Here is a 241,403-nt window from a genome sequence, read left to right on the forward strand (position 1 = left end):
CGGCTTGCTCTTAACACAACTCAGTATAAGAGGCAAAAAATTGTAAATATCAGGGACCACTGAACGCAGCTTTGGCTAACATTTTAACATCCTAAGGAGACCGTCTCCCACGCAAACAAATTTCCAATAGTTTCTGTGTATGCGGGGAATTAGCCCCATTCAACCTAACACTAGATTTTAGTTTCTTTAAAACCTTAATGTCAAAAGTTTCATCGGTTGCAGTAAACTGAGTGGGATTACTAGGGTCCGGCCTGTAATTGATAGGGAAAGCAAGATGGTCCTCATGACCAAAGCACCCATAGGAAAGGCAGAGGCCGTGGCCTGCTGAAACCGAGTCAGCGGCTAATGCTCCCGAGACACTTCTGGACCCAGTGGAGGCGGCGGTGGTGGAAAATCGCCCTCAGGCTTGGATGGTGAAGGGGTGGAAGGGTTAACGCGAGCCGCCGCCCGAGCACACCGCCTTTTCACGTGGTTTCTCAGTCTGTAAAGGGTGTAGAGTCATTCGCACTAACCCCAGGTCGCAAATACCGTCACGGGTATGCGGTCCCCCCTCCTGTGTGCTGTTTTTAAATTTTCTCCCACTCGATCCCAATTTTCAATGTCTAGAGTGCCTTCTTCCGGAAACCAAAATTTATATTTAACTACCTCTCAGCAACTGTGTCAATTGCTCCTCTTTCACCTGCGCTCCAGCAGTCCGGAGGAGGTGCCTGAAAAGCTGGAGATAAGGTTTCTCAGCTTTAGTCAAATCCTTCCCCATTGTTACCCTGACTTTCTTAGACAGCAAGGGACTTCCCACCCTTAGGAGTCTGAGGGCCTGGTCGCAATCCAGGCATCTCACTTACCGCTCGCTCTCTTCACGTTCAGTGTTTCCCTCGGGAGGAATCCTTCCCGACTTCAAGTCCCTGTTCCAGCACCACCTGCCGCGTCCAGCACAGCGGGTGGGAAAGACCCGTCTAATTAAAGGACAGACACGTATAATTTGGCAAGCAGAAGTCAGGGGGCCCTCCTGCTCTCCATGCAGGAAGACAAAATAACTCCTTTCAGCCCGCACTGAATAATGCCAATGATGGCAGAAGTCCTGTGAGATCATAAGGGAATAGCTATACTGGGGGGAGAAGGCAATGGCACCCCACTCCAGTACTCTTGCCTGGAAAATCCCATGGACGGAGGAGCCTGGTGGGCTGCGGTCCATGGGGTCGCTAAGAGTCGGGCACGACTGAGCGACTTCACTTTCACTTTCCACTTTCATGCATTGGAGAAGGAAATGGCAACCCACTCCAGTGTTCTTGCCTGGAGAATCCCAGTGACGGGGGAGCCTGGTGGGCTGCCCTCTATGGGGTCGCACAGAGTCGGACACGACTGAAGTGACTTAGCAGCAGCAGCATGCTGGGGAGTTTGATCAGCGGCACCATAAAGAGGGAGGCAAGTTAAGACTCTGCTGTTGATCAGGAACATCTTGTTTCCATGGAGACGGAGACAAGGGCAGGCAGTGAAGCGGAGCAGAGAGGTATCCTGCCCCCAAGAATGTCCCTTCAGCTTGCTTACTAGGATAATCAGGAGGGCGCAGTTTGCCGCAACCTCCAGTCATGGGGGCAGGTTCACAATATGATAGCTCTCGTTATCTTAGACCTAGTTTAATACAAACCTAACCGTTCTCTCTGCTTTTTCATCTTGTCATTTCTGTTTTTCTAAGCTTCTTATTTTATATAGGGGTATAGCCTGTTAACCATGTGGTGATAGTTTCAGGAAAATGGCAAAGGGACTCAGCCACACATATACACATATCTCTTCTCCCCAAAACTCCCCTTCGCTGCCTGCCCCCGCCTCCATCTCCATGGAAACAAAACAAGATGTTCCTGATCAACAGCAGGGCCTTAACTTGCCTCCCTCTTTATGGTGCGCTGATCAAACTCCCCAGTATGGCTGTTTCCAAGTGCTTTCACGTGATTTCTACCAATAAAAGTGCGGGCTGAAAGGAGTCAATTTAACCTCCTGCCATGGAGAGCAGCAGGGCCCCCTGACTCCCTCCCATCCAGGCTCCCACATAACATGGAGCAGAGTTCCCTGTGCTATACAGTAGGCCCCACTGGATATCCATTTTAAAATACAGCCGTGTGTACATGTCCAGCCCAAACTCCCTGGCCATCCCTTCTCCCCCTAAGTGCATTCTCTAAGTCTGGGAGTTTCTTTGTTTTGTGAGTTCATGTGCATCACCATTTCTTTTTAGATTTCACGTATATGGGATATTATCGGAGAAGGCAATGGCACCCCACTGCAGTACTCTTGCCTGGAAAATCCCATGGACTGAGGAGCCTGGTAGGCTGCAGTCCATGGGGTCACTAAGAGTCGGACACGACTGAGTGACTTCACTTTCACTTTTCACTTTCATGCATTGGAGGAGGAAATGGCAACCCACTCCAGTGTTCTTGCCTGGAGAATCCCAGGGACGGGGGAGCCTGGTGGGCTGCCATCTATGGAGTCGCACAGAGTTGGACACGACTGAAGTGACTTAGCAGCAGCAGCAGCATATGGGATATTATATGGTATTTCTCCTTCTCTGTCTGACTTACTTCACTCAGTATGATCACCTCTAGGCCCATCTATGTTGCTGCAAATGGCATTATTTCATTCTCTCTAATGGCTGAGTAGTATTCCATCGTATACATGTACCACAGCCTCTTTATCCATTCCTCTGTCGATGGACATGTCGGTTGCTTCCAGGCTTTGGCTATTGCAAACAGTGGTGAAATGAACACTGAGGTGTATGTATCCTTTCAGACCACTTTTTTCTCTGGATGTACTCCCAGGAGTGGGATTGCTGGGTCATATGGTAGCTCTGATTTCAGTTGTTTAAGGAATTTCCATACTGTTCTCCATAGAGGCTGAACCTATTTACATTCCCACCAGCAGTGTAGGAGGGTTCCCTTCTCTCCACACCCTCTCCAGCATTTATTATTTCTGGGGTAAATCTATTTTTAATTTTTGGAGGAACACACAATACGTTATCCGCAGCAGCTGTAACAGTTTACATTCCTACTCACAATGCACAAAGCTTCATCAGCAGTACTTGAACAAGAAGGAAGCACAGGTGCAGAGAAGTAAATGACTTGTTCAAAGACACGGGGGTGTTTGAGGAGCCAAGATCCGAATCAGAGTTTCTTGGCTGTTTGAATGCTTGCTCTGAACAAAAATGTTAAACTTGGACTTTGGAGTATCAGGGGTGGAAGCCCCCTGATGGTGACTTGTGGTCCCTGGGTCAGCCTAGCCCTGCAGAGCAGTGTAGTGAGGGGACATCTCATGCCCCACAGCAGCAAGAAAGAAAGTCTTGTCGTTTCTGATTCAGAGTAAAGGTTAGTCCCCCCTCCCTTCAGGCAGTTGGGAGGCCACTCTGGTTCGACTGAACTGGGCTTGAGTCTGTGCCTCCCTACAAATTCCATCTCCTTCTGCCCCAAAGCAGAGTTCCTATCCCATTTTCCTCTGCAAGCAATGAAACAGAAAGCTGGGAGATTGCAGGATCCTTGGTGAAGAAATACACGTAGTCTGAGCTCTCTGATCAGCAAGCTCCTAAAAGAGTCACTTCACACATATCAAGGAAGGAAGGAAATCACGATGATAATAATTTCCCTCATTTTATACAGGAAAGGAGGACAAAGACTGTATGTAGTTTGTGCAAAACCAGACTGGCAGAACTGGATATGAACCAGCAGAGCTGGTCAATTTCAATTAAAAAATCAGCATTCTTCTCCACTCAAATCACCCTGTAAAATAAGCATGTAATTAACAGTGTGCCAGGCACCATTAGAAGCTTTTCATTCGCTAGGGGCACAAAGCTTTTCCCTCTAGGCTCTTTGCCCAGTCTAACAAGTTGACATAAGTCAGATGAACGAGTTTAATTTGCTATGTATTCGAGTCTGATAAAAACTCTAAGGCCCAAAGACATTCAAGTAATTGAAGCTCATATCTAAGGAGAAGGGGGTCAGGGCCTGGGGGTTCAAAGGGGAGGAAGACAAGTCACAGGATGATGGGAAGAGCAAGTGCTTGGTGAACAAATGTTGGCTGCTCCAGGTCTTTTTGAGATAAAAATTCTCTCTGGGAATAGCTCTCTTCCTGGCATAGGTCCCCTAATCTATACCTCTTTTGAGCAGTTGAGAGAGAGGCAAGGAGCTTCTCCTGAGTCTTCTGGGTCTAAATTGCCTTCAGCCCAAAACAATACCCATGTCAAAGTGGGACATTTTGGGGAGTCATGTTCCCCTTGCCCTCACTTCTCTTGAAACATACTAAAGGTCTTCTTTACGTTTGACGAAACCAGAGCTCAGAGGCAGAGAACTTGTCTCCTATGTCCGATTACCACCAGCTCCCCATCACTGCATTGCTTCATAGAACTTAACTCCCAGGTCCAAGAGTGGATGGACATTCCTGACGGCTTCGTGTCTTGTTTCCTCAGCAGACTGGAGCCTCCTCAGCTGTGTCTAGATGCTGTGTCAGTACGTTCACCAGTTCGGTTGGAAGCTGGTCCGCAGGCGGCCACTGGAGCCCCAGGAGAAGTCTGAGAGCCGCAGAGCTCCTCTGAACACCCTTGACCTGGTGATCTTGGGTGTAGGCAAGATCCTGAGAGCTGCCATCTACATCCTGATTGGTAAAACGGTCAAGTATGTAACTGGACCAGCGATCGTCATCTGCTTCTTGGTGGCCGCCTTGTTTTCTCTCCTGTCAGGGTTCTGCTATGCCAAGTTATGGGCCCGGGTACCATGCTCCGGTTCTGTGTATCTCTACTGCTATGTCACGTGGGTCAGCTGTATGCCTTTATCACTGGCTGGAACCTCATCCTGTCCTTAGTCCTTGGTGAGATAATGGGATAAGCATGGTGTGCGGCTTGAGATTAGGTAACTAGAAGTGGGGATTGGGGTGTTTGCTCATTCATGAGCACATTTTTACTGACCTTGCAGGGGGAGGTAACAGTGGCAAGAAAACCCCACAGTTTCATTCTACTCAGCTCTCTCCTTCTTTCCTTAAACAATTGGACCAAGAATCCAGAAAGAAAGGGACCTATAGGGAGCGCGTGACGGGGAGGCATGGCCCACAGGCTCATCCCTTCGCCATATTGAAGTCTTTGCTCTGTTGTTGCCTTCACGGGATGTTCTCTTACACCTCAATTTAAAAATTCAACCCTCATCTTCCAGCCCTCCGTTTCTTACTGCCCTGTTTTCTTTTCTTACATAACATTGATTTCCTCTTCACATAGTAAATAGTTGACCTAAATTGTGAATCATCTGGGTCTTCTCTCCCGATCCCATGGGCAGGGGGGAGTGGAAAACATTTTCAGATTAGGTGTTTTGTCTGTTTCCCAAAAATTCATCTCATGGTGCATATTAGGAGTTCAATTAATGTCTGTTCCTTCTGCCACTGCAGGCACCACCATTTTGGCCAGGGCCTGGAGCTACATCTTTGACAACCTCATTGGGAACCACATCTCTCAGGCGTTACAAGGAACTTTCTCTCTACACGTGCCCCACTTCCTGGCCAAGTACCCAGACTTTCTGGCCTTGGCCCTGGTGCTGCTGTTCATGGGTAAGACTGGGCCCAGTGACCAGAGGGGAAGATCGCGGGGTGGAGGGGTGGGAAAGCCCGGGCAGCTGGGGAGCAAAATGGAAGGGGATTAGAACTGAAAAGCAGTGTCTAGGATGCGAGAGACAGGAAGGCAAGTCATCGGCCAATGTTTCCCACCCTTGGCGACACTGACATTTTGGGCTGGATCATTCTTGGTGTGGGGAGATGTCCTGTACATTTTAGGTTTTTTTTTTAAATATCATTGTCAGGTGTTGAGTAGCACCCCTGGCCTTTATTCATGAGATACAGGTGATTCCCACCCTCCAGACTGTCTCCAGACATTGCCAACAGTCCCCTGGGGAATTATTTCTTAGTGTGAATTATTATAAAGTCATCCCCTCGTGAGAATTATTTACTTAGACTGACATGTTTCTTTCTCTTTACTGAGACCAAAGACGTGTTTTTAACTGAAAGGAAATTCATATAACATAAAGTTATCCATCTACGATTCTTTACCAACTTTACTGAAACATAATTGACGTGCAACATTGGTTAAGATGTATACGGCGTCGTGATTTGGTAGACCTGCGTATCGTGAGATAATGGCCACAGTTAGAGATGAACCACCTTAAAGCGTACAAGTCAGGGGCAATTAGTCTAGTACATTCACAGTGCTGTATGACAATCACCTCCATCTAGTTTCAAATATTTTCATCACAACGAAAAAGAAACCCGGTATCCACTGAGCAGTCACTGTCCATCTCCCCCGTCTCAATCCCCAGCTAGTCTGGCAACCCCTGGTCTACTTTCCGTGTCTGTGGACTTAGTTACCTAGGATGTCTCATTTCCCATCTTTTCCACAGGACTACAGGTGCTGGGGGTTCGTGACTCGGCTCTGTTTAACAAAGTGCTCACAGGCATCAACATTTTGGTTCAAAGCCTCATCATCCTCTCTGGCTTCATTAAGGGAGGCCTGCACAATTGGCAGTTCACGGAACAGGACTACACACGGAACACGTCTGAATCCAGTGGCACCGCTAGGTTAGGAGGGTACCTTGGGCCATTCTAATGCTCGGTGTGGGGGATGGTTTATGCAGAGCTGCGACTCTGGTGGGGACTACAGAGATCTGAACTGATAGACTCAGTTAATGGCATGTTGGAGCCCAGGACTCATGATATTAACCAAGGAGCTCAGAGATGGCTGAACAACCTCCCCCATGTTCTTCCTCATTCCTTCTCTCACCATAGGTTGGGCCCTCTGGGTTCTGGAGGGTTTGTGCCTTTTGGCTTTGATGGGGTTCTCCACGGAGCGGTTCTATGCTTCTACACATTTGTTGGCTTTGACGCCGTTGTCTCTAGAGGTAACCTGGTCCCTGTGTGTCCCCATCTGGGCCACAGCCTAGGCTGCCCTTGGACACAGGTATCACTTGGAGGTTACAGAGGAAAGGGGATTTTGCACTTTCACCCCAGTGCGTATCCCTGACCCAGTACTTCCTCCCAACCTGCAGGTGAAGAAGCCCTGAATCCTCAGTGGTCCATCCCCGTGGGCATCACGTTCTCCATCTTCGTCTGTTTTTTGGCCTATTTCGGTGTCTCAGCATCCCTCACCCTCCTCCTGCCCTACTACCAGATTCAGCCTGACAACCCCTTATCACAGACATTTCTGCACGGTGGGCGGATTTCTGCCAGATACGTCCTGAGTGTGGGCATCATTTGTGCTGTTACGTACAGGTCAGTATCTTGGCTTTCTCCCCATCTCCTGTCAGATGCCAGTCCCATCCCTTGGGATTGAGAAACCAGGTGGAAAGGCACCTTACCCCGTGTAGACCAGGGAGCAGACGCCCCGGTCTCTCCTGCTTCTGCACCGTCTCACACACGCTCCCACTTTCTCTTCCAGACTCCACAGTGCCATGTTCCCCATGTCTCAGGTGATCTATGCGATGGCAGAGGACGGGCTCCTTTTCGGGGACTTGCCCAGGTCCGTGCCTGCACAGGCGCCCCCATTATGGCCATCATGTCTTCCGGAAACCTCGCAGGTGAATAAACAAAACCCACTCCTTCCTTGATCGACTTTTTTAACTTGGATATTTCCAGTGGTTTCTCGCTTCCTCCTTCCATCTTGATTGTGCCCTCCATTCTAGGGGTCATGGCATTACTCTTCGAGCTCAGTGATCTTGTGGACTTCTTGTCGGTTGTGACCCTGCTTGCTTACACTCTCATGGCATTTTCCGTCCTTGTCCTCAGGTAAGACTCCACTACACCTTGACCGGGGGCCTTGGACTCATGGAGATGAATCACCTTCCTCCTTCATGCTGCTTTCTAAATGTCCTTCTAGATTTAAGACAAGAAAGTGGTGGCATAGGCTATGTAATGTTGGCTGAGTAGGGGCTGCTGTTAATATTACCTTGTTGTTGTTCAGTCCTTAAGTCTTGACCAACTCTTTGCCACCCCATGGACTGCATCATGCCAGGCTTATCTGTCCTTAAATATCTCCTGGAGCTTGCTCAGATTCATGTCCATCAAGTCAGTGATGCCATCCAACCATCTCATCCTCTGTCACCCACTTCTCCTCCTGCCCTCAATCTTTCCCAGTATCATGGTCTTTTCCATTGAGTCAGCTCTTCACATCAGGTGACCAAAGTATTAGAGCTTCAACTTCAGCATCAGTCTCTCCAATGAATATTCAGGGTTAATTTCCTTTAGGATTGGCTGGTTGGATCTCCTTGCAGTCCAAGTGACTCTCAAAGTCTTCTCCAGCACCACAGTTCAAAAGCATCAGTTCTTCAGCACTCAGCCTTCTTTATGGTCCACCTATCACATCCATATGCAACTACTGGAAAAACCATAGCTTTGACTATATGTACCTTTGTCAGCAAAGTGATGTCTCTGCTTTTTAATATACTGTCTAGGTTTGCCATAGCTATTCTTCCAAGGAGCAAATGTCTTTTTTTTTTTTTTTTTTTCGATGGTTGCTTCTCATTTTATTTTTTTTTTCTAATTTTATTTTATTTTTAATCTTTACATAATTGTATTAGTTTTGCCAAATATCAAAATGAATCCGCCACAGGAGCAAATGTCTTTTAATTTCATGGCTGCAGTCACTGGCCACATTGATTTTGGAGCCCAAGAAAATAAAATCTAACACTGTTTCCACATTTTCCCCGTCTATTTGCCATGAAGTGATGGGACCAGATGCCATGATCTTAGTTTTTTGAATATTGAGCTTTAAGCCAAGTTTTTCACACTCCTCTTTCACTTTCATCAAGAAGCTCTTTATCTCCTCTTCACTTTCTGCCATTAAAATACTATCATCTGCATATCTGAGGTTGTTGATATTTCTCTGGGCAATCTTGATTCCAGCTTGTGATTCATCGAGCTCGTCATTTCTCATGATGTACTCTGCATAGAAGTTAAATAAGCAGGGTGACAATATACAGCCTTGATGTACTCCTTTCCCAATTTTGAACCAGTCCCTTGTTGCTGCTGCTGCTGCTAAGTCACTTCAGTCGTGTCCGACTCTGTTCGACCCCATAGACGGCAGCGCACCAGGCTCCCCCGTCCCTGGGATTCTCCAGGCAAGAACACTGGAGTGGGTTGCCATTTCCTTCTCCAATGCATGAAAGTGAAAAGTGAAAGTGAAGTCGATCAGTTGTGTCTGACCCTCAGCAACCCCATGGACTGCAACCTTCCAGGCTCCTCCATCCAAGGGATTTTCCAGGCAAGAGTACTGGAGTGGGGTGCCATTGTCCCTTGTTAATATTGCCTTAATATCTCATATTCAGGTACCAGTCACACCTGAAGGAGAATACAGAGGAGGAAATTGAGATGGAGCCTGAAGCTGAAGGAAGTCCTTTGGACTCTGTACCTGAAGCAGGAACCTCAAACATCCTGAAGAGTCTGTGGTTCCCTACCAGCACCACCCTCACACAGAAATATGGCCAGATTGTCTATGGGTGTGCCTTCGTGCTTGGTGAGCAGTGGAATTTCTCTTTGGTCATATTCTGATATTGACGGGATGGGTGGGAGTGTGTATTTTGTCAGTTGAGGAGTCTTGGAGATATGATGGCCCTTCCTGAGGTGGGCAGCCTGGGAAGGGATGTGACCCAAGGTCCTGACGTCTTTGTCTTCTGGGTCCAGCCTGTTCTCCTCCACCTTGGCCCTTGCAGTTCTCCTGCTGACCATCCTGAGCCTGATCCTGGCCCAGTGGCCCAGACATGTGTTCTCTGGAGACCCTGTGCTCACAACAGTGGCTGTGCTGCTGCTGCTGCTCATCACTGGGGTCATGGCCATCATCTGGAGGCAGCCCCAGGACCCCTCTCCTCTTTATTTTAAGGTAGGTGACCTTGGGAGTTCCTTGGTGGTCCAGTGGTTAGGACTCTGCACCTTCACTGCCCTGGGCCCAGGCTCAATCCCTGGTCAGGGAACTAAGATCCCACAAGCCACATGACATGCCCCTCCCCAAAAAAAGTAGGTTATTATATGTCCCCAAACTGTCCACCTTGAGTGAATGAAGTCTGCAGGCTTTGAGGTCTGAACACTCTATGATGGACCAGGGAAAGGGGAGGGCTTGCTAAAACAGTGGACTCTTCCCTGATCCACACTCAGTGCTTTACAAACCCCCTCTCAGTAGACACTGAGCACACAGCCTGAATAGGACTGTCTTCCTCCCCACTGGGGTAGGGTGTGCCTTTCAGACGTCTGGGCTGTGCTCAGGGATGAACTGACTCTGCCCACAGGTCCCTGCTCTGCCTGTCCTCCCACTGGTGAGCACCTTTGTGAACATTTACTCTATGATGAGGATGACCACTGTGACCTGGGCCCTATTTGGCATCTGGATGGTGATTGGTAAGTGATTTTCTGGGATAAAGAGGCTCCTTGAGGGGTTAAACCCAGTCCTCTTCCTACTGCCTCTGCCTTAAACTGTCAGACACCATAACAGGAGGCCTACTGGGCATTTCTAAGTGGGGTGAGCACTTTCCTTCCCTTCTCATCGTCTCATTTCCCTGCTAGGATTTGTCATATACTTTGGGTACGGGATCCGACACAGCTTGGAGGAGAACAACGAGCCACAGCCACCAGCCTCCGCTCCCCAGACTTGAGAAAAACATCCCTGGTGCTGAGTCATCTTAACCACAGGAAACAGATGCTGTTGGAATCCCTCCATGCACTGGAGGGTCTGCTGGTTCAAGGGGCACTGTGAGCCTCAATGGAGCATGAGGGTGAAATGCATTTGGAGCCACGTATTCATTGCCAGTGGACAAAATGACTTTTATGTTGTTTAAGTTTTAAGTAGATTTTTAAAACCATAACATACACACAGAAAAGTGTGTGCTTCATAAGTGTGCAGCAAGATGGATTTTCACAAAGTACAACAGTGTAACCAGCAACCAGGGGAAGAAATAAAATATTAACCTGGCACATGAGAAACAACTCCTTGTACCCATTTCCAGCAAGAACACAGAGATGGGCGCAGGAGAAGGAAACACAGGTAACTGTGTATTGTGTCAAGAGTTGCCCTTTAAATATTAGGTCACCATTAAGTTGGAAAGGGCTGCTCTGGTGGCTCAGATGGTAAAGAATCTTCCTGCAATGCAGGAGACCCAGCTTCAATCCCTGGGTCAGGAACATCCCCTGAAGAAGGGCATGGCAATCCACTCCAGTGTTCTTGCCTGGAGAATTCCATGGACAGAGGAGCCTGGCGGGCTATGGTCCACAAGGTTGCAAAGAGTCAGACACTACTGAGCTACTAACACTAATTAACTAATAAGTTGAAAGTAAAAGGAAGGGAACAGATACATTGTACAGAGTAACACAAAAAAGCTGCGGTAGCTATATTAATATCAAAGTAGATTTTGAGAAAAAGAATAAAAAGAGATAAATAAAGGACATTTAATCAGGATAACAGAAAATGATCGTTTATCTTTTCCCCAGGTTTACTGAGATTTAGTTTAACATGGTTTAAATGATCATTTTTCTTTACTTTTCTGTCATCACAGACCCTTACAATCACACAATAAAGTTGATGACAAAAAGTTCTTAATTGGGAAAAAAAAGAAAAGAAAACTCCTGCATTGCCAGAGGTGGGGGAAGGGAGTAGGAAGTAATGGTTTATAGATAAATGGTTACAGTTGGGTAGAACTAAAAGATATAAAGGGACTTTATATATAGATATATAGGACTTCCCTGTGGTGTTGGAGAAGACTCTTGAGAGTCCCTTGGACTGCAAGGAGATCCAACCAGTCCATCCTAAAGGAGATCAGTCCTGGGTGTTCATTGGTAGGACTGATGCTACAGCTGAAACTCCAATACTTTGGCCACCTCATGCGAAGAGTTGACTCATTGGAAAAGACCCTGATGCTGGGAGGGATTGGGGGCATGAGGAGAAAGGGACGACAGAGGATGAGATGGATGGATGGCATCACCAACTCGATGGACATGAGTTTGGGTAAACTCTGGGAGTTGGTGATGGACAGGGAGGCCTGGTGTGCTGCGATTCATGGGGGTCACAAAAAGTCACACACGACTGAGCGACTGAACTAACTGACTGAGGGCTTCCCTGGTGGCTCAGACGGTAAAGCATCTGCCTGCAATGCAGGAGACCCGGGTTCAATCCCTGTGTTGGGAAGATTCCCTGGAAAAGGAAATGGCAACCCATTCCAGTATTCTTGCCTGGAAAATCCTATGGACAGAGGAGCCTGGTAGGCTACATTTGTAGCCTGGAGTGACTTCACTTTGACTTTTCACTTTAATGCTTTGGGGAAGGAAATGGCAACCCACTCCAGTATTCTTGCCTGGAGAATCCCAGGGACAGGGGAGTCTGGTGGGCTGCCGTCAATGGGGTCGCACAGAGTCAGACACAACTGAAGCGACTTAGCAGCAGCAGCAGGCTCACAAAGAGTTGGACACGACTGGGCAACTTTACTTAGGGCTCCCCTGGAGGTCCAGTGGTTAAGACTCTCTGCTTCCATTGCTGGGGGCACAGGTTTGATCCCTGGTTGGGGAACTAAGACCCCACATACTACACAATGTGGCCAAAATAAAGTTAAACTAGAAAGATAAAAAGTTGTTGCTGCAGAACAGAATGCACGGAATCAACATTATAGACACTGAAGATGTTGGTAATAATGAAGTATTGTTTGTGAGAATGAACAGCAGCACTAGAGTGAAGAGGGTATGGCAGTCAAGAAACAATATAGCAAAGCTAGTAGATGAATTAAAAAGTAGATGGAGGAGGATTAACAGAATTAGTGGCAAGTTCTACTGAAATTACAGGGTTCAGTTCAGTCGCTCAGTCATGTCCGACTCTGCAACCATAGACTCCAGGCTTCCCTGTCCATCAACAACTCCTAGAACTTGCTCAAACTCATGTCCATGTAGTCGGTGACGCCATCCAACCATTTCCTCCTCTGTCGTCCCCTTCTTCTCCTGCCTTCAATCTTTCCCAGCATCAGAGTCTTTTCCAATGAGTCAGTTCTTCGCATCAGGTGGCCAAAGTATTGGAGCTTCAGCTTCAGCATCCCCAGTGGCTCAGACAGGAAAGAATCTGCCAGCAATGCAGCAGACCCAGGTTCGATCCCTGAGTTAGGAAGATTCCCCAGAGGAGGAAATGGCAACCCACTCCAGTATTCTTACCTGGAGAATTCCATGGACAGTCCAGAGGAGCCTGGTGGGCTACAGTTCATAGACTTGCAAAGAGTTGGACGAAATTACAGGGTTAGGATATAATGAATGAAAACTGGAACTGTTAGGTGAAACTTAGGAGGAACAGGTTGGCATCACCTGATCATCATTCCTCCCTTACTGATGTGAGACAACTGGATATCCTGGGCCGTTAATACCCAATGCGCTATGATAGGCAATGCAGAACACTGCCCATGAAAGAGACTTGATAAAAGCTGACCAGAATGTAGTCAAGTTTCTAGATCAACAATAGCTCATGACACACACAAGAGATAGATTCAGATTTCAACTGAGAATGCAGTCAGCCAAAACCAGAGTGTGGGAAAAATGGTGCACTGTTTATAACAATTAAATAATATGACCCAAAGTGGAGAGTTAATACAGGCGTACCCTGGAGATATCGCTGGTTTGATTCCAGACCACCATGATAAATAGAATATGGCAATGAAGGGAGTCACATACAATTTTTGTGGTTTCACAGTGCACACAAAAGTACAAAGTACATAAAAGTACACTGCAGTCTATTCAGTGTACTAGGACATTCTGTTTTAAAAAACAATATACATCCCTTCATTTAAAAAGACTTGATTGCTGGGAAGTCCCTGGCAGTCCGCTGGTTAGGACTCAGTGCTGTCACAGCCAGGGCCAGTTTCGATCCCCGGACAGGGAACTAAGATCCCACAAGCTGAACAACCAAAAACATATTTTATTGCTAAAAATGTTAACCATCATCTGACAACACAGTGTTGCCTCAAAACTTCAATTTGCAAAAAAAATGCAGCATGTGCAAAGCAGAAATAAATGACATACGCCTGTAACGGTGTATTGTGTATACATATTAAAATATATGTGTAATTAATACACATAAAATCTGTACACCTATAAAATATTATGTATAAAAAATATATTTTAATGTTCATCATTAATCTGAAATTTGCTATATGTAGGTGTCTTTTCTTTTTCTTGGACAATGGCTTGAATTTTATTCTTGTCCCTATTTCAGCTCCAGCCAGCCAGATAGCTTTCCTGAAAACAACAGAAATTTCAGGGACTTCCCTGGTGGTCCAGTGGTTAAGACTCCACACTCCCAGTGCAGGGGGCCCAGGTTTAATCCCTGGTCAGAGAACCAGATCCCACCTGCTGCAACAAAGATTGCATGCTGAAACTAAAGAGCCCGTGTGCTGCAACTCAGACCCAGTGCAGCCTATTAAGTTTAAAAATTAAAAAAAAAAGAAAATTTAAGTTTTTATATATAGACTGGATAAACAACAACGTCCTATTCTATAGTGCAGAGGACTACATTCAATATCCTATGACCGGACTTCCCTGGTGGCGCAGTGGTAAAGAATCTGCTTGCAATGCAGGAGACATGAGTTCGATCCCTGGTGCAGGAAGATCCCACATGCCACAGGGCAGCTAAACCCCTGGGCCACAACTACTGAGCCTGCGCTCTAGAGCCCTGGAGCCGCAACTACGGAGCCCTGTGCTGCAGCTGCTGAAGCCACGTGCCCTAGAGCCGGTGCTCCACAAGAGAAGCACCGCAGGGAAAAGCCCATGCCCCGCAACGAAGAGTACCCCCACTCACTGCAGCTAGAGAAAGCTTGGGCAGCAACAAAGACTCAGTGCTGTCAAAAATAAATACGTACATTTTTAGAATATCTATCCTATGACAAACCGTAGTGGGAAAGAACATTAAGAGACTATTTTGCTATAGCAGAAATTAACACATTGTAAATCAATTATACTTTCATAAAAAAAAAAAGAAAAGAAAAGAAAAATTACAAAATATAATAAAGTTATTCTTTCATGGTTCTGGAGGCCAGCAGTCCAAAACCAGTGTCACCGGGCTGAAACCAAGGTGTCGGCGGGACCACACACCCCCCTGAAGCTTCTAGGAGAAAAACTGGTCCTTGGCTTTTCCAGCTGCTGGAAGCTACTGGCCAGTGGCCGCTTCCTCCATCCTCACGGCCAGCGGCGTAGCATCTTCCAGTCCGTCTCGGTCCCATTTTCTCAGGTGCCTTGTATTTACTGACTCTCGCACCCCTCGGAGTCTGTACGTACTCTGTGCATTCCAGCCTCCTCTTCTTGTGAGGGCCTGTTCATCGTGGGTTAGTACCACCGTGAAAATCACAAAATGTTGTAGGTGGGTGTCTCAAGGTAAGTTTCGAAGGATTTTTCAAAATGATTATTATTGGTCTGGATTGATTAGGGGGATAAAAGAGTTGCAAAAGCAGGAGAGAGAGCAAATCGTGAACCTGTTATTCCACCGGAATTCCTAAAACGGGTGGTTGCCACAGGTAGCCAGGGGTCAGTGAATGTTTGTGAGCAGGGCGACAAGGTGAAGTAGGCGTCTGGGGAGGTGATTAAGCATCTTGTCTTCCCAGGGACAGTGATGCAAATGGAAAGGCAGTGATTTTTTACCTCTGTTTTCTTCCCCAGTACCTCCAGGGGGTTCCCTGTGTGTTGGGGGCCAGAGTGAGGTACTCCGCCCGTGACAAAGGTCATGAGGAAGGAGGCTCGACCTACGAAAAGGCGGGATCGAGCCTCAGGAGTCCCCCTGGAAATCCTCGAGCATCTACCCCCATAACCAGAGCCTGCCTACTTTGCTACTTTGTGCTCTCACCTACACCTCTGACTTTATGGGGGGCTGTCCCCCACCACCTCTTTCAGAGAAGGAGTTAACCTAGAGCTCCAGTTAATCAAAACTCCTGGGCGTGACAAGAGTGTTTTAACCTACAAACTCCTCTGAAGGTTCTCTGGCCTGCCTGACAGGCTTGTCCGGCCACATGTGATTGCTCACAGCCTCCCAACCGTGAGAGGCATAGGATGCTTTAAACCTTCTAAAAACAGGTTCCTTAGAAAAGTTAGAAAACTATTAGTATAAGTATAATGGGCTGATTAGAAATTGTGTTGGTGAAGGGTTTTTCATTTGTTGAGCCAATGTTTGTTGCTAAGTCTCCACATCCCCTGCCCTTACACACATTAATGAATATATAGAAGAAATAAGTATTAACCTTTGATATTAATCATGTTAGACCTTAGGCTAAGTAAATTCTTTCCTTAACTAAAACCCACTACACCCTCACCCTATAGGAATGTAACTTTATTTGGGTGGCGTCTGTTTTAAGAATAATCACCCCTGGAGAAATAAGTGTCATGGTTGACTGACCGCTGTCACAGGAGAGGGTCATAAATTGTCAGCAGGACCCCTGGCCAGAAGATGATGTAACACGCCTAAGACCTCTGTATACATTTGTATGAAGCACCTGACTTTGATAAAAGTCAGGACTGCTGACCCCACTTGACTTTGACATAACATCTCAGTGTATAAAAGTAGACCATGGAAAATAAAGAATTGGGATCAGTTTCTTGAAATACTGGTCTCCCCATGTCTCTCTCTCTCTCACTCTGGCTGAGTCTCCATCTGGAGTGCGGAACCCGCCATGCTTACTAATTATGCCTGGGCTTCTAAGATCCGACCGGGGAGGCCTCAGTGTCTCCTCTCCTTCGGGAGAACGGAAGGACGCCTGTGGCCTACATAAGTGGTGCAAACTTCTTGTCTTGAAGTTTTATTGGTCTCCCGAGTAAACCAAGCCACTCAGCCTCTTTTCTCCACTGAATTTTCCTACTGAGCTATCCTTACTCTATTACTCTTTATATCTTTAATTAATATCTAATTGAAGCTATTGTACCCTGACCCTCACCGACGCCGTCCCCGCTTCGAATACCCTGGATCAGCCGAGGCTGGACCCCGGCACCTGTGGGTCATGCCTCTGCTGCTGCTGCTGCTGCCAAGTCACTTCAGTCGTGTCTGACTCTGTGCGACCCCATAGACGGCAGCCCACCAGGCTCCCCCGTCCCTGGGATTCTCCAGGCAAGAACACTGGAGTGGGTTGCCATTTCCTTCTCCAGTGCATGAAAGTGAAGTCGCTCAGTCGTGTCCGACTCCCAGTGACCCCATGGACTGCAGCCTACCAGGCTCCTCCATCCATGGGATTTTCCAGGCAAGAGTACTGGAGTGGGGTGCCATTGCCTTTTCCCGGGTCATGCCTCAGGGACCCAGAAAACTTTGAAAACTTCTAATTATCCCTAAGGGACTGATTAACTCAATTTCCTTCAAACTCTGCTCGAGGGAATGCGTGTAGGGGCTAAAGTTGTGGGGAGAGTTGCCTTTTTCCCACCCTTGTCACTTCCCCCCAAAGAATGGAATATGGGGACTTTCCTGGTGGTCCGGAGGCTAAGACTCTGTGCATCCCGGTGCAGGAGGCCCTGGTTCAACCCCTGATCAGGGAACTAGGTCCTACATGCCACAGCGAAAGCTCTCCCATGCCGTAACTAGGACCTGACAAAAAGAATGGAAAATGACCAGTCTCCATAATTTAATTTTCTATTCTCTCACTTGTTTTTCAGTAGAATGATGAGTCCAAAATAAACAAATAAACAAAAAAAATCACTGGACTTAGGGAATTGGTATTTGTTTATTCCTCTTGCATGTCCAAGTTTTAGCTCTGTAATAATCACCAGAGTGATAGTCTATGGATAGCATTAAAATCCCCTAGAGTGGGTGTGTGTAAATTTTCAGCCACCAGGCTACATCTCTTTTTTTCCAAAAATATCTCAATCAGGACTTACTTGGTGAAAAAACATTTTTAAGTGATCAGTGGTAGAATTTCCCTGGCAGTCCAGTGGTTAGGGCTCCACACTTAACGCGGAGGGCTCGGGTTCAACACTTGGTCAGGGAACTAAGATCCCACATGCCATAAGGCATGGCCAAAAAACTAAAAATTTTTTTAGAAAGGACTTCGTTGGTGATTCAGTAGTTAAGACCCTGGTCAGGGAAATTCCACTTGCCATGCAGTACAGCAAAATATGTATATGTATGTGAAAATATGTTAGTCATTCAGCTGTGTCCAACTCTTTGCAACCCCATGAACTGCAGCCCACCGGGCTCCTCTATCCATGGAATTCTCCAGGCGAGAATACTGGAGTGGGTTGCCATTCTCTTCTCCAGGAGATCTTTCCCACCAAGGGATCGAACCTGGGTCTCCTGCATTGCAGGCAAATACATATACATATACATATAAAATCTCAATCAATCATCATTTGGGGGAATTGATTCTTACCAATATATTACAGACAATGAGGGCTGTCCTCTACCTATTTGCTTCCTGAAAATGTTCTATCTTAGGTGGGTACCTGGCTACTCAGAATAAATACTACATTTCCCAGCATCCTTTGCAGGTGGGTATGGCCACTTGAACAGGTTCTAGCCAATCAGGTGTGGGCTGCAGTGTCTTGCCTGCTCCAAGTTCATCCCTTAAAAAGAAAGCTTCTTCCCTTGTTCCTATCTCTTCCACTTTGCTGATTGGAATATGGTCATATTTGGTGAGCCATCCTGAATCACACTGCCCACATTCTCTTCATCTCCCGTTTAGAACTCACTCTATGGTGTCTGGTAAGAAATCAAAAGTGTAAGCCTAAGGGAAAATATTCAAGAGTTTGAAATGGACTGAAAATCTGACTGAGTGTCTTCAGTGAAAACAAGCACATCCATTTGGCTTATTTGATCCTTTGGGTGTCTGGGACTTTCTAAATCTTTGAGCTACTTCCACCCTTTATTTTTATTTATTTATTTACTGTTGATCGTGTCGGGTCAGGTCTTACTTGCCCAGTGGCACGTGGGATCTTAGTTCCCTGACCAGGGGTCAAACCTGCTCCCCCTGCGTTGTAAGGCTTGTTCGTCACCACTGAACCACGAGAGAAGTCCCACACTTTATCTATCCATCTACGAAGGACATTTCAGTTGCTTGCATGTCTTTATGGCCACTCATACTTGAACCCCATATTTACATGCGTTGAGTAACAACACGCATCCCAATTTTAGAAATGCTGAAGTTGAAAAAAATTATGCTTGCAGAAAAACTTTCCATCCAGTTAGTGTTAGGAAAAATTTAACGATTCAAAGTGAGTACTTAAGACTCAGGATCAGTGCTAGCCCTCCTGATAACTCTGTAATGTCTCACACCTGAAGGTACTCAAGAGATTTGATGAAACACGAGGCAAGTTAGGAGTCAGCTTTTACAAAAGAGCAGATAGAGGCTTTAGTTACCTAGTGAATAGGACCTGCAAATCAGAAAGAATTTTACCTAATTGCCTAACAGTCGATTAGGGCAAGAGAAATTTATTTAGTTTTGAGATTTCTAGGATGGGGGCAATCAAATTTTGAATTATTTTCCACGGGGACTATGAAGAGTGCCCCTGTTTTAATGTTATACAGGGACCTCTGACCTCTGTCTCAGGGCACCGAGCCACCACAGGCCCGAGACTGCAGAGGACTTCTGTCACCACGAGAGGGCGCTCCAACACAACAGGCGCGGACACAGCCGGGCTTGCATCACGAGGAAGGGAAATTAACCAGGTGTTTCCTGTAATTTTTTTAACTGAAGTATAGTTGATTTATAAGGCTTCCCTGGTGGCCTTTTTTGAGTTTTATAGGGGGACCTGTGACCGCTATCTCAGGGCGCCAAGCCTGGCCTGGCCTGAGACTGCAGAGAACTCCTGTTGCCACCAGAGGGCGCGCCAACACGACAGACGTCAGCAAAGCCCGCCTTAACGCCAAGAAGAGGGGAAACTAACGCCTGTTGCCAATACATTTCCTTTTTTAACTGAAATGTAGTTGATACACAATACTGTGGTATTTCAGGTGACAGCAGGTTAATTCACATTTACGTGTTTACATATATGTACTCTTTCATATTTTATTCTTTTTAATTATAGGATTATTAAAAGACATTAAATACAGGCCACTGTGCTATAGAGTAAACTCTTCATCTCCATGTTATGTACAGTATTGTGTGTCTGCTAATCCCAGATTCCTAATGTGTCCCTCCCTCCATTTCCACCTTTGGTAACCATATGTTGTTTTCTGTGTTTGTGACTCTGTTTTGTACAGAGATTATTTGCATTATTTTTTAGATCACACATATACGTGATACCAATATAATATTTGTCTTTCCATTTCTGCCTTACTTCGCTTACTATGAAAATCTCTAGGCTAAGTCGCTTCAGTCGTGTCCGACTCTGTGCGACCCCATAGACGGCAGCCCACCAGGCTCCGCCGACCCTGGGATTGTCCAGGCAAGAACACTGGAGTGGGTTGCCATTTCCTTCTCCAATGCATGAAAGTGAAAAGTGAAAGGGAAGCCGCTCAGTCGTGTCCGACTCTTCGCGGCCCCATGGACTGCAGCCCACCAGGCTCCTCCGTCCATGGGATTTTCCAGGCGAGAGTGCTGGAGTGGGGCGCCACTGCCTTCTCCACTAGGTCCATCCACGTGGCTGCAAACGGCAGTACTTCGTTCTTTTTAGTGGCTGAGGAATATGCCACTGGACATATATACCACTTATCTACTCATCCATGAAGGACATTTCAGTTGCTTCCATGTCTTTATGGCCACTTCTTGAACCCCAATAGTAAGGTGCCTTCTGTGACAACATGCAACCCAATTTTGGAAACGCTAAAGTTGAGAAAGAATGTGCATGTAGACAAACTGCCCATCCAGCTAGTTTTAGAAACTAAAACAATAAATAAAGCTTGAACAGTGACTACTCTGTTAATTAAAAAAAAAAAAAAGAAAGGAATTCTACTGTTCAAAGTGAGTACTTAAGAGCCTTGGGACCCGTGCTAGCCCTCCTGATACCCCGCTAACGCCCCACACTTGAAAGCGCTCAAGAGATCTGATGAAACACGAGGGAATCTAAGGGTCAGCTTTTGCATATGAGCAGATGGAGGCTTAACTTACCTAGTTAAAGTACCTGCAAATCAGAAAGAATCGTATCTTCGTTGCCCAGTTCTCCATTAAGCAAGGGAATTTTTTTTTCAATTTGGAGCTTCCATAGATGGTGCTAATAAAATTTTGAATTATTTTCCACGGGGACTATGAAGAGTGCCCCTGTTTTAATATTATACAGGGACCTCTGACCTCTGTCTCAGGGCACCGAGCCACCACAGGCCCGAGACTGCAGAAGACTTCTGTCACCACGAGAGGGCGCTCCAACACAACAGGCGCGGACACAGCCGGGCTTGCATCATGAGGAAGGGAAATTAACCAGGTGTTGCCTGTACTTTTTTTTAAATTGAAGTCTAGTTGATTTATAGGGCTTCCCTGGTCTCAACTAGTAAAGAATCCGCCTGCAATGTGGGAGACCTGGGTTCGATCCCTGGGTTGGGAAGACCCCTGGGGGCAAGGCTCCCCACTCCAGTATTCTGGCCTGGAGAATTCCAAGGACTGTATAGTTCATGGGGTTGCAAAGAGTCGGAAACGACTGAGAGACTGAGCGACTGCGTTGATTTACAACGTTATGTTAGTTTCTGGTATTCAGCAAAGTGATTCAAATATAAATATATCTATTCCTTTTTTCTGTTCTTTTTTCATTATGGGTTACTGTTATGCTATATAGTAAATCCCTATTTATTTATTTTATGTATGACTGTATCTGTTAATCCCAAGCAATGAATTTCTCCCTTCATCGTTTCCCTCTTTGGTAACCATATGTTGTTTTCTGTGTTTGTGATTGTTTTGTAGAGATTTGCATTATTTTTAGATCACACATATATGTGATACCAATATAATATTCATCTTTCCATTTCTGCCTTACTTCGCTTACTATGAGCAAAAATCTCGAGGTCCAATCACGTTGCTGCAAACGACAGTCGTTCTTTTTAGTGGCTGAGGAATATGCCACTGGACATATATACCACTTATCTACTCATCCATGAAGGACATTTCAGTTGCTTCCATGTCTTTATGGCCAATTCTTGAACCCCAATAGTAAGGTGCCTTCTGTGACAACATGCAACCCAATTTTGGAAACGCTAAAGTTAAGAAAGAATGTGCATGTAGACAAACTGCCCATCCAGCTAGTTTTAGAAACTAAAACAATAAATAAAGCTTGAACAGTGACTACTCTGTTAATTAAAAAAAAAAAAGAAATTCTACTGTTCAAAGTGAGTACTTAAGAGCCTTGGGACCCGTGCTAGCCCTCCTGATACCCCTCTAACGCCCCACACCTGAAAGTACTCAAAAGAGTTGATGAAACACGAGGGAATCTAAGCGTCAGCTTTTGCATATGAGCAGTGGAGGGTTAAGTTACCTCGTTAAAAGTACCTGCAAGTCTGAAAAAATTGTATCATCATTGCCCAGCAGCTGATTAAGACAAGAGAAAATTTTTTCAATTTGGATCTTCCATGGATGGTGGTAATCATATTTTGAATGATTTTCCAAGGAGACTATGAAGAGTGCCTCTGTAAAATTTTAATTTTATAGGAGGACCTCAGTCTCCGCGCGCCAAGCCAGGACTCATGGAAAACGGCAGAGGATGTGTTAGACCACCAGAGGGCGCTCCGGCACCGCAGGAGCGAGGAAAGCCAGTCTTGCAGCGGAAGTGAAACCGATCAAGTGTTGCCTGTAATCAGATGGTAAAGCGTCTGCGGGAGACCCGGGTTCAGTCCCTGGGTTGGGAAGCTCTCCTGGAGAAGGAAATTGCAACCCATTCCAGTACTCTTGCCTGGAAAATCCCATGGACGAAGGAGCCTGGTAGGCTACAGTCCATGGGGTCGCAAAGAGTCGGACATGACTGAGCGACTTCACTTTTCACTTTCTGAGTCGTTGAGTGAGAGCAAATAGAAACAATCTCAACGGACAGTGGCTTTTCCCCACCAGGCCGCAGAGTAGAAAAGTTCGGATATCTTAGTAACACATTGAGAAATACAAGTGTAAGGATTGCATTGTTCTCTTAGCAGAAGGGAAAAAAAAAAACAAAAACAAAAAACCTCTGAATTGTGAAAACCCAGCCATTACCAGTTAGAGGGTAAAGCAAGTTCACAAGGTCGGGGGTCAGTTTGGAAATTAAGATGGTCAGGAGTCTAAGATCCTCCGCGGGGGTCCCATACATATTAGCCAGCTTTTTGTGTAGCGTTTTCAATGCTGATGAATACAATGTGTAAATTAAAGGCAAGGCAAGCAAATAGCGTCTTAGTTTGGAAGGAGGAAGGGGGAAACAGAAACACCAGCTAAAAAGTGTCCATTCTTCTTTTACGAGCTCATGGCCGTATCAAATAGTGCACTGTGCTACCTGGAGATCACCACCCAGGTGTGTGAGCCAGGGGCACGGTTTCCTCAGACAATCCCCATGGGAGTCAGTTAGGAAGAAAAGTCAGAGTTTTGCATCCGGCTAGGAGACAAAACCGGAGAAGGCAATGGCACCCCACCCCAGTACTCTTGCCTGAAAACTCCCATGGACAGAGGAGCCTGGTAGGCTGCGGTCCATGGGGTCGCTAAGAGTCGGTTATGACTGAGCGACTTCATTTTCACTTTTCACTTTCATGCATTGGAGAAGGAAATGGCAACCCACTCCAGTGGTCTTGCCTGGAGAATCCCAGGGACAGGGGAGCCTGGTGGGCTGCCGTCTCTGGGGTCGCACAGAGTGGGACAAGACTGAAGCGACTTAGCAGCAGCAGCAGGAGACAAAACGCATTGTGGCAGCGTTGCCACCAGCCTGACCACAGCATTCTCTTCCATTCCAGCTCACTGTGTTATCGCCTGTGCCTGAAAGAACGCCTTAAAAACTGTAGATAGGCTTAGGACATTTGCACATGCATGTGCTGAGTCACTTAAAACTGAATTCCTTTTACGGTGTGTTGTCCAGTCGCTCAGTCGAGTCCGACTCTTTGCGACCCCATGGACTGCAGCACGCCAGGCCTCCCTGTCCATCACCAACTCCCAGAGCTTGCTCAAACTCATGTCAGTCGAGTCAGTGATGCCGTCCAGCCATCTCATCCACTGTCTTCCCCTTCTCCTCCCACCTTCAACCTTTCCCAGCATCAGGGTCTTTTCCAATGACTCAGCTCTTCGCATCAGGGGGCCAAAGTATTAGAACTCCGTGGTACTTGGAGCAGTCTCAAGGCAGGTGAGTGAGATCTCATTAGATTTCCACAAAATGGAAAATGTGTTTTTCTGTGGTATGTAGCGATGAAGATAGTGGGCATTCTTGTCTTGTCCTTGATTTAAATTTAGACTCTAGTGTTGTTTGTATTACAGCTTCTGATATTTGCTCACTGGGATCCCAAATTGGGGGTTACCTATCAGTATTCTAAAGAACTATCACTTCGTATTTGGTTATGTGTTAAAATGAATAAATATTAAATTGTGTCAAGAGTATCTGGGAATGATCATGTGATTTTTTTTTTCCTTAGCTCTGTTAAGATGATAAGTTTCATTCATGATTTCCTCATTTTGGCCATCTTTGCATTCCTAGGATAAACCCCAGTTGGTCAAGATTTTTTTTTTTTTAACTTTTGGCTGCTCCACATGACATGTGAGATCTTAATTCCTCAGCCAAGCATCAAACCCGCAGATTTTTGGCCACTCGATGAGGTGTATGAAGTTTTTTTAATACACTGATAAGTATCATACAATTTTTAAGCACTTCCTCCTAAAACACAGTACTGTGGTAAAAAATGTGATGCTAATCTGACTTCCTTTCCCTTCTAAATTAACTCGATCTGTTGCTTGGATGTGCAAATAATTATTTTCCCCTAAAAACACAGATGAATAGTTTTCCTAGACTGTGTATTACTGACGAGTCTTCTTGGCCAATTTCCTACTTACATACTTGGCTCTTCAATTTCAAATTCTTTCTTTCAGGAAAGTTGGTTAGATTATGGTTTGTATTACTTGTTCTGTTCCATTGTTTGGGTTTTCTTCTTCAGCTATTTCTATTGTGGTATTTCAGGTCTTCTCTGTGTCTCACTCATCCCTATAACTTTTCATCTCCATTCAAACCAGATTTTTTTTCTTCTTTCCATCATCAATTTCACTTGCTCTGTTTTCTGTGAGTCTGTTCATTCTTAAGCTTAACTGGCATTTTGTAAATGCCTTTTTTTTTTTTTTTTTTAAGTTTCTAATCCTTTTTTGACCCTTGTTGGCTCTTTACATGTCATGTTTTCCCTCATTCATCTCTTTTCTGAGATTTCCTAACTTTAGATGTTGGTTGGTTGGTTGGTTTTTCTTTTTTTTGGCTGTATGCAGCCTGTGGGATCTTAGTTCCCCAACTAGGGATCAAACCTGCGCCCCCTGCATCAGAATTGCAGAGTCCTAGCCACTGGACCCCCAGAGAAGTCCCTGTTTGTTGTTTGTTCATAACAGCTTTTGTTTTATTACTGTGATTTAGAATAAGAAATATATGTTTGGTTGATCCCATCTGGTTGTATTCTAGGGTTCCCTGGGATTCCCTTAGTTTTACCAAGAGTATTGTCTGTAGGTATTTTTCGTTGCTGTATTTGCTGGGTGGGCTCTTTTGTGGGGAGAGTGGGGGTGTTTAGTTTGTGTTTGGTTTTAAATAAAGGAATTAAGGAGATTCTAAAACAAGTCATCCTTTTAAATATTTTAAAATTATCGAAATATGGTTCATGTATAATATTGTATTAATTTTTGCTGTACAGCAAAGTGATTGAGTTATACATTCTTTTTCATTATTGTCCGTTATAGTTTATCACGGGATATTGAATGTGGTCCCCTGTGCTATACAGTAAGACCTTACTGTTTATCCTTCCTGCACATAATAGCTTACGTTTACTCATCCCAAGTTCCCCATCCGCCCCACCCCTTGGCACCACCGAGTCTATGTCTGTGAGTGTGTTTACGTTTCATAGATAAGCTCATTTGTGTCATATTTTAGATTCCACCTATACGTGATATTATATAATATTTGTCTTTGACTTACTTCACTGAGTATTATCTCTGAGGGGACTTCCCTGGTGAGAGACTCTCGCTCTCAATGCAGGGGCGACCAGGTTCAATCCCTGGTCAGGGAACTAGATCCCACAGGCCATAACTAAGACCCGGAGCAGTCATGACAATATTACAAAAATGAATATTTTTAAAATAATAACCTCTATGTCCATCCATGTTGCTGCGAGTGTCGTTTTTAAAAAGTCGCTCTTACCTCTCTCTAAATGTATTCATTATTCCTTGAAAATGTACTCATGATTTCCATTCATCCGTTCAATTGTTTAATCATCAAATGCCCGTGAACCTACCACATGCACAGACGTTCATATAGACACATACGATTCGATCGACAGGCATTCATGTAGACACGTGTGATTTGATCAACAAGTCTGTATCAGATGCTAACAAGACCGAGCAAGGAGCTCGGAACATACAGCAGATGCTGCCTATACATTGCAGAGCAAAACAATTACTCATGTTTTCTCATCAAATCAAAGGCCCGGGAAGAGGAGTATAAACAGTTGGCACGTGGTTCGCTCTTTCTAGAGCTTTTCTCACAGTGCATTTTGAACATCTGGGTGCTGAGTCAGCCAGTTATATCAGATTATATGGCTCCCTCCGAAGTCCATCCCATTTGTGTCCACCCCCGTCTTCCGTTGCAAGGTCTGGAACAAGAAAATCTACTGAACCAGGAAACCGTTTAATTAATCCACTGTTAACTGGGGGAAATAAGGCTTTGCATTTTGCTCTGAACCAGGGTTTCTTGGCTTCCCAGGTGGCTCAGTGGTGAAGAATCCGCCTGCCAATGCAGGAGACATGGGTTTGATCCCTGGATCGGAAAGATCCCCTGGAGGAGGAAATGGCATCCCACTCCAGTATTCCGGCCTGGAGAATCCCATGGACAGAGAACCCTGGTGGGCTACAGTCCATGGGGTCAAAAAAGAGTCGGACACAACTTAGAGACTAAACAGCAACAAAATCTCCTTAGGCTGCCTCACCTGTCCCCTCCCACGGAAACCACAGTAAGGACTCTGCCCCCTCATCATGTCCTCACTCCTGTCTGCCTCCTGGCTGAGCTGGTGCTGCCCTGGGGCATGGTGGGCTCCCCCTTCTTGGGATCTGAGAATGGAACCCTGCTGTTTTCACTGCTCGCATTTCTGACACCAAACATGTGTTGCTGTTTTCCCACACCAACCACCAGTTCTCCGATCCTCCAGACCCCTAATGAGTGCCCCCAGGCACCCATCATCTTACCATCATTAACATACAGAAAGGCATTCTCAGGACTCGAGATTCCAGGGTTTTCTGAGCTATCTTGGATGAAGACCAAATATTGAAACAAATGATGCTCTTCTCACTTCCGTCACTCAGGAAATGACAAGGGTTTCAGAAACTCTGTCAGGAACTGGGGACAAAGATCAAATACATATTTCTTACTGCATAATAAACATACTATAATAATAAACTATGTTTTCAATGGCGGTGGTCCCCTGATCTGGTGGCTTCACCATACCTGCTGCTGCTGCTGCTGCTGCTGCTAAGTCGCTTCAGTCGTGTCCAACTCTGTGTGATCCCATAGACAGCAGCCCACCAGGCTCCCCCGTCCCTGGGATTCTCCAGGCAAGAACACTGGAGTGGGTTGCCATTTCCTTCTCCAATGCATGAAAGTGAAAAGGGAAAGTGAAGTCGCTCAGTCGTGTCCAACTCTTAGCAACCCCATGTACTGCAGCCTACCAGGCTCCTCCATCCATGGGATTTTCCAGGCAAGAGTACTGGAGTGGGGTGCCATTGCCTTCTCCTCACCATACCTGGATAATAGCAAAGCCTCTATTTTTAAAACAAGGAGCAAGGACTTCCCTGGTGGAGCAGTGGATAGGAATCCACCTGCCAATGCAGGGGACACAGGTTCGATTCCTGGTCTGGGAAGATCCCACATGCCGCAGAGGAACTAAACCCATGCACCACAGCAACTGAGCCCACACGCCTAGAGCCCGTGGTCCGCAACAAGAGAAGCACCGCAATGAGAAGCCCACAAATCGCAAAGAAGAGTAGCCCCACTTGCTGCAACTAGAGAAAGCCCAGGCAAAGCAGCAAAGACTCAGCACAGCCAAAAATAAAGTAATTGAAGGAAGTTGCTAAGAGAGCAGATATTTAAAAAAAAGGGCGGGAGGACAAAATTATCCTCAGTTGAAAAACCATTGTTCTAAATTTGCCTGTCAAAGTCATTTACTTATTTTAAACACAGAATAACTTTGCAAGGAAGAATGACATTATATATGTTCCAAATTCTAAAATAATCTATGCAGGCTTCCATCCTGATACCTGTTAGAGTCATTGATTTATTTTATGCACAAGGTAACTTAGCAGGGAAGTGTGACTTTATATTTGTTCCAAATTCTAAGATAATCTATGCAGTCTTCTATACCAGTTAAGATACTTACAACTACATCAGCAGGGTTATATAACAATCAGTGGTTCATTATCACAAGCTTGTTTAGGAAACTTTTCTCCATTTCAAAAACATGGTTTGCAGCTTTCCATCAGCAGAATTTTTCACCACAAACATACTCACATAGTTGCCTGTTACTAACCACTCCAGTGTTCTTGCCTGGAGAATCCCAGGGACAGGAGAGCCTGGTGGGCTTCCATCTATGGGGTCGCACAGAGTCGGACACGACTGAAGCGACTTAGCAGCAGCAGCAGCAACAGTCATCATTTCAAGTTTATAAACCTCCAAACTATTTAAAATGATTTAAAGATGTTGTAAAAGTGTAATCTTTTGTGATGGCGGTTTATGGAGGAAATGTGTTTGGACTCTAAGACACTGAGTGTGTAAATATCTGCTGGCTTTTTTTCTTTGCTGTCTACGCAAATGACTATCCCAGTGTTCACATGGGTCAGCCGTTTCTGTACTTGGAAATTGTCTGCCAAATGGGGAAAGAATCTGGAAAACAGTGGATGTATTACTCTGGGTGTGGCCATGAAGGTGTTTCTGGGGGAGATGAACATTTGAACCAGTAGTCTGAGAAAAGCAGATTGCCCTCTGTAGGGTGGGCCTCATCCAATCCGGTGAGGGCCTGGCTAGACCAAGGCTAAGTAAGAAAGAATTCCTTCTGCCTGACTGCCTTTGAGCCAGGACATTGGTGTTTTTTTCCCTGCCTCTGGACTCAGATTAAAATATGGCTCTTCCTTGGTCTTGAGCCTGCCAGCCTTTGAACAGCCTCTGGGGGCTTCCCTGGTGGCTCAGATGGTAAAGAATCTGCCTGCAGTGCTGGAGACCCAGGTTCAATCCCTGGGTTGGGAAGATCCCCTAGAGAAGAAAATGGCAACCCACTCTGATATTCTTGCCTGGGAAATCCCAAGGATAGAGGAACCTGGAGGGCTACAAGCTATGGGATCGCAACAGAGTGGACACAACTGAGCGACTAAACAACAACACACCATGTTATCGTCATCCTAAGAGCTATGTCCACCGGATGAGCAACCTTTCAAGCGTAACAGCACAAACTCCCAAATGAGTTCGTCTGCTTCCCAGAACACCTCTAGCCCAGATACCCTAGCTGTGTTCACTGGCTCTCCAGAAGATCCACAGATGAGCCCGTCTTCCTTTAAAGTATATATTTGCATGCCTCCACAACGACGGTTTAATAACCCTAAGAAAAACAGTGCCTTTCCTCTAACCTTTTTCCTATGTTCCAGGCATTCTTCCAAACCTTTCAGAGGCTGAGTTCTGACCTCTGAACGGGAACTATGACTCTATCACTCCCAGTCTGGAATGTAGAGCGTCTGAGTCCATGCCCACGGGGAAAACCTCTCTGAGATTGTAGCGATCCATTTCTCAAGAGCATATTGACCAGACCCAGGATTTTACGATAGTATAAATGAGTAAGTCAACCTGTTCCTGTTTCATGGACGCTGATGAGAGATAAGAGACTCCTGGGTCAGAAACAAAAAGACGTATCGCTCACATCACAGCAGGCAACAGGCACACCATGTTCACATCCGTTCTTCTTGTCCCCAGATCCCACCTGGGCGACACAGAGGGGCCCACCTGGATTCCACGCACGGAGTCGTTTGTGTCATAGCTGAAGGACACTGAGCTCGGGGGACTCCACCTCTGTTCAAGCAACCCTGCTCTTTGTTTGAGAAGGAGACGTTCCCTCATCCTCTGAGGTTGCTTGCGGCAAATGCCAGCCTAAGAAATGGCCAGGTAACGAGAGGCAAGTCCTTGGATTCCTGACATACCCAAAGGCAACACATGGGGATGTTCAGGTTCACAACGGATTGCTCTTGGGAGAGCAGTGGAACAACACTGTCTTCCGTGTGTGTGTGTGTGTGTGTGTGTGTGTGTGAGCACTCAGTCGTGTTGTTGCAGAAACCAAACTCAGGTTTCTTACGCTGGCAGGCCCGGAGGAGTTAACACTCCAAGCTCTGAGCCCCGAACAAAGGGATTACAGAGTTTTTATAGACAAGACTGTAGTGGGCAACACTAGCTGATAATAGGCTGGTTTAAACTAAGGGGTTTCGTGCGCGAGAACAGCAGTGAAGATGGGGAGGGGGATGTCTGACCTGGACAGGTATGATTAGGCAGGTTTGCAGGGGCCGGGTGATTGCAAAGAGCAGGACAAGGGTGCGTAAGATAAACTCCAGTTCCTACACTTTTTGAGACTACGTAACCTATGTGATCTAGACTTTGCAAAGGGCAGGCTGAGTTACAGAGGCAGAAGGAGAAGGAGGTTATGTAAAATTTTAACTTTTCAGTGTCTGACTCTTTGCAATCCCATGGACTCTAGTCCACCAGGCTCCTCTGTCCATGGGACTGGAGTGGGCTGTCATTTCCTCCTCGAAGGGATCTTCCCGACCCAGGGGTTGAACCCGCATCTCCTGCATCTCCTGCATTGGCAGGCGGGTTCTTTATGAGTGTGCCACCTGAGAAGATTGTTTTATCTTTCCTCGTTGCATCATGTCTTTGCTGATTGTCCCAGGCTCTCATTTTCTTTGTGGTTTTATGTGCAGAGCCCATCACAGGGCACAACAGACTCTATAAATATGGGGGGAGTAAAAGAATCTTCTGTCAGCTCTCCATCCCCTGCAACCATCCACTGACATCTTTCCCCAAGACCCCAAAGCCTTCCCCCCACGTCTACTCTGACTCCTCACCTGGCTTCCAGGCTTCAGCATCACCACAGTCTCTTCTCCACCCAGAAAGACTCTCAGAGCACAGAGATCTGATGGTTTCATTTCCAGTTTTAAAAGCATCTAATCGCTTCCCCTTCCGCTCTGAACAAAAGCCAGAGTCTTCATCATGCTCTAAAAAGGCCTCGGGTCATCTGGCTCCTGCCAGCCCGGGATGCTTCATTTCCTGCATCCTGGTCCATTGTCCCTCCAAATCCATGACCCTAGCCTTGGGGCTGTTTTTCTTATACTTAGATCGCCTGCCTTTTAATTTGGGTTGTGGCTGTTGTTTAGTCATCCATCAGGTCCGGCTCTTTGCAACCCCATGGACTGTAGCCCACCAGGCTCCTCTGTCCATGGGATTCCCCAGGTAAGAGTACTGGAGTGGGTTGTCATTTCCTCCTCTGGGGGATCTTCCCAACCCAGGGGTTGAAGCTGCATCTCCTGAGTCTCCTGCATTGGCGGGCAGGTTCTTTACCACTGACCACCATGGAAGCCCTCTTATGTAGGGTCCTCATGCTGATTCTCCCTGTGTTTTAAATGTCCAGACTCGCTTAGGATCTGTGGGGGGGCTGGCTCCTCCTCCTCCTTCAGTTCTCAGCTCAGATTCACTGTCTCAGACGGGGCTGGTGCCTAACCTGGTCAGTCTAAAGAGGGGCTTCCCCCACCCCCCAGCTCCCCAGACCCACATGCATCCTTACATTTATTGAACTTTTAATATTTGAGAACATTTTATTCATATCTTTGCTTATGTATTGTCTGTCTCCTTGGAATGCAGCCCCTGATGGACTGTGTCTTTTTTTTTTTTTTGTCCTTCTAGTTCTATTGAGATATAATTAACACACAGCACTGTGTAAGTTCAAGGTGAACAGTATCATGATTTGACTTCCATACACTGTGAAGTGATTATCACAACAAGCTTAGTGAACATCCACCATCTCCCATAAATGCAAAATTAAAGAAAAAATAATTTTTCCCCTTTAGTGAGAACCCTTAAGATTTGCTCTCTTAACAACTTTCTTTTTATTTATTTATTTACTTTTTGGGGCACCTGGTGCAAAGACTTGACTCATTGGAAAAGACTGATGCTGGGAGGGATTGGGGGCAGGAGAAGAAGGGGACGACAGAGGATGAGATGGCTGGATGGCATCACCGACTCGAGGGACATGAGTTTGAGTGAACTCTGGGAGTTGGTGATGGACAGGGAGGCCTGACATGCTGCAATTCATGGGGTCGCAAAGAGTCGCACACGACTGAGCGACTGAACTGAACTGAACTAAACTGGGCTGTGATGGGTCTTAGACTTTGCCATTTATATGTTCTCTCTTTATTTGAAAGTGAAAGTCTCTCAGTCGTGTCCCATGGACTATACAGTCCATGGAATTCTCCAGGCCAGAATACTGGAGTTGGTAGTGATTCCCTTCTCCAGGGAATCTTCCCAACCCAGGGATGGAACCCAGGTCTCCCGCATTGCAGGCAGATTCTTTACCAGCTGAGCCACCAGGGAAGCCCAAGTTAATATCCACCATCTCCTATAAATACAAAATGAAAGAAATAGAAAATATTATCTTTTCCCTTTAGTGAGGACCCTTGGGGTTGACTCTTGACAACTTTTTTATTTATTTACTTCTCTTTGGCTATGATGGGTCTTAGTTTTGGCACTCGACGTCTCTGTTGTGTCAGGTGGGATCTCTCCTTGTGACACATGGACTCTCTAGTTGGGGCTCACGGGCCCAGTAATTGCAGAGCCGGGGCCCAGCTGCTCCATGGCACGTGGGGTCTTAGTTCTCTGACCAGGGATCGAACCCAAGTCCCTCGCATTGGAACGTAAAGTCTTAACCACTGGACCACCAGTGAAGTGCCTCCTAATGACTGACACATAGTATATAGAGCAGGGTTGATCATATCTATCATGTTGTACATGACACCCTACTACTTACTTAGGAATGGAAATTTGTGCTTTTTGAGGCTCCTCACCCCACCCCTACCTCTGGTGACCACAAACCTGATCGCTTTTCCTCTGAGTTTGTTTTGAAGTATAACTGACCTACAACACTATGTGAGTTCCTGTTACTCAACATAGTGATTCAATATTTCTATATACATCAAAATGATCACAGTCTAGTCACAATATGTTACCGTACAAAGATATCACATAGTTACAAATTATATTCCCCACACCATACATTCCATAGCCATGATTCATTTCTTTCTGGCCAAGCCACGCAGCATATGAGATCTTAGTTCCCCAACCAAGGATCAAACCCTTGCCCCCTACAGTGGAAGCTCAGTGTCTTAGCCGCTGGACCACCGTGTAATTCAAAGAAGATTGCTGTTGTTCAGTTGCTAAGTCACGTCCAACTTTTGTGACTCCATGGACTACAGAACACCAGGCTTCCCTGTCCTTCAGGATCTCCCTGAGTTTGCTCAAACTCATGTGCATTGACTTGGTGATGCCATTCAACCTTCTCATCCTCTGTCTCCCCCTTCTCCTCCTGCCCTCAGTCTTTCCCAGCATCGGGGTCTTTTCCAGTGAGTCAGTTCTTTGCATCAGGTGGCCAAAGTATTAGAATTTCAGCTTCAGCATCAGTCCTTCCAGAGAATATTCAGGGTTGACTTCCTTTAGGATGGACTGGTTGCATGTCCTTGCAGTCCAAGGGACTCTCAAAAGTCTTCTCCAGTACCACAGTTTGAATGCATCAATTATTCAGTGCTCAGCCTTTTTATGGTCCAACTCTCACATCCACACATGACTACTGGAAAAACCATAGCTTTGACTAGATGAACCTTTCATCAGCAAAGTGATCTCTCTGCTCTTTAATGTGCTGTCTAGGTTGGTCACAGCTTTCCTTCCAAGGAGCAAACGTCTTTTAATTTCATAGTCGCCGTCACTGTCTGCAGTGATTTTGGAGCCCAAGGAAATAAAATCTGCACAGTTTCCATTTCCCCCCATCTATTTCCACTTTTTCTCCATCTGTCCATGCCTCGTCATCGCCCCCATCTGCTGCTTTCCACCATAGCCCTTTTCCTCTGGCGACCACTTGGTGGTTCTCTGTATCTATAATTCTGTTTCTGTGTTTGTATTTGTTCATTTGTTCTGTCTTTCTTTTTAGATTCCACACATATGTGAAATTATAACCGTTTGTCTTTCTCTGTCTGACTTATTTCACTTAGTGCAATACCCTTGAGGTTCATCCATGTTGTCACAAATGGCATTATTTCACTCTTTTTTATGGCCGAGTGATATTTCATGAGACCGTGTCTGTCCGATCCCCTGCGGTCTCCCCTGTACCTATGACCCTTATGCACAGTCAACAAATCACTGCTGGAGGAAAGAATTGTTATCATCTTTATCAGCACTTGGTTGCCTCAGTCATGTCTGACTCTCTGCGACCCCATGGACTGTAGCCCACCAGGCTCCTCTGTCCATGGGATTCTCCAGGCAAGAAGACAGGAGTGGGTTGCCATTTCCTCCTCCAGGGGATCTTCCCAACCCAGGGATCAAACTCACATGCTCTTAGGTCTCCTGCATGGCAGGTGGGTTCTTTACTACTAAATGCATTTTTCCATCACTAGAGGGAGATCTCGGCATGCAAGAGCCCGCACAGGTCTCAGATTTGCATAGAAAACTTGGCAAGATCCTGTAAGTTTCTGTCCTGAAACTGCCTCCCCCAGACTCCCACCCAGGAACAGACTGAGAGCGACCCCAGGGTGAGAGCCCCCGGGGCCAGCACAGACTCTCACTCTCCAGTTCATCTGGGAAATGACGCATCATTCTGGAAACCTCCAAGGATCCTCATTCCAGGAGAGGAACTGGGCCTGGTGGCAGCCCCGCAGCAGCTCCTGACCCGCCGGGGTGGATGCAGCCTGACTCAGATGCCAAATCCCAGAGAGAGATGCCGGAGGACCCATGTCTGGAGATAAGGACCCTTGGCTCCAAGCTCTGGCCTTCCTTCCTGCTGCCTGTTTGGCAGGTCAGCAATCACTGATTGATTGTTATCGCTAACTCTATCTTTGCAGCGAGGCTCATGTTTCCTCTCCAGGGACAAGCTCGCTAAGTCTCCTTCCAGATTCCAGGTTACACAGTACATCTGCCTTCATTTCCAGTCATAAGGCTCCCTGCTGTGTGGTGCGCTCAGTCGTGTCCGATTCTCCGTGACCCCATGGACCCCAGGCTTCTCTGTCCATGGGATGCTCCAAGCAAGAATACTGGAGTGGGTTGTCATTTCCTCCTCCAGGACATCTTCCCAACCCAGGGATCGAGCCTGCATCTCCTTCATCTCCTAAATTACAGGTGGATTCTTTACCATTGAGCCACCTGGGAAGCCCAAGGCTCCCTGCTAGCCAGATGAAATTATATACCCAGCTTCTGACTTGGTAATAATTTACATGGTAGATTGCAAAGGAAAAAGGACAAAATGATGGCCATTTCAGAAAAAAAGGTTGCAAATTGGTACCAACTTCTAGTTATAAAATAAGTCAGTCCTATAAAATATTATATCTGTGTAAGGAGATATGGGGCTTCCCTGGTGGCTCAGTGGCAAAGAACCCGCCTGCCAATGCAGGAGATGGCTGGTTTGAGCCCTGGGTGGAAAAGATCCCTGGAGAAGGCAATGGCAACCCACTCCAGTGCTCTTGCCCAGGAAATCCCATGGACAGAGGAGCCTGGTGGACTATGGTCCATGGGGTCGCAGAGAGTCAGACTCGACTTAGAGACTAAATAACAACAAAAAGTGACCCATGGTAACCATAGTCAATGACACCACATTATATATTTGAAAGTTGCTAGCAGAGTAGATCTTAAAAGTTCTCATCACAAGAAAGAAAGAACAAAACTGTAACGAGTTCACCGATAGTCCAGCGATTAGGACTTGGCGCTTTCACAGCCGTGGCCTGGGTTCAATCCTAGCTGCGGAGCTAAGATTCCCCCAAGGCACCCAGTGTGGCCAAAAATAGATAATTTTTTTTAATAAATTTTTTAAAAATTGTAATGATACGGTGATGAACGCTGACTAGACTTATTATAGTGATCATTTTGCAATATATACAACTATGAAATCATTACATCATACACCTGAAACTAACATAATGTAATATGTCAATTATACCTGAGTTTTAAAAAAAAGAGAGAGAAGGAATTCCCTGGTCGTCCAGTGGTTAGGCTTCCATGTTTTCACTCCCAAGGACCCAGGTTCAATCCCTGATCAGAGAACTAAGATCCCACAGGTCCCTCAGGGTGCCCCACCCCCTCGCCAGGAAAATAAAAGAAAAAAGATTTCAACAACGGGGGTAGCCCCTGAGGGCATTATGCTAAGTGAGATGAATCAGACGGAGAAGTACTGTAGACCATCACTCAAATGTGGAATCTAAGAAGCTGAAGTCATGAAAACCAAGCAGAAGGATGGCTCCCAGGGCAGAAGGGTGGGGAACACCACCACCACCACAACAAAAAACATCCCAAGAATATGAAAGGAACACCTTTTCAAAAGTCTCGTCTCTGCTGCTACCCCTAAATACTCGGTCTCTCTTTCTTCCTTAGACGCCACCATTGGATAGGCTTCTTGGGCACGCTTCCAGTGTTTATGCAAAAACCCAGAAAATAGGAACATCTATTCCTCTCATCCAGCCTTTCCTCAGACAAAGGATGGCGCAGTTCCTCAGCTGCTCTGCATCTCGTGGTTTTATTGAACAATAGATCCTGGATGTTTTCCTAGGCTCTGGTCACACCTCTGTAAACAGACTCTCCTCCAGTTACCCACTGGAGCTGGCTTGTCTCCTGATTCGAAGGGAGACTAGTGGGCCTCCCTGGTGGCTCAGTGGGAAAGAATCCACCCTCAACACAGGAGACTCGGGTGCAAGCCCTGGTCCAGGAAGGTCCCACGTGCCTCAGGGCAGTAAGCCCATGGGCCACCACTACTGAGCCTGTGCTCTAGAGCCCAGGAGCCAAAACCACTGAGTCCACGGGCTGCAGTTACAGAAACCCCGGGTGCCCTAGAGCCGGTGCTCCGCAACAAGAGCATCCATCGCAGTGAGAAGTCCAGGCATCATAACTAGAGAGTGGCCCCTGCTAACTGCATCAAGAGAGAGCCAGGGCGCAGCAACAAAGACCCAGCCCAGCCAAAAATAAGTAAATTTAAAAGGAATTTTTTTAATGGCTGATTGGTACATTGGGACATCTGGAAGCCGCACAGCCTGGGTGGGCTACACACACCCTGGAAGCCAGACGCTTGGTGTTTCCTCGGGGATGATAAGCCCAAGAGGGTGTGCAGAGGGTCTGGACGTGAGAGGTCATTTTTAACTCACAGTTGCCACACCCAGATTCCTGTCAGCACAGTCTCAGTCCCTACACTCCCCTGAGGTCCTCCAGATGTGCCCAGGGTCCCCTAACAGATGCTCCACATTTTCTTTTGGGAGAGACTAAATTTCCAGCACCCACTTCACTGTCATGGGAACCTGGGGGTGAATTCCAATTCATGAGCAGGTTCCAGAGAGAAAGTGGGTTCTTCTCTCCTTGTATCTTTCCCACTTCTTCAGAGACTCTTTTGTGCCACAGCTCAATTCAGTCGCTCAGTTGTGTCTGACTCTTTGTGACCCCGTGGACTGCAGCATGCCAGGCTCCCCTGTCCATCACCAACTCCCGGAATTTACGCAAACTCATGTCCACTGAGTTGGTGATGCCATCCAGCCATCTCATCCTCTGTCGTCCCCTTCTCCTCCTGCCTTCAATTTTTCCCAGTGAAAGGTTGTTGCTCAGCTGTGAAAGATAACAAGAATCTTGGCCTCTAGAGGACAAGAATTCAACCCGGGGCCAGTGACAAGGCTTGATCACTCAGAGCTTTTGTGTGATAAAGATTTATTAAAGTATAAAAGAGATAGAGAGAGCTTCTGACATAGACATCAGAAGGGGGCAGAAAGAGTGTCCCCCTGCTAGTCTTTAGCCAGATGTTTCATGTCTGTTAGAAAGCTATTAATTAGATAAGAGAGACACCTCAAGGCTGAGGGAGTTTCACCAGCTCCCCCTCCCCCGACAATGTGCATTTTTGAGATAGGATGGAACGAGGTGTGTCATCCCCCAGCCATACAACAAGTGATACAAATACTGGTTTGTTGAGCTGTTATCAGCCCAAGGTTTGAGGAAAGGAAAAATGTTAGTCTTAGGTGGAACCATTTTGAAGAAAGCCAAATTCCAAAGCAAATGCATAGTTTCATTAACATAGCTTAAGAAAAGCATTTCCATAAGAAAAGCACATTGGTGAGCTCAAGGCTGAAGAAAAGTTTTAAGTTCAGGTGGAACCCGGTGTCATCATGGCAACACAGACTCTTAAGAGGAACCTCCTCGTAACTTTGTATAGAGAAGGAAAAAAAAATCTGACACTTGTAGTTTGTTTCCTCCTGCCACTTAAGGGAGAGGTAAAAAAGGTCTGACCCTTGTAGCCTGTTTCCTCTGTGTGGAGATCCCTGGCCTTCCTGCCTGTTACCCTCTCACCAGTATCAGGGTCTTTTCAAATGAGTCAGTTCTTTGCATCAGGCGCCAAAGTATCGGAGCTTCAGCTTCAGCATCAGTCCTTCCAGTGAATATTCAGGACTGATTTCCTTTAGGATGGACTGGTTGGATCTCCTTGCAGTCCAAGGGACTCTCAGGAGTCTTCTCCAACACCACGGTTCAAAAGCATTTGAACTGTGACTTTGTGCCACAGTGATCATCGAACGTGACATGACTCAGCCAGAGGAAGGAATGAAATTGGCTCATTTGTAGACATGTAGATGGACCTAGAGACTGTGAAACAGAGTGAAGTAAATCAGAAAGAGGAAAAGAAATATTGTGTATTAACACATATATGTGGACTCTAGAAAAAATGGTAAAGATGATCTTATTTGTAAAACAGAAACAGACACACAGAGGTAGAGAGCAAACATATGGACACCAAGGGAGGAAGGAGGTAGTGGGGGGTGAACTGGGAGATTGGGACTGATACGATGTCGGGGAGTTTGTTATTTCCTCGGTTCTACCGCGTCACAACAAAAATTTGAAGCGACGGATGGACCAACATTACAGCCCTCGGACAGACCAGTGTTACAGCTCCGGATTACAGCTGTTGTATTTAGAAAGTAAAGGAAAATACATCCTTGGGCATGAGGGAATGCCGTGATGAGAAGAGGTCCCCAGCCCAATTTTGGTTCCTCTTTTTACATGTTTTTTCTCCTCCCCCTGGGCCTGCCCTATGTAAACTGGGCCAGTCAGGACTGTTTGTTTTAGATCTCAGACGTTCTTTTGTTCTATTTACGCGGCTTTTCCCTTCCTTGTCTTTTAGCCACTGACATTCTGGATTCCTTTTCCCTATTCTAACTACCTAATATATATCAGATCATATCAGTCGTTCAGTCGTGTCCGACTCTTTGTGACCCCCATGAATCGCAGCACTCCAGGCCTCCCTGTCCATCACCAACTCCCGGAGTTCACTGAGACTCACGTAAGTCGCTTCAGTCGTGTCCGACTCTGTGCGACCCCATAGACGGCAGCCCACCAGGCTTCCCCATCCCTGGGATTCTCCAGGCAAGAACACTGGAGTGGGTTGCCATTTCCTTCTCCAATGCATGAAAGTGAAAAGGGAAAGTGAAGTCACTCAGTTGTGTCCGACTCTTAGGGACCCCATGGACTGCAGCCTACCAGGCTCCTCCATGCATGGGGTTTTCCAGGCAAGAGTACTGGAGTGGGGTGCCATTGCCTTCTCCGATATATACTATTGACATTGATATTATGTGTGAAATAGATGACTAGTGAGAACCTACTGTATAGTTCAGGGAACTCTCTGTACTTAATGCTCTGTGGTGACCTCACTGGGAAGGAAATCCAAAAAAAAGAGGGGGCTGGCTGTATGTATATATATAGCTGGTTCACTTTGCTGTACAGCAGAAAGTAACACAACATTGTAAAGCAATTATATGCCAACAAAAATTAACTTAAAAACAACAAGAACGTGACTTGGGGTGAACAGATGTCTTATGTCTTATTTCATTTGTGCTACTGCAATTGAATACCACCGAGCAGGTAACTTATAAACAAGACATTTATTTCTTACGGTTCTAGAGGCTGGAAGACCAAGATCAAGGCAGCAGCAGTGGTGACTGGCAAGGGTTTGCTTACTGGCTCACAGATGACTCTTTTCCCACTGTGTTCTCACATGGTGTAGGGTCTAGAGGATGCGCTGATGGGTCTTTTTTTTTTAATTGGAGAATAGTTGATACACAATGTTGTGTTAGGTGTACAGCCAAGTGAATCAGTTATACATACACATAGAGTAGTAGTGTAGTGAGTCGCTCAGTCATACCCAACTCTTTGCAACCCCATGGACTGTAGCCTGCCAGACTCCTCTATCCAGGAAATTCTCCAGGCCAGAATACAGGAGTGCGTTGTCATTCCCTTCTTCAGAGGATCTTCCCAAACGAGGGATCAAATCTAGGTCTCCTGCATTGCAGGCAGACTCTACCATCTGAGCCACCAGGTAAGAGCCACCAGGTAAGTAATATATACATACATACATACATACATACATATATATATATATATATATATATATATATATCTCCACTCTTTTTAAGATTCTTTTCCCATAGAGCTCATTGCAGAGTACTGAATAGAGTTCCCTGTGCTAGTTGTAGCTTCTTATTAGTTATCTATTTTATACATAGTAATGTGAAGGGATCCTTTATAATGACAACCACCCCATTTACAAGGGCTCCACTTCTATGACCTAGTGACCTCCCCAAAGCCCCCACTTCCAAATACTTATGTTAGGAGTCAGGATTTCAAAACAGGAATTTCAAAGGCCATAGACATTCAGCCTATAGCGACAGAAGTTCCAGTTCAGTTTCTCACTTTTCATTTGTACACGATGATTCTGTGTCCTGTTCAAGAAGTTGTTGCCAATCTCAATAATATCACAAAGACGTCTTCTTCTTGAATATGCTCTATTTTATCTTCCTCAGTTAGACCTAAGAACCCTCTGGAAATTTATTTGGGGATATGGTAAGAGGGGGCTTCCCAGGTGGCATTAGTGGTAAAGAACCCCACCTGCCAATGCAGGAGACATAAGAGATGGGAATTCGATCTCTAGGTCAGGAAGATCCCCTGGAGAAGGAAATGACAACCCACTCCAGTATTCTGGCCTGGAGAATCCCAGGGACAAAGGACCCTGGTAGGCTACAGTCCACAGGGTGGCAAAGAATCAGACAGGGCTGAGTGATTGACAACAACAGCATGGTGTGGGGTAGGGTCACTGGCTGAGCGATACAACAAAACAACAAAAAACAACTTCATCCTTTCTCCCCTGCAGTGCTGCGTGCGTGTGTTCACGTATCGGTGGCTTTCAATGTGTGTGCATGTGTCTGAAATCTGTGTTCTGTTTCCTCCGCCTGTATATCTGTCTTTGTGACAATACCATGTTACCTGCCCCATTCCCCTCTGCAGTCCCGGGTTCATCCACGTGGGCTTTTCTGCTCTTTCAGAAACACGTCGACGGGGGTGGGGGTGAGGACAGTCCCCTGATGGGAGGGGGGCAAGGGGTTCCCTCTCCCTCAGGCACTTGCTCTTTCCCGCGCCCGGAACGTCCAGCCTTCCTTGGCCTCTGGCTCATCTTCGTCCTTCAGCTCTGAGCTCAAAGGTCACACCCTCCAAAGGCCCTTTCACTCAGCCTAAAAGAGACTTGCGCGGATCCTCCATACCCTTTGATTTCCTGCGCAAAAAGGACAACTAGTCTAGGGGTTTGGTTCCTCCCCGTCTCTCCTCCAAAGTGCGGAGCGGAGCAGCGAGCTTCTTGGCGATCTTGCGCACTCGCCCCTGACACCCAGCCCTGAAAGGAAGACCGACGCCCTTGTACCATTTCCAGGCTGAACGTGCTTTACCCTCGCCGTCCGCTAGAGGGCGACCCACACGGATGCGCCCTCCCCGCCCCCGCGCCTGCCGCCCTCACTGCAGGGCCCAGACCGTCTTGAGTTGTTTTCGTGTGTTTTGGCCTGGCTCAACGCCTTTTCGCTACAGATTTAGAAAGACAGACCGCAAGTGAAAACTTGGGTTCAGCCCCAAGATGACCTGAAACGAGGTCTTTCTATGGAAGCTGCCTCTGTTCTGAGGTCCCAGAGGGTATGAAGAGGTTACCTGGCCCAGGTAACTCGTCGGGCAGGTGACCCCAGTCTCCAAGCCACAGAAACCCCCCCACCTCAAATCCCCAATAGGTATGGGATAAATCCCATGCTGTGGACCATGGTTTAATCAGTCTTGGCCTTCAAGCCTTCACAATTTTGTATGTTAGATTCCCCACTATTTTTTTTTTTTTTTGATCTCCACTTATTTTTATCTGTGAAGGCGAACTGCGACATTCTCTAGTCTCCTCGTAGAAGCTCAAGAGAAAAAGTCATCTGTATTCATTTGTCATCGTAAGGCTCCTTGCCTGGCTGATTATAAATAGCTCGTTAAAATGCATGCATCCTTCTGTGGTTGGACTTGGTAATGCATTTACCAGGAGAGAGGACTCAGAAAATGCACCAAAAAGGGTAGATAAAGTTCCAGTTGCCCAATCCTCCTTTCCCTTTGGTCTGAGCCCATTTCTTGTGTAGCTTTCCAGAACTTTCCATGGCATATTTTATATCATATTAATATGCACTATGCATCATATAATAATTAGCATATACTGACGTGGAGTCATTGTCCTAAGTATTTTCTGTGCCTTGAGTCATATAATCTATATATAGGTATGATTTTAAGTGAGTAATGTGTTCATGTGTTTAGAATTTAAAATTCATACACACACAGGAAGAAGTTTCAGTCCCACATCTCAGTTTTCTGTTGTTGTTGGTTTGTGTTGTTTCTGCTTTGGGTTTGTTTTTTGTTTTTGTTTTGTTTTGTTTTGTCTGCTACACAGCAGGAGGCATGTGGGATCTTAGTTGCCCACCCAGGGATGGAACCTGAGCCCCCTGCAGAGGAAGTGTGGGGTCATAACCACTGGACCATCAGGGAAGTCCCTACTTGTTTTGTGGGGGTTTTTGCCTGCTCTTGGGGAGGTCACCACTTTCCTGAGTCTCCTGTGGACTGCTGCAGTGTTTATACAAACAAACACAATAAAATAGAAACACATCTTCTTATTTTTATATTTTCTCACGCAGAAGGTTCAATCCTTGTAACAGGGTTCCGCATCTTGCCTTTTTCGCTCAAGACTGTTGTCCTGGGAAATCTTACATTTAGGTAACTAGAGCTTCCTAATTCTTTTTTTTTTTTTTTAAGATCTACATCTTGTCGCATTATCTGGAGGTGCCAGAGCTTATTTATCCAGGACCTTATAAACAGAGACTTGATTTATTTCCATCTGATAAGTACATTTAGCAGGGGAGTTTTACAAACCAAATAAGATTTCCTTCCTTCCTTCCCCACCCCCCAGCCCCTCCATCAAAGGCAGCCTACGTCTTCCAAACAGAAGACTTCAGTCTATTTTGCTGAAGAGATTACGATGAAAATCACCATCTGTTAATCCAATCTGCATCTCGAGGAGAAAAAATCATCTCATGGGGGTGAAACCTCCTCTCAGAAAGGTGGGGGGAGGTTTCCTGGGGGTCTTCAGCAACGGTGAGAGTTGCTACCTGGGTTCTGATTTGCAAATGAAAGGCGTTGCTTCTGCATGTGGGAAGCAAAGGAGGGGCTTAAGGGCAGGACACAGAAGGAGTAAATGGCAGAGCTCAGGGGATGGCTGGAGAATGTAAATTGGCCGAAAGCCAAGAATACACAGTGGAGAGAATGCTCTTAAGTCATGTGCACCCAGCCACCCAGGCCAAGAAGCTGCCTGACCACCGGCCCCCCGGTCACTCCCTCCACTCAGCACTCAGCACCTCATACCTTCGTCCTTGAAGCTGCGCTCTTAATTTCCAATGCCCTTGCTTCTTTCCTGCCCAATTCAAAGCCCCAGAAGGAAGCATTCAGCTAAGAGAGGGAGAAGAAGGCAGGTCTTGGTCCCTTCAGTCTTCCTAATAAGTCGGACAATAGTGGGACTTCCTGGTGGTCCAGTGATTAAGCCTCTGCCTCCCAATGCAAGGGGCATGGGTTCAATCCCTGGTGGGGGAACTAGATCCTAACCAAAAAAAAACAAGTCAGACAACAGCTCCCACCTGTGTGTTTACAAGAGGTTTGAAAGTAAAAGTGAAGTTGCTCAGTCATGTCCGACTCTTTGTGACCCCATGGACTATAGCCTACCAGGCTTCTCCGTCCATGGGATTCTCCAGGCAAGAATACTGGAGTGGGTTACCATTTCCTTCTCAAGGGATCAAACCCGGGTCTCCCACATTGGAGGCAGACGCTTTAACCTCTGAGCCACAAGAGGTTTACTGCTGCTGCTAAGTCGCTTCAGTCGTGTCTGACTCTGTGCCCCATAGATAGCAGCCCACCAGGCTCCTCCGTCTATGGGATTTTCCAGGCAAGAGTACTGGAGTGGGTTGCCATTGCCTTCTCCGACAAGAGGTTTAACTAACCCCAGTAGAGGATCCTGTGCTGGGAAGTTCCCATGGCACCAAACCTGGTCTGTTGTATTTATACATGCTGAAGCCTGGAGAGGAAATTCTAGAAGCAGTAGCTTTCCACAGCCACCCTGACCCCAAAGACCAGAAAAATTCCTTCACAGAGCAGGAACCCTGAAGAGCCACAGATGTCTAACAGCTTTAGGAACCCTGACTTCCTGTTTATTCAATTTTTTTTAATTGCATTTTGTCAGATATTCTTTTAGTGCATATGGGATAGTCACATGGTTTTTTTCTACTTGGCTCTGTTCATGGGATAAATCTCATTAATGGTTTCTGGATATTAGCCATACTTCCATCTCTAGAATAAACCCCACTTAGTCACAAAGTTGTTGTTGTTGTTTTTTAATACTGCTGGGATCTGTATCTAGCACAGGCTGAAAGTCAAAGTGTGAAAGTGTTAGTGGCTCAGTTGTGTCCAACTCTCTTGCAACCCCATGGACTATGGCCCACCAGGCTCCTCTGTCCATGGGATTCTCCAGGCAAGAATACTGGAGTGGGTTGCCATTTCCTCCTGCAGGGGATGTTCCCGACTCAGGGATCGAACCCCGGTCTCCTGCATTGCAGGCAGAGTCTCTACTGTCTGAGCCACCAGGGGAGCCCAGTACAGGCTTCCACACTCCAAAAAACTGAGAGTTTAGGATTTCTGAGTTTAAGAAACATACACACTTCAGTCCAATATGATGACCCCGCTGTGTGCTTGATATGTGGCCAGTGGAACTACAGAACTGAATTTTACATTTTATTTATGTATTTTTACATAATTTTTTTCTATTTCTTTCTTTTTTTTTTTTTTCTTGACTGAGCCATTAGGCATGTGAGGATCTTAGTTTCCTGACCAGGAATCTACCCTGCACCCCACCCCCCGACATTCACACCCACCGCCCTGGAGGTGCAGAGCCTAACCACTGACTGCCTGGGAAGTCCCATCTTCTTTCTTTTAACTTTTGTGGTAAAACACACATAACACAAAATTTACCTAAAATTTTCCATTTTTGAGCATCCAGTCTGGTGGCCTTCATTCAGTGTGGTACAACCATCACCACTCTACACGTTCCAGAACTTTTTTTTCCATCATCCCAAACTAAAACTTTGGGCCCCTTAAATATTAACTCCCATTCCCCCTGCCCCCAGCCTTGGGTAAATACTATTCTACTTTCTGTCTCTAAGGATTTGGCTACTTTAAGTAGTGGAATCCTATAGTATTTGTTACTTGGTGTCTGGCTTATTTTACTAAATGTAATGTCCTCAAGGTTCATCCATGCTGTAGAATTGCATTCCTTTGGGGAAATGTATTACCCAGCAACCTGTGACTAATACAGAGATGTATAGAAGTTGAAGGATTTGAAAGAGAATATAGGGGACTTTCCTGGTGGTCCAGCAGTTAAGACTGTGCTTCCACTGCAGGGGGCATGGGTTAACATGACTGAATTAAGGGGGCTGCAAAAAAAAAAATTTTTTTTTTCAAAGTGATAGGTTAGTTTCCATGGGGCTGCCATAAAAAAGTACCACAGGCTGTATGGCTTAGACAGACATTCATATTCTCACAATTCTGGAAGTTAGAAATCCTAGATCAAGTTGGAGGTTGGTTTCTTCTGAGTTCTCTCTCCCTGGCTTGTTGACAACCATCCTTCCTTCGTGTCTTCATGTGGTCACGGCGTGAACGTTCTTATCACCACTGAACAGTACATTTCCCCAAAAGGCAAGCTTAAAAGGTGTTTTCTGTTATGCGTATTTGACCACAATTGAAAACAACGATTATTTCTGAAAAAGCCAGTCAGTGAAAGGTTCTGTGAGCAGGAGAGGCTGAGTATTAGCTGCAGAGTGTCCGTTGTTAAGAGCGATAGTAAGTTGATGGGAAGAAGAATGTATTTAAGGGTCAAAAAGACAAGTAGAAATTTTGTGAGTCAAAAAACTAAAACCAGAACTACCATATGATCCAGCAGTTCCGCTCCTGGGTCTGTATCCAGAAGCAACACGAGCATTAATCTGAAAAGAGACATGCACCCCAGTGTTCACGGTGTCCTTACTGCAACTGTCAAGGTACGGGAGCAATCTAAGTGCCCGTCGCCAGATGAACGAAGACAGATCACACACACACATCCAGTGGAGTACTAGTCAGCCATGAAAAGAAAGGAAAGGCTGCCGTTTGCAACAACATGCTAAGTGAAATAAGTCAGGCAGAGAAACACAAATACTGTATTTTATCACTTACATGTGGAATCTAAAAAAATACAAGAAAATAGTTAATATAACAACAGTGAAAAAGAAACAGAGTCGCAGATGTAGAGAACAAACCGGTGGGCAGAGGGAAGAGGGGAGGGGAAGCACAGGGGTAAGGGGTTAAGAGGTACAAACCATTATGTATATAATAAGCTACAAGGATATATAATACAACACGAGAATATAGCCAGTGTTCTAGAATAACTGTAAACGGAGTATAAGCTTTAAGAAGTGTGAAGCACCATATTGTACACCTGTAAACTTATATAATATTATACATCAGATCTACTACAATTTAAAAGACAAGAAATGCAAAAACAAAAGGACAAGAAGGATTAGCGTGAGATAGAAAGAACTTCACTACTGTTTAAGAACAGTTCTGGAGATAGTGTCACATTCTGGTTTCAGTTTAGGGAAGTTGAGGAACTGACAGGCCAACGACTTCTGTTCTCTCTCTAAATACAGAAGGTAGGTCATAGACTGAGAATGCAGGCTGAGGGCAGAGATCAAAGAGCTTAAAAATAGTGTGCTTGTCACCATGACAATGAGAAGGAGCCGACCAGAGGATTGCAACAGGGCTGTAGGTAACACTGTTCGAGCGCGGTCCTGTTTGGTCGCCACGTCTTTGTGGCTTCCCTGGTGGCTCAGATGGTGAAGAATCATCTGCAATACAGGAGACCTGGCTTCCATTCCTGGGTCGGGAAGATCCCCTGGAGAAAGGAACAGCTACCCACTCCAGTATTCTTGCCTGGAGAATTCCATGGACAGAGGAGCCTGGCAGGCTGCAGTCCATGAGGTCACAGAGTCGGACATGACTAATACTTTCACTTTTTCATTTTCACCATATCTTTTGCCTTGTAATATGACTTTCTCCAGTGATGTTCAATTGCTTAGGGATAAACACATGCGAGGGAGAAACCCTGATAGATGGGCTTTTTCTTTAAAAAAAAAAAAATTTTATTTTATATTGGCTTATGCTCAGATGCTCAGTTGTGTCCAATTGTTTGCGACTCCATGGACTGCAGCCCACTAGTCTCCTCTTTCCACGGGATTTTCCAGGCAAGAATACTACAGTGCGCTGCCGTTTCCTCCTCCAGGGGAACTTCCCTACCCAGGAATCAAACCTGGGTCTCCTGCACGGCAGGCAGATTCTTTACCAACTGAGCCAGCAGGAAACCCAATTTTATACTGGAGTACAGTTGATTTACAATGTTGTGTGGGTTTCTGGAGTACAGCAGAGTGATTTAGTTACATATACATGTAGGCTGCAGTCCATGGGGTCGCTAAGAGTCGGACACGACTGAGCGACTTCCCTTTCACTTTTCACTTTCATGCATTGGAGAAGGAAATGGCAACCCACTCCAGCGTTCTTGCCTGGAGAATCCCAGGGATGGAGGAGCCTGGTAAGCTGCAGTCCATGGAGTCGCTAAGAGTCGGACACGACTGAGCGACTTCCCTTTCACTTTTCACTTTCATGCATTAGAGAAGGAAATGGCAACCCACTCCAGCGTTCTTGCCTGGAGAATCCCAGGGATGGAGGAGCCTGGTAGGCTGCTGTCTATGGGGTCGCACAGAGTCGGACATGACTGAAGCGACTTAGCAGCAGCAGCAGCAGCATACATGTATTGGAGGAGCAAATAGCAAAGCACTCCAGTATTCTTGCCTGGGAAATCCCATGGATAGAGGAGCCTGGTGGGCTGCAGTCCACGGGGTCACAGAGAGTCAGGCATGACTGAACAACTAACACTTTCATACATTATCTTTTTTTTTTCAGATTCTCTTCCCATATAGGTTATTATAGAGGATTGAGTAGAGTTCCCTGTGCTCTATGGTAGGACCTCGTGGTTTATCTATTTTATATTTAGTAGCATGTTTATGTTAATCCCAAACTCCCAATTTATCCCTCCACCCTCAACCTTTCCCCTTTGGTAGCCACAAATTCGTTTTCACAGTCTGTGAGTCTCTTTCTGTTTCATGAATAAGCTCCTTTGTGTCCTTTTTGAGATTCACACGATCGTTGTCTTTGCCCCACTTAACTTCGCTTTATATGTTCATCTCTAGGCCCATCCATGTTGCTGCCCGTGTGCACACTGAGTTGCTTCAGTCGTGTCCAACTGTTTGCGATTCCATGGACTATAGCCCACCAGGCTCCTCTGTCCAGGGATTCTCCAGGCAAGAATACTAGGGTGGGCTGCCATGCCCTCCTCCAGGGGATATTCCCGACCCAGGGATCAAACTCACGTCTCCTGCATTGGCACATGGATTCTTTGCCACAGCATCTCCTGGGAAGCGCCGTGTCGCTTCATGCCGTCTCTCTATGGCCGAGTAACATTCCATTGTATATATGGACCACATCTGCCTCATCCATTCATCTGCCAGTTGGACATCTAGCTGGTTTCCACGTCCTGTCCTTTGTGAACAGTGCTGCTGTGAGCGTAGGGGTGCACACACCTTTTCAAAGTATGGCTTTCTCTGGATGTGTGCCCAGGAGTAGGACTGCCGGATCATATGGCAGCTCTGTCTTTAGTTTTTAAGGAACTCCACGCTGTTCTCCATACTGGCTGCACCAATTTACATTCCCACCTACAGGGTAGGAGGGCTCTCTTTTCTCCTTATGCTTTCCAGCATTTGTTATTTGTAGACTTTTTTGACCATGGCCATTCTGACCAGTGTGAGGGATTCCTCACTGTAGTTTTTTTCCCAAGTGTAGGCATTTTTTTTTTTAAATAATCACATTCGGTGTCTAACACTCTCCACTTTAAGAAGCTATCTGAGCCTAAACTCTATTTGTTCATGTATTTTATTTTAAAATTTTGGCTGCACTGGGTCTTCATCTTGACATGTGGGTTTTCACTAGTTGTGGTGCATGGGCGGGGTGGGGAGGGGATTTCTCTTATCGAACCCATGTCCCCTGCTTTGGATGGGAGATTCTTAACCACTGGACCACCAGGAAGGTCCCCTCATTGCAGTTTTGATTTGCACTTCTCTAACAATTAGCAATGTTTAACATCTTTTCCTGTATTTTTTGGCCATCTGTATGTCTTCTTTGGAGAAATGTCTTTAGATATTCTGTAGGTAGGCTTTTCTTTTTCAAGACTGGGGTAATAAAAAGACAGAATGGCAAAGGAGTGTTAAATATCCTAGTGTGAAAAGAGGGTCATTGAAATGATAGACTGTGGAAGCATATCTCAAGAGGAAAGCAAGGAACGAGCATGCCGATGGACTGGGGGCTCCTATCAAGTTAAGGCAAGATCACAAGTGGCTATTACTAAGGAAGCAGGATGGAAGAAGAAATCGTTGATGTTTGAGAGGCATGGAGAACCCAGTGGAGAGGTGGATGCTATGGTATGGAGGGTAATGTTTGCATAGGTCTTCTAAGTCAGTGCCTCCCAAACATTGTTACATTGTGGGGCAAATAGAAACATGACAAGATTCTCTGCAGCTCATGGAGATGAACAAGAGGAGCCTGGCAAGAGCCAGGGCCAACCAGACCACTCTGAGGGTGGGGGGATCCATGCAACCTGTTCATGGTGTATCTATCTAGGATGCTCTTTAGAGAATTTCAGGACACTATGTGGGAAATGAGCACAAGGGACCGGGAAGTCCATAGACACCAAAAAGGGGATAGTTACGGCCAGAGAACGGACTAGGGAGAGATATCCATCTCAGTAAAGGGAAGAAAGAATACAGACGCTCCCGCACTTATGATGGCTTGACTAACTTGTTCAGTTTTATGATGGTGCAAAAGCGATTTGCACGCAGTAGACACTGTACTTCAAATTTCGATCTTTTCCCAAGCTAGAGATATGCTGTATCTCTAGATACTATCTCTAGATACTGCTCCAGAATCACCAAATTTTCCACCAACTTCTGCTTTCAGTACTCTATAGACTCTGTCCTGGCCAATCGCAACGCTGATGAGACCTCAAAAGCAGGAGACAGCAGATAACGTACTACATATGTCTTTCTAAAATACACATGCCAGAGCATGGGAGATAAAACCCCATAAAAACTGGTAAGTTTGTTACTCAGGAACTTTCCTGAGAATCCAATAGTCTGAGAACAGTGGGAATATCCCTTCCAAGTAAAGGAGTTATTACTCCTTGAACCCTTTCTGATGGTTTAGTTGCTCAGTCATGTCCAACCAACTCTTTGCAATCCCATGGACTGCAGCCCACCAAGCTCCTCTGTCCCTGGGATTGTCCTGGCAAGAATACTGGAGTGGGTTGCCATTTCCTTCTTCAGGGGATCTTCCCAACCCTGGGATCGAACTGGCATCTCTTACATCTCCTACATTGACAGGCGGGTTCTTTACCACTCGCACCATCTGGGAAGCCCTGGTTAGCTCTGAATGGGGGCTGGTTGCCCAAGGAACCAACTGTGTGATTGGCGGTTGAAACTCTCAGCCTCACTCCCTGACCTCCAGACAGGCTTAGGAGATGGAGATTGTGCACTGATGGCCAGTGATTTCACCAACCATGCTTCCATAATGGAGCTTCCATAAATACCCTGAATAGCGGGATTCAGAGGGCTTCCAGGCGGGTAAATGCATCACAGTGCTGGGCGATGACATGCCCAGAGAGGGCCTGGGAGCCCTGCATCCCTTCCCCATATCCTCCCCTGCGTATCTCTCCTGTTTGGCTGTTCCCAAGTTGCATCCTTTACAATAAATCAGTAATACCCTGGTGGCTCAGATGGTAAAGAATCTGCCTGCAATGCAGGAGACCCAGGTTCAAAAGATCTCGGGGTTGGGAAGATCCCCTGGAGAACGGCATGGCAACCCACTCCAATATACTTGCCTGGAGAATTCCAAGGACAGAAGAGCCTGGTGGCTACAGTTCATGGGGTCACAAAGAGTCAGACATGACTGAGTCTGACTTACACTTTCAATACTAAGTGCCTCCTTGAGTTCTGCAAGCCATTCTAGCAAACGATGGAAGCCAAGTCCTGGGAACACCCCAATATCTAGCCAGTCGGTCAGAAGCAGGGGAGGCCTGGGACTTGTGGCTGGAGTTTGAAATGGGGGGCGGTCTTGTAGGACTGAGTCTATTACTTGTGGGGTCTGACGATAGTTGCAAGAGGTGCCCACATTCAGAGAAGGCAATGGCAACCCACTCCAATACTCTTGCCTGGAAAATCCCATGGACAGAGGAGCCTGGAAGGCTGCAGTCCATTGGGTCGATAAGAATCAGACATGACTGAGCCACTGCACTTTCCCTTTTCACTTTCATGCATTGGAGAAGGAAATGGCAACTCACTCCAGTGTTCTTGCCTGGAGACTCCCAGGGATGGGGGAGCCTGGTGGGCTGCCGTCTATGGGGTCGCACATAGTCAGACACGACTGAAGCAACTTAGCAGCAGCAGCAGTGTGTCCAGATTCAGACACTCATCACTCAGTTGCTGTCTGAAATTAGAGATTTAGTGTCTGATGTGGGAAACAAACACACAGGCACTTGTCAGAGGGGTCAGGAGCAAAAACCAGCTCATCATCTGTCCCCAAGGGTTTCCCTGGTGGCTCAGTGGTAAAGAATCTGTGTGCCAATGCAGGAGACACGGGTTCCATCCCTGATCCGGGAAGATGCCACATGCTGCACAGCAAGTAGGCCCGTGTGCCACAACTATCGAGCTGGTGCTCTAAAGCCCAGGAGCTGAAACTACTGAGCCCACGAGCCTCCCTACAACCAGAGAAAAGCCTGAGCAGCAACGAAGACCCAACACAGCCTAAATAAAGTTTGTTTGTTTTTTAAACCTGTGCTCAGGTCTACTCTCCCCCAAAACCCTCCATTACAGACAGTGCTAGTAAGACTTAAGTAGACCAGATGACCACCCTGTGGCTCTCGGTTAGTTTCTTCCCCTGCTAGTCTCCCCAGTGCCTGCTTAATGTTCACCAGTACCTGCTGATGAACAAAGCGGCCATGGTGGGCTACGCATGGATCTGCCTCGTCACAGCTACGGAGCTTTGTCACCGATGGAGGCCCACCTTGCTGTCGTCAGCAAGCAGTGCTATGGTTCTCTAGGGAGATCAGCCAAACACCTGGTCACCCGAGGAGCACCTTGGACCTCTTCCATCGTGGACTGGGTGCTGACCTTTTCCTGCCTGGAATAATGAACTCTGGGTTCTGTTTGCTTTCCCAGCCAACAGCAGCATCTGTGTACAAACTGAATGGCCCCATTCACCGTCAGGTTAACCCACACAAGACTGCTTCTGATCAAAGGGCCAGGTTTGTTAGGAAGTTAGGGGGCGGGTCCACATACCCCAGCAGCAGAAAGCAGCTGCTCTCACTAACAGAGGAACGGTCTGCTGGAGGCTGGGTTTCAGTGCCCGGTGGCAGACGGCATCTCTGGGCTGTGGGTGCTGTCCTGGCAGGACGTGGGTAAACACTCTGAACCAGTGGCACATTCCTTTTACCAGCTTACACAAGACCCAGGAGCCCTCCGAGGTCACGTCTCAGGATCACACCTGATGACTCACTCTTTAAATGTTTGCTTCCTGTTCCTGCTACCCTGCACTCTGCTGTTTTGAGGTTTCAGTGCCTTAAAGGGGGGTACAGTGCTGCCTGAGAGCACACCTGCAGTAAACTGTGAGCGGTGACGGCCTCTTTACTACTCGGCGGCGCATCTCAGGAGTTCCCTTGGGGCTCAGACGGTAAAAGAATCCGCCTGCAATACAAGAGACCCGGGTTCGATCCCTGGGTGGGGAAGATCCCCTGGAGTAGGAAATGGCAACCCACTCCAGTATTCTTGCCTGGAGAATCCCCACGGACAGAGGAGCAGAGTTGGACACGACTGAGCGACTGACTTCATGGCTTCAGGAGTGCCACTTTGGGGTCAGGCAAAGATCTGGGCAAGAAGGGAGTAAGAGATGCTTCTTTACCGGGGGTCAAGGAGGTGCGTCCCTGGAGATCCTCCAACGAATACCTTGTCCTGGCTTCCTAGACATCCCCACGCGGGGCTCCTAGAGACCGTTCCCCTATGCAGGGCACATAAAGACAGACAAGGTCTTCCGCCTTTGCAGGACACAAAAGGGGGCGTACAGGCTCCACAGCCCTTCAGCCCCCACCTCTACCCTCCCCAACTGCAGAGTGCACAGCGTTCAGGTGTCCCCCAACCCCTCCCACCTCCGTAGAGCACGCAGCCCCGGGCTCCGAGCTCCAGCATCCTCTCGGACCCCTCCCTTCGCGACGCTCTCGGCTCCCACCCTGGGGCTCGGCCTCAAAGCCTCCTTCCTCAGTCGTCGGCCTGGAAGACACCCGACGGCGGCGGCGGCGGCGCGGGCAGCGCCCAGGGTAGCGCGGCGTCGCGGAGCAGCCGCATTTCCGCCGGGCCCCGCCCAGCGGCAGCCGCGAGCCAGGCCGCGCCGGGGACCAGTGCAGAGCGCGGTGAGTGAACCGGGCCAGCAGGGAGGGACCCGGGCGTCCCGGTTTCCGTTCCGCCTCAGCCGCCCCAGGCCGAGCATCCCGACCTTCAGCTCCTGCTTGCTTCTGGGCTCTGTCCATTCGTTTCAGGTCCCCGGAGCGGACCCTAAAAAAAGACCCCGCGGCCCCTCCCTACTCTGGGCCCCGGGCTGAGCAGTCCCTTGGCCCCCTCCCTCCCTGCAGCAATCAGGAATCTGGCACCCCCAGCCCCTAGCCTCGCCCTCGTTAAGCTTCTGAGCCCCTCCCTTTTTCCAGGAGCCAGGAATGCAGGCCAAAAATATCTCTCGCTTCCAGACCCAAGAGGCCCGGCTTGCAACCCCATCTGCTCCGAAAACCCGGGAGTCTGAGCCGTAATTGCTCCTAAGAGCCAAGAATCTGGGCCCACAGCCTGGGACTCCATGTCCCCGTCTCCCACCACCCTGATCCCAGAAATCTTGCTACCAACAACCCCCACCGACACATGGGACTTTGGGGTCCGGCCCATCCGTCCCTTACACCGCGAACCGCATTATAGATAGAGGATTAGGAGGGCCCACTTTACTCCTCCCCAAAATTCCTTAAACACTGCAATCCAACCACTGTTCTTTTGGGGACCCAGGAACCCCCTAAAGTCTAGAGATTGGCACATTTCCCATTTCAGGGACCCTGGAGACAGAGACCCTAGCAAACAGACCCCGGTAAAGAGAGGCCCGCTCTCCCCAGCCGCTTTGCGACCCAGATATCCAAGATTTCATCCATCCTGGCAGAGGAGGGAGACGAGGAGGGAGGGGGCTGGAAGGGGAGAGGGAGAACAGACCGAGGTGAGACTGGGGTGAGGACCCGAGCTGGGCGGTGGGGGGGCAGCTTCGTCCTAAACAAAGGCCAAACAGACGGGTTGCCATGGCAACGGCCTTCCCGGGCCGGCCCTGGAGAGTTCTCCATCCAGCGCTGGGGCGAGGAGGGCAGCCCTCCTGAGCCCAGACCCCGCCAGCTGTTGTGTCTTCCTGTTTTGTCACCACGGAAACAGTGACCTCAGCCCTCCACCCCACCGCTGGTGGGGCGGGACCACTGCGGCGTTATTCGCCGGAGGGGGTGCGGCCTTGCCTCTGGCCCCGCCCTCGGGGCGGGACTGGGATAGCCCTGGCCAGGGAGTCCCTTATCCGGCTCGAGCCCGGAGTTCCGGCCCCGCCCACCCTCACTCCCGGGCCGGCTAACCCCACCCAGACCGCAGACCCTTCTAATCTGCAGCTGTCGCCTCTGCTTCAGCCGCAGCGGTTGCTGACCTGTAAGGTGAGGCTGCGGGAATCCCCAAGGGTGGGCGCAGCGTCCAGGATTCTGGGTGCGGAGGGATTCCAATTGTCTCAGTCCCGAGAAAGGTGGTCTGGCTCAGGACTCGGGTCCTGGAGAGGAGACGGCTGGGGGACTGAACTCACACAGGTCGTACATCTGAAAAAGGAGGTGGGGTGGGGCCTGGACTCCTGGATCTGATGGAGGAAGGGCTGGGGGCCTGGACCTCTGGGTCTGGGGGAGAAGGGACTGGGGGCCTGGACCCCTAGGTCTGAGGGAGGAGGGGCTGCGGGTCTGGACCCCTGGATCTGAGGCAGGAGGGGCTGGAGTCCTGAACTCATACAGGTCTTACATCTTTAAAAGGAGGTGGAGTGGGGCCTGGACTCCTGGATCTGATAGGGCAGGGGGCTGGGGAGCTGGGAGGCTGGACTCCTGGGTTTGATGGGAGGGGGACCTGGATTCCTGAGTTTGAAGGAAGAAGGGCTGAGGACCTGGACCCCCGGGTCTGAGGAGGAGGGGCTGGGGACCTGGACCCCCGGATCTGAGGAGGAGGGGCTGGGGACCTGGAACCCTGGGTCTGAGGGAGGAGGGGCTGGGGGCCTGGAACCCTGGGTCTGAGGGAGGAGGGGCTGTGCTCCTGGAGGAGCTCGGAGTTGGGAGTCCTGGGTTTGACAAGGAGAGTGGCTGGGGTCCAGAATTACGGACCTCCTCTCCAGCCAGGGTGCAGAATCCGAACTTTGGACGCAAAAGGCCAGAGAGTGCGCTTCAGTACCCATGCTGCCAAAGTGAAGATGGAGCTGGGTCCCAGGGCGTTGAGAGGCCAGGCTGGGGTTTCAGGGCGCGATTCTGAGTTTTGGAGTGATGTGGTGTGGTGTTCGGCGCGGAGGTGGGGACAGGACTGGGGCGTGGCCGGGGACGTCCTGAGCTGTGTTCGGAAGCCAACTGGGTGTTTCCTCTCCCTGCTTGGGTCTCCGGCGGCTCATTCCTGAGCTCTGACCTCAGGCCACGGCTGGGGGCTCGGAGAGTGGGGACGGACCCCACCCCTCCAGGTGGTCCGCGCGCTAACTCACCTTCCCGGGGAGCCTCACCGAGGCCCCGCCCTCTGCCTCCTGGGCGCGCCCCACTTCCTCCTAACGGGTCAGGGGGACGGGAGGTGGCAGACTCCTGCGGGGCACCTCCCTGGTGGCCCAGGAGGCCCAGCTCCGGCCGGGGAAGACCAGCTCTCCGGGAGGTGGCAGGAGGTGTGGCCACTGTCTCCGAATTGGATTCCAGTACTGTGCAGTTTCCCGCCCCCATCCATACCCCGAGATGCGAGGCGTGCACAAGACGAACCCAGGGGTTCAGATACCCAGCCCCTCCTCCTGGGGCTCCGGGCTCCCGGCCCTCTTTTTAGGGACCCAGAATTCACATTTAGAAGGACCCCGGCATTCGACCTAGCAGCTTCTCCTCCCGGGACCTGGAGTCCGGGCTCCACACTCCCCCCCGCCCCCAGCATCCCTCCTTCCCTTCACCCTTCCCCTCCCCCGCCAGAATCCCAGGAGCTGGGCGCGGGTCGCGGCGCCGCCTCCCGGTCCTCGCCACATTCCAAATGGCTGGGCCGACTTGCAGCCCTTATAAGGACGGAGACGCGGCGCTGCCCGGGCGGCCCGCCCCGGCAGCCGCCGCCCAGGGCCCCCCCTCCGCCGGCGGCCTCCCCTAGCCCTCCCCTCCCCCGGCTCTCGGGCCGGGGCAGGGTTAAGATCACAGCCCGCCCTCGCCGCCCTGCGGGGCGTGCACTTTTCCCCACTTCCCTCCATTCCCGCCCGCGCAGATTTTTTTTTGGGGGGGTGGGGTGGGAGGAAGGAAGGGGCGGGGCTTCCCTCGAGGTCACCGTCCGGGGTTCCCGGGCCAAGTCCCTGCCCTGGCTGGGAGGCGCGCCCGGGGTCCACTACACCGCCTCGTCGCGTGCTCTGGGCCAGCCCGGGCGGCGGGCGGCGGGGGCAGGGTCTGAGCTGGACGCTGACGTCTTCTCACTCCTCTCCGCGATCAGCCCTTTTCCAGGTGTCTGACCCAGTCCGCCTCCAGGGCCGGATCTCTTTCTGGTGGGGGTTTTCCGCCAAGACCTCTGGTGAGTGGGGCTGGGGGGCATAGACTTTTGGGTCCGAGCCGGGGAGGGGTTCTGGGGTCTGGACTCCTGGATCTGAAGGAGGAGGGGCTGGGAATTTGGCCGCCTAGATCCTGAGACCTGAGGAAGAAGTATGTTCAGGAACTGGTCTCCTGTGTCCCCAGGAAGCTATTGTGAGGGACAGCTGAGGTGTGACCCTGTCCTCCTACAATGGAAAGAGGAAGTTTTATTGCCCGGGAGTTAAGAGAGGCCTTTTGAGCTTTCGGGGGGTGCTTCCCTGGAGGCTCAGTGGCAAAGAATCTGCCTGCAATGCAGGAGACATAAGAGACTGAGGTTCTATCCCTTAATCACAAAGATCCCTTGGAGGAGGGCACGGCAACCCACTCCAGTATTCTTGCCTGGAGAATCCCATGGACAGAGGAGCCTGGCGGGCTACAGTCCATGGGGTCGCAAAGAGTCAGACATGACTGAAGTGGCTGAGCAGAAGTAGCCGAGAGATTAACTATTTTAGGGCCTGAGTGAGGATCTGGACACCTGGTCAGGAGATTGAGGCCGGGCCTTCATTCCTGAATCTTTGGGACAAGGACGCTGTCTTTCTGAACGAGAGAGACCCAGAACTTTCAGTGGCCTGGGACAGGGGAGGGAGCTGAGGTTCCCAGAAGTTGGGGACTAGCTGGCTTGGTTCCTGAAGGGGCCTGGACCTCATGTTGGGGAAAGGGGAGAGGCAGGAGGAAACCTGACTTCCTTTGGGTTGAACTTCCCCAGGCTTCACAGGTGGGTGCAAGTTCCCCAGGCTTCTCAGGTGGCGCTAGTGGTTAAGAACACACCTGCCAGCGGAGGAGACTCCAGTTGGATCCCTGGGTTGGAAAGATCCCCTGGAGAAGGGCATGGCAACCCACTCCATTGTTCTTGCCTGGAGAGTCCCGTGGACAGAGGAGCCTGGCGGGCTACAGTCCATAGGGTCACAAAGAGTTGGACACCACCAAAAGGACTTAGCACACAGGCACCCCAGACCTAAATTCCTGTGGCCACAGGAGGGGTGCTGCTGAAGCTGGTAATACCCAGTTCCAACTGGGGACAGACTACCCTTCAGTAAGAGGCGACAGGCTGGAAGATTGGGAGCTCTGATCAGATGTGGGTCCCTGAGAGGGTTCCCGAGTGATGGCTAGACTCTTAAATGTGTCTGGAGGCTGGAAATGTTTGTTAGATCAAAGAAAGTCCTGGCTGCAGATCCCTGGGTACCCAAAGGGAGGAAGTTGCAGCGGTGGGGTTTTTAAGAGATCACAGAAGACAGGGTCTCTTCTTCTGATGGGGGGTGGTGGGAAGGGCACAAGACCAGGACACTTTAGAGCAAAATCTTTTTATTTTTGGCTGTAACCCAAGGCATGTAGGATCTTAGTTCCCCAACCAGGGATTGCCCCCTGCATTGAAAGTGCGGAAAGTCTTAACCACGGATCCACCAGGGAGGTCCCTAGAGTAGAATCTTGAGTGGGTGGGTTGCTGAGTCCCAGGGGGAAGGAGAGTAGCTTTGTGTGTCTGGAATGGAGGGGGAAAAAAGAGACATGATTTTATAAGAGTTGGCTTTCGGGGCAAAGAAAGAATGGTCCTGGGGAAAAGAGAGACAGGGTACCTACCCTCCTGAGCTCTGACATGAGGCTGGAGGTGGGGAGGGGCTAACACCTGGACCACTGGCATCCCGGTAGGCCTGGGACTGGCCCGGTTTGAAAACTCAAAGGCCCAAATCCTGGGTACCCCTCCAGCTAGAGTCCAGATTACACCGTCCACAACAGCCCCTCCAGGGAGGCAAGTGCCCCAGGGTAGGGGGGACCCTGGATCCTCCAGTTTGGAATGTTCTTAGGATCTTCTCTCCCCTCCCCCCAGCCATGCCAGTGACGGTAACCCGCACCACCGTGACAACCACAATGTCGTCATCCTCCGGCCTGGGCTCCCCGACCATCGTGGGGTCCCCTCGGCTGCTGACCCAGCCGCTGGGCCTCCTCCGCCTGCTGCAGCTGGTCTCCACCTGCGTGGCCTTCTCGCTGGTGGCCAGCGTGGGCGCTTGGACGGGGCCCATGGGCAACTGGTCCATGTTCACCTGGTGCTTCTGCTTCTCCGTGACGCTCATCATCCTCATCGTGGAGCTGTGCGGGCTCCAGGTGCGCTTCCCGCTGTCCTGGCGCAACTTCCCCATCACATACGCCTGCTACGCCGCCCTTTTCTGCCTCTCCTCCTCCATCATCTACCCCACCACCTACGTGCAGTTCTTGTCTCACGGGCGCTCCCGGGACCACGCCATCGCCGCCACTGCTTTCTCCTGCATCGCCTGCGTCGCCTACGCCACCGAGGTGGCCTGGACCCGGGCCCGGCCCGGCGAGATCACCGGCTACATGGCCACTGTGCCCGGACTGCTCAAGGTGCTGGAGACCTTCGTGGCCTGCATCATCTTCGCCTTCATTAGCGACCCGGGGCTGTACCAGCACCAGTCGGCCCTGGAGTGGTGCGTGGCCGTGTATTCCATCTGCTTCATCCTGGCGGCCGTGGCCATCCTGCTGAACCTCGGTGACTGCACCAACGTCCTGCCCATCGCCTTCCCCACTTTCCTGTCGGGCCTGGCCCTGATCTCCGTCCTCTTATACGCCACGGCCCTGGTCCTCTGGCCACTCTACCAGTTCGACCAGAAGCATGGCGGTGAGCCGCGGCGGCAGATGGATCCCGGTTGCAGTAGAAGGCACGTGCACTACGTGTGTTCCTGGGACCGCCGGCTGGCCGTGGCCATCCTGACAGGCATCAACCTGCTGGCTTACCTGGCCGACCTGGTATACTCAGCCCGCCTGGTTTTTGTCAGGGTCTGAGCCTCGTCCCCGGGGTGGGGCTCTCCCTAATCCCCGCTTCTCCCCAGAGGCCCTTCGCAGAGCTCTGGGCCCCCCTGGTGTGCTCTTCCCAGCCTGCTCCCACCTACTTTTCTCACGTCCTTCCCAACCTTTCCTCCCTTGTCTGTGTCCCTCACGCCACCTCCTGCATTGCCTCCCTTCCTGTTCTGTTTGGTTGCACATCCTGTTTTACTTCTGCCTGCTCTCTTCTCCGACCTTCTCTGCTTTGAGGCTCTCTTCTCTTTTTATCCTGTGTGTTTCCGCCTCTGCCTCCTTTCCTGACCCCTTGGGAGCTCTGAGCCTTCTTCCTTCTCAGCCCCACCAACCCCCCATCCCACCTCCAAAGGTGCTGAGCTCCACATCACACACCCCCTTTTGCAGCTGTTCATACCCTGGGCCTCTGGAGGGGCCTCCTTGCCAAAGCATGCCTGCCCGCCCTGGCTGTGCCTTAGTTGATGTATGTGTGTTATGTGTATGTGTGTGTTTGGGGGGGGTGGGGGTGGGTAGTTAGGAATCGAGCCCCCTTTCTCCCAGTGGGGTTGGGGGTGTGTGTACAGTGTTCCTCCCCTTTAAGTTAAAAAAAAAAAAAACTCTGGCGGTCAATAATTTCCAGTGGGCTGGAGGTTTAAAGCATAGACCCTGGGTCCCTAGGCTCCGCCTGGTGCTCAGCCTCACCTGAGATTGGCTCTAGAATTTTTGCCAGGCTTATTAAAAACCCACTGCCTAAATGCCATCTTAAAGGAAACAAGGGATGGAATACGTCCATCCCAAAGACTCTTTGCAGAGTCTTTGCGGCAAAGAACCACAGGGTCTTGAAGACAACTGTCTCAAGTATTTGTGAGGGACAAGGATATGGCCCTCCAGCTTCAATGTTAAAAAATAGTATCTCCTGCCTTTGCTGGGAAGAAAAGAAAATGGCCACTGCCAGCCTTCAAGGTGATGTTAGCCTGGGTTTGTTCTTTTTTTCCTGGTCACTAGGGCAACAATCATTGGCTGGCCCTGTTCTTAAAAGGGAAGTTTCTTTAAAATTTTTTTTCCTGGAGTGTGGGGTCGGGGGATGGAAATTGCTACTATGCCATAGTCAAAGGAATCGCCTTGCATTGCTTCAGTGTGTGTGGTGCACACACAGGTGTGTTTCTGTGTGCTTGTTGCTTCCTGCTGCAGTTTCCTGCTTCTCTGGGACTCACGTGTATAACATGATCTATATAAATGTACAAATATATTTTTTATTTTTTTTTTTAATTCCCTGGAGCTTCTGATTCGATCAGCCCCTGCTGTCAGTCAGTCACAGGAGAGAAGCCTTGTCCCTTCTCCCACATCCATAATGTTCATTCTTTTTTTTTTAAACCTCAATATAAAGATAAAAGAAAGACTTGTGCCTGCTTTATTCATGGGGAGGGCTCCAGGAGAGAGGGCAAGGCCCAGATTTCTGGGTCTGGGAAGAGAAAGAGGCTGGGATCAAAACAGCCTTGGCCTCATCAGAAAAGAAGTGAGTCCGGATCTTCCAAATTTCTCCCTCAAATGAAGGGAGCTAACTAGGATAGACATGAACAAGATTTCTCCCTCTTTAGGACTTAGCTGATGGTTCAGTGGTTGGGAATCCACCTGCCAATTCGGGGGAAACAGGTTCTATCCCTGGTCCGGGAAGATTCCACATGCCACGGAGCAACTAAGTCCCTCTGCCATGACTACTGAGCCCGTGCTCTGCAGGGAGAGCAGCCCCTGCAATGAGAAGCCCACGCACTGCAGCAAAGGGTAGCCCCTGCTCCCCACAAATAGAGAAACTGAGTGCAGCAACAAAGACCCAGCACAGCCAAAAGTAATTTGTAAAAAAGAATAAAGATCCCTCTTCGGAGTCCCACAAGCATCTGAGAAATACCATGTCTCATTCTGAGAGCGGCAGAACCCAGGCACCACTTCTTACCATCTCCCCTTTCAGTCATCAAACACTGTATTCTTCCTAAATCCGACAGAGGATGAGACGGTTGGATGGCATCACTGACTCAAAGAACAGAGTTTGAGCCAACTCCTGGAAATGGTGAAGGACAGAAGCCCGGCATGCTGCAGTTCATGGGATCGCAAAGAGTCGGGCATGACTAAGCAACTGAACAACAACAAAATGCTGTTTATATCTGTCTCATTCTCCAAGGTCCTTTAGTTTTGCTTCACCCAAGCTGTTCCAGCCTCCTCCTTGGACTACCTTACCTGCAGCCCACCTTGCCCCAGGAGGGTGCCTTGCTTTCAACATCCGGATCTGGTCCTGTTCTCTTCTGCTCAAATCCTTCCATATCACGCTCCACATTGCCCAAAGGTAACACCAAACCCCCTCCGTCAAGGCCTTCAGGATCTGACCCTGCCTGAATTCCCACTCTCAGCTCCATTTTACCCTCAGTGCTAAGCTCCCTGACACACATGGTCAACAGAACACTTCCAAGAAGATGAAATGAATTACTCCTGCCACGAATCTCTGTCCCACAGAAGGTCATCTTGTCAGGTTTCTCCAGGACGATCACAAATACATAAGTAGCATGATTTGGGGGCAAATTCAAGGATCGTGCAACCCATTTTCTCCACCTACAGCCGCAAAAGCAATTGGGAAGAGATACTGCAAAAAGAGGAAGGGTCCTGCTGGAGGCGGGGGAGGGCTATCTAGAGCAGGCTTACGCCCTTTTGGGGAGGAAAAGTCTCCACTGTCCACCCCGGAATTCGGACCTAAATCAATCCCCACCTTTTCGAACGGCGTCTCCCTCCCCACCCCACGCTTGACCCTCTTCTGGAATGCACCAGGACAGCTGTCGGATCAAGGGTGATATGCTGGCAATTCGAGAAGAACCCAAGCCGAACTAGAACAGAGCGTGGTGGGGTTCCTAGGTCCGTTTTCGGGGCCACCCCCCGCCCCCTGTCCTCTGATCCTGGGGGACGGCGGACGCCTGGAAGGGGCTGGAAAGCCAGTGACCCCCACGTTGGGGGTTTAGTACTCGGATTCGCTGACTCCCCGACCCCCACGAGTCCCAAGGAACGTGCAGTAGACGTCTAGCGCCCCAGGCTCGCCGCAGCGCCACGCCCCATTTCGCGGATCATGCCGGGAGAGAAAGTTCTCAGCCGCGATGCCAGAACAGCCGATCCGCAGGCCCAGACTACAAGTCCCAGAGTGCATTGCGCCTCGCAACCCCGGCCCGGCCGTGGTTGCCCTTGGCAACAGAACCTGTCCCTCCTCCCCTCCCACCCCCAAGGAGCCGGAACTGGGAAGCGCTCTGGAGCCGGGGGAGGGACATACTGCCACCAGAGAGAGGCAGACTCTGGTAGGGAGACGGAGGGGAAGACAGGAGGAAACCTGACCGGGCCAAACGTTCGGAGAGACCCTCCCAACCCCCGGACGGAAATGCCCAGGGTATTTCAGAGCCGGTGGGGGGCGACAGACTCAATCAGTGAGAGACGTGGAGCGAAGGAAAGACCTTCCACCACCCCCCACCCCCCCCCCCACCCCCCCCCCCGTCCCCAAGCTGAGAGGGATTCACAGAGACAGAGAGACATACGGAGTGGGTGAAGAAGGGACAAAAAGATAGAGCTGGAGAGGGGAGAAGGAAAAGGAGAGAGATCAGCTTAAATATTCAGAGAGAGACCCCCAGCGATGGATAGAGATTCAGAGTCAGAGAGTGGTCAGAGAGGAACAAGCACAGAGGAACGGAGAGGGACAGAGAGAAAGCATCTGCAAAGACCAGGGGAGAGAAATGCAAAGAACCAGAAAGAAGAGAACATAGAGAATGAGACAGGGAGAGAGACACCGATTGACTCTCAAAGAGAAAGACACGGAGGAAAGGGGAAACAAAGCTCCATAGAGACAGAGACAGGGAGGAAGAAGAAGAGATTCAGGGAGACAGACTTGGGAGTGAGAGGGAGAGACACCCCAAGACCCAGGAGCGGGGGGTGGTGGTCCACAGGAGGAGTGACAAACGTAGATGGAGACACACAGCGAAGAAGAAAGAGAAGTAAAAACAGAAATTCTCAGAGACAAGGAAAGGAACCCAGACCCAACCAGAGAAACAGAGAGAAAGCTATAGGGATACAGGGAGAGGAACAGAGGCCGAGGGAAAGGGACACTCCCGGAGGGAGACACAGACGTACAAAAATCACAAGAAGCCCAGAGGGAGAACTCGAGACTTGGGTGACATCCGAAAAAGTGAGACGCCAAGACTCCCTCCTGCTCACCGTTGGATCTCAGCACCAATACAAAGTTTGTACAATGAAACGGAGACAGTCAGACGGAGATCCTAGCGGAGCTGCGGTGGGCTCACAGGAGTCGCCGCGGCACCCTGGAGGGGGTCCGGACTGGGCTTGGGGCAGATTGGGGAGGGGGCAGGGCACAGCTCAGAGGATGCCCTCCCCCGCCCCCCTCACCCGGCCTCCGGAGTGGGTGTGCGCACGTGTGTGTGTGTGTTGGAGACGGAGGGAATAGTCCCTGGGCTCTCCAGGAAGGGGGTTGGGGGACGCCTTTAAGCCGAAACCCCGCCCCTCGGTCGTCATGGCAACACCTCCCCCCGCCCGGGGCTCCCACATTTCAGCAGGTGCCGGAGCCGGAGCTCCCACCACCGCCGCCGCCCGTGCCTCCGGCTCCTCCGCGCCCGTGCTCTCGGCTCTCGCTCCCCCTGGCGGAGCCGGCGCGCCCCGGGGCTCCGCTCCCGGCCCCGCGCGCTCGGCTCCTGGAGGTGCCTCGCCCCTCTCACTCCCACCGCGGCATCTCCCGCCGGCTCTTCTGTCCTGCCGAGCCTCCGGCTAGTCGCCCTTCCACCTGTTTCCCCAGACAGGCAGGATCCCGGTCCCTGCTACGTTCCGGGGGCCATGTCCGGCCTGGGCCCCGGCGGAGGCGATTCAGAGGGCGGACCCCGGCCCCTGTTCTGCAGAAAGGGGGCTCTGAGGCAGAAGGTGGTCCATGAGGTCAAGAGCCACAAGTTCACCGCTCGCTTCTTCAAGCAGCCGACCTTCTGCAGCCACTGCACTGACTTCATATGGTGAGGGAGGGGGCTGAGGCCCCGGGGGATGGGGGCCCTTAATGAGCAGGAAAGAGGGGGTTGCGGCCCTGGCTCCTGGCTCCAGGCTGGGCACGGGTTAGGGGCCGGCACTCCTGGGTCAGAGAGAGCGAGGCGGGGGTCCTGGCCTTCCGGGTCCGAAGGAACAGGCTGGGGGCCTGGGCTCCTGAGTCTGAAAGAAGAGGGACACGGACGAAGGGGACAGGATTTCGGGGTCCTGAGAAGAGGAGGCTAGCTGGGGTTCAGACTCCTGGGTCCGACGGGAGGGGGTGGGAGTACTCGGGCCTCCCACGACCTGCAGAGGAGAGGGGGTCCAGCACCCTTTTCTGCACTGACTTCAGATCCTTGACTCTCACAGGGGGATTGGAAAACAGGGTCTGCAATGTCAAGGTAAGAGCAGGGGACCTGGACTCCTGGGACCCTCGGGAGGGTGGAGGCTGGGGACCCGCAGCCTAGGCTGCTTGACACACGTGTTCGCTGGTCCCCAGAGAGGCGCGGGGGAGCGCGGGGCGGGGGGTGTGGCAGAGACATTGCCTGCAGTGGTGGGGGGAGCTCTGACGGCGGGGCCACCGCGGAGGTGGCACTGGGGGCCCCTCCCTCGGCCGGCTCCAGGTGGGGACAGATATTTGGAGAATCTGTTGCCATGGGAACAGGGAGATTTGGAAAAGGGGAGCTGAAGGGGGGGCTGGAGATGCAAAGTCAGAGCCCCCCCACCCCCTACCCCAGGCTGCCATTGCCATGACAACACCACCCGTCCTAGGAAGGGGCAGGCCGGGTGGGGTCACCGATGGGCGGGTGGGGGCTGGGTGGGGCAGGCAGATATGGGGGCCGGGGGAGGGGGGGGCGAGTCCTAAAGTACCAGCTGCTACTGCTGAGAGCAGAGTGAGTCAGGGAGGGGGGGCGGGCCGTCGGCGTCGCCCCCAGACTCACTTCTGCCCAAGTTGATGCTCTTTCTCCGTTCTGTTGAAGGACCTCTCTGTGTCTCCCCCCTTCTAGTCTGCCTGCCTCTCTCTTCACTTTTTAATCTCTGTCCGTGGATCCTGCTTTCTCTCTCTGTCTCCATTTCTGCCCTCTCTGTGTCTCCCTCTCTCTCTCTCTGTCTCTGCCTCTGTGTCTCTGTCTCGTCTTTGGCTGTGTGTAGGCACTGGGCGCTCTGTGTTTCTCTGTTTCTGTGATTCTCTGCATCTCTGTTTCTCTGTCTGGGTCCACCTTTAGAATCTCTGTCTCTCAGTGTCTATCTGTCTCTCTCTGCCTGTCAAGGTCTCTGATTTTCTCTGTATTGAACCCTATGGAGATCCCTCTCACCTGGGTTTCTTTCTGTCTGGGTCTCCCCTCTTTCTGATTTTCTGTCCACTGGGGTCTCTCTCTGCTCTGGATTTCTATGATTTTCACCTTCAGTCTGCAGTTTTGTGGTTCATCGACGATGCCACGAGTTTGTGACCTTCGAGTGTCCAGGCGCTGGGAAGGGCCCCCAGACGGACGTGAGTGCCCGGACACCCGGTTCTCCCTCCTCGGGCCGCGCCCCCGCCCTCACCCCCTCGGCGTCCGTCCCAATTTCTCCTGCTATTTTTAAGGCTGGGAGGGAAGGGGGGCTGGAGAGATAGGGAGAGCTAGTCTGGCCCAGATTCCCTGCCCTTGGCCTGGAAAGGGGGAATGAGAGGGGACCGAGACTGGCTGGGGACCCAGGTGGGGGACAGAGAGGAGGCCTGGTGAGGGGACCTCGGCACTGGAGAAGGTTGGCTGTGATCCAGGAGTCAAGAGATTTAGAAAGCAGAAGGATGAGGGGCAGAGAGAGAGACAGAGAGGGAAATTGATGCAAGCACTGAGATCCTGAGATAAGACAGAGAGAGAACGCCCAGAGATGCAGAAAAAAAAGAGACCCAGGCAGATTGGGGGAGGGGGGAGAAAGCAAGAGCAGTGGAACAGAGTCAGCAGCATGGGAGGAAGGAAAAGGGAACCCAGAAAGACTGGGAGAGACAAACTCAGAGACGGAGGGGCAGACACTCAGAAAGGTTCACTAGGGTAGAAAATGGTAGATACGGGAAACTGCTTAGCAGGTACCGAGAAGAAAACCCAAGAGATCTTGTCATGTACACGCACACACATATATGCACTTATAGATGCCCCCTGTGTGTGCGCCGTGCACACAGACACCCATGTGCACACACACGGATGCATATTAGACCCCTGTGTGCACACACACACACAAATTCCCCCATGTTGCACACACATTTGTGCATGCACACGTCCCCCATGTACACACACACAGAAACAGACAACCATTCCCTCCCTCCTCTCCGCCCCCAACATCAAGGGGCTAACAAGAACTGTCCACCCTCCATGCCCACCCCTGATCCCTCCTGCACTCTCTGTCTGGCCCTGGGGCTCCTCTCTGTGAGCCTCAGTTTCACCCTCTATAAAGTGGGGTGACCATCTGGTGCTGACCTGGAGAACTTTCCGGCATGATGGAAGCATTCTGTATCTTTGTTGTCCAGCTGCCGACCACCGTAGCTAGCCGCCGAGGGATGGAAGTTTAAAATCCTGCTTGGTTTAGTCGCTAAGTCGTGTCGGGCTCTTTGCGACCCCCTTGTACTGTAACCCACCAGGCTCCTCTGTCCATGGGATTCTCCAGGCAAGAATACTGGAGTGGGTTGCCATTTTCTTCTCCAAAAAATCCTGCTTAATTTGAATTAATAAATAGCCACCTGTAGGATTTCCCTGATCCAATGGTTGACTCCACACTCCCACTGGAGATGGCAGAGGTTCAATCCCTGGTCAGGGAACTAAGATCCCACATGCCACGCAGAGCAGCCAAAAAAAAAGAAACAGCCACCTATAGTTAGGGCTCCTGTGTGGGATAGGCATCAATCTAGACGCCCCCAGGCTTGTTTTGACAGTTTAGTGAAGTCAGGCAGCATGAGACTAGCCCAGGGTTTGACACAGAGTTGGAGACGGTTTTATGGTTAGCAGATGGAGAAAGAGGCGGATTGAGAAAGAGAGAGAGCACACCACGGAAGTCCACGAGGCATTTTGCCAGCTTGTCAGGTCAAGAAAACTGAAGTTTAGAGGATATGACTTCCGAGAACAAGGTTGAGCTCCACTGTCTCCCAGCACCTATATATATTATTTGCTGCCTTCACCTGTCCAGCTCCAGCACCACCAAACACTCGCATCTGATTTACCCAGGGCTCATTGCGTGCACTTAACAGGGATCTTGTATCTAGCGTAAGAATGAATCTTCTCAACAGCTTATAAAGTTAGGTATTGTTCCTGTCCCCATCTAACGGAGGCTCTTGGGCCAGGACACCTGGGCTTGAGTCCCACCTGCACCGCGTTTTGGTTCTGTGACCTTCCAGAAGTTAATTTCCCTCTCTGTCAATTTACAGACAGTTCCTTGTCTGTAAAATGGGGTTTAATAACCACACCCTTATCTGATAGGATTGTTTTAAGGACTGAATGAGCCAACTCCTTGGGTATGAATACCTGGTATGTAGCAAAAGGCAAAATACTAATTTTTATCATTGTAAAATTGTTACTATTCTTGGTGAGGAAACAAAGGGAAATAGTGTGGACAAGGCCTTTCCTCTGTATCTGGCTTTCTTTTTTCTCTGTGAAGCATTAAGCTTTTATTCTTGTCAGCAACACAGATCAAGGGCTTAAGAAGTGCTCAGGGCTCAAGATGCATGATTGCATTCCGTTTGCACAAGAACTCTTTCAGGGAGGGCTCATGGTCCCATTTTATGGGGAGGCTCCCTGAATTTCTCAAAAGGGTGGTGTGAGGGAAGATCACACAGCTGGGTCGTGGGCAGAGTCAAAATCTGAACCCTAATCTTCCTAATCGGAACGCCAGTACTGTCTCCTTTTTTAATAGCTACTTTCACCCTGAGAATAACCACAGCAGCTCCCATGTCAGGTACCCTGCTGGGAATTTTCAGCCACAGCAGCTCATTTCATGTGGCAGGAACACTGGGAGCTCGGGTCAGCTGAAGGTCTTTAGAGGTTCAGAGCATGCAACTGCCAACACCTTTCCCCACCCAAGTACAATTCAATCCCCACTAAACTTCAAAATAAAATCCTAAGAAGATCTTGAATGTTCACCCTATAAAACTCTTGCAATGCACTCATAGAAAATCGAATCTGGGTCTCCTGCATTGCAGGCAGATTCTTTACCATCTGAGCCACCAGGGAAGCTCCAAAGTGTTCGTCACTCATTTGTGTCTGACTCTTTCCGACCCCATGCACTGTAGCCCACCAGGCTCCTCTGTCCATGGAACTCTCCAGACAAAAATACTGGAGTGGATACCCATTCCTGTCTCCAAGGGATCTCTCCCACCCCTAAATCAAACCCAGGTTTGATTTGCACTGCAGGCAGATTCTTTACTATTGGAGCCACCAAGGAAGCCTGCTTAGAAAAATGCAAATATCAAATTATTTCATACTTAGACATTGCTGAGGGTGGAAGGAGAAATGCTTTTCCTGGTGTCTTAAATTCATGCTTAATTGGAATTGAGCTATAAGCACTGCTTCAAGAGATAGATTGTTTATTTCCATTGGGCAGATCAAGACACTGAGGCTCAAAATGGGGCATGTACCTGAAATCACACAAATGGGAAATGGCCCAGCTCTTGATTAAACCCAGGGCTACGTGGGGACTGCAATCAAATCGCTAGTAATAACCATGGCCATGATGATAGTAGTAACACTACCAAGCACATTTAACCAGACCCTGCTGTGTGGTTTACACTTAATCTTTGGGATACCTGGGTCCCTAAAACTGAAAGGGCACAGTCTGCATCCCACAAGGGGCTCAGAGAAGGCTGGTCATCATTGAGCAGACATTGAAAGAAGCTGACCATGAATAATCCGGGGTTCATGGTGGCCCACACATCCTCAGAGAACAGCTTGTGGAAGACCATGGGGTAGGGACTGTGGGATCTTGGAAGCCTCCACTTCCTTCAGATTCTTCCCATATTCCACCTTGTTGGTACAACCTTCCTTGATCACTCTATTTCACATTTCAATCCCCCCTGCATCCCTAATAATGTGCATTCTCTGCTCCATCTTTGTCCAGAGCACCTATATCCATACCTCATACTATATATTCTAAGATTTTTTAATGGGGACTATTTGTTAAAGTCTTTATGGAATTTTGTCACAATATTGCTTCTGTCTTGTGTTTTGATTTTTTGGCCCCAAGGCATGTGGGTCTTAGCTCCCTCACCAGGGATGGAACAGGTACCCCCTGCACTGGAAGGCAGAGTCTTAACCACTGCACCACCAGGGAAGGCCCTATATATTTTATTTGTCGTGTTCATTTTGTCTCCCTCCACTAGAAAGTAAAGTCCACACGGACTGCAGTTTTTATTGGCTTTGCTCAGGGGCTGGGTCGTCGCACCAAGAAAGTGCCAGGCACACAGTAGGTGCTCCATAAATACTGGAGAGTGAATGATGAGGCGGAAGAGCAGGAAGCCTGGGAGAGCAGGGCTGAAGAGGAAGAGCGGTGGGGGCGGGGGAGTGGGTGGGGGCGGTGCTTGTTCAGGACCCCCTCTGGCCCGCCTTCTGACCGGCTCCTTCCGACCGCCCCCCACGCCAGGATCCCCGGAACAAGCACAAGTTCCGTCTGCACAGCTACAGCAGCCCCACCTTCTGCGACCACTGTGGCTCCCTGCTCTACGGGCTGGTGCACCAGGGCATGAAGTGTTCTTGTGAGTCTGCGAACCCAGCGCTTCGCGGCCCCTGCAAAGGCGCAGAGTCTGGGTCTCGAGTAACGCGCGTGGTGGTGGGGGGAGCGTGGAGGAGGGGAAGTGGGGTCTGGAGTTAAAGGCGGGACCCACAGTCCCACCTCCCAGTTCTGTTCCCCCGCCACCAGGCTGCGAGATGAACGTGCACCGGCGCTGTGTGCGCAGCGTGCCCTCTCTGTGCGGCGTGGACCACACGGAGCGCCGGGGCCGCCTGCAGCTGGAGATCCGGGCGCCCACTTCCGATGAGATCCACGTTACGGGTGAGACCCCGCCTCCTCGCCTGGCCCCGCCCCTTTCATCCCAGGGACTGGGTCGAGTCCACCCGAGCTGCCCACCCACTCTCACCGACCCAGGAAAGCCACGCCCCCTCACAAAGGTCACGCCCACACTGCTGACCCCGCCTGCACAGGCTGAGCCACCCGGCCATGCCCCTTTCTGCTCGAGGCCCCTGGTCTCCAGCCTTGCCTCTCATGATGGCTGTTGTAGGCATCAAGGTCCTGGGGGTGGAGGCGGGTGCGGACGAGAGAAGAACTGGTCCCAAGTGAGGTTCCGATTTACTACATGGCTTCCCAAGTGGCACAAGAGACATAAGAGCCCTGGGTTCCATCCCTGGGTTGAGAAGATTTCCTGGAGGAGGGCATGGGAACCCACTCCAGTATTCTTGTCTGGAGAAACTCATGGATAGAGGAGCCTGGCGGGCTACAGTCCATGGGGTCGCAGAGTCGGACATGACTGAAGTGATTTAGCATGCATGCATTGGTGATATGGCCAGGATCCTAAGGGAGCCAGGGGCTTTGGATTTGATTTCTGGGTCACTGGCTAAGGAGAGGGCTTCATGCCCCATCTTCTGGGTACTGGAGAAGTAAGAGATTTTTTAAAAAAAGAAAGAAAAGGAAACAAAAAACATGGGTCATAGAAGAGGAAGTTGAAAGATTGGAAGTCATGACTGCTGGCTGGGGGAAGGCTCCAGGGCCTCTCCCTGGATCTTAACCCCATCTGCCCTCCTTCACCTACCCCCTCAGTTGGCGAGGCCCGGAACCTCATCCCAATGGACCCCAACGGTCTCTCCGATCCCTATGTGAAGCTGAAGCTCATCCCAGACCCTCGGAATTTGACCAAGCAGAAGACCCGCACGGTGAAAGCTACGCTAAACCCTGTGTGGAACGAGACCTTTGTGTTGTGAGTCTCGGCTGCAGGGGAGGCCCAGTGATGACTAACAGAGAACGGTCTGAGAGTCCTAGTGGCCCACAAGACTACAGAGAGCAGGTGTTAGGATAGGAGGAGCCCCGCAAAGGGAGAAGAAGGCGGTGGGAGGAGAAAATGAAGTGACTGAGGAAGAGGGATGGAGACACAGAAGGTGACCGTTTTAGAGCTAAGACAGAGATCAGAGAGATTAGACAGACCCTGAGACTCAGAGGAAGAAACATCAACCCAGGGAGAGACACAGACGGCATGGGGCGGGGTGTGATAGGTGGGCGGCAGGAAGAGAAAGAGAAGCCAACTGAGAGAAAGACAGAAGGACGGTTCTGGAGGGAGAATAGGAGAGATCCGGAGAGAAAAGCCCAGAGGCAGAGATGCGAAAGACCAGGGAGGGGGGCTGCGAGAGCCGTCTAGGTTGACTTCGGGCCAAGGCAGGGACAGGGACCCTCTTCGGGAGGACTAGGGTTGGGAAGACACTCCGCAGAGCAGGAAAGAGGCCCCAGCTCAGGAGGTTTGCCGGCTCCTCCAGCATCGAGGATACGGAGGTCGGGGAGCCACGAGCTGGCCCCTCACTGCGCCCCGCTCTCCCCGCAGCAACCTGAAGCCGGGGGACGTGGAGCGCCGGCTCAGCGTGGAGGTGTGGGACTGGGACCGGACCTCCCGAAACGACTTCATGGGCGCCATGTCCTTCGGCGTCTCGGAGCTGCTCAAGGCGCCGGTGGACGGCTGGTGAGGGGCGGGCGGGGGCGGGGCTCGGCGCCGACACCCGCGCCTCCATCCCCGGGGCTGTGGTCTCTCTCCGCCCGGACGCCATCGTCTCGGCCTCCCTGGGCTGTTTTAACCTTTTCCCCCCGTCCCTCTCTTCTTATCTCACTCTTTCTTTCGCTATTTCCGTCTCTCCATCTCTTACCCCCTTTTGATGTCTCTGCCTCTCCCTTGGGTGCCCGCCCCCCGTGCCCCATCCGTCTTCCCAACCTCCCCCCTCCCTCCCGCTCTGGTCTCCGTCTGTATGTCAGGTACAAGTTACTGAACCAGGAGGAGGGCGAGTATTACAATGTGCCGGTGGCTGACGCCGACAACTGCAACCTCCTCCAGAAGTTCGAGGTACCCAGACCCCGACTTCTCCAGCCCCCAACCCCCCGGGGAGCGCAACCTCCCACAGTTCAGAGCTGGCCTTCCCCAGACTCCATCACTGCTTGCCAACTGATCCGGGGACGAAAATTCCCAGAAGACCCTGGAGTTCTTTCTGCTTTTCTAAGGGAGTGCTGGGAATTAGAATTCCCATCCATCCCCAGGACTTCCCAGGTGGCGCTAGTGGTAAAGAATCCTCCTGCCAATGCAGGAAACACAGGAGAGGCGGGTTCAATTCTGGGTCGGGAAGATCCCCTGGAGGACATGGCAACCGACTCCAGTACTCTTGCCTGGAAAACCCCATGGACAGAAGAGCCGGGTGGGCTACAGTCCATTGGGTCGCTAAGAGTCGGACACGACTGAGCAACTAACACGCACACACATCCATCCCCATGGCTTGGGGATCGGGGGGTCCCTCTCCCCTGCTTTAGGGCCATCGCCTACCCCTCCCAGAAGGCTCTGACTCTGACTTTCTTCTCTCTCAGGCCTGTAACTACCCCCTGGAACTATACGAGGTGAGAAAAGCCAGAGGCTTGGGTTGGAGGCAGCTTCAGTCCTGTGGTCTGTATCTCATCCCTCTCATATCTGTCTGCATTTCCACATGTGTGGGTGGAACTCATACCATTCCTAGGTCTTGTATTTGCTGAGTAATTGGAGTGCTCTGGAGGTCAGTCTGACCCTCAGGCAACCCCTAAAGGTAGGGACAGCATCACAGATTCCTTAGATCCAAGGGCCCACAGTCCTGAGGCTCTAGGACCCTGTAGCTATCAATTCTGGGTCCCGTGTTTCTGGCATTCCATGGGCTGTGGGGCCTGGCTCTGGAATTCTGTGGTCTGTCATTCTGGGCCTGTGGTTCTCGGATTCTGTGGCGACACTTCTGTTTCTTCCTGGCACTGAAGGAGGAGCAGAGCTCTAGGGGATGTAGGTCCAAAACAGGGTTCTCTCTGCCACCTCCACCTCCCAAGGCAAGTGTATTTATGCCCATCGCGTTGCAGTCTTCAGCGTTACTGTTGTTGGGGAATGGTAGGAGGACCACAGCCGATGGGAGGATCCTGGTAACCCTGCTGCTACTGGTACCCTTGGGGAGCTTCCATCGTGCCCTGACTCCCCTCTGGGCTGAATCAACCTTGGGGAGCAAAGGTCAGGATCTTACCAAGGCCTTACCCAGCCTCCCCACCCCCCCCAGCTCCCCACCCCACTGCGCGCCTCTCCATGAGGCGGCCAGTAGCATCTGTCATTCCACCCTGTAAAGGTTCAGGAAAGGGGCTCTCGCAGACCCAGGCCCTTCTCTGTTCCTGACTTTGTGGGTGTGTCCCCCCTCGAGTGGCCCCTAAGGACCCTCTCTTGTTGGGTGAGGACCGTGCAGGGCCACCCCCAGAACAGCATCAGCCTGTGAACTGGAAAAGCCAAAGGCGTCTGAGGAATTCCCAAGGGCGAGCTGTGTGTGTGTCTGGGGTACTTTCGGTTTCACAGGTTTCCTGCCCAGGACAATCCCTGGGTCGGGAAGAGAAGATCCCCTGGAGGAGGAAACAGCAACCCACTCCAGTATTCTTGCCTGGAGAATCCCATGGACAGAGAAGGCCTGGCGGGCTATAGTCCCTGGGGTCACAAGAGTCGGACACAACTTAGCGACTAAGCTACAGGCACCCAGGAAGCACAAGGTTAACCCAGTCTGGCAGGGGCTGGGGGAGGTGATCAGGGAGGACTTTCCTGAGGAAGGGACACCTGAATTGCTCCTTGAGTTTTTCTGTCCATTTCTCACTGTGGCCTTTCTCTCCTCCATTGGTTTTTGGTGTGTTTTTTTTTGTTTTTTCACTTCCTGAACACCTATTTCCTGAACTTTTACGTAAGTCATGCCCTATTCTGGGAGTAGAATCAGGCCATTCCCTGGGGAGCTCCACTTTCAATGAAAGTTACAGATAGAGAAGGAATGTATTTGATCATGGAGATGGCCTCCGGCACTGGGGAGTCCTAAACCTCTGGCAAGACCTGAGCAAGTCAGAGAAAAACTTCATCAACAGGAAGTACAGGATTCCCTGGGTAAAGGAGAAGGAGGACAGATTTCCAGGCCAAGGAAAGAACAGGTGCCCTCTCTCTCTCTTCCCTGGTCGCTCAGACAGTAGAGAATCTGCCTTGCAGCGCAGGGGACGTAGGTTGACCCCTGGGTGGGAAAGATTCCCTGGAGAAGAGAAGGGCAAACCCACTCCAGTATTCTTGCCTGCAGAATTCCGTGGACAGAGAAATCTGGCAGGCTACAGTCCATGGGGTCCCAAAGAATCGGCTATGACTGAGCGACTAACACTTTCACTCTGGCATTGCTTCTTTCAAAACAACATATTTTTACTTGAGCCCTCTGTGTGCCAGGCATGGTTCTAATCACTGGGGATATAGCAGCAAACAAGAAGAGAGAAGGAAAAAAGTACACTCCTGCTCTCCTGGGAGGAAGACATTAAACAAAATAAAGGCGCTGATGATCCTGTTAGAGAAAAAGAAGCGCTAAAGATAGGGAGTGCTGTTCGGTGAGATTTTACAATAAGCGGGGAAGGCTTCACCGAGAAAGTAACCACTGGGCAAAGACGGAAAGGAGATGAAATAGTGAGCCATAAGGATGGCGGAGAGCCTTCCCCGTGGAGGGAAGGTCACATGCAAAGGCCCTGAGGTGGGAGCAAGCCAGCAATGTCTGGGTTCAATCCCCAGTCAGGGAACTAGATCCCATGTGCCGCAGCTAAGACCTAGTGAACCTAAATAAGTTCATTTTTTAAGTAATTAAATAGACCAAGTGAGATGGGAGGCCACTAAAGGTGGCCCGAGATGGTTTTGATTTGGACAAGAGGACTGCCTCTGTGTCGAGAGCTGACGGTAGGAGGAGGAAGAAGGCATCGGGGAGGCTGGCCCAGGGAGGCAATTATGGTAAGCGTGTTCAGGTTCTGGATGTGCTCTGAAGTTAGAAGCACTGGACCTGCATTCAGCACTCAACTCCAGACCCAAGCCACCTGCTGGGTGATGGTGGAGAGGCACAAAGGAGGGAGACACAGTCTCTGGCATTAATGAGTTTTGATTTCTGGCTCTGCTTTTTACCTGCTGTGTGACTGTGTGACTTTTTACCTGCTGTGTGACTTACCTTCTCTAAGATGGGAGATCGGGTGGTGGTGCTGATGGGGAGGATTGATGGCATATAGTAAGCTGTCTAAGTGCTAGCTGAATACCAAACTCCCCAGGCAAGCATGCTGAGTCTCTTCAGTTGTGTCCGACACTTGAGACTGAAGCCTGCCAGGCTCTTATGTCCATGGGATTTCCCAGGCAAGAATCCTGGAGTGGGTTGCCATGCCCTCCTCCAGGGGATCTTCCCGACCCAGGGATTGAACTCACATCTCTGATGGATGTCTCCTGCATCGTCAGGCAGGTTCTTTACCAGTAGTGCCACCTGGGAAGTCCAGTGTTAACCGTTCAGTCATGTCCAACTCTTTGTGAACCCAAGGACTGTAGCTTGCCAGCCCCTTCTGACCATGAGATTCTCCAGGCAAGAATACTGGAGTGGGTTGCCATTTCCTTCTTCAGGGGATCTTCCTGACCCAGGGATCAAACCCAGGTCTCCTACATTGTAGGCAGAGTCTTTACTGTCTGAGCCACAAAGAAAGCCCAATAAAACCTGCAGGCTATGGGTGAAGTCAGAAAAAGTCCTAAACCAAAGATGGGTGTGGAAACAGCGTTTCTTCTCTCTCCATCTTTCCGTTTCTGTCTCTCTCCCCTTCTCTGTTTTCCCTGGATACTGTCTCTCTGAGGGGCACCCCCTTACCCCCTTCCGGGGTCTGACTAGCTCTGCATGTCTTCCCTTTCTCACAGAGGGTGCGGACGGGTCCCTCTTCATCTCCCATCCCCTCCCCATCCCCCAGTCCCACCGACTCCAAGCGCTGTTTCTTCGGGGCCAGCCCTGGACGACTGCACATCTCCGACTTCAGCTTCCTCATGGTTCTAGGAAAAGGCAGTTTTGGGAAGGTTGGATTCTTGGGGCTCTGGGGGAGGGGTCGGGTTTCTTAGAGATGAAATCAGGGTTGGGGCGGGGGAAACTAGGCTTCTGAGCCCCAAAGATGGTTTGATGGTGCCTCTGAGTTCCTGGAGAAGAGAGGCCTAAAGATATGGATACTTGTCCTGAAGGAGTAGCTGGCCACGTCAGGGCACCTGGTCCCCCGTGAGTGAGAGGGGGGACCCGGGATTCTGTTTCTTTGTCTCCTTGAAAGGGAAGGCTAGGGACCAGCGCTCTGGGTTCCCAATATGGACTAGGCTTCTGTCCCTAGGTGATGCTGGCCGAGCGCCGGGGCTCCGATGAGCTCTACGCCATCAAGATCCTGAAGAAAGATGTGATCGTCCAGGATGACGACGTGGACTGCACCCTGGTGGAGAAACGCGTGCTGGCTCTGGGGGGCCGAGGCCCGGGAGGCCGGCCGCACTTCCTCACCCAGCTTCACTCCACCTTCCAGACCCCGGTGCGAAAGGATGGGGCCTCAGGCTGGCTCAGGGGCCCTGCCTCATCTCCACCACCGCCCCCCACCGCCCCCCCCCCCCGCCCCGCCCCGCCCCGCCCCGCAACCCCCCCCCCCCCCCGCCCCGCCCCGCAACCCCCTAGATACACTCAGCACTGGATTTGAGAGTCTGAGTTTGGGGGAGGGCAGAAGACCTCAGTGGACTCTGAAGGGGCGTGGCCGGCTCCTCAGTGGGTGTGGCCAGCACCCAGGGGGCTTGGAGGGCGTGGCCAGAGCACCTGGAGCCTGAGTGGGCGTGGTCTGAACTCCCTAGGGGTTGAGTGGGTGTTTCTGGAGTACTGGGTTCTGGAGTAAAGGAGTGCGTGGAGAACGTCTCCTGAGTGAGCTTGCCTACAACTGGGCTCTGCGTGATGAGGCTGTCACTCGTGGGTTCTTAGTTAAGGAGTCATCAGAAATAAGGCGTTTCCGAAGACTGAAATGGGACAACAAGTCAGAACTGTCAGAGGTTAGAGAGGGCGTGACTCTACTTTGAAGAGCTCTGAGTGGGCGTAGCCAGCTTCCTGGATTTTTTTTTTTTTTTTTAATTGGGAATTCCCTTCTGGTCTAGAGGTTAGTACTCCATACTTGCACTGCAGGGGGCCTGGTTCGATCCCTGGTTGGGGAATTAAGATCCCCGCAAGCCGGCAAGGTGCAGCCAAAAATTAAAAAGTAATTTAAAAATTAGTATCATTCACAAGTGAAGTCTGAACAGCTTTGGTCCCTAGCAGGTGGCCAAGACTGGATGTGTGAGTGAGTGGATATGGAAAGAGGTTTCAGTTTTCCTGAGATTTCAAGCAAATGGTGGACCTCAATCTTAAATCCTGGGAAGGGAGGAGGGGAACACCCAACAGTTCAGAGTAACAGAGGATGGAGTGGGTAGAGATTCTGTGATGGCAGGTAGGCGTGGACAGTTGCTCTGGATTTCTGATTGCATGGGCCCAGAGCCTTCTGCGTTGGTCTGGAGTGGGCAGGAATGGACGTTTCCCTCCCCTGGTGGGCGTGCCCTTGCCTCTAAGCCCCCGTCCACCCCCTCCCCAGGATCGCCTGTATTTTGTGATGGAGTATGTCACCGGGGGCGACTTGATGTACCACATTCAACAGCTGGGCAAGTTTAAGGAACCCCACGCAGCGTAAGTCTTGGCCAAGAGAGGAGGGTGGGGGGGAAGCGAAAGGGAGCGGTGTCCCGCCTCTGGCTTCCTGACCCCGCCCCCCGTCCCCTCCTCCAGGTTCTACGCTGCAGAAATCGCCATCGGCCTCTTCTTCCTCCATAACCAGGGCATTATCTATCGGTGAGCAGCCCTGGGCTTTCAGTGGAGAGAATCGGACCCCCTAGAAGGGAAGGGATTCAAATTTCACGGCTCCAGGCTGTTGAACTCTCTCCCCTTCCTGCAATTCCTACCCACTGCACCCCAACCCACCCACAGGGACCTGAAACTGGACAACGTGATGCTGGATGCCGAAGGACACATCAAAATCACCGACTTCGGCATGTGTAAGGAGAACGTCTTTCCCGGGAGTACCACTCGCACCTTCTGCGGGACCCCGGACTACATAGCCCCCGAGGTAACCCCACCTCCGCCGCTCTTAGTGCTCTCCATGCTCGCTGCGTGGATATGCCTGGGAGGCTAGTGTTCGTAATGTGGGGAACTGACCCCGGGGTCTTCACGGGAGTCATGGACTGTTCCAACCGTGTTGAGTATTGTAAGTGTGCAGGGCTGGGTCTCTAAATAGGCAAAGTGGGCAGGACTTGTGGGTGAATGTTCCGAAAGAGCAGGACCCCCTTTAGGGATTCTGGAGAACAGGACCTGTTATTGGACCATTCTAAGAAGCTGGGGGAAGAGTCCCGGTGTACTCTGAGGGGGTGGGGCCCATCCCACTAGAACATTAGGCTTGTGGAGGCTGTCCCCTGAATATTTCAAGTGGGCAAGAATCTGCTCTTTGTTGGGGAGGTGGGGCTAATGATCTGACTGAACATAAGCAGACTAAGAGCAGGTCCCGACTTTTCTCCTTGGGAGAGGTGGGGTTGATGCTGCTGTCCTTGACCTTTCCTGGTGACTCCGTGCTACTGCCTGAGTAACCAGTGCCAATGGTTTCAAAACATAGCTGCTGATCAGCATCACCTGGGAAGATGTTGAAAAATACACACACTTCCTGCCTCTGACTCTGGTCTGTTGTGGCTGGAATTCTTCAGGGCTGGCAGCAACTATCTTTAAGCAATCAAGAATCTGGTATGTGTCCAGATTTAAGACTCTCTGGTCTCTGAAGTTCTGTGCTGTGCACCTGACATTGTAAGGAGAGAGTTCAGTTATCTAGATATTCTAGAGGGTGGGCGGAACTTGCAACTTAGTGCTTAGCTCGACTTTATATTGGAACCAAAGGAATGTTCTGAGTAGGTAGAATCTGCTTCTCAAATGTTCCAAAGGATGGAGCCAAAGCGTTCTGAGTGGGAAAAGTTTGTGCTGAAAGCATTTAAAGTTGGGTAGGGTTTCCAGGTGGTGAAGCTAGAGGGGCCCACGTTTTCTTAAAACACAATGACCGTTGCTCACCTTCCTCCCTCTCTTGCTAGATCATTGCCTACCAACCCTATGGGAAGTCTGTGGATTGGTGGTCCTTTGGGGTTCTGCTCTACGAGATGTTGGCAGGACAGGTAAGGGATGCTGGGGAGAGGCTGGTTTGGCTAATGGCAACACAGAAGGGGTGCCACCTGTTACATGGCCTGTCTCAGGAGGAGCAGGTCAGGAAGGGTTGTCTTTAGGCTGAGTGTAGGAAGCTGTGGGGACGTCAGTCAAATAGAAGAGAGCTCTCCATGGTTCTGAAACATTAACTTCCCACAGGCTGGGGGGTTCTTCCCCCTTTTTGTGTCTTGGACCCCTTTCTCAGAACAATGCTTTTAAATACATCAAATAAGACAATAGCATTACGGAAGAAGTCAATCATATTGAAATCTGGCTATCAAAATGTTAAAGGCTTAATTGAATATAATTTAACCAAGTAAATAAATTTAACTGTGTATGGTTGTCTAAGGGTATTAGAATATGGACTTATATGTGACTTCCTACTAATGAATTAAATGGCATTAAATAGTAATATCTCACAGGAATAGGAAGTAAGTAGGAAGGCCTGTCAGTAATTTTAAAGTAGAGATGACTGGGGGTTTTTTGGTGTTTTATTTATTTTTTTTTTTTTGAGATATCTGCAACTCTTATATGATAAGAAAATATCGGTGATTTCCATCAGTGATAAAGTCACAACTACTACTGCTGGGGTTTCTTTCCTACATTTATAAGGCTGAATTTCAATTTTAGATTTCAAAAAATAAGGATGCATGTTTTTTTCCCATCCAAATTCAAGGACGCCCCACTCAGTTGTAGAAACAGACTCCCTAGACCCCACATTAGAATCTTTGTCTGGATACTGCTTTTCCAAATCTGAGAAGACTGGAGGCCACTCATCCAGCCAAGAAAGTGCTTTTATAGTTTTTTCCTGCAGTTTTTCTCTCTTCTATTTAAATGACACATTGCCTAATTAACACCTTGCTGATTTACATAGCAGATAAAGAGAGACAGAGCAGCAAAGAGGTGCAGAGAGCTGAAGCATCTGAGATAGAAAACAAGAGCCTCTGAGAGTGGGAAAGACATAGCTTTAGCGGTCTGGTCACGTTTTTCTCTAGCAATTCGGGACCGCCCCCACCCCGGGGCGGGCTCTGCTTGTGGTGGGCAGTGAGGGCAGGAGGGTGGGGCCAGGTAGTCAGGCCTCTGACTCTTTAACGCCTCTACTTTCTTAGCCCCCCTTTGATGGAGAAGATGAGGAGGAGCTGTTTCAAGCCATCATGGAACAAACTGTCACCTACCCCAAGTCGCTTTCCCGGGAAGCTGTGGCCATCTGCAAGGGGGTGAGAGCCCCCTGACTTCCAGATTCTCCAGGCCCAGCACCTACACGCCCCACGGCTGCCATCCAGGACTGCCCACGCAGTGTCTCTGCACATTAGGAAAAGGCTCCCACTCCTCAAGTCGGTTTACTTCCATCTGCTGAAAAAGTTTATATAGCACACTGATCTTGTTAGAACAATCACATCCTGCCTTGCTGCCCCAGGCAGTCCACGGGCGGCCTCTACCCTGTCCTGTGTTTCCCTCCCACCCCCCAGCTCCGGGCAGGCAGCGCTGAGCCGAGCGGGTCAGTCGAACCTAACTCCTGCCACTTTTCCTCCAGTGGGATCTGGGGCAAGTCACCAAAACTCTGGGAGCCACCGTCTCCTCCTCCGGGGTTGTGGTGTTAAGGCAGGAGAAGGAGCCTAGCCTACAGCAGTTGTTAGCAGGCTTCTGCTTCGAGCTCCTGTCTCCACGTCTCTCTGACCACATCTCTCTCTCTCGGCTTTTGTCCCATTCCTCTGCCTCCATCTGCACATGATGGGGCTTTCTGTGTCATTGCCTTGTTTTTTTTTTTCTTTTTCTGTGTCCTTCGGGATCTCTGTTCACCTTTTCCATCTTCGTCCTCCTCTTTCTGGGTCTCTATTACCTTCTCACCAACCCCTCTTCACACACACACACGCAATCCTCCTTCTGGGTCTCTCTCATCTTCTTTTTCTGGGTCTCCATCTTCCCCTTTCTCTGAGTCCCCTCCTTCATATGGGGTCTTCATCCCTCTCTCTGGGTGCTTGTTTCCTGGGTCTCCACCCTCCTCTCTTTGTGGGCTTCCGTCTCTCCCACCCCTTCCCATCTTCTCCCTTCTCTCTTCTCCTACCTCCTCCTCCCTTCTCTGTTCTCCCCACTGAGTCTTTCCCTCTTTCTGGGTCTCTGTTCCCCCTTTTCTCTGGGTCTTCTCTCTTCCGCCTTCTCCTTCTCTGCCACTTTCCCTCTGGGATGTTTTCCCCGATCGTCTTCCTCTCTTTCTGGGTTCTCTGCCGCTCACACCTTCACATCCTGATCTTGCTCCTTTCTTTGTCTGTCCCTGGGTCTCTGGGTTTGAGTTTCATTTACCCCATCTCATTTATCCCCCCTTCTCCTTTATCCCCCCTTCTCCTCTTTCTCTCTTCCTCTCTTCACCCCCTCATCTCTGCACCGCGCCCTCCCCCCACTGTTGGTTCTTCTCTTTCTGGATCTCCGTGCTTGTCTCTCTCTATTCCTCCTTCCTCGTCTTCCCCTCCACCCCCGTCTTTCTCTGGGCTTCCTTGTCTGGGACTCTGTCTGTCTGTCCGTCTCTCTCTGTGTTCCCTGCAGTTCCTCACCAAGCACCCGGCCAAGCGCCTGGGCTCAGGCCCCGATGGAGAGCCCACCATCCGCGCTCACGGCTTTTTCCGCTGGATCGACTGGGACAGGCTGGAACGATTAGAGATCGCGCCTCCGTTCAGACCCCGCCCGGTCAGTCCCCTCCCGGGAACACCATGCTGGCCCCTAAGAGGGTGGACCAGCCACGCGTTCCGACGCTTCACGTTTCCCTCCCGGTGTTTTCCACAGTGTGGCCGCAGCGGCGAGAACTTCGACAAGTTCTTCACTCGGGCGGCGCCGGCGCTGACACCCCCTGACCGCCTGGTTCTGGCCAGCATCGACCAGGCTGAGTTCCAGGGCTTCACCTATGTCAACCCGGATTTCGTGCACCCGGATGCCCGCAGCCCCATCAGCCCAACGCCTGTGCCAGTCATGTAATCCCACCTGCCGCCACCAGGCGTCCCCACGGCTCCCTCCTCCGCCCCGGCTTTGGCCCTCGCCTCACCATGCCACCCGCCTTTCCAATTCTAGATATGGCTCCCCAGCGTTCTGGCCTCTGCCCCACCCCCCGGGTTCTAGCCGCCCCGCCCAAGCGTTCCTGGCTTTCCGCACTCCCAATACAATCTCTAGAGTCTTACCGTGTGCTAGATTCTGCTGCTGTTGAGCCCTAGATTCTGACCTGCCTGAGCGTCCTGGACTCTGTTCCATCAACTTACAGAACTGCCAACACCATCCCAATTCTCCTTTTTTTGTTTTGTTTTGTTTTTCCTTCTTCTTCTTCCTGGGAAACAGTCTCATGGGATGGGCTGTTCTAGACTAGGATTCCAGAACATCCCCCCACCTCCGAGGCCCCTCCCACCTCCGCTCCAGTTCCAGAGTAAGTGGGAGGCTGTGCCCCCTTGCTCCAGTGCCCCTGTTCTGCGCTCTAGGGATTCCTGGGACATACGGAAGATATTCCCCGCCCCTGTTCTCTGTCAGCTTTTGTCCTAGGCTCCCCCACCCCTAGACCTATCACCGCATGGCTCCTCCAGTCCTGCTCGGAACCCCACCTCTACCCAAATGCCTGCCACTCTCGGGACTCTCCGTGCCCCCTCTTCCGCCCAGCCACAACTGCTGGAGAATAAATTTGGGATGCTTATGTTCAAGTGTTTGGATGTTTTTCTTCTAAACTTGGAGAATGAAGGGGGATGGAGGTGGGACAATGACTGTACATAGAAACACACACACACACACATACAGAGGCTGAGTAGAGGCTGCAGAGAGAGAGGAGGGAAACGCAGAGACCCATAAAGTGAGAGAAGATACCCACAGCATGACAGCAAACAGCAGAGACCCAGAGAAAGCAGAGACACAAAGAGAGGACCAAAGTGGACATGTGAGGGAAGAGGCAGTTGTACGCACAGACAACTGAGCGTGTCAGGCAGAGATCGGGAGCACAGAGACACAAGCACGCACCCATTTGCCCAGAGCAAGGTAAAGCTCCCAGGCACACACAGGACACGCTGAGACCCGGAGGCCGGGAAGTCGGAAGAGGGAGGAGGAAAGGCAGCCCTGCCATTAAGAGACCTTACGACAGAGAAACCTGTGAGCTTAAGGATCCGCGACGTGAGGCGAAGGGCGGACGGACGCACCCTGCGGGCGTCTTTCCCTTGACCCACTTGCGAGTGAGGGGCGTGGAGAGGACAGTCCCAATAGACTACACTTCCCAGCAGACCCTGTGGCAGACCCTCCCCCCAGGCGCGGCCCCCGCCGCCGCCAGGACTGATGGGAAGTGTAGTTCCTGGATATGGGGACAGGCCCGCGGAACGGTGTGCTTCTGTCTGCGTTTGGAGGGGACTGAGCCCCAAAGCTTCACAGGCTCCCTCGGGGAGCTCCGGTGTCTCCTCGTCCCCGCAGACTCCTGGGTTCCCGAGACTCGGTCTAGCTGGATGCTGGGGCTCCCCCTGTCTCCCCCCCAGCACAGCCGCGGGGCCCCCATCCGTGCCCGCGGCCCCCAACCCTTGCTCCGACCCTCGGCGGGCGGCCTGCCCCTTTAAGAGTGGCCCCGCTGACATCACGGCGGGGGTGGGGGGGTGCTGGCCCGGCTCCCGGCTCCGCGGCGGCTGCAGGACGCGGCTCCGCTCTGCGCCCGCCCGCTGCTCAGGGGACCCCCGGCCCGGGACGCCCCCTCCCGTCTCCTCCAGCCGCCCAGACCCCAGGCTGCGCCCCCACGCCTGGCCAGAGCCCCAGTCTTCTCAAGGGACCCCCAGGACCACCCCTGCTGTCTATCCGTCTCAGGGTCTCTCCTCTCTTTTTCTGCCCCTCTCTCTTTCTCTCCCTCCCTGTCTCTCTCTCTCTCTCTACCTCAAGGTCTCTGGGTCTCAGCATCTCTCCGCCCAAAGGCCTTTGACAGTCTACCTGTCTCTCTCTCTCTGTGACCTCTCCACTTGCTGGAGCCCAGAATCTCTGAGCCTGGGGGAAGAGGGGGCCTGCCTAGATCCGATTTCTGCCTCTCCATCTCTCTGTCTCTTCCAGGCCATCTCTGTGTCTCTTCTAGTCTCCAGACCCGGGAGTCTCAGAATTTCACAGCCTCCGGGTCTCAGTTCTGGGCAGACTCTCTGCCTCCCCGTGTGCCCCTGCCCCTCTCGGGCTCCCCTGCCTCTGTTTCTATTCTCTCTCGCTCCCTGCCTCCCCCATTCTCAAGGCCCATCTCCCTCCCTCCCCGCATCCAATCCCCCCTCCTCCTTTCCTGCCCCTCCCCTCCTCCGCAGTAGCCAATGAGCGACCGCCGGTCCCAGCTCCCGGCGTCGTCCGCCGAGTGAGGCCGCGGGCGCGGGGGGTGGGGGGTGGGAGGCCGGGAGGGGGCCGGGACGCCGGGCTCCGGGGCGGGGGCGGGGGGCGCGGGCACCGGCGACCCCGGTGGCGGCGGCGGCGGCGGCGGCCGGGGGAAGCCGCGGGGCCGGTCATGCGGCTGCGGGGCCCGCGGCCCGGAGCGTCCGCCAAGCCCTGAGCGAGGTGAGCGCGAAGGGAGAGTCCGGGAACCAGGTTGGGGGCGGGGGTGGTCCTCCTGAGGCGACCGGGGGTCTGGACTAAACGGGGCTGAGTGGCTCCTGGGGGTGAGATGCCCGCAATCGGACGCCCGAGTTTGGGGGGCAATGGGCGATGGAGGGACGTTTAGGCCTGAGGAATCCGGGGGTACGGGGTCCGAGGGTCCCAGAACGGGGCAATCATACTCTCAGTGTCCGAACCTCGGAGGCCGTGGGCACGGGAGAGGGTGCGGGCTGGATCCTCGAGGGAGGCGGTCCTGGATGAGGGGGGAGGGCCCGGGCCCGGTAAGGGCCGGCCGTGAGTCTGAGAAGGGGTCCCCGGAAAGAGGTCTCCCCAGGATTGAGGGCCTATGGAGTTTGGACTTGGGGCTTGGAGAATGGGGACCCCCGGGGATCCAAAAGCCTATATCCAGGAAAGGCGGGGATAAAGAAGGATAAGAAGGAGGCTTTGGGCCTGGGGAAGGAGGGGGGGTCCCAAAGGAGGAAGGGTTGGCGGTTGGAGGAGAATGAGGAGATCTGGGCGGGCCGCTGAGAGTGTGGAGGAACCGAGTGATGAGGGAGGGGCGCCCCAAAACGGGAGTGAGAAGGGTGCCGGTGGGCCACGTCCCAGCCGTCTGGATCGGAGGAGCCAGTGGGGGGAGCTGAGGTCAGCTACCTGGGACGGAGGCAGCCCGGGAGACAGGGGTTCTGACGCTGGTTTCTGAGATGAGCGGACAGGAAGGCAAACAGGCAGCTGGCAGTCAAGCCCTGGAGCCATGGGCCGGGGGATGGGAGCAAGCAGGGGTCCGGAGCTCTGCCAGTCTCAGACTCCTGAATCCCTCAGGAGGTGGGGAGCCGGGCAGGTGGGGTGGAGGCCCTAGAGGCTGGGGTTGAGGGGCGGGGGCGCCCAGGCAGGGATGAAGGTCGTCTCAAGCTCCAGAGTTCTTATTGAGGTGGTGTCAAGTTTCCAGAATTTCAATTTCAAGGCTCCAAGAATTCTGGTCAAAGAGAGTGGGGACTCAAGTCCTGGCCGCTTGTTGGTGGAGAGGGGGAGTGCTGGTTAGGGGTCTTAACAGTCACTGTTAAAAAGGTGATGGAGATTGTGGTATTCAGGTAGGTTGAGGGCTCCGGTTGAGAAAAGATGGGGATCACAGTTTGAGTCCCCCAAACCATGAGACTGTGTGGTTTAGGGAGAAGTTCTCAGGAAAGGGTGAGCGTGGTGGCTAAGGGATTAGGAGCACCCTGGAACGAAATCTCCAGATTTAAGATTGGAATTTTGGAGGCCACAGCCATGAACTTGGGAGCACTTTTGTTTTGAAGGTCCAGGGTTAGGGAAAATCTGGGTTCCAGATTGGAGGTTGAAGAGGGTCTATAATTGGAGGTCTTAGTCTGGGGGAGCTGGAGTCCAGACTCTCCGGGAGGGGATTTGGGGATCTTGTAACGAGAATGGGGATTGCAGACTTCCTGATGTGGGTTTTAGAGTTCAGAGCCCTGATTCCTATTGAATGATGGTCACTTGCTCTGAATAGGATACTGAGAGGTGGAGGGGTGGGATTCCCAGATCATGGTTTGGACATTCTGAAGTCTCTAGCCAAAACCCTGCTCCAGGTCTCTAGGCCCCAATATCCTGTGGGATATTGGAGAACCAGCGGCCTGTGATGGAGTTCTAGCACCCCAGGTTCAGAGGCTTGCAGGGATTTGGGATTGGGGAGGAGGGGCAGTTAATGTTCTGGAATCTTGAATCTGGGTTGTGGTCCACGATTTCAGATTAGGATGCCAAACTGAGGTCAAGGCACCATACCAGGGTTAGAAAGTCAAGGTCTTGGTGTTAGAATTGGACATTAAGGGTCAAGAGAAGAGTCCAGGGACTTCTCTGGTGGTCCAGTGGCTAAGACTCTGTGCTCCCAGTGCAGGGGGCCCGGGTTCAATCCCTGGTCAGAGAACTAGATCCCACGTGCCACAACTAAGTAGTTTGCAAGCTGCAACTAAGACCTAGCTCAGCCAAATATATATATATATATTTTTTTTTTTTTTTTTTAAAGAGTCCAACTAAAGAGTCCAACTAGATATGGGAGGCTTAAGGTCAAGGCCAAGGTACAGGGTTAGGGTCCCTGGTTAACGACCCACTTGGGGCATTTCTGGTTCCCATTAAGAGCCCAAAAGAAAGGGGTCAGGGTGTCAGGTCTGGGCATGGAGTGGGGATTGGTGGCCTAGGTTAGGATTTCTAGACAAGTTACTGGTCCAAATCCAGGCTGGAGTCACGGGTCAGGACCCAGGGGGCAGATAGGAGAGAGTTCCTTTCGGGGGGTTGCTGGTTCTGGCCCAGGGCTGGTGTCCCCCGTGGCTGCATGCAGTCTGGGGGACCCCAGTGGCCCCAGCGGGGCTCTCCACTGGAGCTCCCGGTCCCTCAGGCCCCGCAGGGCGCCCCCCGCCGCTGAGGATGAGTCACTGCAGCAGCCGCGCCCTGACCCTGCTGAGCAGCGTGTTTGGTGCGTGCGGCCTGCTGCTCGTGGGCATCGCCGTCAGCACAGACTACTGGCTGTACATGGAGGAGGGAACCGTGCTGCCGCAGAACCAGACCACCGAGGTCAAGATGGCGCTGCACGCTGGCCTGTGGCGCGTCTGCTTCTTTGCAGGTACAGGCCTCACCTGCCCACCAGTCAACTGTCCCTGCCTTTGCGTGGCACCCGAGAGTCCTCATCCATAGTTCCCTCCCATGGGTGCCCAAAACCCAGAAATCAACCCCGTGTCTCTCCTGGACAGTCACATGTCTACCTGGAGATTCCATTTCTAAGGTTTGCCAGGTGGCCGCATTGCAGAAAGAATCCACCCGCCAGTGCAGGGAGACGCAAGAGACGCGCGCGGGTTTGATCCCTGGGTCGGGAAGGTCCCCTGGAGAAGGAAATGACAACCCACTCCAGGATTCTTGCCTGGAGAATCCCATGGACAGAGGAACCTGGAGGGCTACAGTCCACAGTGTTGCAAAGAGTCAGACACGACTAAGCAGTGGAGCGCGCACACACACACACACACACACACACACACACTCAATTTCTAGCACTTTAGTCCTTGGATCTAAGAACCCCAACGATCATACAATCTCCAGGTCCCTAATCCCCAGCAACCCCCTGGAGCCCCCAGACCCAGAGAAACAGTAATCCTAGTTCAGAACTTGTCTCCTGGACAGTTCCAGTGTTGAATGGGAAGGATAAACAATATCTGTGCCTCCCAGCTACTATGGACATCGCTCCTTCTAGGAATCCTTTCCCACCTCAACCCCCAGACCTTTCCCTCTTTAGGGATCCAAGAGACCTGGCCCATAACCCCTTCTTACTTGAGACTCTGGCTTCCGGCTTATCTTCCTCCATCCAACAGTCTCTAGGGCAGCTTGCAATAGGAGCTGACAGACTCCTGCCCACACCCTTCTGTAACCCCCTAAGAGGAGCACAAACGTAGTACAGAGTAACACAGAGTAGCCAGACACTAATCCCCAGGTCGTTCCCATCCTGGGGTCTTTTGACTGTGCGTCCTGCCCCTGACCGTCCTGCCTTCTTATCTTCCCCCCAGGCCGGGAAAAGGGTCGCTGCGTGGCCTCAGAATATTTCCTTGAACCGGAGATCAACTTGGTGACGGAAAACACGGAGAATATTCTGAGTGAGGGGAAGCACGGGGCTGGGAGGGTTAGGCAACCAAGGGGCAGGGTGACAGGGCGGGTCCTGGGGAAAAGGGCAGGCCAGTTGGCGCTAGTGGTAAAGAACCCACCTGCCAATGCAGGAGACTTAGAGATGTGGGTTCATTCCCTGGGTTGGGAAGATCCCCTGGAGGAGGAAATGGCAACCCGCTCCAATATTCTTGCCTGGGAAATCCTTTGGACAGAGAAGCCTGGCAGGCTACAGCCCATGGGGTCGCATAGAGTTGCGCACACAAGAGAAGGGATGGAGTGGAAGGGAAGGCGTGCAGGCTTGAAAGCAGGCAGAGTAGGTGCGTGAGGAGGTGGGGCCAGGTCGAAGGGGCGGAGCCCGGGAGTGGGTGGAGTCAGGAGCTAAGGGGTGGGGTCAAGCCAAGGAGGTGTGGTCTGGGTGAGGGGGCGGGGCCAACAGTGGAAGTTTCAGAAAAGGGCGTGGGGGTGCAGAGATGAGGAGGATTCAGAGGCAACCCCCAGAGAGTCCCCCCTCACTTCTGTCTTTCTTCCTACCCCTCCCCCAGAGACAGTGCGCACAGCCACCCCCTTCCCTATGGTCAGCCTCTTCCTTGTGTTCACCGCCTTCGTCATCAGCAACATTGGCCACATCCGCCCCCAGAGGACCATTCTGGCCTTCGTTTCCGGCATCTTCTTCATCCTCTCGGGTAAGCCAAAGGAAAGGACTGACAGGCTGCAGGACCATTTCAGGTACCAGGAACCTGGGGCTCCTCTTCCAATAAGACCACCACTTCCTTGCTGGGTAACCCTGAAGGAATTGCAGAACCTCTCCAAGCCCCACTTTGCTGCTCTGTGGAATGGAGCATTTCTCAGCGAGCGCTTCTTGGGTGCTAACTGGGTGCCAGGCTCTGTTCTGATACAACCACCTTGTGAGGCAAATGCTATTAATAACCCCATTTTACAGTTATGGAAACAAACACTCAGCAGAATGAAGTCAGGGCCATACAACCAGTGAGAGGCAGAGATGGGACTCAACCACACACATTTCGCCTCCAGAGGCTGTATTTTTAACCACTCCTGATATTTTAGCAATTAACAGTTTGCAAGGCTCTTTATGTTCTGTGCAACGTATTACTGGAACATTTTTCAAACAGAAAAGTCGAAAGAACCCTGTAGCCACCACTTAGAGTTGATCATTACCATGTCACGGGATTTGCTTTATCCTGTATCTGTCCATCTATCTATCTTTCTACCCATCCATTCGTCTATTTTATTATCATTTAAAAATGAATTTCAGGGACTTCCCTGGTGGTCCAGTGGCTATAACTCCATGCTTCCAATGCAGAGGGCCCCAGGTTCAATCCTGGTCAGGGAACTAGATCCCACATGCTGCAATTAAGATCTTATGCAGACAAATAAATAAACATTAAAAAAAATGAATTTCAGAGCAAGCTGCAGGCGTCAGTACACTTGACTCCAGATTCTTTACCATGCCTGTCATTAGCTAGAGTTCAATGTTTCTTTATAGTTATCTTTTCTTTTGAGATCTAAGTCTCTTTAGCATGAGCAATCTCATAAACTTCTCATAACATCTCTGTCCGGGAGTTATTATTAGAACTAGTTTGATAAAATAGGGATACCGGGTCTCGAAATTGTGCAGGGAGTTGCCTGAGATCCCAGTGTAAGCTGGTTCCCCAGGGACTCAAGTGTCCTGAGCTCCAGAGGAGAGCTCTTTCTGAAGTGTTCCCCTCCTCCAAATTTTAGTTCAGTCCAGTCCAATTCAGTCTAACTCAGCTCAGGTCAGGTCACTTCTGCTCTGACATACTTAACTCCATCAATCTGGCCCAACTGACCCCAATCTATTCTGACTCAGTTCTTTAGTTCAATTCGAATTACTTCAACATGATTTAATTAAACTCCGTTGGGGCCCTTTTAATTCAGTTGATATTTTATGAACAAAGCCTGCTGTACGTCTCACTCCCATTACATCCCCTGGGGCCTGCACTCGGCCACCTCTTTGGAGTCGGCTCTGCAGATGATTGGAGATGGGTCTTCAAAAATCCCCTCCCCCAGTCTCCTCCCTGCTCCTCACCCAGCTTTCTCTGGGCTAAACTTCCCCCATGCCTCCAACCTAACCTGACAAGACCTCTTCCCCAGGAAAGCAGGGTGCAACCTCCGTGCAAACTTGAATCACAGCATGCGGAGCCAGACACCAAGCTAAAATAAGACATGTATCATATCACTATTTCAGAGTGTCAGATGGAAAAATTGTAGCCTAGAGAGACAGAAAGTGGGGCAAGGGTAGGGAGCATGGGGACTTTGATTCAACCCACCTGAAATGCTCGAAGGAAAATCCTATTGTTTGTGATTTACAGAAGTGGAAACCAAAGAGGCGATAAAGCTGATAAATGACAGTGCTGGCACTAGAATCAAGGGTGTTCTCCTCCCCAAAGCCATGCTTATGCCAATGCATCAGGACCTGACTCCCCAAGGTCAAGTTAAGGATCAGTTGGTGCCGTCACGGCTGGAAATCAGGCCTCTGATGTAACAATAGAGTAATTTAGGGGGATCGAACCCCACTTCCTGAACTTCATTTCATAGACTATGATCTATGCACCCTACCCAAGGTAGCCAAGGTTGCAGCCTATAGCAGCTGAAGGTTCATGCTGCTATGAACCTAGAAAGACCTGGGTTAAAATCCTGACACTTACTGTGTGAGCTGCAGCCTTCCTTTCTGGAGCTGTTGACTGGGCAACCTTGGTCAGGGGTGGGAAAACTTTTTGCTCAGGGCCAGACAGTAAATAGTCTAGGCTTTGTTGGCGTGCCAAAGCAACCAGAGGGGAAGCAGTGGGCCTAGCTGTGTTCCAGTAATCCTATTTAAAGAGCCTGAAATTTGAATTCAATATAGTTTTCAGGGACCATGAGATTTTATTCTTCTTTTGTCTTTTTTTTTTTTTTCCTGACCATTAAAAAAAAATGTAAAAACCACACTTCGTTTGCAAACTGTACACAAACAGGCAGTGGGACCAACAGTTGTTTTCTGACCCCTGGTCTAGATCACGGATGTGAAGGCCCAACCCAGGGCCTGGTTTATAGCAGTAAGTGCTCAGCACGTGGTAGTTTTAAATAAATAAACGCACGCTCACATATGTACATGAATAGTAGTAGTAGCAACAGCAACCATAATAGAAAACAGTTAATTGAGTGCCACGGTTTGGGGAAGTTTTAAGTGCTTTGTGCAAATTATTCCTTTTTCTTCACCTCCTAAGGCAGATGCTATTTTTATTCCCATTTTCCATTTGAGGAAACGGAAAGCACTCAGAAGTTGAGCTGCTCCACAGTAGAAGCAGGATTCCAGACCGGTCTTTCACTCTGGCATTCTACTGCCCCACCACAATTACAAGTCATAAAGACAAAGGGGATTAAAAGAGAGGAAAGGCTGGGGACTTGCCTGGTTGTCCAGTGGCTAAGACTCTACAGTCCCAGTGCTGGGGGCCCAGGGTTCCATCCCTGGTCAGGGAATTAGATCCCACATGTACATCTGAGACCCAGCTAGCAAAAGAAAGAAAGAAAGGAAAGGGTGGAAATAGTACCAGTATTTTAGGTCTTGGAGTGGAATGTAGTAGTGCAACCATCTCATGTTCCCAATGAGGAAACTCAGACTTAGAAAGAGGCAAGGGTTGACCAAGGTCTGGTAAATGGTGAGGTAACATTCAGTTTTGGAGAAAGTGGCGGGAGGGCTTGGGAAGGAAAGGGATAGGGTGTCGATGATCCCTCAGGGACCTGTTTTGGGAATGGACTAAAAGGAAAGAGATTGGAAAGGGAGGAGGCTTATGCAGTAGTCCAGGCAGGAGCGGATAAGGTTCTAGCTGGGGAGGGAGATGGGAGGGTAAAGGTGACTGGATGGCTTTGAGAAAGAAGGATGTTGACAGAAGAATCAATAGAACCAGATGACTGACTGGGTGTGATTGGTGAGAGTAGGGGGAGGAGGCTGGAGTGACATTGGCTTTCTTTTTCCAGGTCAGATGAGGCAAGCTTCCTGCGCCTGGCTCACATTAACCCCTGCTCCTCAAACATGTTCCATGTGTCTGCTCTTTCATTCACTCACTCATCAAACAGTTGCAGAAACATCTTCTACGCCATGCCCTTACTGAGCACTGGTGACATGCTGAATCTTAAATGGCAATCTTCATGCAGTCAGCCACAAAACAGCTCCCAGCTACATGCCCTTCGATGCTGGTCACACAACACTTAAATCCCTTCAGGGTCTTGATGCATTTCCATTGCACTTAGAATACATCCCAACTCCTCACGCTGATTTACAAGGTCTTACATGATTTGGCTACTGCTCAGACTTCTGGTCTCATTTTTCCTAACTCACTAACACTCTCTCCGTTGCTGCATCGCCCTTGAAAATGCTAATCTCAACCTCACTTTTACAATCATTAACCCTCCACGCTTGGAAGTCTCTTTCTCCTAATTCCCCAACTTTTCCTCTTCAGATTTTCTTTCTCTAACAATGGTATCCAAGGTTGCTTTGCCCCCACTACACTACCCATCACCTTCCCTATTTGATATTTGCTTCATAGCACTTATTGCTAGCATCATCTTATTCCTTTTCTGCCTCCTTCTTCCAGAATGTAAACTCCAAAAGACAGGAAGGGACTTCCCTGGTGATCCAGTGGCTAAGACGTTACACTCCCGGTGCAGGGGACCTGGGTTTGATCCTTGTCCAGGGAATTAGATCTCACACGCTGCAACTAAGGAAAGAGCCCCAGTGCCACAACTAAGACCCAGCGCAGCCAAATGAATAGATAAATAAAAGGCAGAGACGTGCTCATGCTTATATCTTCAGAGCCTAGATGAGTTGCTGGTACAAAGTTCCACAATGAAGTATTGGTAGAAGAGATCCCTCATAAAGAAAGTTCAAGGCATTCTGAGAAAAGGGAAGCTGCTTTAAGCAGACAGAGTAGGATGCTGGAAAGGGTGGGAGTGACCAGAATTTCAAGAGCAGGTGACATCTAAATTGATGCAGAAAGGGCGAGGGGGAGCTTTTCAAGTAAAGAAAGAAAAGTGCCTGGTACAGACATGCATTTCACAGCGTGTGTTAAGACTCCAGAAAGCGGTAAGACTGAGGTAGCCGCCCATGTAGCTCTCCATGGTCCTGAAATTCTTTGTTCTAAATCCAGGTTGTTCCTATTCAGCTTGGAATGTAGGTGATTCTTGCCTTCTGTGCTCTAAGAATTCTGAAGCAGATGTAGTGGAGTGGGGGGAGAGAAGACTGTATTACAGAGAAAGGGCGAGGGATGGGAGAGAGAGAAAAGGGGAGGAGAAAAAAGAGAAAAGAAGGTTATTTTTAGAGAACCAGAGTCGCCATAAAATGCCCAGGAAGGAGAAAGAATGACAAGAACAGCTTCTGACATTGTGTTTAGATAACTTTCAATCACTAAAAACAAAAACAAGAGCAAAAGCAATAACAAAAAGCTCCTTCTCTTGAGAAACATTTGTTCCCTTCTCATCAACCCGGCTCCTGACTCTCTGTAGGGAGAATGTCTTTTAGAACTGAAATAAGAAACAGGGACTTGAGTGAGGCAGGAGTGGTTGGCAGGTTTTCAGATCAAAAAGAGCTTGGGTAATCAGACTGAGGAATGAATACTTTCTCCCATGGATCCTAGAGCGCCGAGAAAGTATTTTGACAAGAGAAGGACAGAGTCTGATATGGGTTTTATTTAATTATTTAGGCCAGGGATGGAACCCAGGCAACTTGCAGTGGTAGGGCAGAATCCTAACCACTGGACTGCTAGGGACCTCCCTGGTATGGGTTTTTAGAAAGAGCCAGTATCTGAAACCAAACAAAAACATACAGGACTTCCCTGGTGGTCCAGAGGTTAAGACTCCACCTCCCAATGCAAGGCATGTGGGATCCATCCCTAGTTGGGGAACTAAGATCCCACATGCCTCCAAGTGTGGCAAAAATAAGAAAAGAAAGAAACAACAGTATCTAAAATAGGGAGACAGGTTTGAAGGCAACGGGACAGGCACAGGGAATAAGCCTCAGCTGGATTAGAGGACTTGGGGGCGTAAAAGGGATTTTAGATTTATGAGAGATTTAGGAAGGAAAATAGACATGACTTGATGACTGACCATCCTTCTTGGATGAGGGGGGTGGGATTAAAAGGACTCCCCTGGGCTTCCCGGGTGGCACTAGTGGTAAAGAACCCGCCTGCCGATGCAGGTAGATGGAAGAGACGCATGTTCAATCCATGGGTCGGGAAGATCCCCTGGAGAAGGAAATGGCAACCCAGTCCAGTATCCTTGCCTGGAGAATCCCAGGGACAGAGGAACCCGGTGGGCTACAGTCCACGGGGTCTCACCGAGTTGGACACGACTGTAGCAACTGAGCACACAAGCACTCTGTTTTAACTTTACCACTTGAAAGTCAGTTGCAGGCATCACTAAGCATTTTAATATGCATCTCTTAACAGTGATGGCATTTTTCTACATAACTACAAGACCATTATTAAACCTAGAAATTTTACAAAAGTCCATACCATAATCCATTCCATTTTCAAACTGTCCTAGACATTCTAAGAATGCCTTTTATAGCTTTTCCCCCAGAAGCAGGATTCAATCTAAGTTTATGCACTGCATTTAGTTAATTTCTCTTTTAGTCTAGACTAGTTCCCGTACTATATTTTTTACAACACTGACTTTTAAAATATATTTCATTATGAAAATATAGAAAGGATAGTATAGTGTGCCATGTACCCTTCACTCAGTTTCAACAATTATCAACATATGGTGAGTCTTTTTTTAGTCAAACTTGCCATATCTCCCTTCTGCACTTCACTACAGAATTTTAAAGTCAGTCTCCAGCATTAAATCATCTTATCCACTAATATTTCAGCATATGTCTGAGAAATTAGTACTTTGTTATTTAATATAGCCACAGTGCCATTATCTGCCCAAATAATGAAGAATAGCTGCTTAATATAAATTAATATCTAGCCAGAGTTCAACTTCCCCACTTGTCTCATAAATGCCTTTTTAAAATTTTTACAATTAGTGTGTTGGAAACCAGGATCCAAATTCCACTGTGCATTTAGTTGATAGATCTCTGAAGCCTCTTTTAATCTCTAATAGTCCCTCTCCTTCTGTTTTTTTCTTGCCATTCATTTGAAGACATCTAGTCATTTGCCTCATATAATCTCCACACTTTTGATCTTTCTGTTGTGTCTTTGTGTTGTGATTTTAATATATCCATCCACTCTGTGTTTTCCTGTAAAATTGTAGATCAGATCCAGGTTTGACTTTGGGAGTGGGGGGGCAAAAATACCTCATAGATAGGTGGTGTTATTAAGTCCTATTGCATTGCATCAGGAGACATAATACTACGTGTTTGCCTCTCTTTTTGAGATGTTAAGATTAATCACCAGCTTAAGTATTATAACTTGGGTCGTACCATTGTCCTTTTGAAATCTACAAGACAGGATGTCCTGTAGAACACCCCACATCCTGCATCTGTTGGATTGTTTCCTCGTGGCATCATTTGGCTTCTTCCTCTTCCTTTGTATTTTCTGTAACCGGCAGTTATGTCCAAGGTAGAGACTTGATTAGATTCTAGTTAAATAGGTTTGGTAAGACTTAGAAGTGGTGCCGTATTCTTTATAGCCCATCACTTCAGGTAGCAAATGTCAAGTTGTTCCCACCAGGAGTGGGAAAATGTTTAACCCCTTGGTAAAGGGGGTGATCATTAGAGCTCTCCATTGGAAAGGCACATTTTTCTCTTTATGATGAGTAAACCATTTGCAGGGTAACACTTTTGAATCTTCAGGGGGTGGAATTCCTGTTTGGTGATGCCTATTTTATTTAAAATTTGTTGTTTTGGCAAATTTTTAAACGTACAGAAAAGTTGCAAGAACAGCACAAAGAATTCTCATGTTTTTCACCTGGACCAATTTTTAACACTTTGCCACCTTTGTCTTTTTCTCTATCTTATGTGTATATAAGTCAGTTCAGTTCAGTCACTTAGTCGTGTCCAACTCTTTTTGACCCCATGGACTGCAGCACGCCAGGCTTCCCTGTCCATCACCAACTCCCAGAGTTTACTCAAACTCATGTCCATGGAGTCTGTGATGCCATCCAGCCATCTCATCCTCTGTCGTCCCCTTCTCCTCCTGCTCTCAATCTTTCCCAGCATCAGGGTCTTTTCCAGTGAGTCAGTTCTTCGCATCACGTGGCCAAAGTATTAGAGTATATGTGTGTATATGGGTATATATCTATATATTATTAATACATTATATTATCATAGATAACCACTTGAACATAAATTGCAAATACCTCACCCTTTTAAATATTTTTTAATTTTTACAATGTTGTGTTGGTTTCTGCCATACAGCAACGACAATCAGCCATAATTATACATATATCCCCTCCCTTCTGAGCTTCCCTCCTCTCCCCTCATCCCATCCCTCTAGGTCATCCCAGAGCACCCAGGGCCCCCTGTGCCACACAGCATCTTCTCACCAACTATCCATTTGACACAACTAGAAACACTTCACTCTTAAATAAATCAGATCAGATATCTCCTAAGGTCAAGTATATTTCCTTTCCTAAGCATAGCACCATCATCCAATTCAGGAAGTTGAACATTAATACAATTTTACAGCTAATACACAATCCGTATTCAAATTTCATCAATTGTCTGCACTCTGCCCTTTTTGATATTTTAAACATTTTTGGCCGCTCTCAGTCTTGGCTGCCGCTGGCAGGCTTTCTCTAGCTATGGCAAGCCAGGGCTCCTCACTAGATGCGGTGCACAGACCTCTCATCGCGGGGGCGTCCCCTGTTTCGGAGCATGCGCTCTAGGCTCTCAGGCTTCTGTAGTTGTGATGCACGGGCTTAGTTGCCCCACAGCACCCACACTCCTTTTTTTCCCCCATTGGCTGCACCCCGGGGCCTGTGGGATCCCAGTCCCCTGACCAGGGATCGAACCCAAACTCCCTGCAGTGGAAGCGCAGAGTCTTAACCACTGGACCATCAGGGAAGTCCCCACACTGCCTTTTATAGTCCGTTTTCCCCCTGATTTGGGATCCAGGCTAGGATTCCCCTCTGCATTTCCTTGATGTGTCTCTTTCGTCTCCTTTCATCTTTTATATAGTTCCTATGCCTTAAAAAAAATCTTTCATGTTGACGTTTATTTTTGAAGAACGCAGCCGGTGTTTGTAAAACGCCCCACATTTTCTCCTGGAGTGGATCCAGGTTACACATTTCCAGCAGGGACACTGCATAAATGAAATAGTGGCGCGATCCCATCAGGAGGTCGGGGTGTCCGTTTGTCCCACTGTTGGTGATGTTAGCTTCAGGTACTTGGTTCAAAGGGTATCTTTCAGGCTCCTTTATGATATTTCCAAAGTATCTTTGTAATGCATAGATATTCCACGAGAAGATTATGTCATTCAGTGTTTTAACGACCACTGATGATGCTTGCCTGCATCCTAATATCATTGTGTGCGTGCGTGCTAAGTCGCTTCAGTCATGTCTGACTCTTGGTGACCCTATGGGCTGTAGCTGTTGCTGGGCACAGGCTTTCACTAGTTGCAATGAGTGGGTGCTCCACTCTAGTTGTGCTGCTCAGGCTTGTCACAGTGGTGGTTCTCTTGTGCAGAGCACGCACTCTGGGGCCTGGACTCAGTAGTCATGGCGCACAGGCTTAGTTGCCCCATGGCATGTGGAATCTTCCCAGGTCAGGGACCAAACCTGTGTCACCTGCATGGGCAGGCAGAGTCTTCACCACTAAGCCCCCAGGGAAGTCCTGATCTACTTTCTCTGTCTATGGATTTGCCTGTTTTGGACATTTCCTATAAATGGAAGCGTACAATATGTGGTCTTCTGCATCTAGCTTCTTTCACTTAGCATATTTTCTAGGTTCCACCATGTGGCAGTATAAATCAGCAGTTCATTCCTTTTTTTGGCTGAATACTATTCCTTTATATGGCTATACCACATTTTGTTTATCCATGCAGTTGATAGACGTTTGGGCTGTTTCCACGTTTTGGCTATTATGAATAATGCTGCTGCAAACATTCCTGCACAAGTTTTTGTGTGAGCATATGTTTCCAGTTCTCTCAGCTAAATACCTAGGAGTGGAATTGCTGGGTCATATGGTAATTCTATCTTTAACGCTTTGAGGAACTGCCAAATGAAATTCCGATACTTTTTACATGCCATAAAACACTCTTCTTTTGATTTTTTTTCAACCACTTAATCATGTAAAAGTCATTCTTAGCTGGTAGACCATACAGAAACAGGAGGTGGGCTGGATTTAGCCCTGGGTCAGGGTCGGGGTGGGGGGTCGTTTTTTGCTAACCCCTTTCGTAGGCAATGGGAGGAATTCAGATTTATTCTGGGTGATGGGCACACAGATATTTGTTTGTGTAATAGGATTCTAGGGGAAGGTGCTAATGAGGATTATGGAGATTAATTTAGGGCTGGGGATTTTACTGATTCCTTAAGCCACCTTTAACGGATTCCTATGTGGCACAGCAGTAGAGAATCCACCTGCCAAGGCAGGAGACACAGGAGACATGAGTTCAATCCCTGGGTCAGGAAGATCCCCTGGTAATGGCAACCCATTCCAGCATTCTTGCCTGGAAAATCCCATGGACAGAGGAGTCTGCTGGGCTACAGGGTTGCCAAGAGTGAGACACAACTGAGCACACACCCATTGCAAGCCACCCTTGTGCTACTGTTTAAAAGAAAGTTCACCTTGGGGCTTCCCTGGTGGTCAAATGGTTGACTCCAAGTTCCAATGTACAGGGCATGGGTGCAATCCCTGGTCAGGGAACTAAGATCCCCCATGCTGCTCATATAAAATATATATGTTTATTTTATATACATATATATGTTAGAAAAAGAAAGTTCAGCTTGAGGAAGTGAGACTTGCCTCTTAAAAATTCTCAAATGAGACTTCTTCTCTCCATTTTCTCCCTGTACCTCGGTATCCTCAACTCTAAACAGAGATAAAAGTGGTACCTACTTGAAAGTGTTATTGTGAAGTTTGAATGAGTTAATGCATATAAGACACTCAGAATGGTGCCTGGCACAGAGCAAGACCTACACAAGCAGCTGCTATTATTGTTGTTGATGTTATTATCTATACAGCCTTAGTTCTGCTTCATCCTCCCCAGCCTTGGGCCTATCACAGCTCCAGCATTTCTCCCCTCCAGTCCCTTCCCACAACCCATCAGCCCCCAAAGGATCTTCTAACACTGCAGTCTGGCCCTGTCCTCCCTCTGTTCCCAACATTCCATGGCTCCCTAGTGCCCTTGCCATCAATGCCAAGCTCCTCAGACTGGCACTTGAGGCTCATCATGGCAATGCCCCTGCCCAACCTTCTCTGGCTTCCTTTCTGGTGGCTGTGGGCCATGTTTGTGAGCTGCATGGATGGATCAGTTCAGCATTCCCCCTCTAATTCTGGTTGGAACAATGCCAGTCCCTCTGCCGTGCATGGCGTGGTATTCCTGCATTCTTCCCTGGGCCTCATCCTTTGAGATTTAGGACAAAACGCAGCTTCTGGGAAACTTGTCTTGACTCCCTCCACCCCTGCCCCCAGGTGGCTTTGGCGCCTTTTCTGGACCCATGGAACTTTATGTTACTATTTCATCTGCAAAATTTTTTAATTAATTTTTCTGGTGCACCACACAGTATGTGAGATCTTTGTTCTCTGACCAGGGATCAAACCAGCACCCCTGCAACGGAAGTTCGGAGTCTTCACCACTGGACCGCTAGGGTAGTCCCTGTGCTACCATTTCCCTTACAGTACTGTCACCATGGATGTGACTGCTGACCAGTGTCCATATTTGCCTTCCCCAACTGCACTGTGAGCCCCTGGATGGCAGATTAGGGATGCAGGGGTGGGGGAAGGAGGAGGAGGCTGTTGATTTACCTCTAGACTCCCTGCACCCAGCCCAGGACGAGCCCCCAAGGGACTTCAATTGATGGGAGCTTCCCAGGTAGCTCAGACTGTAAAGAATCCACCTGCAATGCAGCAGACCCCAGCTCAAGAAATTCCCCTGGAGAAGGGATAGGCTACCCACTCCAGTAGTCTTGGGCTTCCCTGGTGGTTCAGACAATAAAGAATCCACCTGCAATGTGGGAGACCTGGGTTCCATCCCTGAGTTGGGATGATCCTCTGGAGGGGGGCATGGCAACCTACTCCAGGATTCTTGTCTGGAGAATCCCCACGGACAGAGGAGCCTGGCGGGCAACAGTCCATGGGGTCGCAAAGAGTCGGACACAACTGAGTGACTAAGCACAGCACAGTCCAGGATAGAATGCGATGGGGGGTGGGAGGAGAAGATGGCAGCGGGAGGCAGGGGCCTGGGGCTGGGGAAAGGGGTCCGCTGCTAGTGGACCAAGGGCATCCCTCTACTCCCCCAGGCCTCTCCTTGGTGGTGGGCTTGGTTCTTTACATTTCCAGCATCAACGACGAGGTCATGAACAGGCCCAGCAGCTCGGAGCAGTATTTCCACTATCGCTACGGGTGGTCTTTTGCCTTCGCTGCATCCTCCTTCCTACTCAAAGAGGTGATGTCTGTGGGGCCCAGACTTCAGAGTTTTGAATGGGGACCGGTGGCAGGGGCGTGTGTGATTCCTGGGTCCACGGGGAAGAGGAGGCTGTGGGTTAGACTGTGGATTAAAAGGAGGTGGTGGCTGAGGTCCTAGCCCCCAGGTCCTGGAGGAGGAGGGTCTGGGAGCTCCAACTCCTGGGGTCCCAGGGGAGAAGGGGGGGCCCTGGACTCCCAGACCTCTGGAGGATGAAGCCGGGGACTCTGACTCCTGGGATGGGAGGGGCGGGGGGAGGGGCTGTGGGAAGGGAGGAGGAGGCCAGGCCCCTAATCCCCGGCTTTTGGGAAAGGAGGAAGCTGGAGGCCTGGAATCCCGGGTCCTGGGAGAGCGGGGCCGGCGGGCCTGGCCTTGGGGCGGCGCGCCCGGGCCCAGCCGCGGGGACTCTGGTCTTGCCTTGGCGCAGGGAGCCGGCGTGATGTCCGTGTACTTGTTCACCAAACGCTACGCGGAGGAGGAGATGTACCGCCCGCACCCGGCCTTCTACCGCCCGCGTCTCAGCGACTGCTCCGACTACTCGGGCCAGTTTCTGCAGCCCGAGGCGTGGCGCCGTGGCCGCAGCCCCTCCGACATCTCCAGCGACGTGTCTATACAGATGACGCAGAACTACCCTCCCGCCATCAAGTACCCCGACCACCTCCACATCTCCACCTCGCCCTGCTGAGGCCCCGCCCCCGGAGCGCCCTGCCTCTTCTTCCTCTTCCTCCTCCTCCTCCTCCTCCTCCTCCTCCTCCTCACGGGTCTCGTCGCCACCGCGGCTCCAGAGCAAGTCCCGGGGACACCTTGTCCCCCGGGGAAGAAACAGCGCGCGTTAGCCCTGCCCCGCCCCCGCCGTAGCCCCGCCCTCTTTCCACTTCCAGACTCCTCCTCCTCCTGAGGGGCCCTTTCCCTTAGGCCCCGCCCCCCAGCCAAAAGACTCCCAGGTCCCGGGTTCTTCGCGTGCAGCGGCCGAGCGCGTCCACCTCCGTGCAAACCGCACCAGTTACCTTTCGCCGCGGCCGGGGGCTCTGGGCTGGAGAGTAGGTTCCGGCAGCCGCCAGGAATGCCGAACATCCTCTTCTCTCTGCCTCGGCTAGCCTCTTACTTGGCCCAGTCTCACCTCCAGACCTTCGTGGTCCTTGCGTGCAATGAGTGCAGACGGGGAGGCCCTTCTTACTCTACCCCACACCCCTCTAGTATGGGGATGGTTAACCATAACCGGGTATGGTTAACCTGGCCTCCCCCGCCCCCCTCCCCACACACGGGAGACCCCGTTCTGTCTCACCTGCTGGACACGTCTCAGCCTTCTGAAGGCTACCTGCCTTTTCAAGGGCGCTCTTTAACGAATTTTCTCGCTCTCTCTCAGCTGACCTTGGCTTCTTTTTTCTTCCTCTTCCTGCCCTGTCTCCTGGCCTCCTCACCACCCGCTCATCCAAAGCCCCCCTAGGTGTATCCAGCCCCCACACACCACGCGACAAGAATGGAGACCCTAGGGTGGAGGAAAGTCCTCCACGCCAATTCCACGCCTGTGCTCGCCTCTCCCCCCTCGAGGCCCCGTCGTGGGAGGGAGAGGCAGTAGCGGGGGTCGACACCCCCCCAAACCTCGAAGTCTTCCATTTTCTGGCACCTCCCCCTTCATTGAAGTCCCCCTCCCCATCTCAGATCCCCCAACTCTGGCCTCTTTCAAGGGTCCGTCTGCCTCCTAGGACAGATTGGGGTGGGGGTGAGGGTTCACCAGAAACTCACCCACTCTCTTATTAGGGGAGGAGGGGCGAGGTAGCACAGTGTTGTACACGGAACCAGAAAGGCCCCCTGGGTGGGGGGAGGGGGGCAGGGGAGGGATGGGGGGTTTTTAGTTTGCATCTTAGGTGGGAGGGGGGAGGGGGGACCGCAGCAGTTAACCTGTCTTTACGCAGCGATTTTTAACGAGGCTGGGGGGAGGGGGGCTTTGGAGATGGGGGAGGGGTGGGTGGGGGGCCTGGCTCTGTTATTTACCGTGTATCATATGTAAATACCGACAGAAACTTCAATAAACTTTATTTCAAACACGTCTCTGCCTATCCGGGGGTGGGGGCATTGGATACAGAGGACGAATCTAGGTCTCTAGAGGGTATGTGTGTGTGTGTGGTGCGGGGGGCGGGGGGTGCTACAGAATAAAGTTAGTTGTTTCTTAAACTGCTTAATCATCACAGGTATTAACAGTCGCACTTTATAATTCAGTCCATGTAAAGCGTGTAGGACAGCAAATGACACGGGTCAGTATCAGTAAAAGTTAACACTTGGTGTCACTGACCCGGGCTTCCCAGGTGGCTAAGTGGTAAAGAATTCACCTGCCAATGCAGGAGCTGCAGGAGACATGGATTTGATCCCTGGATTGAGAAGATCCCCTGGAGGAGGGCATGGCAACCCACTTCAGTATTCTTGCCTGGAGATTCTCATGGACAGAGGAATCTGGTGGGCTATAGTCCACGGGTTGCACAGAGTCAGACACGACTGGGCACACAGTATGCGTGATAATGACCACTTACAGAACTGTTACTATTACTCAGTTTCCTTGCTTCGTTTTAAAAAAGTTGTTCTTTTCTTTTGGTTGTGCCCCATGGGGGCATCTTAGTTCTCCACCAGGACATGCTCTCTGCAGTGCCCTAACCAGCGGATGGTCAGCCAGAGCATTCCCTGCTTCATTTAATTTCCTCCCCAAGCTTGCACATTGAATTTACTGGATTCCTTTTGCAGCCGGGTCCATAGAGGTGAAATGATTCACCCAGGTCACACAGGTGGAAACTGGCAGAGCCGTGAGTTGAAACTAGGTTCATCTGGTTCCAAAAGTTAAGCTTCCTTCCTTTTGCACCAAGGAGCAGGGGCTTTTCCTAATGCTTGGTGACGCTATTGAGAGATAACCACTATCATCTGTTGTATCTACTCCGTATGGAAAGCCACACACTTTGCTGCCATCCCTGATCTCAGGAGACGTTCCCAGCAGCCCTTTAGGTAGGGCACAGACACACACACACACCCACATTTTACAGGTGATGGAGGGAGGCTCAAAGTGGGCTCCAAGGTCTGTGATCCCACCTACTACACTGAGGGATTGAAAATAGCCTAAATGCTTGATAAGCTTATTCTTGAAATACACTGAAAAGGAAACACAGTTCTAGCACTTGGATTCCTCAGTGCACCTAGATTTAGCCTCTAGGGGATAATCAGAAAAACTTCTGCAGCCTCTAACACATGCTATAATAGCCATGATCCCATTGATCAAGCTGCCATTAGGTGTCAGATGCTGTGCAGAGCCCTTTTCATTTATCAGCTCATTGGTTTCTCCCAGACATCCTCTAAGCGAGGCATTCCAAGGAGCCCCATTTTGAGGATGGGGAAACTGAGACTCTGGGAGGTAAGGTCACCCAGCTAGAAGGATGCGAGGCAGCATTCACAACCAGTTCTGCCAAATTCTAGCATCTACACTCAAAGCTGCTATATTTTACTTCAAATTTGATGCAAACTCATTCTGTGACCTTGAGCGAGTCTTTTAATCTCTGGGGCTTCGGTTTCTTTTTCTGTTTAAAAAAAAAAAGAAAGAAACGAGGAGGGGGGTGGGGTAGCAAAACTCCAAATCCCGAAATCCCTCGGGAACAGAGACAGTGGTGGGGGTAGGTTAGCAGGAGAGAATTAAGAGTCAGCAGGATCAGACTCCCTGAGGGAAATACTCTGAGTCATTTTCAATGATTTCAGGAATTTCTGGAGGTCATGCTCAAGAATTGGGAACGGCAAATGAGTTTCGGCTTCTTCATCAAGATGAATTGATTCCTAATGGCCACTTGGAAGCACAGCGTTGAGAAGGATTTGCTCAGTGGGAAAGACTGTCCGCCATCGATTGGTGCTGTCTGCCATCCTGTTCGTTTCGTGCTGTCTGTCTTGCGTGCAGGATTAGCAGTCGTGGTGCAAGCGCTGAGGTTATCTGCTGAGTTTTGTCTGGAACTTAACAACAACAAGTCCGTGTTCGTTAAAATAAAAAATTAAGCTAATGTTTTTGGTGGTTCAAATTTTACATTTGAAAAATACAATAGGATTCCATAAAGATTTATTTTTTTGAAAGGAATACTGTGAAAAGTCTGTCTTACTTCTGACTTCTTGACATCCAGAAATACCCTTCGCCCTAAGGTATTATCATCTTTTACTGTGTAATTTCTAGAATACTATATGCATATTTGAGCATATATATTGTTGTTGTTGTTTAGTTGCTCAGTCATGTCTGACTCTTTTGTGACACCATGAGCTGCAGGCTGCCAGCTTCACCTATCCATAGGATTTCCCAGGCAAGAATACCAGAGCAGGTTGCCATTTCCTTCTCCAGGAGAATCTTCCTGAGCCATGGATTGAACTGGCATCTCCTGCTTTGCAGGCAGATTCTTTACCACTGAGCCATCAGGCAGTGTTTGAGTCCTCATACAGCTGAATCTGTGGGCCAGTGGTAAAGAGCCCACCTGCCAATGCAGGAGACCCAAGAGACATGGGCTCAATCCCTGGGTTGGGAAGATTCCCTGGAGTTGGAAATGGCAACCCACTCCAGTATTCTTGCCTGGAAAATTACACGGACAGAGGAGCCTGGCGGGCTACAGTCCATGTGGTTGCAAAGGGTCGGATACAGCTGGGCTGAGTGAACGCAAGTATTCATGAGAGTTATTTTTCACTAAAATAAGTTTGTTTATGCTAGCATGCAATGAATTTATTATTTTACTTAAACAATACATACTTTAAAATCTTTTGAACTTGAATTTTGAATATGCTAAATGTTGATAGACACAAACAAAATTTTTCAGTGTCTGCTACAATTTTTAAGTGTAGAGAGGGGTTTTGAGGGCAAAAGTTTTCATCATTGCTGCTGTATGCCATGGAGGCAATATATCAGATGCAGAGACTGGCCTGTTTTTTTTCCAAAGGCTGTGCAGTGGTTCCTTGAATGGAGGTAATTTACTTTAACAATAAACTCATTTTTATTACAAATGTAATACTTAGTCATGATTTTCAAATTTAAAGAGCCAGAGAAGGATAGAAAGAAAAAAGAATAACTTTCTTCTCATTTTTCTCAATCCCAGTTTTGATCCCCAGGGGGAACAATTTTTATCAGTTTCTTCTAGATCAGCGGTTCCCTGCTCAGGGTGATTTTGCCTCCAGGGAGCATCCAGCAATGTCTGGAGACATTTTTGGATGTCACAACTGGGGAGCGGGTGTTATTGGCATATGGTGGGACCAAGGATGCTGGTAAATGGCCTACAATCACAGGACAGTCCCCTACCAACAAAGAATGATCTGGTCCGAGAAGTGACTAGTGCTGGGGTGGATAAAAGCCTTCTTTTGACATTATTTGTTTGTTTATATGTTCTCTCCTGCTTTTTTTTCCTAACCTTTATTTTTATTAACACAAATGATATTTTGCTAAATCAATTTTAAAAAGTGACTCAACTCATAGGGGATTAGGGATCCCTTTGAACACCAGATAAACCCCCCAGAAAGCAATATCCATATTTACAAAGTTTTGTACATAATTTCAGGAGCTTCACAGTCACTAAATGAGCCCTGCCAGAATCCCTTGGGTGTGGGATTTTTGTTTGCTTCTTTGTTTTTTACAGATTTACTTGTTCATGTATTTTTGGCTGCCCTGGGTCTTTGTTGCTATGTTTGGGCTTTCCCTAGTGGTGGCAAGCAGGGGCTACTCTCTGCTTGCAATCCTCGGGCTTCTCACTGCGGTGGCTTCTCTTGTTGCAGAGCACAGACTCTAGGGCATGTGAGCTTCAGCAGTTGCAGTGTGTAGGCTCAGTAGTTTTGGTTCCTCGGCTCAAGAGCAGAGGCTCAGTGATTGTGGTACATGGGCTTAGTTGCTCCATGGCATGTGGGATCTTCCTGGACCAGGGATCAAACCCATGTCCCCTGCATTCGACTCTTAACCTCTAGACTACCAGAGAAGCCCCAGCTTTTATTTTCTGGCCATGCCACTCGGTATGTGGGATCTGAGTTTCCCCACCAGGGATGGAGTCCTGCACCCCCTGCAGTGGAAAGGCAGAGTCTTAGGCACTGGACCACCGAGGAGGTCCCCAAGGATGTGTGATTTTCGAATCACAGCCCTAGAGCACCCCATCCAGAGAGAGAGATCACTAACTTTGCACCCCTCGATCCCTTCTTAGACAAGAGGATGAAGGGGCAGAGAGAGAGCAATAGTTTGGTTCTGGGTCCTTTAGGGAGGCAAGGCAAAGCAAAGATTGGAACTCGGGCCACCTGACTCCCCAGCGCTGGAATATTTCCACTTCACCCTGAATGAGGACGTTTTAGAAACGCTGATCTTCTCTTCCTGGTACAGCGGGAAAACACGCCACCAGCACTCTGTTCCTCTTGAGAAAACACAAAAGGCCCAGCTGTTGTTGATGAGAAACACTCAGGCACCTGGGAAAAAGCACATTCAGGATGTGAGGCGGGGGAGAGGGCTTGGGCAGGGACTGCTAGGGGGGTAGGGGACCCTGAAATGTGCAGCCACTCGCTCCCTGAGTCATTCATTCATTCCTTCATCCATCCATTCATTCTGCATCTGTGAACTGCAGCTTCCTGTCTACCAGGGCTGGGTTCTGGGGGACACCAGAGTGAACTAGACCCCTGCTTGTCCTGAACAGCTCCTTGCTCTACTGGGGGAGCCCGACCGTTGGACCAGTCACAATGCAGGGTGACTGTGCTCTAATGGGAACACTACCAGGCGTGGAGGAAGCACAGTTGTAACACTTGATGCAGCCTTGAGAGGTCAGGGAAGGCTTCCTGGAGGAAGAGGCAACTCAGTTGAATCTTTAAGAGCAAGTAGAGGGTTTGTCATATGGATGAGTGATGAAAAGGGAGTCTGGAAAAGGGAGCCACACTCAGAAAACTTGAAAGCATGAAGGAGCTGGACATGGTAGGGAAAAACAACTCCAGCTTGCAGGAGGCATTGGGAAGTTTCCTGGTGGTGCAATGGTTAGGAGTCTGTGCTTTCACTGCTGAGGGCATGGGTTCAATCCCTAGTCAGGGAACTAAGATCCTGCAAGCCTTGCAGCATGGCCAATAAAATTAAAAGGCTACCTTGTAGGAGGCAGCAGTGGGGTGGCATAAGATGAGACTGGTGACCTTGGCAGGACACAGGTGAGGAGCTTAGCTTTTTCCCCTGAGGGTAAGAGAGGGCCATTGGAGAATTCTGAGCAGAGGAAGAACAAGGACAGTTCTGAATGTTAGAAAGGGGCCAAGTGGAAATTGGACTTCGGGGGAAGGGAACCAGTGGTAGGAGCTGATGGTACAGTCTACCCAGGAGCAGGTCAGACAGGAGGAAATGGGAGCAAAAGGGACCCTGGAGGGAGACGAGTCTATGTACAGGGACTGGCTGGTTGTCAGGAGCAGGGGAGGGGAGACACTGAGGAGGCCCCCTGTGAGTTTCACAGTGCACTGTGATTTACAAGGCATACTGGTTACCTGTGCTGCATAACAAGTTACCACACGCACGGGGGCTTAAAACAACATGTGTTTCCTATCTCACAGTTTACCGTGGAATCTCGTACAGTTCAACAGGGGTCTTACAAGCCTGAAACCAAGAACTCGGCTGGCTGGCTCCTCATCTGGAGGTTCAATTAGGAAGAGATCCACTTCCGCTCCCTCGGGTTGAATAGAATTCATTTCCTGCGGTTGTGTGACTGAAGTTCCTGTAGCAGGTTTTTTTTTGTTTTTTTGTTTTGTTTTGTTTTGTTTTTTGTTTTGCCTTGTGATCTTTTTGGAACCTTAGTTCCCTGACCAGGGGTTGAACCCAGGCAGGGGTGATAAAAGTGCTGAGTCCTAACTGCTGGACTGCTAGGGAACTCCTTCATGTTTTGATTATTGACTATAGCTGTGCTATGAACATTGGAGTGCATGTATCTTTCTGACTTAGCATTTTTGCTGGATATGTGCCCAGGAGTGGGATTACTGGATCATATGGTAATTCTGCTTTTAGTTTTTCAAGAAACCTCCGTGCTGCTCTCCAGAGTGGCTGCACCAACTGACATTCCCACCAACATTCTAGGAGGGCTCCCCTTTCCCCACACCCTCTCCAGCATTTCCATTCTAACTAGCGTGAGCTGATTCTTGACTCTTTCTAAAAGAGACCACCTGACCAGGTCAGGCCCACCCAGGGTAATCTTCCTTTTGACTAACTTCAAATCAACTGATTAGGGACTTTAATTACACATGCAAAATCCCTCCCTCTTGCATATAAGGTAATCTAATCACGGGGATGACACCTCATCCTATTTTATAATCTTGCCCACATTCAGGAGGAGAGAATTCTACAGGGGTGTGTGCACCAGGTGGTGGGGATATTGAGGGTCATTTTGGAGTTCTGCTTGCCATATGAGACCAGGGGGTGTGAGGCTGGAGGACCTGCTCAAGGTTAGGGGCTTGGCAGACCTATCTCTCAGAGAAGGCAATGGCACCCCACTCCAGTACTCTTGCCTGGAAAATCTCATGGATGGAGGAGCCTGGTAGGCTGCAGTCCATGAGGTCTCGAAGAGTCGGACACAACTGAGCGACTTCACTTTCACTTTTCACTTTCATGCATTGGAGAAGGAAATGGCAACCCACTCCAGCGTTCTTGACTGGAGAATCCCAGGGACGGGGGAGCCTGGTGGGCTGCCGTCTATGCGGTCGCACAGAGTCGGACACAACTGAAGCGACTTAGCAGCAGCAGACCTATCTCTGAGCCTACAGCTTCTAGGTCTCCAGGTTAATTCCATGGGAGACTTCGGTTAATGCAAGATGAATTCAGGAGAAAACTTAGAAATGAGAGCTGAAAGGGTCCATTTTCTGCAACACCCCTCTGAAGAGTCCTTCCATGAGCTGAAGGCTCGTTCAGTGGGTCTAACATTTCTAGGATGCAGAATGAAATTTAGAGATGCTGGACTTCGTTTCTTAAAAGGATAAACATGTGATCCAGACATTCCACTCCTAGCTATATATACATCCAAAGTGAAAGTGAAAGTGAAAGTTGCTGAGTCATATCCGACTCTTTGCGACCCCATGGACTTTACAGTCCATGGAATTCTCCAGGCCAGAATACTAGAGTGGGTAGCGTTTCCCTTCTCCAGGGGATCTTCCCAACCCAGGGATCGAACCCAGGTCTCTCACATTGCAGGCAGATTCTTTACCAGTCGAGCCACCAGGGAAACCTGCTACACATCCAAGAGACATGAAAAAATGTTGCCACAAAAAAAGTGTACACAAATGTTCACAGTAGTGTTACTCAAGTGGCCAAATCCAGAACTAACCCAAATATCCAGTAGACAAATGTGGTGTATCCATACAATGGAATATTATCCTGCAATAAAAGGAAATGGAGTACTGATACATGAATGAACCTTGAAGACATAATGCTAAGTGAAAGAAGCCCGTCACAAATGAACGTATATGACTCCCTTTATATGAAAAGTCTAGAACTGGCAAATCTATCCAGACAGAAAGTAGATTAATGATTGCCTGGGGCTGGGTAGGGTATGTGGGGAGATGGAGGGTAGTGGCTGGCTGAGGGGTGTGTGACATCTCCTTGGAATAATGAGAATGTTCTTAAGTGTGTCCAAGGTGGATGCCCTATTTTATAAGTATAGTTAAAAGCCCTTGAACTGTACACTTGAAGCGGGTGAATTGCATGGCATGTATGTTCTATCTCAATAAAGTTGCTAAAAAGAGAGAGAGAGAAAAGATATGCCCTCCGAAAGAAGAAATCATAAGTCTAGTACTTAACGCCACAAAATTCTTCTAACCAACAGAAGAATTAAAAATACTTCTAGGGAGGAAAATGAGGTCTACATGAGTTAAAGCCTAATCTATCAGAGTGAAGAATCTATGATGTATAATGTTGATGCATCTGGAAGGTCATTATTTAGGGATGTAAAGGCAAATAAGAGAAGAAAGAGTTGAAAATGGTAAAAGACTTCCAGTAAGAAGCAAGATTCGAGGTGGAACAGACTGCATTCTTTTTATTTACGATCTTTGGCTACTGACACCTAAGTGAGTAGAGTCCCCTGGATGCTGGGTAGCCCCCTCCCCCCATCCATCACAGAGAATCATCCAGCCCAAATGTCAGTAGTTCTGAGGTTTAGAAACCCTGGCTTACTTTATCATCTTCATGTTGTTTTCACCCTTTCAAAGTATCTATTTTTGCTTATTTATAGTTCCCCCAGTTAGGATATAAACATCTCCCTCATACTCCAGCTGAAGAACCAAGAAGCAGTGAAAAATATCACAGTTTCTGGAATCTGAAGACTTGACTCGGTGTTTCCATTGTTACTGCTTCCTATTTGCAGGCTGTGTTTACCTCTCAGCCTCAGTTTTCACGTCTTTAAAATGGGAGCTAAGAAGAGAACCCAGAAGACCTAGTCCATGCCTGCAAATCATTTAGAATCTGTAACCTTCAGCAGTCAATTCGTATCTATTACCATTGCTGTCCACGTCTCTCTCCTCCTCCCTGACGAAAGAACCGAGGCTGAACAAATGTTTCTCAGATGGGTGAGTTCCAGGCCCCTTCCCTGGAGGCTGGTGTTTCTTTGCTTCTACATCAAGGATGTCAGAATGCCCCTCTCCCCTTTTAAACTTACCTGTGAAACTCCAGTAGAAATCTGAGATGCTGCTTCGGGGGAGGTAGTCGGATGTGTGGGGAGCACAGGGTTTCTCTGTCTTCTGCCAGGGCCACCCCACCCCCCTCCACCTCCACCAGCAGGGAGGAGCTGACACAGGAAGAACACAGGAATGGTTACACGGCTCTGAAGTTCATCACCTTTTGCTGACCAGTCACAGCAACTCCCTGCAAAGAGGCTGCTTCATCTCCAGACCTGACTTTGTATTTCCCGGGTGATCATGGGAAAATCACTGCACATCTCTGAGCCTCAGTTTGTTCATCTTCGATATGGGAACATCAGCTCCCGCGCTGCAAGGACTCAGCAAGGATTCCATGAGACAGTATGCAAACTCGCTAGCCCAAGTCTGTGGCTAGGGCTAGCTTTTAGTTTTTGAGTTGGTGTTTTGTTTTCTTAACTGGGGTATTGTTGCTTTTCAGTGTTGTGTTAATTTCTGCTGTACAAAGAAGTGAATCAGCTATATGTACACATATATCCCCTCCCTTTCGGACCTTGCTCCCATCTAAACTGACATTTCTCCAAAGAAGACATTTAAGAGGCACATGAAAAGATGCTCAACTTCACTAATTATTAGAGAAAGGCAGATCAAAACTACAATGAGGTATCACCTCACACCAGTCAGAGTGAGCCATCATCAAAATATCTACAAACAAGAGCTTTTAGCTTTTGATTCCATTTCCGCAAACACAGTCTTGAAACACTGCTTGTCTAGAGCAGCCTATAGAGACCTTTTCTCACCCGTGTTCCTGTTTAATTGCAGGCGAGTTTTTGCTCCCCTTATAACTGAGTCTAGAAGAGAGGAAATGTTTTGCCCAAGGTCACACAGTGGCTACAGGCAGCTCTGTGGTTTGAATCCCCAAACCAAACTTTCTGACCCTCATCTCAGATTTTCTACCTTGAGTTGTCCCACCTTCTACCCACTGGCTAGTTCTAGAACTTGCAAATCCACGCATCTCAAAACTGTTACATAGCCCTCCAACCCAACCCCAGACAGACTTCTTTAAAACTTATTTCCACTCAAGCTTCATACATCCTACTTTTCTCCTCACTCCCATCCCTATCTTGGGGGGAATCTAACTCTTTGAACTAGGGGTGGGTAGGGGGTAAGAAGAAAAAAAAGATATTGGTGAAACTTAAAAGGCTTCCGATCCTGGCAAATTGAATATAATTTTATTTTCAGCGGCTCTTTGCCCTTGCCACTTGGTGGGGGGTGAATGGTGGGGAGACTCGGGGAGGTGGAGCTTTTCCTTGGGTTTGGGGAAAGGGGAGAGCTCCTGGGGTCCTTTTTAAAAGGCCCTCCCCTCATTTCCGGCCGCCGCTGCCAGCCTTGGCTGGGCGCCTGGATCCTGTTGCTATGACGACAGGAAGAGGCGGTGGCGGCGGCAAGCGATGCTGTGGAGAGATGGAGGCTAGTGGGGGTGGGGTGGTGGCTTTGAAATGGGGATGGGGGTAGGGAGCCGAGGCTGGGGCCGCGGGCGGGGGCGGGGGCAGGGGAAGCCTTTCTCTCTGACCTCCTCCGTTCGATGGAGCCTGGCCCCTCTATTTTCCTCCGGCTTCTTTTGGATGCCTCTTCCGTCTCTACCTCTGTCTCTCGTTCCCTGGATCTCTCGCTCCCCCAGCCCCAGTCTGTCCCCATCTGTCTCCCTCTCTGGGTCTCTCTCTTCCCTTCTGCACCTGCCTTTCTATCTCCAGGCACTTTCTGCCACTCAGCTCCCGCCTGCCTAAATTTCTTTCGTGTTCTCTCTCTCCTCTCTCTCTCTCTAGCGTTCTTCTCTCTATGGGACCGTTGCCCCCAGCCCCAATTTCTCTTCCTGCTTCATCTCTCCCCTCCTCTCCCCATCTCTCTCCCTCATGCTCTCAGTCTCTCTCTGTCTGTCTCCCCCCATCTGTCTCTCCTCCCCCTCTCTGGATGACTCTCTCTGTCTCTTCTTTCCTCCTGCTACCCAGATCCTGACCCCCCATCCTCTCCCTCGCCAGAATCTTTCCCCACCCGCTTCTCTCCCCCGTCTCTGGCTTTCTCTCTTTCCGTCTCTGCCTCTGTCCCTTTCTCTCTCAGGGTATTTCGCTCTCTGTGTGTGTGTCTCCCTCTCCAACTTCCTTCTGCTACCAGCCGCTGCCTCCCCCAATTTTCTCCCTCCCCCATTTCTGTTTCCCCGACTCCGGGTCTCTCTCTTTCCGCTTCTCCTGGCTCCGTCTCTCTGCCTCCCTCTCTGGGTCTCTCTCTTCTTCCCCAGCTTCCTCCTGCCAACAGACCCTGCCCCCCATCACTTCCCTCCCCCCCATCCATCTCCTCTCCGTGGCTCCCCCATCCTCGGCGGCTCCCCTCCCCCCTCCCTCCTCCTTCCCTCTCTCGTCCTCCAGCTCCGCACTTTACCCGGCGACACGAGAACCAAATTGTCTCTTCACCTTTTTTTTTTTTTCCCCATCCCGACCCCCTCTCCCTCAGGGGCCCGAGCTCAGAGCTGCCCCCAGCCTCCCCTCCCAGCTCAACACCCCCATTCCCCCCGTCCACCTCCTCATCACCGCCCCCGACCAGGTCGGACGCCTGGGTCCCTCGCTGCTGGGGGAGGGGGAGCAGTGAGAATTGGGAGCCCCAAGGGCTGTTCTGGGGGGGTTGCCGACAAGGGGGCTCAACGTCCCCTCCCCAGTGCATCGGAGAGTTGACCTATCGTTAACAGAGGTGAGACAGATCTTTTTATTAATCGGAGGTGGGTGGATGTGTAGAAGGAAGGCTCTGTGACCACCCCTCCCAATTCTGGAGGAAGGAGCTGGTCCCCTTCCGAGGCAGAGGGGAAGATGACCCCTCTCATATACCGGAGCTCTCGAATTGGGGGGTCCCCTGCTCCCTCCTTTGCTGCTGCTGACAGGGGGACGAAAGGAAGAACCCCTAAAATCAAGCAAATTGCCCCCCAAATCGACAAAATGAAAAGATCTTCCGATCTTGATTTGATGGAGAATTTCGCTGAGTGGCCTCCTCTTTCCATCCCTTCCTTATCCCAGGGATGGGGGCTTTAGGGGGCCCCCGCAGGGGCAGGGGTACATCCCAGGGTCACAGCCTCACCCCAGGTGGAGGCAGGAATTTGCTAGGATAGTGGAGGTGATGCTGCCGGTGGTGAGGGGCACAGATGCAGAGAGAAGAGGCCGAGAGGCGGACAGGAGGGTAAACTCAGCATGTTTCCGGAGAGGAGAGAGGGGAAGGGTCCAGAAGTGAGGAGAAGTGGTGGTGGTGGGGGAGGAGGGAGGTGTCTGGGGATGACAGCGTCCAGGGCACTGATGAATCGGCCGGGCCAGGGGCCGCGCGTGGGCAGGCAGGAGTGGAGGGGAGGAGAGAACACACGTGTGGGGCCCCAGTTGCCATGGAGACACCCCCCCCATAGACAACCTTTCCAACACCCCTCCTTAGAGCAGACCCAGTGAGGGCCAGCTGATGGGGGCGGAAGAGGCCAAGGTCACCCTGATATGGGACCCAGTATGGGGTTGGTTCCCCCCTCCCCTCCCCTAAGGCTTCCAGGTTCTTAACTGGAATAGGGGTTTGGGGAAAGAAGTGTAGGAAAGTGAGTGGTGGGAGCAGCTAAGGGATGTATGCCTGGAGTGGGATGGAAGAGGCAGGGCCAGGGGGCATGGTGGTGGGGTGCTGTGGGAGAGGAACGTGAACGGACACTTGCGGGGGTGCTGAGTGGGAAATCATTCCTGCTTGAAAAAGAGTTGTAATCTTAGGGATCAGATTTTTCTGGGGGGCACCATCTATGGAGGGGAGCTTTTTAAATTTGGAAGAAAAATAAATGTACAGCGAGCGTATGTTGCTGCACAGGTGAAAGAGTAGGGGGAGGTCTGGGGGTGTTCCCAAGAAGGGGAGTTGGGGGCTGCTGGAGAGCCATGAACGGGATTCTCTTGAGCAGAAGAGATGTTGGGAGCCAGAGTGAGTGGAGCAGGATGGCAGGAGTTTATGGCATTGATTCTTCATGATGTGAAAGTCAGGGTAGAGGTGAGGGGAGGAGGTTCTTGTAAGTTCAAGAGAGAGTGAGAGGTCAAAGTGAGCTGGGGAGGTCTGGAGTTGATGGGGCTTATCCTCATGCATGACAGACAGGGCTCAGACTTACTGGCGAGCTGGTGGGGGGGCAGGGTAATAGAGTGGGGGGATGCTCGGCAGGGGCTGGGGGATTTCCTTCTACCGCTGAGAGTTCACAGGTCCAAGCTTGGCAGATTTCTGAATGGAGAGGAGTTTGGGGTCTGGAGAAAGGGATTCCTGTGAGTAGAAAATGCCATGCAACTCACGGAGGAAATTTTTCTTAATGGAGGAGAAAGCGATGGCTATGATGAGTTTGTCTAAGTTAATCCGTTTCGGAAGACTCCCACAAGGAAACGAGAGAATGGGGGGTTTTCCTTGAGTCCAAGACGTGGTCGGGGATGGGAGGATGGTCCAAGGGAGTCAGGTGGGGGCAGTTAGGGGGGATGTCATGGAGATGGGGGTCATTCTTCTAAACCAGAGAGTCCAACACTGTTGGATTGTTTAAAAGAATCCCCTGGGGAGCTTCTAAAAACCTAGATGCTTGGGGCTACATACACCCCAGACCGGTGAAATCGGAGTTTCTCAAGCATCAGTGTCTTTCAAGGTCCTCTGGTGGTTTCAAGGTGCCATCAAGGTTGAGAACCCTGGTCCAGAGACTGAGTCCTGGGGTTGGGAGTGGGGTGGAGGTAGGGGGATTCCCACACAGAGGAGACTGTGGAGGTGAAGTGATGATAGCTGTGTTTTTCTGAGTTGTGCTAACAGTGAGGATCAGTTGGGAAGATTTAGGTTCTGTTGTGTTGTTGGCTTTTTTTTTTTTTTCCCCCTCCAGCTAAGGAGATTGGGAGATTTCTTTTTCCTCAGTAGAGGCCATGGTAGGTGAAGAGGTGGGCCTTGCAGGGGAAGATAGGGAAGGGGGAGAACTTTATGAGAACATTTTGTAAGAAATGAAGAGCAGGACAGGGGTTCCTTGGGAGGAGGAGGCTCTGGGGGCTGGGAGGAGGAGGCTCTGGGGGCTGGGAGTGAGGGATGGTTTCACTGTGTGTGTGTTGGGGTTGGGGGACAATGAGACCAGGGGGCGGAGTCAGGGGGGCCTGGAAGAGTGTCCTACCCACTGGCAGGGACGCAAGGATGGGGGGTGGCTTTTTCTCAGAAGGAGGTTAGTGGGAAGACTTTATTTGACACAGGGAAATGTTTTTCAGGGCGAGGGAGGCAGAGGTAAGCATCTTGGAAGGCGTTTCTTCAACCTAGGAAACAGTAGGGATTTTTTTTTAGCGTGGGGAGGGGTGCAGGTGCGGCGGTATCCAGGCGAGCCGCTGTCTAATCCTCCTCTCGCCTTACCCCTGCCCTCCACTCGCAGGCGACCATGGCGGCCCTCTGACCCCGTCCCCGGCCTGCAGCCTCCTCCTCGCCGGCCCCCTCCCCAGCCACCACCCCCTCTCCCCGGCCCTCCGCCTCGGGGGGGCCCCCCACTTCTGCCTGCGCTGTGCCCCCCACCAGCCGCCGGCACGGCCCCGCCCCCGCTGCCCCGGTGGTGGCCCGCGGCCCCCCGGCTGCCCGTGGTCAAGCTGGAGTCGCTGAAGCGCTGGAACGAGGAGCGGGGCCTCTGGTGCGAGAAGGGGGTGCAGGTGCTGCTGACGACGGTGGGCGCCTTCGCGGCCTTCGGCCTCATGACCATCGCCATTAGCACCGACTACTGGCTCTACACGCGCGCCTTCATCTGCAACACCACCAACCTCACGGCGGGCGCCGGCGGCGACGACGGGCCCCCCCAGCGCGGAGGGGGCGGCGGCGCCGCGGAGAAGAAGGACCCCGGCGGCCTCACGCACTCGGGCCTCTGGAGGATCTGCTGCCTGGAAGGTAGGGCCCCGCGCCCCCGCCCCCCGAGTCTCCCGCGGCCTCCACCCTGGGTGGCTCTTCGCCCCCCGCTGCTCCTGCCTGGCCGCCGCCCCGCCACCCCTCACCCTTGGCTTCCCACCCTTCTCTGGGTCTTGACCCTCGCCTGAACCTGCCCCCGCCCCCCTCCCGCTCGCCTCTCCATCACTCAGCAGGGCCCCTTGAGCCTTTTCCTCTTCCCTCCCTTCGCGGGGAAAGCACCCCCTCCTCTCTCCCTCCCACCCCTCCGGGGGTCCGGCCTCCCTCTACTAGGGGACCACCTCAGCCTGGACCCCAACGCTGGCACCCTCTATTTTCCCGCCCTCCTGCCCTCTCACCCCTGATCCTCCTTGCCGGTGGCATCGTCGCTCCCTGCGTCCTGGCTCTGAGCGCCCTGACCTCGGATGACCCCGTTTCCAGCGCCTTCCTCATCCCCTTTGACCCTCTGGCCCCACGTGGGCTGTTTGTCCCCTCAAACATCACACCCCGTAGGAACGGAACTCGTGGTCCCCTCCTCTTTGCTTCTGGGGGCTTGTCTTCCGGGAGTCTTGTCCTGGCTTCCTCTCCCCGCCTCCGCCCCTGGTCCTTGTCTTCCCTGGCCCTTTCCGGGGCTCTGCTTCCCCTTAGGCCCACTCAGCCTCCCTTTGGCCTCTTCCTCTCGCAGCGGAGGCAGTGCCTCTTCCAGTTTCCATCTCTGCTTTCTCTGGTCCCGCTCTTTCCCTCTTGCAGCCTCCCTCCCAGCCGGTTCCCCCTGCCTCCCATCTACCCCGACTTTCCCCCTGGGCCAGCCCTCTCCCACTTAGCAACCCCTGCGTCCCATTCTCAGCTTTGCCATTTCTTTCCATATGGCATGGAGGTGCTGGGCTGGGACGCAGGACACCTTAGTCCCAGTCCTCTTGTGTGTCGGTGCCCCTTCCCCGGTATGGCGACTACCTGCTCACCTCCCCAGCCTCACCAGCCCTGGTCTGCAACTCGAAGAAGGAACCAGCCAATCCCCAATTTCCCCGTACAGGGCCCAAAAGATCACAATCCGTCACTTCTCTTCTTTTAATCCTTCTCTTTTCCCCATCGTTTCCTCCTCTGTTTTGCTGGGCGCTCTCAATAGGCCAGAAATGTTATTTTCTTATTTAATCCCCTGGCAGGGGCGGGATGCTATCCTCTGGTTGGGGATGAGGAAACCGAGGCTCAGAGAAGTTAAGCCACTCACTGAAGGTCACCCAGCTGTGGCTGGGGGCAGAGCCAAGAGAACTCGGGTCTGAAGGATGGGATTTACAGATATGCTTTGTCTGGCGTGCAGAGCGTTTAAAACCCAAACCACAATCAGCATCGGTTGCCAACATTTAAAAATAGGGAGACTGCATGTTGAGAATCCAATTTCCAGCTTCTTTTAAACTAGTGGAAGATCTGATAACACGGGGCTGGCGTTGTCCAGCAGTCCTGGTCGGCCAGATCCGAGTAGCAGCTGCTTCTTCAGATCATGCATGTGGGTCTCCTTTTCCCCAGTCACCTCTGCTCCCTATTGCCTCACACCTGTCCAATTTCCCCATGATGTTAGTTCTCTTCCTCGTGTGGGCATCTGACTTCATCTTCATTCCCTGGTCTGACCAAGCATCAGGCACAGAGCCGTGTGTGGGGACTTGCCTCTTGGAACCCCCAGGACAATGTACTGTGAATCATATTTCCATGTATTCATCCCTTCCTTCAAAAACCACTGTTTATTGAGTTTCTACTATGTGCCAGGCACCAGTCTTGATATTGGAGCTACAGCTGCAGTGCAAGGAAAAACAGCAACAACAAAGATCCCTGTTGTTATGTGTCTTACATTCTAGAAGGAGAGAGAGATGATAAGAAAGATGAGTAAATACAACATTTAGGCTGTTAGATGGAGCTGAGTGCTAAGGAGGAAAAAGAGCAAAGGAGGGGATGGGAAGTGTTAGGGGCAAGAGTGTGAAGCTGTAAAAACTGGAGATAAAGGAGACCTAGCGGGTGACATCCGAAGGGTGGGCTGAATGGACCCAAAGATGGAGCCATGTGGCTTCTGGAGGGGAATGCTTTAGGCTGTAGAACCCAGCTCCTCAATGGGAATGTGCCCCGTGCCAGGGGAGGCCCACCACCTGGCCAGGGCAGAGCCGGTGTGGGAGGAACGCAGTAGGAGGTGCCAGCAAGGTGCACGAACTTTCTGGTCCTGGGATGTGATCTGCTTTTCCCATCGCAGCCTCCTGGGCAGAGGAATGACAGGAGTTGGCTGAAAGGTTAAGGGGATCGCTGTGCTATGTCTCTGAGAGGGAAGCGGGAGGGAAAAGGGAAAACAGGAGCTGGCTTATCTGGGGTGGGAGACATAGAATTGGGATTTGAATTGAGAACACCTTCTGCAGCTACAGCGGGCAGGCAGGAACTGCTGCTGGGGGCAGTGGCAGGATGTGAGAGAAAGGAGTTGGATGTCTTGAAAGCAGGGTTTTCCAACCTCAGCCTTGTTGACCTTTTGGGGGATGGATAATTCCGCATTGCAGTGGCCGGTGGGGGTGGTGGTGGGTGGCGGGTGGAAGGAAGGTCCTCTGTGTTGTAGGAGGTTTAGCAATATTCCCGGGCTCTGCCTCCAAAGACCAGCAGCATCCATCAGCATGGCCACCAAAATCACTGTCTCTGGACTAGGATTAAACAGCCCCTAGTGAGAGTCACTGCTTGAAGTCTGTGGCCTGAGCCCTGGACAATGTGGTAGGGGTGGAGGCGGGGGGTATTTATCCGTTGAAACAGTTGGTATTTTATGTATTTGTCTTACTTTCTCTCAGTTGTTCAGTCGCTCAGTCATGCCCGACTCTTTGTAACCGCATGGTCTGTAGCCCACCAGGCTCCTCTGTCCATGGGATTCTCCAGGCAAGAATACTGGAGTGGGTAGTCATTCCCTTCTTTCTCCAGGGGATCTTCAGGACCCAGGGATCGAACCCGTGTCTCCCGCATCGGTAGGCAGATTCTTGACTGTCTGAGCCGCCAGGGAAGCCCTAATTTATCGTAAGGAGGGCTATCATGAGCTCAGGTTTGGAAATGTTAAATTGGGGGTGCCTGCTGGTGATAATGTCTAAGACAGGAGTCCGCATAGGAGAGGACCCACAAAGCGCCGCACAGTCAATTTTTTAAGCTTTGTGGGGCGTGTGATCTCTGTCACCACTACTAAAAACAACCAGAGACAATGCGTGAGTGGATGAGTGTGGCTGGGTTCCAATTAAACTTCCTTTACGGGCACTGACATTTGAATTCCATATCATTTTCTCATACCACGAGAGTCTTCCTTGACAGTTTTTCAATCTTTTTTTTTTTTTTTTTTTTAATAAGTAAAACCTACTCTTCACTGGGTTTGGCCTTTGGGCCGTAGTTTGCTAACCCCCCAATCTAAGACATTAGTGTTAAGATGTATGAGGCCAGGGTTCAGGGGGATGTCTGGGCTGGGGGAGCGGTGGGTCATGGCATGTGGATGGATGAGCAGAGACAGAAACATGCACAAAGGTTAGTTGAAGGGCCAACGACTGAGCTAGTCCAGTATTCAAAGACAATCAGACAGATGAGAAGAGCCAGCAAAGGGAGCTGAGAAAGGAAAGACCACAGAGGTTAGGGGGAAATAACGGGCTAAGTGGGGTCCCCGGAGACAAAGGAAATGACTTAAGGACGGGTTAAAGGCAGGTCGGCTTTATTGTTACTTAGTCATCATTCGTGTGCCACTGGATTCTCACAGTAACCCTGCGCACTGTTTACGACCGTTACCCCCATCTCCGAAAACGAAAGCTTAGGGCTCAGAGAAGGGAAGCAACTTTCCCAAGGTCACACAGCTAACAGGCCATCGAGTCAGCACTGGAGTCCGTGTCTGTTTTGTTTCCTAAGTCAGCACATCCACCAGCCTCCATCCTATTCAAGGATCCAGGAGTGTAGAAAGTGTTCCCCTGGGGCTGCAGTCCTCAGAAGGTGCTGTCCCCCAGGGAATCCTTGGGTCTCATCCTGTCTCCTTCCAAGTGTCTCTGAGAAACGCAGTAGGAAGTGGTGATGGAGTCTCAGACTCTGGAACAGAACTCATTGGGTTACCTCCTGCCTGCCAGGCACGGAAACGTGATCTTGAGCCATATGTTCAACGTCTCTGCTTCTTTTCCCCGTCAGTGAGATGGGCGTTATAATAACCCCTAACCTACAGGGCTACGGAGGGAGCCCAGTGAGTTATTACATTCAGAAGGCCAGTAGACACAGTGTAAAGGCTAGACTGTGTAGCTTCTACTCTGTTCTTATTATTAGGAATTTGGGTGACCCATCCCTGGATCTCCCCTCCTCGATAACCCGGAAGTCCCATCCCTCCAGCCAGCACTGCCCAACAGAAACATCACACAAGCTGCCTCTATAACTTAAATGTTTCTGTGCTGTGTGCTTTGCTGACTCGCTCAGTCCTCTTGGACTCTGCCACCCCATGGACTGTAGCTTTCTACTAGTGACATTAAAGGGCTTCCCTAGTGGTTCAGTGGTAAAGAATCTGCCTGCCAATGTAGGAGATGTGGGTTCATCCCTGGGTTGGGAAAACCCTCTAGAGAAGGAAATGGTAACACACTCTAGTATTCTTGACTGGAGAAGCCCACAGACAGAGGATCCTGGCGGTCTACAGTCCACGGGGTCACAAAGAGTTGGACACGACTGAGTGATTAAACAACAACACTAAGTGACATTAAAACAAGTACAAAGGGAAGGTTCAACGAGTCGAATTTAATAAATGCAATTATACAATATATTAATATAAAGGTTAGTAATCGATTTTATTTAACCAAGCATAGCCAAAATATTATTTTATATGTGAGCAATATAACAAATATTAATGAAATATGATGCTTTTTTCTTCATATGAATCTGAAATCCGATGCATATTTTAGGCTCACGCTTCATCTCAACTGCCTCCTTTCAGAACCAACCTCCTGGGGCTGGGGGCATCCGGATGGGTCTAACCCCCTTCTCAGGAATCTCAGTGCCCAGGATTTGGACCTACAGCCCAATTTACTCTAGCAGCCTATTGAAGGCCCCTGTGCTCAGCACTTTGCAGGCCTTATTATCTCATTGAATCCTCCCAATTGCTCCAGGAGGGAAGGTATTATTTTCATGAGAGTTTGTCAGAGCAGGAAGCTGATGGCCAGAAAGGGGAAGTGAGTCAGCTACACGGCCACCCAACATGCGGGGGTCAGTGCATGTGTCTGCAGGGGTCCTCGCCGCAGTGCGCAGGGCTTCACTCCCAGGCCCGCCCGGGTCTGTGCTCTGCGGGCCCTCGGGGACGTGCTGGTTTGCATTACCACCATTCCTACACACACAGAGCTCCCGGACCAGGCGGTTGGATAATATGCTGAGGCAAGCCACATAACCCCCAGATTCTCTGCTCTTTAACTCCTGTGTTTCACGGCGTGTGCGTGCTAAGTCGCTTCAGTGTGTCCAACTCTTTGCGACCCGGTCAACTGTAGCCCGCCAGGCTCCTCTTTTCCTGGGATTCTCCAGCCCAGGATACTGCAGTGAGTTGCCTTGCCCACCTCCAGGGGATCTTTCCGACTCAAGGATGGAACCTGCATCTCTTATGTCTCCTGCATTGGCAGGCGGTTCTTTAACCATGGCGCCAGGTGGGAAGCCCCACACATACGCGGAGTGAGCACTTATCAAACCTTATCTGGTCATATCACCATCCTCATTTTCCAAGCCAGGAAGCTGAAGCTCAGAGGTATTCAAAACCCCAAAGCCACACAACTGGGAAGTGACTGTCCTGGTATGCGGAGCCAGAGAATACACTTTCAAAGCCTGAGCTTGTGGCTACCATAACCACTGTGCTCTGCTTCCCTAAAGATGCTGGCTTCTGGGAATTCCCTGGCAGTGCAGTGGTTAGGACTCCCTGCTTCCACTGCAGGGGACATGGGTTCGATCCCCGGTCGGGGACCTAAGATCCCACAAGCTGCACAGTGTAGCCCAAACAAACGAACAAGCAGACAGCTCACCTCTGAGGTCCAAACTCTCCTCATCATGATTTAACTTCCACATGGGATTGAGCAACTTACGCCTCAGTTTCCTCACCTATAATGCAGTGAAGTGAAGTCGCTCAGTCGTGTCCATCTCTTTGCGACCCCATGAACTGTAGCCTACCATGCTCCTCCGTCCGTGGGATTCTTCAGGCAAGAATACTGGAGTGGGTTGCCATTCCCTTCTCCAGGAGATCTTCCTGACCCAGGGATCGAACCCGGGTCTCCTGCATTGTAGGCAGACACTTTACCGTCTGAGCTACCAGGGAAATTTGCAGGGGTGCTATTATTTCCTGATATCCTTAGGGTTGGTCATCCATGATGAGGGTATTGTTCAGTCACCAAGTTGTGTACGACCCTTTGTGACCCCATGGACTGCAGCACGCCAGGCCTCCCCGTCCCTCACCATCTCACAGAGTTTGCCCAAGTTCAAGTTCATTGAATCAGTGATGCCATCCAGTCCTCTTCTGAGAGTGTTAACAGCTGTCAAATGCTTGGAGTGGTGTCTGGCGTGTGGTTAGCCCTCAGTAAGTTTTATACTAGTTAAGTGGACCTCCCAGGTGATTCAGTGGTTAAGAATCTACCTGCAATGCAGGAGACACGGGTTCCATTCCTGGGTCAGGAAGATCCCCTGGAGAAGGGAATGGCAACCCTCTCCAGTATTCTTGCCTGGGAAATCCCTTGGACAGAGGAGCCTGGTGGGTACAGTCCATGGGATCGCAAGGAGTCAGCCACGACTTAGTGATTAAATAAAAACAACAAAGTACTAGTTATTATTACTTACAGCATAACTAGTCTGTGGAGAGAGTCTGCATGCTGTCTACTTTCCATGCTCAATCTCACTGAATTATCATTCATGTTTTGAGAAAAGCACTATGATCCCATTCAAGAAAGAGAGAACTTGAACCCACCTACCAGACCATAGTGGATGTGCTGTTGGGTAAGCATTTGCTCCCACAAGATATATCTTCATTCACTCATTCAATTGCTTTTTTTTTTAAGTGTAGTAAAATGCACATAACGTAAAATATATCATCTTAACCCATTTTAAAAGCACAGTTCAGCAGTGTTAAGTATATTTACATTGTGTACCAAGCTCCAAAATACTTTTCATTGTGCAGAATTGAAACTCTACCCATTCTTCCCCACTCCCAGCCCCTGGCAACCATCATTCTTTCTGTCTCTGAATTTGACTGCTTTAGACACCTCATATGAGTAGAATCATATAGTGTTTGTATTTGTGTGACTGACTTATTACACTTTGCATGTCTTCAAGGTTCATCCAGGTTGTGGCATGTGTCAGAATTCCGTTGTTTTTAAAAGGCTGGACAATATTCCATTCTATCCATATGCCACACTTTGTTTATCGGTTCATGCGTTGATGAACACTTAGGTTGCTTTTGGCTGTTGTGAATAATGCTGCTACAAAAATGGATATATTTGTATATTTCTTAGAGACCTTGCTCTCAATTCTTTTTCGTATATACCCAGAGGTGGAGTTGCAGCTAAGATCCCATATGCCTCCTGGCCAAATAAACCAAAACCTAAAACAGAAGAATTATGGGATTCCCTGGTGGCTCAGAGGGTAAAGAGTCTGCCTGCAATGTGGGAGACCTGAGTTCAATCCATGGGTCGGGCAGATACCCTCGAGAAGAAAATGGCAACCCACTCCAGTATTCTTGCTTGGAAAACCCCATGGATGGAGGGGCCTGGAGGGCTACAGTCCATGGGGTCGCAAAGACCGAGCGCCTTCACTTTCATAGTAATTTTGTTTTTAATTTTTTGAGGACCCTCCATCCTATTGTCCATAGAGACCGAACCAGTTTACTTTCCCACCAGCAGTGCAGACAAGTTCCAATTTCTCCACATCCTCACTAACACTGGTTATTTTCTGTTTTGTTTTGTTTGTTTACAGTAGCCGTCTGAATGGGATAGTATCTCATATCTATGAGATAGTATTTCATTGTTGTTTTCACTTGCATTTCCCTAATGATTCATTTATATGGACCATCTTTTCATGCACTTCTTGCCCATTCAACCATTCTTACATGCAAATATCAAGCATTGCTGATGCTCTAGGCATTCTTCTAGATGTTGGGACACCTACAGGCTTAGATTCCAGTGGGAGCAAACTGATGTGTGTTTGAATTCTGCTTCCACCACCCATCAGCTATGAATCAAAGAACCCTTTCTATGCCTCTGTTTCCTCATCTGGACAATGGGTGTATGACGTGGTATCAACGGAACACTCAATTGTGTTCCCAGCAAAGTGCTAAATCTCTGTACCTGGATTCAACCCTCGTAACAACTGGGGAGGTGCATCCTAGTACGCCCCATGTTATAGGAAAAGGGACGGAAGCAAACTAGTCCAAATAAGGCCAACAAGGATGTGGTGTAAGGACATGATGGATTCAGGCTTCATTATCAAACAGCGCGACTCCAGTTCTTAACGTTCGGCCACTGCACGACACCAATACCATTATCTATTTCATGGGTCTCCTGGGAGCTCTGGATGAGTTAATCTACCTCAGAAGCGCTTAACAAATGTTAGCGCTTAGTGGAATTATTCACTGCCTTATAGTCCTTCTTTCCAATCCTTTCCTTTACCTGTATTTCTTTCCCTGTCATCTTCTGCCTCAAACCTCCCCTTCTGCTATCCTTATGGTTCATAATCTAATTCTTTCAACACTTATTTCTCGACACCTCCTTTGGTGCCAGGCAATGCTAGAGACACACGAAGGAATCAGACCCCATCCCCGCTCCCCACCTCCATTCAGGAACTCCCAGCGTGCTGAAGAAGAAGATCATAAAGCAACCCAATGCGTGCTTAAAAAAAAAAAAAAAGCGGCTACCCCTCCCAGAATGGGTGGGAGGGGTCTTTGTGAAGGAAATCTTCCTCAAGCAGGTGCCCGGGCGCTGCTCTCTTGCAAGGGTTAAATTCTTCTCCAGGAAGAATGTGAGCAGTGTTCCAAAGCACTGGGCAGAGGCCTGGAGATGGGAAGGTGCCTGGAGAATTGAGGAAACAAAGTGTCTTTATACTGATTTATATACCAGTCTCCAGCTATGTAAGGATGCGTGTTCTGGGAGGAAGGAGGGGGCTCTGACTGCAGGACCCCTGGAGGCATACCTCACCCCTAGCTTGCCTTGGCTTGTTCCAACCGCTTCATTGCCTCCCTGAGGACTTCAGGTGCTGGGCGCCGAAAGAGGGGGAACCCTACTCCCCAAACAGAGGATTGAAGAGATGACCACCCCACTGATCCACTGGGGCTGCTCTCTCCTCCATGGGGACTCAAGGCTTCATAGGGCCTCATGGGCGGCTCAGACGGTGGTAAAGCGTCTTGCCTGCAATGCGGGAAATCTGGGTTCGATCCCTGGGTTGGGAAGATCCCCTGGAGAAGGAAATGGCAACCCACTCCAGTATTCTTGCCTGGAGAATCCCAAGGACCAAGGAGCCTGGTAGATTATAGTCCATGGGGTCACAAAGAGTCGGACACAACTAAGTGACTAACACACACACACACACACACACACACACACACACACACACACACACGGGAAATGGAGTCCTTTTCGTCCTCTGTCGCCTCTCCGTTTTCCCACGTATTTTCAACGGGTTTCGAGTTGAAGGGTCCTTGACATCACTGAAACCAACACCTTTCTTACAGAGGGGGAAACAGAGGCCGGAGAGACTGTCCCCGTCCAGGTTACAGGGCAAAGGTCCCTGTGGCCTTTTAGTGAGTGTTGGATGTTTTCCTTTGTCCTTGTTTTAAAACCTGGTTGGGAAACTGAGGCCAGGGAGTTTGAAAGTTTGTCCCAGGTGCGCAGCCACGTTCAGGAGCCAGTATTTCCTGTCTCCCAATCAGCCCAGAAAGAGAAGGGGTTTGAGGAAAGGGGGGGTTGTCTTTTCTCACCCAGAGTTCCCCAACTGTTAAGTGCCCACCACCATCACCCCCCGCCCCCCATTCCCCTCCAGGGTTGAAAAGAGGCGTCTGCGTGAAGATCAACCATTTCCCGGAGGACACGGACTACGACCATGACAGCGCGGAGTATCTGCTCCGTACGTGGGGGTCTGGGGCGGAGTTGTGTGGGGGGGTGCTGCTGGGCTCGGGCACGTGGGAGGGGAGAGAGGGCTGTGCTCCCACGCTTAGATCGACGCGCCGAGATGAGCTTGTCAGCCAAGCCAAGCCAAGATACCGAGATCCTCTGGCCTCCGATTGGCTCAGTGGGCCCTCTCCCGCCCCCTCCTCTCACCTCGGGGCGGGCAGACGGGGGATCCCCGGAGCTGATTGGCTGCCGTGCCGGCCTGGGTACTCCGGGCCGTGACTGGTTGTCCCTCTCCGGGCCCGGATTGGCCAACCGCACTCTGGGCCCGAGAGGCAATCTGCGGCGCGGCCTGGCCACTCCCGGGAGTTGGCTGGGGAAGCCCGCGGTGCGATTGGTAGCTACCCCGAGAACGCGGCAAACCCTGAGTTGGGATTGGCTGCGGCCTCAGCCGGACTCAGAAATCGCAGGATCTGGTTGCCTGGGGTTTGGGGGAGAGTGGAAAGGACTGCAGAGAGAGAGAGAGAGAGAGAGAGAGGGAGGAGAAAGGGGGGAAGAGAAGGGAAACCCAGAGCTACGGATGAAGCAAGGCAGAAAAGGGAGGAGAGAAGAGACAGGAGAAAAAGAAGAGAACGGGAGAGGGAGCGATGGAGGGGGCAGGGGAAGAGAGAAGAGAGACCCGGAGAGACAGGTGAAGCCAGGCGGACGAGGGGTGGGAGGGAGAGCGGGATTTAGAGATGTGATGGAAAGAAGGATCTGGAGAAAGGGGAAAGGCGCAGAAGAGAGGAAGGGAACGCGCTTGCGAGAAGGAAAAAGAGAGGGAGATGGTCCACAAGGGAAATAGAGGCGTTCAGAGGCGGGGTGGGTGGGGTGGAAAAGAGGGAGAGTGGTTAGAAAAATTAAAGGGCAGAAAAAATATGCCAGGAGAAACACAGAGGAAGAAAGAAAAGGACGAAGAAAAAGAGAGAGGGGGGCCATCAGATCTCTAAAGAGAGAAATTTTAAAGACGAGACAAAGTGAGACAGAAAAGAACCAGAACACGGGCAGAGGGGAGGAATGGGAGAACCAGTGAGAGAGAAGGGGGACAAGGCACACAGGAGGCGCGGGGCCCCAGGGGCGCAGGCGGCCGTGACTGACGCCCTGGTTCCCTCCCCACCCCCCGCCCCTCTCCTGTCTCTCTCCAGGGGTCGTGCGGGCCTCCAGCATCTTCCCCATCCTCAGCGCCATCCTGCTGCTGCTCGGGGGCGTGTGCGTGGCGGCCTCCCGAGTCTACAAGTCCAAGAGGAACATCATCCTGGGAGCAGGGATCCTGTTCGTGGCAGCAGGTGCGAGGCAGAGGGAGGGGGCGGCCCACCTGCGCGCGCGCACGTGTGTCTGTGTGTGTGCGCGCGGGCGCGCCTGCAAAGCCACCTTGCCGGGGCGCTCCCTGGGGCCCAGAGCCTTCCTAGGCTCTATCCCAAGCTCCATCGCCACCCGCTGGGCGAGGAAGGTGTAGCCTTCCCGCCGTATTCTCGGGGAATGAACCCAGCTCAGACAGGTGTCTACCGCGTAACCCGGGATTCCAGGAGTTCAGATTCCAAAGCCGGCGGTCCAGGAGATGGAAGGGAAGGAACCTGGGAGAGGGGGGCTTGAGGCTGAACTGAGGTCTTGAGGATCGGGAGGACCTGGGGGAAGAGGGAGAGAAAGTGATTTGAACACAGGTGGGGAGGAGCCTGCTCTGGGGGGCCGGACCTTGTGGGCTCCGGTGTATCTAAGAAGGGGCGGGTCCTGAGAAAGTTTCCAGGCCAACTAGGTAGTGAGGCACGGCTTTTTAAAGGGGCAAGACCCCCCTCCTACTCGACGTGAGTAGTACTGGGCCATTCCGGAACATACAGTCTTCTCAAAGCGGTGGAATCCTGAAGAGGAGGAGGGTTCAGCATAAATAGCAGGGGATGTTTTCAGAGAAGGATGTGACCTGCAGGGGTGGGGCTTGGAGGGTTTGAAAGGCGGGGCTAACTACAAACTGGGCCTAGGGAAGTCTGGCCTCGATCCTCAGGGGGCGGAGCTTAGCAAGCTGGAGGTGGGGCTTAGACTAGATTGTCTAGTTTCTAAGTTGTGTCCCCCTCTTTCCTGCTCTAGTAAGGCTACCAAGAGGAAGGCCTAGAATAGATGATAATCATGAGAGAGTTCAGATCAACCAGAGTGGGGGTCTAGAGAGTCAACGGGATTACCTTATTAACAGACTTAAAACGAGTCGAGGGTGAGGCCAACATTTATAAAGTTAGGGGGGAGTTAGACCAATCAGTATAGGGCCCGGGTCATCTTATCAAGGGCAGAGTTTAGGCCAGCCAGGGAAGGGCCTGGACCATCTGGGCAGGAGTTAAGACTGTCTAGGGCAGGGCTTGGGTCTTCCCGGAGGGATCTGGACCACTAAGGGTAAGCCTGAACCATCTAGGGTGGGCCCTGGACCAACTAGGGCAGCGTTTAGATCAGCTAGAGTGAGCTTTAGAACAACAGACTAGGACCTGAGTTAGCCAGGGATGGTGGACCATCCGAAGCAAGATTTGGGGCCGTGGGCTTCCCTGGTGGCTCAGAGGTTAAAGCCTCTGCCTGGAATTTAGGAGACCTGGGTTTGATCCCTGGGTCGGGAAGATCCCCTGGAGAAGGAAATGGCAACCCACTCCAGTACTCTTGCCTGGAGAATCCCATGGAGGGAGGAGCCTGGTAGGCTACAGTCCCTGGGGTCGCAAAGAGTCGGACACGACTGAGCGACTTCACTTTCACTTAAGGTGAGGCCTGAGCCAGCTGGGGAGGAATTTAGGCCATCTGGAAAGAGCTTGGACCATGTCAGGCCGAGCATAGATCAACACTGGTTGGGGCCTAAATGCTCAGTGTGGTATATGGACCATTTGGGGTGTGATCTAGATCATAGTGGGTGGAGCTTAGACCGGAATGGGGTGCGGACTAGACCCTCAGGCGTGGAGTTTAGGCCAGGGGGCGGGGCCTAGGCCACCGTGGGTGGAGCTTAGGCCAAAGCAGGGCGGGGCATAGACCATCAGGGGTGGAGCTTAGGCTGGGGCGGGGCCTAGGCCATTGTGGATGGAGCTTAGGCCAGAGTTGGGCGGGGCCTAGACCGGGGGCGGAGCCCAGGGTGGGGGCGGGGCCAGGGACTGCCTCGAGGCTCCCGTCTGACCGTCCCCGCCCAGGCCTGAGCAACATCATCGGGGTGATCGTGTACATCTCGGCCAACGCGGGCGAGCCGGGCCCGAAGCGGGACGAGGAGAAGAAGAACCACTACTCATACGGCTGGTCCTTCTACTTCGGCGGGCTGTCGTTCATCCTGGCCGAGGTGATCGGCGTGCTGGCCGTCAACATTTACATCGAGCGCAGCCGCGAGGCGCACTGCCAGTCTCGCTCGGACCTGCTCAAGGCCGGCGGGGGCGCGGGCGGCAGTGGCGGGAGCGGCCCCTCGGCCATCCTCCGTCTGCCCAGTTACCGCTTCCGCTACCGCCGCCGCTCCCGCTCTAGCTCCCGCTCCAGCGAGCCGTCGCCTTCGCGGGACGCGTCTCCCGGCGGCGCCGGGGGCCCGGGCTTCGCCTCCACGGACATCTCCATGTACACGCTCAGCCGCGACCCGTCCAAGGGCAGCGTGGCCGCGGGGCTGGCGAGCGCCGGTGCCGGCGGCGGGGCGTACGGCGGGGCGGCCGGGGGTGCGGGGGGGGCGGGAGGCGGCGGCGGCGGCGGCGGGGCGGGCGCGGAGCGGGACCGCGCGGGGGCGCCCGGCTTCCTCACGCTGCACAACGCCTTCCCCAAGGAGGCGGGCGGCGGCGTCACGGTCACGGTCACCGGGCCGCCAGCCGCGCCCGCGCCAGCCCCACCCGCCCCCGCCGCGCCCGCCCCCGGGACCCTAGCCAAGGAGGCCGGCGCCTCCAACACCAACACGCTCAACAGGAAAACCACGCCCGTGTAGGGGCGCGCCTTGGGGCGCGGAGGGGGGCGTGTCCGGGGCGCGTGCGCGGGCGCGCGTGCAACGAGGCTGCCGGGGGTCGGGGGCGCCCCCCTCCTTCCCCGTGAGCGCGCTGGAGACTGCTCGGCCTTCCCCCGCGCCCCCTCCCCGCCCTACCCCCGCCCACCCGGCTGTGGGGGAACATCCCCCCACCCTCTGAATCAGGGACCCTGAGGGAGGGGGAAGGGAAGGGAAGGGAGGGGGCCGTTGGGAGCGAGCGTTGTGTTTTATTTTTTTGTGGGGTTGGGGGGGAGGGGGGAGGGCTGTGGTGTTTTTTGCAGTTTTGAGATGTTTTCTTTTTAATGTTTTGCTGTGTGCATGTGGGGGCGGGGCTCAGGGAGGGACTCCCAGCCCAGCCCAACTCCTGGAGAGGGGCCCATAACACACGAATATAGAGTTATACCTACAAACTATATATATATATGCTCTATATAAAGAGACAGAAAGACCAAAGGGATGCAGAGAGGCACAATGAGGTGGGATGGGCGTGGGCGTTCATTCACTTCTTCGTTCATCATTCCACAAGGTTTTCAAAAGCACCTGCTATGTAACAGGATGGTGGCTGGGGAGGAAACATAAACAGGCCCAGAGACAGACTCCATCATTCATTACCAGCAATTTATTTGTGTACTTCAGTGCCAAACATTGTGCTGAATGCTGAGTCTACAGAAGGGAGGAAGTCAGACTTCCCCAACGTCTTCATAGCGTTTACATCTTGTGCATGAGACAGACACTAATCAAAGAATTGCATACACAATAATAAGTTACAGTGGGGACAAAAGAGAAACCCGAAGTGCTACAAAATCCTCCTGCAGGGAGGCTAACCCAGTTTAAAAGGAAAGGATAAACCAGGTAACACTGAAAGGATGATAAGAAGCCAGTCAGGTGAAGCTGGAGGGAAGTGTCCGAGCCAGAGAACAACATATGCAAAGGCCCTGGGGCAGGAAGAGCTTCCAGAAAGGGCTGACAGGTATGTACTGAGCCAGATGGAGGTGGAACAAGATGAGACTGGAAATGTAGACAGGGCCAGACGGCCCCGGGACTTTGTAGTTTAGGTCAAGAGTTTTTTTTTGTTTTTTTTTTTTAATATTTAAAAATGTATTTTAAAATATTTATGGAAAAGGAATCTTAGAAAGTGAATTTTTTCTCCTGTGGCCAAAGTGGCAAAGATTGGTGGTGGTTCAGTCACTAGGTCATGTCCAACTCTTGCGACCCCATGGACTGTACCCTACCAGGCCCCTCTATCCACGGGATTCTCCAGGCAAGAATACTTGAGTGGGTTGCCATTTTCTTCTCCAGGGAAGAGTTTAAATTTTAACCCGAGGGCAGCGGGGAACCACAGAGTGGCTTTAAACAGGATCATAACATGAACAATGGGAGGTGGGAACTCAGAGATGAGAGTGAGAGGCAGAGACGCGCCGAAATAAGGATTAAATACAGGCACTGACACTTCAAACTCACAGTGCTGGGAGGGAGCAGATAATTACACAAGACTGAAGCACAGGCCTGGTGTTTGGTGGGCAAGAAAAACACTAGGACTTAGAGATTCATGTTTCACTCATTCATTAATTCAGCCATTCATTCACTTCTTGACATTTCTGAACCAGGCAGTGTGCTAGAATCAGGATCCCCAGAGCTGCTCTCGAGGAGGAGTCAAAAGCCAGAGTCCAAGTAGGGTGATTTTCGGTGCAGTAACAGGGACCAGGATGGGCACCTTGACCAGAGAAGAGAGAGTGGCCAAGTGCCAGGAGTAGGCAGTCCTCAGGGAAACTTCCTGGAGAACCTCAGGCCCAGCCTGGGTTTCCAAAGGATGAGTAAGGAAAGCTTTCATGGCAGAAGAACGACTCAAGTGGGGTGGCGTGGGGCGGGGGATTGAAAGAGCATGATGTCCTGGGGTCAGGACTCCTCCTTTTAGGGTGCAAAAGGTCAGGGTAGGGGTGGGCGGTGAGACTAGAGAAGCAGCTAGAAGCCAGAGTCTAAATGCGCTAGGGTTCCGGGCTGTTGAGTTTGGACTTTATTCTGAGGGTAACGGGAAACACAGGAGGGTTTGGAGCAGGTGAAGAGCAGATTGAGACATGAGTGTCAGAAGGAACCACCTGGGACGTGGGAAAGGAGAGGATAGAATGTCGATGCTGTGAAATAGATAAGACAGGATGGCAGTTGAGCTGGGAAAGGGCTGGGGGTAGAGAAGGCGGAAGGATGGATTTGAAGGTCACTGAGGACACAGAAGGGAAAGCACTCACTGCATTTCCCTTCATTTGCTCAGCAAGTATTTCCCAAGACCCCCGCCCCTTGTGGCAGGTTCTGTGCTCAGCGATACTGGGGGGAGCAAGGAGGACTCAGAGCCTGCCCTGCCCTCCAGGGGCTCCCAGCCTGGTGGGAAGGCAGACCTGGACACAGACGAGGGGGAAGTGGTTGGCAATGTGCCAGGCTCCACCAGCTTCTCTCTTGATAACATGGAGCAGCAGAAAGCGGGTAGAACAGAGGAGGGACGGGACCACAACTGAGAGTTGGGAATTTCCCTCTGGGGTCCCTGTGGTGGACGAGAAAGACCGATGGGCAGGGGACCAGGGAGGAATTGGATGAGGGCCATGTTGGAAAGAGATTCAGGGAAACGTGGGGAAAGAAATACAACTCACAGGACAGAGGCGCACTTACTGTAGGGATGATAAACAGAGAGGACTGGAAGAGGTGGCATTAAAAGAGATTTGGTAGGAGAAGGGGAGCAGAGCTGGCTAGAGGGTATTGGATTCTAGTGTTCAAAAGCCAAACATAAAGCAAGACAGAGGTGGAGCATGGGCAGAAGGGAGAGAGATGGCGGGGGTGGGAGAGATCAGGGCAACAGAGGCCAAAACTGAGTGAGTTACAGGGACAGAGGAAACAAAGACAGTGATCCAGAAAGGAGAGGAAAAGGGGCCGGGGAGGGGCTGACACAACGATGTACAAGTCAGGACAGAGAAGTCTCAGAGAAGCAAATATATATACACACACACACACAGATGGAGGGAGAAAGATGCAAGGATGTGCCCAGAAAGAAAGGTGGGGATTCAGAAACATGCTTAGGGTGTAGGGACAATCCATTTCTTTGGTTTGTTTCAGTATTCAAGAAATAGTTATTGAGTGCCCACCTCTTCTAGGCCAGTCTAGGTGCAGGGGATGTGCAAGGGAACAGATGGCCAGGGCTTTTACTGTCCTGGAACTCACAGGAGAGACACACAAGAAACAATACGAAATTTCAGTTACGGAGAAGTGTTTCTAAAATGAAGCCGGAAAGAGAATTCCCTGGTGGTCCAGTGGTTAGGATTCCAGGCTTTCCACGCCATGGCCGGGGCTCAATCCCTGGTCAGAGAACTGAGATTCCCACAAGCCACAAGGTGTGTCTTAAAAAAAAGTGAAGCAGGACGTGGTGACTTCAGATGAGGAACCTCAGGAAGAACCCACTGCAAAGGCAGCAAGGGTTGTGAGAAGGAAAGGCACCGCCACACATTCCGGCCAAGCAGTGACTCAGAGTTCTGAGAAAGCGACCCATTTTCAAGGAGACCCCATGGAGGGCAGAGCCAGAAGGGTGAGCAAATTAGGCTGAGCTCGGAAGCGTGGGCTGGGGGCCGTTGTGTGGGGGCTCGTAGCTCTGGGAGGAAATCTGAATTTCACTCTAGATTCAGTGGGATGAGCATAAGAATGACAGCCCCTATTTTTATTTAAAAACGAAGTAACAGACCCACATTGCTTGCTGAGAAGAGATTTAGGAGTGAAGGTGGAAGAAAGGAGTTAAGAGGGTGTCATCCTTTTCCAGTTGAGGCTGATGGTGGCCTGGACCAATGCGGAGGAACAGGGCATGGGATTGTGGAGGCAGGGTCTATGGTGGTGGCTGTGAACTGGCTGTAACAGAAGAGGGAAAGAAAAACCAAAGAAAAAGAGAAAGAGGGGAACTCTTTTAACTGGATCTGTGAAGCCTGGGCGGTGCTGTTCTGTGCTGCCTGGAAGGGGGTCACTGGGGGAGAAGGGATTATGCAGGAGGAGCCAAGCAACCTCCCTGGGACAAGACAATCTGAGATGCCTATGAGACATCCAAGCCGAGGTATCAGGTAGCCAGTTGGATATTGGAGACTGAAGCTTGGGGGAGAAGTCGTGGTTGGAAATCTAAGTTTTGGAAATGTCAGCAGAGAGGAGACAGCATGTTTAAAGCCCCAGGACTGGATGAGGTGACCTAGGAGATGAGTGTGAAGGATACAGAAAGGACCCTGGCCAAGACCTTAGGGTGGGGCGACATCTCCATGGGGGTAGGAGGAAGGAGGATGTACTTAAAGAGGCAAAGAGTGATCGTGAAGTAGGCAGAGACCTTGAAGTTGGCAACCAGCCAAATGCTACTGAGAACCAGGAAAGGATTTGTAGAGCAAAGTGGCCATGGGTTAGATAACATGACCTTGACCTTGACACGCAGTCATCACCATGCAGTGGTGGGGACTGGAGTCCTGCTTGAGCGAGGGGAAGGAAGAGACTCATGGAGGGGAGGTGGAGGGGATCGGAGGCGAGGTCATCCTTTTGGTATGAAACTGTCAAGAACTTTCCTGCCCAAGAAAGTTCATACCCTTTCTATGAAAGGAGAAGTACGAAGGGAGGCAGACGGGCAGATGGAAGGAAGACAAATGCACACTGAAAGGATGGAGCCATGGCTGCAGGCCAGACTGAACGATGGGGAGACCTGGGCTGGGAGGGGAGCAGAGAGGCAGGGCAGAGATGCTGCAGGAGGGTGTCTGATTTCTCAGAATGGAGACGCCAGTGGGTGTCACCCAGCCCAGCTCCCATCTCACGTTGCTGCCAGCACCGGGCACCTTCTCAGGTTCCCCTCTGGGTCCTGCCAAGGCCTGGGAATACCCGCGAGGTGAAGGAAAGAACAAGCTTCACTCATTCATTTAAGAAACAGTCCCTGAGGCCTTCCAGGCAGCAGGCCACACAATCTCAGTGCTGGGAGCTCAGATCCACAGACAGGCAGTGCAATCCATCAAATGCAGGGGGAGGTGTGCTCTGAAGTTGGGGGGGCTTCACTAGCTTGGGATTGGATGTTTGTGTGTCACTATCTCCCTTCACCCGTCCATCTGCTCATTCATTCATTCAGATCACCCATGCACACTTCCTAAGGCTTCCCTTGGACTGCAGTTTGGACTGGGTGGTGCTGAGGATGGTGAGATGGTTCCTCTGGCACTCGAGCCCTGCCCAAGGCTCGGACACATGCCCACGATCGGAATCACATCCCAGGGCAATGGGTGCCCCAACGGAAGCGGCACAGGGTGGACAGAGAGGCTGAGGGTGCACGGGGTCGGCGGGAGCGGCCAGCCAGGGGCGAAGGAGCTGGGGAGAGGTGGGTCCCACTGGGCGGTCCCCAAGGGGCTGAGGGCGGGAGTGGGGTGATGATCCGTCCCCGCTGCCACTCCACACGGCTGTCCCGTCCTGTCCCCGGGGGAGCTGGAACTGCATGGACGGTCCCCCGGGGGTGCCCCGTCTAATAAACTCGGTGAAGAGGACTGCGACTCTGGATCCCATGCCCCGGGCACCAGCTTCTGCCTGAGGCCTGCCCTTTCTCCCTCCTGGGGAGCAGAGGCCCCCAGCGTGGGGCGCTGTGCTTCCTTCCTTCAAGATGCAAGGGATTGGGGGCCCGGCCCCTCCCCCCTCAGACCCGGGGGTCCAGACCCCCGCCCCTCCCCCTTCAGACTCAGGGGTCCAGGCCCCCCGCCACTCCACCCTCAGACCCGGGGGTCCAGGCCCCCCGCCCCCTCTCTCAGCCTCAGGAGTCAAAGTCCCCAGGTTTCTTCTCTTTCAGAGACTCGCAGCTTTCTCCTCCGTCAGATCCTTTCTCCTCCCTCCAGACCCAACAGTCGGGTTTCCAGGCGGGCGCGCTCGGTCCCGGTTTCCCGCCCGTTCCCCGCCCGCCGGCCCCCAGGAGACTGGACCCTCCGCTCCCGCCTGCACCCCTTAAGGAATCAGATGTCCCTGCGGGCTCCTCTGGGGTCGGGACCCGCCCCCAGCCCCTCCTCCTCGGGCAGCTTTCCTCCTCCCGCCCCTCGTCCCCTTAAAATACCCGGGGTCCCTATGACAACGGGCGCGGGCGACAGGTGCGGGTGTTATTTACGGGTCGAGCCCGAAATAGCCGGCGAGGGTGCAGGGGGCGGCGGATGGGGGCGAGGCCTGGAGTGCGCGGAGCGGCCGGGCCGGCGGGCGGCGGCGCGCGGAGCCGGCGGTTCGGAGGCCTCGCGGAGCTGGGGGCGGCGCGGCGCGGAGGCAGGAGAGCCCGCGGGGTCCCTGCCCGGGAGCCGGGGGTGGGAAGCCCTAGGGAGGCGCCCGGCCTGGAGCGGGCCCGGCCCGGCCAGCCCTGGGAGCCCGGGGGAGGGGAGGGGAGCGATCGCAAAGGGACACCCAGTCAGTTCCGGGCCCCAGCCGCCCTTCGAACCGCGGCGGGACGTGGTCCCCACTTCCTGAGCCTCGGTGCGGACCACAGCCCCTTCATCTGAGCCCCAGTGCGGACCCCAGGCCCCCCTCCCGAGTCTCGGGGTGAGAGGTATCCCTCAGGCCCCTTCTCTGGGCCCCACGGTCCCCTCAGCCCCTGGTCCCCTCGCAGCCCCGGGCAGACCTTCTCCGCTGTCCTCTCTGAATGGCCAGGGAGAACACCCCCGCCCCCCACTTTCCGGAATTCCAGCTGGTCCCCAGCTTCCTTGCTTTGAACCCCAGTCAGGACTTTGCTGATCTCTCTCTGTTAAAGCTGGGGGGGTTCCTACTGCCTCTCTGAGACCCAGAAGTAATTCTAACTTCCCCTTCGGAACCCCCTGCACCCCAGTTTTTCCTCTTCTGAACCCCAGACGGGATCCATCTCCTTCTCAGACTCTGAGCCCAAAAGAAGCCAGGAAGCATCCCCCACCCTACACACACACACACACACACACACACACACACACACACACACACAGGAGGACCTCAGCTCCCCTTCCTGAGGACCCCAAACTCTGAGCCTTAGGGGGAAGCTCGGATCCTTCCCCCCGCCCCAGGAAACACAGTTTCCCTGTGGAAACACAGATTCCTCCCAGTGGGGACCCCAGAGCAGCCCCTCAGAGCTTCCGCAGACCCTCAGTTCCTCCTTCTGTAGTCCTCCCACCCCCGCTCCAGGGTACCCAGGTTCTAGGCCTGAGGCTGGGGTAACTTTGTTTTTCTCCGGTCCCATCTTCTTTGCTGAGCTCCTCTGGGTACCCGCTCCCCCTCCACCCCCCGCCCCCGGGAGTCTGAGAGGCTTCTCAGCTCAGGATCTAGTATTTTCTCGGTATAGTATATTATCTAGTATATTAAGCCCCAGAGGTGACCTCGACTTCCCCATCTGAGGTTCCTGGGGGACTCAGACCTCCCTTTTCCGAGCCCCTCACCCCCGCTGCCAGACCCCAGGCGGGCCCCCCCCCCCAACCTCCCCCTCAGGAGCCCGCCTCAGCTCTGCCCTCTCGGCCCCTGAGCCCCACCGCCCGCCAGGCGCGATGATGATGTGGTCCAACTTCTTCCTGCAAGAGGAGAACCGCCGGCGGGGGGCCGCGGCCCGGCGGCGGGCTCGTGGGCAGCCCAAGGCCCAGATGACCCCGGAGCGCGAGGGCAAGATCAAGCTGGCGCTGCTGCTGACCTCCGTGGGCGCCACGCTGGCCGTGCTGGCCGTCGGCACCGAGTTCTGGGTGGAGCTCAACACCTACCGGGACAACGGCAGCGCCGTCTGCGACGCGGCGCACCTGGGCCTCTGGAAGATGTGCACCAAACGACTGTGGCAGGCGGACGTGCCCGCGGGCAGAGACACCTGCGGGCCCGCCGAGCTGCCCGGAGGTGAGGCCGGCGTCCGCCCCCGCGCGGGGGCTGGGACCCCCGCAAGCCGCCGAGAGGCGGCTGTCTGAGAAAGACGAGCCCCAGAGAGAGCCTGCCCCCCGCCCCAGGAGAGCGAGCTGGCACCCTCAGAATGCGCCCCCTACCCTGCCAACCTCAGCCTGTGCTCCCGGGAATAACTGCCCCAGGCGCACACCGTGCGGAGAGGGAGTCTGTATCCCCAAACTAGCCTGGGTCCCCAGGCCAGCCCCAGACTATTCCAGGACCTCCAAAACTCCAGACCCCCAGCACAACCCGTGATCCCAGTCATTTGTGTGCCCCTGGACCAGTCTGTACCCCCAGAGAACCCATAAGACAGATAGAAAGGTAGATAATAGTCGTGTCTGACTCTTTGCGACCCCATGGACTGTAGCCCACCAGGCTCCTCTGTCCCCGGAATTTTCAAGGCAAGAATACTGGAGTGGGTTGCCATGCCCTCCTCCAGGGGATCTTCCCCACCCAGGGATCCAACCCAGCTCTCCTGGATTACAGGCAGATTCTTTACTGTCCGATCCACTAGGGAAGCCCCAGAGAGCCCGTGTCCCTAGAGAAACCTTGTGTCTCTGCTCACAGCCTGGGGCATGAGACCCAGATGGTGACTCTGGACACAGTTGGTGCCTCAGACAGTCTGGTCCCCGCAGAAACGCCCCCCGCCCCCCTGAGACGGCCTGCTCCCTTAGAGAAAGACTCTGGGTTCCTGGTGTCAGCTTGCTCTTCCCACTCTGGAGACAGCCTGCGGCCCGACCCTGCAGGCCCTGGGGAGATAGCCCGCCTTGACGCCTACCCCAGAGTACAATCTGCTGTTCCCTCCTACCGAGTCCACCAAAACAGAGCTCTCGGGAGACACCTCCCACATCCCAGGGCAGCCCTCCTGCTTCCTGGGAAATCTTCTTTCCCTCCCCGTTTCACCTCACATCCTCAGACTGGACACTCCAGCCCCCCTCGCTGTCTCTTCCAGACACCCCCACAGCCCTCAATTTCCCACAGAGTGGCTCTTTCACCCCCAGCCCTGCCAGAGAGCTCTCCCATACCTCTCACTCTCCCAGACGGGACATGCCATGCCCTAAACTTATACCAGTGGGACACCCTATACCCCCTGGGAACAGATGAGATCTCACTCCACCTCTACTGACCCAAGGAAACTATCTGACACCCCTCAGAGCCCATTTAGGATGTCGCATGCTTGATCGCCTGCATGGCATCACCAACCCTCCTCTTTCCTCTCCAAAGGATGTCTTATTATCTTGTGTGTGTGTTCCATTGCTTCAGTGGTGTTCAACTCTTTGCAACCCTATGGACTGTAGCCTGCCAGACCCCTTTGTCCGTGGAATTCTCCAGGCCAGAATACTGGAGTGGGTTGCCATCCCCTTCTCCAGGGGATATTCCTGACCCACGGATCGAACCCAGGTCTCCCGCATTGCAGGCAGATTCTTTACACACACCCTTGATAGCAAAATGGGGTGCCACGTGCCCTTGACCTGAGATACCCACCCACTCAGTGTGCAGATGGGCTCATGCTCACCCCTCAGAGCCTCAAGCAGATGTTCCCAAATTTTTGAGAAATGGGATGCTCTGGTGAAAAAAAAAAAGTGTTAGATATTGTAAATTAAGTATGCTCTAATAAAAAATTTTAATAAAGATAAAGTCAGAAATATGTATTAGATGCTTATGTAGTGCCTGGCTCGGTCCTAAGTATTTCATCTGCATTAACTTATCAATCTTCATAGCAACCCTGTAAGTAGTTATTATCATCCCCAAAACGGAGAGCAAAAAGTGTATATAAATGGATCCGGACTTCCGTGGTGGTCCAGTGGTTAAGAATCCACACTGCCAATGCAGGGGGCATGGGTTCCATTCCTGTTTGGGGAACTAAGATCCCACACGCCACTGTAATGCGGCCAAAAAAGAAATTAAAGTTAAGTATATGCAATTTGAAAAGAACTGAAGTTTTTTAAAAAGAGAGAGAGAGAAAGAAATATGAATGGCTCTGTCTAAGCACCCAGGCTAGTCACATGGGGCTTGAACCCTGGTCATCTAGTTCTTAACAACTACAATATACTGCATCTCATTAGTCTATAAATATGCCCCAGAGGTCCTCACTGCACTGGACGAGATGTCCCATCTCCTCTAACTGCATACTCTGGGGTCCTTCATATCCCTTGATGTCTCTCTAATGATCAGAAAGGGCTTTAACTTTCTTAAAGGACCATCCCCATCAGCCCACAGTCCTGACCCTTCAAAAGACATCTCCCAGCTTTCAAGGTTTCAGAAATATCTCACCCATCTCATGGCCCATAAAAGGACATCCCCAAGCAGGGGTGACCCATATCCCACTCTTTTTCCAAATGAGATGTACCACATCCTCTGAGATAAGAGACAAGATAACCTAAGTCATTAGCAGCCAAAACGGGGTGCCAGATACCACACACTCTCTCAGAAAGATGTACCACCCCCTCTCACTCTCTAGATGAGACTTTCCATTTCCCTTTCAGAGGAAGACCGCATTTCTCCCCCAGCCACTACAGACAGCATCCTCGCCCTTTGCTCTGCTGCACGAAGCATCTTTTGCTTCTTACTGCTGCAGAATCAGGACTCACTGCCCCTGCCGGGATATGTCATGCTCTTCTCCTTCCTTCCGAATACCAGGTGGAGTGTCCACATCCCCTCACCTGACTCAGGAGCTTACCTCTTGTCCTTCAGCATCCCTCTTCACTTTGGAAAGTTCCTTACCACTTCCCAAGACCACCTGACCTCTCTTCTGTCTCCTTTCCCCCTCTTATTCACAACTTCTCTCCTCCCCTTTCATCATCCTCAGTTTCCCCATCTGTGGAATGAGAAAGCTGATTCTAGGTGTGTTCTATGGGAAATTCTGGCTTTAAAATGCAGTTTAGAAAGCATCTTTTTCCCCCCTGAAGTGTGGGGTTCCTTAAACTTCAAGTACGCAGCGTTAGATGAATCATAACTTTTCAGCTTGTGTCACAAAATCATTACCAGCCTTAGCTGGTTCTTTCTTGTGCATTATTTTACATTCTTTAAAAAAAAAAAAACCTCCTAATTCATCTCTTTAATGCATTGGATATATGTTTTAACTTGGAAAATATATAGTGTTATTTTTATATATGTATTTTAATTTACATAAATGATATCATGCTCTAGATGTTTTTCCTATTTGTGATTTTTTTTCCCTCAATGCTGTGTTTCTCAAATCTCTCCAGTCTAGTTTCTGTTATTCTAGTTCGTGGCTACTGTGTGCTGCAGAGGCTTGCCTGGGAAGCATCCATCACATTTACTTGTCTATTCCCATAGATATGGGGACCAGGTTGATTATTCTGACTCCCATGTTTTTATAAACAGTGTTGCAATGAACATCAGGCAATACATAGATTTTCCTGCATGTGGTTTTTTTCTAGATGTATACCCAGAAGTAAAATTGCTGGGTTATAGGGTATAAACATACTTCATTTCATAAAGTACTCCAGAGTGCTTTCCAAAAAAGACTAGTACCTGTTATACCCCCAGATGTTTCCTCTTATCCTTCCAAGTGCTTAATATTATCCTTTTAATATTTCCCAATCTAATTGATCTAAAGTGGTGTCTCCCTGCTGATTTAAGTTGCATTTCTTTGATCCCTGGTGAGATGGAGCATCTCTTTATGTTCTTGTGAGTAATCCGGGCTTCTTCTCCTATGAACTGACTATTCATCTTCTTTGCCCATTTTTCAACTGGGTTATCTCTCTTTTCTTGATGATCAGCAGGACTTCTTTGTGTAGACAGGAGCCCTTTCTGAGATAAAGAATCTCTTCTGAACGTGTTAACCTTCTGCCTGGATCTTGGTGTGCTCTGTTGAATAAAGCGGTTATCCGTTTCTAATTTCATTTGACCCTAAACAAGTCCATATGACAGAGTCAGGGAAGAGACTATTAACTCAGTTTATAGAGGAAGAGTCAGAAGCTCAGAAAGGTCAATAGCCCTCTCACGGCCACAGATCTGGACTTCTCAGCTCTGGATTGGAGTCTCAGCTCCTTGATAGCTGTGTGATAGCAGGTGGTTTTCCTTTTCTGGACATCATTTCTCTCTGTTTATCAGGGATGCTAATGTCATATTTCTGGGTTATTGTGAGCTATGCTAAATGTCCAGCCCTGAGCTTACACTAGGGATCTCCATGTCATTACCTCTCTTTTTCTCTCCCCTGCTCCTCCTACAGAAGCAAATTGCACTTATTTTAAATTCTTCACCACGGGAGAGAATGCACACATCTTCCAGAGAACCACGAAGAAAGGTAAGAACATTTCACCCGGCAGAGGGGATGGGATGACCACGCCAAAGGAATTCTTTCTTTTTAAATTGACCGAGTTTGTTTACAATACTGTGTTGGTTTCAGGGGTGCAGCAAAATGATTCCATTATTTTTTCAGATGATATTCCCTTATTTATTAGAAGATATTGATTATACTTCTCCATGCTAGACAATAAGTCCTTGTTGGTTATCTACTTTATGTACAGTAGTTTGTATCTGTTAGTACCCAAGGAGTTCTTGATAGCATCATGCTCTTCTCTGCTTTGCTGCAGGATGGGCACAAGCTCCTAAGTCTTGGGAGGTCTCACCTTTGGGGAGAGGTGATTCTTCAGGGCCCTCTGTCCAGTGTCCCTGCCTCAGGTGTGTTATTTTGGGCAAGTCCCAGCCCCTCTCTGTGGGTAGTACAATAACATCTCACAAGTGTGCATTTCCCACATGCTAAGCACAGCCCTGAGAGTTTCATTTATAAGACTTCCAGTCCTTTCCATGACTCTGCAGGGCAGGGCCTTTATCTTAATCTACCAGATGAGAAAACGGAAGCCCATAAATGGTTTCTTTCCCCAGAAAGTGGCAGAGAGGTGTAATTTAAACCCAAATAATTCCGACTCCAACTCAGCGCTCTTCTATAAACCATGCTGTGAAAATGGAAATGTTTCTGAATCTACACCAACCAGTATGGCAGCCACTGACCAGATGTGGCTGGCGCGACTAAGACACTGAGTTTTCAATTTCATTGCATTTAAATCCATTTCAAATGAAAACACCATCTGTGGGTAGTGGCTGCATACTAAACAATGAAACTCTTAAGACTTTACCCTTTCTACCCTAACACAGTTTCTCCACCACCCCAGTACCTCAGTATCCTCGCCAGTAAAGGAACTGTGATCATGTCATCAGCCTTATCTAGTCTTTATAAGGATTTAATGAGATGGGGCAGCTAAAACATAGTGTGGTGCCTGACACATAGTAGGCCCTCATTAAACAGTGGTTTCCTGTCTTCTCCGCTCCTTTCTTCCTTACCTTGGTGCTAAGTGGGCTTGGGCAAGTCATTGTGCACCCCCGCCCCAGGATAGTAAAATACCCTCAGGGCATGGCTATGGGCCAAGTGCTGTGCGCCACATTGTGCACTGAGCACATTACATGTGTCATTTCTAATCCTCACAGCAGACCAAATAGGGACTTTCGTCTTGATTTTTCTAGAAGAGGAAAGTGAGGCTCAGAGAAGTTCAGTGGCTTTAGCAGAACCTTCCAGCTAGAAAGTAGCTAGGGAGAATTCCAACTTGGATCATCCCGCTGTAATGTACGGCCTTCTCTGTTGTCTCCCACACACACACACAACCCACTGCCTCAGTTTCTCCACTAGTAAACAAATGGTGACAGATCATAAATGATGATTGGTAGTTCCCATCTCCTTCTAATCCTGGCTCTGCCCATTCTTGGCTCTTTGACCTTAGGCAAATAACTGACCCTTTCTGAGTCTTAGTTCCTTGAACAGTATAAGTAAAATATTGGACTGGATGATCTGCTACTTGAAAATTCTTCTCTAGTCCTGAATCTTTCATATTCCTGGTTCTGAGTCCCTGTAGGGGAGTTCTCTCCACTTCCTACATCCAGCGTTCTCTATTTCCCCTTCCCCTCCTCACAGAGGTGAACCAGGCAGCTGCAGTGATAGCAGTGCTAGGCTTGGCAGTTATGGCCCTGGGGTGCCTCTGTATCATCATGGTGCTCAGCAAAGGTGCAGAGTTCCTGCTCCGGGTTGGAGCCGTCTGCTTTGGCCTCTCAGGTGAGGGTTGAGGGCCTGCAGACCAAGGACACTGCATGTTAGGAGATCTGGATTTCAACCTCTCTTGCATGCTGGGAGGTTGGGTCTTCAAGCCCTGTTGCATGGTGGAAAGTCGGGTCTCCAAGCACCATTGCATGCTGGGAGGTTGGGTCTTAAAAACCCTGTTGCATGCTGGGAAGTTGTGTTTCCAAGCACTGTTGCATGCTGGGAGGTCGAGGGAGGTCTCTGAGCACTGTTGTGTGCTAGGAGTTGACAGAAGCTCAAGTGCTATAGAACTCTCAGAGATGGAAGAGTTCTAAGTTCTGCTGCTGAATCAAACACTTTTTTAGGTTGGAATCTAGGGTCTCCAAGCACTGTTGCCTGCTCACAGGGTGAGGGAGAGCCCCATGAGCTGTTGCATGCTGGGAGGTTGAAGAAGCTCTCTAAGCACTGGTTGCATTCTGGGAAGCACAAGGGCTATAGTAGTCTTAAATACGAGAAAATTCCAAGCGATGTTGTTGGCCAAGAATTGAAGGTTCTCTAGACACTCTTTTAGATTGGCACTTGGGGTCTGTAAGAACTGTTGCATTTTTGGAGTTGACAGTCCAAAAAGTCTGCATCTTGTGAAATGTAGCCCTCACTGGATCAGACGGTTTCTAAGGTGGATAGATAGGTCATTCATTATAAAAGTTTCATTTATCTTTCATGGATCTAATGAGCACCTACTGTGTTCCAGACATTAGGTGAAGGGCTGGAGATATAAGATTCATAAGACAGACACTGTGTCTGCCCTCATAAAGCCTAGATTCTGACAGAAATAGACAGTAACCTGTTCAAAGTAACCAATTCAACAACAATTCAACTATAGTTGTGATGAGAGTTATGATAAAGCATATAAGGGGTACACACTGGGGTGGGAGGTGTGTCAGGGAAAGTTTGAGAAAGTGGTATTCAAGCTAATAATCAAATGAGGAACAGGAATTACCCAGTGTGGTGTTGGCAGTAGCGGTGGCCATGTCGGTGGTGATCGTGTGGTGGTGGTGATGCTGGTAATGTGGTAACAGTGATATAAACAGGATATGTGAAGTCTGTGAAATATTTGGCAAGTTTGAGGAACAGAATGAAGATCAGAGCATAAAGCAGGGCAAAATTTGCACAAATGTACAAGGTAACCTTAATCCACAGATGAAGTAGAGGCTTGGTGAAAAATGAGGCAAGGGAGATACAAATGGTCAAGAGCACACTCAAATAGAAATGATTAATAATCACATTCTTTTAAAAAAACATTTATTCACTCACTGACTGTGTCAGGTCATAGTTGTGGCACCTGGGATCTTTTACTGCAGCTCACGGACACTCTAGGTGTGGCATTCAGGCTAAGCTGCTCTGCAGCAATGGGGTCTTAGTTCCCCAACCAAGAATCAAATCCATATCCCCTGCATTGCAAGGCAGACAACCAGGGAAGTCCCAATAATCACATTCTTATTATTGGTTTGTGCCTTAGAGAGCTTCCTAAACAAAGGGGAGAAAGTCAGTCACTCCCTTTCCTCTGTTTCATTGGGGAGAAAGTCACTCCCTTTCCTCTGTTCCGTTTATCCATTAGTTCACTTAAATCACTGCTATGCACACAGACCCGTTACACTATGCATAGGTGTGAACATGCGTGTCATAGGAAGACTATAGAAGACAGAAAGGTGAAGGAAGTTATCATCTGGCTAAGGACATAGAAATGATACAAATTATCACACAGTTATAAATGGCAGTAAGTGCCCAAGAAAAAGTAGAGTCCTGTGAGAGTGCCTAATGAGGGCACTTGATTTAAAGCAGAGTTAGAGAAGGCCTCTTGGAGGAGGTGACACTTACCATGTCAAATTATGGGTAACCAAGCTAGAAAAACGTTTGGTGAATTTCAGGTCCTGAAAGACAGCCAGTGAGGTTGGAGCATGGAGAGTGAGGATAACTGGTGTAAAAGACAAACCAGGAGGGATTTTCCTGGTGGTCCAGTGGTTAAGATTCCGCAATCCCAATGCAGGTGACTGGGGTCTGACCTCTGGTCAGGGAACTGGATCCCATGAGCCACAGCTAAGGTTTCACGTGCCACAACTAAAGAGCCCATATGCCGCAATTGAAGACCCAGCATAAGCAAGTGACCATTAAGAGATGAGTGATCTTGGGGAAATTGCTCTCCTTCTCTGAGTTTAAATTTCATATTTATGAACTCATGCATTCAAGTATCTATTTGTCAAGTACCTATCCTATCCATCCACCATCTTTACACTGATCCATCAATCAGCTCCCTCCCCACTGCTTTTTCTTCCTTCCTTTTTTCCCCATTTTTCTGTTTCTCCTTCCATTCGTATATTCATCTATCTGTCCATCCACCCATTCATTCAATGATACAGTGTGTCTTTAATATCTAGTAAGTGCTGGATGCTGTGTTAGGTACTACTGGGGACAGAATGAAGACCAGATTAAGATGATTTCTGCTGTCACGGAATTTTTAGCTTGGTAGGAATTTGGTGTTGGTGTTATTATTGAACTCACGCCTGTGTTATTCCTGAGGGTGCCATGAAAGTGCGGACATTAAAGTGTTTTATGAAAGTTTCGGGCACAAAATGCTCTGCAGATTGTACAACCAAATGAAAGTGAAGGGTAGATTTGACTCCGTAATTATTTTTCTTATACTGGATGTCGGGGCAGGTGGGGGTTTCGAGGTCTCCCTAGACGTCAAACATGTTCAGGTTATATTGTTTTTCTCCATAAAGTGTATGTGTCAGGTGTCCTCTGTTTTAGGGATATGAAACAAACAAGTTCCTGGCCCTCACAGGTTTCTACTCTATTGGGAGAGATAGAAACCAGGCAAATAAATAACACTCATATAAATTAATGTATATTAATAAATACCAATTGTGATTAATGCTATAAATGAAAAGTAAAGTGTATAATGGAAACCTGTAACTGGGTGGACCCAACAGAGACTTAAGTGACAGTGGTCAGGGAAGGCTTCTCGGAAGAAATGTAACTTAAGTAGGGATGTAGAGAATGAGCATGTGTCATGTAGGCTTAGGGAGGGGAAGCAGTTATTCCAAGCACCATAAAGGTCTCCAGGCTTGAACAAATTGGGTGCATTCAAGTCCTGAAAGAAATCTTACACCATGCCGCTGTAGGGCGGGAAGTGCAGCTCGAGAGGAGGCTGAAGAAGTAGGCCGGGTCCGGGTCCCATGTACCCCTCTAGGTCATATGAGAGAGGCATTGCTTCTGCCCGGAGCCACTACCCCTGAGTTCTGTGCACGGCAGGCTTCTTTTCGTCCATCTGGGTCTCAGCTCCAGTGGCTGTTCTGATGACGCCATCTCGAGCCTCAGCCCCCACCCCTTCCCATCACTCTGTTTTTATCTCCTTCCTAGCCTGCATCACTGTCTGAAATTACCCCATCTTCTCATGTGTTTACTTTGAGAGTCACAGCCTGGCTGCCCACAGGCCAGCAACAGCCCATAAATGTACTTTGTTTGGCAGGCAGTGTATAGAGGTTTCTCTGAGCCAATATTTAAACTCACCCAATATTTTGGGTGAATGCCCCCCAAGAAACAATAATCAGTTTTCAAAATTCCAGCTGTTCTTAGAAAACCAGAAAATCTAGTCCGTTAAGTCCCTGCTTCTGATGAGCTGCCCTTGGCTGAAGCTGGGTCTGGGCCACCCTTTGTCACTGTCCCCACCACACCTGCCTGCTCATCTGTTTGTACTTTCTCATTGTCCCCTGGAGGCCTCTGAGTTTTGCAAGCCTGGGTTTATTTGTTTACCATCTGTCTTCTCCAACTAGAACATAGGTTCTGTGAGGGTCTTTGCTGGTCTTGTTCCTTTCTTTTTTCTTTTTTTAATCAAATCACATTACAACTTGCCTGATTGTCTTTTCATTTTGTAATCTGCCATCACTCTTTTTTCTTGTCAGTTTCATTGGCATATGAGTGACAAGTATCAATTGTGTGCATATATACGTATACACACTTACATATATACATATACACATATATGGGCTTCCATGATGGCTCAGACAGTAAAGAATCTGCCTACAATGCCAGAGACATGGGTTCAATCCCTGGGTCAGGAAGATCCCCTGGAGGAGGGCATGGCAATCCACTGGAGTCTTGCCTGGAGAATCCCACGGACAGAGGAGTCTGGTGGGCTATAGTCCAAGGGGTTGCAAAGAGTCAGACACGGCTGAGCACACGACACGGCACATACATATACATACACGCTGTTGTATATAAGGTGTGCACTTGATGTTGTTGGGTTTTCGTTTGTTCGTTTTGTTTTTTGGCCACACTGTGTGACTTGCAGGATCTCTCCGTTCCCTGACCAGGGATTGAACCTGGGCCACGGCAGTGGAAGCGCCAAGTTCTCACCACCACGCCACCAAGGAACTCCCCTACCACTCGATGTTTTGATATGTTTTGATACACATCATAAAATGGTCATGACAATCAAACTAGCTGACACATTCATGACCTCATGTACTAATCTTTTTTTTTTTTTTTGGTAGCAAGAACATTTAAGATCTACTTTCTTAGCAAGTTTACGTATATGGCGCTCAGTCATGTCTGACTCTTTGCAACCCCATGGACTATACGGTCCTTGGAATTTTCCAGGCCAGAATACTGGAGTGGGTAGCCTTTCCCTTCTCTGGGAGATCTTCCCAACCCAGGGATCGAACTCAGTCTCCTGCATTGCAGGCAGATTCTTTACCATCTGAGCCACCAGGGAAGCCTGTGGTCACCATACTGTACAGCAGACCTCCAGAACTGATTCTTCTTGCAGCTGGACGTCTGTACCCTCTGATTAGCATCTCCTCATTTCCCCGTCCCCTCAGTCCCTGGCAACCACCATTCTGCTCTCTGCGTCAGTGGCTTCAACTAAGTTAGATTCCATCATCACTCTTTACTAAAGTCTTGATGGAGTCTCTCTTTTTATTTTTTATTTTTTTTAATTATTTTTGTTTATTTGTTGCTAAGTTGTGTCTGACTCTTTTGTGACCCCATGGACTGTAGCCTGCCAGGTTCCTGTATCCATGGGATTTCCCAGGCAAGAATACTGGAGTGGGTTGCCATTTCCTTCTCCAGGAGTCTCTCTTTTTAAAAATTATTTTTACTCGTTTATTTGGCAAAAGGAGAAGGGGGCAGTAGAGGATAAGATGGTTGGATGGCATCACCAATTCAATGGACATGAATTTGAGCAAGCTCCAGGAGATAGTGAAGGACAGGGGAGCCTGGCGTGCTGCAGTCCACGGGGTCGCAAAGAATCGGACACGACTTGGCGGCTGAACAACAATGACAACATTTATTGGCTGTGACAGGTCTTAGCTGCAGCATGTGGGATCCAGTTTCCTAACCAGGAATCCAATTCCAGGCACCCTGCACTGGGAGCGTGGAGTCTTAACCACTGGACCACCAGGGAAGTCCCTTGATGGAGTCTTAATTTGCCTTTTGTGATTCTTGATTCCTTGGTTTGCTTTATTCTTTTTTTTTTTTTTTTTTAAGCAGTGAAAGACACATAAAAGTTACCATTTGAACCCTTTTTTTTAAAACACCTTTATTTTATATTTTGACCATGCAATGTAGCATGCAGGATCTTATTTCTCTGACCAGGGATCAAACCCATGCCCCCTGCATTGAAAGCATGAGTCTTAACCATTGAACTACCAGGGAACCCCACACTGTTTTAAGTGCCCCCTTCTGTGGAGAAGGAAATGGCAACCCACTCCAGTATTCTTGCCTGGAGAATCCCATGGACGGAGGAGCTTGGTGGGCTACAGTCCATGGGATGGCAAAGAGTCGGACACGACTGAGTAACTTCACTTCACTTTCACTTTCTGTGGCATTAAGTTCATTCACACAGTCCTGCAACCATCCCCACCACCCATCTCCAGCACTTTAACGTCTTCTCCAGTTAAAACTTTCTCCCCATTAAACACCAACTCTCTGCTCACCCTTTCTCTCTCCCGGCACCCACCTTTTACCCTGTCTCTGTGAATTTGGGTCTTGTTCTTTCTCTCCGGCTTCCAAAACTGTGCTTGCTGTAGAGCAAGTGCTTAGTAAGTGATCGTTGAAGGGGTGCTAGTGAAACCAAGAAATATGTCTCGGGTGGGGGGGCACTGGGAGGCTCCAGTCCTTGATATCTCAGCACAGAAGGAATTCAGTGAGAGGCAAAGTGATGGATAAGAAGTGATCTATTAGAATAGCACGCTTGTAAGTGGGCAGGTGAGAGGGTGCCGTGCTGAGAACTTAGTGGGCTGCAGTTTTATAAACAAGAGAAAAGTGGGGAGGGAAAGAGAATCCCCTGCTCTCTTCTTAAGCCCACATCCAGCTTCCATCATCAGCAACTCCTCCGTGTCAGGCAGGGAGTTTTCTTGTCCCTACATACATGGTCAAACCCTGGGTCGGGATGATCCCCTGGAGGAGGGCATGGCAACCCTCTTCAGTGTTCTTGCCTGGAGAACCCCATGGACAGAGGAGCCTGGCAGGCTAGAGTCCGTGGAGTTGCAAAGAGTCAGACATGACTGAGCGACTAACACACACACACACACACACACACACACACACACACACACACACACGGTCAAGCTAGGACTGTCACAGTGCAATGGAAATGAGCAAAAAGGTGGTAACATAAAATAACTAAAATAAGGTAAATCCTCTCGGGTTTCAGCATAACGTCCCCTTTTCCTTATATTTCTGTTTTTAGTACACATGCCTGGAGAAGTGTGTCCTAGGGGTCAGTAGCTTACTGAGCCCACTGGCCAGGATGTGGGTCTCATGCCATCACTGTTTCTTTGTGTGAGGGCATGTCTCATGCTGCATGGGTTGATTGCTAAGCAAACCTGTTTGGTTTTGGCTCTGTGGTTAAGCAAACCTGCTTTTTTTTGGGGGGGCGTGCCATACAGCACCCAAGGATCTTAGTTCCCTGACCAGGGATTGAACCCCAGCTCCCTGCAGTGGCAACATGGAGTCCTAACCACTGGCTCGCCAAGGAATTCCCTGGCATGTCTTCTTGAATGGTTGTTAACTTACAGGGGTCTCCCGAACATTTTCCTTTACTCCTGACCCCTTGGCGGGATTACCTATTTAATCACCTCCTTTGTCCCTTCGCTCTGTCACTAAGAGGGGCCTCTCAGGTTTCCGGCTTGAGGATGCATGTTTGGGGGGCTATATTGGGGTAGGTGCTCAGACCTCAGTGGGGGACCCCCCAGGGCCTAAGGACCACATCTGTTCTCTCCCCGCAGGCCTGCTGGTCCTCGTCAGCCTAGAGGTCTTCCGGCATTCCGTGAGAGCCTTGATGCAGAGGGTCAGCCCCGAGCCCCCCGTGGCCCCGGCCCTGACCTACGAGTACTCCTGGTCCCTGGGCTGTGGCGTGGGGGCCGGCCTGATCCTGATGCTGGGAGGTGGCTGCTTTCTGCTGCTCGCCCTGCCTCCTGGACCCTGGAGTCCCCTCTGTCCCAAGTGGGGCCAGAGGGCCCCCTAGCGCCACCGTCACCATCCCGTCGTGCGTTCTCTCAGCAACTTCCCAACGCCCCTCCGCCCTCCCCACCATCCCCTTTGCATCTTTCACCCCGTGCCCCAGAGAGACTGTGTTCTCTGAACTCTGGGGCCCACGCTGTTTGCACAAACCTGCCCCTCCCTCTCGTAAATACCTTTTTCCTCTGTAAATATGTTTTTCTTTTTTCTCTATGGCTGGATTTGGGTTGCTTGGGGGTGGGGCGGGGAGAGGATTTTTTTGCAAACGAGGGTCCCCAGGGAAGACTGCTGGGGACCTGATGGGGTAACTAGCGGGTGGGGGTGGATGGGCGAGGTCAGGGGGTGCTAGGAGGGAATTGGACCTTCTTGTTGCCCAGATTGGGTTGTATTCAGCTGTGGGAGAGACTTCTTCTGGGGAGAGCAGGGAGGGGAGAATCTGGGTCTGACCTGGCTGTGGTCTGATTTGGGATTAAAGGTTTGGAAATTTAACAGCTTTGGAGTCTGTTGTGATGTGGGTTGTGTATTCCAGGGTAGGGAAAAGGGGTCACCGTGCTCTTCAGAAAACCTCTGCCTGCTACTCGTCGGCCCCAAAGTCACATGTCAATGAACCCATAGTGAGTGATGGAAAACCCAGTATGGAACACAGACATTGTTACGGGTTGAATGGGGTCCCTGCAGGAAGTATGTGTTGGGGTCCGAACCTCCAGGACCTCAGAATGTGACCTTGTTTGGAAATGGAGCCTTTGCGGAGGTGATCCAGTGAAAAGGGGGTTATTAGTCCGAGCCCTAGTCCTGTAGGTGCTTGTGCTCAGTCACTCAGTGCTGTCTGACTCTCTGCAAACCCGTGGCCCGTAGCCTGCCAGGCTCCTCCGTCCATGGGCTTCTCCAGGCAAGAATACTGGAGCGGGTGGCCATGCCCTCCTCCAGGGGCTCTTCTGACACAGGATTGAACCCAAGTCTCTTGCATTGCAGGCAGGTTCTTTACCACTGAGCCTCCCGGAAAGTCTCCTGGTGTCCTCGTGTGGAGAGGAGACTAATACTCTGAAGGCGGACAGCAGGCAGGCGAGGTGAAGGGACACAGGGAGAAGACGACCATCTCCAAGCCTAGGAGAGCTGCCTGTAAGAGACTCCCGCCTCAGCCCTGCAGACGCCCTGACCTCAGGCCTCCAGTCTCCAGCACCCTGAGACAGAGCATTTCAGGGTCTAAGCCCCCAGTGTGGGGGCTTTGTCAGGGCCACCCCAGCAAGCTGGCACACTTATCAGTGCCTGGCAGGGGGCTTCAGCTGTAACAAATGCCTACAAATGTACAAGTGGCTTTGGAAGTGGGTATGGGCAGCAGCTGGAGGCACTTTGAGGTGCATTCTAGAATCAGCCTAGATTGCCTCGACGAGACCATTGGTAGGAATACAACGTGAAAGGAATTCTGAGGAGGACTTGGGAAGAGGGGAAGAGAGCTATGGAGAAAGCATCCACCATCTCAGACAACACTCGGATCATCATGAGCGGAATGTTGGTGGAAGACGGTCCCCCACAGCTCTCAGGGAGCGGGCCAGGGTGTCACGTTCAAGCCCTTCAGCCCGAGGGCCCAGCCTCTTCCCAGGAGGACCAGTGTGCACCTTTCAACTCAGAAATCTCAACTCGAGCGAAGAATGAATTCTTCAGTTGGGTAGGAATCGCTGAAGCTGAGCTCAGAGGCCAAAGTCTCTTAAATTTAAGTTTAAAAATATTTAAATATGGAATATGTGCTGGCTTATGACTACAAATGTTTAAATATTGTGAGTGTGAGTCTCTTAAGTGCTTCTATATTTAAGAATAAATTATAATGTGATTATATATAATATATGTAATACATAAAACATTACATATAATTTATTTACTATAAGTTCAGTTAAATATATTAACAGTATATATTTTATATGTATGCTACTCCTACTGCTAAGTTGCTTCAGTCGTGTCCGACTCTTCGCGACCCCACAGACAGCAGCCCACCAGGCTCCCCTGTCCCTGGGATTCTCCAGGCAAGAACACTGGAGTGGGTTGCCATTTCCTTCTCCAATGCATGAAAGTGAAAAGTGAAAGTGAAGTCGCTCAGTCATGTCCGACCCTCAGTGACCCCATGGACTGCAGCCTACCAGGCTCCTCTGTCCATGAGATTTTCCAGGCAAGAGTACTGGAGTGGGTTGATCAGTCAGTTCAGTTCAGTCGCTCAGTCGTGTCCGACTCTTTGCGACCCCATGAATCGCAGCACGCCAGGCCTCCCTGTCCATCACAAACTCTCGGAGTTCACTCAGACTCAAGTCCATTTGAGTCAGTGATGCCATCCAGCCATCTCATCCTCTGTCATCCCCTTCTCTTCCTGCCCTCAATCCCTCCCAGCATCAGAGTCTTTTCCAATGAGTCAGCTCTTTGCATGAGGTGGCCAAAGTACTGGAGTTTCAGCTTCAGCATCATTCCCTCCAAAGAAATCCCAGGGCTGATCTTCAGAATGGACTGGAGTGGGTTGATAAATATATATAATTACAGAAACATTGTAAATTAAATATATTTAATATAAACAGAAAAATAATATAATATAATATAAAATTCTAACACAATATAAAATTATATACAATATATACCAGTATTATATATGATTATATCATAATAAGCAGATTGTTATATTAATATTATGATATCATGACATATTTTACATTCATATAAATGTTTCTATAATTATAGATTATAAATACAATTATGTTATATAATCGTACATAATTATAACATTATAATTTTATAAATATATTAATATTCTGTCATATAAATAGAGCATTCAGAAGATACATATATGTAACAGTATTTCTACAACATAATGTATTATATAAATAATGTAATATATGACATATGAATATATTACTTATATTTGTAATGTTATTGATACAATATAACCTATATACATATAATACCTATATATATGACATGATATGTATACGATGTAGTCTATACACATATAACACATATATGTACCATGACAATTATACTGCATAAGTCTTATAATGTTCATAATGTGGTTGACTTGTCCCAGGGTTGGAACCCGCTTCTTCAAGGAGATCGCTTGTCATCCGGGAGGGGCGGGGTAACCCTTTCTGGACTAACTGCGGCTGCGCCCCACTCGGGGATAGTTCTCCGCATTCCTTATGCACTGAACTCAGCATCGTGCAAAGGGTACTGGGTGCAGAGCCGGGCAGGTGCCGCCCCTTCTTATTGGAGGAGCAGCAGAAGCGCTGGGCTGTGGCTGAGAGTGGGGGCGCTGGGCCCCGACTGTCCGGTGTGGTTCCTGGCCCCTCTTTCACGGCTGGAACGGCTTGCTCACCCTCCGTGTCTCAGCTCCTGCACGCTCGTGTCCGTGCGTGTCTCCTAGAGTCCCTGTGAGGAGGGAGCGCCGCAGTCATCCCTGCAAAGCCCCTGGAAGACCGCCTGGCTCGGGGTCACAACTCCATCAGTCTTGCCATTACTACTATCTATCGAGTGGCACTTCGGCCGGGCATACAGTAGAGTAAAAAGGGACCCCTGTTGGGCTGACAGTCCAGCAATGGAAACAGATATTAATCACGTAATCACGCTAATGAATGTGTAATTATAAACTGAGATAAGTACTGGGAAAAGAGATCATGAATAGTTTTTTTTGTTTTTTTTTTCCCCCTACTTGATGATGTGCCCAGAGAGCTCAGGGAAGCCCAGAGAAGTCTGCCCCGAGGGCGGGGTCTTCAGGTCTCCCCGGGGAATGACTCTGTCCAGTGGGCTCTGCACCCTGCACCCTCTTCCCACCCGAGGTCTTTGTGGATTTTCCAAAGTGAGAGAAGAAAATAGACGAATACCTGGAATCACATTATACTATGGGATAATTTATCAAACCGTTCACTTGCATCTCATCACCTCATATGCTTTGAAGTGAAGGAAAATAGAAGTTTCTTGAAGTCTACCACCTTTTCCGTCCTTTTTGTTTACACGTTGTTTGTATTGACTTTTTGGAACACAATTTCAAGCTTCCAGAGACGTTGCAAGAATCAAAATAGTGCATGTGTGTGTGCTCGGTCATGTGTGACTCTTTGGGACCCCACGGACCATAGCCCGCCAGGGTCTTCTGTCCATGGGATTCTCCAGGCAAGAACAGTGGAGTAAGTTGCCATTTTCTCCTCCAGGGCATCTCCTCGACCCAGGGACTGAATCTGCATCTCTTGCATCTCCTGCTTTAGCAGATGGATTCTTTACCACTGCACCGCCTGGGAAGCCCCCTCAAGACATATACTCCTTACTCAGATTCGCCTATTGCTAACATTTTACCCTACGTCCAAATGTGCGGGGTTTTTGTGTGTTGGGGGGGGTGTGATTTTTTTTATTCAGCAAGCATTTATTTTTAAATGTGAAATGCACCATATATGTGCTGACTTATGAATACAAGTGAATGAAAAGTCTGAGTTTGATTCTCTTAAATGAAGACTTAATATTCCATAGAAAGAATTAAAATTTAAAAAATGCCTACTAGGGGACTTCCCTGGCAGTCCAGTGGTTAGAACTCTGGGCTCCCACACCAGAGGGCACAGGTTTGATCCCTGGTCAAGGAACTGCTGGAAAAGGCAATGGAAACCCACTCCAGTACTCTTGCCTGGAAAATCCCATGGATGAAGGAGCTTGATAGGCTGCAGTCTATGGGGTCGCTAAGAGTCAGACACGACTGAGCATCTTCACTTTCACACATTGGAGAAGGAAATGGCAACCCACTCCAGTGTTCTTGCCTGGAAAATCCCAGGGACGGGGGAGACTGGTGGGCTGCCATCTATGGGGTCGCACAGAGTCGGACACGACTGAAGTGACTTAGCAGCAGCAGCAGCAGCAAAGAACTGCTAATCTCAGAACCCAGACTGAGAAAAAGAGCTAGTCTCTTGGAAACTGCTAGTATTTCCTCACTAACATCCCCCCTTCAAGGCACAAGCCTCATATGTAAACAAGCACAACTTGAATTTTGACTAAATCATTTCTTGACTTTTCTTTATAGTTTAACAAGCCAAAATTCTATTGTTTTTTAAAAGATGTTGTTTCATTATGTAAATAGAATCATTTTATATGTATGTCTCTGTGTAATTGTCTGTTTTTTGTTTTTTGTTTTTTTTAGGCCTAAAGAAGAGGATTCAAACTCATGGCCAGAAGGCTTGATAAGCCCCACAGAAGCATTTTATTTAGCCTTCAGAATGTTTACGAAGTTTTTTATTTACAACCAACTACAGTTGGACACAACTGAGCGACTTCACTTTCCCTTTTCACTTTCCTGCATTGGAGAAGGAAATGGCAACCCACTCCAGTGTTCTTGCCTGGAGAATCCCAGGGACAGGGGAGCCTGGTGGGCTGCCGTCTATGGGGTCGCACAGAGTCGGACACGACTGAAGCGACTTAGCAGCAGCAACGCAGTTGCAAAACACTCAGAGGGAAAAACAATTCCAGAGTTCCAAAAAGCAAGACTTGCATTTGCCAAGGCAGGCAAGTATTTACATACCATTTACATTGTATTTACAACTCTTTACGTAGTATTTACACAGCGTCAGGTAATAATAAGTAATCTAAGGATTATTTAAAGGATAAGGGAGGATTTGTGTAGGTTATGTGTGAATCCGTACCATTTGAATGAGAGACTTGCGCACCCATGCGCTTCCGTGTCCCGTGTCCGTGGTGGGTCCAGGCCCTCTCAGACAGTGGTGAGAAAAGAGAAGGACCCCGCCCCAGTCTCGTGAAGCAGCCTGGCTTCCTGGCTGTGCGTGCTCAGGCAAGTCGCTTCGCTTCACTGTGCCCAGTCTTCTCATCTGATAAGAAGGGCTAATAGTGTTACTACCTACTTCATGGGGCTGTTGGCAAGATTAGTGAGTTAATCCATGTACAGTTTTTGTTGTTGTTTTTGGTCACATGGCTTGTGGGATCTTAGTTCTCTGGCAAAGGGTGGAACCCGCACTCTCGGAAGTGAAAGTGCGGAATCCTACCCACTGGACCGCCCTCCTGGGAATCCCTTCCTTGTAAAGTTTTTAGTAGAAGACCTCTCAGATAGTAAGTGCTCAATAATTGTTAACTTTTTTCTTTTTTTAGTATTTTGGCCACGATGCACAACAGATAGGATCTCAGTTCCCTGACTGGGTATCGAACCTGCATCCCTCACAGTGGAAGCGCAGAGTCCTAACCGCTGGGCCACTAGGGAAGTCCCAGTAAGTGTTAACCGCTGACGGTGGTAATGCATAGTGCTGTATATAATAAGTGTGTAAGCGGTAGCTTTTTTCGTGTCATAGTCCATCATTTAATCTCTCTTTCTGCACCTCGTCCTCTGAGGGTTCTGGCAGGCACCAGACTCTAACTTTAGCCACGATTGGACGGAGGCCCACTGATCCATGAGAGCTGAGCGCTGCAGATGTAGTAGAAGGTTTCCTAGCAACAGAGGAGTTCGGGTGGACAGCAGCAAATCCCTGAGTGGTTCCCTAAGAGGAGGAACGTAGGCAGGATTGAATCTATTTGAGGCCAAACAGGAGGAGATTGACAAGGGCCACCCAGAGTGTCGGCTTCTGAGGAACGTTGCAGTCCTGCTCCCAGAGCTCCTGGACCCGGCCCATCACGCTGTCCTCTCTTCTGCTTCTCAGCCTCCCTGCTTCTCCCTTTCTTTCCTCCTCCCTCCTCCTTTCCTCTTCCTCCTCCTTCTGCCTCTTCTCTTACTATTATCACTGAAAATAATAACAGCTGAACGTGCACGGAGTGCCTCGCCTGCACCAGGCACTGTCCCCAGCGTTCTGCATGAACGCATCTGAGCCTCACCACCCTGGGAGATGCCCCTCCTATTATCCCACTGAGCAGATGAAGAAAACCGAGGCACAGCCAGTTCAAGGGAGCCCAGCTGAAAATGGTCAGAACCACACCTCACGGTTATCCAGAGATTCTTGTCGTCTCGAGCGGGCATTGCTGGAGCCCCGGCATGAATGCTAACCCTAACTGGAGAGTCTGACCTTCAGGAACCTCCTCCGGGGCCCCGCCCTGCCTGGCCCAGCGATTTTGGCGTCACAGGACCCTGAGTTGCCTCGACTTCTGCACAATGTAATTCCTGGTCTGAGGGGGAAGAGAACCTCTGGACCTTGCAAGAGTGAGGCTGTACAAGAACCAGAGCCAGTTCAATCATGGCTGGACAATTATGGACAATTATGAGAGCTGGTATTCCCTACCCTTAAGTATCCCCTACCCTTAAGTATCCTCTACTCCATAGCCTTTCCCTCTGCTTGCTGATAAGCCCCAGTGGCCCAGGCATGAATGATTCACCTGAACCGGTCATCCAAGCTTCCACTTCCTTTTCAATGTCTAGGAGTGGCTCAAACGAACACACGTACACACATGTTCATAGCAGCACCATTCACAATAGCCAAAGGTGGAAACACCCCTAACACCCATCGACTAATGAATGGGTAGACCGAATGTGGTCTGGGCACAGAGTGGGATATTATACAGTTGTAAAAAGACTGAGGTACTCATACACGCTACCATATGGTCTACAGACACATGATGCTCAGAGAAAGCAGCAGACACAAAGGGACCTGTAGCCTATGGTTCCATTTATTTATTTGTTTATGTTTTTGGCTCTACTGGGTCTTTGTTGCATCATGCTGGCTTCCCTAGTTGCAGAGAACGGGCTCAGTTGCCCTGTAGCATGTGGGGTTTTAGTTCCCTGACCGGGGGTCAAACCCAAGCCACCTGCATGGAAAGGCTGATTCTTAACCACTGGGCCAGTGGGGAAGTCCCCCATGTGGTTCCAGTTAGATGAAATACCCAGAAGAAGTAGATCCACAGAGACAAAAACCCATAGTGGTTGCCAGAGCTGGGGAAAGGGGAGAATCGGGCATGCTTGCTTAATGGTTCTGTGGTTTCCTTTTGCGGTGATGAAAAATATCTGGGGCTAGATAGCGGTGATGGCTGCATAGCATTGCAAATGTTCTTCTAGCATCACTGGCTTGTAGATTTTTAAATGGCTGAAGTGGATTTTATGAGTGGTTCTACCACAATAAGAATAAAGTCTGAGGATAGGCAAAGGGCAGTATGGCCAGAGTGAGATAGAAAGAAGTCAGCTGGGGTTCTGGGGTGGACATCGCTCCCTGATGAGAACACAGAAGGCAAGTTGGGATGGTATTTTATTCTTGAGCGTGTTTGTGCCAGGACAAGATGCTTGGAGCTGCCTCAGACATAATGCGATCTGGAGGCTGCAAGCCAAACATTGAGGATGTCAGGGTGGTAAGGGCTTGGTCTTCATTGGCACACTCGAGTGTTGGTACAAAACCTTCCTGTTGGTCAAGATGATTAAAGATCTTCGTTGCTTAAGCCAGCATTAGGTAATCGGTTCCTTGCCACTGAGCTTATCTTAGCTGATGGAATGATCCTGCCAAGGGACAGGACTTGGTGAGGAACCAAAGCCCATGACTACAGGTGAAGAGGATGCCTCTGAGAAGACTCTTTAATTTGCTACATTCCTCTTTTGATAGCTTAGAGTCTTATTAGAGAGGGGAGAGGCTCAGAGAGGGGTAAAAGTGTGAGATGTCTCATTTCAGTACAGGGCACTTGAACCGGCAGAAGTTGACTGGGGAACTAGGGTCTTCTCTAGGGCTCTGTAGCTGGAGAGACCATGTGTCTCAACAATTACCTTTTGCAGGTGGAAGAAGGTAGATGCTTTCATATCCTCCTCATCTCCCCAGGTGCTGGTTTCCTTCCAGCATTCCTCACCACACTCTCCTTGTCTCCTCGGATGAGCCCCGAGATAGCGACACAGGAGCAAGTGAATATCCTGTTTCTTTACTTCCTGTCTGACTGTAGACCCTCAGCGGGTGCCACTCCCCGACTCAGCACCTGGAGGGAAGATCGGTGATGGAAGTGTCCCCAACGCCATCCTTAGCAGAACCTGTAGGTCGGCTCAACCCCCATCCATAGCTCTTGTCTCCTTGATAGTTCTCTATTGTAGAAGCTAGAAAGTGCAAGTAAGAAAAGGATTAGGAAAGCTGCAGGCCCTTCCCGGCAGTCCAGTGGCTAGGACTTTGCACTTCCACTGCAGAGGGCACAAGTTCAATCCTTGGTAAGGGAAATTCCTCAAGCTCAGCAGTGTGGCAGAAAAAGAAAAAATGCAAAGAAGGGAAGATCAGAATTACTGGAGTGTGCGGCAAATTTCAATAGGATAGTGTATAAACTTCTGATTGCTAACTGATAGGGACAGAATGAAGAAACCAAATAGGTGATTAAATAGTTTATCCCTCTAGGGGATTGTAGGTAGGAAAGATACGGGAGACGCCTGGAAATTAATGATGACTCCAGAAAGCAGGTTTGCTTAACCAAGCAGGTCAAAGCCATTCAAGAGAAGAAGGAGATCTGCCCCTACCAATAAAACAGTGGTGGCGTGAGCCCCACATCCTGCCTTGTGAGCTCGGGTACTTAATGATCTGTGGGACATGCTCTCTGCACACATAAGCAAACAACAAACAATAATTTGTTGACCTAGCTTCACCATGTCGGAGAAGGCAATGGCACCCCACTCCAGTACTCTTGCTTGGAAAATCCCATGGACAGAAGAGCCTGGAAGGCTGTGGTCCATGGGATCACAAAGAGTCGGACATGACTGAGCGACTTCCCTTTCACTTTTCATTTTCATGCATTGGAGAAGGAAATGGCAACCCACTCCAGTGTTCTTGCCTGGAGAATCCCAGGGATGGGGAGCCTGGTGGGCTGCCATCTATAGGGTCGAACAGAGTCGGACATGACTGAAGTGACTTAGCAGCAGCAGCAGCAGCAGCAGCAGCTTCACCATATAGGAACAAGAATACTCCCCTGCTCAACCTGGAGTAAGCTGATGATGGAAACGTCACACCTACTCAAGAAAGACAAGAAAGGTCTTCTCCCCCTCCCCACTTTCCCTTTGATTATAAGTTCTTGGGGGCAACACCCCTTTGTCTGGCTGCTTGAAAGCCCCACAATCATCCTAGTCTAATGAATCTCTTCTTATCTACCTCTTAGCTCTCACTGAATTCTTCTCTGCACTGAGACATGAAGAACTATGGTACCAGAGCTCTTCGAAGCCCCCCCTGAAATGACAGCAGTCGGCCTCACTGCTATACAGACAGCGACATCCTCAGTGACTCAAAGCAGTGCAGATTTACCATCTTCCAGTTAGAGGGCATCAGTCCAAAGTGGGTCCTGCTGGGCCAAGATCACAGTGTTGGCAGGCTGTGATCCCTCCTGGAGGCTCAAGCGGAGAATCCACTCCTTGCCTTTTCTCAGCTTTTCTGGAGACTTCTGGCACCCCTTGCCTCCTAAAAACCAAGTCACTCTGAAATCTCTTGGTGTCATATCTCCTTCTCTGACTCCGACACACCTGCCTGTCTTACAAGGACCGCTGCGACTGCCACGGGCACTTTGGGATCATCCAGAACAATGGTCTCATCTCAGGCGTCTTCACTAATCACGGCTGCAGAGTCCCGTTTACCACGTGAAGATCATGTATTCACAGGCTCTGGCGACAAGGCAGTGGACAGCTTTGAGGGATTCTTCTTCTGCCTACCACCAGTAGGAAGAGTGAGTCCCATTAGGAGGGAATATGTTAGTGTAAATTCCTGTGCTCAGCACACAGTGAGACCAACCAAACAGGAACGGCAGAGTTTAGAGCAGAAAAAGGTTAACTAGAGGGTCAGGCAAGGAGAAGGGGTGGCTCATGCCCTAAAAAGCCCTGAGCTCTGGAAAGGGTTTCGGCAAAGCTTTTTGTTTATTCAAGATAGAATACTTTGAGAAAGATCTTTAGTTGCTTTGGTGGTGGTTTAGGCGCTAAGTCATGTCCAACTCTTGCGACCCCATGGACTGCAGTCTACAGAACTGTAGTTGCTTTACACAGCAGTAAAAATTATATATTATATGTTGCATGCTCAATTGTGTCTGACTCTTTGTGACCCCAGGGACTGTAGCCTGCCAGGCTCCTCTGTCCCTGGGATTTTCCAGACAAGAATCCTGGAGTGGGTTCAGCAAAGTTTTTTAAAAAGCCAGGTGAGGGGGGTGGGTCACAGGGTGTGTGACCAGCTCCTGCACAATTCTCTGATTGGCTGACGGTGAGGTCACAGGGCGGTGTTGCCGGGGTTTACTTTATCAGTCCTCGGGCTCCAGGAGGCCTGGAGTTCTGTGCTCATGGCCATCAAACAATGAACATCTTCCACTTGGTGGTGGGTTTTCACATCTGCAAAACAGCTCAGGAAGTGTACCTCAAGTACTGTTATCTGGAAACTTCAGAGTGGAGCTGAAGCAGAGGTTATGGGGGAAGACCTGTCCTCGCCTCCCCCCACACACAAGGTCCCATGGCTCACTCATTGGTTACAATATCTGAGCAAAGACTTGAAGGAAGCGAGAAAGTTATTAAGAGTTATGCCTTTATCTGGAGGCCGGGCATTTTAGAAAGAGGAAACAGCCACTTCAAAGACCTAAGGCAGAAAAGCACCTTGTATGTTTGAGGAGTAACCTGGGAAGCCAGTGTGGTTGGAGAAGTAGGAGATGAGGTTATAAGAAAAAAAAGTGGGGAATGAGGCTTTTTAGGATCTCTTTTATTCATTCTGAGGACTTAGGGCTGCTCTTTTTCTTTGAGTAAAATAGGAAGCTGTTTCAAAATTCGGGGTGTGATCTGACTCGGGTTTTAACATAAAGTTGCCCTGGGACTTCCATGGTGGTCTAGTGGTTGAGAATCTACCTTCCAACGTAGGTGAGGAGGGTTCAATCCCCGGTCAGAGAACTAAGATCCCACCTGCTTTGGGGGCAGTTAAGCCCCCCTGCTGCAACTAAGACTCGTTGCAGCCAAAAATAAATTTAAAAAATAGGGTTGGCCAATTAAATACAGGTTTCCCAGTTAATTTTGAATTTCAGATAAATGAATAATTTTTTTTTTTTAGTATTAAGTATCTCCCTGAAACTGAGAGAGACATACTTATGCTAAAAAATGTTTGTTGTTGTTGATCTGAAATGTAAATTTAACTGGATATCCTGAGTTTTAATTTGCTAAATCTGGCAACTCTATTTTTAAAGACTCTCTCTGCTGTGTTGAGACCACGTGGTTGAGTTGGTGAGTGAGGCAGAAACAGGGAAATCATTTCGGAGGCCATCATGATAATCTGGGTGAGGAATTTCGGTGGCTCAGGCTGGAGGATACCTGTAGAGGCTGAAGACCACCCTACCCCCACCCCGCCCAGCCCTGCCCTCCCCCTTGCTTTAATGGCTGTTGCACAGTCTTAGTGAAGAGGAGGAAATACACTGCAGGACCCAACAAGGGCAGCTGTAAAAAGAAATGTTCCCTGCCCACTCATTTTCACGTGCAAGGAAAAACACTGAAATGTGAGACATGAAGAGTCACAAGATAAGCCGGGCTTGGAATTTGCATGGCTCCCGTACCGCCGTTAAGATGCATTTCTCACACTGCACTTCTTTTTCCGCTTAGATAAAAATGCAAATTTCTTAGCGTGGCTTGCCCTGGCCCTCTTCTCGGGCTAAGCTCCTTTTTTTAAAAAATATTTTTGTTGTAGTTGATTTACCATGTTGTGTCAGTTTCTATGTTGTAGCCACGCGTTCCGGGAAACAAACTCACTCAGAAGGCCAATGCAGATAGTGGAGTGCAGGTTATTACACCAGAGGGTCCAAGGCAGAGTCTCCTCTTAGCCAAGGACCCCCACCAGTTTTTGTGAAAACCTTATATATACCCTAAGTGTACGTGCTCAAACCCACCTCCCCAAATTCCCCGAAACTAGTCTGGTCAAGGTAAAAGAGAGACACGATCAAAGTTAACCCGTGATTCATGTGTCACAAGACTAGATAAACAGTGGACATTTATCAATAGGCCTGTGGTCATATCCCGATAAATATAATGGAACTTACCCCTTTGTTCTGTTACAGAGATAATTAGCATATTCTTTTAGGCAACGGAGAGTCCAAGTCCAAGTCCTGGGGCTCTTTCATCCAGGGGTCTGGTTTCCCATTGGTATGCCGCTTCTATAGACGCCGGGCACAAAGTTCAGAGTCCATTGGGAGGGTGACCATGCGTGTAGCTTAATGTTCACAGCCTGGCCTAAGATGGAGTCCAGCTCTGTCTGTTTCCTACTTCATCTACTGTACAGCAAAGTGAATCAGCCATACATATACATGGGCTTCTCAGGTGGCGCCAGTGGTAAAGAACCTTCCTACCAGTGCAGGAGATATGAGAGACGCAGGTTTGATCCCTGGGTCAAGAAGATCCCCTGGAGGAGAAAATGGCAACCCACTCCAGTATTCTTGTCTGGAGAACGCCACGGACAGAAGAGCCTGGTGGACTATGGTTCATAGGGTTGCAAAGAGTCAGACATGACTGGAGGCAACTTAGCATACACACATACACATAGCCCTTCTTCTCTTGTGCTAGGTTCTGACCAGCCATCTCTGCTCCAGCCACATTGGCTGGAACTGGAATGTACCAAGAACTAGAATTGAAGAACTAGAATGTGCCAAGAACTAGAAGTTTAGGACTAGAATGTGCCAGGCTCGCCTCTGCCTCAGGGCCTTTGCATTGACTGTATCTTCTGCCTGAGATGTCATCCCACGTACATTTCTCATGGCTAGACAGTTCACGGGCTTTTTTTTTTTTTTTGCTGTGTTGGGTCTCCGTTGTGATGTGTAGGCTCCAGAGCACATGGGCTCAATAGCTGCAGCGTGCAGATTTAGTTGCCCCATGGCACTGCTGCTGCAGCTAAGTTGCTCAGTCGTGTCTGACTCTTCATGATCCCATGGACTGCAGCCTACCAGGCTCCTCCGTCCATGGGATTTTCCAGGCAAGAGTACTGGAGTGGGGTGCCATTGACATGAGATCTTAATTCCCAGACCAGGAACAAAACCCACATCCCCTACATTGGCAGGCGGATTCTTAACCCCTGGAGCACCAGGGAAGTCCCAGTTCATGGCCTTTAATTCTCAGTCGAAACAGATTTCCTTCAAAGCTCTCCTTGAACTTGCTTGGTAGCCCCCGCTCACAACTAGAAAAACCCAATGAGCAGCAAGGAAAAGCCAGTGCAGCCAGAAATAAAATTAATTAATTAATTATTTTTTAAGAGAAACAGCACACCCACACAATTAAAAGAAGAAATTACTCAAGTTCCCCGCCTTTGTTAACATTTTGATGGAGTTCGCCTTACATTTTCATGCGCATTTATTCATGAATTCATTTTTTTTAAGAAACTTTTTTTTTTTCAGTTTTAAAGTTTTTATTAAATTTCTTTTGTTGTTGGTATCACATTGTTTCAGTTTTATGCTTCGGGTTTCTGACTGTGAGGCATGTGGGATCTTAGCTCCCCAACCAGAGATCGAACCTGCACCCCTTGCATTGAAAGGAAGGAGTCGTAGCCACTGGACCACCAGGGAAGTCCCAATTCATGAATTCGTGTGTGTGTAGCCCTTGTGCAATATTTGCAAGGTGTTTGCACAACAACAACAGCATAACAGAACATTCTAGTAGAATCATTATAAACTCAGTTTCTACTCAAAGACTACAGGTGTCAGTGAGGCCAGAATCCAAAGTAGGACCATCCATTTATGTATGACTTAAGCTAGAAAGCCGATTTCCCCAGCCTTGGTGCCTTGTCCACCTGGTGGTAAAATTATAAGAGACTTTTTTTTTTTTTGACCGAAGAGATTGAGCACGCATGCACCAGGAGCATATGAGCTCTTAGTTCCTGACTGGGCACGGAAGCCACACTCCCCATATTGGGAGCCCAGAGTATTAACCCCTGGACCACCAGGGAAGTCCCTAGAGCTGTGGGTTCCATTCTCTCTTCAGCATAGGAGTGTGGTGAGGTTGATGGTTACTCATTTCAAGGTTCAAGCGGGGAAAAGCTTCACCTGGATCATTCAGAGCACTGAATACGGGAAGAGGCTCAGAACCCAGAGAAGAATGGGATCTCGCTCATGTCTGAACTATCTCAGGAGCTCCAGAGTGTGCTAACGGCCTGGAAAGCGTTCAGGGGGAACAGCCGCCTGGAGAAGAGGGAAGGAAAGGGAAGAGGAGGCGAGGGGAATAAACTAGGGGTCTTATAGCCTTTACAGGAGCGCCACCTGGAGGTGAGACGTGAACTCTGCAGAGACAGCCTGGAAATGCAACGACGGACGCCCCCTCCCCCCCCCACCCCCACCCCCGCCCCCGACCTCCCCTGCCAAGACCGAGGGTTTCCTCCCTGGAGGAAACCTACAGACGTCAGACGAGGAAACTGCAGCCTCGAGAGTGAGGAGGAAGAGGAGCAGAAGCTCCAGGTAGGGACGTAAATAAAAAGCTGACCATGCCCGCGGGAGCTGCAGGCAACTTGCCAAATGCATTACAATGACTGAACTGACACCAATTTTTTCCTTGCATGTGAGTTTTTTTAAAAAAAAGGACTGAAAGTCTTTATTGTCTAAGATGACTGTAAAAGTCATGAGATTTGTTTTAGATGTCCCTCAATGGCAACCCACTCCATATTCCTTCCTGGAGAATCCCAGGGACAGAGGAGCCTGGTGGACTGCCGTCTATGCGGTTGCACAGAGTTGGACACGACTGAAGTGACTTAGCAGCAGCAGCAGCAAGGACACAGATAAAAAAATTAGACCTGTGAGGTGGATGCTGTAGGGGAACAAGAGGAAGAGGGGGAGAGTTGTTTTCTGAGTCAGTGTGATTGTCACACCTACATCTTTACAAGGCCATGTACTTACAACTGTTCCCTGATAGCTTGGTTGGTAAAGAATCCGCCTGCAAGGCAGGAGACTGGCTTTGATCCCTGGGTTGGAAAGATCCCCTGTTGACAGGAACGGCTTCCCACTCTAGATTTCTGGCCTGGAGAATCCCATGGACTGTATAGTCCATGGAGTGACAAAGAGTCAGATACGACTGAGCGACTTTCACTTGTATACTTACAACTAGGGTGACCAACTCCGATTTGCCTGGGAATTTCTCAGTTTTAACCCTGAAATTTTCATGTCCTAGGAAACTTCTCATTCCCACCCCCGACTCCTCCACCCACCCCACCCCCCAACCTGTTCCAGGAAAACTGGCTTGGCTAGTCCTGCTATTTTCAACTCTTTGTCTCTATGATGAGGTCACAGAGCCCTGGAGACTTTTTTTTTTTAATTCTGACTCAGATTTTTACTTTTCTATTTTTGATAGATAAGAAGTGGATTTATTCAGATACAGAGAGAAGCACAATCCACAGACAGAGTATGGGCCATCGTAGAGGGTGAGTGAAGATTTTTTATTTTTTAATTGAAGTAAATTTGGGCTTCCCAGGTGGCCCCTAGTGGGAAAGAACCCACCTCCCAATGCAGGAGACATAAGAGACATGGGTTCCATCTCTGACTCAGGAAGATCTGGAGGAGGGCATGGCATCCCACTCCAGTTATTCTTGCTTGGAGAATCCCATGCACAGAGGAGCCTGGAGGGCTACAGTCCATGGGGTTACAGAGTCGGACACGACTGAAGTGACTGAGCACGTACGCGTAGTTGATTTACAATATTGTGTTAGGTTCAGGAATACAGGAAAGTAATTCGGTTATTTTTTTTTTCAGATTATATTTCATTGTTCCTGCATTACTGCGTGTGTGCTCAATCAGGTCCGACTCTGCAACCCCATGGACTGTAACCCACCAGGCTCCTCTGTCCATGGGATTTTCCAGGCAAGGTTGCCTTTCCCTTCTTCAGGGGATCTTCCCAACCCAGGGACTGAACCAAAGTCTCCTGCACTGCAGGCAGATTCTTTACCATCTGAGCCACCAGGGAAGCCCATATTCCATTGTAGTTTATTATAAAATATTGAGTATAATTCTGTGTGTGTGCATGCTAAGTCACTTCAGTCCTGTCCAAGTCTGCTACCCTATGGACTGTAGCCTGCCAGGCTTCTCCAGGCAGGAATACTGGCGTGGGTTCCTATGTCCTCCTCCAAGGGATCTTCCCTACCCACGGATCGAACTTGCATCCCTCTTACTTCTTCTGCCTTGGCAGTCAGATTCTTTACTGCCAGCACCACCCGGAAAGCCTCACAGTTGCCTGTGCTATACAGGAAATCCTTTGCTTATCAATTTTGTGTACAGTAGCTTATTTTTCTATGTGGGCCATTTTTAAAACCTTTATTGAATTCGTTGCAATATGGCTTCTATTTTATGTTTTGGATTTTTGGCACCGAGGCACGTGGTATCTTAGCTCCCCGACCACAGATGGAACCTGTGCCCCCTGTATCTTGGCCTCTTCTCCAGCGTGTCCCACATGGAAGACACGAGTTAAGAAAACAAAACTGGACTACACTTGCTACAGCATTTGTGATCCCGGAAAATAAAAGGTCAAGAATCACTCCATTTAAATTAAAGACTGGCGGCTCGGACAGTAAAGAATCCGCCTGCTGTGCAGGAGACTCGGATTTGATCCCTGGGTTGGGAAGATTCCCTGGAGAAGGGAATGGCCACCCACTCCAGTATTCTGGCCTGGAGAATCCCATGAACAGAGGAGACTATCGGGTCACAGTCCAAAGGGTCTGGATCGTAAAGAGTCAGACACGACTGAATGACTAAACACACATGGAAATTTAAGGAGGATAAATACCAGAGCAGATGTCCATAAAAGATATCTATTAGGGTCACTGATTTCTCTTTTTTTTTTAATTGGAGGGTAATTGCTTTACAATGTTGTGTTGGTTTCTGCTGCCCAGCAAAGTGAATCAGCCACAAGTATGCATATATCCCCTCCCTCTGCAACCTGTCTCCCACGCCCTGCTCCGGGGTCACTGATTTTAATAATATTTGTCAAGATTCTTTGATCAGAACAACAGGCCCTTCTCAGACTCGCTTAGATGCAAAGGACTGTTCTGGGTTGTTTGGGTTTTTCTTGGTTTTGGTGTTGGCTCAGAAGGCTCCCAGAATGGTCGACCAAGAAAGCAGTAAGGAGGGAAGAAATGTCGAGTTTTGAAAGCCATCCGAAGCCAGATACATAATCGAAGGCACAATCACTCCGTTTCCTTTTTCCGAAGTTCTCTGAGTCATCTTCATGTTTCTCATTAGAGACGGGCTTCCTCCACATGGTGAGACAGATGGTCTCCCAGAGCTCCCAGGTTTCAAAGAGGATGACTTTGGGGGCAAGAGGAACGGGGAGGCGCTCCCCACCTCCGTCTTGATCGTCCCCACTGTGACTTCAGCACCTTGGCACCCTTGGCTGGGTGGCTCGGTGGGGAGGGGAGCCGAGTGAGTTCTTCAGATGAACCATCGATGGAGGTTGAAGCTGAGATGCTCACAGGGCCAGCTTTCAGGGTGAAGGGGACCTCGCATTCAGAAGGTGACCCACACTTGGGTCCTGACACTTTGTAGTCACAATCGTGTTCTTCTTCTTCTTCTTCTTTTTTAAATATTTTAAATATTTATGTATTTGGCTGTACCAGGTCTTGGTTACAGCATGTGGGATTTAGTTCCCTGAAAGTGTTAGTCACTCAATCGTGTCCGACTCTTTGCGACCCCATAGACTGTAGCTCACCTGGCTCCTCTGTCCATGGGATTTCCCGGGCAAGAATACTGGAGTGGGTTGCCATGCCCTCCTCCAGGGGATCTTTCCAACCCTGGGATCGAACCTGGGTCCTTGTTCTCTGACCAGAGGTCAAATCCTGACCCCCTGCATTGGGAGCATAGAGTCTTAGCCACTAGATCACTAGCGAAGTCCCGGCCATCATGGAGTTCTTCTTCTTATGCTGCTTTTTTTTTTTTTTTTTAATATATATACTGCTGCTGCTACTGCTGCTAAGTCACTTCAGTTGTGTCCGACTCTGTGCGACCCCACAGACGGCAGCCCACCAGGCTCCGCTGTCAATGGGACTCTCCAGGCAAGAACACTGGAGTGAGTTGCCATTTCCTTCTCCAATGCATAAAAGTGAAAAGTGAAAGTGAAGTCACTCAGTCGTGTCAGACTCTTGGCGACCCCATGGGCTGCAGCCTACCAGGCTCCTCCGTCCATGGGATTTTCCAGGCAAGAGTACTGGAGTGGGGTGCCATTGCCTTCTCCGAAATATATATACTAGTCAATCCTAAAGGAAACCAACCCAGAATATTCACTGGAAGAACTGATGCTGAAGCTGAAGCTCCAATACTTTGGCCACCTGATGCGAAGAGATGACTCATTGGAAAAAACCCTGATGCTGGGAAAGATTGAAGACAGGAGGAGAAGGGGATGACAGAGGATGAGATGGTTGGATAGCATCACTGACCCAATGGACATGAGTTTGAGCAAGTTCCAGGAGCTGGTGAAGGACAGAGAGCCCTGGCGTGAGGCAGTTCATGGAGTCTCAAAGAGTCGGACACGACTGAGCGGCTGAATTGAACTGCTCGTGTATTTATCTGTTTGGCTGTGTTGGGTCTTAGCTGTGGCCCGTGGGATCCTCACCACGGGATCTTCTGCTCTGGCACACGGACTCTCTAGTTGTGGCGTGCGGGCTCAGGAGTTGCAGCTCGAGGGCTTAGCTGCTTCGTTAGCATGTGGGATCTTAGTTCCCACACTCGGGATCGAACCGGCGTCGCCTGAATTGCAAAGCCGATTCTTAACCACTGGACCACCAGGGCAGTCCGATGGTGAAGTTCTTAATCATACGTCACTGTGCTTTGTTGGCGGGTTCCGACGGGACTGTGGAGCATATGCTGAGAGCGTCTGCATCCCCTTGCCTCCGCTGCCTCCTCGCTTCCCCGTATTCATCTGTTCGGGCTGCTTTAGCAACATGCCGCAGAGTGGGGAGGCTGAAACAACAGACGTCTGTTCTCTCACAGTTCTAAGGACAGAAGTCCGAAGTCAAGATGTGGGCAGGGTTGGTTCCTCGTGTTCTGCGCGCCTCTCTCGCGTCTGGTGGTTCCCAGGGGGAGCGTTGGCGTTTCTTGGCTCCTAGACACATCACCGCGACCTCTGCCTTCATCGTCGCATGGCGGTCTCTCCAGGTGTGCATATGTGTCCCGGGTTCCCCTTTGACAAAGACATGGTCTTACAGGTTGAAGGCTCACCCTACTCCAGGATGACCTCATCCTCTTATTGATCTGCAGTGACCCCTCTGCAAGTAAGGCCACATCTGAGCTATTGGGGCTTTGGGACTTAAAGATGTGGGTTCGGGGGGTAGACAAAATTCAGCCCGTGACAGTGTGCTCTGGTGTGTGATTGTGTATGTGTAGAGGCTCTGTGTAGCTCGCCCGGTGGAGGTCTGTATAGAAGAGTGTGTTTGGAAAGCTCTATTTTTTATGTTTCTCCCTTCTGTCTTACAGAGAACGTAAACCAATGTGGCAACAGGCTTTTTGTTTATTTCTTTCCTTTTCAAAAGCAAAGTCATAGTTTGGATATAGTTAACAGGGCAAGTCCATACAGAAAAAATGTTTTATTTGTAATTTATGAAAGCCCCGTGTTTGAATTTTTCTTAATGAAACCCTTTGGCAAGCCGTATTGTTATGCCTGCTGTTGTTATTTTTATATGGAGACAATTATAACATCAAATGTAATTTGACTGAAGATGAAACTCCAATACTTGGTCCACCTGATGCGAAGAATCAATTCATTGGAAAAGACCCTGATGCTGGGGAAAATGGAGGGCAAGAGGAGAAGGGGACGACAGGGGATACTATGGTCGGATGGCATCACTGACTCAATGGATGTGAGTTTGAGCAAACTCTGGGAGACAGTGAAGGACAGGGAAGCCTGGCGTGCTGCAGTCCATGGGGTCACAGAGAGTCGGACATGACTTAGCCACTAAACAACAATAACATCAAAATACTGTAGGGCGATTACAGTTCAGTACTTTCTAATCCATCTGTATTTCAGTTAATTATTAGAGATAGGTGTGTGCATGCTTGCTAAGTTGCTTGAGTCGTGTCCAACTCTTTGTCATCCTATAGACCATAGCCCACCAGGGTCCTCTGTCCTTGGGATTCTCCAGGCCAGAATACTGGAGTGGGTTGCTGTGCCATCTTCCAGGGGATACTCCCCCCGGGGATCAAACCCATGTTTCTTACATCTCCAACTGTGGCAACTTTAAACCAGAGCCGCCACTGCTATCAGTGCTTCTTTGAAAAAGACACATCCCTTTGATTCTGACCATCTGATGTCCCTTCTGCTCCATCTCTGGATATTCTGTCTATCACATAGCTACCGTTTCTGGACAGAAAGATACTAACTACATCCTTTGTTATTATTCCTGATAACTGGCCATGCACTAAGCAAAGATAAGGCTTGGGGGTTTTCTCCGTTATGTATTAGCTGTAGTAACTGCATGAGCAGAATCTTGGCTTCTTCATCTGTCTGGTTTTCCTGAGGTACAGGTTATAAATGAAAGGCAGGAGAAATGCTTGCTTGCTTTCTTTGGCATTTAAAAATTTTTTAAAGTTGTGTTTCTAGCATCTTCCAAAGATAGCCGGTAATATCTTTTTCTAAATTGATCCAGTAAGTAGGAGCCCTTTCCCCGCCCCCACCACCAGCCCTTACCTCTTTGGCTGGAAGTCTGCAAGGCTGTGAGCCTAGTCTCGTCACTATCAATTCCAGACGCATAGGGACAGCTGGTATGAATAATAATGATAACACAGAAATAGAATAGATGAGAGACGTAAGGGAAAAAATAGCATTTGGGTATGTGGATATCGTTGTCTGAGGATATCTCTAGCTGTCTTTCCCTTAGTTTGGTTACGTGACTCAGTTTCTTCCCTCCCTCTTTCCTTCCTGCCTTCCTTTTCTCCTTCCTTCCTCCTCTCTTTATTGTTTTAAAGTCTTTTCAAGTTGGTTTTTCATTTTGTCATTTCCATCCGAGTCTCTGAGCTATGCTGGCAATGGAAGGTGGTGCAGATGAAACAGAAACGGTCATATTTCATCAAACTGAAAGCACAGCTAGAATGAAAAGGGACAAGCCTTTCAATAAGGGGTCCCGGGGGCCACATCCCTACTTTTAATAAATGATCCTGGGGGATTTCCCTCACAGTCCAGGGGCTAAGACTCTGCACTTTCACTGCTGGCTGAGCTCGTTTGATTCCTGGGGGCGGGGGGGAGCTAAGATCCTACATGCTGTGCGGTGCATCAAAAATCTAAAATAAATGAATAAATAACAAGACGTACCGGGACAGTTGATTATCCAGACGGAAAAATTAGACCTTTATCCCAGCCCTTGACAAAAGTTAATTTCAGATGGATTAAATATGATAAACAAACTTTTGAAAATTTAAATTTAGAAGAACATATAAGAGAGTATTGGAAAAGGAAATGGCAACCCACTCCAGTATTCTTGCCTGGGAAATCCCACAGACAGAGGAGCCTGGTGGGCTACAGTCTATGCAGTCGTGAAAGTCGGACACGACTTAGTGACTAAACCACCACCACCATAAGAGAGTATATTCTCGAGTGAAGCTTCCAGACACAAAGAAGTCTCTCAAAATATAAATAAAAAGATGAATTACTCAGAGTAACTAATATTAAAAAATACAAAGAAGAATGAAAATATGAGTCAGATTTAAAGGAGAGTATTTGCAATGTTGTAGCTTATCAAGGACAGGTGTGCAAACTGTGTAATTATGCCCTTTAAGTCAGTGAGGAAAATATTAATACCAGCTATTCAATAGAAAAGTGAATAATGGCTAGATACCATCAATTCACAGCAAAGAAACCCCAAATAGTCAATATTCCTCATTCATAATCAGGAAAATGCAAATTAAAGCAACAATGAGGTATCTTTATATAAGCAGCTTAAAATAGGTTTGTTGTTGTTCAGTTGCTCAGTCATGTTTGACTCTTTGTGACCCCATGGACTGCAGCACGCCAGGCTTCCCTGTCCTTCACTATCTCCCAGAGCTTGCTCAAACTCATGTTCATTGAGGCGGTGATGCCATCCAACCATCTCATCTGCTGTCGTCCCCTTCTCCTCCTGGCCTCAATCTTTCCCAGCTTCAGGATCTTTTCCAATGAGTCAGATCTTTGCATCAGGTGGCCAAAGTAAAGGTTACCAGTTCACATATTTTAATCAGCAAAAATAACAAAGTTATGTGTATGTGTGTGTGTGTGCGAATTGGTAATGACTCAAGGAATTGGAAGCTTATACATCCTTGGTGGAAGAATAAATGGAGGAAACCACCTTAGTTATCAATTTGCCTTTTCCAGTGGGATGAAAGTTGTGGACGTCACAGAAGACAGATTTTACTCCTAAATATAAACCTTGAGAGATCACACATGTGAGCAAGAAGGCAGGTTCCAAAGATGTTTAACTGTAGCATTTTGCTGACAGCAAAGCAGGAAAACAACCCAAATATCTAGCAGCCCAGGAAAGAACAAAGAGAAACCATGGCTTGTGCATATAACCAAGTGCTTTTTTAAATTTTCTTTTATTGACATGTAATCACATACCATAAAATCTATGCTTCTAAGGTGTGCAGTTCAGTGGTCTTTATTCACAAGGCTGAGCAACCATCGCCACTGACTAATTCCACCACATTGTCATCAACCCAAGAAGATACCCATACCCGTTTCTAGTCACTCCCCGTTTCTCCTTCTCCCCAGTTAATGGCAACCATTAATGGCAGCCATTAATCCACTTTCTCAGGATCTGGATATTTCTTATAAATAAAATGCTATGATGCACAGCTTTCTGTGTCTTAGCATAATGTTTCCAAGTTTCCTTCAGGTCATGGCATGTACCAGCACTTCATTCTTTTTGGGGGCTGAGTAATATTCCATGGTATGGTTAACAACTGAATTCTGTGCGGCAAACAAGGAAATAAATCTTCAAAAATCACCTGGATGAATTTCAAAAGCATAATGTTGATGGCAATAAAAAAAAAAGTGACAGAATTGTAATGATGATTCCCTATGTTTGTAGAATGTAATAACAATAAAATATAATATATTGACTGTTGATAGATGCTTGAGGAGTAAAAGTATGAAAAAAATCCATCAGTATAATATATACTACTCTGAGTAATGTTGCCTAGAAAAAGAGGGAGGGAAATAGACTGGGAGGGGTAGAATAAAAACACAGCAAAGTATTTATGGTTTGAAAATAAGGTCAGTGTGCTTATTTCCACTTATATATTGGGGTGTTTTTCTTTATGGCAGAAATACTTCATAATTAAAAATTTGAAAAAAAAAGTTATCTAGGGAATTCCCTGGCAGTCCAGTGGTTAGGACTCCAGGCTTTCCCTGCTGAGGGCCTGGGTTCAATCCCTGGTAGTGGGGCTAAGATCCCGCAAGCTGCAGGGACATCCAAAAAAAAAAAAGAAAAAAAGTTATCCAGTGTATGCTACTGAGTGAAGAATATTTATATATGCATTCCAAATATTTACACTTTCATCCATTCACATATTTTAAAATGACTTGCAAACCTGACTGAGTGACGTAACTTTGGAAGCAAAGCTCATATCCCCGTGCTTATACCGAAGTGGTCATTCGGTACCTCTATCACCTACACAAAGAAGTCCACATTCAGAAAAATACCCTTAAAATGCTGTGTTCACATGAGTTAACTAAGTTATGGGTGCCAAGTGACAGAATCCACATATATTCTGTAAGTCTAACTTTATTGCAGCCTTTGATTTTAATAATAAGAATAAAAACAGAAATATGATGGCGGTAAGAAAGCGCTTTCGTTCTTATCAGAGAGGAAACTGGTCTTGAGACTAGAGGGCTTGAAAGAATCAGGAACCAAACACTTTCAGCTGCTTTCCTAGGTGTGTGCTACCTAGGAATGCTGTTTGTTAATTCACAAGTGTCTGCCTTCACAGCCTGTATTTTTTCTGCTCCTTTTGTGAAATCCCTGTGTCTGTGGGGTCACATAGTCTTCTCTGAGTAACATTTTCTATTTGCATGATGTCGTCCTGAACTCCCTAAGTGAATATTCCCAGTCCCACCAGCCTATAGATACAGTACGTATTCTTAGCCTATGATTTCATTCAAACCCTCCCTGGTGGCTCAGAGGGTAAAGAATCCGCCTGCAATGCAGGAGACCTGGATTCAATCCCCTGGGTCCGGAAGATCCCTTGGAGAAGGAAATGGCAACCCACTCCAGTATTCTTGCCTGGGAAATCCCATGGACAGAGGATCCTGGAGGGCTACAGTCCATGGGGTCACAAAGAGTCGGACATGACTGAGCGACTAACACTTTCATAGTAAAGGTGCACTCCAAGTCTTGTGAAAACTCACCCTGTAATTTTTGAGAGGAGGGGAAGCAAGAAGGGAAACATAATTCTATTACTTAGAATAAATGAGCCCAGGACACAGAGTCACCTGGATTTTCCCAAGTCCAGTCATCCCGGCCGTGTTAATCCATCCCGGCCGTGTTAATCCATCCCGGCCGTGTTAATCCATACTCTCCCTCCCAGAGCAAAGCTCCTCTCTCAGTCCTACACCTTCACCATTGTGTAGTCACAAGAATTTGGGGTCTCCTCGGCGGGGACAGAAGCTGCCCCGGACAGCGCGGCGGTGTTTAGCTGGGCGTAGGTCACCCCCTCGGGCTCGTCAGGCTTTGGGGAGAAGAGAGACAGGCTTGTAGAGCTGAGCTGTGCAGTAGGGTAGCCATGAGCCACGCATGGCCATTCGACTTCAGACAAATGCCAAGTAAATTCAAACTGAGGTCCTCAGTCTCCCCAGATGCCTTCAGATGCCGCGGGAGGCTGTGACATGTATGGGACAACACAGCTGTAGACTGTTGCCCTCATCTCGGGAAGTTCTGTTGGACAGCACGTTCTAGGATGGCCATGCTTTCAACTCTCATAACAGGATACCGTCAATCAGTGGTAACTTGTGCTTATTAAAAATCAGTGCAAACGTATGGTTTTCAGAATAAGAGCTGCCCTCCTACATGCATACCTACTGATAACATAGTATTGTATTTTAAAAACTAATTTTGCTGAGATATAATGTATATACCATAGAATTCCCCTGGGATAAGTGTACAGTTCTATGACTTTTAGTGAATTTGTAGAACGATGCAGCCATCACCACTGTACAGCGGGAGAACATCCATCGCCCCCCAAAACTTCCCTGGGCTTGTTTGCAGCTAAGCCTTGCCCTCCCTGCCCTCCACCCCCACCCCAGCCATAAGCAGCTACTAATTTGCCTTTCCTGGAAATTTTATGTAAATGGAACAATTTTATATACAGTTTTTTGTATCTGACTTTTTTCACCTAGCAAACTGTTTTTGAGGTGCAGTCACTTCTCACCTATATCTGTAACTTCTTTCTTTTACTGCTGAATAGTATTCTATTATATGGAGGTATCCCATCACAACATGAATTATCATAATATTATAATTATCAACAATGTGCTAATCAAACCAACCCTTAAAATAGCCCAGATTTAATCACTGGCACTTACTTTGTGATAAACTATGCCTTTCCATAACTTAACATTTATATGTATCTAAATGAATGCAATGTACATAAATATTGCTTTAAATGCAACAATGTTTAAATCTTTTACTAATGCTTTTTTTTTTTTTTGGCCAGTAGCTTGCAGACTCTTACTTGCCTGACCAGGTATTGAACCTAGGTCCTCAACAGTGAAAGCACCAAGTCTTAACCACTGGACAACCAAGGAATTCCCTGCTAATGCTCTTATTTAACTTGCTTTGGCTTCAACAATGAGCCAGGGAACCTCTGTGACCTGTGGGAAAAGGTGTGAATTTTACTTGCTATTGCTTTTAGATGTTATAATGCTCATTAATATTAAATTACAAATAAGCACTATTTTAGGGGGCTTCCCAGTGGCTCAGGGGTAAAGAATCCACCTGCGATGCAGGTGGCGCAGGAGATGCCAGTTCGATCCCAGGGTCGGGAAGATCCCCTGGAGGAGGAAATGACAACCCCCTCCAGTATTCTTTGCCTGGGAAATCCCACTGAGAGAGGAACCTGGTGGGCTACAGTCCGTGGGGTCACAAAGAGTTGCACATGCCTGACTGACTGAGTGTGCACCCAACAAGCAGTATTTTAAGCAGAAGAAATTGATGGGTGTAAGTTGATTAACACTTGTTAAATGATGCTTTCATGCCACCCATTTGACACTTAAAATTTGCCAGGAACACCAATAAACCCTTTACGTTTATGACATCATTAGACTCTCACAGCCTTTTAACTGGGGATTTGGATTCCCCTTAGATATAGGAGGAAAAAAGCGAAGAAGTGTTAGTCGCTCAGTCATGTCCGACTCTCTGTGACCCCGTGGGCTGTAGCCCACCAGGCCCCTCTGTCTATGGAGAGGAGTGGGTTGCCTTTCCCTTCTCCGGGGCATCTTCCTGACCCAGGGATTGAACCCGGGTCTCCTGCATTGGAGGCAGATTCTTTACCACCCGAGCCACCAGGGAAGGAAGGGTCCAAATTCTGTGGGCTTGTGTCTTGTTTGTTGAATTCTTATTGGAGTGTAGGTGACTTACAGTGTTGTGTTAGTTTTAGGTACACAGAAAAGTGAGTCAGTTGTACATACACATGTATCCCGTCTCATGGGGGTATTGTGATTTGTCTCAGACCACACTGGTAATAAATAGTAGCTATTGGGAGCTGGAATCCAGATACTGTGAAATTCAAAGCACCTGTTTTTTTGTTTGTTGGTTTATTTGTTTGAGATGTAACTGATATATAACCCTGTGTAACTTTAAGGTGTACTCATGTTGATGTGGAGAAGGCCATGGCACCCCACTCCAGTACTCTTGCCTGGAAAATCCCATGGACGGCGGAGCCTGGTAGGCTGCGGTCCATGGGGTCTCACAGAGTCGGACACGACGGAGCGACTTCACTTTCACTTTTCACTTTCATGCATTGGAGAAGGAAATGGCAACCCACTCCAGTACTCTTGCCTGGAGAATCCCAGGGACGGGCGAGCCTGGTGGGCTGCTGTCTATGGGGTCGCGCAGAGTCGGACACGACTGAAGCGACTTAGCAGCAGCAGCAGCATGTTGATGTGATACATTGATATAGTGTACCACCTTGGTAACACCTTCATCCTGTCACATAATTATCATTTCTTTTTCGTGATGAGAACAATTATGATCTAGCCTCCTAGTATCTTTGATGTATATGATACAGTATTGCTGACTATAATCCCCAAGCTGTGCATTAGATTCCCAGGACTTATTCATCTACAAGTTGCAAGTTTGTTCCCTTAAATGCCATCTTCCCAGGTCCCCTACCCGCCCGCACCCCCAGCCCCTGTTAACCTCCTATCTACTCTCTTTTAATGGGTTCTTCAGATGTTTTTAAACTCAATATCAAATGGCCACATGAATATAACCAGCGTTTGAGCTAAGCCAAGAGGCAGACAGACCAGCCTCTGGTGGTGCGTGAGCTCTTGGGTTATTTCGTAGGGGAGAACTCACCGATTCAGATATCCTTTCCAGCCTGGATACATCTGCATGTGCGTACAAGGAGACAAAACTCAGTTCTCAGATGGCAAGAGTCAGAGTGTAGTCTCCATCCCAAGGTTCCTTGTGGTTTCATCCCTGATCACTTACCTGCATCCCTCTGCTTGTGCACTTTGGAATGGCAGCTTCTGAGAAAGAGAAACGTGTTAAAGTCTGGGATCTGGAGATCTGGGGGAGGGGATAGGGCTGACAGAGGTGGGGCTGGGCCTAAGGGTCACTGATGTGCAGTGGAGTGGGAGTTAACGCAGGGCGTGAGGTCTGTCAAGTGTATCTACCTCTTGATGGATTCTTCCTCTGATGAATCTATTAAAAAAAAAAAAAAAAAAAGGAGGAATGTATCTCCCTAAAGAATCCTTCACTTTAGTCCCCTTCCTCAGAGTGTGAAACCCATGATGCTCTGAACTCACCTTGCTGAGTGCACCTGTAGATGAAGAAGATGGCGAGGAAGAGGAGAAAGAGGGAGAGGCAGCTGAAGGTGGCCACGAAGATGATCCTGGTATCTGGAGGGAGAAGAACGGGGCCACGAGTCAGGCTGGCTCCAGGAACGCACTGAGCCACTTCGGAGAAGAGTTACAAGAAGCAGACAGCCTGGCTTCAAGACTTGGAGCTGCCACTCCCCAGCTGGAATGTCCAGTCGCTCGAGGGAATTTGCGTCATCTCCTTGAGCTTTTGTTTTCCCTTTCAAAGCAAGGACAGCAATTGTGGCTGCTTTACTGGTTGGTCGAGAGAAGGAGTGGGTCAGTGCCTACAGAGAGGGCTAGCACGGTGCCCGGCAGATGGCAAACACCCACTAAACGTTTCATCCCCAGGAATAATACTTATTAACTGTGAGCCGTTAGCACTCATAAGTGTTTTCTCATTAAAACATTTTTTTGTATTAATTTTTTTTTTGCAATGAAGTTTGCAGGAGCTTGGTTCCCCAACCAGGGACTGAACCCAGGCCTTTAGCATGAAAGCCTGGAGTCCTAACACTGGACTACCAGGGAGTTCCCTGTTCTTTCTCATCTTGACAATAAGCACACAAGGTAAGTTTGCCATCCCCATTTCATTCAAACATAAACCAAGTACCTGGAATTAAACTGAGTTCCCCAGAGTCATGTGGCCAGGATGGGCTTTGGATGCTGCTATGTCTAACCTTTCTGGCCAGTCTGCCCCAAGGTCGGGGTAGCTCTGTGCTGACCCCAGGTGGGGACATTCAAGAGAAGTGACATTCTGAACCTTTTCCAGAGAAGTCATAATCTGGTGAGAAACACATTTACCCAGACTAACTGTGATGCTATGGAAGTGAAGACAAGTCTGGCAACAGATGAATCAAAGTCCAAGAATCATTTTCTCAAGGTAAGGAAGCAACCTAAGTGTCCATCGATAGATGGACAGATAATGAAGGTGTGGTATATACACACACGCACTCCTGATGCTGGGGGTCTGAGTTCAATCCCCGGTCAGGGAACCAGATCCCACAAGCTGCAACTAAGATCTGGGGCAGCCAAATAAATAAATATTTTAAAAAACAAAAATAAACTCATAAAAACAGAGAGTAAAAGCCTGGGCTGTAGGCCGCAAGGCTCCTCTGTTCATGGGATTTCCCAAGCAGGAATACTGGAGTGGGTTGTCATTTCCTTCTCCAGGGGATCTTCCCTACCCAGGGATCAAACCCGAGTCTCCTGCGTCTCCTGCATTGCAGGCAGATTCTTTACCACTGAGCTACCAGGGAAGCCCCTATCCTGTATCAAATCATCCCATTGTACACTTGAAGTATCTTACCGCTTTGTCAGTGATAGCTTCATGAAACTGGTGGGGAGGGGAAGGAGGTGTGGGAAAGGGAGGTGAGGAGCGCTCCCTTGAAGAGAGCAGTGATGATGAAAAACCCTGACTCGGAAGCGCTCAGTGTGGACTCGGACTCACGGTGGGCTGAGGAGGTTGCCGTGATCAGGATCGTTCTCTCACAGCACCCCACCCCCACCCACCTCCCTCTGTAACAGATGCTGTCAGCGCTCCTCCTCCGCCCGCGGTCCCCCGGATTCCTTTGCCATTCTTAGGCGTGCTCGATCGCGGTTTCTCCCCCTTCCCAGTGTGAGCGCTTTGGTGTCTTTGTCGGCGGTGGTGGTGGTGGGGTACTGCCCGGAAAATGCCTTGGGAATCTAAGGGGCCCGGGGAAACCCCTTTTCCAACAGCTGACATTTGTGGGAGCCACGCATCCCCATGGACTTGGAAAAGAAGGGCAGAAACACCCGTTCCTGGATGGCAACAAAGGAACGTCAGCCTTGCCGATGCTCTCACCCTCCTCCTGATGGCCCTGCAGTTTATCTCATGGTGCGGTTCACTAGAAATGAGAAGTAGATGATTGCGAGACTGCCCACCGCCCACTGAACTGGGTTTGCCCTGAGATGGCCACATATCCTGGCCAGATTTCACATCAGCTATTTACACATTGCCAAAATTAACTTGCAGAAGGTCTGTGATACTGATCTAAGGCATCTGACTGAGCAGTGGGATACAGCGTGACACAGGGCATGAAGTCCCAGAAAGGAAGCCTGGCCTTGTGGCAAAGTTAGGGGGTGAACTTCATCGTAGGCTCTGCCCAGAATTAGAGTAGAGGGTTCCTTTCTAGTAGCCCGGAGGCGTGTGTATGTAGGCTGGAGACAGCCTCTCGTCGTCGTCGTTTAGTTTGCTAAGTTGTGTCTGACTCTTGCAACTCCCATGGACTGTAGCTCACCAGCCTCCTCTGTCCACGGGATTTCCCAGGCAGGAATACTGGAGTGGGTTGCCATTTCCTTCTCCAGAGATAGCACGTCTGTGCTTAAAGATGTCTCAGTCTGTTCAGCATTGTGGTGGTGTAAATGTGAACTCTGATAGTGCATTTTAAGAAACAATATACAGGGACTTCTCAGGCGGTCCAGTGGTTGAGACTCAGGGCTCCCAATGCAGAGGGCACCAGGTCGACCCCTGACTGGGGAGCTAAGGTCACAGTGCCGTTTGTTGTGGCCAAAAAACAGGAAAGAAGTGATATACACGCCCACCATGTTGGCTATAATAAAATGAAAGGAAAACAACAAGTGTTGGCAAGGATGTGGAGACATCGGCGCCCACATAGGTTACTGACGGGCGTGTGAAATGGGGCAGTCACGGTGGAATACAGTTCGGCAGTTGCTCAAAAAGGTAAACACAAACTTGCCGAGTGTCCCAGCGGTTTTACTTCTGGATACCTGATTAGGGGCTTCCCTGGTGGCTCAGATGGTGAAGAATCTGCCTGCAATGCAGGAGACCCAGGGTCAACCCCTGGGTTGGGAAGATCCCCTGGAGTAGGAAATGACAACCCACTCCAGTATTCTTGCCTGGGGAATCCCATGGACAGAATCCCATGGCGAGCTACAGTCCATAAGGTCGCAAAGAGGCGGACGTGACTGAGTGACTAATACGTTCTCCTTTCAAATACCTGATTGAAAGCAGAGGTTCAGATACATGTACACCTATATTCATGGCAGCAGTACTCACAATAGCCAAAAGGTGCAAACCACCCAAGTGTCCATCAACTCATGAATGGATAAACAAAATGTGGTCTGTCCACATGATGGAATATTATTCAGCCATGAAAAGACTGGAAGTACTGATACGTGTTACCACACGGGGGAACCTTGATGACACCGAGCTAAGTGAAAGAAGCCAGTCTCCAGACCTCACAGTGTGGGACTGCGTTTTATATGAAATGTCCACAAGAGGCGAAACCGTAGAGCCAGAAAACAGATTGGCAGGGCGTGTCGGGGGAGCAGGGAGCAAAGACCGACGCTTAAGGGAACTTCATCTGGGGAATCAGCGTAGTGGTGATGGTACAGCCCTGTGAGTGTGCCAAACGCCTCTGCCTCATATACTTTAAAAGGGTGAATTTATGGGATGTGAATAACATACCAACTAAAAAAGAAAAGACATGACAGAAGAGCTAAAAACACGAACGCTTCGACTTCCCATTTCCCGTTTCTGACACTTCCAAGCTCTCCGACTCTATCAGATTTCAGATCTCTCCAAGACACCGGGGCACGCATTGTGTTCACAGAGCCAGAGTAGCTGTCATTAGCCTGCTAATACTGCATAAAAATGTTTCAAAGACAAATATGTAGTTTGCAAGGACAGGATGCAGGAAATCTTTTTTTTTTTTGGCCACACCACGCCACATGGGATGGAACCTGTGCCCCCTGCAATGGAAGTGCGGGGTCCCAATCACTGGGCCACCAGAGAATTTCCAAGGATGTCTTTTTATTTATTTATTTTTTCATTAAACTTTTTATTTTGAGGGAACTGTAGATTCACATGGGGTTCTAAGAAACAACACAGAGCTCCCCAGTTTCCCCAGATGGCAACATCGTGAGAAATTCTAGGGTCACCGGCCAATCAGGGGATGACATTGATACAGAACATCCCATCCAGCGGTGATGGGATGGTCTTTTTAAAAATTATTTCTATTATACTTGCACAGGCTCTAATGACAACCTTGAACAATTTTGATCCTTTGGAGCAGATTACAGGAAGGTTATGAGTTGCTGAAAGAAAAAATGATCAAGCATCTAGGTAAATTCCCCATTTGTCCTGTGGTTAGGACTTCCAGCTTCCACTGCCAGAGGCCAGGGTTGGATCCCTGGTCGGGGAATTGTGTGTTTGTGCTCAGTCACCAAGTTGCGTCTGACTCTTTGCAACCCCGTGGACTGTAGCCTACTAGGCTTCTCTGTCCATGGCATTTCCCAGGAAAAGAATACTGGAGTGGGTTGCCATTTCCTCCTCCAGGGGATCTTCCCAACCCAGAGATTGAATCTGAGTCTCCTACATTGGCAGGTGCATTCTTTACCACTGAGCCACCTGGAAAGCCCAGGTCGGGGAATTAAAATCCCCCAAGCTGCATGGCACAGCAAAAATGAATCCTGGATGGATAAGCCCGTTTCAGTCTAAACCTTCAGAAAGCCCTAGTTTTTTTTTTTTTTTTTAAGTATTGCATGTATTTATTGATAATGTAAATGTTACCTTTCTTATTTATGAAATTTGAACTTCAGAATAACATAAATACATAAAATTCACAATCATGTATATAAAACAATGAATTATGGAATTGAGAACCCATACATTTAACTAACAAACAGATATAAAATTGAACATTATCAAAACCACAGAAAATTAATGCAAGATGCATCTCAAAACTTTCCCATTGTAGAAGTACCACTACCCTCTCTGATTCATACATTTATATACTTGTTTTTTTTAATTTTAATTCAATAAAATCATATAATATATGTCTAGTTTCTTTAGCTCCACATTATATTTGTGAGATCCATCAACATCAAAATGTAGCATTAGCTGGTTTGTTTTCATTGCCATTTGGTATTACATTGCAGTGATGTTCCACCACTTAATTTACTATTCTAACACTGATATGTCGTTTTTGCCTATTAGTAACAGTATGGTTATGAACTTTTTGGTATACATACTAGTAAACATATGTTTACATTTCTAATTAGTATATACCTGTTAGATCTATTCTACCCCATTTAAAAACTAGTAAGTTAGCCTGTGACTCTTTACTGGATGCTGCTGCTGCTAAGTCACTTCAGTCGTGTCCAACTCTGTGTGACCCCATAGACGGCAGCCCACCAGGCTCCCCCATCCCTGGGATTCTCCAGGCAAGAACACTGGAGTGGGTTGCCATTTCCTTCTCCAAAAGCCCTAGTTTTTATGAGAATTTCTGAGGGTAGAATCTTAGTCAATTCTTCACGGAAAACCAGTATCAGAAAAAAATATTCCCTGTTTTTTGAGAACTTGGAAGTTTTAGCAAGTCTTTGATCATACATTGTCCTAAAGTATAGGCTCCGCAGGTCCTGGTCCCATTCCCCAAACCAGTCATACAGACTCACCCCCGTTCTTTCTGAAACCCCACCGTAGCTTTTCATCATGTAAAACAGCAGACGATGTACCTTGTTCTGTTTTATTCACCAGTGTTTTCAGAGGTGGATATAATTGGGGGAAACAAGTCCCTTCTAATTATATTACCTGTCTTTGCAGGGGCGGGTTTGCTTTCCTCTTGGTTCCCTAGAAAACAGGAAAGGAGAAAAGGAGTCACAGTGTTTGTGTGAGAACCTTGGGGACATAACCCTCATGTTCTACTTACGGACTTCATGCCCTCTTTGGGAAGCAGAGAGGAGAATGGTTTTTTTTTTTCTCTTCTCCAGGTGCCCACTGGGTCCCCAAACCCAGGCCAGAGCACTAGGTTAGTCTTTTTAATACTGCTGGAGCTTGGTGTTATTTTAATAACAAAAACATGTATGAGTGACACCACTAATCCCCCACCTTCCAATCATATCCCAGGAAAGAGCACCAACATTTTGCAAGTACTCTCTCCCATTGGGGAGACTGCCGTTCGTGTTGATGATTGTTCATTTTGCTGTGCAGAAGCTTTTTTGTTTGATATACCGCTGTTGTGCAGTTGGTAAGTCAGGTCCGACTCCTGGTGATCCCATGGACTGCAGCCCGCCAGGTTCCCCTATCTCGGGTTGGTCAAATTCATGTCCATTGAGTCGGCGATGCTATCTAAACATCTCATCCTCTGTCGTCCCCTTCTCTTTTTGCCTTCAATCTGTCCCAGCATCAGGGTCTTTTATAATGAATTGGCTCTTTGCATTAGGTAGCTAAAGTATTTATTTTTGCTGATTTTCTGTAGATAAGATCATATCTGCAAATGAAGGCAGTTTTACATCTTCCTTTTTGATTTGAATGCCTTTTTTTTTTTTTTCTGTCTTGCCCAATTGTTCCAGAGAGGACTTCCAGTATTACGTTGAATTGAAGTGGTGGGAATCTTTGTCTCATTCCTGATATCAGAGGAAAAGCTTTCAACTTTTCACCATTAAGTATGACCTTAGCTGTGGGCCTATTATATTGGCCTTTATTGTGTTGAAGTATGTTCCTTCTACAGCCAATTTATTGAGAGTTTTTATATTGAAATGATCTATTTTATCAAAATTTTTTACATATAAGATGAACATATGATTTTTATCCTTCATTCCGTTAATGTGTATATCACACTTATCGACTTGTATAGTGAACCATCATTGGGTACAAAGGAGAAATCTCACTTGATCCTGGTGTGTGAGTCTTTTAATGTACTGTTAAAATTGATTTGCCAACATTTTGTTGAGAACTTTCACATCTGTATTCATTAGGGATATCGGTCTATAGTTTTCTCTTCTTTCAGTGTGCTTACCTGGTTCTGATGTCAAGGGGATGCTGGCCTTGTAAAATGAGCACAGGAATGTTCCTTCCTCTGTGCTTTTTGGGAAGAGGCTGGGAATGACGGGTGTTATTTCTGCCTTAAATGTTTGGTGGAATTCACCAGTGAAGCCATCTGGTCCCGGGCTTTTCTTTGTCGGGAGGTTTTGATTGCTGGTTCAGTCTCTTGATCTGTTATTTATCTGTTCCAGTTTCCCACTTCTCCATACTTCAGCCTTGGTTTGTAAACGTCTGCAAACGTTCTCCTGTCTGTAGGTACCACCAGGTCCAAGTTCTCCCAGATGACGGCCAAGAGGGGCTGGAATCAGGTCACAGCCTCCTGCTGGTTCTATGGCTGGTACTGAGGCCTGTCTGCCCACTATCCAACGCCCAGGTGGGTGACGCTCCTCCTGGGCCCTTTGGTGTCTGGTGGTGGATCCCACAGCTCCCACAAGGCACTTTTGCTCACAAATGGGTGCCAAATTTTAGTTGTTGGAGTGAGGGTACAAAAATAAAGAATGGCAGACCTCCCTGGTGGCGCAGTGGGTAAGAATCCGCCTGCCAATGCAGGGGACATGGGTTCGATCCCTGGTCCAGGAAGATTCCACGTGCTGTGGAGAAGCTAACCCTGAGAGTCACAGCTGCTGAGCCCATGAGCTGCAACCACTGAAGCCCTCGCACGTAGAGCCATGCTCTGCTACAAGAGAAGCCCCTGCAATGAGAAGCCCACACACCACAGCAAAGGATAGCCCCCATTCACCCCAACTAGAGAAAGCCCGTGTGCAGCAGCAAAGACCCAGCACAGCCAAAAATTAATTGCTTGGTTATTATTTTTTTTTAAATCACAGCCTCAAAATGGAATCATTTGTGTAGACTGTGCTAGGGCTCAATGCCTAATCTAATTGAAGCTTTGAACCCCAATCCCATAAATGTTGTCTTAAACAGTCAATCAGGAATTTTTAGCTCAGCACCAGTGAGGTCTCTGTCCCCCTCCTTGCCCCAGAGGACCACCGGTTAATCTGCTGCGTGGACCGCTTTCTTTTTTTTTTTTTTCAGCCACAAGCCATTGCAAATTGATTTGCTACAGAGAAGGGTAAGCGTGACGGAATCTGCCTCCCATGGCCAGTGCTTGCCTCCACTGCGTGGACCGCTTTCTGTGCTCCATAGGTGGTGGTGGTGTTCAGTCACTCGGTGCGAAGTCACTTGAGTAGTGTCAGGCCCTTTGCAACCCCGTGGGCTGTAGCCTGCCAGGCTCCTCTGTCTGTGGGATTTCCCAGGCAAGAATACTGGAGTGGGTTGCCACTTCCTCCTCCGGGGGATAGCAAAGCACGATTTGCAGAGCAGATTTTCAGTCATGCTCTGGGATGGGGAAGGCAGCTTCTCAGCAGCAGGTTTCGTGGGTCCATCTTACGGTGAGGTGCCCGGGGTCAGTGACATCACCTGTACAAAGGCACCGGCTCTCTCTGACTGCACCCAAGGATTTTATGGTTGGAGGGAGCTCTGTGCTGTGTTTGCCAGACAAGACTAACCTGTTTGAGAAATAAAGAGGGGGGATTGTCCGAGGTGAAGGACAGAGAGAAAATATCCCCAGACCACCTGTCAAGGAGCCCACGACCACCTTAGGTGGGTTAGTGGCTCAGTCACATCCAACTCTTTGTGACCCCATGGACTGCAGCCCACCAGGCTCCTCCACCCATGGGATTCTCCAGGCAAGAATACTGGAGCGGGTTGCCATGCCCTCCTCCAGGGGATGTTCCTGACCCAGGTTTCGACTCTGCATCTTCTGCATTGGCAGGTGGATTCTTTACCATCTGAGCCACCAGGGAAGCCCAGGCTCCAGGTGAGTGAGGAGGAATTCAGCCATGTTCCTGTTGAGTTCTGCCCTTTATTGTACCCAGAGTCCTGTGACTTCCCCCGCATGAATGTCGCATTCCAGACATCGAACTGGCACATGAGGGTCACGTTGCTGCCACGTGCAACCTCTGAGCTGGGCAAGGTATGGAGGAGGGGTTTGGGAAGTTTCTCTGGATAGAATTTGGAGTTAGACTCTTCATCTTGGTGACCACTAAAACCCTCCTAGAATTCAGAGGATGAAAGGGAAAAGGTCATGAAACTCGGGGTGTGGGAACAGAGTCTAGGTCGGAGATGACTCACCATTATTTTCCTCATCTTCATTGCCCAGACAAAGCCCTGGAAGAGAAACACTCATGAGAGATGAATTATATGCTTGTCTTTTTCTTTTTAATTGAAGTATAGTTGATCTGTTGTGTTAGTTTCAGCATACAGAAAAGTGATCCAGTTATATATCTAAATCTACAGATGTACATCTAGACATGAGAGTGACTCAGGAGATCTGGCCCTTGTTTCCACTCAATAGTGGGTGCAAAACACGAGCCCCCAAGCTTCACCAGAAAGCAGGGACGTGGGAGCCTGGCAGTGGATGGAGCCCCCTGCCAGGGGGGATTAGCTCTGGCGGCAACGGCTGCACTGACAGGCAGGAAACAGGTTTCCAGGTGGTCAGGGGGGTAGGGGGTGTCCCCAGGTCTCGTGGTCTCTTTTCAGTCCCTTTCTCCTCTGCTTTTAGTCTAAAGTCATCTCAGCTCCGTTATCAGCCAGTCTTCTGCTCCAATGGTGACTCCCATTCTTCCTTTCATTTTTTTTTTTTTTAAATAAACACACGATTGCCTTAGATTCACTTTCTATCATGAAACCTTACTGAGGAGTAGGTGAAAACTGACAGAGGGGTTCTCTGTTTTTGACAAATACGATTGTATTAATGTGTACATGTGATGACTGCATGCATGTATGCATTGTGCAGTGACCACCACCATGAAGCTAATTAACAAACAAGTCAGCTCACATAGTTACCTTGTGTGTGTGTGCGGGAGGCAGTAGGGGGAGAATGTTTAAGATCCATTCTCTGAGCCGATTTCAATGTTATTAACTATCGTCACCATGCTGGTCATTAGATCCTCAGAACTTATCTTTCTTTTTAAAAAATATCTATTTATTTTGTATTTGTTTATTTGGCTGTGCTAGGTCTTAGCTGCAGCATATGGGATCTAATTCCATGACCAGGGATCAAGCCCGGAACCCCTGGACTGGGACTGCGGAGGCTGAGCCACTGGGCCACCAAGGAAGTCCTATCTTTCTTAATAAAGGACCGCAGCTGACATAGGCAGAGACCTGGCTGCAGTGGAGACACCTGCCACTGAGGAGAAGAGACGCACTGGAGTGTAGGGTAGCTCGAAAAAGCAAAGGATAAAAGATAGCGCCTTGAAATCTTAGCAGAATTCTGAGATAGGGAGCTGTAAGCAACACAAGTAAGCATATTTATCTGGAAATAATTGCAGTGAATAACTGCCAATCAGTGAGAATCTGTCATTGGACGGATTCTTCACGTATGTCAGCCATGTACCCACTTATATTATCTAGCGGGTCCTTTATGACAACTGATATTTACCATACAGCTACCCTCTCTGCCTGACTCAGCCAGGCATCATCCATTTAACATTTAGTACGGGCTCTGGAGAATGAAATAGCAACCTGCTCCTGGATCCTTGCCTGGAGAATCTCACGGACAGAGGAACCTGGAAGGCTGCAGTCCACGGGGTTGCAAAGAGTCAGACTTGACTGAGTAGCTAAACAGCAACAATGGCCTTTAAGTACACCACGTGGAGAGCTGCTCAACTTCCAAGCTAGAAAGGGAGGAGGAGAGTGACACTAGAATCTATAGTTCCCCAGAGAAGAGGAAAAATTACTTTGATGATGTGACATAATAAGAAACACATTGGGTCTTTGTCCCTGGTCCAGGTACAGAGCTCCTCAAACTCTTGAAATTCCCTGAGTGTTGTGAGAGGTAAAAGTGTCTTTTGTTATGTTAAAATAACTTTTGGAAAAGTCTCTAGGTAGCCTAAGGATGGTGGCCGGTTGCCAGGGAAACCACGTGATTAAAGGGTTGGAACTGTCAGTCTTACCCACCCCCTACCCCCAGTCCCACCCCCAACCCCGACCTCCAGGAAGGGAAGAAGGGCTGGAGATTACCAATTGCCAGTGATTCGATCAATCATGCCTATGTCGACTAAAAAAATACGCACAAACCTAAAAGTTGAGAGTTATGTTTTATTCATCAGATATTCTTAGGACTTCAAGCCCAGGAGGCAGCATCTCAAGTAACCTTGAGAGAATTGCTGCAGGGTGTGGTGTGGGAAGGATATATATGAGTTTTGCAACAAAGGGTAGGAGGTCAGAACAAAACGTTACTGTTAATAAAAGAAAATCAGATGTCTCAAGTTAAAGAATTTCGCGTTTCTCAGTATGGGAAGATGCAAGCGTCTGGGCTCACGGCAGTCATCCCTTTGATATGGACCTCAGCTGTCTGCAGCCAGTATCCCTGTTTTCTTAACCCTGAGTTCCCTCAGGGCTCACCGTGGGGGTGGCTGCAGTCTGATGGCTGCTAGATGGCAGGTGTTCTTTCCTTCCTGAGCTCCCTCGGGGCTCACCCTCAAGTGTCTTCAGTCACTGATGATTGCAACATCCTTTGTTTACTGATACGGCAGGAAATATTCCATTTCTCATCTATGTAGTGAAGCCTCCATAGAAACTCAAAAGGATGAGTTCAGAGAGCTCCCATGTTGGACACGTGGAGATTTTTCAAGCGTGATGTGCTCAGAAGCCCTTTTCCTCATACTCGGCTCTGTGCACCTCTTCCATTTGGCTGTTCCTGACTTAAATCCTTCTATGTACTGTGCTTAGTCGCTCAGCTGTATCCAGCTCTTTGTGACCCCATGGACTGTAGCCCACCAGGCTCCTCTGTCCTTGAGATTCTCTAGGCAAGAATACTGGAGTGGGTTGCCATGCACTCCTCTGGGGCATCTTCCCAACCCAGGGATCAAACCCAGGTCTCCCACATTGTATGTAAGTGGATTCTTTACCAACTGAGCCATGAGGGAAGCACAAGAACACTGGAGTGAGTAGCCTAACCCTTCTCCAGGGGAACTTCCTGACCCAGGAATCGAACTGGGGTTACCTGCATTGAAGGCAGATTCTTTACCCACTGAGCTACCCAGGAAGCCCAAATTCTTCTATAATAAATCGGTAATCTAGTGAGTAAATGTTTCTCTGAGTTCCATGTTCTCACAAATTTGAGTTCTAGCAGATTGATGGACCCAAGGAGTGGTTCTTTAGAACCTTCCATCTGTAGCCAGTCGGACAGAAACACAGGTGGCCACTAGGGCTTGTGACTGGCACCTGAAGTGGGAGGGAGGTCATCTTCTAGGACGGAGCCCTTAATCTGTGGGATCTGACGGTGTCTCCAGGTAGTTCATGTCACGATGGAATTGAATTGCAGGACAAACAGCTGAGTCAGCTGCTTGGTGGTGTGAAGAACCACCCCCTCCATATTCACACACATCGAAACTGGGTGCCGAGTCCTCACTGACGTCTGAGAAGTAAAACACTGCCTGCCACATCAGTAAACAAATGGTGTCACCGCCATCAGTGATTGCACACACGGCTGACAGTGAGCCGGTGAGCTCTGAGGCAACGCAGGAAGCAAAGAACACCTACCATCCAGCAGCCATTAGACTGCAGCTGCTGCCTGTGGTGAGCCCCGAGGGAGCTCAGGATGCGAAAACACGGGATGCTGGCCCCGGACAGCTGAGGTGTACACCCAGGAATGATTTCAGTCAGCCCAGACTCTTGTGTCTCCCCATACATAGAAAAGCTCTAAATTCCTTAGTTTGAGATATCTGGTTTTCTTTTATTAGTAGTAGTGTTTTGATGTTCAGACCCCCTGCCCTTAGTTGCAAAATCCCTATCCATCCTGGCTCTTCCCTCGCCTCCTTGAAGCAGTTCTTTCAGAATTACTTGTGATGCTGTCTCTGGGATTGGAAGTCCTAAGAGTATCCACTGAATAAAACACAACTCTCAACTTTTATGTTGTGCGATTTTTTTTCAGCTGACAGTTTACACAAGGCCCTACAGGAGTCGGCTGGAACCCTAACCCAATATGACCGATATCTTCCTAGGAAGTTGGACGGGCAGGCACTGTTGTGCGCCGGGTTGCCAAGACGCTGTTCCCCAAGTACAAGCCATGAGCCTGGCCACCCTACCTGTTACCCTCCACCCAGCTGAATAGGATATATCTCTCGAAACCCAGAAGGCACAAGCCAGCCTGTTGGCCATAAGATCCCGGTTTAAATGGGAGTACCAGCTTCAGTGCAACGACCCTCGCCGCCGAGGGGTTATTGAGGATCCTGCCTTGGTTTATTGGACGTGAGCAAGGTCAGCAAATGTCTATCCCAGTTTCAGGCCCACCTCCAGAGCCTGCTCTCAGGAGATCTGCTTGGGATTGGGCCCCTCCTCTTCTGGTTTTATGTTTTCAAAACTGACAAAGATAAGAAAGAAAAATTGATCCAGGAAGGAAAGTTGGATCAAACATTTAACATCTCATATTAATTCTGGCAATGATGACTTTATGTACTGTTGTTTAAATGAATCTATTAATCATTAAAGAAAAATAATAATTAGAGGTTGGGAAGAGACCTGGAGACAGAACATGCAGAGGAAAGATGGCCATGTGACTCTGTGAGGATCTACAAGCCGTGGGGTGCTAAGGATTCCGAGTCATCTCTCAGCCAGAGTCGAGGAGGGAGGTGTGGAACAGACCCTCCCTCAGAGCCCCGAGGAGGAATCAACCCTGCTGACACCCCAGTTTTGGACTTCTGGCCTCCAGAATGGTGGGAGAATAGATGCCTTAAGCCACCTGATTTGCCATTATCTGTTGAGGCAGCCCAAGAAAATAAGTGTAGAGAGTATGAGGTCCTTCTCTTGACTGCCCCATTTATTCTGTCCTGCAACTGGAGGTTTGGGGTATGGTGACTGGCAGCCACCTCTCACGCTCACATGTGTGTGTGTGTGTGGGATGAGAGTGACCTCAAAGGGAAGGGCTTAGCCCAGAAGAAGGAGGAAGGAACCCAGGGGTGGGAGGGGGGCAGATGGCAAGCCCTGAGGTCCTCCACGCTGCCCCCCTCCTGAATCCGGCTCCACTCACAAAGGAGGAACTGGGCACTTAGTTGGGTGGGGCTGCCTTTCCAAAGTCTGGAGAGACCAGGCCAAGATTATAGTCTAGGGCTTCCTTCCTACAAGCTGAGGTCTGTTTGATCACCTTATGTTCAAGTTGAACATCAGCTTAAAATCAAGCTCAGGATACAGCTGGTCAGAAAATGTTCTTATCCACTGGTCCCTGCCTTTGTATCGTGAAGTGAAGTGTAATTTGGTCAGTCATGTCTGACTCTTTGTGACCTCATGGACTATAGCCCACCAGGCTTCTCTGTCCATGGGATTCTCCAGGCAAGAATACTAGAAAGGGTGGCCATTCTCTTCTCCAGGGTATCTTCCCAACCCAGGGATTGAATCCAAGTCTCCTGCATTGCAGGTGGGTTCTTTACCATCTGAGTCACCAGGGAAGCCCCACCTTAGTGTCATCAGTTAAGTTCAGTCACTCAGTCATGTCCAATTCTTTGCGACCCCATGAATTGCAGCACACCAGGCCTCCCTGTCCATCACCAACTCCCGGAGTTCACTCAGACTCACATGCATCGAGTTGGTGATGCCATCCAGCCATCTCATCCTCTGTCGTCCCCTTCTCCTCCTGGCCCCAATCCCTCCCAGCATCACAGTCTTTTCCAATGAGTCAACTCTTTGCATGAGGTGGCCAAAGTACTGGAGTTTCAGCTTTAGCATCCAAATCTGACTCCATGTTGGATCTGTTTCTTTTACTTTAACCTTTGTATTCTGTTGTTTTTGCTACAAGTTAATCACTAAAGGGATGTTGCCTGCACACTTAAAGTATACATACTGGCTCTTGTCCATGAACCCTGCTTCTCATGCCTGAGTCTTGAGCTAGAATATCTTTGCTTAAGCTCACGGGAAATATCCTGACCAGGCCCATGTGTGAATGGCTGCAGGAAAGAAGAAATTAACACATCCCTTCTGGATTCTGGCCAGAAGTATGAAATATTTGCAACAATTTGTTGCCTTTTTTATTTCACCTTCTCACTTGCCCCTCTTTGTTTTATGTAAGGAGCATCCAGACCCTCAGCAAGATGGTTCTTTGGGACATTAGTCCACCATGTTCTTGGTCTGCTGGTGCTATTTCTTACTCCAACAACTCATCTTTCAAGTTATTGGCCCATCATGCAGTGAGCAGTACAAGCTTGGACTCAGTAGTAACATGTCTTTTCTGTATTCCTTGTTTATAACCAAACTCACAGACTTTCACACTGTAGACCCTGCTCCCATACACCAATGGGACATTCAAGGCGAGATGGTGGTATGTAGATGATACAGACTTGGAGGTCCCACTTGAGCTGTGCATTATTGAGCCAAGTACACTGAGGCTGTTACCACATGTCTCCGCTTCCTCATCCCTTATGTGCAGGCACCAAAACCAGGGCATGCAGATTCCACAGCCCACAAAACTCTGACAGGTCGCTTGTACCCAGTACACGGAAGCCATCATTTCTGTACTTGCCACATTCCCCATGGTAACCTCCACTACCTGGTGAATATTCTCACCCTCAAACCCGTCTGTCCCAGCCCCGGAGACTCACCGAGGCAAAGCAGGAACAGGAATTCCGTGATCATGGTGTCCCTTCTGTCCGGACCAAGATCCCACCTTCAGTTCTGTGGTTCAAAGGAAGACATGGGACTGGGCGACCACAGCCCCCTCCTGCCCTCTTGGTCCTGGGGATGTGTGGCCAGAGGTTTTGCCCTGACCCTTGGCTCCTCCACCATCTGGTGCACAGTTTCCTTCCCACAGCTGACTCAGGAAGCCAGAGGCCACCAATGACAACATCTTCCTCATCAATCTATTGTGTGTGGCTCCGCCCACCCTGAGATCCCTCCTATCTTGTCTGAAGTCTGGCCCAAGACGTTTTCCTTAAAAATAGTTAGTCTTTTCAGAGAAGGAAGAATACCCTGTGAGATCCTTTCTATGTGGACTCTAAAAAGAAATGATACAAATGAGCTTACAAAACAGAAAGAGACTCACAGACTTAGAGAATGAACTTATGGTGGTGGGGGGCTGGGGGAAGGATGAGGGGAAGGGATAGTTAGGGAATTTGGGATGGGCATGTACACACTGCTATATTCTAAATGGATAACCAATGAGGTCCTACTGTAGAGCACAGGGAACTCTGCTCAGTGTTATATGGGAACTTGGGAGAGAATGGATACATGTATATGTACAGCCGAGTCCCTTCACTGCTAACCTGAAATTATCACAACATTGTTAATCGTCTCTACCCCAATACAAACTAAAGGGCTTTTTTTTTTTTAATTGTCTTTTAAATAGCTTTACTTTAATTTTTAAATTGAAGTATAAATGACTTATATTAGTTTCAGGTGTAGCACATAGTGATTCGGTATTCTTATGAATTATACTCTATTAAAACTTACTACTGGGACTTCCAGTGGTAAAGAATCTGCCTTCCAATGCAAGGTACCTAGGTCCCATCCCTTGTAAGGGAACAAGATCCCACATAGGGCAACCAAGCCTGCTTGCCTCAACTGGAGAATCCATGTGCCACAATTAGAGACACCCACGTACTGCAATTAAGACCCAGCAGTCTAAATAAATAGATTTTCTTAAAGTTATTACAAGATAGGGCGTCCTTGGTGGCTCAGTGGTAAAGAATCTGCCTGCTAACGCAAGGACGTGGGTTCAATCCCTGGTCTGGGAAGATCCCACATGCGTGGGACAACTAAGCCTGTGTACCACGGCTACTGAGCCCACAGACCACAACCACTGAAGCCTGTGCACCCTAAAGCCTGTGGTCCACAATGAGAGAAGCCCGTGCACCATCACTAGAGAGGAGCCCCCGCTCTCCGCAGCTAGAGAAACCCCAGGCAGCAACGGAGACCCAGCACAGCCAAAACCGAATAAATAAATCTTTAAAAAATGTTATTACAAGACAATGGCTATATCCCCTATGCTCTACATCCTATTGCTTATCTATTATAGTCATGTCCGACTCTTTGTGACCCCATGCACTGTAGCCCACCAGGCTCCTCTGTCCATGGGATTCTCCAGGCAAGAATACTAGAGGGGGTTGCCGTGCCCTCCTCCAGGGGATCTTCCCGACTCAGGGATCGAACACATATGTCTGGCGTCTCCTGCATTGCAGGCAGGTTCTTTACCACTGAGCCACCTGGGAAGCCTATATGTATGTATGTATGTATGTATATATATATATATATATATCCTATCTTATTTGGTCACTGACCTATACAATTTAAAGTGTTTCATGCCCATGAATATTTCCCCACAACATAGTTAGAAGTTGTTTCCCCAACGTGATTTTTTATTTTTGGTTCTTTTATTAGTTTATACATTATGATACTGCCTTCAAACACTGCGATTTCATTTTTACGTTCCACAGTTCAGTTCAGTCGCTCAGTCATGTTCGACTCTTTGCAGCCCCATGAATCGCAGCACACCAGGCCTTTCTGTCCATCATCAACTCCCAGAGTTCACCCAAACCCATGTCCATCGAGTTGGTGATGCCATCCAACCATCTCATCCTCTGTCGTCCCCTTCTCCTCCTGCCCTCAATCTTTCCCAGCATCAAAATGAGCATCAACTCATCATTTCTCATCATCAAAATGAGCATCAACTCATTTTTAAATGAGTCAGCTCTTCGCATCAGGTGGCCAAAGTATTGGAGTTTCAGCTTCAGCATCAGTCCTTCCAATGAACACTCAGGACTGATCTCCTTTAGGGTGGACTGGTTGGATCTCCTTGCAGTCCAAGGGACTCTCAAGAGTCTTCTCCAACACCACAGTTCAAAAGCATCAATTCTTCAGTGCTCAGCTTCTTTATAGTCCAATTCTCACATCCATACATGACCACTGGAAAAGCCATAGCCTTGACTAGACGGACCTTTGTTGGCAAAGTAATGTCTCTGCTTTTTAATATGCTGTCTAGGTTGGTCATAACTTTCCTTCCAAGGAGTAAGCGTCTTTTAATTTTATGGCTGGAATCACCATCTGCAGTGATTTTGGAGCCCAGAAAAATAAAATCAGCCACTATTTCCACTGTTTCCCCATCTATTTGCCATAAAGTGATGGGACCAGATGCCATGATCTTCATTTTCTGAATATTGAGCTTTAAGCCAACTTTTTCACTCTCCTCTTTCACCTTCGTCAAGAGGCTCTTTAGTTCTTCTTCACTTTCTGCCATAAGGGTGGTGTCATCTGCATATCTGAGGTTATTGATATTTCTCCCTGCAATCTTGATTCCAGCCTGTGCTTCCTCCAGCCGGGTGTTTCTCATGATGTACTCTGCATATAAGTTAAATAAGCAGGGCAACAGTATACAGCCTTGATGTACTCCTTTTCCTATTTGGAACTAGTTTGTTGTTCCATGTCCAGTTCTAACTGTTGCTTCCTGACCTGCATAGAGGTTTCTCAAGAGGCAGGTCAGGTGGTCTGGTATTCCCATATCTTTCAGAATTTTCCACAGTTTAATGTGATCCACACAGTCAAAGGCTTTGGCAGTATGGCCTTGCTGGTTATCCATTTTAAATACAGCAGCATGTACATGTCTATCCCAAACTCCTGGGGGAAGGAGTAGGCTGATTCTTAATATGCAGATAGACCCAGCTTCAGCCTTTGCTGCTTCTTGTGAAAGATCCCAGGCTGTGTATATATCTAACATGTAATCCACAGACCTGGGATGCAGAAGACCGTGGATCCCGCCTAGGATGTGATGTGACATCGACGGCGTCATGCATGAAAAGTATATGAAGGGTGGGAGCTTACAAGATGGTCATTTTCTCTCCCTTTCCCTCGCACCAAGGTTCTTTTTTATCCTGTTACTCAACAAGCAAACACTACCAGTACTCTCAGGGCACAGCTGAAGATTTTATTTTGAATTTAATGATTTACAAAACACCTTCATTTTTTGTTGCTGTTGTTCAGTTACTGAGTTGTGTCCGGCTCTTTGAGGCCACATGAACTGCAGCACACCAGGCTTCCCCGTCCTTCACTATGTCCTGGAGCTTGCTCAAACTCATATCCATTGAGTCGGTGAAGCCATCCAACCATCTCATCCTCTGTCGTCCCCTTCTCCTCCTGCCTTCAGTCTTTCCCAGCATCAGGGTCATTTTCAGTGAGTCAGATCTTCGCATCAAGTGGCCAAAGGATTGGAGCTTCAGCTTCAGCATCAGTCCTTCCAGTGAATCTTTAGGGTTGATTTCCTTTAGGATTGACTGGTTCTAGCTCTCTTCCCTGTTGAAAAATCTACATCAGGCACTGTTCTTATGACTTTAGAGTCCTGGCCAACAGTCTTTCTGCAAAGCCCCTTTCTTAACTTCTAGACATTCTGGTTTGTTCAGACCATTCTCACTGGCAAAAAAAAAAAAAAAAAAACCTTGGTACTGTGGATTCCTGATCTGGGTCCAGGACTCGAGGAAGGGTCCAGAAACTAGTTATGATGAGATTTTCAGTTGTTGACTGTGTGACCTAGGTCAGGGTTTCTCAGCGTTGGCATTGCTGACATTTGAGACTAGATAGATGTTAGTGGTGGGGTGTGGACTGTAAAGTGTTGATTTACATTCCCGCCTTCTACCTGCTAAATTACAGCAGCAATGCCCTGTTTGGTTATTGAATTAATGCTATTGCTGTTTTAGTCACTAAGTCATGTTTGACTCTTTGTGACCCCATGGACTGTAGCACGCCAGGCTCCTCTATCCATGGGATTTCCCAGGCAAGAATAGTGGAGTGGGTTGCCATTTCCTCCTCCAAGGGATCTTCCCGAACCAGGCATCTAACCCACGTCCCCGCACTGGCAGGCAGATTCATTAGCAGTGGGCCACTAGGGAAGCCCATTACCGAATTAATAATCAACTCAATAAAAGTAGATAGGGCACCCATGGAATGTGTGTGCAAAAGAGTGAAATAAATATTTCTCCTGCTGTGAAAATCAGACCTTCAAAGACAGGACCTGGGCCTTATTACTTTTTTCTAATTTTCAGAATAGAAATGAAGGGATAGATTAAACAGGAAAAGATGATTAATTTAAGACATGTGTAGGGTTTGTAATCTGTAAGCCTTGGAAAGTAACTGGTTGTGGTTGGTGGTGGGGACTAGGGGAGTTTCAGGTAGTTTCTACATTAACCTGATAAAAGCAGTGTGTACCTATTGAGATGGAGATGACAGAAGAATCAAAGCGGATTTGAGTTCAATGCAGAGTGAATTACAGAGGCTTGGGGGACTCCTTAATGAAAACCTTCTGAGAGTCTTGAGAAAGTGAAAGTGGTAGTCGCTCAGCCGTATCCGACTCTGTGTGACCCCAGGGACCGCAGCCCACAGGCTCCTCTGTCCACGGGATTCTCCAGGCAAGAACACTGGAGGGGTTGCCATGCCCTCCTCCAGGGGATCTTCCCGACCCAGGGATTGAAACTGAGTCTCAGATTCTTTACCATCTGAGCCACCAGGGAAGCCTAAGGAACCAGTTAAATTTAGAAAACCAAACCATGGGGAGCGCTTGGTCTGGAGACAGAGGTGTTTGATTTTGTTTTTGTTTTTTAGTAAATTTATTTATTTTAATTGGAGTATAATTACTTTACACTATTGTATTGGTTTTGCCATACATCAACATCTAAGACAGAGTATCAACCTATTTCAGCTGAAAATGATGCCTAAAAGTTGAAGAATCAAAAACCAGAGCTTTTTCTTCAGCTTTTAGGCATCATTTTCAGCTGAAATGGGCTGAGACTCTGTCTTGGATGTTGTCAGCAGTGCTGCCCTGAAAATAGGAGAGCAAGTATTTTAAATTACGAATTTCTCTGGATCTCAGGCAAGAGGTCCTGGGCTTGCCGGTACAGGTGGAAACTCTGTATTTAGTGTTTTAAGGACTGTCTACACCGTTTGCCTTCGTGGCTGCACCCCCCCATTTACCTCCCCGCCCACAGTGTAGGAGGTTTCCCTGTCCCCCTCACCCTCAGCAGGATTTAATCTTATGGAGGATGGTCATTCTGTGAGGTCTGAGCTGATACCTCGCTCTAGCTTGGAGTGGCATTTCTCTAACAGTGATGCTGAGCATCTTTTCATGTGCTTCACGGCCATCTGCATGCCCTCTTTGGACAAATATCCATTTAGATCTTTGGCCTGATTTTCCATTGGGTTGATTGTTTTTTTCCATATTGAGTAGCATAAGCTGTTTGCATGTTTTGGAGAGGAATTCCTTGTTTTAAAATTCGGTTGCAAACCTTTTTTTCTCATTTTGATGTTTGTCTTTTTCTTTCCTTTAGGGTTTTCTGTGCTGTTGAAAAGCTTTTGAGGTTAATGAGGTCCCTTTTATTGAGTTTTATTTCATTTTTTTTTTTTTTGTAAGAAGTGATCTAAAATTAACTTGCTGCAATTTTTATCAAATCGTGTTCTGCGTATATTTTCCTCAAGAAGTTTAGAGTAATTGTCCTTCCATTTAGCTCTTTAATTGATCTGGAGTTTTCTCTTTCTGTCAGCAGTTACGGAGAGACATAATTTCATCCCCTTTGCACTTGTTTAAGGAACCTCCACCTGGCTGTTAACAACTGACATTGCCAGCATCAGTGTCGGCGGGTCCCCGCTTCCCCTCACCCTCTCCAGGATTTACTGTTTGTAGACTTTGTGACACAGGCCATTCTGACGGGTGTGCGGTGATGCCTCGTTGTGGATTTGATTTGCATTTCTCTGGTAGTGACGCTCAGCATCTTTTCCTGTGCTTTTTGGCCATCTGGATGCCTTCCTTGGACAAGTGTCCATTTAGATCTTGGCCCGTTTTTCTACTGGGTTGACTGTTTTTCTGATCTTGAGCTGCGTGAGCAGTTTGCAAGTTTGGAGATGAATTCCTGTCTTTAACTTCGATTGCAAACATTTTACCATTCTGAGGGTCGTCTTTTTCTGTCCTTTCGGTTTGCCCTTTCTGTGCAAAAGCTTTTCAGGTAAATGAGGTGCTTTTCTTTTCAGTTTTCTTTTATTTTGAATTATTCTGAGCATAGATCCAAAAAGAACTTGCTGTGATTTATGTCAAACCTTGTTCTGTTCAGGAATCGTGCCTCTATTTGACTCTTTAATCGATTTGGAGTTTCTTCTTCTGTAAGCGGTTAGGGAGAGATGTAAATTCTTTCACTTTTCACTGTTTAAGGAACCTCCGCCTCGGCCTCCATCGTGGCTTTTAACAACTCACATTCCCAGCATCAGTGCAGGAGGATCGCATTTCTCCACAACCTTTCCAGACTTTATTGTTTGTAGACTTTTGGACAAAGGCCATTCTGACTGGTGCGAACTGATTCATCTCACTGTGGCTTTGATTTGCATTTCTATAACATTTCATGACATTGAAAGCTTTTCATGTGATATTTTTAAACACAGTGCGAGTAAAACTGTGCTCTCAAGATTGGCCTCTTCATCGTCTGCCCTGTTTCGAATTCTTTTTCCCGGACCTACCCGGGACATTTATTGACTGGTTTGTTTTTCTTACAGCCCCTCGGGCCTGGTGAAAATCAAGTGCCCGTCCGCATGGGTTTTTCTGTTGTTGTTACCAAAAGTGGCCACAAGGCGGCAGCATTTCTTCATGCGCCACTGTTTTGATTGCTTTGGGCTAATTTAATTTTTATTTTCTGTTGGAGTAGAGTTGATTTTCGTTGTTGTGTTTGTTTCAGGTTTACGGGGATTTGATCAGTCATACATAGACCTATATCTATTCTTTTTGGGGGTTTTCCCATGTAGGTTCTTTCAGTGTATTCAGTAGACTATTAAATATTGTCAACAGTTCTGCCTTGAAAGTAGGGGTGCGAATATCATTTTAAATTAAGATTTTCTCCGGATCTAAGGCAAGGGGTGGGCTTGCTGGATCGGGTAGTAAGTCTGTATTTACTGTCCTAAGGAATCTCCATACTGTTTTCATTCGTGGCTGTACCCACCCCTTTACATCCCCGCCCACAGTGGTGTTGGAGAAGACTCTCGAGAGTCCCTTGGACAGCAAGGAGATCCAACCAGTCCATCCTGAAGGAAATCAGTCCTGAATACTCATTGGAAGGACTGATGTTGAAGCTGAAGCTCCAATACTTTGGCCACCTGATGGGAAGAGCTGACTCGTTGGAAAAGACCCTGATGCTGCGAGGGATTGAGGGCCGGAGGAGAAGGGGACGGCAGAGGATGAGATGGTTGGATGGCATCACCGACTCAATGGACATGAGTTTGGCTGGACTCCGGGAGTTGGTGATGGACAGGGAGGCCTGGCATGCTGCGGGTCATGGGGTCGCAAAGAGTCAGACACGACTGAGCGACTGAACTGAACCGAACTGAGCCACAGAGTAGGAGTCCCTGTTCCCCTCGGCCTCGGCAGAGTTTCATCTTCGTAGGATGAAATGAAACGTAGGAGGATGGCTATTCTGAGCAGTGTGAGATGATACCTCGTTGCAGTTTTGATTGACATTTCTCTAACAGTGATACTGAGCATCTTTTCATGTGCTTCATGGCCATCTGGATGCCTTCTTAAGATGAAGGTCTATTTAGATCTTTGGCCTGTTTTTCTCTTGAGTTGATTGTTTTTGATATGGAGCTGAATGAACTGTTTGCATGTCTTGGAGATGAATAAATTGTTTTTAAATTGGATTGTAACCATTTTTTCCCATTTTGAGGGTTGTCTTTTTCCTTTGTTTAGAGTTTCCCTTGCCGTACAAAAGATTTTGAGGTTAATGAGGTTACTTTTGTGGAGTTCTGTTTTATTTTTTATTATTCTGAGTGAAACCAGGAAGAACTTGTGGTTTATTTCAAATCCTATTCTGCCCATATGTTCCTCAAGTTTAGAGTATGCATCCCTCCATTTAGCTCTTTAATCAGTTTGGAGTGTTGTTTTCTGTACGGGGTTAGGGAGGGACATAATTAGGTTCACTTTTCACTTGTTTAAGGAACCTCCATGCTGTCCTCTGTTCTGGCTGTTAACAATTTACATCGCGAGTATTAGAGTAGGAGAATTGCTTTTTCTCCAAAACGTCACCATTTCCTGTTTGTAGTTTCTGACAAAAGTCATTCTGACTAGTGTGAGCTCACACCTAGTTGTAGTTTTGATTCACATTTCTCTAAAATTACTCCATGTTGAAAGGTTTCCATATGATTAAAAAAAAAAAAAAACTGTAAACTGACCCCTCGAGAGTGGCCTCTTGACGGTCTGTCCTGTTTTGAATTTCCTCCGGACCGACCGCAGGACGTTTGTGGAGGACGGCTGTTTCCTCCCAATGTCCTCAGAGACCTGGTGAATATTAAGTGCCCATCAGGACAGGTTTTTCCGTTGTTGTACCAAAAGCGGCCACAAGGCGGCAGCATTTCCTCGTGCTCCAGTTTTTTTTTTTTTTTTTTCCTTGTAACTTAATTTATATTTCCTGTTGAAGTAGATTTGATTTCTGAAGTTGGGCTTGTTTTAGGTGAACAGGAACTTGATTCAGTTATACTCAGACGTGTATCTATTCTTCGGAGTCTTTTCCCATATCGGTTATCACAGTGTGTTCCGTAGACGTCCCTGTGCTAACAGTAGGTCCTTTCAGATTATCTATTTGATATGTAGTAATTCATACATTTTAATCCCAACCTCTTAGTGTATCGCTCCCTACCACATTTTTTAAAAATAATCATGAGTTGGTTTTTTTAACTGAGTCTGTTTTATTTGCAAGTTAGTTCATTTGCATGAATTTCTGGCTTCCACCTTGAAGTGATATTTTAAGATATTTGTCTGTCTCTTCGCTCACTTAGTGTGATCATCTCTTGCTCCATCCATGCTGCTGGCCATGGGATTTTTCCTTCTCTCTCTCTCTCTCTTTTTTTTTAATGTGTGTGTTCCAGTGTACAGACTCCCTTAATGCTCTGTCTTGGCTGTTGTGACTACTGCTGCCCTGAAAATAGGGGTGCACGTGCCCTTTTGAATTAGGACTTTTCCCAGATAAAAGCAAGGAGTGGGGTTGCCCGAAAAGTGGTAACTCTCTATTTTGTGTTTTAAGGAGCCTCCAAATATTTTCCTTCCTGGCTACACCCACTCATTTACAACCTCGTCCACGGTGTAGGAGGGTTCCCTGTTGCCCTCGCCCTCGGGAGCGTTTAATCTTTGAAAATCTCTTGAGGATGGCCGTTCTAAGCCGTGTAGGATAATACCTCAACCTAGTTTTAATTTTCATTTCTTTCATAATTACTGATGTTCAGTGTCTTTCCACGGGCTTTTTACCTCCTACCGTGTGAGTCCAATTAACCTCTTGAAGTTGGCTTCGTGGAAGTCAGCCCTGTTGTGAATTCTTTTCCGGCGATTTACCCTGGGGCATTCTTGAGGGCAGGTGTCCTTTCCAGCCCCGCGGTCCTGGTGAATATTGCGCCCATCAGCACCGGTTTTCAAGGGGTTGTTACAGGGAACGGCCACAAGGCGGCAGCATTTCTCCCTGCCCAACTCCGGTTACCTGGGGCAACCAGAGCCTCAGGGCGCGTCCTGTTCTGGATTGTGTTAGGAGGATACACCCAGGGCTTGTGTCTCCCTCTTCCCCCTTAGCCTTTATCCCCCTGGACAAATCCCAGAGATTGGCACACCGCTCTGCAGAGGGAGCTGTCCTCTCAGGTGGAGAGGATTGAGGCTGCAGGTGCGGACCCACCCCCAGGACACATGGAGCCCCGGAGACTTTGTGAAGCTCCTTCAGCCTAGAGACCCCACCGTCCTTTGGGGGCGCTAGGGTTGGCTCTGCTGCCGGAGAGACCCCTAGGTCTGGAGACGGTGGGCTCATGCAAAGGGGAACAGGAAGGCCAGGTCCGGGGGCGCTCACTGCGGGCACAGCCTGCCCAGCGCCCTCAGCCCCAGGACAGTCCCGCCGGGGCACTCGAGCCTGCTCCGGCCCCAGGCCCGTGACACCAGCCCGGGTCCCCAAGGCCTGAGGGGCACAGGGTCCGCGGTTCTTTGCCTTTACCTTTTCTTGATAGTTTATTTTGAATTGAGTGTGGAGGTGATTCGCCATGTGGGTTTTTGTTTTAGTATGTTCAGTCCAGTTCAGTCGCTCAGTCGTGTCCTTCTTTTTGCGACCCCATGAATCACAGCACGCCAGGCCTCCCTGTCCATCACCAACTCCCAGAGTTCACTCAGACTCATGTCCATCGAGTCGGTGATGCCATCCAGCCATCTCACCCTCTGTCGTCCCCTTCTCCTCCTTGCCCCAGTCCCTCCCAGCATCAGGGTGTTTTCCAGTGAGTCAGCTCTAAGCATCAGGTGGCCAAAGTATTGGAGTTTCAGCTTCAGCATCAGTCCTTCCAATGAACACCCAGGACTGATCTCCTTCAGAATGGACTGGTTGGATCTCCCTGCAGTCCAAGGGACTCTCAAGAGTCTTCTCCAACACCACAGTTCAAAAGCATCCATTCTTCGGTGCTCAGCTTTCTTCACAGTCCAACTCTCTCATAAATGTGTACAGAAATTTAATTCATTTATATACATATATGTTCTTTTTGGTTTCTTTTCCCATAGAGTTTATTACAGATTGTTGGGTAGGCTTCCTTGTGCTCCCAGTGGGTCCTTGTGGACTCTTTTCTAAATAGTAGTGTATATGTGTTATTCTCAACCTGATAATTTCTCCCTGCACCCCGCGGTTCGTTTTTTGGTAACCATGAGTTTCTTTACTGAGTCTATGAAGCTGTTTCTGTTTTGTAAAGAAGTTCGTTGTATCCATGTTTGGATTCCACCCAGAAGTGATAACATGTGATACTTGTCTCTCTGTCTCACTTACTTCACTAGTGTGCTTGTCTCTGGCTCTTCCCCATGGCTGGAAGTGGCATCCTTCCATCCTTTCGTGTCTGGGTAATACCGCTTTGTGTGCCTGTACCCCGGCTTCTTTATCCATTCACCTGTCCTTCTACGCTTAGGTCTCTTCTGTATCTTGGCGATTTACCCAGTGCTGCCATGATTGCTGGTGCACAGCATCTTTTGAAAATTTGGTTTTCTCAGGATCCACACCCCGGCGTGGGATGGCTGGGTCACGTGGTACTTTGTTTCTGAGTGTCTGAAGGCCTCTCCCTACTGCTGTCCAGAGTTGATGCACTGATTTACATTCCCACCCAGGGTAGGAGGGTTCCCTTCTCCCCACACCCCTCCTGCATTTATTGTCAACTTTTTGAGATGGCCATGCTGACCTGCGTGAAGTGATACCTCATTGAACTTCTGATATGCATTTCTCTAGTGATTAGGGACGCTGAACATCTTTTCAGGCGCTTCATGGCCACCTGGATGCCTTCTCTGGACAAATGTCCACTTAGATCTTTGGCCCATTTTTCTATTAGGTTGTTTGATTTTTTTTATATTGAGCTGCACGAGCCCTGTTTGCCTGTTTTGGAGGTGAACTCCTTGTGTCTCCATTTGAAAACACTTCTCTTTCCCCATTCTGAGGGTTGCTTTTTCTTTCATTTGTGGTTCACCCTGCTGCTCAAATGCTTTTAGGGTTAATGAGGTCCCCTTTGTTTAATTTAGTTTTTTATCTTTCTAAGAGTGAGTCCAAGGCGATCTGCCTGTGATTTATATCAAAGCGTGTTCTGCCTGGATTTTTCTGCAGGGGTTCACAGCATCTGTCCTCCAGTTAGATCTTTGATTGTTCTGGAGTATATTTTTCTGCATGGAGTTAGGGACTGACATAATTTCATTCTCTTTTCAGGAACCTCCTCCCTATCCTCTATCCTGGCTGTTAACAATTTACCTTGCCAGCATCAGTGTAGGAGCGTTTATTTTTCTTCACACCCTCTCCAGTGTTTATTGTCCGTAGACTTTTGGACAAAGGCCAATCTGATCAGAGTGAGGGGATACCTCGTTGTATTTTTTATTTGCATTTCTGTAAGATTTAGAGATATAAAATCTTTTCATGTGGTTATTCTTAAAGAGTGCGAGTAAAACTTACCTCTCCAGGTGGGCTTCTTGGCCGTCTGCCCTGTTTTGAATTCTTCTTCCAGGACCTGCCCGAGGACACTTGTTGAGAACCGGCTGTTTTCTCCTCACTTCCCTGCAGGCCTGGTGAAAGGTGCCCATCCGCACAGGCTTTTCAGTTGTTGTTACCAAAAGTGACCACAAGGTGGCAGCATTTATTCATGCTCCACTCTTTTTTTTTTTTTGGGTTATTTAATTTTTATTTTCTGCTGGACTAGACCTGATTTCCCATGTCGTGTTTGGTCTTGGTGTACAGGAACTTGATTCAGTTATACATAGACATATGTCTATTCTTTTGGGGGGGATTTTCCCCATGTAGATTATCACAGGTGTTCAGTAGACTTCCTGTGCTATTCAGTAGGTCCTTTTTGATTACCTATTTGATATATGGTAGTGTGTATGTCGGAGAAGGCAACAGCACCCCACTCCAGTACTCTTGCCTGGAAAATCCCATGGATGGAGGAGCCTGGTGGGCTGCAGTCCATGGGGTCGATAAGAGTCGGACATGACTGAGCGACTTCACTTTCACTTTTCACTTTCATGCATTGGAGAAGGAAATGGCAACCCACTCCAGTGTTCTTGCCTGGAGAATCCCAGGGACAGGGGAGCCTGGTGGGCTGCCGTCTATGGGGTTGCACAGAGTCGGACACGACTGCAGTGACTTAGCAGCAGCAGCAGTGTGTATGTGTTAATCCCAACTTTTTAATGTATCTTTCCTCCCTTTTTTAAACATAATAAGTTGGTTTTCTATGTCTGTGAGTCTGTTTCTGTTTGCAAGTTAGTTCATTTGCATGAATTCGTAGATTCCACCTGTTAGTGATATCTTAATATATTTGTCTTTCTTGCTCTGACTTACTTTTGGGTAGGAGATAGAGGGGGTGTTCATCAAGTGGAGTAAAATCAAAGCTTTGTTCTCACCCACACACTCCAAGGACAAAGCTCGTGGCAGAAGCTGAGCTCTGCTGGAGTAAAGAGAGACAGTGCCCGCTCCTGAGGTCAAGGCTTCCTTGTCTCCAGGACAGCAGGAAGGCCTCCTGGGGGCCAAAAAGGGTGGGGGCTGCACCCCATAATAAGTGTGGACATGAACCCACAGCCCTCTGCGGTGGGATCCATCTTAGCAAAAAGTTGCACATGCATGTTGGCGGGGCAGGTCCTGGACTGGTCAGATGTGGAGAGAGAGACAGATGGTGCCCGGCGTGGAGACCCAGGACGGGCCGCCGTGAGTGACTCGCATCACCTCCCACTGTGCTCCTTCCACTTCAGGGGATGCCTGCACCCTTCTTCGCTGGTGTTTGTCTCTAATAATAAATGTCGTACCTGTTGTTTTGGTTTTTTTTTTACAGCTTTTGCATCCTTGAAACATTCTTGCTTTCAAACGTGGGCAAGAGCCAGGGCCACTTTGCTTCTAGCCTCTGGCCCCTGGTGGTCTGACCGCAGGACTGCTGGTTTTCATCCAGGCTGCCCAGGCTTAGTCCCTGGGCAGGGCGCTAAGATGTGTCTTCAGGACGGCTCACTGCTCTCCCTCGGAGATCCTTTGGTCCAGAGTCTCCTCTGCAGGTCTCCCCCAGACCGCTGGCTGCAGGCTCCTGACATTCACTCTCTCTACCACGAGTCTGGGATTTCCTTTCCCGCATCACTGGCAGAAAAGGTTCCTTCTCTACCCGATCCTCTACACCTCTGAGGGAGGGCTAACTGCAGCCTCTCTGCTGCAAGCACATTGTCAGCCGCTCAGGTGCAGCCCTGGGTCCTGACCCCCTGGCATGTTCCACCGCGGCCCACTCCAGCTCCTCCAGGAGTTCCCCCCGTGCCAGGCCACCGCGGCCCTTACACTGTGACGGCCCCTTCCAAACGGTCTGCGTCCCAGGCATTATCTGCTGTCTGGGAAGCCTACACCTGCCAACCACTCCAGATCGGCCCGCGTGTCCTCACCGGGGTTGGAAAGAAGACGCCTTGCACGGGGTGCCAAGGACGACCAGAGACCTCTGGTTAGAAGTCGGTGGGGGAAGAGAGGATGCTCAAAGCCCCATCAAGCATGAAATCAGAGTTCAGGGGACCCTCCGGATTCCCTCCAGGCACCTCCTGAATGTGTCCAGGGCACTGGGGGACATCTGTAGGAGCACGCTGTGTCCTCGGTTGAGGTCACTCAACATGGGGGGATCCCTTTCTGAGCCAAAAGAAACACCTCTGGAGTGTGTCCTTAAGAACTGGAAACTTTTTTTTTTCTTTTACTGTGACAGTGTCTGGCCTTTATTTAAATGGGTGGATCGGGGGGGAAAAACATGCCTAAAACTGGGCATCTTTACTGACACAGGAAAATGGTCTGAGGTTCCGATATGTTCAGGACTTTATTCCACTTTGATCATATTCCTGGTCTGTGGCTCCTGTAATCAGAAAAACCGTCTTAACTTTCTAAAGAACCCCCTTCTGACTCCTAACTCCTCTTGGGGCGGGGGTGGGGTGGGAAGAAATTGGGAAAAGAACCGAGCTTCCCCTCTGCCTGCAGGGTCCCTTCCTTCTCCAGACCCTTCTGATCAGACTGAGACCCCAGCTCCCAGAGGGACAGTCCCTCCCGGGACAGCACCTTATCAGCCGGTCTGCCCCTCCTGTTGGGGCCAATCTGAGCACTGTCTGGGCCGCATGTTAGCTGTGAAGCGATGACCACAGCCAGGAGAGGTGACACTTTTTGACACTGGATGGCCATGATATTCTTTAGACATTTAAATGGGTTAAATGAAACTTTTTTTTGAAATCGCAAAACCAGTTCCTTTCCAATGTGCAGTTAGCAAAAGCTGGCTTGTTGAAATCTTTTTTTCCCCCCAAAATTCTGACCCTGAGAAAGCAAAAATATGCCAGGAAAAAAGCCTGAAGTTAACACTCATCTTGACTGGGAGATACACAGCCCACTTTACCTGAGACTTCAACTTGGGTAATTCAGTAGAAATTCAAGCCAAGAAAAAGAAAAGGGGCAAAGAGACATTTTATAATAAATCTTTAGTGGAAAACTGTGAGATCCCCTGGAGAAGGAAATGGCAACCCACTGCAGTATTCTTGCCTAGAGAATCCCATGGACAGAGGAGCCTGATGGGCTACAGTCCACGGGGTCACAGAGAGTCAGATGCAACTGACTAGCTGAACAACATCAGATCTCTGTCTGCCTGGATTTATGTCTGCCCCCGTGTGGGTCTTTGTCTTTGGATAATATTGTTGAGGTTAATTAGTAAATGAGCTCTATTTAACTGGCTTAAAGAAAAGCACTTACAAATCAAACAATTCTAAATACAAGGGAAAAACCTAAAGATGTTTGGGCTCACTAGACACATGCCTTGTATTACACTGAGAAAAAAAATTGTGTTTAGAGGTTCTAAAATATGTTCCTGAGTTTGCTAATCAGAGAATGCCAATCTGACAAACAGTTCATGATTGCTTTCTTCTTGGTTTTAATTAGGTGTTAAGGTTTTTTAACGTTAAAAATTATAATATGGAATCAAAGCTACTAAAGTGACGAGGAAAAGATTTCAGTGCATAAAGCAAGTAAAGATACATGTTGTCAGCGAAAGAAGATATAAAAGACTGGAGGTGTTTTTGTTGTAAGAAGTAACGACAATCTGTTCTACAGTAGGTTATTTATAAGTGGGGGGAAACAGAACAAATTAATACAGATCTAGAAGGTGACAGAAGGTCTGCAGAAGAGGAACGCTGGAAAGATGCTTTGGTATACGTGTTAATAACACATCAAAGGTTAAAACCGACTTAGATTAAACTAGATGACTGGCTATAAGCCTGCAAGTCTCCTCAAAGTACCAGGTGTAGACTGGAATTCAAGCTTATTCTTCTGGAAATAAAGGAGATCCATTTTGTATATTAATGTTCAGGTTGTCACCTCTCCAGCTACTTCTGAAGTGGAGCGGCCTGTCACACCTTCATCAGTCACTCTGAGCTAATAAAACCACAGCTAATAAAAACTTGCTGTGAGACCACAGAAAGTTCCCACTCCTTTGGGCAGGGCAGCACCAGCTCTGACTCTACTCGACCAGGATCAGTCTTGCTAAAAACCGTACCCTGGTTCTCACTCCTGCTGGGGCCCCTGGTCACAGTAATTCTTTTACTGATCTTTGGCCCCTGCCTTTTTAAACCTACTTGTTAAATTTGTCTCTTTCAGATTACTGCAGTTTCACATCAAGATGCTGGTGATGCAGAGACTCCAGGCAGTCCTCAGAACAGATCCTGCGGGAATAACAACAGAAGTCACCCTGGGGCCCCTGAATGAGACAGGGTGAGAGTGCCATGGCCCAGCTAGGTGGGGTCTACAGCCCCATGCCAGCCTGAAGAAGCTACAGGAGACAGACCTTTGCCCTCAGCCTCCCAGTGAAGATGTTTGGGGTTCTTGTCTCTCAGCGGGATTTGAGGAAGGAGATGGAGGGGCCTCTGGGCTGGAAGCTGGTGTCTGTCAAGTGGAGTGAAGCTGAAGCTTTGTTGTCCCCCAGACACTCAAGGACAAAGCTAGCGGCAGCAGCTGAGCCCTGCTGGAGTCAAGAGATAAGGTGCCAGTGACTGCGGTCAAAGAAGCCTCCTCTGTACAAGGGCAGGAAGGCTCGTTGGAGACCGAAAAGGGAGGGGACCCCACCCCATAATGAGTGTGGACATGCCCCATGGGCCTCTGTGGGGGGATCAGACCCAGAGTTTGGTCCTGACTTAGGCCCCACTCCAGTCACACTCACGCCCGACTCTGGTCCACACTCAGGCCCGACTCTGGTCCACACTCAGGCCCGTCTCTGGTCCACACTCACGCCCGACTCTGGTCCACACTCACGCCCGACTCTGGTCACACTGAGGCCCGACTCTGGTCCACACTCACGCCCAACTCTGGTCCACACTCAGGCCCGATTCTGGTCCACACTCAGGCCCGACTCTGGTCCACACTCAGGCCCGACTCTGGTCCACACTCACACCCGACTCTGGTCACACTCAGGCCCGACTCTGGTCCACACTCAGGCCCGACTCTGGCCACACTCAGGCCCGACTCTGGTCCACACTCAGGCCCGACTCTGGTCACACTCAGGCCCGATTCTGGTCACACTCAGGTCTGATTCTGGTCCACACTGGCCTGACTCTCGTCACACTGAGGTTTGACTCAGATCCCCACTGAGGACTGACTTTTGTTCAAATCAGACCTGACTCTGGTCCACACTCAGGCCTGACTCCGATCCACAGTGAAGCCTGACCTGTCCACACTGAGGTGTGACTCCATGCACTCTAAGGCCTGACACCGGTCCACACTGAGATTTGACTCTGGTCCACAGTGAGGCCTGACTCTCATCCACACTGAGTTCTGATTCTCATCCACTCTAAGGCCTGACTCGGGTCCACACTAAGTTTTGACCTTATCTACACTGAGGAATGACTCTGATCCATGCTGAGGCCTAACCCTGGGCCACGCTGAGGCCTGACAGTGGTCCTGACTCAGGCCTGACTCTGGTCTACAATGAGGCCTGACTGTTCCCCACTGAGGCCTGCTGATCTACACTGACCCCTGACTCCTGTCCACACTGAGGTCTGCTTCTGGGCCACGCTGAGGCCTGACCATGGTCCTGCCTCAGGCCTGATTCTGGTCCATACTAAACCTGACTCTGCCGCACACTGAAGCCTGACTCCGGTCCACACCTAAGTTCTGACTCCGCACACACTGCAGTCCCACTATAGTCCACACTGAGGACTGACTCCCATCCACATTGCAGCCTGAATGTTCTTTCTCTAAGCTGTGACTCTCGTTCTCATAAGGCGTGAATCTGGTCTTCACTAGGCCTTCCTCACGTCCTCAGTAAGACCTCGTAATAGGAAATCCGCTCTGCCGAATATAAATTAAGTGTGGACTGTAGGTAATTCAGAAACTGATACAATATTGCCAAGCAGAAGTGAAACATAAACACATTGTTAAAAATACAGACATATAGAAAGTATTATGACACCATCTGCTCCACGCCTGTGCAGAGGTCTAGGAAAGCTGACATTAGACAACTGCACGCCGTGGATCACTGCACTGGGAAGAGTAGACAAGTCAGAGCTGCAACCTGCGTGCAGGAGAGACTATGCGTAAAGAAGATGGGGTACAGACACGAAAGGCAGTATCGTTCTGCCATAAAATATGATCAAAATTACCTTTCCAGTCTCTGTGACGAAAACGATGACCATGATCTCGGACAGAGAGAGCAGTGAGCGGTCCTGAAGACAGTCGTGGTTCCCTGTCAGGAACTGGACCTGGGGAGCCGGATGAGAACCAGGAGTCCTCGCCGCCGGACCAGCAGGAGCGAGAAGCCAAGTGATCCTGCTGAAAGGATGAATGTTTCAAAGAAACAGAAACCTGTTAAAACAGGTACGGGGTTCGCTTTTGGAGACACGGCATAGCACGTGGGTGAGCACGGGGAGGAGAGTTTGTTTAAGACGGGAGCGGGGCAGAGATACGCCCGGAGAGAAAGGGTGTGGACGTCCTGAATGAGGAGCACAGGAGGAGGAGGTGGAAATCCCTCAGGCAGGACTGTCCTGCCCACTCTCTGTTTGCCTCTGCCAATTACCTTGTCTCGTTCTTCTCACCCGACTGGTCCCTGAGCCTTCCGCAACATGCATGCACAACCAAAAGAAAGCAACCAACACATGGGAGAGAGTGTTTGCAAATAAGGGTGTCCACAAGGAAACCGTCTACAAAATATGCAAACTGCTCCTTCAGCTCAATTTAAAGAATACAAACAACTGAATAGGCAAGTGGGCCAAAGACCTACATGGGAACTTCTCCCAAGAAGGTATCCGGATAGACATAAAGCCGGTGAAGACTGGCTCAGCATCACCATTATAGGAAAACGCAGTTCAAAATTGCACCACGGTCTCAGCTCATCCCACTCAAAATGGCCATCACGCCAAAGATCTACAAAAATTAAGTGCTGCTGGGGCGGGGAGAGGGGCATGGAGTCCTCCACACTGCGGGCGGGGATGTAAATAGGTGGGTGCAGCGAGAAGGACAACAGCGTGGAGAGCCCCTAAAACAGCAGTTGTCGAGTTCCCACGTGATCCGGCAAGCCCACTCCTTGCCTTGGATCCGGAGAAAATCATGATTTAAAATCACAGGTTCACCCCCTCTTTTCAGGGCAGCGCTATTGACAACATCCAAGACAGCATCAACCAAAATGTTCATCAACAGAGAAGTGAAGAGTCAGTGGTCCATTGAGACACTGGAGCACACTCAGCCATCAAAAACAACTGAAGCACGCCACTGTCAGCATCAATGGACCGGGAGATTTAGCATACTGAGAGGAATTCATCACGTACAGGTGGAATCTATAAACTCACACAAATGAACAAATTTGTAAACAGGAACAGACTCACAGACTTGGAAAAGCAACTTCTGATTATTTAAAAAAAAAAAAAGAAGTAGGGGAAGGGAGACATTAAGAGGTTAGGATTAACATATACACACTGTTACCTGGTAGATAATCCAAAAGGACCCACTGAATAGCACAGGGAAGTCTAGAGAACACACTGACAGAATCTATACGGGAAAAGACCCCGAAAAAGAAAAGATATATGTCTATGTATAAATGAATCAAGTTCCTGTAAACCCAAAACAAATACAATATGGGAAATCAAATCTACTCCCATTAGATAATAAAAACTAAATAACCAAAAAAAGAAAAAGAAAAAAAAAAAATTGGCGCATGAAGAAATGCTGCCGCCTTGTGGCCGCTTTTGGTAACAACAGAAAAACCTGTGCTGATGGGCATTTAATATTCACAATGGTTGGCTGGCATCACAGAGTCGATGGACATGAGTTTGAGCAAGCTCCGGGCGTTGGTGATGAACAGGGAGGTCTGCCATGCTGCAGTCCATGAGGTCGCAGAGTCGGATATGACTTAGTGACTGAACTGAACTGAAGCCTTCTGGAACGTAAGGGAAAAAAAAAAAAACCCACCAGCCCTCAACAAAGTGCCCTCTCAGTTCAGTTCAGTTCGGTCGCTCAGTTGTGTCCGACTCTTTGCGACCCCATGAATCGCAGCACGCCAGGCCGCCCTGTCCATCACCAACTCCCGGAGTTCACTCAGACTCACGTCCAGCGAGTCAGCGATACCATCCAGCCATCTCATCCTCTGTCGTCCCCTTCTCCTCCTGCCCCCAATCCCTCCCAGCATCAGAGTCTTTTCTAATGAGTCAACTCTTCACATGAGATGGCCAAAGTACTGGAGTTTCAGCTTTAGCATCATTCCTTCCAAAGAACACCCAGGGCTGATCTCCTTCAGAATTTACTGGTTGGATCTCTACCCTGGGGTAAATCACTGGAAGAGAATTCAACACAGGGCCAATATTCAAGAAGTCTATTTGAAGACCTAAATTGTGCTCACAAGGTAGGAAAGAAAAAGTCCGTGGAGAGACACTCGGCTTCACTAACTGTGCTGTGCATGTTCACAGTGGCTCATTTGTGTCCCGGTCTTTGTGACCCCATGGACTGTAGCCTGCCAGGCTCCTCTGTTCATGGGATGTTCCAGGCAAGAATACTGGAGTGGGTTGCGATTTCCTCCTCCAAGGGATCTTCCCAGCCCAGGGATCAAACCCAGGTCTTTTCCGACTCCTGCGTTAGCAGACGGATTTTCTTTACCACTGAACCACCTGGGAAGCCCTTACTAATTAGTAAGGAACTGCACTGCAAGTCAAAACTACATTGAGGTGTCACCTTACACCACTCAGAATGGCCATCCTCCAAAAGATCCTCAAAGATGAAACGCTGCCAAGGCCGGGGGGGGACAGGGAGTCCTACGCTGTGGGCAGGGAGGGACGTGGGTGGGTCAGCCACCGTGGAAAACATCTGTAGGTTCCTCAAAACATTAAATACAGCGAAGCCGCACTTTCCGGCCCTCTCACTTCTTGGCCTAGAACCAAAAAATATCCTAATTTGAAACACGTGCACCCCTATTTTTAGGGCGGCGCTGTTCACAATAGCCAACATGCAGCTTCAACTCAAATGTCCATCTATATTTTCTGTCGGAAAAATGAAGAGTAGCTGGTTCATCTATACATTGGAATATATTTGGCCATCAAAAAAAAAAAGTAAAAAAAAAAAAAATACCACTGTCAGCAGCCTGGCTGGACCAAGAGATGATCATACTAAGTGAAGTCAGAGAGAGAAAGAAAATGCTTAAAGATATCACTTACAGGTGGAATCTATAACTTCATAGAAATGAACTAAATTCTAAAGAGTAACTGAATTTCACACTTGGAAAACCAGCATATGATTTTTTTTTTAAGTTATGGGGGAGACATACAGTTAGAGGTTACAATTAACATATACGTACTGCTTGATATCAGAGATAATTTAAAAAGACCTACTGAATAGCACAGGAAGTCAAGTGAACACACCGTGATAAGGTATACAGAAAAAACTCTGAAAAAGAATAGATAAACATCTATGTGTAATTCAGTCAAGCTCCTGTTTACCTAAAACAAACACAACATCAGAAATAAACTCTACTTCTACAGAAAATTTTAAAATTACCAAATTTAAAAAAAAAAATTCCAAAAACCAATGGAGCAAGAAGAAATGTTGTTGCCTTGTGGCCACTTTTGGCAACAGCGACTGAAAAATCTATGCCGTTCAGTTCAGGTCAGTCGCTCAGTCGTGTTCGACTCCTCGACCCCATGGACCGCAGCACGCCAGGCCTCCCTGTCCATCACCAACTCCTGGAGCTTGCTCAAACTCATGTCCATCGAGTCAGTGATGCCATCCAAACATCTTATCCTCTGTTGTCCCCTTCTCCTCCCACCTTCAATCTTTCCCAGCATCAGGGTTTTATCAAATAAGTCAGCTCTTCACATCAGGTGGCCAAAGTATGGGAGTTTCAGCTTCAGCATCAGTCCTTCCAATGAATACCCAGGACTGATCTCTTTTAGGATGGACTGCTTGGATCTCCTTGCAGTCCAAGGGACTCTCAAGAGTCTTCTCCAACACCACAGTTCAAAAGCATCAATTCTTCTGCACTCAGCTTTCTTTATAGTCCAACTTTCACACCCATACATGACCACTGGAAAAACCATAGCCTTGACTAGATGGACTTTTGTTGGCAAAATAATGTCTCTGCTTTTTAATATGCTGTCTAGGTTGATCATAACTTTCCTTCCAAGGAGTAAGCGTCTTTTAGTTTCAGGCTGCAGTCACCATCTGCAGTGATTCTGGAGCTCAAAAAAAGTCTGCCACTGTTTCCACTGTTTCCCCATCTATTTGCCACAAAGTGATGGGACTAGATGACATGATCTTAGTTTTCTGAATGTTGAGATTTAAAACCCCCCTCTCTGCTTCCTGTCATCCCCTCGCCCAGCCGGAGCCCTGGTGTGGACACACAGAGTGAAGCAGGGTCCACACGTGTCCCACCCAAGGTCGGTGCCCAGACACAGCTCAACGGTCCTCTCCCTGGAGACTTCCTCTCTCCTATCTGTTTTCTGCCCTCAGACTGAACACGAGGCAGCGCACACCTGCCCGGACCTGGCTCCAGAGCTCTGGGCAGGGAACTGTCGACCAGGGTGGGCCAGGGGCTGGTGAGTCTACAGTTACAGGGACAGGGCCCCCAGACCTGCTGTCCCCACAGACGCCACCACCCCCGCAGTGGCTGGGTCGGCCACGCTGTCTGCACGGAGAGTGTGGCGCGTGTCCCGTGAGGAGTCGGTTTTATCCCCCATGCTGTTCATCCCCCTCTCGAGTGATTAAGCAATTAAAGATCCTAACCGAACAGCCAGACCACAGGTGAAAACACTTCTGTGTCCTCTGTGGAAAATCAAAGCTGAGAAAGCATAATCGGGCGTTAAAGGGACAAGCGAAGGTGCACCAGTCACTTCCTTCCTGCGCTTTCTCCTGGGCGTGCTCCTCGGGGCGGCGTCATCTCGTCACAGCTCTGAGCTCCATCCCGGTCAGGAGTCTGGCTCCAGTGACTTCACACTCCATGGTTCCTGCTCTTTACAGCCGGAGCTCTTTTTCTAATCTGGAAAGCAGCCCATTTTGAAGGCATCTTTCCCACCTCAAAATGCTGTGGATCCCTAATGCCCCCAGGCCTCCACGGGAGGACGGTGCCTTTTATTGGGACAGTTATTCGAGTGCTTCGTAGGGACGCAGTCACACCTGTTTTCACATTGTCTATGGGCAGCGTCTACCTGCAAAGGTGGCCTTGATAGGTGTGGCAGAGACCACGCAGCCCGTGACTCTAAAACACCTACTCGCTGCTGCTTTATAAAAATCTGCCTCACGTGCCTTTTGATGGCCAAGTCGAAGATCTCTCTTGGTAAATGTCACACTGCACTTGAAAATACGTGTTGTTGTTCGGTCACTGAGTCGTCTCTGACTCTTTGCGCCCCCATGGACTGCAGCACAGCAGGCATCCCTGTTCTTCACCATCTCCTGGAATTTGCTCAAACTCATGCCCATTGAGCCACTGAGGCCATTCAACCACCTCATCCTCTGTCGCCCCCTTCTCCTCCTGCCCTCAGTTTCCCCCAGCAAATATGTGGGTTGTTTCCAAATATCTTTTGACGTTGGTTTCTAACGTAATCCAAGTGGTAAGAGGACAGACTCTGTGTGACGTCAGCACCTGCAGACCACGAGGTTTTGGCACCTTGTTTTATGTGCCAGGATGTATTCCGGTGTCTCCTGGTTTACAGTCTATGGGACTTGAATCGAATTGGTACCCTGTTGCTGTGTGAAAATTATGTAAATCTTAATTATGTTGAATTGGTTCGCAGTGCTCTTCGGATCTACTCTTTCTACTTCTTCATATATTTATTCTACTAGTTTTTGATATTGAAACTCCAAATAAAAAATCTTAATTTATCCACTTAAAAATAATTGTAATATATAGTGGAACTATATGTAACCTTGTTCTGTATTTTCCAGGTCTCCTGTAAGTGTGTCATCATACTTTCATAATTAAAAAAAATAAACATATATTTAAAGAGATTTGCCTCAAGCGCCTCCTTGTATATAGTGCTTCTACTGCCCCACACCCACCCCACGTGATGGTCCGAAACGCCCCGGCCCTGGGCCAACACCCACCCCACGTGATGGTCCGAAACGCCCCGGCCCTGGGCCAACACCCACCCCACGTGATGGTCCGAAACGCCCCGGCCCTGGGCCAACACCCACCCCACGTGATGGTCCGAAATGCCCCGGCCCTGGGCCAACACCCACCCCACGTGATGGTCCGAAACGCCCCGGCCCTGGGCCAACACCCACCCCACGTGATGGTCCGAAACGCCCCGGCCCTGGGCCAACCACACATCCCCATGGGCTTCCGACAGGCTTTCCACTGCGAAGTTGCTCTCTTTTGCTGTCTTTTGCTTCCTACTGGGTCTGTGTTCACGTCTTCATTCTTCTTTTAGGGCTAATTCAGAGTCTTCTCAAGTCACCATTTAGGATGAGGAACTGTCAACATCCAAGTCCTGTCCACTGTCACGTTTCAGGTCAAGGACCCCAAACCCCACACCCCTATAGGCATCTTCTTCACGTTTACTGCAAAGGCGCAAATAGCTCATTCACTTTACTTCTGTGATTCCACTTCTTCCCCAAACCAGAATTTTCTTGGGGAAACTTACCTGGACCCTGAGTAGGTGAAACGTTTTATATACAGAATGAATGGGTATAATTGGAACAAAATCTTCCTGTTCACAGCAGCTCTTCTCCTTACATGACGGTATTTGTTTTCTCTCTTCAGTTATGTCTTGGGTTGGCTAAAAAGTCCATTTGGGTTTTTCTGAAAGATGTATGGAAAAACCTGAATGAACTTTTTGGCCAACCCAACAATATAGGCAAAAAAGATAGGCGGGGTGGTTAGCCATTGGGTTAATAAGCATCTAAAGCCAACCCTTATGGCAGAAAGGGAAGAGGAACTAAAAAGCCTCTTGATGAGAGTGAAAGAGGAGAGCGAAAAAGTTGGCTTAAAGCTCAACATTCAGAAAACGAAGATCATGGCATCTGGTCCCAAAACTTCATGGGAAATAGATGGGGAAACAGTGGAAACAGTATCAGACTTTTATTTTCGGGGGCTCCAAAATCAATGCAGATGGTGACTGCAGCCATGAAATTAAAAGACGCTTACTCCTTGGAAGGAAAGTTATGACCAACCTAGATAGCATATTCAAAAGCAGAGACATTACTTTGCTCAACAAAGGTCCGTCTAGTCAAGGCTATGGTTTTTCCTGTGGTCATGTATGGATGCGAGAGTTGGACTGTGAAGAAGGCTGAGGGCCGAAGAATTGATGCTTTTGAACTGTGGTATTGGAGAAAACTCTTGAGAGTCCCTTGGATTGCAAGGAGATCCAACCAGTCCATTCTGAAGGAGATCAGCCCTGGGATTTCTTTGGAAGGAATGATGCTGAAGCTGAAACTCCAGTATTTGGCCACCTCATGTGAAGAGTTGACTCACTGGAAAAGACTCTGATGCTGGGAGGTATTGGGGGCAGGAGGAGAAGGGGACAACAGAGGATGAGATGGCTGGATGGCATGACTGACTCGATGGATGTGAGTCTGAGTGAACTCCGGGAGTTGGTGATGGTCAGGGAAGCCTGGCGGGCTGCAATTCGTGGGGTCGCAAAGAGTCGGACACGACTGAGTGATTGATCTGATTTGATCTGAAGCCACCTTTGAGCAGATGATACATAGACTGAGGTGGATGTGGTCCAGGTTTCTCACTGTTGGTGAAATATTTATAAGCACAGAAGAGGGGAAGGGTAGGATAAGCCTTTAAGGGTAGGATGAACCTTTAAGGGTAGGTTCAGTTTTTCATTGGAGGAATCATGACTAACTCATGTTATTGTTGTTCAGTTGGCCAGTTGTATTCGACTCTTTTGTGACCACATGGACTGTAGGTCAACAAGCTCCTCCACCCATGGGATTTCCCAGGCAAGAACACTGGAGTGGGTTGCCATTTCCTTCTCCAGGGGATCTTCCTGACCCAGGGATTGAACCTGTGTCTCCTGCATTGGTAGGCAGGTTCTTTACTACTGAGCCACCAGGGAAGCCCAGTAACAAGTTGTTGATCATCATAACGTTTGTGTAGATTGAGTTAGAAAAGTGCTTGCTTTTTTAAGCAAGCAAGGTGACTTTGCTACGTGACTTGGGGATGAAACCCACCGCCAGCTTGCTTAATTCAACCCAGTCCTACAGATGCTCACTGGGTGCTGGCTAGGCCCCCAGGAGGCTCAGTGTGGGCTGTGGTCATCCACCCCAGATGACACAGGACAAGCAATGGCCGAAAACTGATTGACAACCAGGATGCTGAACACTTCAGCCTCTGCTCAACACGTCTCTCCTCTCCTGCTCTGGACTCAGAGTGAGCTTTAAGAGCCCTGTATGTCCATCAAGAGGTGAATGAAGTTGTGGAATGTGTGTGTGTGTGTGTGTGTGTGTGTAATGGATATTACTCAGCGATAAAGGGAGCACATTGATTCACTTCTAGTGGAGTGACTGAACCTAGAGCCTATTACACAGAGTGAAGTGAGTCAGAAAGAGACAAGTATCATATATTAACAGATATATATGGAATCTAGAAAGATGGAACTGATGAACCTATTTGGAGGGCAGGAATAGAGATGCAGATGGAGAAAACAGGCTTGTGGACACAGCGGGGCAAGGAGACAGTGGGATGATTTGAGAGAATAGCATTGAAACATACACATTAACGTATGTAAAACAGAGAGCCAGTGGGAGTTTGAGGTAAGACTCGAGGAGCTCAACCCAGTGCTCCCTAAGGGGTGGGAGGTGGGAGGGAGGGGACATGTGTATACCTATGGCTGATTCCTGTCGATGTATGGCAGAAGCCACCACAACATTGTAAAGCAATTATCCTCCAAATAAAACAAAGAGCCCTTCAGCATCTGCGTCTCTCCTCACACTTTCAGAGGCTGCTGGGGCCCCTCTGCTTTAGGAGTTTATCTGGCCTGAGTAAAAATGAATGAGGGAAAGAGCGAATGATTGCACGCACACATAGGTGAAGGGAAATCTCTTCCTTCAACAGACTCCTACCAGTAAATGCTGAAGGCTGAAATGAGACCACTGCGCGTGTTTTGACTCGGGAGGGCGTTGGGGTGGGAGCTGAGGAGGTGCGCCGGGATGAGCAGCCGCATATTAGGACAGTCTCAGGACATCTCCCAGCAAAGAACTCGCTGACCGATTGCAAGGCCCATGGTCCGTGTAACATGGAGACATCTGTCAGGCACCCGTGACAGGGCTGGGACAGGCAGATGTGGTGTGTCCCCTAGCAGGAAGCACGGAGAACGTCACAGGGCCTTTATTTCTTTTTAAAGAGTCCCCCCCCCCCTCACCACAATGTGGACCATTTTTAAAGTCCTTACTGAATTTCTTACAGTATTGCTTCTGTCTTACGTTTTTCACTTTTGTCCGAGAGGCATGTGGGATCTTAGCTCCCTGACCGGGGATGGAACACGCGCCCCCTGCGATGGAAGGCGAAGTCCTAACCACTGGGCCACCGGGGAAGCCCCAGCATCTTGACTGGTTCAGGAAGCTTTACTGAGATATCACTGACATGGAAAATATGTGAGTGTGAGGTGTATAGCGTGGTACTTTGATGCAGGAATAGACTGTGAAATTATTACCACAGGAAGGCTGACACCTCCATCGCCTCAGAGAATTAACTTTTCTCCCAGCTGGTGGTGACAGCATGGAAGATGTATTCTCTCACTGACTTTCTAGGATAAGGTGAGTGTATAGTGCAGCACTGGTAGGTACCGGCCCCAGGCGGTGCATCAGATCCTCAGAACTTACTCATTTTATAACTGGAACTCAGTGCCCTTTGACCAACATCTCCTCATTCCCCTGACCTCCCGGCCCCTGGAAACCACTATCTCACTCTCTGCTCCTGAGTTCAGCTTCTTCAGGTTCCACGCACAGAAGCTGTCACACAGTACTTGACTTTCTCTGTGCAGTTTATCTCAATTAGCATAGTGCTCTTGAGGTCTATCCACGATGCTGCAAATGGCATGATTTCATTCTTTTTTATGGCTGTGTAATATTCCATCACTGGAGAAGGAAATGGAAACCCACTCCAGTATTCTTGCTTGAAGAATCCCCACGGACAGAGGAGCCTGACGAGCTACAGCCCATGAGGTCTCAGAGTTGGATACGACTGAGCGACTAAGCACAGCATAGCACTGACTTCAACAGTAGCAATTTCTAGTTATAAAGTTCTAGTTATAAAGTTCTAGTTATAAAGTAAGTAAGTCACAGATATGTAATGTACAACATGATTCAGTAGTTAAGTATACTGTGTCACATGATGAAAAGTGGTAAGAGAATCAATCTTCAAAGGTTCCATCAGTACAGTACTGTGTGGAAGTGGGTAGATGTTAACTAGATTTATTGAACTCATCCTCTGTAATGTATACAAATATTCAATCATAATGTTGTAAGTCCTGAAGTGATATAATGTCACACTTATTATACTTTAATAAAAATAGTCACTCAATACTTAAAGAAGAGAATTGGTTATTATTGAAGGCATCTACTGGATATTTATCACATTAAGCATTATTTCTATTGATTCCAGAGCAGATCCTAGGAGTTTTAGGATCCCTTAGGAGCAGCAGAAAGGGGGAAACAGTGGGAAAACATGAACCCAAGACATCAGAAGTCTGTATCAACCACAGACGAAACTCTAAAACAACAGTGATATAAAAAGAAAAAGTGGAATTCAGTATGTAAACGATGAAAAAGGTGACCACCAGCATCAGGATGGTGTGGGCGGCTCTGGTCTCTGGGGGGCATCTGTGGTGTCCAGTGGAGGTGTAAATATACTGCACCCTCTGGCGGTGTCTGAACAGGAGAAGCACCATGGAGCCACTGGACCAGACCATGAGGGTAAGAAACACGGCATCCGAGACAGACCACAGGTAGACAAAGCCTGCATTAGTAGCTAAGGGTGAACAGAACCACTTGCCCCAAGTATCAGTATAGTTGTGTGTATCCCAAGGACCAGTGATTTTCAGAGGAACAAGGATGTACATCAAGAGACTGAACACCCAGCAGGTGCAGCAGGAAGGACCAATGACCTTGGGGGCCCTTCCTCTGAGCATCACCCACTCCGCTCTCCTGGGGATGAGAGTGAAGGACTGATAGGTGCTCAGGACACAGGTGGAGCACAGGGTGGTGCTGCGAGCCACCCTCTGTACGTAATACACAAGCTTACACCCAAGACCCGACAGGGGCTTCCTTGACACAAAAGCTGCCATTGTGTGGGGAACCCCAGGGGAGAGAAGAACCAGGAGGTTGGCCACAGCCAAATGTGGCAGAACCATCTGTGTGGGTCTCTGCTTGTGGCCCAGTAAGACTGGAGACATGCTGCGGGAGAAAAGGATGGCATTGCCCAGAGCCCCAACCACCACCTGGAACAGAAAGATGGTTTTCACAGTGGCCTCCCCTGCATTTCTCAGGGCATCTTTATGAACAGACATGGAGAAGACGTCAGAGTGGCCTGGAGTAGAAAGGGGGCTGAGCTGGTGTCAACATCAGGAGGTGTCCCCCAGAACCAACACTGGGAAAGAATTCCTTTCTCCTCTTCTGAGAAGGGAGACACGGTCATGCTCCACAGGAGGGGCTCAACCTGAAGAACACATGCATGATACCGGTTACACTTTTCACTCTGCTGCTGCTGCTGCTAAGTCACTTCAGTCGTGTCCAACTCTGTGCGACCCCATAGACAGCAGCCCATCAGGCTCTGCCGCCCCTGGGATTCTCCAGGCAAGAACTCTGGAGTGGGTTGCCATTTCCTTCTCCAGTGCATGAAAGTGGAAAGTGAAAGTGAAGTTGCTCAGTCATATCGGACTCTCAGTGACCCCATGGACTGCAGCCTACCAGGCTCCTCCATCCATGGGATTTTCCAGGCAAGGGTACTGGAGTGGGGTGCCATTGCCTTCTCCGTTTCACTCTGATTATATTTAATTCTATTGTTTTGGCATTTCCTTATTCTCCACCAGCAGGTCAGGTCCATGAAGTTAAGAACCACATCACTTGTTCAGTAACATGGTGTGATGCATAATAGATGTTGCAAAATCTGTACTAAGTGTATGATGATGTGACAGGAGACAGACTAGCAGATACACTAACCCCTTAGAGACATTCCTGCGTATTGTAAGCATGTATTAAGAAAGAAATGGAAAATGCACAATGCCGGTGAGCTTTAAGACTGCACAACTAATTTAAACACAGTTGCAGGAGAGTCAGTTATTCACACTTGAAACTCATATTTCATCAGAATTACCACACACAGTATAACTTAAAAAATCAGCTGTGGACCTGCACTTTCTAGATCCTCGTGTGAGGAGCTTGGGAGTCACCTCTATGTCCTAAAAACAAGGAAAACACCGAATAGACTAAAAATTCTTGGATCAGTAAGAGAGGTGAGAGACAGGGGAATCACTGCCTCCACTAGGGAAGAGACAGTGGGGGAAGAGAAGGAATCAAGACATATTGGAGCAGAGATTCCTGAGCAGAAAGCCCTCGGGAAGAAGCCCTGGGTAGGAAATCCTTTGTCGTAGCGATGGATCGATGGGGATTCAGAGTGTAGGAGTCTGACAGTTAGAATCTCCAGGACCACTCATCCCACAGTCCTATGAGTCTGGTGATATTTCCCTCAGTTGATATCAGAGAGAAATCCATCCCCTTCTGCTTCCATTACTGGGAGAGGAAAGCAAACATTTTCAAATACATCAGAGCACTGGGTTCTTCTTAACTGAATCTGCTTTCCTGGGAAGGTAGTTACCTAGAGCCTAACCATCAGGGTTTGCTCAGAGCCTGACTCACCTGGGAAGGGAAATCTCCAGCTCCCACCCACTCCAGCTGTGCCGTCCCACCCAAGGGTGAGAAAAACATGGAGAAACAGGGGGTTCACAGTCCAGAGGCACAGGCTCCAGGACCGACTGAGACCTCATCGTAAGAGGTGGAACCTCCCTTCTCCCCGAGGGAGGAGACAGAGGGGCCCCCGGGCTGGACAGCCTGTGTTCGTCGAGTGGAGTAAAACTGAAGGTTTATTCTCACGCACACACTCCAAGGACAAAGCTAGTGGCAGAAGCTGAGTCCTGCTGGGGTAAAGAGATACTGTGCCCACGCCTGAGGTCAAGGAAGACTTCCCTGTCTGTACAAGAGCAGGAAAGCTTCCCAGGGGCCGAAAAGGGAGGAGGGCCCCACCCCACAATAAGGGTGGACATGCACCCACAGGCCTCTGCGGTGGGATCCTTCTTAGCAAAACGTTGCCCATGCATGTTGCAGAGGGTTCAGGAATCAGTCAGGTGTCAAGAAAGAGACAAGGTAATTGGCCAAAGGGAAACAAAGACAATATTTTAAGTATATATTATGAAATTGTACAGTAACCACAGCAATTATTTAGAATTTAGACCAACAGAAGTTTGGTTCATTTGTTTTTGTGGAGTTTTTAAAGACCTACTGACAAATGTCCTTTTTGCTAGTAAAAACCATCATTTGGTAATCTCAGAAATCATTCCTTCTTTCAAAGAGAAAAATTCCACTATAGTTGAATCCCATTTTCTCTGAGTGAAATCCCATCATACAGACCAAAGATCAGCAAACTTTTTCTGTAAAAGGACAGATAGTGGTATTTTAGGTTTTGTAGGTCCAGATGCAACTGAGCAACTCCATGTCTTTATGCAGCTGGGAAGGCAGCCACGGACAATATATTAACAGGTGAGCATAGCTGTGTTCACAATGAAACTGGATTTCTAAAGACACATGGCGTATGTGCACACCACCATTCACAGCAGCATCGTTCACAGTAACCAGTAAGTGGAAACAGCCCAAGGGTCCATCAGTAGATGAGTGGATAGGCAAAATGTCATCCTATATCGCACAGGAATAGTATTCAGCTGTGAAAAGGAAATACGTAGCATATTTGATATATGCTACAACACACATGCACCTTGAAAACATGCTTAATGAAGCAAGTCAGGCACAGATGGAAAAACAGAATATGATTCCACTTATAATAGTTACTTGGAGTAGGCAAACTCATTGAACCCGAAAGCAGAACCCCTCAGCTCTACTGAGGGGAAGAAGGTTGTTTAATGAGTAGCAAGTGTCTGTTGGGATGATGAAGTTTTGGGAATAGATGGTGGTGATAGTTATACACGGGCTTCCTGGTGGCTCAGATGGTAAAGAGTCTGCCCGCAATGCAGGAGACCCAGGTTCAATCCCTGGGTTGGGAAGATCCCGTGGAGAAGGAAATGGCAACCACTCCATTGTATTCTTGCCTGGAGAATTTCATGGACCAAGGAGCCTGGTGGGTTGCAGTCCATGGGGTCACAAAGAGTTGGACATGACTGATGGACTAAAGCTAAAGGTCAGACAAAGACCTGGAAGGATGGTCCTAAATGAGGGGTTTCCATCACCCCTTCCTGTGCTCCTCATTCAGGACGCCCACACCCTTTCTCTGGGTGGATCTCGCCCCACTTATGTCTTAAACAAATTCTTCTCCGTGTGCTCGCCCACATGCTTTACTGTGTCTCTAATAATGAACTTTATACCTGTTTTTTTTTTCAAACAGTTTTTGCCTTCTTGAGACATTCTTGCTTTCTAATGGGGGAAAGAACCAGGGTCACTTTGCTTCTAGCCTCAGGCCCCTGGTGTTCTGGCAAGTAGGACCCCTGGTTTTCATTCAGGCGCCCCAGGTTCAATTCCTGGGCAGGGAACGAAGATCTCTTTTCAGAACCTCTCACTGCCATCTCTCTGAGGTCATCCCCACAGCTCACCACCACATCACCAAAGGTTTATTAACAGGCACTCTCTTTACCCACTACAATGCGTCCAGATAACAAGAAAAAACTCCTAGGCGTGTTGAAAGGCAAAAACAAACAAAAGACCCCCCAAACCCAAACAGTTTGAAGACAAAGGCGAGCATCAGATGCAGACATGCCAGGAAAGTTGGATGGTCAGACCAGGAACCTAAATCAGCTATGATCACTGTGCTGAGGGCTCTAGTGGATAAAGCAGACAGGTGCGAGAACAGCTGGGCAACGAGAGCAGGAGAGGGGAATCCTAAATTAGGAAGAAATGCTGGAGACCAAAACACTGTCGCAGAAATTCCAGACTGACTTTGATGGGCTTCTTAGTAAATCGGAGGACACTGATGTGAAAGTAATCTCAGAGGGAGATTTACAGTGAACTCATGGCTCTGGTCCCCCTCAGATACACACCCCAGCACATTCCCGCCTTCCACCTGCCCAGCTCTGAGCTCCTCTCTGCTGAGAGCCGGCTCTCCTGTTTCCTGCCCTGAGACTGAACACAAGGGAGCACTCACCTGCCTGCACTTGGCTCCACACTCTGTGCAGGGAAGTGTCAGTCAGGATGGGCCCCAGTTATAGGGACAGGGTCCCTGGGCCCGCTGTCCCCACAGAGGAGCCATTATCATGTCATCTGGAGCGGAGGTGACACTGTCTGCATGGAGAGTCTGGGGCGTCTCCAGTGGGGGGCAGATCTTACCCCCAGTGCTCGTCACCCTCACCCACACCTGGGGACTACTGACAACTCCTGGCAATTACTGAGAAGGTCCCCGTGAGCAGCCGAGCAGAGGGCAGGGAGAGTTTTCTGAGTTCCCCACGGGAGAGCCCAAGTTTACAGTGAAAGTCACAGCTGGGGGAGGGACACTCAGAGCACCGGGGCTCCCTTCACTGTGTCTCCTGTTGGGCATTTTCCCTCATGGTCTCACTTTTCCAAACTGTTCCAAAGTGTGTTCACACTGATCATCAGCATGGGACCTGGAGGCTGGGCTTTCTCCTGAGTTGAAGTCCCACAGCCCTTTCTATTTATGGCCTCAGGTCTGTTTAATCTGGAAAACGCCCCGTTTGAAGCCAGAGTTTCCCTCAGAGTCCTCAGGTCTCCCTTGTGTCCACGTGACTCTGCCAGGACTTTGTCCTTGGTTCCAAGTCACCCATGGAGCCCCCTCCTTGAGCCTCTCATTGGACCTCCAGCCTGTCCCTGTGTCCTGGGCCATGACTGCAGGAAAGGTTTCTGGACTCACAGGGACTAAGAAATACCACTGATGAAAACAAACAGAGAGGTGACATTAGACTGTATGCTGCAGTCCATGGGGTCACAGAGTCCAACTTGACTTAGTGGCTGAACAACAGCATTAGAATACTTTAAACTGATCATGGCAATCATCAGTTGATAGTTGGATCCTGGGTACCAGGTCCCTCAGCTGGGAAATAACCCTGAGTTCATCCTTCTGAAGCCCAGAGAGCAGAAGGGGTACAATCAATCGTCCCCACTGTGCTCCTTCTGCAGGGAGTTGATGCACTGTGGCCAGTGGACTTGTCCACAGTTCAGGTACATGGGTTTGAGAAAAGAAGGCAGATAAGACAGTCACTGCCTCTTTAAAGTGTTCAACTGTGCTCCCTGTCTTCAGAAAATATGAATGATAATGATTTAATGTGTTCACTGATTATTCCTCCTCGGAACCTGCCCCCACACATTTAAACACAGAGAACCTACTGTGTGCTGTCCCTAGTACTAGGTAATGATGGTCCTTGTCCTGAGCTATGAGATGCTGGTTACATGAAGGACAAGGTTCATCATCAGACTCTTCACTGAACTGGTGAAAGGGTCTTGATTTCGCTATTAAGGTAGCTCCAGTTCCATGTGGCTACTAGGCACCTGAAATGGGCTCGTCTGAGAGATGCTCTGATTGTAAACACACACTGGACGTCAAGCATCTGTTAAGACAGACAGTAAACTACCTTTTCAAGAACTTTTCAGAATTGACTGTAGCTTGTGCTCAGTCGCTCACTTGTGTCCAACTCGTTGCAACCCCACGGACTGTAGCCCGCCAGGCTCCTCTGTCCATTGGATTCTCCAGGCAAGAATACTGGAGCGGGTTGCCATGCCCTCCTCCAGGGGATCTTCCTGATCCCAGGATCGAGCCTCCGTCTCCTGTGTCTCCTGTGTTGCAGGCAATTTCTTCGCTAGCTGAGCTATCAGGGAAGCCCCCATCCTTAATAAAACCTCACTTATTCCAGAAATAAGTCAACATTTGATGGGATTAAGGAGGTGGGACGTAAATAAGGAGGAAATGGGAACCATATTCACTAAAATCCCCTTGCAGGGGAGCTGAGTGGCAGTGGGGGCACGTGGAGGCCACAGGCGAACCTAGTGGACTTGAGGTGGGTCCACCTGATGGAATTTCTTCATGTCTCCAATTTCTCCAAAAGACGGATTTGAAAGACAAGGTCTGCAGTATGGAGGCATCTGTTAATTCAGCAAATATTCTGGAGGTCAGCTCAGTGCCGGGCAGTGTGTGTCCATTTAGGGGCACTGGACAGAGGACTCTGTCCTGAGAGGAGTGAACTGACCCTGGCAGGGTCTTCTTCATTTTCTTTATCATCACGCTTCACATTTTAGGCAAGATGGTGACTTTTCCCCACTGACTTAATCAACCTCTCAGGTCCTGCCAGGCCTCCTCTCATGGCCAGGTGGGTCCTTCCTGCTGGGGTCAGAAGGCTCAGCAACGTGCAGTAGAAACGGTTTGCGGCCTAGTTCAATGTGCACCTGAAATGAATGTGTTTTTCAGCTGTTAAATTAAACTGATTGCATGCACACATTTTTACTCGTGAAACACGTCTTGTTTCCATCATATAAAGAACCTCCATCACACACTAGGTTACACTTACAGAAAATTAACAGAAAACATTTGGAACTTGATCTGGAAAAAAAAAACAACAACAACCAATAATTGAAATAGAAATAAGTCCGGAAACCACAACACTACTTCTGGAAATGTAAGCTTCTCTCATACAATCTGTGTTAGTGATTCATGAACTGTAATTCTCTGCTGCGCTTTTGCGCCACGTGGGCAGCAACCGGGGACGTCCCGGCCACAGCCACGCGCACACGAGAGTCCTCTCCCCGCGCCTCGGCAGGCAGTCGGTGTCACTCGCTTTGACCCGGATTCAGCGAGGACCGCCAGTGCCCAGACTCACAGGGTAGATCCTCAGGAAGCTCTGGTCGTCCTGGCTCGGATGCTGTGCACAGAAAAACAGACACAGCGGCCCCGCAGCGGGAACTTGAGTGAATGTAAAGATATGGGACCCCTCGCCAACGTGGTAGAAGGAAACGACCCCGACATTCAGGAAGACGCCCGCTCGGTGCAGCCGGGGGCTCACCGTGAGCGCGGTGCAGGAAGGCTCGGTGCAGGCGGAGAACACGGCTCCTTCTCAAACTCACTGCCCAGAAGCCGCGCCCGCAGTCGGCCGCGTCTCCCCTCGGCGGCGCGCAGTCTCGCGGCCGACGCCCAGGTCCCCTCGGCCGGACCCCGCCTCCACCTCCAGGAGTGGCGCCGGAGGTGAACCGCGGGGAGCGCAGGACGCAAGTGGTGCGGTGAACCTCTCAGGTCTCGGCTCCTTCTGCTGCTTGTAAACCCGCCCGGACAATTCTCAGGTCCTCAGAGATGATGAGGTGCGTGGTGGCCGTGTCAACGTGCAAGGGCACGTCCACGGCGGGCAGAAAGGTCAGCAAGCAGGGACACTGGGCACTGCACTTCCTGCCCTCTGGGGGGTCCCGTGGCTCACTCACTTCACTTCCGTAACTCTGCACTTCTCACCCAAGCAGAGGGCTCCTGCCGACGCTCCCCTGAGCCTGATGAGATAGTTCCACGTATAAACTGAATGGTTAAAGAGATACAATTCCATGTATAAACTGAATGATTAAAATGGAACCGGTCTTTCTCATTCATGCCCATGTTCTCTGCATTAATTGGATGGATTATTTGATTAAAGACTTCTGTTTAGAACATGATGTGCATTAATGAAAAAAAAAAGAGTCCCTGGATGTTGATTTTCCTCAAAATTGTCCAATTGAGACAGACTTTGTCAAAATACAGACACTGAATATACACCTGACTGGTGGTGATTTGACGTGTCCCAGAATAATGTTGGAATAGTAAAGTATCTTTTTCTTCTTTTTGCATCTCCCCTCTCTGTAAATGAACAACAAGCAATTGCATTTCAGTCCTTCCCATTCTCTGAGTTGTAGAAAATATGAAAAGACGTGTCAGAGGTCTCTGGATGAGGGGGTTAACTCTGGAAGTCAAGACAGAGGAAGGGATTCTTGTGGACACAGGAAAGGATGGGCTTGGATACTGTAGTGACTCAGACCCGGAACTCGATGCGGCCAGGCTCAGAGGGCCGGGGTGGAAGGACTAGCTGCACTGGCGACATCTCCACCTAATCCATTGATGAGGAGGGGGCCTCGACCTGTCTGTCCTGATGTGACCGTGTGGATGGGGCCACATTTCAGTTCAGTCACTCAGTCGGTCCGACTCTTTGCAACCCCATGGACCACAGCACGCCAGGCCTCCCTATCCATCACCAACTCCCGGAGTTTACCCAAACTCATGTCCATTGAGTTGATGATGCCATCCAACCATCTAATCTCTGTCGTCCCCTTTTCCTCCTGCTCTCAATCTTCCCAGCATCAGGATCTTTTCAAATGACTTAACTCTTGGAATCAGGTGGCCAAAGTACTGGAGTTTCAGCTTCAACAGTAGTCCTACCAATGAACACCCAAGACTGATCTCCTTCAGAATGGACTGGTTGGATCTCCTTGCTGTCCAAGGGACTCTCAAGAGTCTTCTCCAACACCACAGTTCAAAAGCATCAATTCTTCGGTGCTCAGCTTTCTTTATAGTCCAACTCTCATCCATACATGACCACTGGAAAAACCATAGCCTTGACTAGACAGACTTTTGTTGGCAAAGTAATGTCTCTGCTTTTGATGGGGGCCACAGGATGGGGCCACAGGAGACTCAGAAATAAACCCTCTGCCCCAAAGGCCGACGACTCCACTTGGCTCCCTCTTCACACGGCTCTTTGGGAGATGCTGAGACCTTCTGACTGTTGGAGAGAAGGTGAGAAATAATAATAAAACTAAAAACAAAACAGCAAAATTGGGACTTCCCTGGCAGTCCAGAGGAGAAGCCTCTGTGCTTCTAATGTAGAAGCTGCAGGTTCCATCCCTGGCCGAGTTAATAAGATCCCACATGCCATGTGGTGAGGCGAAAACAAAAGAAGAGAAAACAAACAAGCAAAAGCCGTCCGAGCAATCTGATTAAGAAATAGGCAGAGGGGGCTTCCCTGGTGGTCCAGTGGTTAAGAATCTGCCTGCCAGTCCAGGGGGCACCGGTTCATCCCTGTCCAGGAGGATCTCACATGCTATGGAGCAACTAAGCCCGTGCCTCACAGCTATTGAGCCTGCGCCCTACAGCCTGTGCTCCGCAACAAGAGAAGCCACTGCAGTGAGAAGCCCGTGCTCTACGACTAGAGAGCAGCCCCGGCTCACCACAACGAGAGAAAGCTCTTGCACCAACGAAGACTCAGCAGGCCAAAAATTAAATAGTACTTAAAAAAAGTATTTGTTTTCTAATTGAAGGATAATTGCAGCACTATTTACAATAGCTGGAACATGGAAGCAACCTAGAGGTCCATCAACAGATGAATGGATAAAGAAGCTGTGGTACAGATGCACAATGGAATATTACTCGGCCATAAAAAGGAATGCATTTAAGCAATAATTTAATAATTAATAAATTAAAATATCACACGGCCCCCTAAAAGAAGACAAAAGTAAAATCAAGGAGAGAAAAAAGCCAATAGGACAAACAGAAAATTTAGTCTCTGGTTTCTGCTTTTCAATGATGAAAACTAGCTATTTGAATAAAAATTACACAGGTAACAGTTTTTTCTCCCTCTTCTTATTACTGCATCCAACTAATCAGTAAACTTCACAGAGGGTCAACCACATAAAAAAAATCTGCAAGGTTTAAAAAGGAAGCAACCCACTGGGCAACACTGATTTTTCTATGTAATACTATAACATATTTGAAAAATATGAGGAAAACAAAGATACAAAATAATAGGGGAAAACACCTTATTTTTCTTAATTTTCCACGTGTGTTACCTCCATCTATGAAATAAAATTCTTGCCCACCCTGGAGTAGTGGTTATCTGGACCAATATTAGATTATGTGCAAACATATATTAGGTAGTGATCACACTCACATGGACAGAAAACTATGGAAACACTTCAACTGTTCCTGAAGAAATGAAATGTCTTTCAGATGGCAGTACTCATTGAGGAAGAAATTGATCTCCTTAATAATGTTATTAATCTTTTTCTGTCTAGTAATTTCATGTATAGACTCAGCTCTTCCCACACAGCATCAGTTAAAATCGATCTCCTAATATTACTCCTTGGAAGGAAAGTTTTGACCAACCTAGACAGCATATTAAAAAGCAGAGACAATACTTTGTCAACAAAGGTCTGTCTAATCAAGGCTCTGGTTTTCCAGTAGTCATGTATGGATGTGAGAATTGGACTATAAAGGAAGCTGAACACTGAAGAATTGATGCTTTTGAACTGTGGTGTTGGAGAAGACTCTTGAGAGTCCCTTGAACTGTAAGAAGATCCAACCAGTCCATCCTAAAGGAGATCAGTCCTGGGTGTTCATTGGAAGGACTGATGTTGAAGCTGAAACTCCAATACTTTGGCTACCTGATGTGAAGAGCTGAGTCTGTGGGTCTCTTCTTGTGGCCAAGCAAGATCGGAGTGATGCTGTAGCAAAAGAGAATAACGTTGGCCAGATTTGAGACCCCTCAGTTGGAAAAGGAAGATGGTTTTCAGAGTCACTGCCCATGGGGCTCTCAGGGCATTGTTCTGAGCAGAAATGGAGAGGGCTTCACAGTGGCTTGGAGAAAGAAAGGAGTGAGATTAGCTGGTGCAGGCATGAGGACTCTTCTTACATAACCTGGAAACAAGGATCCTGGGCCTTTTATTCTTCTGAAACGTGAGACAGCATCATGCTCCATGGGGTAGTGGGGGGTTGGGGGTGACCTGGAGATCACATTATGGACATTAATCATATTTCACCATTATCATTTTTTATTTAGTTTTATTTACTTTTATGGGCTTCCCAGGTGGTGCAGTGGTAAAGAATCTGCTTGCCAGTGCAGGAGACGCAAGAAATGTGGATTGGATCCTTAGACGGGGAAGATCCCCTGGAGAGGAAACGGCAACCCACTCCAGTGTTCCTGCCTGGAGAATTCTATTGGACAGAGAAGCCTGGTGGGCTACAATCCATGGGACGGCAAAGCATCAGGCACGACTGAGTAGACACGCACTCACCTTTAAGAGTCTGACTCAGCACTAGAATGTAAGACAGCATGAACTTAAAAACCGTGCCTGTCGTGTTCAAAAATATGAATGGCCTGTAATAAATATTAAATACTATGTACTTAATAAATGAATAGGTGAAAGGGAGACAGGAAGTCCCATAGGACTTCTCTTAGAGTTATTCTGACAGTTGTCATTCATAGCAGATCCAAAGCACTCTAACCTAAGTTAATGACATGGGACCATGCAAACTATCATCCAAATTATAAGGTTCTTGGGAATTTCCTGATGGCCCAGTGGTAGGACTCCACGCTTTCACTGCCAAGGGCCCGGGTTCAATCCCTGGTTAGGGAACTAAGATCTCTGGTGCTGTGTGGCGCACTCAAAAGAAAAAAATATACATGGTTCTCTGACTCATTAAAATTGCAAGGGAATCAATAGGCTTTGAGAACTCTTAACATTGTTCATTTGAGTGACTGATAACAAAATACCTTCTAAAAGATCAGTAGCCTTTTGAATACTCAGTATGACCCTAAAATGCCCTGCAGATATTCTATTCAGTATAGAAAAGCTCCTCATCGGCCAATGAGTTTTAATTATTAATAATTCCACAGATCTGAACTTGCTGAGAAGTCAGCTTCAGCTTCAGTATCAGCCCCTCCAATGAAGATTCAGGGTTAATTTCCCTTAGGATTGACTGGTTTGATCTCCTTGCACATATTCAGAGTATGCTGTTGAAAAATAATATATATAAGATAAATCTGAATATTCTTTGGAAGGACTGATGAAACTCCAATACTTTGGGCACCCGACAGGAAGAGTCAACCCATTGGAGAAGACCCTGATGCTGGGAAAGATTGAGGGCAGGAGGAGAAGGGGACAGCAGAGGATGAGATGGCTGGATGGCATCACCGACTCAATGGAGATGAGTTTGAGCCAACTCTGGGAAACAGTCAAGGACAGAGGAGCCCGGCATGCTGCAGCCCATGGGATCCCAAAGTGTCAGATATGACTAAGCACCTGAATCCATACAAACACACACACACACGTGCACGCACGCACACATACACACACACACACACACACCAGTCTGCCCTGATGTTGATATAAGTAACTATACATCAATAGACCTTATCTGATGTGTCAGGAGTTTGAAGTTATAACCCAAACTCTGACATCAATTGCCCTTATGTGTCCCCACTCAAGCCTAAACAGTATGTTAGGTTTGAGGAAATAAGCAGACACTTTTGTCCATGGCTGGGTTGCTCAGTGGGGCAGATCACCCAAGATTGGCCCAGATTCCAAACAGACCCCCACACTTACTTCCCTCATTGTTGGGTACCCAAAGACCCAACAACCTGCAGTAAATCTCACCATTGTGATCCCACTCAGATATACACGCCAGCACATTCCCCCCTTCCACCTGCCCAGCTCTGAGCTCCTCTCCGCTGAGAGCCGGCTCTCCTGTTTCCTGCCCTGGGACTGAACACAAGGGAGCACTCACCTGCCTGCACTTGGCGCCACACTCTGTGCAGGAAGTGTCAGTCAGGATGGGCTCCAGTTATAGGGACAGGGTCCCTGGGTCCACTGTCCCCACAGAGGAGCCATTATCATGTCATCTGGAGCGGAGGTGACACTGTCTGCATGGAGAGTCTGGGACGTCTCCAGTGAGGGGCAGATCTTACGCCCAGTGCTCGTCACCCTCACCCACACCTGGGGACTACTGACAACTCCTGGCAATTACTGAGAAGGTCCCTGTGAGCAGCCGAGCAGAGGGCAGGGAGAGTTTTCCATGTTCCCTGTGGAAGTT

General features: G+C 49.2%; 7 protein-coding genes, 3 long non-coding RNA genes, 1 other non-coding gene and 1 pseudogene across 20 annotated transcripts; 9 read left to right on the forward strand and 3 right to left on the reverse strand.

Moving 5' to 3' along the window:
• The first annotated feature begins 4,473 nt into the window (after positions 1-4,473).
• LOC109571844 (cationic amino acid transporter 3-like) lies at positions 4,474-42,081 on the forward strand. The gene is given in 16 exon segments (XM_070770258.1): positions 4,474-4,783; positions 4,786-4,842; positions 5,410-5,568; positions 6,411-6,588; positions 6,796-6,908; positions 7,056-7,278; positions 7,445-7,503; positions 7,506-7,583; positions 7,689-7,791; positions 9,330-9,517; positions 9,714-9,880; positions 10,284-10,392; positions 10,558-10,642; positions 14,289-14,326; positions 15,151-15,280; positions 41,982-42,081. Coding segments are annotated over 16 exon segments (2,097 nt in total).
• A 5,992-nt stretch (positions 42,082-48,073) lies between these two features.
• TRNAG-GCC (transfer RNA glycine (anticodon GCC)) lies at positions 48,074-48,145 on the reverse strand. The gene has a single exon. It is a non-coding gene; the product is annotated as a tRNA-Gly (tRNA).
• A 7,445-nt stretch (positions 48,146-55,590) lies between these two features.
• Positions 55,591-61,997, forward strand: MYADM (myeloid associated differentiation marker). Its single transcript, XM_019979485.2, has 3 exons — positions 55,591-55,654; positions 57,681-57,758; positions 59,637-61,997. The coding sequence occupies exon 3, from the start codon at positions 59,639-59,641 to the stop codon at positions 60,605-60,607; it is 969 nt and encodes a 322-aa protein (XP_019835044.1). The 5' UTR covers positions 55,591-55,654; positions 57,681-57,758; positions 59,637-59,638; the 3' UTR covers positions 60,608-61,997.
• Positions 61,998-63,906: 1,909 nt separating this feature from the next.
• On the forward strand, positions 63,907-84,593 carry PRKCG (protein kinase C gamma). Of its 3 annotated transcripts, none has more exons than XM_070771688.1 (19): positions 63,907-63,927; positions 65,427-65,634; positions 66,011-66,042; positions 67,051-67,133; positions 71,246-71,357; positions 71,522-71,653; positions 72,416-72,572; positions 73,188-73,322; positions 73,610-73,697; positions 74,210-74,239; positions 77,568-77,720; positions 78,020-78,208; positions 79,283-79,374; positions 79,471-79,533; positions 79,669-79,807; positions 80,811-80,891; positions 82,029-82,136; positions 83,461-83,601; positions 83,698-84,593. In XM_070771688.1, the coding sequence occupies exons 2-19, from the start codon at positions 65,465-65,467 to the stop codon at positions 83,884-83,886; spliced, it is 2,094 nt and encodes a 697-aa protein (XP_070627789.1). In that variant the 5' UTR covers positions 63,907-63,927; positions 65,427-65,464; the 3' UTR covers positions 83,887-84,593. The 3 variants fall into 3 exon arrangements, with proteins under 3 accessions (XP_070627789.1, XP_070627790.1, XP_019835752.1); XM_070771689.1 differs by lacking the exon at positions 63,907-63,927 and adding an exon at positions 63,934-64,016; XM_019980193.2 differs by lacking the exon at positions 63,907-63,927 and having other exon boundaries at positions 65,178-65,634.
• A 1,739-nt stretch (positions 84,594-86,332) lies between these two features.
• CACNG7 (calcium voltage-gated channel auxiliary subunit gamma 7) lies at positions 86,333-104,521 on the forward strand. Its single transcript, XM_070771691.1, has 6 exons — positions 86,333-86,442; positions 88,865-89,089; positions 90,021-90,107; positions 90,660-90,800; positions 102,535-102,680; positions 103,126-104,521. The coding sequence occupies exons 2-6, from the start codon at positions 88,894-88,896 to the stop codon at positions 103,381-103,383; spliced, it is 828 nt and encodes a 275-aa protein (XP_070627792.1). The 5' UTR covers positions 86,333-86,442; positions 88,865-88,893; the 3' UTR covers positions 103,384-104,521.
• A 14,217-nt stretch (positions 104,522-118,738) lies between these two features.
• On the forward strand, positions 118,739-133,510 carry CACNG8 (calcium voltage-gated channel auxiliary subunit gamma 8). Its single transcript, XM_019978359.2, has 4 exons — positions 118,739-119,234; positions 129,240-129,323; positions 130,492-130,632; positions 132,493-133,510. Exons 1-4 carry the CDS (start codon positions 119,045-119,047, stop codon positions 133,254-133,256), a joined length of 1,179 nt encoding a protein of 392 aa, XP_019833918.2. The 5' UTR covers positions 118,739-119,044; the 3' UTR covers positions 133,257-133,510.
• Positions 133,511-139,504: 5,994 nt separating this feature from the next.
• Positions 139,505-155,226, forward strand: CACNG6 (calcium voltage-gated channel auxiliary subunit gamma 6). 4 transcript variants are annotated; one of them, XM_070771693.1, is made up of 5 exons: positions 139,505-141,137; positions 145,378-145,452; positions 145,742-145,829; positions 147,115-147,252; positions 154,506-155,226. In XM_070771693.1, the coding sequence occupies exons 1-5, from the start codon at positions 140,804-140,806 to the stop codon at positions 155,035-155,037; spliced, it is 1,167 nt and encodes a 388-aa protein (XP_070627794.1). In that variant the 5' UTR covers positions 139,505-140,803; the 3' UTR covers positions 155,038-155,226. The 4 variants fall into 4 exon arrangements, with proteins under 4 accessions (XP_070627794.1, XP_070627796.1, XP_070627795.1 ...); XM_019979900.2 differs by lacking the exon at positions 145,742-145,829 and having other exon boundaries at positions 139,510-141,137; positions 154,506-154,929; XM_070771694.1 differs by lacking the exons at positions 145,742-145,829; positions 147,115-147,252 and having other exon boundaries at positions 139,506-141,137; positions 154,506-154,929.
• Positions 155,227-160,968: 5,742 nt separating this feature from the next.
• LOC139177200 (uncharacterized) lies at positions 160,969-165,687 on the forward strand. Its single transcript, XR_011561697.1, has 2 exons — positions 160,969-164,657; positions 164,782-165,687. It is a non-coding gene; the product is annotated as an uncharacterized lncRNA (long non-coding RNA).
• Positions 165,688-169,959: 4,272 nt separating this feature from the next.
• Positions 169,960-183,633, forward strand: LOC139177201 (uncharacterized). Of its 2 annotated transcripts, none has more exons than XR_011561698.1 (3): positions 169,960-170,064; positions 170,951-171,020; positions 181,264-181,796. It is a non-coding gene; the product is annotated as an uncharacterized lncRNA (long non-coding RNA). The 2 variants fall into 2 exon arrangements; XR_011561699.1 differs by lacking the exon at positions 169,960-170,064 and adding an exon at positions 183,532-183,633 and having other exon boundaries at positions 170,155-171,020; positions 181,264-181,429.
• Positions 179,316-199,260, reverse strand: LOC109573049 (V-set and transmembrane domain-containing protein 1-like). Of its 4 annotated transcripts, none has more exons than XM_019980262.2 (8): positions 199,025-199,255; positions 192,564-192,599; positions 189,198-189,236; positions 183,575-183,667; positions 183,443-183,470; positions 183,258-183,292; positions 183,123-183,154; positions 179,316-180,276 (listed from the first exon to the last, which is right to left on the reverse strand). In XM_019980262.2, the coding sequence occupies exons 1-8, from the start codon at positions 199,056-199,058 to the stop codon at positions 180,157-180,159; spliced, it is 417 nt and encodes a 138-aa protein (XP_019835821.2). In that variant the 5' UTR covers positions 199,059-199,255; the 3' UTR covers positions 179,316-180,156. The 4 variants fall into 4 exon arrangements, with proteins under 4 accessions (XP_019835821.2, XP_019835820.2, XP_070627798.1 ...); XM_019980261.2 differs by having other exon boundaries at positions 183,258-183,295; positions 199,025-199,254; XM_070771697.1 differs by lacking the exon at positions 179,316-180,276 and adding an exon at positions 182,559-182,750 and having other exon boundaries at positions 199,025-199,260.
• Positions 195,891-199,029, forward strand: LOC109571595 (NADH dehydrogenase [ubiquinone] 1 beta subcomplex subunit 4 pseudogene; annotated as a pseudogene).
• Positions 199,261-213,485: 14,225 nt separating the features above from the next.
• Positions 213,486-218,288, reverse strand: LOC139177202 (uncharacterized). The gene is made up of 3 exons (XR_011561700.1): positions 217,549-218,288; positions 215,530-215,616; positions 213,486-213,773 (listed from the first exon to the last, which is right to left on the reverse strand). It is a non-coding gene; the product is annotated as an uncharacterized lncRNA (long non-coding RNA).
• Between the last annotated feature and the right edge of the window lie 23,115 nt (positions 218,289-241,403).

This window comes from Bos indicus, chromosome 18 (genome assembly GCF_029378745.1).
Source record: "Bos indicus isolate NIAB-ARS_2022 breed Sahiwal x Tharparkar chromosome 18, NIAB-ARS_B.indTharparkar_mat_pri_1.0, whole genome shotgun sequence".
Lineage (NCBI taxonomy): Eukaryota > Metazoa > Chordata > Mammalia > Artiodactyla > Bovidae > Bos > Bos indicus.

What these genes read in the sequence shown, in the direction of transcription:
- MYADM (XM_019979485.2), top strand. Translation starts at nt 59,639, where the DNA reads ATGCCAGTGACGGTAACCCGCACCACCGTGACAACCACAATGTCGTCA.
- PRKCG (XM_070771688.1), top strand. Translation starts at nt 65,465, where the DNA reads ATGTCCGGCCTGGGCCCCGGCGGAGGCGATTCAGAGGGCGGACCCCGG. An exon ending in CCAGGGCATGAAGTGTTCTT is followed by an intron (nt 71,358 to 71,521) that starts GTGAGTCTGCGA and finishes CCCCGCCACCAG; the next exon opens with GCTGCGAGATGAACGTGCAC. An exon ending in ACCCCCTGGAACTATACGAG is followed by an intron (nt 74,240 to 77,567) that starts GTGAGAAAAGCC and finishes CCTTTCTCACAG; the next exon opens with AGGGTGCGGACGGGTCCCTC.
- CACNG7 (XM_070771691.1), top strand. Translation starts at nt 88,894, where the DNA reads ATGAGTCACTGCAGCAGCCGCGCCCTGACCCTGCTGAGCAGCGTGTTT. An exon ending in GCGCGTCTGCTTCTTTGCAG is followed by an intron (nt 89,090 to 90,020) that starts GTACAGGCCTCA and finishes TCTTCCCCCCAG; the next exon opens with GCCGGGAAAAGGGTCGCTGC. An exon ending in CCTCCTTCCTACTCAAAGAG is followed by an intron (nt 102,681 to 103,125) that starts GTGATGTCTGTG and finishes GCCTTGGCGCAG; the next exon opens with GGAGCCGGCGTGATGTCCGT.
- CACNG8 (XM_019978359.2), top strand. Translation starts at nt 119,045, where the DNA reads ATGACCATCGCCATTAGCACCGACTACTGGCTCTACACGCGCGCCTTC. An exon ending in GAGGATCTGCTGCCTGGAAG is followed by an intron (nt 119,235 to 129,239) that starts GTAGGGCCCCGC and finishes ATTCCCCTCCAG; the next exon opens with GGTTGAAAAGAGGCGTCTGC. An exon ending in GATCCTGTTCGTGGCAGCAG is followed by an intron (nt 130,633 to 132,492) that starts GTGCGAGGCAGA and finishes GTCCCCGCCCAG; the next exon opens with GCCTGAGCAACATCATCGGG.
- CACNG6 (XM_070771693.1), top strand. Translation starts at nt 140,804, where the DNA reads ATGATGATGTGGTCCAACTTCTTCCTGCAAGAGGAGAACCGCCGGCGG. An exon ending in GCCCGCCGAGCTGCCCGGAG is followed by an intron (nt 141,138 to 145,377) that starts GTGAGGCCGGCG and finishes CTCCTCCTACAG; the next exon opens with AAGCAAATTGCACTTATTTT. An exon ending in CGTCTGCTTTGGCCTCTCAG is followed by an intron (nt 147,253 to 154,505) that starts GTGAGGGTTGAG and finishes CTCTCCCCGCAG; the next exon opens with GCCTGCTGGTCCTCGTCAGC.
- LOC109573049 (XM_070771696.1), bottom strand. Translation starts at nt 199,058, where the DNA reads ATGATCACGGAATTCCTGTTCCTGCTTTGCCTCG. An exon ending in CCTGTTCCTGCTTTGCCTCG is followed by an intron (nt 192,600 to 199,024) that starts GTGAGTCTCCGG and finishes TTTCTCTTCCAG; the next exon opens with GGCTTTGTCTGGGCAATGAA. An exon ending in ACCCGCCCCTGCAAAGACAG is followed by an intron (nt 183,668 to 189,197) that starts GTAATATAATTA and finishes TTCTCCCTCCAG; the next exon opens with ATACCAGGATCATCTTCGTG.